Consider the following 288,358-nt stretch of genomic DNA (forward strand, 5'->3'; position numbering starts at 1 on the left):
AAGATTAGGTTCTTTTTCTGCTATCTGACATGTTCGTGGCTTTGCTTGGTTCAGCTAGATCCGTGGTCGGCAACCTTAAACACTCGAAGAGCCACAAGGGTCCTAACAGGAAGCCCCCCATTCAATTCTGGGGATGACCGGTTCCCCCATCATAGAGTCTTCTCCTAGCACGGTTTCCTTTATCCTCTACCTGTCCTCACTGAAAGCCCTTGTGGCTTTCAATTGTGGAGCCGACCAGTGACAGGGAGCTGCAGCAGAGGGATGAAAGAGCCACATGCGGCTCCAGAGCCGCAGGTTGCTGACCCCTGGGCTTGATTTTCCAAAGGCAGTTTGCACTTACAGTACCAGCAGTCTAGTGCATCTGAATAGTAAGGGTCCCCCCCCCCCGATTGCAATTAAGAGGCCATTAATTTGTCATTAAATTCTTCTTTGTTAAGTCCTAAAAGCACACACAGTTGTTATTGTTTCCAAGTTAACATTTCAAACAGAAAATAGTAAATGTGCTACATTCATCTCTGTTAGTAGAGTTCACTCTTTTGTTCTCTTCCCATTACAGAAGCAAACTGCCTGTCCTTGGACATGACTGAGTCTCCCCTTAACCAGATAGCGGTGGTAAGCACCATGAACTTCAGAAGCACGTGGCAAAGGAAATTCACTTTCACACACACTCAAGCTTTGTCCTTTACCAGTCCAGATGGCATCACCTTGAAAGTCCCTACCATGTATCTCAGAGCGGAAGTCAATTATGGTAAGAATAACAGGAATGGGCTTTTTCTATACAGACAAGTTTCCCTCGTGACAGAGAGAAAGATTCTAGAAGAAAAAGAGAAGCAACATAGTATTAAGGACCCAGGAAGAATCAGGTTCAAGTCCACCAGCAGCCAAAGAAGCTCACTGGGTAATTTTGAGACACACTCTCTCTCTCTCAGTCCAACCAACCTCACAGGGTTGTTGTTGCAGGGAATAATGGGAGAGGGAGGATTGTGTTCACTGCCTCAAACTCCTGAAAGAATGCAAGTTATAAATCAAACAAACATAAAGACAAGTAAACAAGAAGCTTCAGAGAATATGCAGTAAAAGAAATCACACCAATGTCTGAATTCTCTGCACTTGTGGAGGGGCGCATAGCAACTATCACGTGTCAAATGCAGCTAGTCAAACAGTCCTAAACTGTTAAAATGTCATGTAAGAAAAAGTGGAGAGTAACACAGTGTTTTCCCTTTTCAGAGAAGTATACAGCCCACAGCCTTCTTGTCATCCCTTTTTTGTGTCGCTTCCAGTTTTCTCTTGCCAGTTGCCATTTAATGTATTTTTAGTTAAAAGCTAAATAATTGCTTCCCACATTCTGCTCATCCAGGCACTCAGGTTGACTAATGACATTTTAAATCACAATGCAAACATACTAAATAAGTGATAAATCCAGTTAACTATTAAAATCTTGGTGAAACAGATATATTTTTACAGATGACCTAAAACCAATGCTTCTCAACTACTACAACGTTTAGATGAGTGGATTTCAGCATGTTGACTGGGGAACTCTGGAAGATGGAAGTCCACACACACAGCTTAAAGTTTCTGAGTTTGAGAAAAACTAATATAAATACTGATACAATGAGCACCCAATATAGTTTCCAAGAGGGTATGTTCCACAGACTTGCAGGAGAACAATGCACGAGAACAAATAGTTTATGGCGGAAATTATAAGTTCGATATATGTTCTGATTTTCATCCTGGCCCTAAACTTTCTGTACTAGTGGAAACATACCCCAAATCCTGCTTAGCTCACACTTGGTTTTGAATGGTGGTCTTACTTAATACATTCATACTATATATGCAACATTTATGACTGGTACTACTTAAACGTAAATTAGTGTAATATAAGAAATTGTGCTGCAAAGTAGAAAGTTGTTGATTCCAGCTTCATTTCTACTATGAATTCAGTTGGCCACCTTTGATACATCCCTCTCTTTCAGTTCAGTTTCCATATTTGCAATAGGGAAATATTTCTACTAAACGTATAGGACTCTAATGGGGATTTTTGCCCATATTTTGCTACATTTCACTGCTAGTATAAAATGTGCCATCTGATTAAATGCAGTTGATGCTTTTTAAGAATATCACCCAGTTCATTTCTGTTTGGCATATGTCCAGATGTACAAAATGTGAAATAATTTTTCAGATTATTTCTAAATACTACCTGTCAGCCCCCAGGCTGCCATTCAGGGGGAACCTGTCCATCACCATGCCCGCTCGGCCATACTTACACGCCACTAACGCTGCCACATTGATGTTGCCTCTCTGATGTTGATTGAGCCTATAGCTGCATGTGGCTCTTCTACTCGGGTGCAACCGCCTATTCTGATGTAACTCTTTTGCTGGGATGCGGCTAACCAGGAAAGATGACACTGAGTGGGGGTGTGGCTGAGGGTGTGGGTCATGGTGATTGGTGACGGTGGGTGGGTGTCATCTGGGTGGAGTTGTGGGTGGAGCTGGGTGGGGTAATGGTATATATATATATATGGTATGGTATATTGCACAAATGCAACACACACACACACACACACACACACACACACACACATATATGTTGCATTTGCGCTGATAAATAAATAAAGGGAGACTAGTATAGATCTATTTCAAGCTATTTAGCTCTCATCAGCTAGCCATACCCTTACTGGGAATCGAACCTGGGCTATATTACATATCAGGCAGTTATATTAGCCACTAAGCCACAGGCTCTCTTCCTTTATCAGCTAGGCCAGGGAAATAGGCATGTATTGTGTCACAACCCCTGGTATGCCCAAATATGGGAGGAAGCATACTGCTTCCTTTCTCTGTCTATCGGCTCATCACAAGAGACCATCACGACAGAAAGCCATTATTTTTACTGCTGCCTTTGTATATATGGGGGGTGGTGTTAACTTGGTTAGAACTGACTTGGATTTGATTACCTTTGTATCATTGTCATTTAGTGCTGGTTATCACGTAGTTTCTTAGATAGAGATAAAAGTTTTTCACCAAACAAACTGAATCTCTGTTTGCATGCAACGTGAATGCCGGAACGTGACACTACCAACATATGAAGCATTATTTTAAAATCCAATAAATATGCAAATAATGGTCTGTGACAAGAAATATTTTTTGGGGGGGAGGCTTTCAGTCTGTTTAGTTACCTTGATGTAATTGTTAATTTAAAAATCTGAATAAAAATGGCTTTTGAGAATGTTCAGAACTAAACTCGTATAGCTCATAAACCCTTGTTGAATAGTGTTCTGCAGCTGAAATATCCCTCCTCAGAAGGACTTTCTGAAATTACTGAAAATCTTGGTACGTTTGTTAATAGTACACCACTGGTTTTTTTTTGACCTGCAGGTGAATTCCTAGTGGGCTCCCTGGATCAGATCAGTGTGGTTGAAATACCTTATCTGGAGGAGAAGGTTAGCATGTTTGTGGTGCTTCCATCCAATAGGAGAACCTCTCTAGCCAGAATTGAGACTTACCTCTCGGCTCAAACCTTCTCTCTGTGGTCCAGCACCTTGAGAAGAACAGCAATGGATATCTTTCTCCCTAGGTAAACAATCAATGCACATCCAGTTGCTTCAACATTTGGATCTCCGCTCGTGTTTGCTGTGTGTATTACAGGCAGGGGTGGGATTGAAAATTTTTAGCAGTTCCCTGCCCGGTTGCTGGGTGAGTGTGGCCATGGGGCGTGGCCTAGTCAGCTTCCTGTACCATAACAACTGGGCGTGGGCTTTTTTACCCTCCATAGGCTGTGGAGGTGTTCCTGGAGCCTCCAGGAGGGTGAAAACGGTCTCCCGCGATCTCCAGAGGTGTTCTGGGGGTCCTCCAGAGGCTGGAAACAGGCCTGTTTTTGGATTTCCAGTAGGGCCATTTTTCGCTCTCCCAGAGCCTCCACGAGTGCCCTGCACTTACCTGGCATGATGAATGGGCCGTATGGAGACTCCTTGGAGGGATGGGGCAGCGTGGGTGTGGTCAACCATTTCTTGTAACTACCAGTTCAGAGAACCAGATTAAAATTAACATCTGGTTTGCCTGAACCGGTCCAAACCGGCTGAACCCCGCCCCTGGTAACAGGCACAAACATGACTTTAGACAAAATGCCATGGCTATGGATATGAAATATGGTTGGAAAGAGGAGAGGACACAGCCATATCATCTGGATCTGTGCTGCCTAAAACCTTAAGTGTAGAAATCCAGGGATAAGAAATGAGTACAAAAGCAAAGGCATGCTTTAAGCCCTAGAAACAGAATGAGAATGCACAACCTGTTCTTGTAAATATGCAAAATTCAGCATGGACCACGTGCTTTTGAAACGTTGCTCCATCGCAATCTCCATCATATCTCATTCTTAGACATGCTAAGTAGATCTAAGTAGGTTTGCTGGAAGGTGATTTTCACTAAGCCCTGGAGAGGCCATATGTCACCTAGTCCATAGAGGAATTGCACTGAAAATGACATAATATATTTATAGTGTTCATCTATCACCTTTCCAGGTTCAAAATTCAAAACCACTTGGATTTAAAGAGGATTTTGCCTACATTAGGAATTACAGACATGTTTGAGCAAACAGAAGCCAATTTTAAGGGTATTTCAGGTAAGCTGGCCTATACAACTTTTTCAGGTCAAATGCCATATGCAACTTTGAAGGCTTAGGAGCCACAGTGTAAAAAATAGGCAGGATCACAATAAAGAAAGGAAAAAGGATATAATTTTAATGAAAGATAAAATAAAATAATACAATAATCTCTTTTACACTTAAAGTTTTCCCTCTTCTGTTGAAAATTACAATTCATTGGAAACTTTTGGAAGATCTTAGGAGTTATATGCACAATGTTAAACTAAGGACTCAAATTATAGATTCTGCTCTGTGGCAATGATTCAGTGGTGGGTTGCAGGCGGTAGACCCCGGTACGGGTGTACTGGAACCTGCCCGGAGCACCGGATACCGTTCCGGTATGGTGCTCCGGAGAGCCCACTCACCCTTCTGAGCGCCTTACTGGTCTTTTAAGTCTTCAGCGCTTCCACGCACAGCACATACAGCGCCTGCGCAATGGTCTGCTGAGCAGCTGGAGTGTTGCTGAGGCTTGTGGAAGTGGTAAGACGCACGCGCACGCTGCGTGCATCCATGTGGACGATGCTCAGCCCGTTCCAACCGTACCGGTTGGAATGGGATCCGGAACCCACCACTGCAATGATTCATCACAAAATATCTTCTAATAGGAGTTTTGGGTCTATAAAACCATTTTTCTAATCATGGGTGGATTGGATTATTTCTGGAGCAAGAATGTACCTTGTACTCTGTCTATTTCACACAATGCTTAATTCGGGACTCTGTCACCTAAAATGTTTTGCCATGAAGTTTACAAATCACTTCATTTATCATGGCTGACTTATTTATTTATTTATTAAATCGATTTATAGGCCGCCCAATCCCGGAGGACTCCTTATCCTAGAAGTGCATTCAAAAGTACATTTTTTGTGTGTCTTTACTTGTATACAACCCTATAATCTGTTTTTATCAGGGTGCAGTTGGGGTGACTGAATGGAATGCATTTACAGGCTGGATGCCCTTCCTGATGCCTACACAGAGTTCACAGCATATACGTTCTCTTTGTGCCCCAATAGAGAAACATTTGTCACTGCCTAGGTTTGAACTCTCAGTCTCCTAAGTGTGAGGCAAGTGTCTTCACCTCTAGGCCACCACGCAGTTCATTCAAAAGCCACAATATTGGTGTAAAAATGAAAAACCTTCCATTGAAAAGCCCTATGTAGATCTTTAATATCAGGAGAAAGAATAAGTAAAATTGATAAAGTTATTTTGGATAAGAATTGGTGTTTTTTTTTTGGTAAGCATAAAGTAAGGGTAAGGATGGTCTTTTTAGTAAGGACAGTTTTATATTGGAGGACTTCTTCAGTCATATTTGATGTTGGAAGAGTTAGGAGTGACTCAGTTCTCCTTGCAATTCATGTATTCATTAATGGATGGGCTCCACTTCACTGAGGATACTTACTAAATTTATAGATGGCATTAACGTTATAATTTCTTTCCAGAAATTAAATTATCCAGAAACACTCTCTTTTCCACAGGCTTTTATTTCATTTTGTCAAACTATCAAACAATACCCACCTGCCTTTGTACATTTTGACTGAGTGCTCTGATAGTTGTCTTCTTTAAAAAAAATTTTTTAATAAATTTTATTTTATTTGTACAAACTTCACATCTTTGCAACGCATTACATTTTTTACCTATTTGTTGTGTCTGTTTTATCTATACCAATAAATCTTTTTTTAACTATGACTTCATATATTTGTGCATTTACATTATTTCATACATTTTTTTCATTCTATATATAATATTCTATATTTTCTATGTATAGCAGTTTTTACTACATTTATGTCATTTTGTAAAGTATATAATGTATTAAATCTTTTTAAACTATGACTTTATATATTTGTGCATTTACATTATTTCCTACATTTTTTTTCATTCTACATGTAATATTCTATATATTCTATGTGTGTGACCCGACAAATGCGTGCCCGACAACAGCACGGTGACAAAACCGCGGCAATAAAACCGCGACATCAACAGCACGCCCACAAAGGCGCGCCGACAAAAGAGCGGTGACAGAAGCGCGATTACGGTTAAGGTAAGGGTTAGGGTAAGGGTTAGGTTCAGGGTTAAGTTTAGGTTTAGGGTTACCTTTAGGGTTACCTTTAGGGTTAGGTTTAGAGCGCGCTTCTGTTGGCGCGCTGTTGTCGGCGCGCTTCTGCGCTCATTCATTGGTGTGATTTTGAACTCGTGGTTTTTTCCTGCGGTTTCGTCGGCGCGCTTTTGTCCAGCGCGCATTTGTTGGTGAACCTTCTATGTGTAACAGTTTTTACTACATTTATGTCATTTTGTGTAATATTTATTTGCTATAGTCTATCTCATATTTCAGTCTTTTAATCCTTTTCTGGTTTTCTCTATTGTTTTGTTGATCTTTCTTTTTTGCTTTCCTGCTTTCCCCCTCCTGATAAGTTGTCTTCTAGTACCTCTGTGACAGAAATCTTTCCTGAGCAGTTTCTTCTTTTAAAAAGTTGTTTTGGCTTTGCGCTGGCAAATAATAACTGATTTTGTTTGTTAGAACAAGGAGGTCTTTATATCTCGGAGGTTGTCCACAAAGCAAAGATTGAAGTGACAGAAGATGGCACAAAAGCCTCGGGCATTACAGGTAAACCAGGGAGAATTACCGTATATACTCGAGTATAGGCCGACCCAAATATAAGCCGAGGCACCTAATTTTACCACAAAAAACTGGAAAAGTTATTGACTCGAGTATAAGCCTAGGGTGGGAAATGCAGCAGCTACCGGTAAATTTCAAAAATAAAAATAGATACCAATAATGTTTTTGAATATTTATTTCAAAGAAAAACAGTAAACTAGCGGTGTATTCAATGAAATACTTCACTCACCTCATGATGCTGATGTCCCGCTGTGATGATGATGTCCCGTGCAGCCGCGGGAGCGATGTCCCACCTCCTATGACACACGGCACAGTGATTCCTATCATTGGATCACTGTACCAGAGGAGGTGGGACATCGCTATGTGGCTGCTTGCCATAACAAGGAGGAGGTGGGACATCGTTGCAGAGCGGCAGGAGGGGGAGGAAGGGGAATCGTAAGACAGCCCTGCATTACATTAGAACGTGAGGAGGGGGGATGGGGTGGTGCGCGCTGCGCGGCAAACTGACACAGAGGGAGGGGAAACTCACAGGGGCACTGGGCCATTCACGAGTGTCACCCAGCGGCATGGCCCCGCCCCTTTTTCTCCTCCATTTCGGGCAAATTTTTCACTGACTCGAGTATAAGCCGAGGCGGCTTTTTTCAGCCCAAAAAGTGGGCTGAAAAACTAGGCTTATACTTGAGTATATACAGTAATGCATGAATCTGGAAAACAAGCAAATGGTTTATTAATGAAACAACACTTGTAATACAAATTATTATTTTATAATCCAACAAATAAAGCTCCTTGGGGGGGGTAATCCATTTGCCCACAGGAAGTTTTAAAACAGCTTAACCCCATGGCATGACAAAACCGCGCTCGACTAAGCCGCGCCCGATTAAACTGCGTCGCTGACGTCATCAACAGGGCGACAACAGCGAGCACGGAGAAAGAAGGGCGCTTTAAATAGCGCTTTGAAAGCAAGCCGATTCAACTTAAGGTAAGGGTTAGCTTTAGGGTTAGCTTTAGGGTTAGCTTTAGGGTTAGGTTAAGGGTTAGGGTTAGGGTTAGGTTTAGGGTTAGGTTAAGGGTTAGGGTTAGGGTTAGGGTTAGGGTTAGGTTAAGGGTTAGGATTAGGTTTAGGGTTAGGTTAAGGGTTAGGGTTAGGGTTAGGGTTAGGTTAAGGGTTAGGGTTAGGGTTAGGGTTAGGGTTAGGTTAAGGGTTAGGATTAGGTTTAGGGTTAGGTTAAGGGTTAGGTTTAGGGTTAGGTTTAGGGTTAGGTTAAGGGTTAGGTTTAGGGTTAGGTTTAGGGGGGTTAGGTTTAGGTATAGGGGTTAATTTTAGGTTTAGCGTTTACAGCGTGCTTCTGTCTCCGCACTGTTGTCGCGCTGTTGATAACGTCAGCTACGCGGTTTCGTCGAGCACGGTTTAGTCGAACGCAGTTTTGTGGTGGAATGTTATTATCAACCATGCACCTGTGACATTGGGAACAGATCTTGTTTTCCATGTCATATCATGACTTGCAATTTGCTGCTTGGCAGCAAAGAGGAAGCAAAATTTCATATCTAGAAAATTCAGCTGTGCTGCATCAAGGTTTATCATTGACAAGTTTGACACCTCTTAAAAAACCATATTTTTCATATTGACTTTCCCTAGATGTTAACATTTCTTCTTTTATCTGCTTAAATTTTATACTGCTGTTTGAATAATTGCTATGATGTACACCTCAGAATTTCTACAGCGAGAAACAATATGCACATAATTGTAACAATCCCAAGAATAACAAGAAAAAAGAATTCCCAGTCAGCAGGGTCAAACTTGCAGATTTCACAAAGTTGTACTCTGGAGGGAGGCGAGAGGGAGAAAACCATGCTAGAGGCGGCACCTAATAATTTCAAGTTGTTCAGAAATGGGCTGCAGTGAATCCCAATCACATAGATTGGCAGTTTACAGTAAGGCTTATTCTGTCCTCATTATATATACTACTAGCTGATAACCCAGCATTGCCCAGGCATTTATTTATAGGGCGGAAATGTCTAGACTCTAGACCAAACGTAATTACCCCATCAGAAGGATTTGGGAAAACAGAGTTTGTGGGAAGACAGATAAGACAAAATCGGTGGTGGTGGTGGAAATCCCTCAAACTAATCCAACAATGATTTAGCATATGCTGTAAGACGTGATGGATGGAATCGGAGACAAGGTGATGTAAGGCTGGCCTGGAAAGACAAAGAAGAATGTCTTGGATTGCAAAATTCTGTTACTGATCCAACTTCTTACTGTCATTAGGACTTAGCTATTCTAATTCCCTAGTACAGGGAGTCCTTGACTTACAATAGTTTAGTGACTGTTCATTGTTACAATGGCACTGAAAAAAGTGACTTATGACTGTTTTTCACACTTACGACTGTTGTAGCATCCCCATGGTCACATGATAAAAATTCAGATGCTTGGCAACTGGTTCATATTTATGATGGTTGCAGTGTCTTGGGATCGGTATTCAGCAGGTTCTGACCAGTTCTGGAGAACCAGTAATGGAAATTTTGAGTAGTTCGGAGAACCAGTAAATCCCACCTCTGACTGGCCCCGTCCCCATCTATTCTCTGTCTCCCCGAGTCCCAGCTGATGGGGAGGGAATGGGGATTTTTCAGTAACCTTCCCCTGGAATGGGGAGGGAGTGTAGATTTTACAGTATCCTTCCCCTGCCACGCCCACCATGCCACGCCCTCCAAGCCACACCCTCACAACCGGTAGTAAAAAAATTTGAATCCCACCACCGATGTGATCATCTTTTGCAACCTTGTGGCAAGAAAGGTCGTAAAATGGAGTAAAACTCACTTAACAAATATCTCACTTAGCAACATAAATTTTGGGCTCAATTGTGGTCGTGAGTTGAGGACTACCTGTATTTAGTTTTACTTTCTGTTGGATATTTGAAATTGAACAAATGTAAATAAATTCAGCGATATTCACCAATTGTTTTATATCGCAGCTATGGTGTTGTTAAAAAGATCCAGAGCGCCTGTCTTCAAAGCTGACAGACCTTTTAATTTCATTCTCAGGCAAGCCAGAACAGGTAAACATGGATTATTTTAGCCCTAAGAAAACATTATTATGATAGCAAAATATTGCTGATTTTTTTATATGTCAGTAGTTTAACATTTCATTAAGCAAAGTTCTCTATTTTTTAAATGTAATTGTTAAATGTATTTGCTCATCTTAAATATTTGGCTCTGGGCAACTAACAATTAAAAACAAAATAAAAACAGTCAGCAAAATTATAAATAAAATAGCAGCTGAGCATCAACACCAAGAGTCACCACCAATCAATACAACCATCAAATGGGTGCACCACAAGGACGTGCAGTCAGGGGAGGCAGGGGAGGCAGGGCCTCACCTCTGTCATCATGAAAAATAAAAACAAATTTAAAAGGAAAAAGGCAGAGGTAGCTGCTGCCAGAGACAGTAGATGACTCTGCTTAGTGCTTAACTGCAGGGGGAGGTGAGAAAACCATGTGCCTCCTTTAGACTATCGTTATGCTCACTTGAGCAGAGTTAAGCAAGGGTTAAAAGGTGAAAAATTCCTTATGCAAAGGAGGCATGTGGTTCTCTCGCCTCCTGTAGAGGGCGGTTTTTAGAGGCTTTTTAGAGGCTCTGGGATCAACTAGCTCAGTCTGACCTCAGAGCTCTTGCCTTTCTCCTTTCACATTTTTTTTCTTTTCTTTCACTGCACCAAAGTGTTGAAAGTACCACTACTAATTTGTTTGACTAAAGCCAAACAAATCAGAGTTTGTCTTTGTTATTATGATATCTGGCTCACTTATACGGCACATATTTTTCGGACATTTCTTCCTTCACATTGCATTTTTTCTCCCCCTCAGGGTATTTTTATGATCTCTTTTTTCTTTTAGTAATTGTGAATTCTGACTGTTCCATTCTAACACTTGTGTTTAAAATACCAGAACTTTCTTTGCAACATGACTCCCATTTACTCCATTGGCCACAAGCAGAGGGAAGCAATCTGCAAGAAAGAAATATACTGTTGATTTATACCACTCTTTGTAACTATGCAGTTGTTAAAACTTTCAACTTTGCACAGCTTAAGACTTACATTTAAGCAGGAATGTGTGGGGCGGAAAGAGATAATTGGCCTCACCCATCCTAGTCAATCCACCATGGGCGTCCCTCCCCTGCCACTCCTCCCCCTCTGTTCCTCCCCTACCACCTCACCCTATGTGATTCGCCATGAGACAAATTGCCATGGCTGATTCACCATGTGGGACAATTGGTTCCACCACAAAATCGCGGAGGACAAAATCGCGCTCGACGAAAGCGCGCATTTGACGTCATCACAGTGCGACGAAAACATCGCGGTGTGATCAAAAAACGTAAAAATAAAGCTAAAACCTTACCCTAACCCCCCCCAAACCTAACCCTAAACCTAACCCTAAACCTAACCCTTAACCTAACCCTAAATCTAACCCTAAACCTAACCGTTAAGGTAACGCTAAACCTAACGCTAACCCTTAACCTAACGCTAAACCTAACGCTAACGCTCTAAACCTAACCCTAACCCTTAACCTAACCCTAACCCTAACCCTAAACCTAACCCTTACCTTTATGTGAATCGGCTTGCTTTAATTTTAATTTTATTTCAATTTTTAATTTTTTTTGTCGCGCTGTGATGACCTCACATGCGCGGTTTCGTTGAGCGCGATTTTGTCCTCCACGCTTTTGACGGGTCACGGGGACAATTAGCCATGCATCCTGGCAGTCAATTCACGTGCGGAGGGTTGGGCCTCTGCCTTCCATGGACCTGGTGGGCAGAAATCGCGCTGTGTGGGGCAGGTAGTGCCGAGAGGGAGGGGATATGGCGGTTGCTGTGCAGGGCAACTGGTGGTCGCTCCTTCTCCCTGGCACTTGGCGCTCGCTCGCTCACTCTCTCTCTCTCTCTCTCTCTCTCTCTCTCCCTACCTACCTACCTACCTACCTCTCTCTCTCTCTCTCTCTCTCACTCTCTCTTTCTTTCTTCTTTCCCACCTGACTCGGTGGTTTCTTTCTATTAGCTATGTTATAAAAAATACTAATAGCATTCTCTTATTAAAGTTGTAAACATCTTATTTTTCAACATCCACTATTACTAACTTCCAACTGTGGTGAATGTGGCTCGCTAATTTCCTGTTTTTCAACCACGGCAACTTTTAAGATGCATGGACTTCAACTCCTGGAATTCTCCAGGCAGTTGCTAAGATTGAGAACCGCTGCCCTAATTGTTTACATAAAATCATTCTGTTTAATCAAAGCGCCTTTCTCAACTTGCTGTCTTCCCCAGATATTGGGGCTATATTACCTAACCAAGTCAGCCAGTTAGCGAAGATTATAAAAGAAAAGAATCCATTGACGTTCTTACTTTGCTATAAGCCAGGGGTCACCCAACCCCCAGTCCACAGCCCAGTACTGGTCTGCGACTCATTGGAAAACAGCAGTGAAGTTCTATTTGCACAAGTGGCGTGCATGTGTGCAAAACCATCTCCTCTCCTCTCCTGCTACCACTGTCGCTGCCAGTCCGCAGAGCCAGAATGGTTGGGGACCATTGCTGTAGGCAATATGTCTAAACTGAGGCTGAACTTAATCTTTTTTTTTTTTGCAGGTTCAATTCTGTTCATAGGAAGACTTACAAATCCTACACTCTAAACTTAAAATTAATCCATCTACTGGTCTACTTTTCCAAAGCCACTGAGGCAATGCTGTACATATCTAAGTAGCATGTTTGATCTTGGATTTTTTCTTTCTTTCAATGAACCTGTAATGCCTTGCATTGGGGTGGAGTCAGGGTGACTGAACAGAGGTCAAGCGTTTCCTGACTGGATGCCCTTCTTGACACCTACATGGAGTTCACAGCAGACAATGACTTGCGCAAACAGAGAGAAATATTTGCCACCACCTAGGATCCAACGCACAGCCTCCTAATTTTGAGGCGACAGCTCCACCTCTAAACAGGGATGGGTTGCTGACGGCATTACTGGCAGTTTGGGGCGCACGCGATTTTACATTACTGGTGGTTCAGTCCAAACTGGTAGGAACTCACCTCTGCCTCTTGGCCACCACGCCAGAGGTGGTATTCAGCAGGTTCTGACCAGTTCTGGAGAACCAGTAGTGGAAATTTTGAGTAGTTTGGAGAACCGGTAAATACTGACTGGCCCTGCCTCCATCTATTCTCTGCCTTCCGAGTCCCAGCTGATCAGGAGGAAATGGAGATTTTGCAGTAACCTTCCCCTGGAGTGGGGAGGGAATGGAGATTTTATAGCAGTGTTTCTCAACCTTGGCAACTTGAAGATGTCTGGACTTCAACTCCCAGAATTCCCCAGCTAGTGAATGCTGGCTTGCCAAGATTGAGAAACACTGTTTTATAGTATCCTTCCCCTTGCCACGCCCACCAAGCCAAGCCACACCCACTAAGCCACGCCCACAGAACCGGTAATAATTTTTTCTGAATTCCACCATTGCACCACAACATTCACATTTCATCTTGGAATATCCAGAGGAAATTATGGGAACAATACATCATAATAGTTTTTTGAGGGGAGGGGGTGGGTAGCTTCAGAAACCACAAAAATGATGTCTCTAAAGTCTGCACCCCCAAAACTTGGATATAGCACACAGAAGTTTTCCAAAGTTTTCAACACATTGTAATTCTAATGTGCTGGTAGGACAAAACATTTGAAGTTAATAGTTGCATCTGATTATTTTTAACTAAATGTGTATATTCAGGACAAATTTGGTTTGGTCTGAATCTACACATTTTCATAGCCAAAAATGAATGCTAAGAATAGAGGAATGAGAGATTTTTCTTAGGAAAACGATGCTGACAGTTTTTCCTTCAGAGTTATTTCTCAGCTCCAGTAAAACAAATGGGAAACTCCCATTGCCAATGAAATGAATCTAGAGATAGGTCAGGCTTAGGTCTAGGTGAATGTGTGGTCAAAAACTAATGCTAGGGATAGATTCTTAGTGGTTTTCTAAGGAAAGTGACATAGATAGCTTTTCCTCCGGACTTCTTTGTGGACCATAATAAAACACATTGGGAAAATCCCATTGCCCATGAAAATGCAAGATAGGACTAGGGATAGGGTTAAGGTTCGGTCTACTTGCAGTCATGATTATAAATATTGGTAGGGATATATTCTTAGCAGTTTACCAACGAAAGAAATGGTGTCAGCTTTTTGTTTGGAGTTATTACTGGACCACAGTAAAACATATAGGAAAAATCCCATTGACAATGAAAATGAATCTAAGATTAGGGTTAGGGTTTGGTCTATTTGGAGTCATGGCTAAAAACTAATGCTAGGGATAGAATTATAGAGGTTTTCTAAAGAAGGCAATCTTGGTAGCTTTTCATATTTCATATGAAAGGGCAATGCTGATGTCTATTTGGAAAAAAAAGTTTCATACTCCTAACTAAAGATTACTCTCCAATCAGGGGTGGGTTCCTGCCAGTTCTAACCTCTTCTATAGAAGAGATTCCACAAATCTACAGTGCCGTTTAGAACCGGTTCCAGCTCCCTCCCCCTGCCCATCCGCACATCATCAAGATGAAGAGCAAGAGCAGGAATTCTGGGAGTTGAAGTCCATAAGTCTTAAAGCTGTCAAGTTTGAACACCTCTGTTTTTTCTAAAGAGTTAGGGGTGCAAGGGTCTTGTAACTTGACAGCTTTAAGACTTGCGTGCTTCAAATGCCAGAGTTTCTGAGCCAACATTTTGGTTGCTAAGCAAGAGCGTTGTTAAGTGAGTTTCATCACATTTTACAAGTTGGCCACGTCCACCCAGTCACATGACTGCCAAGCCACTCCCACCCAGTCACATGGCTGGCGAGCCACTCCCACAAAGCAGGCCACACCTACAGAAGAGGTTCTAAAAAAATTTGAAACCCATCACTGTCTCCAATGTTTATATCATTTGGGTTGTTATTGATGGTGTTTGCAAATTAAAGTCTACTATTTGAACGGATGTTGATGATAGTGCATTATAGACTTATTTTTGAATTACCTTGATTAGCCAATGTGAGTTTGTAATAATTCTGATGCTGTTTATTTTGTTTTTTTTGGGGGGGGGAAATCTGGGTAGATGCGTGACGATACAAATCGAATGAATGTATGGATAAATGAATAAACTTGATCCAAGAAATTTCTTCAGGCTTGTAAGCCATTTTGCATATTCATAAAATCGATCAGGGGCATGTGACCTGCTTAACAAATGTCATGACTTAGCACTGCTTGGAGTCTGGGTCAGTTAGTCATAAACTGAGGACTATCTGTATTATAATGTCAACATAATGCAGAGCATAGCTTTTATAGCCTTATTCCTGTACTTGTTTTCTTGTACAAAACATTTCCTCTCCATACGTTCAGCATGAGGTAAAATACATTTTAAAATAAAACAAATTATTTCATTCTTACTGAAGAAATATATTCAAACAACTATCCCGCTTCCCTGAAAATAAGACCTCCCCAGCTAATAAGCCCTCCCTGAAAATATTGCAACACAGTAGCAGCCATGAGGTGAACACGCTTGTTGCCTCCTACACCTCAAAAATAATAATAAAATAAGAAATAAAAAAAAGAAATAAGGCCAAGTGCTTATTTCGGGGGTCAAAAGAAAACAAGACCTTGTCTTATTTTTGGGGAAGCACAGAATCTTTTGAAAGAGCAGGAAAGATAACCTAATGGTGAATTCACTTTTATTCAGTGCTGCAAAAGAGGCCACTTACAAGCATGAAATGATTTATAGCAACTACTACACAGACTCATGAACCCTACATAAGATGACAAACCTACACCACTTTTATAAAATCTAACAAGCTTGATTTAGTTACATAGCATAGTCTCCCTCCCTCCTTCTCCCTCTCTCTCCCTCCCTCTCTGTAAAACTTCCAGGGTGAATAAACTCAGGATCTAATTTACGACGGATAAGGCTAATAGGTTCATTTATTCTTCACTTTTCTGCCACTGGGAATGCCTGACCTTAACACCAGCTGGTGTTAAGTACTTTCTCTTATGAGGAACAAACCTAAAGCCAGAATACCCAACAAAGAAGCTGTCTCAGGGATTTCAGGGTCAGCCAAAAATACACTGCAATGAGTTAGATTTCTGTTCTGACCCCCCTCGTCCCACACCAAAACACTCCAAGCCAAAGATACTTTACGGAATTTATTCACAGATAGACAGGTCCTTGGCAGCAAACGGGCACAGATAAGCCAGGGCAGCAATCCAGCCTGCCAAGCTCACAATACTGTTCATCAAACATTAGTTAATGCGTTGACTTCTGCAAAAAGGGCGTGTGCACAAGCCGTCCTTTTATAGTCTGGAGAGGAGCCTAATGACCACCAGCTGAGTGCAATTACCTCCTGTAACTGCACAACTGTTCCTGACGCCTATTAGCTCTTCGGTGCCGGGCATCCAGGAACAACTCATTGTTGGCGTCCGGATCACTCTCCCTTGTCTCCTCCCCACTGGTCCAAGGCTCAAGCGCCTCCTGGTGGCCAACCAGCCTCTCTGTGCCCTGCTCGGAGTAGGAACCCTGTCTAGGGTCCTCCACATCCTCCAGAGTCGACTCATAGGGCCCCTCGCTGTTGGAGTCTGGTGGCAGCTCCAATGGCTCCTGCTGGGCCACAACAGATTTCCATATATATTTTTTTTAAAAGGACAATGATGTTTACTGGAACAATTTGTTTCCTCCTCTTGCTGCCTCAACAGAGTGCTCTAGTAACCCTTTTTTAATGTGATTTTTCAAGAAGTTAGAATTTAAGAATTAGATCAAAAACACCAAGGAAGGCAGTTGGCTGCACAGCAATCTCGAAAGGATTCCCGGTCAAGCCTAAGAATTGGACCTTAATTTCAGTATGCCCTTCCAAGGTTTTTGCAAGTCAATCTGATGGAGGAGAAAATCTCTCGGGCTTTCTAGAACCTTTATATCCCAGGGAATATCAATCTGGCTGTCTTTCCATTGGGGAAAATGGAGATGGTTTTGGGAATCCAACAACTATTTTGCATATATTATAAAATCCGAATATGGGCATTATATGTCGCATGCACACGTACACTCTCAACCCCTTCCCCTCCTGACTTTTACACTAGGTCTAGAATGAGCTGGAAAGGACCTTGGAGGTCTTCTAGTCCAGCCCCCTGCTGAAGCAGGAGAACCATCTTCAGATCTTTTTAACCATCTCCTCATGCAGAAGTCCTGGAAACCCGACAATTCTTTTATAAGAAGCTTCCACTTGGCTTAATCATAAATGCCACAACAGATGGTATTTTAATGATGTTTTAATGATGTTTGCTTTGATTTGGGGGAGAGAAGGAGGAGAGGGCATTATGTTTTTAGGCCACTGCATAAAAAAAGAGAGAGCTAGTCATTCTTTAGTTTCCTAAGCTTCACAAAACAGGTTAGATATATAGATGTTGAGACTGGAAAAAGTTCAGAGAAAAGCAACTAAGATGATCAAAGGCCTGGAGACTGTTGGAGGAAATGTCCTTCTGGGTTCAGTTCCAAGTGGGGAAAAAGACACTGGAAACATGAAGGCTGCTTGGAAAGATGGTTTAATGATGGACAGGATCACATGGCTTGAGCTCCTGAACAGAAAAGGTGATCACATGCTTCCAGATGTTGGATAAAGAAGAAAAGAGAGGAAAAAAGGTGCTTGCTGAGAGTTCCTGAGTTTTTTATACTCTGTTCGGCCCCACTTCTCTATTTCCTGTTCTTGTGTAAGAAATGTATTCTGATTGGTTGTCATACTCCCAGGGGCAGGGTGGGTGGGTGTCTTAGCTAGCTTTGTAGGTTGTGTGTCTTTTGAATCCCAAACTTGGTTGAGTTCCCAGATGCCATATGGTGTTTCTGTAGAAGGCTAATCCTACACTTGTTAAGTAGAGTAGACTAGCCCAGGAGCCCCTAATGGCCCATTGACAAAGGTGGGGGCTACTAAGAGTGAGTCTGTTTCCTGCCTAAGAACATGTTTCTCAATTTCTTATCCAGGGAAATATAATCTTCTGCCTTTTCAATATTTCCTAGGATATTTCATTTTTCTAGGAGAGGGGTGGGTTTTAACTTTCTACAAGACTTTCTACTGATGAAAGAAATGTCCTTCTGGGTTCAGCTCCAAGTGGGGGAAAAGACACTGGAGACATGGAGGCTGCTTGGAAAGATGGTTTATTGGTGGACAGGACCACATGGCTTGAGCCCTGAACAGAAAAAGTGATCACATGCTTCAATGTTGGTGGAGAAGAAGAGAAGGGCTGAGGGAGGGGCTTGCTAGGCTTTTTATAACCTGTTCAGTCCCACCTCTCTGTTTCCTGTTCCTGTGTAAGAAATGTATTCTGATTGGTTGTCAGACTCCCATAGGGCCATGCAGGGCAACTCTCTGGGCTGTTTTGAATCCAGGTTTAGTTGAGTTCTCAGATGCCATGTGGTCAGTTGAGTAAAGGACCAATATTATCATGCCTTTACTCCCATCCCCCCTGGGACTGCAGTGGAGAAGTCTTTATTATGTAAAAGGGACTAGCTTGGCTTTCTTAATGGCCCATTAACAGTGGGGATGGGCAGGAAGCTACAGGCAACTATTCTGTCTTTTAAAACATGTTTCTTTCTTTTCACATCCAGAGAAATATTCTGCCTTTTCAATATTTCCTAGGATATTTCATTTTTCTGGGAGAGGGCTGGATGATAACTTCCCACACTACAATACGAAGAACGGCTGCAGGGTTTGGCTTTGGCTAGCTAGCCTAAAGGAAAGAAGAATTGGGAGTGACATGATAGTAATATTCCAGTATTTGAGGGGCTGCCACAAAGAAGAGAGGGTCAAATTATTTTCCAAAGCACCAGAGGGCAGGACAAGAAACAATGGATGGATACTAATCAAGGAGACAAGCAACCTGGAATGAAGGAGAAACTTCCTAACAGTGAGGACAATTAACCAGTGGAACAGCTTTGCCTTCACAACCTGTGGGTGCTTCATCACTGGAGGTTTTGAAGAAGAGATTGGACAGTCACTTGTCTGAAATATTATAGGTTCTCCTGCTTGAGCAGGGGGCTGGACTAGAAGACCTCTAAGGTCCCTTCCAGCTCATTAATTCTGTTATCTATTTTACATCATCTCGGTAAAATCTGTCTCATCCTTGATCTCTCTTCTACCTGTCGAAGACGCGAGAGAAAATCTGCGAGAAGAAAATTCTTTGCACTCGAGATGGAAGGGACAGTGGATATAGCGACGACGACGAATTTCTAATAACCGCCATGAAAGTCAGCTCGTAGCTAAGCTAAACTAAGCGGGCTTTCCTCTCCCGCTTGACTCTTCTTATTATACCCCATTCCACCGCCCCGCTTTCCAATCGGGCGCACAAGATGAGTCAAGAGGCTCCCTTGGAGATCCGGAAGTCGCCCGAGAAAGCCGTTGCGACCGTAGCCCTTTGGTGTTGCCACTCTCCTCCGAGTGCGCAAGCGCGGCCAGAAAGGGTAGGGCGAGCGGGCGAGCTGGGCGTGCGGAGGTTCTGGTCGCGGTGGCGGCCCCGTTCTCGCGCTCTCCATGGCTGCTCAGCCTCCGCCGTCCGTGCCGCTCACTCGGCGGCCCCTGTTGCTCGGCCAAGCGGAGGGCTCGCAAGACGCGGTGACCATGGCGGCCATCGTGCCCAAGGAAGAGGGGCTCATCAGCGTCTCGGAGGACAGGTGAGGAGGGTCGGGCGGACGAGGCTTGCGTGGTCCCGAGCAGTTCAAAGGGAAGGGAAGGCTGAGCCGCTCTCTTGCCCGGCGGTGCCTGCAAGACGTTGCGGCTCCATCAGCTGCTGCAAGGTTGGGGCTTCATGGGGAGAAAAGCAGCCCGCTTCGGCTACCTGGAGCCGCTGGTCTCGGTGCAGAGGAGCGAGTTAGAGCTGGCGCGGCTCCTGGACGAAACAGCGCTCCGCATCCCGGTCAGTGCGGGCGAGGGCTCCGGGGCTCTCCGCGAAAGGACCTCTCGGTGTAGCATCGGGACAGGCGGTCTGTGCCAGCTGCATCGCTGAACAGGCGAAGCCGGGAAGCCAGCCCGTCTGGAGCTTGGCAGCTCCGCTCTTAAAGGAAGGTTGGGAAGGCGGGATTGACTTGGTGGGAATGGAGTGAGCCAGCAGATCGCGGTATCAAGGGGCTGGTGAGATCCCAAACGAGCGGATCCCTTTCTTTTCTAGGTCTTCTGATCCCAAAGCAAAGCGTAGGGGGTTGGAAGTACTATACTAAGATGTAACTGTAAGCCAAGCGGCTGTGTTGTTTTACCCTCCCAGCTACCTTGTTTCTCTATCTGAAATTACCTACCTGCATTACCTGTTTTTCTATCTTATCTGTCTGCTTGCCATCGATCTACCTTATGTCTGTCTACCTACTTACCTTGTCTGCCAGCCACCTACCTATCCTATCTGTTTGTCTACCTTGTCTGTCTGTGTGTCTGTCTGCCACTGATCTACCTTGCCTACCTACCTACCTTGTCTATCTGCCTGTTACCTACCTATCCTGTTTGTCTACCTTGTCTCTCTGTCTGCCACCAATCTACCTTGTCTATCTACCTACCTACCTTATCTGCCTGCCTGCCACCTACCTATCCTATCTGTTTGTCTACCTTATCTCTCTGCCTGTCTGCCACTGATCTACCTTGTTTGTCTACCTACCTACCTGCCTGCTACCCATCTATCTTATCTGTCAACCTTGTCTTTCTGTCTATCTTATTTGCCTGCCTGCCATCGATCTGCCTTATCTATCTGCCTTTTTCTACCTACCTTGTCTGCCTGCCTGCCTGCCAGCCACCTAATCTGTCCGTCTACCTACCAACCTTATCTGTCTACCTACCTTATCTGTGTCTGCCTGCCACCTACCTACCTGCCTTTTCTGCCTTCTTTCTATCACATTTTTGAAGCATCCATCTCCCTCAAAGAGTTGGAGACTTGTTGCCTCCAGTTATACACTTTATAGCCAGTAAATTGCTCTGAGGCTTTCTTGGTTTCACCTGCATTGCCTCTTCAGGATTGCCAGCTAGCAATGCTGCAGTGCATAATTGGCAGGATTCTCCTACAGTATGCGACTCTTTTAGAGAGCAGTGGCAGCAAAGAGTAAGGGAAGCTTGGTGCTGCTACTGGAAAAAGGAAAAAGCAGTTTTGGAGAAAAGGAGGGATTTAAGGGAGAGAACCAGCACGATTTGCTTTTCATTGTTTCACCCCGCTGTTTTCTTCCCATGTGAGGTCAGAATGCATGTAGACAAATTAAGGAGGGGCTTTACCGATGCTGCTGGATTACACTCTTGCCTGCTCTGGTCCATATGGCCAAACATGAGGGTTCTTGGGGCTGTACTAAGTAATAGCAGGAGGTTCACAGGTTTCTCACCCCGATCAGAGAAGGTAGAATGCCAGATTTGAAGGGGACCTATCATAAAGGGCCTGCTGCAGGGGTTGGTTCCGGCAGGCACTACTGCCGGTTCCCTTGTGGGTGTGCTGCACGCGCATGCGCATTACAATTAAATTGTTCTGTGCATGCACAGAATCGAAAAGCACCGCCCAGAGAACCAGTTCAGGGGCGTGGCAGGCATGGCTCGCTGCCGGTTCCAGTGACCCAGGCCGCCAAACCACTACCGGTTTGGCCGAACAAATATATATATATTTGTTTTCGTAGATTTTCACAGGTATAGGTATGCAGGTCTTGGCATATTCGGGTGTAAGATTGACAGTATCTTGGTGATGTTTCGATGAGGTCACACTTGTCATCTTCAGGCTGGTGCCTTTGGCTTTATGCTTGTGCGAGCAAAGCATGATCGGAGCTGCCGTTTTTCTATAAATATATACTGACCAAAAAATAGCCAACATCTTAAGAAACCCCAAAGATAAGATCCAGCTAGAAAACCAAGGAGTCTATGAAATACCATGCAAAATCTGCCCAGCCACATACATTGGACAAACTAATAGGAGAATAAATGCACGCATCGCAGAACACAAGAACTCAGTAAGAAAAAAAGAAAAAAACTTCCTCCCTTTTCCAGCACCTTAAAACAACAGGACATGAAATTGATTTTGAAGGAACCAGGTTAATCTCCAAAACTGAACACTTCAACAAGAGAATAATTATGGAAGCTATCGAAATAGAGAAACACCCCTACAACATGAATAAACGTGATGATACCTCCCGCCTACCAGACATCTGGAAGCCAGCCCTAGTCAATAAACAAGTCCCAGCCACAAAAACCAGCACAGGACCCAGAACAACACAGGACACCATCACCAATCAACCTCACCAAACATCAATTCCATCAACCAATCAGTTTGGTATTTACAGTATATTTTTTAAAAAATATATCTAGTGCTTGACTTACTACCACAATTGAGCCCAAATTTTCTCTTGCTGAGTGAGACAGTTATTAAGTGAATCACTGCAGTTAAGTTAGTAACATAGCTGTTGAGTGAATTTGGCTTCCCTATTGATTTTGTTTCTAAGAAGATCTGAAAACAATTTCACATGACACTGCAATTGTTATAAATTTGAACCAGTTGCCAAGCATCCGAATTTTGATGATGTGACCATGGGGATGCTGTGGTGGTTGTAAGTGTGAAAATGGGCATAAGTCACTTTTCATCGTAACTTCAATGTAAGTCATTGTAACTTCAAATGGTTACTAAACGAATGGTTGCAAATTGAGGACTCTCTATATTCTTTCCTGTTGACTATAGTCAATGCAGGTTTTGTAGTAGGTGAGTTCACTTGTTTATTTAAATAATTTTTATGGCTGTCCTTCTTGCTAGGGTCTTGGGGAAGAAGGGTCAAAACCAGGAAACAACAAAACAACTCATTTAAAAATAAGTTAATCACCACGATCAATGTGATTCCTCTGAGAACTAATTATATTATTTAGGGTTACACATAATACTCGATCACTGCTAGGGCCTGAAAGTATAGTCTTTGAATTGTGATTGTGTAACCAGCTGTGGTGTCTCTTTTTCTTCTTTTTTTTTCTCAAGCTCCATCCTCCTCGTGTGTTCAGCTGTTGCAATAGTTTCCAGGCTTCATTTTACAAGAGAAAATTTGTAGCTCAGGGTTGAACTGTGGAGTCCTTGGTGCTCTCTGAGTGTGATTGCCTTGGGTTTTTTTTAAACAGACGTTTCATTACCAAACTAGGTAACATCATCAATGCACTGATGAAAACATCCGCAGGAAAACAACCAAGCTCAGAAGTCTACAGGCTTCATTTTCTAGCCAGAATTTTTATGGTTGCAGGAAATCCCATCATGGAGAATATGCTGTCTCCTGTCTCTCTTTTGCTACAGCGTTCGTCCAAAGCTTTGTTCTCTGTTGGCTAAGTAACAATGTGGTGCCAACTCCTGAGGTCTCCTCCTCCTATCCTGTCAAAATCAAGTCTGAATTTGCCACTGGGTGTGCCTATCTGTTTAATAACCAAACAGTGGAACATAAGGAACTTTAGCCATCTAAGACTCATGTGATTTTGAAGCATCTTCCTTGGAAAAATATTTCTTGCTCAGCTAAATTAGAGCTTGAAAGACAAATGTATGCAGGATGTAAACGGGAAGTTGCTTTAACCCCATTGCTTGTTCTTAGCTGAGGATTTTGTTTTCTGTTTGACCTGATGTTCCGAACCACTAAGAAAATAATTATGTAGGTCTAAAATATATAAAGGTACATATGAATTTATGCTGGAAGAAAGGACATTTTATCATGTTTGGAGGATGCGCAACAAAGCCAGAAAATTTTGGATGCATACATATGCTATTCAGTATAATTTAAAGACCATTGTACTGTTGAAACCAAAGTGTTTCCTTTTGTGATTAATGGATAGACAGTTGGAAAAAAGCCATGGAGCCTAGGTTTTATACATGACAACTGCAGCAAGATTGTTACAAGCTTAACAGTGGGAGGGTTTGGTCCTGCCCACAATGGATGAATGATAGATGGAATTTGCAGAGAAGGTTAAACTGACTTCTTTGATTGGAGAAAAGACAGCATCTATGTTTATTGCTGACATGAAGTCTCTCATAGATTTTTTTTGGCACAAAACAGAAAAAATGCTTTATTTGGGGTTTTGATAATTAGAAACCATTAAATAATAGAAAAAGTGGGTTTTTTTGTAATTGTACATATTACATATTTTTTAAATATTTGTATTTGCTGCAAAGGAAATCAGAAGCTTCTATTTATATCTTTTCTTTTTGCATTTTTGTCTTTTTTCCCCTCCTGTCTTTATTATGTAATATGTATTAGTTTTAACTTCTTTTTAGAACGTTTAATAAAATTGATCATATAAAAAGCTAATTATGCAGGATGAGCCCTGGGGTGAAGCACTCATACTTTTATTTTCTTTCCTTGCAAAGAATATCTCCTATCATTTTGATTGAGAAATGTACTTAGATTTATTTATTTTTTAAAAAAAATGTTAGGTATAGTTTAGCAAATGTACCTGTGATTGGGCTATTGGGTAAGTGTGTCTCAAATCAACCTGACAGAAAGGAAGCAGTCATTGCAGTGAAATAATGGCACTCATAATTTATTCAATCGAGGATCTCAAAATAACCTGCCCTATTCAGCTGCAAGCACCAGTCTTTCTAGCTCTCCTATTCTTCTCCAGAATGTTCATCTTTCCACTTGGGAGGTGGGTGGATGGGCCTATCACACACGCAGTAGCCAAATCGATCAATGATGTATAAAGGCAAACATCTCTTCAATGGTACTTTTTACACTCTTAATGATGTTAGCAGAGGCTAACAAAAGCCTCTGTTATATTTTAAGTTTCCCTCTTCCCATCCCACTGCCAGTTCTTTTAATTCATTGGTGTTGCCACTTGTAAACCAAGTTTGACAATAGAATATTCTCTGCTTCGTCATAATCTGCTTCTTAATGTTCCTCACTACCTCCTGGAACAATAAAGATCAGACCTATCCCTTAGAGGCTGCTTCTCCCATTCTGAAAATATTTTGAACAGAGAGTGCGTGTGTTGACAATACTGTTATTATGAGTCAAAATAACTGCATAAAATATTTGGTATTTTCAATAAGAGTTGATTGTTCTCACATTTTCTCCAGAGTTACATAGTATGCAATGCTTGATAGTTTTATGCTAGTGAACAACTAAAGGTCAGTTTTGAGTCTAAAATAGAAATTTAAAAAGTATAGGCAATGCAAGGGTTCTTGGTCTTCTGCCTTTGGGAGAGATAATTAAAATTATCTATTGTATTGAGTGTGAAGGTATTGAGTGTGAGCAGGTTTTGGTGACTGGGAGCAGAGTGCAATTAACAGTTACATATTTGATTCAATTTATAGCTCTTCCCAAGTAATTATCTTGAAGTATAATAAAAATAACGTTTATTGCTTATTGAACGAGGCATCGTCCATGATGATAGTTGCTGAATACCTTCATTTCTTTTAATAATGAAAAAAGCAGTCCAATTCTGCCTTGAGCTTAATCTCCAGATATAACATCTTCTGTTAAGATTTTTTTTCTGCCCTCTGGATTCACAGTATAGATGGGTGAGATGGCATGCTTTTTCTTCGCTGCATTATGACTCTCGTTTATTTTGTCCTTCTTGTGACAAATGAATAGGTGTAGGCATGAATCTGAGTGGAATTTAAAAAAGAACGCTCAGTTGCCTGGAGTTTGATGCCGCAGTAAATATTCTTGAGTGCATTTGTACGAATGAGCTACTGCAACTGACAGGTTTTCTCCCGGCCAATTATTCCCCCTTGGACAGGTCTTGGGTCACTCAGAATAGCTACGTTGAAAAAAAATGGGACTTCTGTCCTGAATAATATGTAGAATGAGAAGCACTTTGATTTCAATCACATTATTTCAATAACTTTGGTTTTGTTAATGGTCGTTCTGTCCTACAGCAACCTTCCTTAGATAGGTGCAAGAGAAAGAGAGGGAGAGAGGGAGGGAGAGAGAGAGAGAGACAGAGATAGAGAGACACAGACAGAGAGACACAGAGAGAGATATATGGATGGATGGATTATGGTTATCTTCCCCAGACCACACGTAGTTCTTGACCGATGACCATTCATTCAGGAAACATTTGAAGTTATGAATGATGCTGTTGAACAAATATTGTTTACAACTGTCCTCGGAATTCCAACCATCTCAAGATTCTTTTCGGTGGTGGGATACTACCGGTATGCCCCAGTATGTGCATACCAATCCCAGCTGGGAGCACCAGGTACCATTCCAGTATGGTGCTCCGGAGGACCCTCCCGCCCTCCCTCCTTACCGCTATTTGAGCCCATCGGGGCATTTGCGCATGCGCACAGAGCATATGGCATCTGCGTGATGCTCCACCGAGCAGCTGGAGAGTTGCGGGCAATGGGTATGCATGCGTGCGCTGAGCGCGTGCTGCGCATGTGCTGCACGCATGCATATGGTGGGGACCAGCCCCGTTGCACCGTACCGGTTGCAACGGGATCCGGAACCCACCACTGGTTCTTTTAGTCACACGATTGTGATCTGGGTATATGACAACCCATTTGCATTTATGACTGATTACCAAGCACCGTAATAAGACCACAAGATTGCCGTTTGCAACCTTCTCTGCAGCTTCATTAGAAAGTCAGTGGGGAGGCAGATGGGGAAGGTTGCGAATTGTTCTGGTTAGTCTCCCCTCCCAGTGCACCCTTGCTCAGCCCCTCTTCGTTCTTACTAACCACTCGCACACCACTTTGCAGTCCATGTGGCATTTGTCACACAACCGTTTGTACCCTTACCTTACCTTCCCTGACCTTCATCATGCCTCCGGTGCATTCTCACCCTCTCCCCAAACCACCCTCAGTCATCTTTGACTGAGAGCCGAGGTGGCGCAGTGGTTAGGATGCAGTACTGCAGACTACTTCAGCTGACTGCTAGTTCTGCAGCTCGGCGGTTCAAAGCTCAGGGTTGACTCAGCCTTCCATCCTTCCGAGGTGGGTAAAATGGGGACCCAGATTGTGGGGGCAATATGCCGACTCTGTAAACCGCTTAGAGAGGGCTGAAAGCCCTATGAAGCGGTATATAAGTCTAACTGCTATTGCTATTGCTATCTTTCCCAGCCTGTGTGGCACCTTTGGCAGAACCCTTTGTGTACCTCCCTGACCTCCATGGCCCTTCTTGGTCCATCCCTTGCACCTCCCCAATCTTCCCTCACACCTCCACTCACCTTCTCCCATTTACCTGCCTGCTGGCATGGGACTTACAACTTTCCGAAGGTTACCCGAATTGACTTTGGTCGTGGGGCGTCAGCAACACGTTGTCTCACCTAACAACTGTGGGATTCAGTTAACAACAGCAACCAGGACTTCGTAGATTGCCATCCCTAAACATTACAGTTGTGTTTTTATGATTGCATCACTTAGTAATAAAAATTCCAGCCGCAATTGCTGTTGTAAGGTGAGAACTACCTGTATAGATTAGGGAAGGAACCATTGTTTTGAAATACACCGCAGAACTAAAAATAAATGTTGTAAAAACATTCCTTCAGTTGCTAAAAGTCTCTTTATTGGACTAAGTGAGCAGAAACTGAAAAAAACCACCCCTTTGAGAAGGTTAAATAAAACCGGAGTAATTGAGCTAGACTTTTCCCTTCCTGCTCTTAAATATTTTCTTCTTCGCAGCTCTGGGATGCTTTTTTTAATTTTAATTTTTATCTTGTCCCTGGACATGATTAGGCTCCATTGCTACCCTCAGCGCTTCGATGTGCATCCTGAGTTTAGGCTCCATTTGTTTTATATTTGTTTCAGGTTACACAGGACCCGTTAGACCCGTTAGATCGCACAGGGTCGGCCTCCTCCGGGTTCCGTCTACCAGCCAATGCCATCTGGCTACCACCCGGGGGAGGGCCTTCTCTGTAGCAGCTCCGGCCCTTTGGAATGAACTCCCCGCGGAGATTCGGACCCTCACCTCTCTCCAGGCCTTCCGGAAAGCCGTCAAAACCTGGCTGTGCCGGCAGGCCTGGGGTTGATGAGTTCCCCTCCCCTCTCGACTTGTATGGCTGTATGACTCTTGTGTATTTTAATTACGTGTATTGTGTTTGTATCCCCTTTTCCCCTTTCGAGTTGTTCGCCGCCCTGAGTCCCTCCCGGAGAAGGGCATCATACAAATAAACTAAATCTTAAATCTTAATCTTAAATTTTCTGGAATGACCAGGAACAATTATTTTTGCTAGGAACAGTGTTTGAATTGTATTCTGAACAATTGAGTAGGAACCATAGAATAACAATGTGAGTGTATATTTCTGGGAAAATTAATCTTAGAACTGCACATGAAGTTTTTGTTTTGTCCCTTTTGACCTGGTCATGTTTAAAGTTAGTGAAACCTGTTCCCTCCCCAATCTTGCATCATGCAAAGTGACTAAATTAATCTCTGTCACTGTCTGAAACTCTCTTTTCTTGCTCACCCCGCTCTGATAATTATCCTGATCTACTGAAAGCCTAATGAGAATTTTATTTGACTGGTCTCACATAACAATATATATCAGATAAATAACTGCTGGCAAGGTAATATGTTCAAACTTTTCAGTCATCAAATGAGTTATCTCAAAATGCCAAAATAGGTTACATACCTGTTGTGGCCCAGCAGGAGCCGTTGGAGCTGCCACCAGACTCTGACAGCGAGGGGCCCTATGAGTCAGCTCTGGAGGATGTGGAGAACCCTGGATAGGGTTCCGACTCCAAGCAAGGCGCAGAGAGACTGGTTGGCCACCAGGTGGCGCCTGAGCCTTGGATCAGTGGGGAGGAGACAAGGGAGAGTGATCCAGAAACCAACGTGAGTTGTTCCGGGATGCACACCGTCGAAGAGCTACTCGGTGTCAAAAACAATTATGTAATTACAGGAGGTAATTACGCTCAGCTGATGGTCATTAGGCTCCTCTCCAGACTATAAAAGAGACTGCTTGTGCCACGCCCTTCTTGCAGAAGTCAACGCTTTGACTAAAGAGAAACAAACTTGGCAGGCTGAATTGCTGCCAGAGTTTGTCTGAATTGCTGCCAAGGTTTGTCAGCCTTGCTGCCAAGGTCCTTATCTGTTTGTTTACTTGGCTTTCAGCAACCGAGAGTCTGGTCTTCTTATTAAAGGACATTCTCATTAAGCGTGTCTCGGCTTTCGTTATTGGACAGAGGAGGGGGTCAGAACAATACTGTACCTCAGTTTGTACAAATGTATCTGTTACATCAAGTGTTCAAGTTAGTTTTCTACTTCCATTTTTTCAAGGCTAAAGTAAGTGCTACAGTTTGTTTCTATTACTTGAATCGTTTCTTGGGTTGCGTGTTGAATATTTGATGCACTTCAGAGGCTTATGGGAAGGGTCCTAGGATGACCATTGTTTGCAGAGTATAAAGCTGAGCACCGCAGCAATTCTCACAATTCTTTAACACCAAGCAGAAAGTGCCACTATAGATAGTCCTTACTTTTGACCTAAAGAAGGAGAGTGCAAAAGTTGGCTTGAAACTCAACATTAAGAAAAGCAAGATCATGGCATCTGGCCCTCTCAGTTCCGGGCAAATAGATGGGGAAGAAATGGAGTTAGTGTCAGATTTTATTTTCCTGGGCTCCAAGATCCCCCGCAGATGGGGACTGCAGCCAAGAAATTAAAAGACACTTGCTCCTGGGGAGGAAAGCTATGGCAAATCTAGACACCATACGAAAAAGCAGAGACATCACCCTGCCAGCAAAAGTGCATATAATCAAGGCTATGGTTTTCCCAGTTGCCATGTATGGCTATGGAAGTTGGACCATAAGAAAGGCTGAGCGCCAAAGAATTGAGGCCTTTGAACTATAGTCCTGGAGAAGACTCCTGCGAGTCCTTGCACTACAAGGCGATCAAACCAGTCAGTCCTAGAGGAGATCAACCCTGACTGCTCTTTAGAAGGCCAGATCCTGAAGATGAAACTCAAATACTTTGGCCACCAGTGAGAAGGAAGGACTCATTGGAGAAGAGCCTAATGCTGGGAAAGATTGAGGGCAAAAGAATAAGGGGACGACAGGGAATGAGGTGGCTGGATGGAGTCACTGAAGCAGCCGGCATGAGCTTAAATGGACTCCAGAGGATGGTAGAGGACAGGAAGGCCTGGAGAAACATTGTCCATCGGATCGCGATAGGTCGGAAACGTCTTTGCAACTAACAACAACAAAGGTATGATGGTGCTGAATAATGAGGCTTATGACTTGTCCCAAGAGTTGCACCTATTCCAGCATCCCCACAATCCTGTGATCATGATTCAGACACTTGGCCACAGCCTGCATTTACAATGGTGACAGCTTTCTATAGTCACATGATCACCTTCAATGAACAATGTCAGTGGGGAAACTGGCAGGCAGTCACAAATCCCATGACCTGGCACTTAATGACCTATGGTGATTCACTTAATGACTGCAGCAAATGAATTTGCCGTTGTAAACCAGATGCGGTAAGGTGATTTTTTATTTTACGACTGCATTGTTTAGTGATGGAGTTGCCAGTTCCAATTGTGATTGGCAGGGGGAAGATTATAACTGCAGAAAACCAAATTGCTCTTTTTATAGGAGAAAAGGGGAGGAATCATATTCATTCTGTTAATTTGTTTGAGAAAGAATTGCATTACATTAAATCTGGGAAATAATTAAATTAATTTATATCTAATACTTGAAACAGTTATTCCCACATTTTTATCTTACCGTTTTGAAATCAGGAGCTTGGCATTCTCTCAAAAGCTAAGTGTGATCCTTGATCTAAAAACTGGGGCATATTATTGATGGAAAGCTAATTTTGCCCTCAAAATCTTTTATGAAATTCCACTAAATCCCCCTTTTTTTCATATTCAGTCATTTGGAAACCATTGCTTGATTTAACCTTCTCTGGGCTTATGTTGCTTAGATTTCAGATAGAAGCTTAATGTTGAAATATAAAGCATGCTTGAATGGTAATTTGGATTGTTTAATACTTGGCATTTTGTTCTCTCGCTGAAAAACGCTGAAAATTTTTTTAAAAAGTATACTGTCAGGTTGATTACTAACACTTTCTTTGACTTTCCCAAGTAGTTTAGATAGCAGAAATAAGACATGTCCTTATTTTGCGCCTTCTATGGAAAGGTCTATAAATAAGATCCCTTTGCTAATTCTCTGATTACTAGGAAAAATCTGCATTCTAAGATGAGATAAAGCCATTGGACTCCAGGAGTTTTATGTATGCCCAGTTGTTCCTGATCAAAGATCTGTTTGCTCACTTCCGATCTGTCAATATACCATTCCTCATCATTAGAAAACAGCAACGAAGCCCTAATTTGCTTCCTTTTGAATTTTTGCAGCTGAGCCACATGGAAGATCGCCACATTATGTCATTCATTTCCTGAATACTTAGAATTGCAAATAATAATGATTGTTGTTTCTTTCAGAAGATTAATGGCACCAGCAAGTTTTGCAAGGGTTTTATTGGTCATCTGAGCAAGTAAATTAGATGCTAAAAATGATGTCCATAGAAATCTATAGTATAAAAAAGAAAGAAGTGACATACATTGTAAATCATATTGGAGGCATATGATTGTTTATGTTCACATGCAGAGAGAACTTCAAGGTACTTCTTGAATAGCAATTAACTAATATTTGCGGGAAATGGCAGTGCTGCTGTTTTTTTTAAAGTAGTTTTTAAAATAGTTGTAATATTTGTCTAGCTATGTAGTTTATTCATGTAGTTCAGTGGTTCCCAAACTTGGCAACTTTAAGACTTGTGGACTTCAACTCCCAGAATTCTCCAGCCAGCTGGAGAATTCTGGGAGTTGAAGTCCACAAGTCTTAAAGTTGCCAAGTTTGGGAACCACTGATGTAGTTTATTACCGGTAGTTGCTGTGCAACTGTGAATCCACTGACTCTAACAACATAAATGAAAAGAGGAAAACATTAGCATGTGTAAAAAGACAATGGGAAAACAATATATGCCGACAGTTTGTTCATCTGATTTTGTGCTCAGTGATGGAGAACCATGGGCTCAGTGTGTCAAATATTCAGAAAATACCTAACTTGAGTCTGCTTCTGAGTGTGTGTGTGTGTGTGTGTGTGTGTCTGTCTGTCTCTCTCTCTCTCTTTCTCACTTTCTCACCAGCCGCCCGGAGTCCTCCGGGATTGGGCGGCCTATAAATAAAATTAAACTTCAAACTCACTCACTCACTCATTCACTCACTCTCACTCTCTCACTCTCTCACACACAAACAAAACAGAAACTATTCCTTGTCCCTCCCCACATCCAGACCATCCTGAACTATAGAATTTGGTGGCAGCACTGAGGCTGGGCCTGAAATGGAGTCCCAGGCCTTTATTCCTTGTACCACTGCTGCCACTCAAAAAAGACTGCCCCTCGCCGTTCCCCAAATTGTGTGAGAACAGGTCATGCTTTCAAGAATAGTTGATGTTGGATGTTGGCGACCACAAGTGTGTCACCCAAATCACTGTGGTGGTGTGTCACCTTTGATACGTATGTCAGAGATTTGCCATCCCTGCTTCAAATCATGCCTGATGCCAATATAGTCATTATTAGAACCATGAAGTTGCTGTAACCATGTTCTCCTCCTTAGAATGACAGCATTGTGATCCTATGAAGCATTGTTGTCCAGGTATGCAAAGGCTCATGACTGACCTTGGCCTTTGGGAAGGGTTGGTCTCTTTGCCAAGTTTGGAAATTGCATCCTGTACAAATTCTTGTTACTTCCAATTGTCTGCATGAAGTGAAGCCGATTTTCTCACTCAATGTAAGAGAGAGATTTTTCCTCATTAGTAAGTCAGCAGTTACGGAAGAAGGCTTTTATTATATCCTGGCCAGCGAGAAAGAAATGACAGTCACAGGATTTAATGTTGCTTCTTTGACCTTACAGTTCCACTTTGAAGATTGAAACCTGGCTATATTGGGTAGCTATGCATAAAGTGTAAAGTTGCAGAATCTGCTGATAATGTAAAAAAAAAAAAAACCCAAAGATTGTTTCAAATTGGTCAAATTTGATATCTCCTAACTGCTCCCTTCCTTCCTTCCTCTTTCTGAAATGTTGTGCCTATGGTGCCTACATTTGTGTTTGTGTTTCTTCTAACATTTGCATTTTCTGCCTATGTTTTCTTTTTTCAAATAGAAGGGTTTCTGTATAAAAATATACATTTTTGGACTTTTATTTGCTACCGTGTTTTCCCCAAAGCAAGACAGGGTCTTATTTTCTTTTGACCCCCAAAATAAGTGCTTGGCCTGATTTTTGGGGTGGTCTTATTACTTTTTTTTCGTAAATGTGTTTTTATTTTTTTCCATTTCATTTTCGTACAGTCACATATATACTGTGCATAACCGGGGCCATATAACATTAAACAATAAACACAGCCATTCCTCTTGTCAACAATACCCCCAAAAATAGAAACCCAATGTACCTCTTCGACCCTCCATAGAAGGGTTTCTGTTCATTTCTGTTCAGTTTTCATTAATTACAAAAACTGCCTTGTAAAATTAGAAAAGTACAAATGTTGACTGCATTAGCTTGAGAAATGCTTCTGTCATGGCCAAATTTCCTTTGTTCGCTGAGTGTCAGTTACTTCTCTTACATATTCAGAGGTGGTGTAGCATTCCCCTTTCCCCCACTCAGTGTGGATTATCTGCAACAGAAATATAAAATATGTTTCTTTTATATCAAGAAGTTGCATATTTACAGACCTGCCCAATTTAATACTGGTACTTGGCTTGTATTGAATTCTGGATATGGACAAAAGGTTCAACCCTCTGTTGGAAGATGGCATTGAGCAGCTGTGAAAATCGATTTAGCCCCTTTACATTTCCTTTTTGTAATCAGTCTGCCTAGCCAGGTTGTCAGACTTTTGTTCCCCAGGAAAGAATCGTGTTCGTGAGACCTATTTCAGCTTTCACAGCCTCTTTATTGATCTGATTGAGAGAAGAAGGCCATAAATAAGAGAAAATCCATACCTGCGTTCTCTGTCGGATGAATATTCAAAATATTGTTGTAGAATCCACAATTTAAGGAATGTAATCCCTAAAGCTAATTAGCTGAAGTTTAAATCCAAAGCTGATGCAAAATATTATCAAGGAAATTATTTGGCATGGTTTACCGGTAACTATTATAGGGTTACTTTCTTCGTTGAAGGTAGCAATACGTTTTGCTTCAAAACAGAGATCCAATAATATTTATAGGTAGTCCTCGCTTACCTGTACCTCGCTGATCATTTGTGCAATGATTCTTTGAAGATATGACAGTGCTGAACAAATGGTAATTATGCCGGGTCCTCAAAGTTATAACTACTGCAGTGCCCCCACAGGCACATGATCAAAATTTGGATGCTTAGCAAGCTGCCCATATTTACAGCCATAGCACGAGCTTCAATTCCTGCCACCCATCTGTCCCCCGCCCCCTGTCTCTGCTTTTTTGGCTGCTTTGCACTTTGCCACTGCTGCCTTCAACCTTTCTGCCATCCCCATCTGGCCTTTGCTCTCTTCTTCTTCCTCCTGCTGCTGGCCCAGGATCAGGTGAGGGCATAGCCCACGCGGCAAGGCAATGTAGCCTTTTCTGACAAAGGGAGCTCGCTTAGCCCAGCCAGGGAGGAGACAGTGGGATGCAGTCTGTGTTGGAGGCATGGTAGAGGTGCAGGTGGCATCTCCCTGGATGAAAGTGGTGGCCAGCAGTGCTTAATTATGCTAATTGGGATTAATTTCCATCCCTAAGCAAAGTAGTCATTAGTCAAGGACCACATGATTCCCCTACCCCAGTGATGACTAACCTTTAAGTTGCTGTGGGCCGAAAGCACACAGAACCATAATGCAATGCATGTGCAACACCACCACCCCATGCCCCCCACCCCCATGTGCGTGCGGGCCCCCTGTGCGCGCCTCGGCCTTGTGCATGTGTGTGTGAGACCCCCTTCGCTCTCCCACCACGTACGCATGTGTGCCCAACCTGCACATGCACCCGGCAGCTGCACATGTGACCCCCTGCCCCGTGCCTGCGCATGTGTGGCCTGTATGCGCCTCACCCACCATGCATGTGGGGCACAGACCCAATAACCAGCTGGCTGGTGGGAGCTGCACGCACATGCGTGGTGGAGCTGAGCTAGGGCGACGGCTCACATGCCCGCAGAGGGGGTTCTATGTGCCACCTGTGGCACACGTGCCATAGGTTGGGCATCACGGCCCTACCCTATATGAACTGCTGGCACCATCCTGCTCTCTTCTTCTCAGCTGAGCCCAACAACCATGAGCCTTGCCATGCTCACCTCGCATATCCCAGGGCTACCCCTTTGCCCATGCCTGGATTCCTGGCCAGCAGTGGTAGAAGAAAATGGCAAAGGTCAGTTGGGGGCAGCAAGGGCTGCATGTTGGAGGCGAAGGGCAGGGTGGCCAAAAGGCCGGAGATGGTGTGGAAAAGGGTGGGTTGAATTGAAGGCAAGACAGCAGAGCAGCCTTGTCTGTAGAAGGAAGCTTGCTGGGCCCAACCAAGGTAGAGGAGCAGAGCAGGAGAAACATGAGGACCCACCTAAAGATGGCACAGGTATCTCAACCAGGTATCCCAAAACTGTGTTACTAAGGGGGTGGTCACCTAATGCTTTTCTAAACAGCTGCTTTGCTTAGCAACAGAAATTGTATTACTAGTTAGGATCATTAAGTGAGGACTACTATACAGCCATAAAAATAGGCCCTCTCCTTTTCTCAAGGGCTTCTTCAGGCATGATCTATTGGAGACCTACTGATGGGTAAAGATGAAGTAAGCAGGATAGATGTTTAGGGCCACAAGGTGATGGGATGGCCTCCATTTCTCTTCTGCACTGCTTCCCACTCTCAACTAGCAGGGAAGGGACAGATACCTTTCGTGGCAAAATGAATTGTATTCTTTTTTTAAAAAAAAAATATTGGTTTTCTATTAAATACATTTCTTAGTGTGTTGTCTGGGTAATTATTGCTTAACATTATAAATTTACACTTAATCCCCATCTCTTTTTTCCAGCCTCTGGTAAAATAGATTCCATGTTTGATCATAATCTGCATCTTCTTTCTGTTTGATTTTTCAATATCAATCTGTCAATTTCTGCACAATCTAATATCTTCTTGACTATCTCTTCATCTCACAGTGTATCTTCATTTTCCCATTATTGTGTGAATATAATCCTCGCTGCTGTTAACATGTAATATTAAATACATATTTTCTTATCAATTTTTTCTGATGTTATACCTAATAAAAACAGTTCAGGTTTAAAATCTACATTTTTCCCTATCATCTTTTCTAGCCACGTATGTATCTTTGCCCACATTTCTTTTTTTGCTTTATCACAAGTCCACCACATATGATAGAATGTGTCTGTCTTTTGGTTACATTTCCAACATTTGCTAGACATATTTTTAAATATTTTAGCTAACCCAGCAGGTGGTAAATGCCATCTATCAAACATTTTATATAAGTTTTCTTTATAAGACGTTGCCGTTGGTAATTTATAGTTCCTTTCCCATCAGTTTTGTCATTTCTCTACTTCAAACGAATTGTATTCTTGTAGGGAACGTTTGAAAAAAAAAAACTACAGGCTGCATGTTAATTGGCACCTTGTCTTGTTCTTAGCTTGCTAAATTTGAATGTGTTTCTATGCTATCACCTGTCCTTTGTTTATATCTCTCATTGTTCATTCTTTCCTTGTCTGGATTTATGCAAGTTTGGGCTTGCTAAGTCCCCGCTGCTGCTTGGATACTCATTATAAAATAGCCAAAGACGGAGGTTCTAAATGGCATGGTTGAAATGCTGCCTATTGTAAATAAAGTAAAAATAAACCGCTTGATTTGTGTTTCTCAGGGATCCATTAGGCCTGCTCTTACAGAAAATAATTTGCTTCTGCAGCTATTCTGGATTGGGCTGCAGTAAAGTAAAATATACTGTATTGATCTCTTTGATTTCTTCTACTGCTTTGTTAGGTGGAGTAGTTTTAATTGAGAAGTTTGTGGATTCTGGTAGAGGGAAGGTTAAGTGGTTCATGATTCTATGAAAGGTCTACTTAAAATGTTTTTTTTTTTTAAAGAAGAGAAGTATTATAGTCCATCCTCATGGAAACTTACTGTATCAACCACTTTCTCAGTCTAACATATTTCGCAGTGTTGCTGGGTGATAAAAATAGGAGGAGGAAGCACTATGCAGTTTACCTTGAGCTCCTTGACAGAATCACGGAATATAAATCTAAGAAAACAATAAATTCATACGTTCTGGATTAAAAAGAAAAAAAATATTCGCTGTTGCCTAGGAGCTCCCCAACTTTTCTTGGGATTTTCTAATGATTTCATCCTATGAAATCTAAGACCAGGAAATTCCTCTCAAATTCTCTAATACCCAGATTTGATAGACCAGGGATGGCTAACCCTTTTTATTGTCACATGCCTAAAGCGTGTACGTGTGGACCCATAATCTGTGTGCATGTGACCCCCCCGCACCTCCGTGCATGTGTGCACAACCCCCTTGTGTGCGTCCCGTGTGTGCGTGTGTGACTCCTGTGCCCCCCCACCCTCCTGGGCATGCACACGCATCTCCTGCAGGCATTCCCGCCCTCTGCATGCGTGGCAGAGATCTGAAAACCAGCAGGCTGGCGGGATGTGCACACACACGCACGGTGGAACTGAGCTGGGGTGACGGCTCATGTGCCTGCAGTGAGGGCTCTCTGTTCCATTTGTGGCACGTGTGCCATAGGTTCACAGACCCTCTTGATTTTAAGCACTGTCAATACATCAGAGATTTTTCATCCATATGTTCATCTTTCAGACCTCCCTAGAAGTCGCCAATTCTTTTATATCGTATAGTTCTTGGGGAAATACGTAAAGGGCAATAGTCTAATGACCTGATCTCTACGGAGCATTACCACCTACTTTCAGTCTTCCCATTCTTTTCGGTCTACTGGTTCTGGGAATCAGGCCATGGGAGTGTCAGAGAAAGAATGTTGTATTGTGCCCTGTGTGAGCTTCATTGTGACTGCTTCATTACAGAATGGGTGTTCTGCCTTTCTTGTGTTTCTCTGAACAGTTATTATATAGATTTGGAAACTTTAGGGAAATCAGTGTGAAGTGATCTACCAACTTAGACTTTAAAAAGTAGTACTGCTTCGTCTTTATCATTTGAGATGCCTTTAGTCGAAGCAAATGTAGAAAAGGAAAGAAAAACGTGTCTTTTCAAAACATACAAGAATAATAACCAAAGCCTTTTCTGACAATGGTGACATATTTCCATTGAAAAAAGGGGCATTTGTCAGGCAATTAGATTTTGTATACAATACTTGCTTTCTCTGTGACAGTTCCTTGCTTCCTTTCAGGAAGGGGCAATGCTCAGTTCCTGTTTTTTCCAGCTTGTCAGGATTCATGTACTCTTTCCATCCTACACTTGAGCAGAGATGTGAAAAGGGAAGGGCCCCATCCACAATTGCTTACTTGTAGAAGAGGGCATGTGTCGACCGACATAGCTCTAGGCAAATAAATAAATATACAGAGCAATAAAATATAAAACATTTAAGAAATAATTTTGTAGAACAGTAATTGTTGCTAGTAAAAAAAAATCCCACAATAGCTTGTGGGATTTTTTAACGATCTCACAATTAACAAGCTGGCCATTCTTTTTAGGTGAAAAATCCCAGAAAGTTTTTTTCCCACTATCCTTCTTTACTTACATTGTTGCTTGAAAGTGTTGATACGGTTTTGCAGTTATTAGTTTTCCAATTTTTTTGGTGTTTGCACTATGGCTTATATTGTGGGCCACGAACTTAACAAAAGTGAATTGTTAATTTGTTGCTTGTTTAAATAAAGTACTAATGACAGATTTTTAAGTTTTTATTTTATTACAGTGCTTTCAACATAGTTTTTGAAAAAAATGCAAAAATCATGGGGTTGAAAAGACATACCAGTCCAGTAGACTAAGCAACAACTGTGTATTTTCAAGAGGAAATGCAAACATGAGATCAAAAGATCAGATAGAAGACAAATTTACCATTTTCCTGAAGTGAAGGCTTAATCTGATAGTGAAAAGTTGTAGCATGTACTGGAATAGGAAAACTGGGCCATGAGAGTGGAAAAGAAAAGATGTGCCAACTTGAAAAGGAGAGAACTAATATCAAATATCCTATATTTGTTGTACTCAGTTACATTTAGTTAAGTCACATCTGAGGGATGATGCTACAAAGGTTATTTCTTAAATTTATTAAATTTCTGCTTTATAATTTCAGCTGGGGTGTTATTATGTATCTATAAGTAATTGCCTCTTTACTTAATATAAATTATAAGGCCTTCTCCAAACAGATTTCTCTGTTATTTATTGTTCCTAGAATTCCTAGTGAAGTTGGCTAAGAATTCTGGGTTTTGTGGTCCCCAGATATAGTATCTGAAAGGTATATAAGGCTAACATAATCTACAATCTTAGACTATCTTTTGTTCCATATATCTACTGGTTTTCCGATCTGAAGGATTCCAGAAGTTTTTTAAAAAAATACTATTTATTGAAATAATATTGATGATATTGCTTAACAGATATGTAGCACTGAAAGTAATATATAAATAAGTGTAATAAGTAGGTAAGTAAAATTAACAGACTCTGGCGTATCATGATAATGCAAGGAGCAATCTATTGCAGGGCTCCCCAACCCCTGGGCCAAGGCCCATTCCCACGCCGTGGCCTATTTGGAATTGGGCCATGAACACAGCTCAACTCATACACCAGCTTGTCACTCATGCGGCCCGGTTCCCTCTTCACCTCACCCAACCAGGCCGCCAAGCCGCAAAGGTTGGGGGCAGCTGACCTATTGCTTTCAGCAGGCTGGGAATCTGGGAGTTACTTTCCCACACATCTACGGGACACCAATTTGGAGAAAACTGCAATAAACCTAAATGTCAACTGTCCAGTTGCCGAATCTACAAAATTCTTGGTGTATTATTTTACCAGAAGTATAAATAAACGACATTGGCACAGAAGAATAAACCACATTGGCACAGAAGAAGCAAAAGCAGCTCTGGGCTTCCCGTGTAAAAGCACGCATAGTTCATTCTCCCTTACCAGATGGGGCCACCCACAGTCCATTACGTTCACCAATCTCTTCTGTTCATTTTGTTATGGGAACCAGCTGACCATGCTGTGACATCTGCTTGGGGTGTCCTTGAAGAGGGAGCAATGTCTCACGGGAACCAATGATGCTTAGATGCCATTCCCTTGCATTCCATTCCATCCCTCTCCCTTTTCTTTGTCAAGCTGCGAGCGAAGCAGAATATAGGTGAAAGTGCGAGTCAGTCTTGACATCAACAAATGAAAGATGGCAATTATTGCAAAATATGCTGATTAACATTCAACAGTCAGTATGTAAGTGAGAAATATATACAGGATGTTTTCTTTCTGCATCATTTTTTTATTCTAGCTCGTTCCTTCAGAACAATTTTACAGGGACGTGTTTTTGGAGATGTGTGTATTTAGGCATTAAGTAAAGTTTCTCCCTGAGCATAATATCCATTCCCCCCAAACTGGTTTTTCTGGTTTGTAATCCCCTATTTTGTTTTTCTCCCCCTGAAGCCAGTAGCTGCTTGTTTGTTTTATTCAACCGTAGGCAAAGAAGCTAATGTTGAATACTGAATATAATTCTTAGGATCTATCTTTTCCCAATGGCTTGTGACTGGTAGATATGCAAAAGAAAAAAAAGGTAAAGAAGCAGGAAAACAAAGGAAGATAAGAATAGAGAAGGCCTGCAAAGAAAGATCTTGGAAAGTGGTAGACAAACAAGAGTTTATCACCATTCTTTCTTCTTCTTTTTTTTAATGTTGCATCTCTTCCCTCAATCTATCAAATTTATATGGCTGCCCGTGTCACTGGAAATGACTCTGTGGCTACGAATACTGACTATTCTAGAGATGACCTGATATGTGTAGCATCCTTCATGTAAATGGATTTGGAAGCATTTTGTTAGACATTAAAGGTTCTTTATTATTAGTGTTTGTTAAATTTTAATGAAATAGAATTAGAATATTATCTTTGCCCCTGTCCTTTTGTTAAGCAAATTGGTTTAATAATTATGCCAAGAACTATTGCAAATATTCACATAATATTGTAGATTGCTAGGATCCAAAATTTAATAACACTTCTTCCTGTAATGGTTTGTTTAGGCCATTTCAGTGGTTTATTGTGCCTTCATTGCAACATACAACCATCTCTGAAGTGCCTGTCCTCATAATTACTTTTGCGTGGCCCTGAAAGATGCCACAAGTCACTAGTGGGAAAATATAATCATGAATGCTGCAGGGATGAACATTACAATGATAATACAATTAGTTATGCCAAGGCAAAGCCAAGTAAGCCATGTCTGCTTTCTGAAATCTAGTCATTTGGATCGGCAAAACATTGTTTATGAGTTTTTGTGATGGAAGAGTCAGGTCTGTATGTATATGTGAGATGGGCAAATGAAACCTTTATAAGTTATAGTACATCATTCTGAAGCATTGACAATGCACAAGCTTTAGTTTGAAAGAACATAATATTGACACAGCGCCTTTGATCAGAATGGTCAGCAGTTTGGCGGTTCGAATCCCTAGCAATAGCAGTAGACTTATATACCGCTTCATAGGGCTTTCAGCCCTCTCTAAGCGGTTTACAGAGAGTCAGCATATTGCCCCCAACAATCTGGGTCCTCATTTTACCCACCTCGGAAGGATGGAAGGCTGAGTCAACCCTGAGCCGGTGAGATTTGAACCGCTGAACTGCTGATCTAGCAGTAGCCTGCAGTGCTGCATTTAACCACTGCGCCACCTTGGCTCTGCGCCACGTAATGGAATGAGCTCCTGTTACCTGTCCCAGCTTCTGCCAACCTAGTAGTTCGAAAGCATGTAAAAATGCAAGTAGAAAAATAGGAACCACCTTTGGTGGGAAGGTAACAGTGTTCTGTGCACCTTTGGCATTTAGTCATGCCGGCCACATGACCACAGAGATGTTTTTGGACAGCGCTGGCTCTTCGGTTTTGAAACAGAGATGAGCACCGCCCCCTAGAGTTGGGAACGACTAGCACATATGTGCGAGGGGAACCTTTACTTTCATATTGACACAAACAGCATATCAGTAGTATTAAGGGCAGAAGTATTCCCTGTGCTTGCCAAGGGACTTTTCTTAATGATTCCTCTGTTCTTCGTGTTCTAATAAAATATTTTCTTTCCACTCTTATCTCTTCTAGAGATTTAAAAAAAAGCCTTCCATATTTATGCAACATTAAAATTAGGGTATGTTTGTTTTTATTGGCTGACTGAAAGTAACTGAATGTATGACAACAATAATCTGGAAAAACGTCATTAGTTCAAAAAATAAAATGAGGAAAAAAATGCAGGATCAATATGATGCTTCAACTGAGTGCTAGATGAGTTTCTGCTTTAATACAGGTAGTCCTTGATTTACAAACAGTTGGCTTAGTGTCCGTTTGAAGTTACAACTGCATCGAAAAAAGTGACTTACTATTTTTTACACTTATGACCGTTGCAGCATTTCCATGGTCATGTGATTTATATTTGAATGCTTGGCACCTGATTCACATTTATGATGGTTGCTGTGTCCTGAGGTCATTTGATCACTTTTTAACAACCTTTTGACAAGCAAAGTCAATGGGGAAGCTAGGTTCACTTAACATCCATGTTATTAATTTAATAACTCCAGTGGTTCACTTAACAAATGTGGCAAGGAAAGTTGTAAAATGGGGCAAAACTAAGGTGACCAGATTTTCAGATTGGTAAAGAGGGACACCTTTGACGGGGGGGGGGGGGGAGGGCTTGATTAAAAATTTTATACGGAGCAACAAAAATTTTCATACAACGCAAAAATAGTATTGTAATATTTTTTTATTTCAACATAACTAAAATTTACAAATATAAATTGTAACTATTGGCAAACATCAAAATTTTGATCACGTGACCATGAGAATGCTGCAACGGTTGCTAAGTGTGAAAATGGTCGCTAAGTGTGAAAAATGGTCATCAGTCACTTTTTTCAATGCCATTGTAACTTTGGTCACTAAGCCCATTATACCACCTTTCTTGCCACAGTTCTTAAGTGAATAACTGCAGCTGATAAGTTAGTAACATAAGTGAATCTGGTTTCCCCATTTGACTTTGTCAAAAGGTCACAAAAAGCAAATACATGACCCCAGGACACTGAAATCATCATAAATACGAATCTGTTGCCAAACATCAAAATTTTGATCGCGTGACCATGAGGATGCTGCAACAGTCGCTAAGTGTGAAAATGGTTGCTAAGTGTGAAAAATGGTCATCAGTCACTTTTTTCAATGCCATTGTAACTTTGCTCACTAACCAGCCATGTTCCTGACTTAACAACCACCATGATTCACTTAACGTGGCAATAAAAGGTCGCAAAATGAGGCAAAAATCATTTAACAAACGTCTCCCTTAGCAACAGAAATTGGGGGATCAATCCTGGTCGTAAGTCGAGGATTACCGGTAGCTAATTGCAAAAGGCAACTTTACTTGGAACAGGTGAGATTGTGCCCGGATCCCTTTCATGCCAACATCCCATCCTGTCCATGGGGAGAACTCCACAGGCGGACAAAAGCCCCCAATCCCCTCTCAACCTCCAGCTGACTCTGCCATCTGCCATAACCACACATGCCCCTCAAAGGCAAAACTCAGGGGGCTGAATTCTACAGGGGGAGGAGTAAGGGGGGGATTTGAGGGGCAGCCCAAAGCACCATCTGTCTAAATTTGCATCAGGCAGGCAGTAACATTTTCATAGACCATGATCAGAGGAGCAGCTGATCCTATGGAGAGACTCCTCCTGCATTCAGTCCCAGGCCTACAAGTGGAAGTACCCCTTCCTTCCTTCCTTCCTCCTTTCACCTTCCTTCCTTCCTTCCTTCCTTCCCTCCCTCCCTCCCTCCCTCCCTCTTTCTTCCTTCTAGCCTTCCTTTCCATTCTTTCTCCTTCCTTCCTTCCTCTTGCCTATCTGCCTTCTGTCTTTCTGCTCTTTAGATCTCTCTTCCTCCTTCCTTCCTCTTTCCATCCTTTCACCAAAAATCAGGATGTTTTATTAGCATCAGCATCATTCTGCTGAAAATGCCAAATTCTGTGGTACTTCTGGATGAGATTTAGAAAATTACAGAGACATGAGGAACCATTATATAATTTCACTTGGCAAAACTCTGATTAAAATAATAGCAACAAAATGTAAGGTTTTTTAATTTTAAAACTCTAGCAAAACATAGATTTATTTCCAGTTTAGTTAATTAATGTCATTATAAAAAGGAATGCAATTGATTAAATAAAAATGACTTTTTCTTTTATTAAGAATACTTATTCTACATTAAACTAGAAAATATTTCATAGGCCCTTCAACAAGTTTGTTACAAATTTTCAGGAATGCATGCATTCTTGAAACTGATACTATGTAATGTTAAAAAGCAGATGGCTAACTAAGTACACTAAAAACCATGTTTAATTATTTGCTACTTGAGCAAGGGGACCAATTCTCATTTCATTTCTTCAGAAGCCTTGATAATTAACTTCTTGTAGTTAGAACTTTTCCATTTTCTTTCTGAGATGCTTTCCATTATTACCTGAAAATATCCTATTCTGTTCCTTTGTAGATCCGTTCGGGTTTGGATGAAGAGAGATAATGGTCAATTTTGGCCAAGCATCTACCATACAATGCCATGTAAGTATTTTGTGATATATTATTTTCCCCTTTGTTTTTTCTCTCTGCCTTGTTTTGCATTTAAATGTTAGGAATTTACAGTTAAACGTTGCTTAACATTTGGATTTTCAGTAACACAGATTTTCAGTTTGCTCCTTTCTGATATTTTAAAAACATTGAAGTAAAATATTAATAGGAGAATAAATTAATAAGTGGTGGGTTCTGTTAAATTGAATGGCAGACTTGCTAGCCCTAACTGTACCTCAAAAACGTGAAACGTATCTCTCAAACATAATGGTACAGATGCAGATGCTAACAGGCTTCGGCAAAAGATGAAACCAGTTTAAATTTGTAACAAAAAGAAGCATTTCTTATCAGAGCTTTCTGAAAAAGGAGCATGGTTGATTTTATAGGTAGGTAATGCAGAAGCCAAGAGACTGAATGAAAATAGTTTGTAAATTCAGTCATGTGGCTTTCTAGGCAATATTGATTTAGATAAATGAGGAATATAGTCTTTGGGAAAGGTTGCATAAATAGATCTGACTATATTTAGATTTTGCTGAAAATGTGATTGCTGGTTTTTTTTCAGCCTAAATAGAATCCGATACCTTGAAAATATTAGAAATCCAAAAAGTTATAACAAAGATGGAATATTTCTGATCTGGAGATGGCTATCGGTTTAATTAATCTGACATGGAAATAATCAGGGCATAGCTAACAATTATGTCAAAGTGTATATGTATTGCTTGATATATTTGATCGTTTGGGGGGGGGGTTTCAAAAGTTTTATTTTCTTTTAAAGCAAACATTTCATCATTCCTCAATCAGTAAGACATTGGAGTACAATTTTTTTGTGTGTCAAAATAGTTCTAGTTTACCACCAAATTCTTGTCTAGCCTAATGCATACCCCTCCCTCCCTCCACCCTCCCCCCCAACCCCCCTCCTCCTTTCCCCCCAATTATCTTTGATAATTTTAATTGCTTTTTTAAAAAAATTATTATTTTTTATTTTCAAAACAAACACAACAACACATAAAATCTTCCTTCTTTACATACTGTAGAAAGTGTATCAGTTGGTTAGAAAGTGTATCAGTTGTAACCAACTGATACACTTTCTACAGTATGTAAAGAAGGAAGATTTTATGTGTTGTGTTTGTTTTGAAAATAAAAACATAAAAAATAAATTAAGAAAAAGATAATTTTAATTTCTGATGATAAAAAACCCCCAAAAATTGATCTAAATTCTAAAACATCTATAGCTGTGACTTTTAGCTATGAAATTACCCTAGAGCAGTGTTTCTCAATCTTGACAACTTGAAGATGTCCGGACTTCAACTCCCAGAATTCCCCAGCCAGCGAATGCTGGCTGGGGAATTCTAGGAGTTGAAGTCTGGACATCTTCAAGTTGCCAAGGTTGAGAAACACTGCCCTAGAGTGTTTTTATATGTTCGTTGGATTTCTGCCTTGCCTACATTCAGTTCTGAGTTTGTATTGTATCTCAGCAGCTGTCGAAAAAAAGGATGCAAAGCAATAGAACAGATTGTGAGAATTCCTGGCCTTAGAAACCTTTGTTACAATTCACGTGTTGGCAGACTCGAGCATATTCACTTGCTTGACTCGGGCCTAATCTTTCATTATGAAACGATAACTGTGCCACCTTGAGGTAATCCTATCATAGAGCCCAGTAGTCACAAATAACTCTAGGAACCATTTCAAGCTCTGAGTTTGGTGGCCTGGTTTTTTTGGACACTGTCTTTCCTTTCCTGGCTTGATGTGGTTTGTTCTGTGGCTCTTGTTCCTCTGTTATGCTTTGAGGTTTAGCATAGGTCTGTTTTGTTTCCCTCGGGCTGTTTCGATTTGGATTGAAGCATCGGAAAAGGTTTGTTTTCTGTTGCACTTATGGTTGGCAACTTTCAGCCCTAAGAGTTAAAGTACACCAGCTTCACAATTGGTCCCTTCGTGTTCTTGTGGTTATGAGCAGATGGTGCTTGGAAGCCACAACATTCCTTCCCCTCTTACTCTTAATATCCTTTTTGTCCAGCTAAAGGTAGTCTGTGTATTTCGTTCCACATCTCTGCAATTTTCTTGGCAAGGTTTTTCAGAAGTGGATTGCCAATAGCCTTCTTCCTAGGGCTGAGTAAAAGGGACTAGCCCAATCTCACCGAGCTGACTTTGTTCCTAAGAGCTCATAGGTCTTCCAGTTTCTAGCTTGGTGCTTTAATCATTACATTAAACTGTTTCATTGTGGGTTACTACTTAGCATATAAATTCTTTTTGGGTAAGGAGGGGAGGAGTCTGGAGGAGTCATTCCAATACAAATCTGACAGGATTTGTAACAAGATCAAGTGAGTACCATCCTGCGTAAAGCATAAGATCAGTGGTGCAATTCAGCCGGTTGCATCCAATTTGAGCGAACTGGTAGCGGGGGCGGTGGGAGACTCCACCCACCCACCCATCCGGATGTCATCACGTCCTGTTTTTGATGCTCAGCGCATGCGCTAAAGGTCTGCGTGCGCTCACATTTGCGAACCGGTAGTGAAGTAAGCTTATTTCACCGCTGCGTAAGATGTTTTTGACACTGCTGAAAATATAGTTGTAAGGTGGCCTAAATTGTGTGTGTTTCCTTTTAAATCTATTAACAATAATAAAACATACACGGTATAACCCTCAAGTCTGCTTCGTGCAGACATAGTTTCTACCTAAGACTACAGCTGATGGAGAGTTATAGATTTAATTCTGAAAAGCTGACAGCATGGCAATATCACATGACCTTGTACAATCTAATCTTTGTTCTCTATATCTGCATCCCTCACTTTCTCACACTGTTGTGCTAGGAACCTCTGGAGAATCTGACATTAAGGCCTCACTGTGTGTATTTATTTTCTGAAGCTGCCCATTATATGTCTTTGACATTTAAACCACCCACCTGCTTATCCAGCAAAATATTTCCCAACTATTGTCGCTGACATTTGTTTTTGTTGGAAGAAATGTGGGTTTTCCTTGAAACATTGTCACAAAAAGAATAGGCATATCAGACTCAAGGTGGGGGGGGGGGAGAGAAGTCAACATTCATAAAGGCAAGGTCTTTATTAGATTAATGGCAAATTTCCAAAATATTGCAAGGCCTTGAGTTTCAAGAACACATCATCAGGCAGGCAAAAGTAAAAGGCATGGGTTCAGACGTCTTTCCAGCCTCTTCATCAGGTGGAGCTCAAGGGGGCATGGGAATTGTCTTCTGCAGGTGTGTGCTTCAACTCTCCTCTTAGATTGCATTGTTTGTTTTTATGTGCCTTGGGAAGCATAGGGCAGGCTGCATATCCTGTGTTCTGGGTCATGCAACCAGGAAGAGAGCACAGCATGGAGCATCCTTTTGGACGCTGACACATATGGGGAGGATTGTTTTCTGGAAATTTTTCTCTGCAGCTCTCAAGCAGATCTGGTCCATTTTCAAGCTTCACTTTTCTTTTGCCAGCTCCTCCTCCTCCCACAGCAAATTTGGTCCCATGCTGTTTGGTTTCTGGAAAGTTATTTTGCTGACATACAGGCAGTCAGATTCCTGGCCCACTTTACATAATTTCTTTCCAAACTTTCCTTATGTTGGAAGGAATAAAACAGAAGGAGAGAGAAATAAAAAATGTGGCTGATCTCTGAACTCCGCCCTTCCCAAATTGCACTGCTAGATAGAATAGTAGAGAGCTTGAAAACATAGGATCTTGTCATAGTCAGTACCTAAGCAGGGTTAGATTATACTAGTTTTTTCCATGTTTAACATAGGTAGTCTTCAACATAGCCACAATTGAGCCCAAAATTTCCATTGTTAAGGCAGACACTAGTGGGAAAATATAATCATAAATGCTTTTTAACTGAATTTTGTCCCATTTTACCATCTTTCTTGCCACATTTGTTAAGTGAATCACTGCAGTTATTAAATTAGGGACATGGTTGTTAAGTGAATCTGTCTTCCCCATTGACTTTGATTGTCAGAAGGTCACAAAAAGTGATCATATAACCCCCACCCCTCCCCAGGGCACTGCAACCGTTATAAATATGAATCACTTGCCAAGCATCCAAATTTTGATCACATGACCCTTTAGGGTGCTAGATTGGTCTTAAGTGTGAAAAACAGTCATAAGTCACTTTTTTCAATACCATTGTAACTTTGAATAGTAACTAAATGAATTGTTGTAAGTTGAGGACTACCTGTACTTGGTTTGGATGAACAAAGGGAAAAAATGTTGTAAATTCCCCCTTTAAAAAAAATGCGAATTCCAGTTTTTAATTAAAAAAGAGACATGGCTCTTTTCCACATAAAGTTGCTAATGTGAAGACTGCTGATTAAATTTCATTTTTTTTGTTTGTTTTCCACTAACTTCACTATTTGTTTATTTTGTCTACTTACATATAACATATTCATACCGGTAGTTCATGGTAACTTATTTACAATTGAAATTTAATCAGCAGTCTTCACATTAGCAACGTTATGTGGAAAAGAGCCATTTCTCTTTTCCACACCAAACCAAATCTGTTTTCTCCTATTGGATGAAAACGTTTTTAATTTAAAAACTGGCATTTTTTAAAAAGGGGGAATTCACAACTTTTTTTTCCCTTTGTTCATCGAAACAAGTACAGGTAGTCCTCCAATTACAACAATTCATTTAGTTACTGTTCAAAGTTACAAAGTTTTTATGGCTCCAAAAATTGTGACAGAAATATAGCCTGATCAACTAAAATATTGCCCATTTCTCTACCCTTGTCAGCTATTGTGAGCAACTCAGGTTGCATAAAAAACATTTTGATGCTGCTAAGCTAACATGGGGTAAACAATTTCCATGAATGCTAAGCTGGCAGCAAAGTAATAAGTTAGTCAAAAGTGGTGTTTAGACAATATGGAATTTCTAACTCTTTTATGAACCATCACATCTGTTTTGTTGGCTCTTCATCCAGACTGAATGAAGGGTTTCATTACTTAAGTCCCAGAGTGGACAACTGTTTGGTAACTAAGCGTCACTAGACATTTTTCAAGGTGCAGAGGGCTACATCACCCCTGTGGATGGGGCTGAATTTTGAGGCAATCTTTGTTTCTAAATTAGGTTTCTTTTAGAACTTAAACTAAGCTGCCTTCTGTTTCTCAGCACAGCTTAGTAGTGATGTTAATTATAAGCAGTGGTTAAGAAGGAAATCTCTGCTGTAATGTCACTTTAAAGATTAAATGGACTGGCATTTGCAATGAGGATTTTCAGGTTTTTGAAGGCTTTTTCCAAAATGCATGACACCACTGGTGCATTCTGATTGGCTAGTCAAGGTTGTAGAGAGCCAGACATATTTATTTGTCAATCAGCAAATGTAATTGGGTCAGCTTGGGTTATGATGATCCTTCAGAATGAGCATTCCTTGCTCATCTTTTCAGCCCACGTGTTCAGACTTGGTTTGTTTGCTTTGCAGTTTTATATGGAGATAATCCTTTCCCTGCCAGAAATGAAGGGATAGTACTCACATGGTCTACAACTCCATCTGCAAATAATAGAAACAGTTAGCCCTCGACCTATGATGATTCATTCATCAACTGTTCCAAGTTATGATGGCATTGAACAAATCATGGTTTCAACTGGTCCTTGGAGTTCTGGCCATCCCAGACCCCTGCAGTCACACAGTCGAGATCTAATAAACCTTAAACCTTAAACCTTAAACTTGGCAGCTGGTTCACACTTACAATCAGTTGCAGTGCCCCGTGATCACGTGATGTGCTGTTTGCAACCTACGCCAGTTTTCCCAGGAAGTCAATGGGGAAGCTGGCAGACAAACTTGCAAGTTGCTGGGGAAAGTGTTTTCTACCCATCCACCTTCTTCAGTTCTTCCACAGTCATGCTAGGCACTTGAGTACTCTTGCACACTTTCCCCAACCCACGTTCCACTCCCAGACACTTTTCTGACCCTTATTGAAACCATTTTTTTTCTTCCTAGTGTTTCCCACAAGTGCAGGGTCTACTTTTTTGGGATGTTAATCCATTGGTTGAAACATAAATTATCCTACTGGCTCATTACCCATTTGATATTTTGCCTAATTTCTGACCATATTTTACAACAATTATACACCGTAATGTAGGAAAATGGATTCTCAAGAAAGAGGTTCATTTAACTAGAACAACAAAAAACAGTTCCAGCTCACATACTCTATAAAGATAAATTAACTTTGAATATAACATAATGTGCTGTAGATTTCCTGCATTCATCCCCACAGGGGGTGAACTCAGTGGTGGGACTCAAATAATTTAACAACTGGTTCTCTGCCCTAATGACCATTTTCAGAAAATTAAACCGTGTGGCAGCGAAAATCAAGGAGCAGGCGGGAAAAAAAAACATTTTTTTAGATGCCAGATCAGCGTGCATTCATGTCCCCCCCCCCCAACCCCCTTGTTTGCTACAAAGCCAGATTTCAGCCAAAAAAGATTTGGAGGCACAGGAACGCAATGCTAGTCTGACCATTTTGGAGCTGGTTCACCAAACTCAAGAAAAAATTAGGTATCAGTTCTACCAAACTGTTGCGAACCGGCTGAATCCCATCACTGGGTGAACTGCCAAGTCATGCAATGTGTGGGTGATTTTTTTTCTTGGATGTTGACACAAGACAGCTGTCTTCCATTTCTAAACAATTTTCTGTCTTTAAATTGTGTAGGAGCATTAAGATAAATCTGGATATGGTGGATTGGCATTGCTCAGTTTAGACATTTTCAAGAATTAAGAACAGAGTTTTAGTTCTGTAAGAATCATAGGGAGAAAATTGTGTATTTTTTCCCATTGCTTAGAGGTTCTTAATTTTTCATATGGTGGTTTATATTTTACAAACTTTCCCAACACAAAAAATGAAATAATATGGCATTTTCTGTACCAGATTATTTTTTATGAGATTTGTCATACAACACAACTCCTTTGACAGCACAGTACTGAGTCTTGCTAGTTAAGCTGATAGGTACTTGAATTTATAGGGTTTATTTTACTGGTACAACAATACAAATGTGAAATGGAGATTTCCTGATTTCCAGTGAGTTTGTGTGGCATGAAGTATATAGCAATAGCAGTTAGACTTATATACCGCTTCATAGGGCTTTCAGCCCTCTCTAAGCGGTTTACAGAGTCAGCATATCGCCCCCACAGTCTGAGTCCTCATTTTACCCACCTCGGAAGGATGGAAGGCTGAGTCAACCTTGAGCCGGTGAGATTTGAACCGCCGAACTGCTGCTAACAGTCAGCTGAAGTGGCTGCAGTACTGCACTCTAACCACTGCGCCACCTCAGCTCTTCTAAGCATTAGTATGGAATTAGTATATCTATTAGTATATTAGTATATCTAATAGTATATCTAAGTTAGTTAGTATATCTAAATATTATCTAAGTATTAGGTAACTAGTATATTAGTATAATATACATTAGTATATCTAAGCATTAGTATGGAAAGTTCATCCTACCCATTCAAATAGTCTTTATTTAACGATTGTCTGTTTATTGACCATCTGAAATTACAATGGTGCTAAAAATAACTTTATCCCTGGTTGTTGCACTTGTGATCAAGTAATTGAAATTCAAGCAGTTCACAATTGGCGGGTATTTAGAATTGTGAAAATGTGCTGCAGTCACGAGATTAGCATTTGTGTGTGCTTTACTGCCACCTTCTAACAATCAGTCAGTGGAGAAGCTGGCAGTAAAATTGTGAATTGTGATCACATAAAGTGACCTCAATATCACTTTACATACACGTTACGCTGTCACATAATGTTTTGCTTAATGACTGAATTGCTTAGCATCAGAGTGGCTGCTCCATTTGTGGTTGCTAAGTGAGGACTCCCTCTACATCCTATCTCAGAGTGAGTATGTATGGTGGGGGAATTTGAAAAGGTTGTGTTTTCTTTTGGGAAGAAAACAAGTAGCCTAAACCTGGCATATGAAGCCCATTTTATCCTTTTAAGCTCTGAATCCTCTCCCAAAATATTCCCTGGCGTACCTATGTTTGATCTGGGCTCAGCATATTCTGCAAAGCATTGATTGCCTCGCTCCCTTTAGGGCCTTTTTTGTGTATGATAAAATGTCAACATTTAATTATAATTTAAAACATTTTAAAGTCTCCTTTGAGTCAAACTTGGCTTCTGGAGACTACATGGAAAGTTGTCCTAGCAACAGCACTAAAAGGGCTAGCCAATCATCATTACATTTTATGTTTTATTGATTGCATTGCATTTTCTTTTACTGTTGTGAGCTGCCTAGGCTCTTTGAGAGTCAGGTGGCTTACAACTTTAATAAATCGTTAGGGTTGCTCACACAGTCAGCCAGATTTTAAACTTGGCATTTTGTCCACCTATCGAGTCCTTCAGGAATCATATAATGGGCAAGTAATTAGATGAATGTATTTTATGAGCAAAGCACTCCTCCTAGCCGGTCCACAAAATCCAAATATTGCAAATCTCACACAGCATATTTCTGTGCCAGATGTTTAGTTCTTTGGTACGGATCTCAGGAGATGGAATAAAAACCCTGCATATAAAATCTTGGTGGGTGAATGTTTTAAATCTACTGAAAAGCAACAGGTAATGAATACTAATACGCTTGCCCTGCTTCCTCCCTCCCACCAGTGGTGGGATTCAGCCAGTTTGCACCACTTTGGGAGAACCGGTTGTTAAGTTTCTGAGCAGCTTGATGAACTGGTTGTTGGAAGAAATCATTAGGGCAGAGAACCGGTTGTTAAATTATTTGAATCCCACCACTGCCTCCCACCCATTTTGAACTGGAATAAAATGGGCAAGAGGAACCTTATCTGTTCATAAGTAATGAAATAAGGGAGTTCAGTGTCACAATATTGATTTTATTTTCCAGCTCCATGTTCCTGCATGTGTGTTAACCCCGAAACAAGAAGATTATCTGTTGGTCTTGACAATGGTACAGTCTCAGTAAGTACTTATAATTAAGACTACTGGTTAAGATTTGAATTCTTGGAGTTGCAAAACTTAATTGAAATATAGTCTTGGGTAGGGATTATAGCCCCACACTGGACCACATGGGTTGTGTGCAAAGGTTTCTGTTTTCCCCTTTTGTTATACACAAATAAGCTTGCAAAAGGCATTCAGGTTTTGAGAATGGCTGGATTTCAATTCCCAGCTGCCCTAGCCAGGTAATGGTAAGGGATACTGGGAATTGTAGTGCATCTAGAAGGCCGCAGATTCCCATCTCTTAAATGTAGGTAGTACTGAGCTGAGGTAGACATGTGTTGTATATATGTAGATTATTACCTGAATTCATTTCTCTTGAGATAAGATAAGCAAGGGTGCTTGGATTTCACCCTACTGTATAATCTGCATCTTTGGCAATTAAGATCAGGTTCTCAAACTCTGGTATATTACTGCATACTTGTGTAATGCTATATTGGTGATTTAAAGGTAAGGTCTTGGTGAGATATATCTGTCATTGTGGAAGGAATGCAGCCATTAGCGAAATTATTAATAGGGTTTCTGCTTCTCCTTTTCATACACAGAAACTTTAGAGCAATCAGACAGAACCACGCATAATTAAAAATGTATGGGTTATATGGCTGTTAACAGGGCCATTAAATAGGGAGCAAAATGGCTGCAAAATGTAAAAGCAGCTTCTTGTAAAAACAGTTTAAAAATAATACAAAAGATTAACTTTCATACGTTACACTTGGTTGGAAGCCAACATATCTGTGCTTGATCATTTCTGAAACATTCGTCTCTCAACTAATGGAAAACTACTAGTAAAATTGTATTAAAGGTGCAATACTATGTATGTCAGAAGTAAACCTGTTTACATCCAATTAGATTTACACAATTATGTGAAGAATTTCAGGCTGATTGCTATGTTGCAAATATGTTCTTTTAAAAGAAAATTTATCAGGTTACAGAACACAGGACTGAGGGCGAGGGGAAAAAAACAAGCAAAATCAACCATCAGATTATTATCTTTTCTTAAAGTTACAAGTTCTTATGCTTTTTTTGTTACAGTATAAATAGTATAAGAAAAAACAAGTCCAAAAGTCAACTGTGGTTCTTCAGCTGAGCTGGAGCAATTCCATGTTCTCACTTCATGCTTTCTTCCTTTCTCGGAGTGGATTTCTGGCTAGTGAATAAGGTTAGGGAAACTAGATCCCAAGTATAACTCCTCAGATCCTTCACTTTGGCCATGCTTTTTGGGAGTTGCAGTTGAGTCAGCTGCTTTGAGGCTTTTATGTACAACTTGGACAGAAAACAATGAAGTGCCAGAAAGCTAGAGAATGGCTGAGGTTTTAGGAAAATGACTAAAGAGCCAGGCATTTAGAATCACCAAGTGTTGCACAATTGATAACTAAGCAATTGCAATATAAACAAAGTTATTATTAACACCAAAGCCAAAATGCCATTCTTCTTCTTCTTGTGCCGTATCCATCATTGGACGTTGGCGATCATGTTGATGATCCTATTTTTATCAACAGCCGTACTAAAAAGTGCTGCTGAGTTTTGTCCAAACCAGTTCCTTAGATTTGGACAAAATGGCATATGAAGAGAATATAGATAAGCTTCAATTTGCAACCACAATTGGGGGTCAGAATTTCCATTGCTAATCAAGGTGGTTGTTAAGTGAATCACACCCAATTTTACCGCCTTTCTTTGCCATGCTTGTTAAGATGTCAATGCAGTCGTTAATGAATCGTGTAGCTGTGACGTAAATCTGGATTCCCCCCATTGACTTTGCTTGTTAGAAGCTGCCTGGGAAAGTCACACATGGTGATCCCATGACCAGTGCAAATAAAGTCATTTTTTTTGAGTGCCATTGTAAGTTAGAGCGGTTGCGAAACAAATGGTTGTAAGTTGAGGACTACCTATAACAATATTTCTCAACCTTGGCAACTTGAAGATGTCCGGACTTCAACTCCCAGAATTCTCCAGCCAGCATTTGCTGGCTGGGGAATTCTGGGAGTTGAAGTCCGGACATCTTCAAGTTGCTAAGGTTGAGAAACACTGACCTATAAACCATGCTTCAGTGACCAAATATTTTGGGTAAAGTAATTGGCAAATTGAATCAGAAGGAAACAATATTACAAGATGTCAATACAACAATTCAAAACAGAAAAAGTTAAATAATAATTAGAAGAAAGGATTCTAAAATAACCACTTTCCTTTTAAAGTATAACAGTACAAGATTAAAGAAGCTAGGAGAAAAAGAGGTAGTTCTATTTTTAAGGTGGTCTTGATGACAAAACTTTTATGTGTGTGTGAGTGAGTGAGTGAGTGAGTGAGTGAGTGAGTGAGTGAGTATGTATGTATGTATGTATGTATGTATGTATGTATGTATGTGGTAATTTCTCCAAAACAGAAAGAAGATCAAATGGGCAGGACATTAGTAGTTTATTTGCACATGTGAAGAAATGACAGCACATAAGACTACAAATGGAAAGTTGACTGGATCCTTGGGCAACAGCTGAGTTTATTTCATGCCCGTGCTGTTTTTTTTTTCCAGGCTCTTATGTAAACTTAAATTCTGTGACAGGAACATTGTGCAATTTTCGTTCCCTATTCTCCATTTTATTAAGCAAATCTGTAGAAGGCCAGGGCCTGCTTTCCACTTGCAAATGTGCTGCGAGAGTTTCTTTTCTGTTTCCTGTCCCCTCAGGAGAGGCGACTCAAACATGCTAATATTTTTAGAAGGTTTGGCAGTATGGGAAGCAACAGAGACATTTTTACAGTCCCCTTTTTCTCCTCTCTGAGCTTGCTCCAACTTATTTTTCAGGGAACCTTTTATACATCCGCAGAACTTTTTAAAACAGTTGGATTCCTGTATCATATTTGTCAGTTTGTCCTAGCAGATGCTTGTACCAGCATTTCTTAAAAGAGTAAAATAAATTTGTCATCTTAAGGTTCAATCTGGCTGCTTTGTAACAGGCATTTCTGTGTAAAGCTTTGAACTCTGGACAATCCTGATCATTTTGTCTCTTCCCCTGTCCTTTAAAGCAAGAGACTTGTCTGCTAGATTAATTTTTTTTCCTTGAAGAGGGGTACCAGATATGTAAACATTTATAAACAATTTTTTCTTATTAAATACAGGTAGACCTTGATTTACACCAGTTAATTTAGTGACTGTTTGAAGTTACAATGGCACTGAAAGAAGTGACTTATGATCATTTTTCACATTTATGACCATTGCAGCATGGTCATGAAAACAAAGTTCAGATGCTTGGCAACTGTCATATTTATGACAGTTGCAGTGTCCCGAGGTCATATGATCATCCCTTGTAACCTTCTGACAAGCAAAGTCAATCGGAAAACCAGTTTTTCTTAAGAACCAAGTTACCAACTTAGCAACTGCAGTGATTCACTTAACTAGTGTGGCAAAAAGGGTCATAAAATGGGGCAATAGCAATAGCTGTTAGACTTATATACCGCTTCATAGGGCTTTCAGCCCTCTCTAAGCGGTTTACAGAGTCAGCATATTGCCCCCAACAATCCGGGTCCTCATTTTACCCACCGCGGAAGGATGGAAGGCTGAGTCAACCTTGAGCCGGTGAGATTAGAACCGCTGAACTGCAGATAACAGTCAGCTGTAGTAGCCTTCAGTACTGCACCCTAACCACTGCGCCACCTCGGCAAAACTCACTTAACAAATGACTCGTTTAGCAACAGAAATTTGGGCTCAACTGTGGTTGTAACTTGAGGACTACCTGTATTCTACTTCTCCAAGCCAGAACAACTGCACTTATTCCCCAAAATGCACATTAGAATTGGCATGTTGGAAGTCTAGCAGTAGAGAATGAAAGCAGAGCATAGAGTGCATTTCTGTTGTAAGAAGCGGTGGACACTGATTGTTGCTAATTGTGGCATTGTCATACAAGCAGAAGAGACTTGGATTATTTTTTATTAATGGGAATCATGCGTGTGTGTGTGTGTGTATATATACACACACACAAACACACACACATATATATATAACACCTCTTGAAGAAGCTTCATTGCTATATGCTTATATGTAGCAGAATAATGTGTATCTAAGACTCTCTTGTAAGTTAGACTGAGTTTCAAAAAGCAATAGAAAAAATAAACATTTTCCCTATCAGTCGTGTTCAACACCATTTCTTGGCCGAGGAAGCCAGCATTGTCCGAAGACATTTTCTGTGGTCATGTGGCAAGCATGGCTATGTGCCAAAGGCACACGGAATGCTGTTACTTTCCCACTAAATTGCTACCTATTTTATCTACTCAGATTTGCATGCTTTTGAACTACTAGGTGGGCAGGAATACACCTGCATACATACAATCCATATATACAATAAATGCAATCAAACTACATGAAGAATATATGAAATAAAAAGCAATGCACAAGCTAATAATGGTATCCAAATATCAAAAATGGCCATCTGTGCCCTTGACTTGAATTTTTCTCCACTCCAGTAAAGCGGTTTTGATGATGCTGGAGTTCATTAGCACAGCCAAAATGCAGTAATAGTAATTGTCCTAACAGAAGAGTATATTTGTAGCTTACAGTTGAACTGTGGGGGTCCTTAGAGCTGTCTGAGCGTGGCATGATATTGCCTCATTAACATCCTTTTAAGTAAAAGTCACTGGCTTTTAATTTTGCTAAATTTCTTCTATTGCTCCATGCTATCTTCCTTTATATTTGACTTCTTTTTTGTCACCCTGTGATGATGAATAAACTACATAACTGTAAACCTCACTCCTCTCTCTGTATATAGTGGTACCTCGGTACTTGACATTAACTGGTCCAGGAGGCATGATAGGTACTAAAAACTACAAGTGCAAAACAAATGACATTACCCTTTGTTTTGGCTGGGAAAAACTCTCTGTCTGCCTTTTTTCCTATATCAGTGATCTTCCCAGCAGGGCCGTCTTCCTGTCGCTCTCTGGAGCCATCCCACTCTTCCTTTTGCAGCTGCCAAAGATCAAAGAAACTACAAGTAATGGACAACATTTTTGCATCAAAATGCATCGAGTATCTAATTCGACAAGTTTTAAAGCAGTCAAATACCAAGGTGCCACTATACTTGTAAAAAATTGGAAGGATTTCTAGCAATGGTAGCAGCTTAATCACTAGATTTTTAGATTTAGATTTTAGATTTTAACTTTATTTGTATGCCGCCCTTTTCCCTGGGGGGACTCAGGGCGGCTCACAATTCAGGGCTCACTATCCTATCATTGCCTTCTAGCTCTTGTTTTTATTTTCTCTACGTTTTATCTTGACTAGTTTCAACTTTTCATCGTACAACTTTCCATCTGCTTTTTAAAGCAAGAGTCCTATAATTAATGCAACTGATTTAAATGAATCATTATCAATTGTGCCTGTGAAATGCTTTTCTCAGTATGTCACAGGAAAGCCTTCTCCAGTCTGAGTGGATAAGATAGTAGATTAGCAACCGCTGATTATCCACTACTGGTAGAGATAATTGGGTATCGCTACCATCTGCCAGTACTCTTGTGTAAGCATACACTAGGCAGAAAGAACTGCATAATTTCCTTGAAGTTGCAGCAAGCTTCAGGTTTTTTTAATCATAGCTTATCAAATATATCACAAGCTGGTAGGTTTCCATAACATACTAAGGCAAAACTAGCAAATCACACTTCACCTTAATGCGAATTTGGTCTAGTGCTTAAAACTAGGCAACAGAAGACTGTGCGCCAAAATTGGGGCTCAGTATTAAAGGTGGGATATAAATAAATAAATGTGAAGCCCCTCTCCGATTGTCATCCCCAATCTGGCGCTCTCTGGGGATATTAGAAATCCTAGCATTTGCTATTAGCGTTTTGGGAATCGTAGTTCCAACACATTTCGAGAATCCTAGGCCGAATCTTACGTCTGCAACACACACCTTTAAAATATCTCTAGATTTTGTTTGTTTTCTGAGAAGAAGAACTTTGCTATGTAGATGTTATGCAGGAAAACCGGGATTTCCAAGCCGTGTTTTCATTTTTCACAGATACTTGGTTTTGTGGGGTGGGGAGGTTATGGTTGAAAAGGTCATATTTCTCTCATTCTGACCTGAGATGCCTTCAGAATTTTCAGACAAGCCAATGAATCAGAAGTGAGGAAGATGTCTCTTTCACTGGAATTTAAAGGGAATAAGATCCAAAACGATTGGCACAAAATGATAAATTCTTGGATTTTAACAAGAAATGTTACATTGCAAACTAGATATTTACTACATTCTAAAGTGGCTACTCTGTTATTTTCCAGGAATTTATTTTATCAGAAGATTACAACAAGATGACAGCAGTTAAAAGTTACCAGGGTAAGAGATGCAGTTGGTATTTTAAGAGGAAAAAAAACCCCTCCAGATTTATTTGTCCTTATTTCACAGCCTCCAAAAGCAATCAATTATTGTAGACTGGCTTTTTAAATAGTTCTGGTTTTTTTCCTGCATAATGCATATTTAGGGTGATTTTTAATTTTTTAATTAAAGTTGCTACCTGCAAACATAATAGCATTCTGTTCATCTTCATTATTAAGTTCCAAGGCTATGAATTATAACATACTTTTGCTACTATTGTGAGAAAAGTTTGAAACAATATCACTTTTCCAAATTATTTTTTTTCAATAAGCTATGTTAAATTCATCACAGCACTACCAGATTTTCAACTTCTTGCATTTGTTTAGAATGGCAAGCAAAACCTCTTTATGACTTTAAAACAATTTGTGGTCAAATGCAGGTGTCTACATTTTTTCTTCTTTGCAGCTCAACAGCTTTGGATGATTGGGTGTTTTTTCACATCTCATATACATTTCAGCCTTTAGTCTCAGTCAATAACATGAATACATTGTTATTAGAAGAAACAAATTTAATGTACAGTGCTTGGTTCTAAGTGATGTCATTTATATTACTTACACTGATTCCAGAATACAACACCTTCTATGTTTCGTGGTCTAAAGCTGTTTTTTAAGTCTTTGTGTCTGAAAATAATGGAACAAAGAAAAAGTGAGAGTGCAGAGATATGCTGAGAAGTTTATCAATGCGAAGAAAATGTGTCGTTTAAGAAGTCAAAGAGTGGATAATTAGAAAAGTAGTTTGCTAAATCTGTAAGCGGTGATTATTTAACAATGATCAGATTTTGGTCTGGGTCTTCAAAAGCATTCATTTTAAATGTCATATGAAAAGAAAGCAAGGGATTTTGTGCACCCCTCTGGATATTTGGACTTCAACTCCTTTGTTTTATTAGGATTTGATTGCTCAAATCCAATAAAGGCAGTTCACCATGAAGACTTCTGCTGGAACAAATACTGCAGTCTGATCGAATAGCTGTCAGTAATACTATATAAAAGTAGAACCTGTTGAAAGTAATTTTTCTGTCAAAAATACCTACTTGTACAGGATGATAATTCTCCCTTTTTAAAATAGCTTTCCTTGGTTTTCTGATAGAACAGATTTCTTCAGTCTGGTGGTGCTGTTCTATTGTATTGGACTACAGATCCCATAATCTTCAGTCGGGTTGAATTGTGCCTGACTGATGATAGGAAGTGTAATCCATACATAGGAAGCATCCAGTTGGGAAGATTGAAGCTGGACCCTGGTCTGTTCTGTAAATTCTATTTATCTTGTAGTGATTTCATCACTTAAATTAGACATGAGATTAGAAAATGCAAATAGTTGGCCTTTTTACATGGAACAATTCATATAAAACCCAACATTTGCTTGTTATGCTGAGGGGGGTGAGACACAAAGATAATTCATGTTTGGATTCATTAATTGGATGCCATTTGTAATGATCAGATAACAAAATGAAAACTGGCCAGAGTTACCTTGAGGTAAGATGGGTGGCCGATACATTTTATAAAGCAAACAAACAAATAAATAACTTTAAATTAAAACTGTAGATTTGCTTCTTGGTTTGGAAAGTGTAAATTAAAATTTACCTCTGTCTGATTGAGCCTGAATAAAACGACACACTTCCACATTGAAAGTTACTTATTTTTATCTACCTATCTATCAAATGTATTTACCACCCATCTTGCGTTTCAGGTGGCTGAATACTTACATCAAGAAACTGATATAATTTAGGGTTCTTTATTAAGGACATGAGAACCAATTTATTGTGGTGATTAAGGCATCAGGCTCGAAACTGGGAGAGGGTGAATTCTAATCCCACCTTAGGCACAAAGCCCGCTGTGTGACCTTTAAGCTAGTCAGTTTCTCTCAGTTCTAGGAAGGAGACAATGGCAAACCACTTTAGAAAAACTTTGCCAAGAAAACTCCAGGAACTTGTTCAGACAGTCCCCGAGCATTAGACATGATTGAACAGAAGAAAAAAAAACATAGATGACAGCAGATGCATGTGTTCTATCATTAGTGTAGATCAGTGTTTACCAACTGCGTTATGTGTTTAAAATTCCCAGAATTTTAGGTTACTCTTTTTGCTAGGCTGCTAAGGAATTTGGAAGTTACATCTCAATACATTTTGAAGAAAGCTAATACACAGAATGATAGTTACACTATTAATATTGATATCTGAGAGCAAGATTAACTCCCATTGTCCCTCACTGCTCTTTAAATTAAAACTGAGTTTGCTGTTATCAAGGCAGCTGCATTTAGCGGTGGCTAGTTTTCAGGGCCCCTCAAGTTGCTTTTCGACCCCATTCCTTCGTTCACGCCACTTTTTTCCTGTTGTTCTAGGCATATAACACAACTTGATGCTGCATCTCCATAATATTTGCATTCCTTTGAGGTCATTTGGGCAATTTGAAGGAATCCACAACAATAGTAGAAATGGAAGAAGGCTACTTCAGGATAACAAAAAAACTTGAAAACAAATATGATTTGGAAGTAATATATTTCTTGAATAGCAAAGCTCTCGTGTATGATATTAACCAATTATTCTTTCTCTTCCAGCTCACCAGAGCAGAGTGATGATGGTCCTTTTTGTTTTGGAAATGGAGTGGCTCCTGAGCATTGGGCAGGATAAATACTTTACTTGGCACTGCTCTGAAAGTGGCCAAAGGCTTGGCAATTACCGGATTAGTGCAGGCGCTTGTGGATTACAGTATCCTTTCCAGGAATAACGGCATTATGTACGATTTTAAGGAGTTTCCAGCCTGCCATTTCATAACAAAACAAGCATTGGAATGTGTAAATATTCTTTTATGCATTGAAATTATAAACTGATGTTATCCTTCTGACACACCGTGGTTGCTTATTTATGCTGACTTAACAGCCCATATCTTGCATTGGTTCCTCTGCAGCATTTTGAAATACTGGATATTTTAGGAACTAGAAATGCAGCAGTTGCTGATTGGAAATGTGTCATCTGTTTGCAGAACAGACAAGGGTGGGTTTCAATAAATGAAACGATACCTAAATATTTCCGAGCTTGATGTACTAGTGTATTTGGGTCATGCCTTGGAAGGTGTGGTTGGATTTTATCTATACACCAGTCCATATGAAATCAAGGTGGCTTTTCCCATTATTCAACCGGAATGAGAGGAAAGTAAGAACAACGGGAGAATAACTCCCGTGTCTATAGCAGATGAGTTCTACCCAACTGACACCTGCAGAAGGAGCACCATCCATGTCAAAGAACTGTTTGCTGAGGAGAGTGAGATGAACCATTGTTGCTCTTGGATTTCACAAGGAAATGGTTTTGAATCTGATTTGCTTAACAAAACCTGGGTGAATGAAAGTACAGGTAGTCTTCAACGTACAATCTCAATTGAGGCCAAAATTTCCATTGCTAAATAGGACAGTAGTTAAGTGGGTTTTGCCTCATTTTACTACCTTTTTTTTTCTTGTAAATGTGTTTTTATTTTCCATTTTCATTTTCGTACAGTCACATATATACTGTGCACAACCGGGGCCATATAACATTAAACAATAAACACAGCCATTCCTTTTGTCAATAATACCCCCAAAAATAGAAACCCAATGTACCTCTTCGGCCCTCCATACACCCTTTCTTTCTCCCCCCTCCAACTTTCCATCTTCCCTCCATCATTCCCTTCTACCCTACTTCTCCTCCCCCTCTACCACTCCTCTCTCCCGATACACTCCCTCCCTTCCTTCACCCCCTCCCTCCAATCCTCTCTCCCACCCCCTCTACCCCTCTTTCTTCTATCCCTCTACTCCTCCCTTCGGTGTATTTCTACTATCTATTAATATATTCAGCTTATTTTTACACTGGAATTAAAGAGCAACAGTATACAGGTGCAATCACGTTACTTTGAAACTACCTTTCTTGTCACAGTTGTTAAGTGAATCACTGCAGCTGTTAAGTTAGTAACACGTTTGTTAAGTGAAGAGGTGGCGCAGTGGGTAGAGTGCAGTACTGCAGGCCACTTCAGCTGACTGCTAGATCAGCAGTTCAGCGGTTCAAATCTCACCGGCTCAGGGTTGACTCAGCCTTCCATCCTTCTGAGGTGGGTAAAATGAGGACCCGGATTGTTGTTGTGGGCAATATGCTGACTCTGTAAACCGCTTAGAGTGGGCTGAAAGCCCTATGAAGCGGTATATAAAAATCTGCTATTGCTATTGCTATTGAAACTGGCTCCCCCATCAACTTTGCTTGTCAGAAGGTTGCAAAAGGTGATCGCATGACCCTGAGGCACTGTGGCCGTCATAAATATGAGCCAGTTGTCCAATGTCCCAATTTTGACCATAATGATGCTGCAGCGGTTATAAATGTGAAAAAGGGACTTAAGTCATTTTTTTCAATTCCATGTGTAAGAATCTGTTTGTTCCACAGAACATGAATATAGGAAAAAATGTAAATCCAGAGCACAGTTCTCCTTCTCTGGGCTGAGAGATCTTCGATGGTCCCCTTGAGCAGGCAGTTCTTAGCTCGTAGAGATACAGGACAAAACATTTAGTTTCAATGATAAAAACAACATTTTTGTGTTGTTATCGTCTACTATATTGAGAGGGGAGATATTAAATGTTTTCCAGTTGAGGTGCTGCCTCTTGCTAGCAGCCCTGAGAGTAAATGGTAGTTTGTTTGGGGATGGCTGTGGGGAGAAAAGGTTCGGTCCATGCAAGCATTGAAAAGTGGGGAGAGACTCCTACGGCATTGCCAGTTTCCTGAACCCCTCTGTTCCAGATTTGATGTGGAGACACGGAATGTTTTTATTGGCGATCATTCTGGGCAAGTGACCATCCTTAAACTAGAACAAGAAAATAGCAGTCTCATAACAACTTTCAGAGGACATACAGGTATGATGTTAAATCACTCTGACTTTTCTGTGGTCAGCATAAACACAGATGAAATACTCTACAAGGAAGAGTTACTCTGAGAGTGACATGGCAGTACCTGGATGGATTAATAGGTGGGTGGGTGGTAGAGGTGGGTTTCTGCCAGTTCTAACCTCTTCTATAGAAGAGGTTCCACAAATCTACAGTGCCGTTTAGAACCGGTTCCAGCTCCCTCCCCTCGCCCATCCGCACATCATCAAGATGAAGGGCGAGAGGAGGAATTCTGGGAGTTGAAGTCCATAAGTCTTAAAGCTGTCAAGTTTCAACACCCCTGGGTTTTTTTTCTAAAGGGTTAGGGGTGCAAGGGTCTTGTAACTTGACAGCTTTAAGACTTGCACACTTCAATGCCAGAGTTCCTGAGCCAACATGACTGGAGGAGGAATTCTGGGAGTTGAAGTCCACAAGTCTTAAAGCTGTCAAGTTTGAACACCTCTGGGGTTTTTTTCCTAAAGGGTTAGGGGTGCAAGGGTCTTTAAGACTTGCGTGCTTCAAATGCCAGAGTTTCTGAGCCAACATATTGGTTGCTAAGCAGGAGTGTTGTTAAGTGAGTGTGACCACATATTACAAGTTGGACACCAGTCACATGGCTGGCAAGCCACTCCCACTCAGTCACATGGCTGGCAAGCCACTCCCACCTGGTCACATGGCTGGCAAGCCACTCCCACAAAGCAGGCCACACCTACAGAAGAGGTTCTAAAAATTTTTGAAACCCACCACTGGTGGGTGGGTATAATCCTGAGCTTCAAAGTTCTATGGAAATTAATTTTAATTTGAGTTGTCTACATGTTAATGGCTACTTAAAATATCTTGTCACTTTCAGCCCCAGAAGTATTTTTTGTTGTTGTTGCATTACTTGAGATGGTTTTTCTCATACTGCTGGAGTTTTTCTACAGACTTTGCCTCACAACCAGATATTTTGGATAGGAAACAAATTTTGGGAAGGTTAGGGGAAGCTGAGTGCTTGTAGGTATCAGTTGTGGGAGAGAAGGAGCAGTGGCTAGGAAAGACAATGGCTGAGAATTAATGTAGAAGGAGTTAAGCTGCAGCCATAGGGCCAAATTTCCAATGATCTCTAGAATTGATTGAACCAGACTTTTAAAAGCCATCTGTTTCTCCAGTAGTCTTGCAATGCAATAGCAGAGTTGGAAGGGCCCTTGGAGGTCTTCTAGTCCAACCCCCTGCCTAGGCAGGAAATCCTATACCGTTTCAGACAAATGGCTATCCAACATCTTCTTAAAGACTTCCAGTATTGGGGCATTCACAACTTCTGGAGGCAATGTGTTCCACTGATTAATTGTTCTAACTGTCAGGAAATTTCTCCTCAGTCCTCTTCTTCTTTTTATGGGACAGAAATAGAGTAGCAAAGGAAAAAAGGACAGCAAACAACATCACCTACTATCCCAGAAGTATCCATTACAGAAAAGGCTCATTTCTGGGGGAGGGGGCCTAGCCAATGAGATCTCCTAGCATAACCTCTATGTTAGCTATTAGATGAACAGATGCTACCTGCAGCGCGTGGTCTCAGGTAGCTACTCAGAGGGAAATCTCTGTCTTTCACTCCTCTCTTGTGGAGAGGTGAAATTTTAGGAAGAAGCATTGGAATGTAGCAGTAGCTGGGCCCTTCTGTTTGACCGAACAAAATCCTTTTCTTCAGGTATTCCCTAGCAGGCTAGGGAATGGCAGATATCAACATCCAGAATATTTTTCCTCATGCTTATGGTAGCTGCCCAGAAGGTAGAGTGAAACCAGTGGTGGGTTTCAAAAATTGTTCGAACCTACTCTGTGGGTGTGGCCTTCTTTGTGGGAGTGGCTTGCCGCCCATGTGACCAGATGGGAGTGGCTTGCAGCCCATGTGACCGGATATGAAGATGCCGACGACACTTGTCAGAACCACCTTAAATTACCTCACACACAGCACTGGCATGCATAAGAATATGATGTAAACTTGTTTTTTAAAAGGCATCTTTGGTTTGCGTTAAAACAACTTCAACACACGCAATGTTCTGATTGCACCACAAACGCAGTAGTCATCCTTACCTTTCACAGAGGCACTGAGTTTTATAAATAGGAGCATGATAGTGTAGAATAATCATATCCAAGGACCAGTGGTGGGTTTCAAAATTTTTTGGAACTACTTCTGTAGGTGTGGCCTGCTTTCCGGGTCCACTGGTGGAACCTCTTCTAACCGGTTCGGTAGATTTGACAAACCGGTTCTACCGAATAGGTGCGAACTGGTAGGAACCCACCTCTGAGTGAAACCCACTCCATTCGTTGACAATCAATTAATGGGACTAACTTTCAACAGCAACCCTGTGAGATAGGTTGAGCCAGGAGGAGTAACCATCTCAAGTCACTGAGTCAGCTTCTGTGGTCTTTTTATGCCTTAGTCCAACTAGTGAGGTTGTCTATATCAGTGTTTCTCAACCTTGGCAACTTGAAGATGTCCGGACTTCAACTCCCAGAATTCCCCAGCCAGTGAATGCTGGCTGGGGAATTCTGGGAGTTGAAGTCCGGACATCTTCAAGTTGCCAAGGTTGAGAAACACTGGTCTATATTGTCTTCCCGGGTTCTAATGCCTTATAGAAAATAGCAGATTTTTAGTTACTCAATAATAGTGTTATTGTATGTAACTAATACAAATCTTCTTGATTCTTTTCTTTTTTCCCCCCCAACCTCATCTTTTCAGGTGGAATCAGTGCCCTGTGTTGGGACCCTGTGCAGCGTGTCTTATTTTCAGGCAGTTCTGATCATTCCATCATCATGTGGGACATTGGAGGAAGAAAAGGAACAGCCATCGAGCTCCAAGGACACAGGTACAAAATGAATACTATAGCCTTGCTCTTTTTATCCCAGTCCCAAAAGGTGCTTTTGGTCGCATACACTTAAGGCGAAGTATCTCGTTCAGAACTGCAGTTAAAAAACTGAAATTTTTCAGGATGAATGAGATTCAAGAATACCCCTTGAAACAGCATGCCCCGATATGTTTCTAGCAAGTGAAAATGAAATAATCTTGTTTCATATTAACACAAATCAGCCAAAATAAACCGAAGGCCACTTGGGCTTGTTTCAAACTCTGAACCACTATAGTGCCTGGATGCCGCAAAGTATCAGCTTTCTGTGAGAGATTTCATGACATTTTGGACATTTAAATATTGTTGACATTCAAAAACATTGAATGAAGTCTCTCAATAGGAGGGCTTGTTACCTGGAAAAAGTTATTAATCATGAAAATACAATAATATCTTCAGGGGTTCGTAGGAAAGCTGTTTTGCAGATATGACACATACATTTATTTTTGAAAGTTAAGCCAGGCTGAAATAATTCCATTATCTTTTATTGGTGAAATAGAATTTAGAGGCAGACACCACTTGAGGTCATACTATCTTCAGATTATGGCTAATTTTAAAAATTGATGCATAACAGTTTATTAGTTCAGTTATATAAGATTATTAAAGTATAATAATAAGTATTAATTGAAGTATAGCGGGATCTACATACAGATATCTGGAATGGAGCAGTTCCTTATTGTTTGACCAGTTTAATTTTTAAAGTCTAAATTTCACAATTGGAATCTATCAAATGGTGACTTTGCACCTGGTTTTAATTGGTGAATCCCGGGATTCTATTATACCACAAAAAGATCCTGACCGTCTTTCTTGTCTCAAAGGAACATAGAGATCATTATTTGTTAGACTAATGATCAGATTATGTAGCAGTATGCTGAAATTATAACACTCTCCCCAATAAATGCCACAGCATGAAATTTCTCTTTATTTTGCTGTGTATAAAGGCAGGACGTGGAGGGAGATTTCAGATTTTGTATGTGTGACAGACAAGAGAAGAAAGTTGGCATGTTCCATTTACTCATCCTATTCATAAATGATTCCTAATATTCTTTTTTTATTTTACTCTCTGTACCCTGTAGTGATAAAGTTCAATCCCTCTCTTATTCCCATCACACTCGGCAACTCATCTCTTGTGGGGCAGATGGCAGGATCGTTGTCTGGAATATGGATGTTGAGAGGCAAGAGGTATCCAGTCAGTTCTTCCTCTTTCTCTGATCAGGGAAGTTATAATCTTCAAAAGATGTATCAAAAAGCCATTTAAGCCAAAGGTTTAAGCCTGAAAACTCAATATAATAACATTGTGTTTTCCTGTTGGGGGCTGCTTCACTACTGCCCCCTCAGCCTGGTGTCCTTCAGATGCCTTGGACTAGATCAGGGGCTTAATTTGGAAAGTCAAACTAAAAATGCTGCCGGAAGACATCTGCTTCCATTCCTGTTTGGAAAACTTTATTAAATGGCACCAAATTTTGGGGGGCTGTTTTGCAAGGCTAGGGAGTTTAAGGGTAATAATAGAAAAGATTTCCAGTCTTAATTTGAGAGAAAGGAGAATATCTCCTGTATTGAGCAGTTCTACCAGCAAATGTTGGAGGTACAATCTCAGATTTGTGAGGGTTACAGGTGGAATGCTTGGGAGCCCATGTATCAGAGCCACAGTGGCGCAGTGGTTAGAATGCAGTACTGCAGGCTACTTCTGCCGGCTGCCTGCAATTTGGCAGTTCAGATCTCACCAGGTTAAGGTTGACTCAGCCTTCCATCCTTCCAAGGTGGGTAAAATGAGGACCCACATTGTTGGAGGCAATATCCTGACTGCTTAGGGAGGGCTGTTAAAGCATTGTGAAGCGATATACAAGTCTAAATGCTATTGCTATCTGATAAATGAAGGATTGTCCATCCCAGCCTTTGGTGCTTTATAGGGCCATTGCTGTTAGGAGTGACATACTGTATATCCGGTGCATTCTCTCACACACATAAGTACACATATCATTGGAACTACCTCTCTACATATATTGAATAAAATTCAATATGGTGCTGGATACGCATATTTGTTTCTCTTAGAAGCTGGTCTAAAGTTTTTAATGCAGGCAGCCAGCTCTTTAGTTTGGTATTTGAGAATATCTATACAGTAAAACCTTAATTTAACAAGCCTCATTTCCCAAACTTCAAATGCAATGGACAAAATTCATGTTTGTGTATCCTCTCAAAATAATGATATACTAATTCCACTATACTCAAAGTCATCTAGATAATTCATTTAATTTGGTATTTTTGTGTATTTACCTCAATTGCATACATTTGTTAGTAAACAAACAATGCTGTTTACAAAGTTAGGCATATTTTCATGATTATATGCTAATATAAATGCTGTAAATTGACATGAATGATATCTATATACATTTAACAGATATTCAAGAGTAGCAGTCTCCTAAAAGAGAGATTTTGCTGTATTCCTACAGAGGAAATTGCTGCAATTTATATTCAAGATTATATTAAGGAAGAATAAAATTGACTCACGGAACATATTCATATGCAACAAAGGAAGATATTTTAGATTTTTACAGTCAACTTCCTGAAGAGAAAATAGTAGGCCATTCTCCAGTGTGTCAACTGGCATTATCATTCTAATATTAAAACCTCAAAAAACAAATATTGAGACAAGACAAACCATATATATAATAGAAAACAGTTTAAGGGAAACCTTAGAGATTGGATTGAATCCATTGTTTGAAACTCATGGCTGTCAACTTTACAGTATATCTAAAGTTCACAATATAAGCAAATATATACAGAAATTGTTGATTTATAATAAGGTAGAATTTCAAAATAATTCACTATGCCAGTCCCAGTGAAGAGAGGAGCAGCATATTTCCTTAAGTGTACAAACTTGGTATCTATTTATGGCCGGTGCACAATTTAGTTTAAGGATTCTCTCCTCCCTTCTTCTTTTCTTAGACACCAGAATGGTTGGATAGTGACTCTTGCCAGAAATGTGACCAGCCGTTCTTCTGGAACTTCAAACAGATGTGGGATAGCAAGAAAATAGGCCTTAGACAGGTATGTGTCATGCTGCTTTTTGAGTGATTGAAGATTGTCTCCTGTTCTCTTTGATACAAACAGTATCAACAGTTTACTGTGCCAACAGTAAACATTTCAGGAAGATGGGTGTTTGTGGAACCAAAACTATACTACTGGTCCAAAAGAAGGAGCTTGTTAATTTGGAAAAATCCTGTGTTCTAGAAGTCAACAAAACATTTGAATTTGACATGTTTCAAGTATTCAGATTTTATTGGAAGCATTATTCTGATGTTTCACCTTGCTGAAATGTAGTTCAAAAATATTTTATACAGTTACATATTCAAAGATAATACATTTTATGCCTTAGTAACCATAAATATTGGGTGTCTTAGAGGAAAAAAATAATAACAGGAAACAGTCGGTGGTTAAACGGAAGAGTTTATGTGAGTTGAAGGCTACAGCTGAGAAACTGACCGGTTCAACATATTTAGTGAGTAGGGAAAAATAAAATGAGATTTTCCCAAGTAATCCATGCTATATTTTATTGCAGGTCCTTGTTAACCTTGATTCTCACTTATGAAACTCATTTATATCTTTTTGTTTATATAATTTGCTAAAATTCCAAAAGTTAATGGGCATCAAAGGAAACTAATTTGTGTGACTCAGCAAGAAATTATTGAAGATTCACCGCAACTTTTCAGGGAAACAATGGAATATTTTAAAAAATCATTTCACATTAATGTGATTTCCATTATATTATGATTGCGATTATTATTGTTGTTGTTGTTGTTATTATTTACTAATATAGTTTCTAATTTTTTTAATGTGGTGTAGCAGAGCTTTGCAGACAGAGAGAAATTGATGGGATCCACCTTGATATGCTTTGATGGGATAGTTCTTTAAGTTCAGTTCTTTCATGGTGAATCTTATGTGCTTTTTAAATTTCAGCATCATTGCCGAAAGTGTGGAAAAGCAGTGTGTGGTAAATGCAGTTCGAAGCGCTCTTCCATACCTCTGATGGGATTTGAATTTGAAGTGAGAATCTGTGATACTTGTTATGAATCAATAACAGATGAGGAGTAAGTAACTTGCCCCTTTCCAGTTGCTGGGGCAATTTATGCCAGTTTCTGGAGAGAAATGAAATGTCAGTTTTGAAGCTTTTTCTAGATCTAAGTCAGAGATGAGAAATTTATATGTTGCTGAATGATAGTTCCCCAAATAATTCATCATGATTATGATGGCTAGTACTGTGAGAAATCCTAGTTTAGCGACTGCTGAAGGCCACAGGGTCTGAATTAAGATTTAATTAACTTATTTTTAGTATCTAGAGATGATATTGCGATCTTTCAATTCCTGTATTTTCACTTTGTCCTGTTATGTGCTTCCTTTAGACGTGCTCCTACAGCCACCTTCCATGACAGCAAACACAACGTTACCCATGTACACTTTGATGCAACACGGGGTTGGTTGTTGACATCTGGAACAGATAAAGTTATGAAGGTGAGAGTGCAATTTTCCCCAACTGAATCTACAGTGATTCTGGATGGTTTTAACAACCTTATTCTTTTTTCTCCCTTTGAACAGTTGTGGGATATGACACCAGTAGTATCTTGATGCGGTGCTGAAATGGGAGCAATACAGTATTAATGAAGAAGAGATTCTTAATTCTGTTAACAGAAAATGAAGCAAGTTATGTACTGACTGATAAACGAGAGAACTAATATTGCTGGATGCATTTTTTCAAGTAACCTACCAAATTCAGGGTGAGGATTTTGCACCAAATGATCTACTTCACAAAATGCAGATTTTTTAAAACAACAACAACAACAACAACCCTTAAAAGACTTCTCTTGTCTGGCTTCATTGAGCCATTTGGAACTCATCTGGAAGTTTCTGTATGTAACATTATTTGTGTTTTGTGTGGATATGCTGCTGAGGTGGTGGATCTTTGCAAATGTGAGCAGTTGCCTGCAATATTATATTGGTAAGATTGTTCTTAAAGAGACAAAAAGGGAAAAACCAAGCATTTCTGTTTTTTTGTTTCATTTTCACTTTCATTATGAAATACAAAAGGTCAACCAGCTCTTTTGCATTTATGTTCTAGAAAATGGTACTATGAATTTGAGAGTGGGCATGGAGAGAAAACAGACCAAGTCCAGTTTTTCTTCTTCCAAAACCAACTGGAATGTTTAGTTTATTGCATCATCAAAATAGCCAACCAAAGCTTTGTAGTCCTGAGCATAGCCAGTAAGTACACAATCCAGTTTTGACTAACAAAACACACAACTTCAAATGGTTTTATAGTTGGCAGTAATTAAAAGGGCCCTCCCTGTGAGTTGGATCACTTCTGAAATTTCCTCTGGGGAGTCTGCTGAAATTGTGCTTTACTAAGTATGGTTTGAAACGAATTGTCCCATTCTTGTCACTTCTCTGGAAGGATGTATATTTTTAAAAAATGCTGATAATTGTAATTTTTAATTTTCAGTGTAACTCTCAAATTAATATAGTGAAACTTCACATTTTGCATTCTTGGGCAAATTTTTCAAAAAAATAAAAAAAAACATGAATTAAAAACCTTTACTTTTTACTATGCTTTCAATCTCTCTCAACTAAGCTAATAGAGAATCCTACATTCAGCTAATGTAAAGACTGATGCCTCACATTCGTTGCTTTTACTTTGCTAAAGAATACGGACCTTTCTATTTTCATGCAGGCGCTACACTTGCAAATATTAAGCAGATGTCCTCTCATACATCAGAGACCATGCTCTTTTTCATTCACTTTTCAGCACCTATGGTGCTTAGCTGTTGCCCACAATTTGGGTCTGAGACTCGTGCCAAGGCTGATGAAGAATACCAGATAAGAGATGCGGGGTTTTTTTCCTTTTATTGAAGCGCTCCAAGAAAAGAGGTCATGGCCAAAATGCTAAGGGACCTTGAACAATAGAATTAAGAAAGCTTTATACATTTTCACTAAAGCAGAAGGCAGGATAAGATGGGATATATAAGAAATATCATCTAATAAACATTTTAGTAATGCTCTAATAATTATTCTATTGGTCTCTAGCCGTCCCTATTCCTAAATTTTGCCTAATAAATGCTTCAGGAGTTATACACATTCTTTTTGCTCCAGGCTATCTGTATTCCTAAATTCTAGCTGAGGTTTGCAAGATATTTAACTTTTTATTACTTTTATCAGCTTTCTAACCCCCCCCCCCCCCAATTGTTACGAGTTTTACACGTGCTCATTACACTTGAATAAGCATTCTTTGTTATTGCCAGACGGACTTCACAATTGCTGGCTTCCTGGTTTTCCTTCAAGTGTATGCCAGAGCCGAGGTGGCGCAGTGGTTAGGGTGCAGTACTGCAGGCCACTTCAGCTGACTGTTATCTGCAGTTCAGCGGTTCTAATCTCACCGGCTCAAAGGTTGACTCAGCCTTCCATCCTTCCGAGGTGGGTGAAATGAGGACCCAGACTGTGGGGGCGATATGTTGACTCTGTAAACCGCTTAGAGAGGGCTGAAAGCCCTATGAAGCGGTATATAAGTCTAACTGCTATTGCTATTGCTATTTTCTTTTGACCCCTGAAATAAGCGCTTGGCCTTATTTTCGAGGAGGTCTTATTATTTTTCAGGTGCAGGAGGCTGCGAGTGTGGCCACTTCATGGCTGCTGCTGTGTTGCAATATTATCCGGGGAGGTCTTGTTTTCAGGGAAACAGGGTAGTGCAAACAAGAAAAATAACAAAAATAATTGCTGGGTTAGTTAATTGCTAAAGCCTTATTCAAATATATCTCAGGATTGTAACATGTCTTCAAACCAGTGCAAATAGATGCTTTTAGAAGAAGTTTGCTTTCCCCTGCTGGTTTTTTTCTTTCTTTCAATATGTCATAATTTAATGTTGGCTGGGACTCAGTGGTGGGATTCAGCCAGTTGGCACCACTCCAGGAGAACCGGTTGTTATCTTTCTGAGAAGTTTGGTGAACTGGTTTTTGGAAGGAACCATTAGGGCAGAGAACCGGTTGTTAAATTATTTGACTCCCACCACTGCTGGGACTTGTTTACTGGAGACAAGGATAACATCGGTTTCTGTATTCAACAAGAAGTATAACTTGGAAGCAGGCCAGTGGTGGGTTTCAAAAATTGTTCGAACCTACTCTGTGGGTGTGGCTTCTTTCGTGGGAGTGGCTTGCCACCCATGTGACCAGATGGGAGTGGCTTGTCGCCCATGTGACCGGATATGAAGGTGCCGACGACACTTGTTAAATCCATCTTAAATTACACACAGCACTGGCATGCATATGAATATGATGTATACTTGTTTTTTAAAAGGCATCTTTGGTTTGCATTAAAACAACTTCAACACACGCAATGTTCTGATTGCACCACAAACGCAGTAGTCATCCTTACCTTTCACAGAGGCACTGAGTTTTAGAAATATGAGCATGATAGTGTAGAATAATCATATCCAAGGACCAGTGGTGGGTTTCAAAAAATTTTGGAAGCTCTTCTGTAGGTGTGGCCTGCTTTCCGTGTCCACTGGTGGAACCTCTTCTAACCAGTTCGGTAGATTTGATGAACCGGTTCTACTGAATAGGTGCGAACTGGTAGGAACCCACCTCTGAAGCAGGCAAACTGCAGCTTTCCAGATATTGTCTATTAACACTCTCTGTCGTATAGCTCAGAGTCTGGGAGGCAGGAAGTGAAGTTCTCTATGATGGGGCAACTGCTAAAGACTTTGTGGACATTACCCTTTGCAGCATTACAATCTCCTGGTATGAGTAGCTTTGTGTGACTACTTCCCTAAAACTTCTACAACAAAAAAGTACTCCAGGACAATAAGTATTCCACAAGAACTGAGACACATCAGTAAAAACATTATAAGAGCATAACTTTTTTTTTTTTAAACAGATTTTTGTCTGCCACTGGGCCTCACGAGGCCTTCTCCACCCTACTCCTTGGCGGTCCCTCCCCCACTTAGCCACAAAAGAGAACTAAAGCCAGGCACCACATGCTACCAGCATGTGTAAGGCTATGAGAACTTATAGGCTGTCTCCTTCACGTCCAGTCACCTGTAGGACTCCACCTGCTCCTCAGTCAGCTCCAGGGCCCAGCAACACCCAACTGATGGGTTGTTACTTTTTTTGCAGAAATGTGCCAGCTGTTTTGATGAACTGTGGGGGAAGGCTCAGCTTTCCTAAAGAGGCTGCCTCATGGCAAATTTATATTATTCTGCAAGGAAGCACTATTATTGCAAACCTGTTCGGTGTATTTTTTTTTTTTAAAGGAGGCTGGATGGAAAGACAGTCTTGTAGCAGAAAATGAGACAAGACCAGCTCTTTGTCAGAGGGAGAGGTTTATTTGCGCAAAGCTTCAGTAGCAATTGGTCAAGCAAAATCTGAACCCCGAAGGGCAGTTGTTTACAGTCTTTTATACTTTTAGCCAACATATCGATCATCCCAAAGTACCTGGTTTTCCTGTCATGTAGACCCCCTTCCTGTATCATGTAAACCTCGTACACCATCTCCCAAAACAGAGACATGACATTCATTACTCATTTACCTCCCCACGGGGGGGTATTGGTACCAATATCCTGTTTCATTTGTTTTAGTTAGGTGAAGCAAACAGGACAACTAATCTTAAGGGTAATTATTCCTTTTTCCCGTTCCACATGGTAAAGAAACTTTAATACTCAAATAATCTGTCTAGTTATCAAATTCTTTTATTCTCAGACTACAAAATATATCCCCCCCCTCCTACAAAATATACTAGCTTTACTAGACAACAACCTATTTGTTCCTAAAGTCCACTTTTTGGAAAGAGTAGTAGATTCTTGAAATGTAGATATATGATTATTTGTGATCTAGCATGCTACTCCTATATTTAGATTAATTAGATCATAGCCACGCATGTAAACCTTGGCCAAAAGGTGCAGAAGCTACTAACAGAAATGTGTTATGAAGCAGCCAATACTTTCACGAACTCCTTTTATCTGCACTTTAGTTAATTTTTTTTCTTCTGTATTGCTTCTTCCTTGGTTTTTAAAAAAATTAAACTATAGGCAGCTCGTATGCTTTTGGATTCCATTAGTATAAGGCAATCATTTTCCAGATCACCCATGCCTGAGGATGACAATAACAGTGACTTACATCCAGGCATTTTGACACCTCTTGACACTTGCCAAAATTCCATTAAAAATCAAGAGTTTTTAAAAAGTACGTTGAGATTTTTAAACAGGCACTGCCTGGCCATCTGTCAGGGATGTGCTTAGCAGATTCTTGAACTGGACAATAGGTTGGACTAGATGATCTTCACAGTCTGTTCCTGCCCTCACATCCTAGTATTATAGTCCATCTCTTGAACTATGCACTTTAGAAGCAGAAGGCAAAGCAGTGCAATATAAATTATTCAGACTTCCGAGTGGAACAATACCCTGCCTGAGTGGAACAATATCATTTTCCTGCCCCTCTACATCAGAGGCTTCAGTGTCTTGGTTTCAGTTCCACCAATGTGAGTCAGCCACTTACATTGGCATACTCATATTCGGTTTCGTATTCAGAGTGCAGTCTCAGAATACAGAAGTCATACATGGACACTCTCCGTTGGAAATACATATGGCTTACAATGTAAAGCAGCAGTCCCCAATTTTTCCAGCTTGGCAGATGGGAGGGGAGAGGAGATGGTTCTGTGTGAGCAGCAGGCATGCACGTGAGTGAGTGCAGCTTCATTTGCACTTGCCACTCACATAAATGAATCTTTGTATGTATTCTGAATGGGTTGTGACCTGGTAGTGGGCCGTGGCCTAGGGAGTTGGGGACCGCTGATGTAAAACGAATACTATCTTATTAAGCAGAAGCACTGGGACTCCCAAATCCTCTCCCGATCCGGCTTCCCATAGTTATTATTTATATCTGACAATATGATCTATGCTTGATAGGCTGTCTGCTAAAAGAAAGCAAGGTTATAGCAATAGCAATAACAGTTAGACTTATATACCGCTTCATAGGGCTTTCAGCCCTCTCTAAGCGGTTTACAGAGTCAGCATATCGCCCCCACAGTCTGGGTCCTCATTTCACCCACCTCGGAAGGATGGAAGGCTGAGTCAACCTTGAGCCGGTGAGATTAGAACCGCTGAACTGCAGACCCTGTCTTCTTTATGGGAAAACACGATAGGAAAAGTTACATCAGATACTTCTCAAGAGTCTTCCTTTTTATTCAGTTTTCAAAGCTAGAGAAACGTCTTAGGGAAGATGCAAAGTGTAAGACATTTCTTTCACCTGCAGATTGTCCAGGCCGTATTCACAGGGGGCTGAGAATGATCTCGTGATTAACTATATCTTCATGGACAATGAATTTGAGCTGCCCACAAGTGCAGGATTGCTGCTACAAGTAGCTATGTCTGGAGTAGCCATTCCCAAACAAAGTTTGAGAATTTCACAGAGCAATGCAAATGTTATTTACAGGCTAATTTTGAAGTTTCTTCAGTAAACTACAACGCAATAGATGGAAGTGAAGCAACTGGTGAACTACAGTAGTGGAAAAAAAGAGCTGCAATTTCAGGGAACCCTCATATTTTTTTGCAATGTTCCCCTTATGCTGCTGGGAGAGAATCATCCATGGAAACATCTATTATTTGTTTATGGATATTTCTTGATGGAATCACTGGAATTAAATATTCCATTTCAGGAATATGAAATTCCACAATTCACCATTGCCGAATCTTACACACTGGACAACTTTGTTTGGCAATTTTGAGATAAATTCCAACTGATTAAATACAGCACAGGCTTTCATAGTGAAGCAATGATTTTAACTGCTTGCCCCTTTCCACGTTCCAAGTTTCTACATTCCCAGCATTTGCTATTGTACAAAAGCTTTCATGATTTTTTTTTGATGCATCTTGACTGAGTGCCAGGTTCATTACACATATTTATTATCCCTTCCCTCTCTGACTTCTGATGGTAATTTGAATTGTGTGTAGATTTCATAAATAAATGGAAAGTGTGGATTTATTTTTTAAGGTACTATGCTGCAGTTATACATCCACAATAACTACACTGCATTAAGTGCAATAAATAATTGGATGAAATTATAAAAGAAATTAGAAATTGTAAATAATTATTTTCAAATGATGTTTATAAAGATTTTTTTTTTAATTTCACATAAGAAAAAGAATGGATTTATTTACTGCAATTTGCTTCATTATGATTTTTTTTAAAAAAACAACAACTTCCAAGTCTATTTTTCAATATTTGAGGCACTGCTCTAATTCCAGTATTAAAAAAGATAAATACAAATTATTATAATGTTTAGGGAACTACCACGTAGGGGTGGGCTGCTGGGGGTTTGCAGGGGTTCAGGAGAAACTCTAAGATTCTGTGCAGTTTGGAGAACCCCCAAATCCCACTCCTGGCTGGCCCCACCCACCCCTCCCCTCCCAGAAGTCTCCATGCAGCCCATTTTGGATGCAAGGGCGCTGATGGAGACTCAGGAGGGCAAAAAACAGGCCTACTGGAAGTTCAGGAAGGCCTCCAGAACCTGGGGAGGCTTTCCCAGAGGCTCAAGGAAAGCCTCCTGAGCCCAGTGAGGGCAAGAAGCTCCCCCTGCTGTGGTGCAGGAGGCCGACTAGGCCACACCACCATGGCCACACCCACCCAGCAACCAGGCAGAGAACCCCTTGCTAAAATTTTTGAAGCCCACCACTGCCACTATGCCTAACAATACTCTACTTTTGTTGCCTTCTGTAATTTAAGAAACATTTGCCTTTTTATGGAACTTGGGATTCAGCATCATTAAAAGGAAACAAAATATATAGAACAGCTTTCTATATGCTGCTTGATCCAATATTATAAAATGCACATGATATGAATAATCTTGAAGGTTTCTCCTTTACTTTGCCTTCTTTAAGACTGCAAAAAATGAAAATACAGCATACCCCTAAAAAGTATGCTTACTTCTCCTCCATGCCCCACCCTGAAGTACAACCAGCCTGATCGTTCATTTCAACAATCTTATTCTGACCTTTAAGAGAATATGTTTTTTCTGATATTACTTTAGAGGTGTCAAACTCAAATTTCATTGATGGCTGCATCAGGGTTGTGTTTGACTTTGGGGTGGCGGGGGTGGGGGTGGCCAGTTGGACGTCACTCGTGTGGGGGGCGCCTATGGTGGCCCAAATGCTTTGCCAGTGAAAATGGAGCTTGGCCTTCCCAAGCTCCGTTTTCACTGGCAGAGGGTTGCAGGAGGCTGTCACAGCTGAAAACAGAGCCCGGCTGGCAGAAGCACCATGGGCCGGTCCTTCGCTGTTTCCACAGCGGCCCCGCGGGCCAGATCTAAGCACCACACAGGCCAGATCCCCTGTATTACTTGACCCCCCTGTATTACTTGATGTAAATATGGCAGCATTTGGTAGTGAAATGCAAACACTGTTCCGTTCCTTGATACACATATTATAATTAGCCCATATCCTAATCCAGGAGCCATCCAGGATCAAATGAAGGTACACTCCTCCATTCAGATGAGAACAGGAACCACAGTGCACCGCAAATACACTTCTCTCTAGATGCTCCATAAACAGAACCGTAAGCCTCTCTTAGTCCCATCCTTTGAAGCTGCTGCTCGGTATCAGATTAGATCCTTCAAATATATTGGTCTTCATCCTGATTGTTGGTGAGTAGTGACCATTTGTCTGCTCCATCTTCCAAGGCTCCTCGCGCTACGTCTGAAGTCAGGGAACAAAGGGACACTTGACTGATACTGTCCCAGGTAGCTAATTTGGGAGGTTTCCGTCTCCAATCATCCATCCCAATATGGACGCTAACTTGAGAAGGAGTCAGTGGCTTCATACAGCCTTGAGCCTCAGCTTCATATTTTTCCAGGACTGTTTTCTTGTAACTATGGAAATAGAACAAGTAAAAAACAAAGAGATATCCAATAGAAGCACAGAGTCGGATATGAGAGTAGTCCAGCAAATATTAGTACAGGATGTCTTCGACTTACAGCTCATTTAATGACAATGCAAAGTTACAACAGCACTGAAAAAAGTGACTTAGAGCTGTTTTCACACTCAACAACTGTTGCAGCATTCCCATGATCACGTGGTCAAAATTTAGATGCTTGGAAACTGATTCATGTTTATGACCATTGCTGTATCCCAAGGTCACGTGATCACCTTTTGTGACTTTCTGACCAGCAAGGCCAATAGGGAAGTCAGATTCACTTAACAACCAGGTTACTAATTTATCAACTGCAGTGATTCACTTAACAATTGTGGCAAGAAAGATGTAAAACACGGCAAAATTCACTTAACAAATGTCTCACTGAAAACAGAAATTTTGGACTCAATTATGGTCAAAAGTTGAAGACTACCTGTATTTATGGTTCCACCACAAAACCGCGGTAGACTAAAGCGCGCTCGACGAAAGCGCGTACCTGACGTCATCACAGTGCGACGAAAACATCACGCTGTGAGCGGTAAAGTTAAAATTAACGTGAAAACCTTACCCTAACCCCCCCAAACCTAACCCTAAACCTAACCCTTAATCTAACCCTAAACCTAACCCTAAACCTAACCCTTAACCTAACGCTAAACCTAACGCTAACCCTTAACCTAACCCTAAACCTAACCCTAACGTTTAACGTAACCCTAAACCTAACCCTAACCCTTACCTTTTCGTGAATCGGCTTGCTTTAAAAGCGCTTTTTAAAGCGCCCTTTTTTCTCCGCGGTCGTATTTGTCGTGCTGCTGATGACGTCAGGTACGCGCTTTAATCGGGCGCGCTTTAGTGGACCGCGGTTTTGTCGTGCCACGGTATTTATAACAGTTAGAGTGTCCTGGGGTCACGTGATTAGGCAGATGAACTTAACAACCATGTTACTAACTTAACAACTGCAGTGATTCACTTAACAACTGTGGCAAGATAGGTCGTAGAATGGGCCAAAACTCACCTAATAAAGATCTCACTTAACAACATAAATGTTGGGGTCAATTGTAGTTGTAGGTCAAGGACTTCCTGTAACCTGTGAATCATGAATCTATTAAGAAATGGGACTGTTGAATTGAAGAAAATGTAAGGATTAGGTTTGTCTAGCCAGAAGAGCTCTTGATGTGTTAATTAATCCATGTTTTGATTTTGGACATTTATTTTCACTTGGTTTGTGAAAGAACATGAAGTAAAGTGGATGCAGTAGCCGCCACCTGCATTGTCACCAATATCATCCTGTCTTGCAAAAACATGTCGAGTGGTAAAATTAATTCTCAACTTATGACCAGTCGTTTAATGAGCATTTGGCGTTAAGGTGGCCTTGAAATGGTGCATTACAGTTCACAAAGCACTTCTTTATAGTAAAATGTTGCCCCTCCACCCTCACCCCATGGTCACATAAGCACATTCCAGGCACTTGGCAACCGGCTCAAATTTAAAACTGCTTGCAATCCATGTCCCGCAATCATGTGTGATTGCAAGGGTTTTTTAAATCAGTTTCTGGGATTTCATTGCCAGTGTGTGGTCAAAAGTGCCCGTTCCAGAGACTGAATTTAGACGTACGACTGCATGATTCACTTAACAACTGCATTAAAAAAACAGTTGCAAAATGTAGCCTGGTCAAATGGATGCCTTGACTTTCAGCCACCATGACATGATTGAAATTCCGGTTCCAATTGTAGTTATAAGTTGAAAACTACCTGTAGTTGAAGGCATTTTTCTTCTTAGAACCAGATGAGCTGCTGTAGCTATGGCCAATGTTTAGAAGTTTCCAGTCCTCTTCAAGCAAACTTATTTAGAAAGTTCCAGCATGGTGCCGGGCAGAGGTAGAAGAAAGGCATCAGCTGCCTTGATTACTACTAATGACTTAGATTTAAAGTTTTAGGAAAATGATACTCCCATTAACATACAGAACATGTTAATTCGGGACTGGGAGCTGACCTACCATTTTAGCTGCAGCGAAGAGAGCAATACGGATATCGAAGATGCAGCCATTGCAGCTGACCCCATCCATGGATGTAACACAAGTCCTAAAGGCATAAATACCCCTGACACAAAAAAAAAAAAATAGACAAGATTTAGAATATTGACTAAATACAGGTAGCCCTCGCCTTACAACAGTTCATTTAATGACCGTTCAAAGTTTCAATGGCACTGAAAAAGGTGACTTATGACTGTTTATCCACACTTACAAACTTTGTAGCATCCCCATGATCATGTGATCAAAATTCAATGCTTGCCAACTGATTCATACTTATGATCGTTGCAGCATCCCGGGGTCATGTGATCACCTTTGGTGACCTTCTGATAAGCAAAGCCAATGGGGGAGTCAGATTCACTTAACAACCATGTTTCCAACTTATCCACTGCAGTGATTCACTTAACAACTGTGGCAAGGAAGGTCTTAAAATGGGGAAAAATTCATTTAAGAAATGTCTCCCTTAACAACAGAAACCTTGGGCTCAATTGTGGACGTAAGTTGAGAACTACCTTGTAAAGTTATATGCAAGCAACTCTTAAAGAATGCAGAATTTAGTCTTAAATCATTTTCTTATCACCTGCTTGCTCAAAGCTGAGGAGTTTACTACAAAACCAAATTACTTTTGGTATTCATGTATTTCTTCTCCCACAAGTTTATTGTTGGCTTTCTATTTTTCATGCTCAGAATAACGTTAGTTCAGTACAACTGGAGCTCACAACTGGCATTCCATTATTAGAGGGACTTCACATCAGCGAATTTGTTGTCTTCCTGAGGCATTGGACCTCCATTTTCACAAAGTCCTAATCATCATCATCAAACAGGATCAGCAAAAGCTACGTGAATTATAATATGTTTGACCTTAAGTTCCAACTGCTTAGGCAGCACCACAGTGAGGCTGCTGAAAGGTTTATTATTAATTAAGCCAAAAGCTTTTCCAACGCAGTGCATTTTCCTTTTTAAGCACTCTGCAAAATCAAAAGTCTCTTGTGCCGCGGGCTTCCCTCCCTTACATTTTTCTGTCTCCTTCCTCTGCTTTCAAATAATTGATTATAAACATAATGTTACAAGGCATCTCTTAAAAGAACAGGAAAAACAATCCCATTGTGAAGTTTTTAAACAAATAAGACATCGCTTACTAAGGGTACCTTCCACCAACCCATTGAGAATCATAGTATGAATAATTTACCTGCTGCTATAGGTATGCCAATGAGATTGTATATTAAGGCCAGGAATAGATTTACTCGGATTCTCTTCATTGTCTTCCTGGATAGTTGGATACTTGCAACTACATCGAGCAAATTACTCTGCACCAAAAAAAAGGGGGGGAGGGGTTTATTTTTTGTTCTAACTTTCGAAAAGTCCTAGGAATCTCTCCCCCCCCCCAATCATCACTTTACATTTTGGAAGCTCACATGAATCAGCACAACATCTGCTGCTTCAATGGCAACATCTGTGCCCGTTCCAATGGCAATGCCGACATCAGCCTGGGCCAGCGCTGGTGAGTCATTAACCCCATCTCCGACCATGGCAACTTTTCTTCCAGAGGTTTGGAGCTCCTGGACTTTGGCTACTTTGTGAGATGGAAGAACCTCGGCAAATACTTTTCTGATCCCAACCTAGATACAGAAAAACACTTCTTCTTTGAATCAACATGACTACTTCCAAATAGAACAGAACGGAACAGAACAACAGAACAGAATAGAATAACAGAGTTGGAAGGAACCCTATAGGTCTTCTAGTCCTCCAAGTATTCAAATATTCAACCTTCCTTCCTTCCTTCCTTCCTTCCTTCCTTCCTTCCTTCCTTCCTTCCATCTTTCTTTCCTTCCTTCTTTCTTTATTGCCTGCCTACCTTTCTTCCTTCCTTCTTTTTCTTTCTTTCTTTCTTTCTTTCTTTCTTTCTTTCTTTCTTTCTATGGTTCCTTCCTTCCTTCCTTCTTTCTTTATTGCCTGCCTACCTTTCTTCCTTCCTTCTTTTTCTTTCTTTCTTTCTTTCTTTCTTTCTATGGTTCCTTCCTTCCTTCCTTCTTTCTTTATTGCCTGCCTTCCTTCCTTTTTCAGAAATGGGAAATACATTAATATTGGTTTCCCAAAGGCTCTGGGAGGATGAAGAAAGGCAGAAATAAAATACTATAAAATATATAAATCTGTAAGAGGCAATTTTTACACTTTGCTATAAAAATATTATCACATGCACAGAAAGTTCCACAAAGTACCATAACACATCTTAAAACAAGGATGCGAAGGACAATTCAGTACTCAGATTTAGATACTGTACAGTACTGGATTGTTGTGTTCTTTTTAGAAATATAGTAACTTTAGGTATGAAGGAAATGCCCTATTCCAGAGCTGCCCTTTACACAAAGAGTTCATACTTAGCTTCTAGGTTTCTCTGCCTGGTTGCTTGGAAGATTACTGATAGAACCTTTTATCTGGACTAGGAATGATCAATCTGGACCCTCCAGTGATGGGAAGCAAAGCAAACTCTAAAACATCTTGAGAATACCCCGGGTTGCATGTCCTTAGCTTAGACTGATAGGCTAGAATAAGGATAGTTGGATTTAAATTCTCATGAAATAACAAATAACCTTAATGAGTCAGTTTCTACAATATCTCGTGGACCCTTTTGGCAAAGGGAACATGTGTTATATTCCTGATTTATCTTGAGGAACAGTCGGATAAAGAATTATTGCGGTTTTTTTAATGATGGCATTGTATGTCCTCTCAATTTTATTGAACTCAAACCGGTATTACTTGTTTCTTTTCAATGAACTATTCAGCCTTTTAATGGTGGCATCCATTTTTGTTGTCATGCTCTATCAATTTTGTAGAATGTAAATCAGTTTTGTATGTTGTAAGAACCTCCAAGAAATATGAAAGGAATGGTTACCTTCCAATTCGGCACCCATTCAATGAGCCCAACAAAGATGAATAATTCTCTTGCATACCTTTTCCACAAGGAACCATACCTGAGTTGCAATTGCTTTGGCTGTTTTCCTATTGTCTCCTGTGATAAGCACCACATCCACTCCCATATTCTGCAATATGTGCATTGCTAAGGCTGCCTCTGGCTTGACTGTGTCTGCTATTGCCATCATGCCACAAAGTGCACCTACAAGAAACCCATATCTTTACTTACATTTATGAGATCTCTGTGTCATGGCTTCTCTGGGAAGCTATAAATAGCCCTTGATCACCTTCGAGCCTGGAATTTTGGTTGTAAGTTTTTATGATTATTAAGCAAAGTGCCCACATGATGGCCTTGTTCAACAACTGCAATCTAAGCTCTCTCTGTTGCTAAATGAGATACCCTGTGTAATTAAGCAACTACACAGGGGTATCTCAGAATGGGGAGGCCCAGGAAGGCCCAATACCCATTGGTATATGGAAACCTGCCATGGCTGGGCAGTGTCAGCTGGCTAGGTCCACCAATGCAGGGACCTTCTTCTGCCGCACTACAGCAGGGTCTAGTTATGTTTCTGTTGCCGTGCTCCATCCTGCAGATGGGCCCCATTCTCACAATGGTTTGGAAGACTCCTCCAAATTGTGCAAAGCTGCCAGAAGACAAGAACAGTTAAGACAAAAGGAGCGATTCAGGAGTAAGGCTTGGAGATGATTGGCCCCTCCCATAAGACATGAACCACAGTGAGAACAATGTCAATTGTTAGCATGTTCTCCTTTGGAAAGGAAGATCCTAGCAAAGCTGGTATTCTGAAAGACTCCGACCCTCAGACCTCCATAACACTGAGGCTCAGAGTCTGTAGTGTTTTCTCCTCTGGAGAGGAGAAGGATGCTAATGGAAGAGGAGGATTCTGGAGGAGAAAACTCTAAAGACTCTCAGAATCGATGTTTCCAGGTAGTCCTTTCATTCTGTGCATGAAAGAAAACTATTTTTGCGGGCCAGTTGAACAGGGCTTGGAAAGATCCAAGAGAAGGAGTCATCCAAAGGTGTTTTTTTTTTTTCCAAAATGCAACTGGACTGGACGGAAGAAGCTTCTTAAATGATAAGCAAAACGTCTTCAAAGGAAAAAAGAAACAAGTCAGTCCAATTGCCTTTTGAAAAAAATTATCTTTGGGACCTGGAAGATTGAGAATCTCCATAGACAGGGAAGGAGTTCTGTTCCATACAGAGACTGAAACAGCTGCCTGTCAAAATAAGACAGGCAGCTCTTTCACTGTGTGAAGGAAATTCTTTCCCCGGGTAGATTGAATGGGGCTTGGATGTCAGCGTTCCAAGTAATAGGTCCATCGCAAGCAAAAACTCCAAGGCAGGTGGACTACTCAAAGAATAGCTTTATTGGAAATATCATATTGGTGTTGTGGCCTGCCAAATTTGGACAGTGAGGAGGTTGGGGAGGAACATAAGCCTGTCCTGGAGTCTGGGAAAGGCTCTGATGAGGGCTCTGTGTCGGAGGCAGAGAGGGGGCCAGAGACGTATGCTAGCTATCAGCTGCCTTCAGAGTCAGACATCAGTGAGGCAGGCGAACAGCTGGAGCCTGTTCCCAGTGTGCAGAGTGGCCAGACGAAGGGAACAGCTAAAGAACAGGGGTTGACTTGGGAGTAAGACCACAGGTGGGCGATGAATGGCCCCTCCCAGAGGAAATAAAAGAGGAGCGAAAGGGGAGTGGAGTTTGCAGGAGACAATCAGTTTGCTTAATTGGTTTGTGACTCTCTGAGACTCCTTGCCAAGTTTTGCAGATATTGCCCTTGCAGCTCTCCAAGCCAGATAAAGTCTGTGACTGTAAATCCTCCCTTGAAAGACTTTGTTGGATGTGAATGAGAAGAATTCACAGTAAATTAATAAAAGGGTTTTTTGTTGAGTTTGCTTTGTGATTTTGGAAAGCCTAGGTCAGAACAATTGGCACGTATCTGGTGAAAACCAAGTCTGGGGGTCATGTTGGTTTTCACCTAATTAAAAGTAAAAGTTTTCCCCTCAACTCCAATCAATCAGTCACATAGCCCAATCAAAGCATCATCTGCTGGTCTGGTGACATCACTCCTCCTTCCTCCGGCCCGATGTGAGAATGTCCTTGGTTCCCAAGAGAAAGTATTGTGTTTTGACTGCACAACCCCAGCTGTCTCTAATTCCTTGTATCGCTTGCTCTAGTGTGGCAGCACTGAAGGCCCAAGATGGCTCTGGCCAGAGCTTCAGGGTTGACATTGGGTCTTTGGGATCAAGGCTTGGTTTAGCTGGCCCAGTACAGGTGTTTTTCCCATTCTGTGAGCAGAATGATTCTTCAGCCAGCCTGAGAGCGAAAGAGTTGCCTGACAGATTGATTCGGCCCCATGCAAGGCAGAGTCCCTTTGTTAAGCAGATCTTTCACTCTTAAAAAGACTAGCTGAAAAAGGTCTTCAAGGCAGACCTTTTTCAACCATTCCCCAGGAACCAGCCAGGCCACAGCACCTTGTGACCTTCCCTTGCCAGCTTCCCCAGTTGACTTTCTGGGGAAGCTGGCATGGAAGATTGCAAATGACAATGATTGTGGGGCGCTTGACAATCAATCACAAGTATGAAGTGCATAGATTGCAATCACGTTATCATGGGGGTGTTGCAATAGCCGTAACTTTGAGCACAGGTCCTAAGTCCCTTTGTTCAGTGCTGTTATAATTTCAAATCATCACTGAACGAATGGTCATTTAGTGAGGATTGCGGTACTCCATACTGTAACCTTCCCTACCCTAGTGTCAGTAGTGTAATCCTATGAAGTCTGCTACCAGTTCGGTGAGTCTGTTACCAAGCACGTGCATGCATGCCGGGGGCGCACACACACAGAGCGCTAAAAAGGAACATTTTGAAACCTTCCGAGTTTGCAAAGGTAAGTAGAACAGCAAGGGGGGAGAATCTACTGTGCTACGTGATTTAGATTAGCTAGAAAGCAACTATTCTAGCTAATATAAATTGCGTGTCACAGCTGACCATCACCCAGCTGATCATCGGTATCATACCGGTAATGACCGGTATCATTTTTTACTACCGGTTCAGGTGAACTGGTCTGAACCCGTAGCATTTCACCCCTGCTTAGTGTCCTCCAGAGATGCTGGTTTTTATTTCCTGTAATTCTCCATCCAGCATACCCAGTGGTGATGTTAGCAGAAGGAATTAGGGAAGCTAATATTCCATGCATCTGGAGGACACCAGCACAGGGAACGGTGTTAAAATACAATGGCTTCCTAATTTGAATTTTTAGCTACAGAATAGAGCAACATCAGAGTAGCATGGCTTTGCACATTTTTCAGAAGTTAAACTTCCTCTAATCCTGACTGGTTAGCATTACCATTTATGGCCACCAGAATTGCTGTCTGTCCTTTCATTTCATGGTCTCTCATGGCCTCATGAACATCACTGGGGATATGCAGGCCATTCCGTCTCATCCATTCCCGATTCCCAATCAACACTGAATAAGTATGAGAAACTGCCGTATCTGTCAGATATAAAAATGCAGAACTGTGAGAATTTAAAGAAAGACTTTTTATAAGCTACAGGGAATATTAAAAACTCACCAGTATATTCCAACCTGTTTCCTTAATAGGCATTAATCTATATAACTTGATAAGTATGGTAAAATACATCAATTTACTTCTTGGTAAGCCAATTCAGAATATTCTTCAAAACTTTCAAGATGTTATGGGAAGTACAATGTTCTGGAACTAGATTTGTATATGATCCTTTTACTGCTTGGCAATGATTAAAATTAGATAGGAAAGAGCACAGAAAGCAAATATCTTTTTATGAGGCACTATGAAGAACCAAGAAAAACTGAATTCCAGAGGGAAGAAAGGACTTTTGACTGCAAGTGATGCAGAATGGAGTACATATAATCAGACAATTCAGACCAGGCTAAGGCAAACGTCTTTCACTTTGAACATTACAGATTCACTGGCATTAAGATAATCGTTGTACAGTCCTGGGGGTCTACCTTGCCTAACAAACAAATGGGCGATTTGATGGAGTTTTGCTTTCTTCATACTGGACAGTTTGATGTTTTTTCTATACTGGAGCAAAAACATGAAATTGCACCCACTCTTCAGACTTGGTTGTATTGCCCAGGTTGCTCAGCATCTCAATTTGCAGAAGCTGGAGATACTTCATTTAGGAATGTTCATCCATTTATTTCTCCTTCTATCTTATGGGTAGTTCAAATTACTCCAACCTCTTTGAAAAAAAAACCTGTTTCCTATTTAGACCTTAGAAAGGGTTAGGATGAATATAATGAACCCTAAGAATTTTTTAGAAAAACTTTTCTAAACTCAATCTATTATCAATTAGGTGATTTACTAAATCTAGTGTTCCTTTTGGTCTTCTTTTGGCCAGTGGTCTGTTGCTTGCTAAATTTGAAGCTCCTAAACTGATCAGAAACAGGGACGTGGTGGTTCAGTGGCTAAGATGCTGAGCTTGTCAATCAGAAAGATCGGCAGTTCAGCGGTTTGAATCCCTAGTGCCGCGTGACGGAGCGAGCTCTCATTACTTTTCCCAGCTTCTGCTAACCTAGCAGTATGAAAGGACGTAAAAATGCAAGTAGAAGACTAGGAACCACCACTGGTGGGAAGGTAACAGCGCTCTGGGCGCCTTCGGCGTTTAGTCATGCCGGCCACATGACCACGGAGACATCTTCGGACTGTGCTGGCTCTTTGGCTTTGAAACGGAGATGTGCACCGCCCCCTAGCGTCGGGAGCGACTAGCACATATGTGTGAGGGGAATCTTTTACCTTTAAACTGATCAGAACACTCTAGTGTCCAAGCTTAAAAAGGCTTTTATGAGGTTATCTTCATTTTAAAAAACCCTAAGAAACAATATCTAATCTTGACCTGTTTTCTCACCGCTTCCATATTTCTCCTTACCAAAAAGTGAATCGGGAAGGAAAGATGGCACAGTTTTACAATACCATTTGACTGGCAGATCATTTAAAAGTTTTTTTTTAACATCTTCAACTAGGAACATAGCCAACATCAGCTGGTTGGACCTACTATAACTTGGGCAATTCCTTAAGCAAACCTTCTCCATTTATAAATAGCACGTTGCTTACCTCTTGCTTTGGGGAGTGGAGTTTGATCTTTAACACCTTTATCAAAGCCATCAATATGAGGGCTGAGACTGGTCATATACTGCTCAATCTGATCACCCAATAAGGTTTCAGGGCTGCTAACATTACAGCTTATTCCACATCCAGGAACTGTCTGAAAATCTTTACAGCATCCAAGGATTTCTGTGCCAAGTTCCTGCAAAAATGTGCACTTTAAACATCACTTTGAAGAAGCAAAATGCTTCATTTTCATGCATAAATGGAAATACTTAAAACTATAAGCAGTTTTCAAAAGCTTTTCTGAAATTGTGACGATGTGCATGTAAAAAGTGCCAGAAGTTAATATGATATGTACCTATTTTCTGGAATAATAGCTTCCCCAAATTTAAACTTGAAAAACATGAAGTGTACTTCAAATTCAAATTGTGTATCTCGCTATACTATACTCAATTTTAAATCAAATCAGTACTATTCACTGGTTTGAAGGATATTTTACAATTCAAAACAAAGAGTTTCTCATAGGTATTCCAAACTTGGTTTAAATGTCATAATTCCCTCAAAGCAAAGTAGTCCTTCTCTCTTTTTTTTAAAAAAAGAAATGTTGCTCTAGCTTTGGAGGATATTTAACTTGCTTAGGTCTATTTGACGGTACTAGGAAATTATGGCCCTTATGAGGTCACTGAATTGCAACACTTGGTAATCCAGCCAGGATAGCTAATAGCGAAGGATACTGGGAACTCTGGTTCTGTTTTTTTTTAGAGAGCTTTCAACTCTTCAGTTTAGATCAAATTTGGCAGCTTGGTCCCTTCAAATACTGAAGCCCCTCTTGTTTCAGGCTGCTATCCTGAGCCAACCAAACAGGAATTGGGTGGGAATTCATATCCAAGGAGTTTCCTGTGCAGAACATATTCCTGGTCCCACTCAGCTCAGGAGCGATGCTTAAAAACAAATCTGAAAAAGGTGGAGGCCCAAAATGATTTGGCAATAAGAAGGGCGCTTCCTCAAGTAGTGGTACTGACTCTGAAGAAACCGATCCTAGGGAAAACAACTGTCATTTTTCCAAAAGAGCTGGGGAGAACCATCTCACTTCCTAACTCTTTATTCTTTAAATAGAGGGGGTTCGATTTTCTGATATTAATTATCACTATAAGACCTCAGTGTGGTTTCTTTTACCACACTGAAGACATTTCAGGCTACTTACTATATGATGTTTTATATAAGACTAGCTGATAACCCAGCGTATTTATTTATAGGGGGAAAATGTCTGGATCAAATGTAATTTCTAATGTTGGATTTTCCCCCTTGACAGAGGGAGCCCCCTTGTGGAGTACTGTGAAGCCGTTACCATCGGAACTCTACTGCATTGTACAGTAGAAGCCATTTTATGGTAGTACAGTAGAAGCCATTTTAAGGCACAACAGGCTGTATCTTAACAGAACACACACCCCGAGGGGGTGTTAGGGAATTAAACCATTTTAGAGCCTATTCTATGCCAAGACAGAACTTTCTACCCAAAGCAGGATTGAATGTCAGTGAAAAGAACACACCTCTTTGCAATATCGAGTGACAGCCATTCCTAAAGGATGCTCACTGCTGGCTTCGGCAGTACCAACAAGAGCAAGGAACTTTTTCAGAGGCAGGGTAGCTTCTGTGACTCCCAGCAAGAGAACGCGCGTGACTCTGGGAACACCGTAAGTCAAGGTTCCGGTTTTATCAAACATCACTGTCTTCACCTGGAAGAAATCATACTGACAAGTGATGGCTTTGCTAATTTGAAACATCCAGAATATAGTTCCTTTGTAACAGAGAGGGTAGGTTTGCTCATAGGATAGGGCATATTATGAGAAAAGTAGTCCTGGGCTTTAGCAGAATAGTGCCCTCTTTCTCTCTTGGGAAAGGGGCCTCTTTTTATGAATGGCAAACGTGCTATCTTAATTAATAATTAATTAATTAATCTAATTTCTTGACACACACGAATCGACCTATTTCCAAAATCTTAAGTTACTGTCCCTCCTTTAACGTTGAGCAATTTATTAAGTAAATTCTCAGTTTTTCATGTTTTGTTAGGTTAAAGTCTCTTTCAAGTCAAACTTGACTCGTGGACATATTTATGAGGTTTTCTCGGCCACATACAGAAACAGTTTGTCCCAACTTTCCTCGAAGAAGCATTCAACTTTGTTAGGGCCATTAGTAATATTATCTTACAGATCTGCTAATGTCATAAACGCAAGTCTGACAAAATTTCACATTTTGATCCTTGAGTGCTAAACCAAAGGTCGAGAACAGGAGCAGAATAACTACTTCTCTCTCTGAAGATCAAAAACTGGAGCTATTCCCTATGTAAAACTTGAATTCTGGACATTTCAATTAAGCTGCATATTAAGACAGCAGAATGAAACCATTTTAGTGACTAATCAGTAGTTATACAACGGAACACACAGTAAGCCTGGTTTATTTTAAAATAAATTGATTATAATAAATTGCTTGCAGTTTAGGACTAATAGTCATAAGTTAGTGTTGTGGCCCGGCAGGAGCTGTTGGAGCTGCCACCAGACTCTGACAGCAAGGGGCCCTATGAGTCGGCCCTGGAGGATGTGGAGGACCCTGGACAGGGTTCTGACTCCGAGCAGGGCGCAGAGAGACTGGTTGGCCACCAGGTGGCGCCTGAGCCTTGGATCAGTGGAGAGGAGACAAGAGAGAGCGATCCAGAAACCAACAGTGAGTTGTTCCCGGACGCACGCCATCGAAGGGCTACTTGGCGTCAAGAACAACTATGTAATTACAGGAGGTAATTACGCTCAGCTGATGGTCATTAAGCTCCTCTGCAGACTATAAAAGAGACTGCTTGTGCCACGCCTTTCTTGCAGAAGTCAGCACTTGGACTAAAGAGAAACGAACTTGGCAGGCTGGATTGCTGCCAGAGTTTGTCTGAAGTGCTGCCAAGGTTTGTTGGCCTTGCTGCCAAGGTCCTTATCTGTTTGTTTATTTGGCTTTCAGCCACCGAGATTCTGGTCTTGTTATTAAAGGACATTCCATTTTACGCTTGTCTCGGCTTTCGTTACTGGATGGAGGAGGGGGTCAGAACAAGTTAGCAATGATAATATTAACCTTGTGTGCCATTTCCAGCGGTTTCCCTCCTTTGATTAGAATACCATTCTGAGCAGCAACTCCAGTGCCCACCATCACAGCAGTTGGAGTAGCCAGGCCCAAAGAACAAGGACATGCAATGCACAGTACTGTGATGGAGGTCTGGAAGGCAAACCGTAGGATAATTTCAGCTTGTGAGTTCTGTTTGCTGTGATGCTAGAAAGCAAGCAAGAAATATTTATTTGCAAGAGATATATTGGCAATCTTTTATAATAGCATCATTATGCACAAATATGCTCTCACACATCTTTGCCCTCTATTTTTGGAGAGAAATCACTATATGCGAAAATTTAGTCCTGCTACCATTTTACGTTGAAGCTGCTTTCAAAGTACTCTTCCATATAAAAGTATTCTATCAATTGTATTTAATTACCTAGTCAGAATGCATTTTCTTCTCCAGCAATCAAATATGATCATTTTCACTTTGCTCCAGTCTTTAATTATCCTGCTTAGCAGTTGTTCTTTTAAGCAACATTTCGAGTATTTGAAGATTACAAATTAAAAACTTAAAACACTGTAAGATGACAACACTCCAAAGATTTCCACATCCTGCTTAATGTCATGACTGCTGTTCTCTTTGGCAATCCAAACTAAACAAGGCTCTGTAACTGTATAAAGTAACAGTAGAATAAAAACCAGCTTTTGCCCAAATGATATTTGTCTATTGAGCAGATTAATTCACATAGTAATATTTGCTCTTTATATTAATGTGTGAGAAAAAGAACAAATGCATGTCCTGACACGGAGATGCTACGACAAATGGGTAGAAGTTTAAAAAAAATGTTCAAGTGAATTGTTCTGCATTTCATTCTCAAATGAGATAGCTAAGATCTTGAGAAACCCATTTGCCTTTCTCCTCTTTTTGATTCATTGAGACCTAAAGAAACTGCATTGAAAACCAGTATAAGAAAATAAAAAAAAATTCATAGATAAATATGACAAATGTTGGGGTCCTGGATTTCAAACTGAATCTGGAATCACTGAATTGGGTTTCGTGGGATCTTAAATGTATATGCCCAAGTGTACAAAATTATTTTTGAATAATTGCAAAAGAAATTCACAGGTACATACACATATACAAACACATGTACAAACTCTGAGTGGTTCCTTGCTACCTAATTCTTCTTGGGTATTCTCAACATATTTATATCTTTTATAGTCTCCTATCATAGGAGGTATTAGGGACACAGTGGCTCAGTGGCTAAGATGCTAAACCTGTAGATCAGAAAGGTCAGCAGTTTGGTGGTTCGAATCCCTAGCGCCGTGTAACAGAATGAGCTCCCGTTACTTGTCCCAGCTTCTGCCAACCTAGCTGTTGGAAAGCATGTAAAAATGCAAGTAGAAAAATAGAGTCCACCTTTGGTGGGAAGGTAATAGCTTTCTGTGCGCCTTCAGCATTTAGTCATGCCAGCCACATGACCACAGAAACATGGACAGCACTGGTTTTTCGGCTTTGAAATGGAAATGAGGACCGCCCCCTAGAATCGGGAGCAACTAGTACATATGTGCGAGGAGAACCTTTATCTTTTTACCATAGGAGGAGACTATAGATCACCCTATAGAGCCCTATAGGGCGTCTCCCTGAAAGGTTATGAGTTTCAATTGTTCACTTGCAATTCTTATTAATGCATGTTGAACTCACTTTAAAAGCTGTCTGGAATAGCAGGATATAAGTAATTACAATAATTAAGTAAACAGTACTTACAGGAAAATATTTTAGTACAACATCAAACTGTATAAATCCAATTATGATCCATGTTATCAGGGTTGCTGTTGAAATTATTATGATAAATGGAACAAAATAACCACTAAATCTGTCAGCTAGTTGCTGGATGGGTGCCTACAAATCAGAAAAAATTAGGTCCTTATGAGCGCACAATATTTCTTACAAATACGTTAACTTATCAAATTAAGTATTTTACAAATACATCTGGTTGAGAGAAATACAGATCCCCCCCCCATATCCCTCACCTGTGATTAAAATGCCATTGGTGAATTAACTGAAATGTGTCTCTTGAAAGAAATGCTTTTAGCTTGCTATTGAAACAAGGGGATTTACATCTAACGAAGCATGTTTATAGAACAGGGGTCTTCAACCTTTGCTTTGCTGGCTGGGGAATTGTGGGAGTTGAAGTCCCCCAGGCTTAAAGTTGCCAAGGTCAGAGACCCCTGATACAGACGATGTTTCAACCAATAGTTCTGTGATGACAAGATCCCTGGCCCAGCAGCTGCAACTGCACATGATCTTTCTGCAGTAATAGCAATAGCACTTAGACTTATATACCTCTTCACAGTGCTTTACAGCCCTCTCTAAGCGCTTTACAGAGTCAGCCTATTGCCCCCAATAACCTGAATGCTCATTTTACTGATCTCGGAAGGATGGAAAGCTGAGTCAACCTTGAGCCAGTCAAGATCGGACCGCCAAACTGCTGGCAGCCAGCAATCAGCAGAAATAACCTGCAGTACTGCATTCTAACCACTGCATCACTATGGTTCATAAAGGCCTTCTGCGATTTCCCATCTCTTGGCCCATGATAACAGATGTTTTCCTTACTGGTTCCCTGACACAGCAGGACCAACTAATCCATAGAATCAGGTTGGAGAAAACCATACAAGCCGCCATCTAATCTAATACAATTTAACATAGTTAGTTTAAAGGATGCATTGTGAAACTGAGCACAGAAAATAAATCAATTAGGCCAACTCAGTGAGTTCGATTTACAACTGTCTTCCTGAATCAGGTGACCTCCAAAGGCTGGCAGAAGCTGGGATTCAGAAGACCTCAGATGTGGAAAGATACGGAAAGAACTTTGAGAAAGTTAGGAGAGTGGGTTTTAGTTTTATATACTACGGTTCTGGAGCATTTCCAGTGATTTGGACACCCAGGTCAGCATATGAATTCCAACATCCCCTCCCCCCAACCCAACACTTTGTTTTACCTTTGACATCTGAGCTTCCTCAACTAGTTTCACAATCTGTGCCAGGGTGGTATCAGAGCCAACGTGAGTTGCGTTTACAAGCACAGAGCCATGTGCATTGAGAGAACCCGCAATAACCACGCTGCCAGGTTTTTTAGTGACTGGCATGGCTTCTCCTATAAACATAATAAGTTAATCCACCACTAGGTTTTAATAGCATTTCACATACATACTGGCAGTTACCAAAAAAAAATAATAATAGAGGTGCATTAAGACATACCCTCAATTTTGAAGAAAGCCAGACCTCAGTGGAAAGTAACAAGATCAAGGGGCAGATGAACTGTGATTGCTCTTTGGTGAAACTGAATCCTAGCCAGCCAACAATAACCCTTTGTTCTCTTTCTGCACTATTTTCTTCCCCATGGCACCCTTGCATCTCGTTCTCAAAAATTAAGCCAGTCAAGTAGCAAAACCCTTTATTCAGAAAATGATGAGTTCTTGTTCTCTTTCCAAAATCATTTTATTAAATTGTTTCTGCAAACAGGAGAAAAAATTTGAATTCCCAGGAATGCCTTCAAATATATCTTGTCCTTAGTGAAAAAGACTGGACCAGAGGGTGTAGGTGCAGAGCAGCGGAGGACAGAAAAATGTTTGCTAATGGAGATCGCTTTGTGATTTCGCTCAATTATTAATAAGATCCAAAATTATCTATCTGGAGCTTAAGGGATCACCTCCCTTATTTTGATTCTCTTCAGGCACCAAAACTATTGGGATTCTTTCAGTGGTGCGTTCTGGATCCCGTTGCAACCATTACGGTGCAACGGGGCCAGGCGCCCACATGAACGTGTGCAGCGCATGCGCATACATGTGTAGAGCATGCATGCGTACTTACCACCCACAATGCTCCGCAATGCCTCTGCGATGCTCCAGCTGCTCGGTGGAGCGTCAAGCAGGTGCTATGCGCTCCGTGCACCTGCATGGAAGCCCCCAAAACTTCAAATACTGGTAAGAAGCGAAGGCAGGCGGGCGGGCCCTTTGGAGCACCGGAACGGTACCTGGTGCTCCCGGCAGGCACCGGTACAGCCGTGCTGGGCCGTACCAGTCATAACCCACCTCTGGATTCTTTCCAAATAAGATTTGGGCCATCATATATGGCTGTGGCAACACCGCTAGAAGTCCAAGTTGAGGTGCAGAGTTTAAACTGCCTTCAAACTGTGGTAAATCCTTTAGCACATCCATATAGGGCATCCCCCCCCCCCCCCCCGATTGGAATAGAACAGAAGTGGTTCACCTTTCTGTCTTCTGAGATCTTTTTTTATTTCCGACTCTATCTTAAACCTTCGACTTCCAACATGATTTCCCCATTCTAGTACTAACTATACAATACAATACAATAGCAGAGTTGGAAGGGACCTTGGAGGTCTTCTAGTCCAACCCCCTGCCTAGGCAGGAAACCGTATACTGTTTCAGACAAATGGCTATCCAACATCTTCTTAAAGACTTCCAGTGTTGGGGCATTCACAACTTCTGGAGGCAAGCTGTTCCACCAATTAATTGTTCTGTCAGGAAATTTCTCCTCAGTTCTAAGTTGCTTCTCTCCTTGATTAGTTTCCACCCATTGCTTCTTGTTCTGCCCTCAGGTGCCTTGGAGAATAGTTTGACTCCCTCTTCTTTGTGGCAACTTCTTTGTATTAACTAAACTGAGCTTATCCAGTTTAGCCTTCTAATCAATCAAAGTCACCTAGATGCTACCTTTTTAGATGCTACCTAGTCTGGATATATTTAATCTCTGCCCCCCCCCCCCGGCCCCATTCTTCTTGTATAACAGCAGCTCTTTGGAAACGTAAGTTATTTATTTTTTTAAAGTAAGGAATTACGTACCTGTTATAAGAGACTCATCGGCCATAGAACTGCCTTCAATCACTTTTCCATCAACTGGAAATTTCCCACCAGGGACCACCTTTACAATATCTCCTCGCTGAACTAATTCTACAGGAATTTGCTCTTCTCTGTAAGATAAAAGTCACGGTTAAAATTCAATACAACTTCCCCTCCCTGCCCCAGATCTTGCTTTTTTCAGACAGAAGAAATTATGCTACCTTAATAAAGTTAAATATACAAAGATAAATATAAAAACGCTACGTAAGTTGTTTTAATATTCTAAAACTATTTTTATGTATATGACTGCATATGCCATAAGATTGTAGTATTGAACTAAAACCAGGGATATCAGCTTCATCTCCACTTTCAATTTCAGAAACTCACTGGGTGACTTTGGGCTAGTCACTCTTTCAGCCCAACCCACCTCATTGAGCTATTGGAGGGAAACCTAGAGAAGAAATGCTATATATTCACTTGAGCTCTTGGAGGGAAGCTAGCTAATCTAATAAATCAAAAGATTTCAGTATTCTGGGAAATCTGAACTCTTTCTGACCGTGTACTTCATTTATTATCCCAAGATATTTTATCTACATCTTATTCAAGTAATGTGTGGCATTGCAAAGCAGGTATTTACTTATCTCTGGTCAACTGACTTTTCAAGACAGAACAAAACTAAATACAATCATTTATTTAAATTTTATTTATAATAACTACAGTTACATTCCACTTCCATCAAAATTAACTCTCAGCAATGAGTTAGAACAAATATAAAAGAAAAAACAAGCATAATACTACACATTTCCTTTTAAAAATTCAGTCATTCATATGTGTGTGTGTATACACACACACACACACACACACACACACACATACACTTCAAAAATGTAAGGTAAAATGATTAAAATTGAATTTTAGAAAATAAAAGGATTAATATTTGGCCCATTAAATAAGAATTTTTACCCCAAGTCAGATTTTGCTGCTTGTCAAAATCCAGTCATTGTTGTTTTCAAGTTGCAGAGTTTTTTCAAACTTAGCAGTTTTAAGATGTGTAGAGTTCAACTTCCAGAATTCTCCAGCCAGTATTCCCCAGGTCAGGCATCTTAAAGATGTCAGCTTTGAAAAAGACTGCCTTACTGTACAAGCAGTTTTTGATTTATGACTGTTTGGTTCAGTGATCATTCAAAAATATTATGGTGCTGGAGAAAGGGATGTATGATCCTCTCCCAAAGTTCTAACTTTGGGGAGGGGAGGGGATGGAATCAATGCAGCACACAAAAATTCAGGCTCTTCACAGCGTGCCATTAAGCCAGGAAGCCTCAACTGGCTAGGATCTACTGGCATGTAGAACCCACTTTGGGCAAGAAGTCACGGCCAGCTAGGCCCACTCTCTCAAAAGGCTCAGGCCTTCTCACTACTCAACTGCACAAGTCTGTTTACCTTCCCTTTCATGCAATTACATGGCATCGGACCTGAGTACCTGAGAGACCGCCTCCTGCCGATTACCTCCCATAGACTGATCAGATCTCACAGGCTAGGTCTTCTCCGGATTCCATCTGCCAGCCAATGTCGGCTGGCGACTCCCCGGGGGAGAGCCTTCTCTGTTGCAGCTCCAGCCCTTTGGAACGACCTCCCAGTGGAGATCCGGACCCTCACTACCCTCCCGGCCTTCCGCAAAGCCACTAAGTCCTGGCTGCTCCAGCAGGCCGGGGGGCTGTTGAAATACCCAGCCCCACGGTAACTATGAATGTTGTGTATTTTAAAGTGTTGTTTTGTCTATTTATCCTCTTCCCTTGTTTATTGTAAGTCGCCCGGAGTCCTTCGGGAGTGGGCGGCATACAAGACCAATAAACTACAACAACTACTACTACAATTGCTGGCATGTCAGCCGATGCAAGGTTTCAGCTATTGTAGAAAGCTAGCTAATGTTTCCAAAGGTTAGAAAGAGCCTCAAAAGCATCACAAGACCAGCCTTCAGCTGGAACAAGCCTTCCAGGAGTGGTGGGAAGAGTTGAAGGGCCACATACCAGTGGGTGCTTAATGACGGCAATAACTCACAACCCAAATTGTGGGCTCAGTTGTGATAGTAACTTGAGGACTACTTGTTTCCATGCTAATTGTAGTAGTTAGGGAGAGAATCCCAAAGGAGGAAAAAATTGCTTAAGACGTGTTCTTGTTATTGGATGGTGAAGAAATCATTAATTTCAAAGGAGAGTTTTACAGGCACAATTCCACTTAGCTATTTAATCTATATACAGCAGTTCATAACAGGTGACTCAGAAGAACTATGTTTCAGTGTACCCTAAAAATCAATTACATCCACTACAGTGCATTTACAGCCATCCCTTCCATATTACTTTTCAAAGTTATTAAAAGAACTGAAAATATTGCTGCATAAAAAAGTGAAACATTTCTACCAATGACGTACTTGATTATGCAATTGTCAGGTCCAAGTGTCACGACCACAGCTTCTGTAGCTTGAAGAGAAATTAATTTAGCAAGTGCTTCTGATGTTTTACTCTGAAATAGAGACAGAATGTGTGTAGTTAGCCTTCACAATGTACTTGTGCTGCTTCCAGTTTAATTTTACATGATGCATTCTAAATATTGATATACACTCCACTCTTACTATTTGAAGAGCAGAGTAATGATGTATTCTAAATATTGATATACACTCCATTGTTACTAATGCAAGAGCAGAATGGAATGATCGCTATTAAAGGAGCCGAGGTGGCGCAGTGGTTAAATGCAGCACTGCAGGCTACTTCTGCAGTTCTGCAGTTCTGCTGTTCAAATCTTACCGGCTCAGGGTTGACACAGTTTTCCATCCTTCTGAGGTGGGTAAAATGAGGACCCGGATTGTTGGGGGCAATATGCTGACTCTGTAAACCACTTAGAGAGGGCTGAAAGCCCTATGAAGCGGTATATAAGTCTAACTGCTATTGCTATCCTAAAGATGCTATCTTTTAGCCTAGATGCTAAAAGAATTCCATTCTGCTAGTTATGCACTGTGCAGAAGCATTGATATTTTAGAGAATGCAAGTCAAAAGACCATTGTGTTTTGAAATGCACAAACAAATCAGCATCTCTGGGAAACTCCTTTTTCTGGCAAACCCTTCATTGCTATTTCTTGGCTACATGCCTATATTAGAATGTAATTTGTTTACTCTCCTCCCCTCCCTTTCTCGCATATGGTAACTGCTCATCTCTCACACCCTTTATAACCACTGCTGCTTTTCTTCCATAGTATAATGGAGCACATTTATTTCTACGTAGTCCCAAAGCACATTACATCACTTCACCAAGCTTCCATGTTTGTATACAATCAAAATATGCCTTGGGAAAAAAAATTAAAAAAGAGAATAATTGAATCTTTTCACCATACTATACTAATGCATTTGATAAATACACTGAAACAACTATATTGTTTTTTTTTACTATTATTCCAGAGACCTTCATATATAATTCACATATTATATCATCACATCCTTGAATCCTGAAAGGTAGCTTGAACTGAAATGGTCCAGCCAATCAAGAAAATAAGTGAACTTCATGGTCAGTGGAAGATTAAATCCAATTCTGTTGCTCAACATGCAGGCACAGATCAATATTACTCTGAGTAACTGAAAGATTGGGCATATAAAATCCGATGGTTGGAATGCCACTTTCTTTTCAAAACTAAGATGCAGCAGAAGGCTATTAAGGCAAGGGACTTCTTGCTAGTGGAGGTTGCTGGTAGAAAGTTTATCCTAAAGAAGCTCACTTGTCATATATATTAAATTATATAATTTGAATAAACTGCAAAAAGTGATCTATCTCAGTGGTTCTCAGGCCGGGGATCCGCGGAAAACTGGAAGGCTGCGATGTCATCACAGGGGATCCGCAAAGACTTGAAAAAAAATTTATGATTTAAATCTTGAGTTAAATCTTCGGGGTCCCTGGCCATGATATGTAGCCACAAAAGGTATTCAAAGGAGATCTGTGGTGAAGACTGAGCTAAGCTGAATATTTTAAGGACATGGTGCAAGCTTCCAAGAACCTATATAAAGTGGTGGGCACCCACTTCTGTCTGAGATTTACAGGGGAAGTTGCGGGGGATTTGCTGATGGCAGAAATGGATGGGGTCCAGTTTTATTCATTTATTTCATTTGTTGCAGTCAAAAGCCCAGCATTGAGAAGCCTATCCACATTCAATCGTTAAAGAATAAAATGAAAAGAAGAAATTAAAAGAATTGAAGTTAAGGCATTAATAAGTCAGGGGCCATAGAAATTGTGACACCTTTGCAACCTTATAAATAGGGTGTTCCTTATCTACCAGCAGATATGTCTCTTATCTTATGAGCCGAGGTGGCGCAGTGGTTAAATGCAGCACTGCAGGCTACTGCTAGATCAGCTCAGCGGTTCAAATCTCACCGGCTCAGGGTTGACTCAGCCTTCCATCCTTCCGAGGTGGGTAAAATGAGGACCCGGATTGTTGGGGGCAATATGCTGACTCTCTGTAAACCGCTTAGAGAGGGCTGAAAGCCCTATGAAGCGGTATATAAGTCTACTGCTATTGCTATTGCTATCTAAAGATATCTCAATGTGGTCATTTAGCAAGTCATCACATGACCAGACCTGATTTGACCACCACTTTTACCAATGTCGTTAAGCTGATCACTGCTGTCATTCAGAAAATCATGTGGTTGCTAAGTAAATCTGGCCTTTAGCCCTCAAGAAATACCAACCTTTGCTATGTGTTCCAGCCATCTCCCAAGGGCTATGAATACAAACAGCATCGGCGGGGTGTCAAAAAATGTGATGGGACTCTGTTCGGCCTTTTCAGTAATTGCAACTATCAAAATGATGCATGAATAGGCGTAAGCAGTTGATGTGGCCAATACTATCAGGACATCCATATTGGCCATTTTATGCTTTAATGATTTGTAGGCCTGGACATAGAAGTACCATCCACCCAGGAACTGGAAGGAAGTGAGTGAGAGAGAGAGGAGCAATTAGCTTTCCATCATGTCCTGTTTACGTGTCTCAATAAAACTTTTTAAAGATTTATAGATAACTATATAAGGGGAGATGTTAAAAACAGAGTATTTAAAGAACCTCCATACCTGAACCAAAGTACAAAGTACAAAGAAGAGAAGGTTTAGAATAGACAGTCCAGGAATCAGGTTTTGCTCCAACACCATTGATCCATGTTGGTTATCAATGGGTAATAACATATAAACCATTAAGACCAAAACCGGAATACCAAACACCAGGCTGCATAAGAATGACTTCCTCCATCTGCAATGGCAGAGAATCCACATGGTTAGAAGGTGAAGCTTCCCTCACAACTTGATGGACAAAAGCAAATTATACCACGTTTACTCCTACAGGTATCATTGTCATCAGATTTAATACAAATCAGCCCTGAACATACATTTGTGTGCTGCTGTATTTTATTGTGGCACCTATCTGTGCAGAGCTACAATATTTGGCTTGCAGCAATCTGAATTACCATTAGCAAAAGTCACCTGGGATTTTTGCCACTCAACTATGATAGCACATACATGCATAGAAGTGTGGAACATAGAAAATGAGGACTCTATAGAAAAAGGCATAGTGTGTAGTTGGCCAATCAGATCAGAAACAATTGTAGTTTAGAAGTTATTCGTGAAAAATGAGAAATGTCCTCATTTCTCCTCCCCTAGGCAATGAAGAATTCCCCAATCTGTAACATTTCAATAACTGCAAGGAGAAGAAAAGCTGTTTTTTCAATGGGGTGGACATTTAATTGGAGAGGAATATCCCTGGAACATTTGTTTATGAAATATTCTTTGGTTGACAGATATACTCACTGTTGGATTTCCTCTTTATAATCCAAGTTATGATCTTTTGGATCTTTTTTAGCCAAAGATGCTTGAAAACCAATTCCCTTTATAACAAAAAGCAAAGAAATGTCATTACAAAAATAAATGCAGGCAGTTATTAGATGATTATGTTACACTAATAAATGGTACTTTATTAATTACCAGAACTGCTTTTATAACAAGAGGTTTAATAAAACCCTGGTAAGCCTGAATTTTTACTCATGGTGAATACCACTCAATGTCCAAATACTGCAGGTTTGCTGATTAGGAATTTGGAAACTGTAATCCAATAAGGTAGTCCTCCATTTATGATCACAATTGAGCCCTGAATTTAGGCCGTAAGTCAATGAGATGCCCATGTGACTGCCTCGTTCAATGACCACAATCCTGGCTCTCTCTGTTGCATCGTTAAACGACCATGCAGGTTGTTAAACAGACAAAAGGGCCAGGCAGTTCCCCCCTCCATTAGCAGAAGGGAACTGCAGCACTGGGCACTTTTGCTCTCAAAGAGACCGGAAGTCTGTTTGTGAAGGAACTTTTTCACCGAGCCTCCCTGAGAGGAAAAATACTGCTGGCCAAAGAAACTCCACGCGCTCTATATGGGGTAGCCCTTGAAGAGCATTCGGAGACTTCAACTTGTCCAGAATGCAGCCGCGTGAGCGATTGTGGGTGTACCTCGATACACCCACGTTACACCTATCCTCCGCGAGCTGCACTGGCTTCCAATCAGTCTCCGGATACGCTTCAAGGTGCTAGTTATTACTTATAAAGCCCTTTATGGTATTGGACCTGGGTACTTGAGAGACCGCCTACTGCCAATTACCTCCCAAAGACCCATTAGATCGCACAGGGTCGGCCTCCTCCGGGTTCCGTCTACCAGCCAATGCCATCTGGCTACGACCCGGGGGAGGGCCTTCTCTGTTGCAGCTCCGGCCCTTTGGAACGAACTCCCCGCAGAGATTCGGACCCTCACCTCTCTCCAGGCCTTCCGAAAAGCCGTTAAAACCTGGCTGTGTCGGCAGGCCTGGGGTTGATGAGCTCCCTTCCCCTCTTGACAGGTGTGGTTGTTGGCTATCTTAAATGCTTGTCTTGTATTTGTGTGTTCCCTTTCCCGCTTGAGTTGTTCGCCGCCCTGAGTCCCTGTAGGGAATAGGGCGGCATATAAATAAAACAAATCTCAATCTCAATCTCAGTCTCACCCTTCTCAGACAAAATCAATCCATCAGACAGTGGGGGTTTTTTTTTGCTCTCAAAGAAGATGGGTGAAGCAGTCCCTCCAATGTTGACTATCTGGAAAAGCCGGCAGGGCAGGGAAGATTCCACATGGTGTTCACACGATTGTGGGAAGTCTGGCAACTTGCTGTAAGTGCAAATGGGTGGCCAAGTGCCCAGATCACAATCATCTGGGGGCCCTGCAACAGCTGTAAGTTTAGGCTGCAGGTTGTAAGTCTTTCATTCAGTATGTAAGTCTTTCATTCATTTCATAATATTGAACAGTTGCTAATGAGTGGCTGTTAGGTAATGACTACCTGTGTATCTGGAAGATGCTGGGTTAGGGAAGACTATCTTATTGATTTGCAACTTATTAAAAAGTGCAAAACAGCACAAAAGTTTCCAGTGGTCTTCTAATATCAATCATTTATCCAGGTCAGGGGTGTCAAACTCAAGGCCTAGGGGCTGGATGCGGCCCGCGGGGTGCTTAGATCTGGCCCGGGGACTGCCCTGGAAACAGCAAAGGACCAGCCCATGGTGCCTCTGCCAGGAAAAACGGAGCTCGGGAGGGCCACACGTGGCCCTGCCAAGCTCCATTTTTGCTGGCAGAAGGTTGCAGGAGGCTGTCACAGCCAGAAACGGAGCTTGGGAGCCCATTTTCGCTGGCAGAGTGCTCAGACCACCACAGGTGCCCCCAACATGAGTGACATCGAGTTGGCCATGCCCACTCTGGCCTGCCCATTCTGATCCCCACAAGGTCAAACAGCACCTTGATGTGGCGCTCGAGTTTTACCCTGTTGATATAGGCAATCTAGTTGAGATTTATCACCTCTTCCCAGGCCTGGGAACTGCATAGCTATTGCAGCAGTCTCCCATAATTATTCCAGAAGTGTGGACTTCAACTCCCTGAATTCTCGTTGCTATAGAAATGGTTAGTTTATATCATTATGGAAAAGTAAAATGTTGAGTTTCAATGTTAATGCTTTATTTTACTGCAACAGAGGGAGTCAGAAGTCAATGCTATTTTTTTCTATTCTCCCCCCCCCGGCCTCACTTTTATTTCCCCTTCTCCTCCCCACTGTGTCCTCCTATTTGCTTTTGTATTTTTGTATTTTATTCTATAATCTAATAAAATGTTTAAAGACTGCCACTTCCAGAATTCTCAACAATGGCTACACTGGATTGGGTACATAAACATTTGGAATGTGTCTGGACTGGGGAAGATTAAATATAACGTAATTAATTGATTACTAGCATGGCTCTTAGAAATGTTTGCTTTAACAGCTTACCTCAACAATTTTTATCATGTCTCGAGGACCAATCACCTCTGGGTCATAACGTACACGGGCTTTTGAAGTGGCTAGGACTACAGATGCATCGAGAATGCCAGGTGTTTCAGTAAGCTTGATTTCAATGCTATGAACACATGAACTACAAGTCATCCCTAGAATCTAAGCAAACGTTCAGTTAGTTGTCGGCACAAGAATCTGCTTTGGGCTGACAGATGGACCATTGCTCCATCTATATCTCCCATATTAAACAAAAATATACACTTTCATCTGTGTGGTATTTTACACAACCTCCTGAACTTCCAGATCAAGAGGGCATCTATAGAAGACAGAAAATGAATGGAAAATACAGCCAATGAGAATCCCAAGGACAAACCAGTTTTCCTAATCTAGTGTTTTCCAGATATGCTAAACCTCATCATATGCTAGCTGGGAGATATGCCGGCAATATATCGGGGATTCTCAACTGTTATATTTGCCTTTTATAAGTAACTTTGCAATAATTCTTATATTACAAAGTAAGTATGTTCCCTTGGTCGATCTTTTTTCTTGGGAACATCTCAGATGCTGACATTTATCAGACATAGCTGAAATAAATGTAGAATTGTATGTATGAATGCAAATATATCCAATTAGCATTATGTTTTAGAACTTCAGGTTGAAACAAAATTAAAAGTACAAAAACACAGATGAACAGAAAATTATGGTTGTATTAAAATATGACTTTAATCACAAAGCTAATTGTGTGACCTGCGTTTAAAATTTGCTGCTGGGATCTAAAATTCAATGTTTCAAAAGTCATATGCATGAACCTAAAAGTAAGACAATCTATTCCTTGTTGAATATTCATATTTGCATTTTTTTGTTTAGGATCAATATGAGGCTTCTAAGACTTTGTGTCATTTTGCTCACCTTAAGATCTACATTGCCATCTGTTCCAGCATAATCTTCTAAGACTGAGGCTTTAAAACCCAATTTCTCAATCAACTGGATTATTTCAAGAGGCTGAATTTTATCTGGTTTATATATTACCTCCACTTTCCCTGCCATCAAGGCAACAAGCACAGAGACTATTCCTGTAGAAACAAAGCTGCATCAGACAAATACATTCTTTCCCATGTCATACCCAACAGCCTGAACACAATGGTAGCGCTCAGTCCAGCCTTCAAATGTAATCTTTATTACTTAATCCAGTTACCATTTTAGGTAGCCTGATGAGAAAGTAAATCTTTCTCAAATCTATTGTCTTCCCTTCTAAGCAGATATATTTACAGGGCATGTCTAACATCAAATCAAATTGTATTCATATCATTAAGTACTTAACCCTTGAGGCTAGGTTCCTTCCAATTCACATAACAGTAAAATGCTAAGATGGCCCCTATAGTTATTTAGCAAGCTAAATAATCAGCAATGGCTGAAAGCCATTGTTTCAAAGGAGAAGCCAAATAACATAAAGAAAAATGTGCCATGCTATTTTACCATCTTCTTTTTGTAAATTCTTCTCAATGCTTGAAACACATGATGCACAAGTCATGCCTGTTACAAGCAGGAAACATTTTTGAGTGTCTCTTTTGCTGGACAATTCTGGAACGTTAGTGCACAACTTCATTTTTGGCAAAAATACATCTTCAGATGACAGTTCTGGGACTTTGTTTTTAAAGGAAACAGAGGTCATCTCACTCGGCTCTATAACTCCGTCAGTAGGTTTTCCAATTACTGTATCTAAAATAAAATAAATATTGCATGAATACGTGGAGCAGAAGAAACATTAGTTAATCATTATCCCAAAAGTATTTTAGGTTGCTTTTGGAAGCATTGCCTTCCTTCCTAGAAGTGCTATATTTCTGAAGTTAAGTGAAGGATTTTAAACAAATATGTGTTGGAATGCCAATCCCAGATGGATTTTTATTTCCAAAAGATGAAAGATATGGGTCTGAGAGATTAAAACTATTTAAAACATGGACCGGCATTCTTTTTGTCTTGAAGACCACATTCTGTCAATGATAATAATCGATTGGGGGCTTTAGGGTGGACAGAGCAAACCAGCTGAGGAGAAGAACATCCATTGTCTCTGACACCCTCCTTTTTCCTTTTCTTTGAAAGCTTCTTCCTTCCTTTTCCAAAACAAAAGATTCTTATGAGACCTGTGATCTATGGCAAAACAAACTGTGAAATGTTTATGCCAGTCAGGCCTATTTAGTATTTTGATGGAAGACTACCTGAGAATATTAGGATTGTAGGATAAACTGGAAAATCGATTCTTAAGAACAGAATGGCAAACTGATGCTAAGTAAAAGGAAAAGTCAGGTTTAGAGTTAGAGTCCATGAAATCACCAGGTCTGATCTAAATATTTTTATTCAAACGTTTTGTTGTGTTAAAAGACAACAAGTTACCATGATCTTATCCTGCACATGATGGATATTTCATCAGCAGCCCAGAATATTAATAATGAGATTATGGATATGACAAAGAAAGACTGTGCTGGGTATAGTTTTTGCCTTCTTGCATAGAACATGTCTTTCTACAAAGTCTGGTGGGTTTAAAAACAGTAACATGAAAATTAGCTTCTAACTATTTCTGAAGAAACTGAGAATTAGTTTCTATTTATTTACAGATTATTCAAGCATCCTTTTTATCTTTCAAGTACAGCTCTAACCCTGCAACTAAAAGAGAGAGAAATTTAATTCATTGTCTTCATGGACGGAACTCATGTCTTCCATATTACTGGAAAGCTATAGCCACAGTTTCTAAATTAAATATATGGCGTTCAAGACACCTGGCATACTTATTTAATTTTAAGTACTAAAACTCTGTATTTTACTAGTGTATAGAATGTACCCAATTCTAAAGCCATGTACACATTTAGGACCTAACAGACTCTAACCCTAGGCTGGGGCTTATAAATTTGTGTTCTAAATTTTAACCCAATCAGAAGCATGTTTAGGTATTTAAAATTCATCAGACTTTTCATGCATCTTGATTCAATAGCAGAAAAGGCTGTTTTATACAATACCTGTTAGGACAAAAGCATCAAATCCCATGTCTTCTATAGCAGCTCGTATCTCTTCAGAGTTGGTCATAACGGAATTGTAAGACACAACTGCAGTACCTTCAGTTAAAGATACAGAGATGTGCATTATCCCTTTCTTTTGGGATATGGAGCCTTTAATAGAATTTACACAAGAATTGCAGGTCATTCCATCAATTCTAAGGAGAGCTGTACTGCATCCATTTGCCCCCTGTACTTGGGAGAGGTGACTTAAGGAAGGTACGGAAGAGGCAATATTTGAGATCATTAGTCCATTTTGGCCTTCCTTTCCACGAGAAAAAACTAGGTTAAAGTTACCAGGGGTAATGGCTTGGATGGCTTGCTGCAATGAAGGTGGAGTGATAAGCTTTTGGTCGAACCACACAATAATCTTTTTTTCTTCCAGGGATACCCTAGTATCCTGTACTCCAGTCATCTCTGAAATCAACCCCTCCATATCGTTGACACAAGATCTGTCATGCATTCCTTCGATTTCTAGTACTGCAATGCACGTACTGGATCCAGTGTTGTCCCCAGTATTTCCATCACCATTATGTTCACTGGACATTTTTACATTTATCTGCTGTAAGCGTTCAACATCAATGAAACCTAGTTCCAATGGGGCTTGCTTATGTTTTATGGAGCATTCATATCCCATGCCGTCTATGCTATTCTTTAGTTCTTCGGGCTTAATAATAAGGGGATGGTAAACAACGATGGCTTCTTGGTTGTTGAGGGACACTTTGATCTTCTTCACCCCGTGTAATTTCCCAATATTTTCTTCAATAGTATGGGCACAAGACTGGCAGGTCATGCCTTCTATTTTCATCTTAATAACAGCTTCACTGGACCACTGGCCTAAAGTCTGGGTTGCCTCTACAACATTGGCGTCGAATCCCAGTTTTTTAATTTCCTGGCAAATTTGCTGAAAGCTTATTTCCAGGCCCAAATATTTTATGGTTACTTGGCTTTGTTCAAGAGATCCCTTGACATTCACAATTCCTGATAACTTGGAAATGTTGTCCTCTATGGATTGGATGCATTCTTGGCACGTGATACCCGAAAGATCAATGGTAGTTGTGTTTATTTGAGAATGAAGAGAAGGTGAATGCCTCGAATCTCCCTCAAAGCTGAGGTTGGTGAAAGCAAGCTTCTGTTTCATTGCCAAGGCTGATATGTGGCCAGGTGAAAGGTGCTGAGGCACAGCCTGAAATGGGGAAAAAATTAAATCAAACATTAATTCTGCTGTTTTAATATATGGGATGAGGTAATAACAATCTTTTTTTGTGTAAGCTTGCTACTTATTTGTTAGGAATACTATCTTTAGACATTTCTAAAGCGAACAGTTGTGAATATGCTATTCGTAATGTAGAAAGTTAGCACCCACCCCTCCTAGAAGAATGAAGTATTTTGAGAAATATTTTAAAAAGGCAGAATATTATATTTTTTCTAAAGGAGAAACATGTTTCTAAAGACAGAAACTCAGAACCTCAGCTCTCTGCCCTAAGTAGAAACTAAGGGGCCAACTTTTGGAAATGCAGATTTGCTAATCCATTCAAGACAGGATATTCTGAACAAAGGTAGGATTAGCTCTCAGCCACAATAGGAATTGCCCAACAAGCCCCTTCATTGCATCAGCACACTTCAACCAAACTTGACTTCAAGACAAACATGACCCCGCATGGCCCCATGGGAGTCTACAGCAGCCAATAGAATACACGCTCTTGCCACGGGAACAGGAAGCTCAAGTTCAAAGCCCAGAGAAGGTATAAATAACCCCCACTCTCCACTCCATGTGGCCAGCTACCTAGAATCACACATGCTTTCTGGTTCTGCTTCATCAATAAATGGACCCTCTTTCCAATCAGCCTCCAGCCTCCATTTTGTTTCCAGTGTCTTTCTGCCCGCTTGGAACTGAACCAGATGGATATTTCTTCAGAAATATCTACTATTAGAAAGACTATTTTTAAAGTAGTCTTTAAAAACAATATATTTCTGTGTGCTCACAAATAATTATTTAATTGAGAGATTACATATTTTCTTCCAAAAGTCAAGCAAGAGGAGTGTCCACATTTATGATTTATATCTTAAATGCATGTCTTTAGTGAAGTATTTCAGTGTTAAGGCTGCAGTCCAAACATGGTACCGGATTCATGTCTTGCACTGAGCTACAGTTTTGTTTCTTACCTAAGCCTCAGTTGTCTGGTATACAAATTGTGCTAAAGCATAAACCATGATTAATAAAGCATACATTTGCCAAACATGCTAAAATATGCTAAACTAAGGTGACCAGACGAATGTTTGCAAAGTTTATTTGAAAAATATTTCCCTGACTAATTTCACCATTTTAATTTGCTCAGTTCTTTGTATTAACATCTACATCATTCTGTATTGACTTGGAGTTCCTGCCTGCTGGTAAGTGAGCTGGGTTTTTTCTTTTATTTTTTAATGTATTTTAAAATAATATTTTATTTATTGTGCATAGGATTTTTTAAAATAGTTTTATTCTGTGTGGATTCTTTTTTTAAATTGTCTTAGACTATTTAAAAAAAGATTCTATCCAAAATAAATTGAAATAAACCATTTTAAAAATTCTATGCACAATACTTTGAAATATATTGTGCATAGAATTTTTAAAAATAGTTTTACTTCAATTTATTCTGTGTGGAATAGTTTGAAATGTTTTACTTCAATTTATTCTGTGTGGATTCTTTTTTTAAATTGTCTTAGACTATTTAAAAAAAGATTCTATCCAAAATACAAAATACCAGCTGCAGTTATTCACTTAAGAACTGTGGCAAAAATGGGCTTAGTGACCAAAGTTACAATGGCATTGAAAAAAGTGACTGATGACCATTTTTCACACTTAGTGACCATTTTCACACTCAGCGACCGTTGCAGCATCCTCATGGTCACACGATCAAAATTTTGATGTTTGGCAACAGATTCGTATTTATGATGGTTTCAGTGTCCTGGGGTCACTTTAATTGCCTTTTGTGAATTTTGACAAAGTCAAATGGGGAAACCAGATTCACTTATGTTACTAACTTATCAGCTGCAGTTATTCACTTAAGAACTGTGGCAAGAAAGGTGGTATAGTGACCAAAGTTACAATGTCATTGAAAAAAGTGACTGATGACCATTTTCACACTTAGCGACCGTTCAGCAGCCTCATGGTCACGTGATTAAAATTTTGATGTTTGGCAACAGTTACAATTTATATTTGTAAATTGTAGTTATGTTGAAAAAAAAATATTACAATACTATTTTTGCGTTGTATGAAAATTTTTGTTGCTCCGTATAAAATTTTTAATCAAGCCCCTCCTCCCCCCCCGGTCAAAGGTGTCCCTCTTTACCAATCTGAAAAACTGGTCACCTTACACTAAACCCTTCAATGGCTGAACTTTTATAAAATCGGAGTGCCACATTAAATGAGAGAGGCACCATAGTTCAAAGTATGTTCTGTACTTCTAAACTAAACAGTACAAAATCCTGAGCTTCTACTGATTGAAAAACTGATACTCAAAATCTTTAGTCTTCAGCAGAGTTTCGTTGTGTTAGGCTTACCCATATTTTCCTGTTTAGTGAGCCAGCGATTTCAGCAGAAAACTCAAACTTAACAATTTTTTAAAAAGCCATATTGACTCAGGATACTGTGAGAAAAATGGGGTGAAGTGGGGAGATCCAATAAGTACAGGTAGTCCTCGATTTACAGCAGTTCATCTAACTTCATCTGAAGTTACAATGCCACATGAACGTTTTTCACTCTTACGACCATTACGGTATCTCCATGATCACGTGAGCAAAATTGAGAAGCTTGGCAACTGACTCGTATTTGTGACGGTTGCAAGGGTCATGTGATCCCCTTTTGCGACCTTCTTACAAGCAAAGTCAATGGGGAAGCCAGATTCACTTAACAACCATATTACTAATTTAACCACTGCAGAGTTTCACTTAACAACTATGACAGGAAAAGTCATAAAATGGGGCAAAACTCACAACAAATGCCTCACTTAGCAATGGTCATAAGTGAAGGACTACTTGTATTCTACCTGAGATCTCTTGAAATCTGTCACAAACAAAAAAGTTTTCTAACAAGACCAACAAGCAAAACACCAATTTATTTTGTCAACTGATTTTTTTTTTATTATCAGGATGTTTCAAATTTGTTTGTTTAAAACAAGTGACAGGAAAGAACTAAACCTAAGTGTAAAGTGATAAAACTAAGTGGAGTTGATTATTATCTATGATCCAAGGCTTTTAAGGAAACTCTAACATTAACCTACATATTTACAGCTGCTTACACTGCTGCACTTTAATGAACTGAAATTATTGCTAGTGTCAATTTCCAATAATGAGCTTATATGTAATTACAGTTTGTCTCTCTTTCCAAGCAATTACTATTATGAAAACCTTACATGCAGCCTAAGATTTGATACCCTGTAATAACCCAACCACTGGCTGATGAGCTGCGGAAATGTTTTCTCCACCAATAAAAAAGGAAAATTTATTTTTTTTATTCTGGAGCGAAAAAGGGATGCCACTGGCACCGATTATAATGTTACATAATCATAAGATTACAGAAACTGCTGCTAAACTGAATGTTGGAAGGGGAGCCACTGCATTCTCTCTGTATGAACATATCTTACATCAGTGGTGGGATTAAAATAATTTAACAACCGGTTCTCTGCCCTAATGACTATCTGGGTAGGTGGGGCTCGGTGGTCATGTGACTGGGTGGGCTTAGCCAACTCAAGGGCACTCAGGTCGATGGGCACTTCGCCTTAGCTGTTACAATGTAATAAGGGTTAACCGGAGAGGCAGTTTCTGTAAGCAGGGCAATAGGGATTAGGCTAGAAACAACACTAGAATGTTTCCTTCCTGCCTTCTTTACAGGATTAGCCCTGTAAAGTGGAAAAAAACAAAAGATTTCTTCCAACAATCGGTTCTCTGAACTACTTAGAAAGTTACCAACCGGTTCTCCCGAATAGGTGCGAACCGGATGAATCCCACCACTGGCTTACATTCATACCACAACTCGTAACTCCACTGAGCTCCATGAGGCTCCCTTCAAGGGCACCAACATTGTACTCCAGCCTGAATTTCTCACAAAAAAAAACACCCACTCCAAACACAGAGCTCAAACCCCAGCTAAGGTCCAGGTAGGTTAATCTGAATCCCTCCAGCCCCTTGTACACTGACCTGTCCATCACTGCTGTCCAGTGTTCCTGGCAAGTCCCTGGAGGAAGCGTATTTCTCTTTTGGAAACGTACCATTAGTTCTCACAAAACCTCCTTGCCTGCAACGTTCCTTGCTTTGCAACCTACACATGCTTTTAGAAGACTGCCTGTTACCGAAATTAACCAGATTAATGTTTTTGTGGTTCAGAGTTGCCACTGAGGACTGGCTTGTTCTCAGAGACATTCTTCTTTTTTTCCTTTGCTTTTCTACCTCCTCGTGGTACTGACCGCCAAATGGAAAAGTGCTGGTTGCTTCATTTAGTATTGCAAGAATTCTTCCTCCCCTGCCCTCCCTACTCTCTGGACGCTCAGATCAGTTAAATCACTGCGTGAACCTTTAGCCTTCTCCCATATCCATAGATTATGTCTCCACTGCGCATGGTTGCAAATAGGGTTTAATTTTTCCCACCCATTGTCTGCCTCACACTCATTGAAAAATGGCATTTAATACGATTAATCTTTGTACACAGCTCTCCAGTGTCCTCAGCCAAGGCTGCCTTTCACAAGCTTGTCAAATATGGCCTGGGTGAGGCAATCCCATGTATAATTAACTCTTCCAGCCGAACTTTCTTTCATCTTCAGTCAAAAGCATGTTCAAAATACTGGGAACCCAGATTTAAAGAGATCAACATGAAAAGGGCACAATGTTTATTGAAGTTTTTCTGTGTGACAGACAGAAAATGTGAGCTGTGTGATGAAAAATGATCAGTCCTACTAACAAACGCAGAAGGAATGAAAATATCAAGCAAAGGTACTTTATGAATTATGTTTACCTAATAAAAAGGGCCTCAATAAATGTTACCCTAACTTTTCTTTCTTGCTGCAAGTTACTCCTATCTCACTTGACATGACTTCTGAAGTCTGCAAGTCTCAGATCATGAATCGGTGGCAGTTTATTTTCCATACAGAATTTCATTTCTCATTGTGGTTACTAAATGAATCTAATCAAGTTTGCTATTATTTCAAAAATCAGTTGATGTTTGCAAATCTCAGAACATGAATCTGTGGCAGTTTATTCTCTATATAGAATTCCATTTTGCACTGTTTACGAAATGAATCAAATCAAGCTTGATATTATTTCAAAATTCAATTGATGTTTGCTTTCAACAAATTCTTATGAATTTGCATGTGTTTTGCATATACTAAAATACTACTGCCAGACATCAAGCTCCCTAAAATTTTATCAAAACAAGCTTCCTGGGTCCATGCCACAACTTCGGCAAGGTTTCATTATACTTTCATAGGAAAGCCACGAGATAACTTTTCAAGAGATTATTAACTAATTTCAAACACATTATTAAAGTATTGCTCCTAATTCTCCAATCAGTAAGCAGCTCCCTGGAGCAGCTTTGATTTCTTTTGAAACAAAACTAGGGCAGATTTTTTGGCATGTTGTACTGTAATGTTTGCAGTTATTTGCATATTCATAATTCATATCAATGCAGGAACACAAAGTAGAAGCAGAGAACCTGTGGACCTACTGATGTCACTGCACTACATTTCCCAGCATGCTTTCTCATTTGCCCTACTGGTTGAGGATGCTGAACTCCTATTTCATTAAACATCAAGAAGACTCACCTCGAATGCTGCATAACTCAATCCAAATTTCTCAAATATCTCTGTCCTCTTCCCCAGCATACTTATCTAAGTTTTGCAATAATATCCTTCCCTAGTCCCAAAGGTGCTTTTTCAAGAGGCAACTGGACTTTCTGGTTTTCTTTGAAGATGTTTCGCTTCTCACCCAGGAAGCTTCTTCAGCTCATCCTTCCCTAGTGTTTCTGAATCTGTAGTTTCTTCTCAGAAAAGGACTTGCATTAGCGCATCCTCAGGTAGAATTAAAAGGTTTTGATGTCTCCCCTCTGATTCATATCTCAGTTGAAAGGAAGGGTTTTTCCACATACAATCACAGAAAATGCCCTTACAAATTGTAGCATGAAAACAGCTAGCCTGACCTTGGAGGAGCAAATACGCCCCCTTTTTCATAATCTTTTGGATCCTCTCACAACAAAAGCTTCTTAAAAGCCACTAAACAAAAGGAATGTAATTTGAACTTCAGACTCTAAAATAAAACCGAAGAAAGGGAAAAGATGTTTAATAAGAGAATACAGTAGATCAGATGTGTTTATGCATTAAAGCAGCTTATTCTCTAAAAACAGGATGACTCTTCTATATTTATTAAGGTGAGACATCCATTTAGGCAGTATAATTCTAGCTCTGTCATTAGGCTTATCATATTCTAGGCAGCAGAAATCCCCCTTATATTTTTTCCAAATAATTCAACAATATGCCTAACACACTTTCTTCCTCTTATTTTCCCTATGAGTGAAATGGGTTGGGCTGAGAGAGAGTGATTGGCCCAAGTCAACCATGCCTAAGGTTACGTAGGACTAGGAGAACGCATGGTCTCTTGATTTCTAGCCTAGTGCCTTAGATCAAACTGGCTGCTAATCTTATTTCAATAGGAGAAGGAATCATCTTATTTTAGATTAAAGTATTACTTGTTTGTTTATTTAGACTAGAGAAATGATGGTTCCTATTGCCTAAGTGGTAAGAAAATAATTTCAACAGATGCATCCCTTGGAGTTGTCCATTCTTCTGGAAAGAACCACAGTGCTTGTTAGAACACAGTAACCTGTGTTTACATGTCACATTAAGCTACGTTTCCTACCATAATGCACAAATCATGCACCTCCGTTTTAAGACAAGATTGTGAAATATGTAACCCTTCATATTTTGTGCCTTGTACTCATAATTCCCAGCTGGTAAAAGCATTGAGAATGAAGACTGTAATCCAAAACACTTAGAAGACCTGGTTTCTTACCACTGTTTGGACTTGATAATGTTGGATTACAACCTCTATCAGTCCCCATCATACGATCAAAAACCAAAAAGAAAAATTACAGAGAACACATGCCTTTAGACCCCCATAATGCATATCATTGTATACTATTTTACAAACTGTATTTCTAGCCCAGATACATATTCAAAAGTTTACTGTCATATTCTAACTTGTCCAGGAAAAAAACTAAAATATTACATAATTGTCTGGCGAATGACAAAAGCAATTGGCAAGAATTAAAATCATATAAATCTAAGATTATTATGTCTAAAAATGTAGGACAACGCATATCAAAGAGTGCTGAATCCAGCAGGACTACATAAAGGATTTATATAAGCCTAAGGAGGAATGAAACATTCTACAGTACCTACACATGAATCCAAATGGATACTTGATGGCTATCACAAAACATTGCTGTTCCTGTGATTTTAAAATAAGGAGCCCGCTGGAGCTTAAAATTGAGAAAACATTTTGAAAACATTGAAGAGCAATATTAGGTTCATATTTTATATTAATTACCAATATAGATATTTCTGCCTTAGTAGTTTTTGAGGGACATATCTATTTTGATTGTAAATCATAGTACATGGATTAATGTGATATTTTATTAAGCAACAGTACTTTATTAATTAATCATTATTACACCACTGTTAACTTTCCCTTATATATTCTTTTATTCTAATCTTCTAGAGCAGGGGTCTCCAATCTTGGGAACTTTAAGACTTGTGGACTTCAACTCCCAGAACTCTGGGGGTTGAAGTCCAAAAGTCTTAAAGTTCCCAAGGTTGGAGACCCCTGTTGTAGAGGATAGGGCCACTGTTCAAAAACTTTTCTTCACTCCTATTTTTTTTCCAGAATTACAATGAACCATGGCTATTAAAACAAAAAAAGTCACTTCCTTTCTGTTTTTTTAAAGGAAATAGTGCAATGCACTTATAAAATATAAATAGAAATTACTAAAATTATAAAATATCAATTTCTGTAGCTTCATATTAATCTTCCTTTAGAAGTACAACAAGAGCAGATTTAATCTTCAAATGATTTTCTACTTTGCAACTCTCCTGCAATGTCCCTATTTTTTTTTTTTAACCAAGTATTGCGATTCGATCCTGAACATGTTTATTCTGGCTAAACTCAATGATATGTATTGCCAAAAACCTATACAGAATTACAGCATCAACCAATTATAGATGACACAGCTTATTCACAGTGAAACACAGACATTCAATGTGTGGCATACAAGAAATCTGACTATCAATATTGCTACTTACTGTGTATGTCTCTAATTTAAAATATCTTCTGTTCAAAATATTTGAATGCATTCTGGAAGCTAAGCATTCCACAGTTGTCAGTACTGCTACAATGCATACCATGAGAAAAGCAAAAGCAGTCAGGAATTAAAAGCCACATGCTGATCATATGAAGGGACTTGGGCTTTATTAATCTAATTGGAATTTAACAAGATTATGGCAAGAAATTGCTTGCATATGTTTTATCCAGTGACCATGTAAATATTTAAATATTAGTGGTTGCATTTCTTCTATTTGTGTTCAATTCGGTTCACCCACAAATGCGCGCCCGACAAATGCGCGCTGCCAAAACCGCCGCGACAAAACAGCGCCGCCAAAATGGCGCCCACTAAAGCGCACCGAAAAATGTGCACCGACAAAAGCGCGCCATCGAAAACAATGCGAAAACAATGGTAACAACATTAACAACCCTAACCCTAACCCTAACCCAAAAACCCTAATCGCGTTTTTGTGGGCACGGTTTTGTCGGCGCCGTTTTGTCGCGGCGGTTTTGTCGGCACGCATTTGTCGGGTCACAGTTCAATTCATGGAGACTGCCCAGACAAATCACTGCAGGTGTTTTGGCAATTTTTTTTTTAGAAATGGTTTGCCCTTGCCTCCTTTTTAGGGCTGAGAAAGAATGACTGGCTGAAGGTCATCCAGCTGACTCTGTGTCTAAGGTAGACTAGAGCTCACCATTTCCCAGCATCTAGCCTGATTATTTAACCACTATACCAAACTGGTCCTCGAAATCTTAATACCAAATGCTAATGTTTTAATACTAATATTAAATAAAGAAATTGTTTCAAAATATCTGAAAGTTAAAAAAAGAAATTTATTATTACTATTTCAAGATGTCCCTTTTCCTGAAAATTTGAACAAACTTTATTTTTCACACTTCTTAACTGCCCATATCCCTCAAGTCATAATTATTTCTTTTTAAATTATAACATAAAACAATTTAGCTAAAAAATAAACTACACAATGTTTCATAAAATACTACATCAAGAAATAAACCGATGAAGAAATTGCTTGCCACAAATACAAACAACCCTTCAGTTTTCAGAAGTCCAGGAAAATAATAACAATAAACCGAAACTAATAGTGATCCTATTCAGGTTCAGAAAATTTAAAAAAGTAAACATTATAGGTGTCAAAACACGAATTCTGAGCCTCAGTCTATGACGGCTGTGTTACTCTGTGATGGCTAAAATTAGGATACTAGTAGCATCTTTTCCAAGTAACAAAAGGAAAGGCAGGTTGGTTACACAGATGCAGACTACAGGTAGTCCTTGACTTACAACAGTTCATTTAGTGACTGTTCAAGGTTACAATAGCACTGGAAAAAAGTGACTTATGGCCATTTCTCACACTTATGACCGCTGCAGCATCCCTATGGTCAAGTGATCAAAATTCAGATGCTTGGCAACTGGCTCATATTTATGATGGTTGCAGTGTCCCAGGATCAAGCAATCCCTTTGTGTGAACTACTGACAAATCAATGGGGAAGCCAGATTCACTTAACCACTGTGTTATTAACTTAACTGCAGTGATTCACTTAACAACTGTGGCAAGAAAGGCCATAAAATGGGGCATTCGCTTAACCATCTCAATTAGTAACAGAAATTTTGGGCTTAATTGTGGTTGTAAGTCAAGGGCTACCTGTGCTTGTAATTACAGATTAAAAGTAATTACTAATTACCAATTGCATTTTTTAAAAAAACCCATTGTGTTTGATGAGGCTATCTGGGATGTCCTCAAATTCTTTAATTTACTTTGTACAGGATTTCTCATCCAACAGTGCTGTTGAAGTCTCACTTTTCCAAACATTTGATCTTGAGGTCTGTTATGCCGTAATCAGAGAAACGGAAACATTCTGATGTTATTTTGTCTTTTGTGTTTTGATTTGTTCATTAATTATTTTGCACAAAGATTGACCTATTTGTCCTATATAGAGTCCAGAGGAGCAATGCTGGCTGATGATGGCGTGTATCACCATAGAGAAAGGGGGGGGGGGGAGAGACCTCTTTGAACTTTTACACCTGTTTGTGCTAGCTTTTGGTTTCATAAGTTGTCCTTTGTCTATGGCCCTTTCTTTTTTGTTAAACCAAAGATTTCTTGTGCAGAGAGGCAGCCACATGTTGTACATTTAAAGCAGCAAAATTTCCCCAAATTTAAACGTGAGATTGATCATTTTCCTTGGGCCTACAATTCATTCAAAGCAAAAATATAATGAATTATGATTTATTGAATTCTGAAATAATTACTACTGCTACTAAGAGCTCGGGAAGTAGCCAAGAATCAGCATGAACATATACTGTATACGAATAAACAGGGAAGATTTTCATGTTAAAGTCAAGTTTTTATGCCTTCAGATGGAAATCAAAGAAATGACTGAAAGTGTAACAAATCATAATGAATTCACTTTACATGAATTCACAATTGCAACTTTAAAAGCTTGCCTTTCTTATATCGAGAAGAGCTCTATATGTAAATGGAATGATAATGTTTCTCTATTTTGAACATCACTAGTCTATTCCCTAATTGCTTAGGTGCTCCCAATTACAAAAACTGCCTAACAAAGCAAAAATTATTTGTTTAGTTAAGTCACTCAAATAAGAGGATGTTGACTTGTTCCTTCTCTTATCAGCCAAGTAATAAAACCAAAATTACTTCTTGGTTACCCTAGTTAGCTTATAACAGACGCAATAAACCAAAACTGCTTGTTTGGATTGATTTATCCATCTATTCACTATATTACACTATAAAAATGTACTTAGCATATATAGCGGAGAACATATTTGAGAGGAGGTGCAAATCTGAAGCAAACAGACTACAGTAGTTTATCCTTCTGTGCTCCACTCAGTAATGCCCTTTAATGCTAGGCAAATGAGAGAAACTCTTGACATGAAACCTATTAAATAAAACCTCATTAAAAATTGATCCTACCTTAGGGTGTATAAGACTGAAATTCATCTGATGGCTCTATGAAGGAAACTTTTAAGAAAGAGCACAAGTGACCTTATCTTTGACGTGTCCTCTTTAGCAACTTTTTCTTTTCAATTACATTGCAGCAACTGCTTTGTGAAGTTCTGCTCCATTACAATGTCACTAGCTGATGTCTGGTTTGCCCTGTAGCATTATAATTTATAACATGGTTTGATCAGTTTTGTCTGAGTAGTCTGTAAAATTCAACTGTGGTTTCTAAACTTCATCCATATCTTAGCACCGTGATGGCGAACCTATGGCACATGTGCCACAGGTGGCACGGAGAGCCATTTGTTAGGGCATGTGAGGCGTTGTCCTGTCAGCTCCAGCGGGCATGCATGCGCTGGCCAGCTGACTTTGGCCTTCTTTTGAGGCCATTTTTCGCCCTCCGGAGACTTCCTTGAATTCAGGAACAAACTTCCGGTTTGGCCGTTTTTTGCCCTCTGGAGGCTTCAGGGAAGCCTCCTGAAGGCTCCGGAGGATGAAAAACAGCCCTACGGCCAAACCGGAAATCCATTCCCAAACTTCCAGTTTGGCCATAGGGCCGTTTTCACCTTCCATAGGCTTCAGGGGAGCTCCTGAAGCTTCCAGAGGGCCTTAGGGAGGAGGCTGTTTTTGCCCTCCCCAGGCTCCTAGAATGCCTCTAGAGGCTGGGGAGGGCAAAAAAAACGCACCAAAAGTGGGGGGGGGGGTTTACACTGGTCGTGCACACATGCGCACGCGGGGGGGGGTGTCACACACATAGCATTATACATGTGGCATGCCTACACACGAACCCCCGCTTTTGGCGTGCGATCTAAAACAGGTTCGCCATCACTGTCTTAGCATCACTTATGGACCTAACCACAGTGACCTTTTGAACACTATGAATAGAGCAAATCATGGATGTGTGAAGCTAGTCATTTAATCTTTCTATGAAATGTCAGGTGTCATTTCTCACAGCCTCTCAGAATTTTATATTTGCCCTATTACTGTGAAACCGAATATGGCAGAGTTTGACTATTATCTGTTAGTGTTTGTAAAATTTAGCAAGGCTGATAACATGTACAGTGAACACATGAGACCTTTGTGATCAATGACCGACTGCTTGCAAAAGTAAAGCGTTTAAGTGCATTAAAATCAATTTAAGGGAGTGGAGAGAAGCTGACATAGAAAAATATATACTAAAAAAACCACTAGTGACCTCTGTGAAAAATTAAACCATTGTTCTGTAAATAAGGATAGTTTTCTAGGCCTCTGGATGGACACAATTTATGTCCATATTATTTGCTCACAGTGTTTGTTATAAGATTTAACTCTTTACAACAAACTAGTCCTTTGAGCAAAAGAGATATATGTTTCTCTCTTCCTGGAGAAACGTTAATAAGAAAAATAACCTTCAGTATAAGAACTCTGTCGTGATTATTTTGAAGTAGTGGCAACAACAATTCACCCTCCATTTATTTACCCTGCAATAAAATTTTAAAAATGCCACTTTTGCCCAATTGAACTCATTTTCACCAGAGCCTGTACTGAAAAGTCTGCAGTAATAACATATACAGCCTGAATGACTTAGGGCCCTTCGATGGAAGGAACGGTCTCTTCCTTTTATGAACTTAGACAACCGATCTTAGATTTGCATGTAAAAATGTTGCTCTCAAAAGCAAGCAAGGAAAGCCTTCTGACCTGCTGCCAAGCTATGGGACACAATCTCTCAAATTCTGCATTACTGCATTACTGGTGGGTCTTGTTGTGACCCACCAGCTGCCAGTGGAGTTGGCGGCAGACTTGGACGATGAGGAGGTTGGGGAAGAACATGGGCCAGTTCTTGGGCCTGGAGAAGGCACTGATGGATGCTCGGCGTTGGATACAGAGATAGAGCCAGGGCCATCCAACATTTTTAGCCACCAGAGAGGCATCTGTCTTTGGAGGCTGCTATGAGTGAGGAGGAAGAACAGCTGGGGCTTGTTCCAGATGCACATATGTGCAGAGCTGTTAGGAGAGGTGAACAACGGAGAACAAGGAGTCAACTCGGGAAGCAAGGCACATATGGATGTTGAATGGCCCCTCCTTGGCTAGGGAATGAATAGAAGGAAAGGGGAATGGTTGTTGTAGGAGACAACAGTTCATATTTCTCATCATGTTTTGTGCCACAGAGACTGCTTGCCAGAACTTGCAACCTTGCAACCAGAATTTGCAACCTTTCAGCTGGAAGGTCAGCCTGGCAATTATTGCAAGGAACTGATAAGGTGTATTACTGCAGTTAACTCTTTGAAGGCTTATTGCCTGGACTTTTTGGTGTGTGAATGCCATTAATTCACAGGAGATAAATAAAGAGGGGTTTTTTTGTGACACTGAGTTTGTTTCTTGTTTCTGGTAAGGCTGGTCAGAACAGGTCTCTTTCCAGGCTCTTAATTATTAACTGGCTTTAATATTAGTTGTATTTAAACATCCATATTACTTTCAGTAATTCTGAATGCTCACTGATCAGAAAGGTAAGCATAAATTACTACATATCTTAAAGCAAAGAAATCTTTAATTTTGCTACAAGTATAATCTAACTGCTCTATCTGGAAAATCCATCCTGACTCTAGAAGAAATAAATTACAAATGCTGTCATCTTTACTGCCCATTTTGAAAATCTAGTATTACTTTGAAGCTAATCTGTAAGTATTTAGTCCTACTTTTTTCTAGGAGGAAGAACAAATTGCAAAGAAATGCCTTATATTGTATTCTAAATCATTCAACAAATTGAAGCTAAAATCACTATAGTTGGAAAAAAAGTATCCTAATAAATGGAAGCATCTCTTTTTCACAATGATTTTTTAAAAATGTTCATGCATTGAAAAATAATTGGAAGTCCTTTGTTTTATATAAAATATAAAATGAAAGACAAGTAGAGGTTAAAATTCTAGCCGAGAAAATAATTAAAATTAGGAATTGTTGCACTGGGCTTTTTCTCTTAGGAAAAAAAAAACAGTTTATCCTTACCCCCTAAGTTTTCATGAGTATATGAAGTCATGAAAATTGTTGGTCAAGTACCTCTGCTGAGTCTAACTGATTCTAGGACTATTCTCTGATGTTTCCCCATTTTTCCTGAGTAGATAAGCTACTCTCTCTTTTTTCTTCTTCTCTTTGGATAATTTGTTCTGCTCAACAGAGAAATCAGATTGGTTCCTTTCTTAGATTCAAATGCACACATTGCAATCTGCAATTTAAAAAAGTAGGTACATTTCAGAGGATCAGAAGCTAGAAAGAATCTGTATAAACAAGTCCTTCAAAACTTTGCATAACCTTCATTTCCCTAGTCTCTTCCCCAACTGCTGAAAAATCCCTAGAAATTGTATATAAGCTAAAATACATGCAATAAAAATAGTTACAAATTCTTCCTTTGTTGTTTGTCTTTTCTTCCATTCCCAGAAAGTCTTTGTATTTGTTAAATCCTGCTGTCCAGTTTGAGATTTCATAGTTATACATGGCAGAAATAATAATCATATTGAGAATTATGGTATACTTTTCATATCAATTTTTCCATAGTCTGCCTAGATTTTGAAGAAAAAGAAAATAAAATTTCCTTTTAAACAATTTTTAAAAATATAATTATTTCAAATTACCCCCTTTTGTGTAGACTTAAATAAAAGAAATTTGATCCGGAATAATGTCAGGTTTCCAAGTGATGGAACCTATTCAAAAGAAATATGCAAACTCCATCTTTCAAAACAAATTTCTTTTATTTAGGTAGACATCAAATTGGCGAAGTCTGTTGTAATTCCAAATCTGACACAAACCGGAATTACAATCCTCCAGGATTGGGCGGCCTATAAATTGATTTAATAATAAATAAATAAATAAATACACCACATAATATTGAAAATTAAAAAGTCACATTCTCCAATAAAAGCAAAAATCATCATTGCCCCGTTGTCTTCAACTTCACCTCCAGCTCTCAGCAAGGACAGCCTCTGTTCCCACAGGAAAGAAGATCACCTAGCCAAAGCAATCCTCACTATCTATTCGTTCCCCGCAACCTTAAGAATGTGGCGAGCCCCCCCAAAAAACCCTTACATAGTAAAGAGAAAGAAAAGAAATGAACGAGTATAATAAAGAGCTAAATAAAATGGCTACACATGTCAATTTCGGGTTCGACAATCAGCCTGCAGAAACTTTAGACAAAATTAGTGAGATTCTTCTCTGTAATTATGAAATACTCTTTAGCAATTTAAAATAGTACCACAAATTATATTTTCACCATATCCTCATTCTAAGGTCACGTCAAATTCCATAGTATGTGAAAAAAGAAAAATAAACTGACATAATTACGAACTATAAGCACAAATAATTAAAATAATTTTAAAAACTAAAAATAACATTACAGAAAACTCACCAATGCAGGTTTTCTGCATTGCAAGTTTTAAGAGAGCTTTAGAAAAGTATCAAAGAGCAACACCTTGTGGACTTCAATAGATGTGAATTCATTTTGTAGCTCCAATAAATCTATATAAAACCAATGGGGTGCTTTTAAAACAATGTTCCAGTTTTAACTCTATTTAGCTATATAATCATAATCGATCAATAACAAACTGTATTTGTTAATGATATTTTAAGAAAACTATCTGCAAGTGGAAATTTGAATTGATTCGTATTAGACAGGTTTCATTTTAAATTGTTAGAGGTCCCCCTTACAGCCCCCGAAGCGGCTGTAAGAACGTTTTACAGATTAATATGTGCATTTTATTTACCCAGCCAATAGCTGCTCTTTTTCATGCCTCACTGCAAATTTCTTTACGAGCCACTTCCCACCTTCAAGCAATGCAAGAAAAGCACTTCAAATTTTTGCGCGGTTCATGTCTGTCTACTTATTGGCTGCTTTTGCAGGCTCTCATATGGTATTTTGTAGGAAGAGAGAGAGACGTGGCACTTTACGGTAGTCAAAATTTAGGCGTCTGGTAGCAGTTTTCCCGACTAACCCGTTTTGTTAAAAGACTTTGTGGGCTGCACTTCGCATTATCAGCTGCGTTAAAGTGGGTGTTTTGACAACCGATGGCAACCTCCACAGACGGCAATCTTTCTTGTCATAGAAACGGCGACAGACTTTTGGTTATTAGGAAAGGATCGTAGGTCTTTGAACAAGGAAGAGGCAGACATTGTAAATCGGGAGCCGTTATGGGAAACAGGTACGGCTACATGTTTTCCTCCCTCTGCATGCAACGCTGTCAACGATCAGAAGCATTCATTGACAGTCACGGGACGGCGAAACTATGGCCCTTTTATGACTCGTGGACTTCAACTCCCAGAATTCCTGAGCCATCATGGCTGGCTCAGGAATTCTGGGAGTTGCAGTCCACGAGTCATAAAGGGGCCATAGTTTCCCCCGCCTCTGATTTACGCCTACGCCCACAATTCGTTTGGGAAGGGAATAGTCGTTTCAGGGCTAGAGCGTCGGGGCGGACCAACGACTTCCGGGCCTGGATGGGGTACGTTCGCCCCTAAAATGGGGACCTTCAAACAGCTTTTCAGGTGAGAGTTGGCCTTGTGATATTTTAAAAGAGTAAGAGATGTATCACGATATAAATTTCCTAGATTCCTTTCCGATCATCAAGGGCAAGGACTATCAACCTGAAGAGGAATAGGTAGCGTCTTCATTGTAAAGCGGTAACTACAGGAAAATCTCTCACCGTCTACTTATTTTTTCAGCCATAAATGTCTGGGTATAATAAATGTTCGTTTTGCATTCTTCTTCTAAAAGCTAAAAATTAGAGCGAATGAGACCTAAGCCAAAACGTGTATGTACTGCTCAAAAAAAAAAGGGCAAAATGCCACTCCAATACAGTAACTTATGGTCACGATTGAGCCCAAAATTTCTATTGTTAAATAAGACATTTGTTAAGTGAGTTTTGTCCCATTTTACGACTTTTTGTGCCTCTGTTGTTAAGTGAATCACTGCAGTTGATGAGTTAGTAACTCAGTAACACTGCAGTGGTTAAATTAGTAATATGGTTTTCATGTGAATCTGGCTTCCCCATTTAATTTGCTGGTCAGAAGGTTGCAAAAGGTGGTGACACGACCCCGGGGACGCTGAAATGGTCATAAGTATGAACCAGTTGCCAAGCATTTAAATTTTGCTCGCATAATCATGGGGATGCTGCAAAGTTCGTAAGTATGAAAAACGGTCATAAGTCAATTTTTTCAGTGCTGTTGTAACTTCAAACGGTCACTAAATGAACTGTTGTAAATTGTATGCTCCATCTTCCTTTTTAATTCTTCACCTGTATGAATTTGTCAGATCAGCCTTTTTGCCCCTTTTTCATTCAAATGCTTAGGATTTTACCAGGATGTTCCCACCATTAAGAATGGATTATCTTGATTCAAGAATCAGTAGCAGTCTTGGTGATAGATCTGCATTATTCGTCTCTGTCTTGTATAGACCACTTGTGATTGGAAGAGTTGCTGCAGCTCAGATACCCTTATTGGAGAATGCCTTGAAATTGAATACTTTCCTATTGTTAACCCAAATGGGCAAATCAATTATTTATTTTGGTGTTGTAGTGAAGGTGCTGGGCCAGAAAACCAAGAGGCTAGGATTTCTAGACCTCCGTTAGGATGAAAGCCAGCTGGGTAACCCTGGGTCAATCACTGTCTGACAGCCCAGCCGGGCCCACTTTACAGAATATTGTGGGGAAAATAGGAACTGGGAGTATTAGGTATGTTCATTGCCTTGAGATAACAATCCATCTGGGTTGATGCTATTTAAAAATATACACACATGTAAAGCCCCTTCTCTGTTACAGAGCTACATTGCTAAGCACATATAAAAGCTGTAGACCAACCCCACAGGGAAGCATTTACATAGATAGTACAGTAGATGCTTTCTTGGTAAAAATATATTATGCAGTATGGCTGAACCTACAAAATCTATGGATATGTACTGGTTTTGAAATCTGGTTAAAGATGACTTGCCACTGATTTTATTCTCTCATCCGTGTAGGAGAATACCCCTTTATGATTACTGGCAAGAGAACAAACACATTCCTTAATAGGGGGTCAAATAAATTGACTTTTCGTTTCTAGCTTTTTGTAAAATTTAAGTTCTGCTCTGTGGATGGTGATCTTGCATTTTGTCTCTCATAGCTAATTTACTTAAACAAATGACATGCATTAATGAATGTTATTATTAGGAACACAAATATTTCAAGCATTATCTTTTCTAAGTTTTTGAATAGTTTCCAGAGTTCATTATGATGTCTTAAAGCTATATTTCAACTTCGCATTTTCTTCCACCCTCACAGATTACTCTATTCATTGATTATACCTGCCTTCATATTAGCTGGAGGTTTATTTCTCTGTCTGTTGCTTCTACTCTATTGTTTACGATTCTGGCTTCAACGACGGAGAAATCTACTAACGCCTCCAGGGGATGATGGGGAAAAGCCACTCGTAGTTGCATTTTTCCATCCATATTGTAATGCTGGTGGTGGTGGAGAGAGAGTGCTATGGTGTGCTTTGAGAGCTTTACAGAAAAAGTAAGTAAAGACATGTTCATGCTTAAATATATGTATTTCTGTATCTTCTGTATCTTGAGCCTATCTTCTGGAGTATTGGCTATTCCTGCCAGCTTGATGCAATCTGCAAATTTAATGAGTTCCCCTTCTAACCCCTCGCCTAACTCATTGATGAAGATATTGAAGAGTAGGTCAGTTTTGAGCCAAATGTATATAATTAACTAGAAAACATACCCTCCCCGTTGGGTCATTATTTCAAGCATATTTCCTTACCTAAATAGAGTGCAGTGAGTGTAGAAGTGACTTCTGACTTCCCATTGAATTTCTGGTGGGAATCTGGCAGGGAGCATTGGAAACCCCCTCCTCTCCAGGTAGCTAAGTGGCTGCTGGTGGATGGGAGAGGGAGCGAGGGATTGTGATCTGGTTGGGAAACTGTCACAGAACATTGAAAATGATCACGTGATTGCAAGTGCAGTAGCAGCACTTGAAGCAGCCCCCAAATTCCCCAAATTTCATTCCCTTGGGAGTCATGGGTCCAAGATTTGGGGCACAATCTGTAAATTAGCCCATTTGAGGTACCTTGGTTCAAAAATAGTTGCCCTATTGCTGTCCCAGCCCAACACTAGGTTCATTGCCTCATGTGCCCTGGCCCAAAACTGAATACACTGAGGTAGAGATTGGAAACAAAAGTTTATTTTTAGTGACAATAGAAATTCTCCCTCAAAGCTGTTATACCCCACTGATCTCTCATGGTGGTTTTTATACAGCAATTTCCACTATTTCACCCAGTTAAAAGTTCATGACAATGAGTGTTTTAGTAATATATGAATTCTTGTGTGGGACCATTCTTAGATAATAGTGAATACATCTAAGGAAAAAACCCTCAGTAAACCATGCTTGCGTTTACATTGTCACAAAGCTAATTTAGAATTGATTTAAACATATATGATTGGAATTTAATTTAGAACACACAAACATGTCTGTCTATCTGATCTATCATCTGTCTGTCTGTCTATTTGTCTATCTATTTTTGTGAGGTGGGCCTTGTAAAAACTTCTGTGATGCTCTAAATGGATTGGGGCTGATATAGCATATAACTTCTTCTTAAGAAACCAACTATAGAACTCTGCTATGGGCATAGCGTGACAGAATAATTAATCATCTTTCCTCATTTAAAACATTTTTTTTTGAGTTTCTGCAAAGCCTCATAGCAAAAGCTTTGGGAGTAATTTTTAAATATCCAGGTATTATATAGCATTAAGCCATGGATTTAAAATTAGCTGAAAAGAGAACAAAATGTTGTCTGCATCTGAAATATTTTAATAGGAAAACATTTTATTTCCAGGTACAAGAATGCCTCCTATATTGTCTACACAGGTGATACTGATGCTAGAGCTGAGCATATTCTACAAGGTGCATACAGGCGATTCAACATCAGACTGAAACACCCTGTGAAGTTTGTGTTCTTGAATAAGCGCTACTTAGTAGAAGCCTCCCGTTATCCGTATTTCACTCTGTTAGGTCAGAGCTTAGGATCTGTGTTTCTTGGCTGGGAAGCTCTTACGAAGTGTATCCCTGATATTTATATTGACTCCATGGGTTATGCATTCACGCTTCCTCTCTTTAAATATCTGGGAGGTTGCCGAATAGGATGTTATGTTCACTATCCTACAATCAGTACTGATATGCTTTCTGTGGTCAGGAATCAGCATGCACGATTTAATAATGCAGCCATTATCACAAAAAATCCCCTCTTAAGTAAAATGAAACTTGTATATTATTACTTTTTTGCTTCCATATATGGGCTAGTTGGTTCTTGCAGTGACACTGTCATGGTTAATTCTACATGGACTCTCAATCACATCCTTTCCCTCTGGAGGTGTAACGACCGCACAAGCATTGTGTATCCACCTTGTGACGTACAGACTTTCCTGGATATTCCACTACAAGAAGAAAATGGGATTATAAAACCAACAGTTGTTTCTATAAGCCAGTTCAGGCCGGAGAAGGACCACTCCCTGCAGATTAGAGCTTTTGCTAAATTTTTGGCTAAAACTGAAGGACAGCCACTCTTGCCAAAGCTTATTTTGATTGGGGGCTGTCGTAACCTAGATGATGACCAGCGTGTAAATGAACTTAAGAAGCTCTGTCAAGAGTTAGGCATTGAAAAAAAGGTGGAATTCAAAGTTAATATTCCATTTGAAGAACTAAAGAGGCATCTGGCTGATGCAACTATTGGACTTCACACCATGTGGAACGAACATTTTGGAATTGGTAGGTATTTTTGTGTATGTTCTATAAACTGCTGCTTAGAAAATTTGGGTCAGTAAAATAGATTGTGTAACTAAGGTTTAATTTGCATTTTCAGATCAAAAAATGACATTCTGTCCTCAATACTACATCAAATTCGCATGGCGATTTACTATAGTGGCCTGACCTAAAATGGTATATAAACTGCCATGAATACTTACTATTAATAACCAGATATTATATTCTCATCAAGATTTTACATGATTATCTCAGGTTTTCTCTGTTCACTCATAGTCCTAAAAAGTAGCAAATGCTACTTATTATGATTCGCATGTCATAAACATTATACATTTTTAACTTTAATTTGTTTAATATTTTTGACATTCATGGCCAAATTGTGAACTCTATTAAATACTGAAACCGAATACTTAGGAATTTTAAATAAAGATCAACAAGTAAGAGGCAATCTCCCCAGAAACCCATAATAGTGAAATGTTTGATGGGAGATACACTAGTTTGCTCCAATACATTAAACATTTCTCTGAAATTTATTGATTTCATAGTATCTATAGCCTGCCCCAATGGTGCAGACTGGGCGGTAACCAACATTAAATAAATCCAATATTAACACAAATGTCATATAAGGGTACATCCAGTACATTTGAACTCAGAAGCTTATTAGCAGCCAATGATATGGCCTCAAAATCAGTGTTATTCTGCTCTATCAAGCTCTTCTACTCAATCCAGACACTACATTCTGTATCTCCTGTAGCTTCTGTGTTGTCTTCGAAGGTAGATAGTTCTTCAGATAGGGCTGAAAATTTGCACCAGCCAAAGCTGGTTAAAGCTTGACTCCCCTTACTGTTGAAGCTAGAGCTGCCAGTCAAAGAGACCATGTCTTTAAATTTCCTGTGAGTAATTTACTTGGATTTTATGACTGCAGGATCAGGACTGGAATCTTAGGATAAACATATATTTTGATGACTACTTTTTGGAGAGTATTTTTTACCAAGTTGTTTCAAATTTTCATTGGTGCACGTGCTACTTTAAAATCAGAAAACAAGAGTTGTGCCTTTTCTTTTGTATGCAAAGTTGTAATAGGAAATGGCATTCTTGGTTGAGAAAGAATGAAAGAACCACAGTATTACAGCAATCTGTTCTATGTCTTCTACAGGAATTGTTGAATGTATGGCAGCTGGCACAATTATTCTTGCTCACAATTCTGGAGGCCCCAAATTAGATATTGTGGTACCATATGAAAGAAATATAACTGGATTTCTAGCAGAAGATGAAGATGGCTATGCAGACTCTATGGCTCACATCTTTTCATTATCTCCTGAAAAAAAGCTGCAGATCAGACAAAGCGCTCGTGAATCTGTGAAGAGGTTTGCTGATCAAGAATTTGAGGAAACATTCTTATTATCTGTAGAACGGCTATTTAAATAAAATATTTTGCTTATAAATATATGACATACTTGAGTTATTATGGAACTACAAATACATGTTCTACGTTTCTATTCATAGTGCAACAAAGATTTTACTCTTTAAATATTAAAGATATCTTGATAGAGCATATTTGACAGATTTTTAATGTCAAATAGTATTTAAGGCCCTACTTCCCAAAATTATCACAAAATTATCCAGCATTCAATAATGATTATCTAATTTTTGTCATAATAGCACTAAGCATATATTTTAATGATTTAATTGTATTAGGGCTTAAATCTATTCCATTATTTTAATTCTTTCCATAATCTATTCTTTAATTAACTAAAAGCTATAGAATCTATCCAAGTTTGAATGCCTAGAACTTTACATTACAGACCAATAGTCAAAATGTTTACTGAAAAATGTCTATCATCTGTTTTCATCCAAAAACTGAAACGTGATGAGTAGTGAAGCTCTATATTTATTGTGGTTATAAATTTGATTTGAAGTGCATCTGTGAAAGTATCACTACATTAACTGTTTTTAATGGCAAAGGTATATGAAATCCAAGGGAGAGAAGAATTCCAGCAGATTTTTACTTTGCTATACTAGACAACTGTAAAATTTACAACGAAAAGATGAAGCACCCACTTTCCAAACTCAGGTCTTAACATTCATACAATTTATTATTAATTCTTAAGTATTTATTACCGAAGAATGTGTTAACTGATTGCACTTTGTTTTTCTCCAGTCAAGTAATTATTATCTTCCAAGCTGTCATTAGATTTGCTAAGTTTGCTATTGGCTATAGATTGTTTTTGTTGTTCTGTGTTTGCTGATTCAACTGGATTTTTTGAAATCTCCTCCTCTAGAGATGTTACCACATTTTTCAAAGATTCCACTAGCTCATCTCTTAGTTCATCTTCAGATTCTTCAAAGTTTCTGTACAAGAACAAAAAATGGTGTTATGTTTTTACTAAATTACCAAAATGCTATGTTTACAAATAAGGTAACACTTCTGAGCACTAGATGGTAGCAGTGTGGTATGTACCATATTTTTAGGAGTATAAGATGCACCAGAGTATAAGACGCACCAAGATTTTGAAGAGGCAAATTAAAAAAAGGTTTTTGCACTCTGCAGACCTCCCAAAAATGGCCAGTTTTTTGTCCAAAAAAAGGGCATGCATAGCCTTTAGGAGGCTTATAGAGTGCTCCTGGGGGCTGGGGGGGGGAAACGGCCTGTTTTTTGCTCATTTCTATCCTCCCCAGCCCCCAGGAGCACTCTGGAAGCCTCCTAAAGGCTCTGCACAGCCATTTTTGCAAAGTGGGCAGGGTTTCAGAAGGCCAAAATTCAGTGTATAAGACGCACCAAGATTTTCACCCTCTTTTGAGAGAAAATGATGCATCATACTCCAAAAAATATGGTACATAACATCTATATAATAGGCTTGGTTGAATGCAGAATCTGAATCGGGATTATGATTTGGGCAGAACTGTCAAAATGATATTTATAGAAAGACATGCTCTTATAGATCCATTAAATAAACAATATTACCTCTCTAGCAATCTCCATACTATTGGTGTAGTACAGTGTTCCCCAAACTTGGCAACTTTAAGACTTGTGGACTTCAACTCCCAGAGTTCTCCAGCCAGAAGAGCTAGCTGGAGAATTCTGGGAGTTGAAGTCCACAAGTCTTAAAGTTGCCAAGTTTGGGAACCACTGGTGGTGTATATATTTGAATCCATTATAAATAGAAAACTAGAGTGATACAGTGTCATCATGAGGGCTTTTGGTTACACAAATTCACAGCTCCACATAATTCCAGCCAGCTAAAAAATTCAACAAGGAACATGTAAGCTCCTTGTTATCTCAGTGGATTTTATTATATAGATGAATTATCTATGTGCAGTGTAATGTTTTATAAGCACATTCATACAATTAACTTTGAATGCTGCAATTGGGAATTGATCAGATTAACTGCAAAATTTAACTCATCACAACAATTTTGCTCATCTTTTAATGACTCATATTCAATCCATTTAAACAATTTATATGTCATCAGTTAAACTTACGTTAGAACATGAGCAGTTGTGTGTGGTCTGATGGACCTTCCCATTACTTTTGAGACATGCAGAGCAAAATGGTTTCTGATTGGCAGTATTTATTGTTTTGTTGCAATGCATGTATTTGATGTGGTTGTCATTCTCAGCTTTGCATACTTATACATATATTAAAATCTGGACTATTATAAATTTAAAAAGTGAGCTGAAGAAAGTTTGTATGAACCAGTTTTTCAAAGGGCCAAGTTACACATCCAGCAGTTGTAATGACTTACGTATCATCATCATCAGATCTTGGATCAAGTTTACTTTCATCTGGGTTAGCAGCTAAATTAATTTCTGGAGCATCTTTAATAGATTCTGGAATCTGGTGATTTATTGTTTCTTCTGAAAGAATAGAGTTTTCATTTCATGGTGATTTCATATACCAAGTTTCATGTACCATTTCATGAAATGTACTAAGATAGCTTGAAGTAATACCAACAATATATTGTATTACAAATAAAAGTTCTATAGATGGAGGATGAAGGACTTCTTTCATATTCACAACAGGTCTATACGAATTTTACATAAATGTATTCCTTACTTGATCTGATTTTGTATTGCACGAAAATATGTGCTTAAATCTGATTTGTTGAATATCTCACAACCGACTAAACAATAAATTGTGGCTTATATGATTTACAAGTTACAGTGGCAGGGATCACACTAGACTTAAGTCAAAGCCAAACATTATGGCTTAAGTTGACAAGTGAATTCAATGTGTAAGTTTATGTATAAGTTGGGGTTTTTATCTTTAATGTTGAATGTAATATTTTCATTGCTGACATTTCAGTCAGCTCAATCTTAATTAAAACTTGTTTTTTTCTAAGCAAAAGATCTTAGTTTTTAACTTTTGGGAAAATATTTGATATATAGACTCAAAATATTCATATCTGAGTTAATGTTTCATCATCTCTCCAAGTTGTATTTAGTAAGCTATTAGAATTGTTTGTCAAAATATTATACACATTAGGTTCTGTTTTATGTCATTTGGTATTGCCCAAAAATTGTGAAAGTGATTGTGTTGCTCATTAGTTACGTAAGAATCTGAAAATCCTAACCAGTTTTAATTATTCATCCATTTATTCCTAATATGACTATCTATTTACTTAGAAACTAGCATCAGTAGCTTCCATGGAACTTAACTCCAGAAAAAGTGAGATGAAAAATTAAAAGGATGTTATGAATAAAATATCTTTTCTCTAAAAAGTGACTGTTTTAAATAAATTAATTATATGGCCTAATGATTAGAGGATCACTCTCTTGCATATATAAAAAAATTCCCATTATGAAGAATTGATCATTCTAATAGAACTGCAAAAATATATTTAAGATATCAGGCTGCCTCATGTAAAAACCCAAGTAAATATTGCTGCTTTAAAGTTACATCATCTTTGTAATTAATATAATTGTACATATATGTATGAAGTGTGTGGGGGTATGTTATTGTGAAACATGGCAAAATTATCATTTGTTGCTTGCAAGCAAGCAAATGATTTTGATTTCATTTTTCTTAAGGTGGCTTTTATATTCTTTCCATCCACATGACATTCAGAAATTACATTTACAAAATTTGGATACCTTCCTGTCATATTTTTAATTAATTTAATTTTTCAGATTTATTCCTCTTATCCTGGTAGAATAACCTCTCTTAGGATGAGGGTTAAGCACACTTACTTCCTTGTGCACAATTCTCCCCTTTCCTTCATGGAGCATTCAAAATATATTCTACCCCAGGGGTATCAAACACAAAGTCAACCACAGACTTGATGTCGCCCTCAGTGAAATTGAATTTGACATCCCTGTTCTACACAATCGCCTACCCTAGGACACTGCAGCAGAAATTGGGTGAGTGAGGAAATGATGGAATAGCAATAGCAATAGCAGTTAGACTTATATACCGCTTCATAGAGCTTTCAGCCATCTCTAAGCGGTTTACAGAGTCAGCATATTGCCCCCACAGTCTGGGTCCTCATTTCACCCACCTCGGAAGGATGGAAGGCTGAGTCAACCTTGAGCCGGTGAGATTTGAACCGCTGAACTGCAGCTAGCAGTCAGCTAAAGTGGCCTGCAGTACTGCACTCTAACCACTGCGCCATCTATTCCACTCTTTGCCTGTACACGGACACCAGTGGATACAAATCTTAGATGCTATTCTAGTTCTACTCAAGCTCAACCTGTTATGCAGAGATATCCTTAACTTCAAATAATAAAAAATGCAAAGGAACAACTTACTAGGTTCTTCAGTTTGGCATAATGTGTCACTGGTGCATTCTGCTTCTGCTAACATATTCATTAGAGTACTTGGTAATTTGGGGCTCCATTTTTTCCTGGCATCAGGTAACTCGGAATGTATTTCATTTATCTGGCCAGCTGAGGAAAAAAATGTTTCATTCTTTATACAGGTAGTCCTTGACAGGTAAACCATTTGTTTAGTGACCGTTCAAAGTTACGACACTTAAATAAGGTTACTTATGACTGTTTTCACACGTACAATCATTATAACATCTCTGGTACCGTAATAAAAATTCAGACGCTTAGCAATTGGCATATATTTATGATGGTTGCAGTGTTCCTGTGTCATGTGAGCACAAGCAAAGTCAATGGGATAGCCAGGTTCACTTTACAAACATGTTATTAACTTAACTGCAGTGATTTATTTAACAACTGTGAGAAGTAGGGTCATATCATGGGGCAGAATTCACTTAACAACTGTTTTGCCTAGCAGTGGAAATTTTGGGCTTAGTTGTCATAGGCCAAGGACTACCTGTATTTTGAAAATAATAATAATAATAATAATATAGATTTGATCCTCTTTGTGATACATTTCCATTTTTCTTCATCCCTCCTTTTTCTTTTGCTCCTGGAAATTACTGAATTATCCTCCAACCAAGATTATATGTCCCAGATTAATGACTGATCATTTAGTTCTGTTATGGCAGATTCAAACTTACATATGATCCATCCTTGAAGTTATAACTGTCATAATCCTCCCTTATGGCCACATGATTGCATTTTGGATGCTTGGCAACCAGCTTGTATTTGTATGACTGGTGGCAGTGCCCCACAGACATCTGCAATATTTTGCTGGATTTGCTTAACAACCAAGTGGTTCACTTCACCATTTGATTCACTTAAAGGCCACAGTGGTTTGCTTTATGACCATTGTAAAAACAGGCAAGAGTCCGGTGACATGACGACCTGCTTAATGACCACAATGACATACAACCAAAATTGTGGATTCAATTGCGGTCATTAAGTGATAATTACTTGTAGCGAACATTAATTTGTTGTTGAGCAAAATCAATTATCTAGGCTATGGAGAACCACAGTGATAGTTCATGAGATACCTCAAGAAGCCATGTGTAGAATAATGTATGACAACATGGGAGACAGAAGTACTCCTGAAGTCATCATTTCATGTTATGCAGAATTGTTGGGCCCTGGATCAGATTCAGTGTCTCCTTGCACCAGGAGGAAGACTCTCAATCATAGAAATGTTCTGCCTAGTAGAACAATTTGTAATAACTTCCTCTCATTGGAATTCCTAGTCATCCTTCCCATACTGTTCTACAGAATTCCACAAATCTTTGCAACAGATTTTTGGGAGAGCAAAAGTGCCCATGGGAAAACAGGAGGTAGATAAATTGTTTTATTTCTCCTCTTTTGCAAGTGAGAAAAGGATACTTTTATCACTGAGTGACAAATTTCATACTTCTACCCCTCTTCTCCTTGGTACTCTACCACAAATGTTATCAAACTATTTTTCCTAAATTAGTATGTATCGTTATTAGACTGTATTAACTCGTTTTGTGCTTCAGTCTGAGGTAAAGTGGACAGAATATGATGTAATAAAATATTGTTTTATACTTCTTTGGATAGTATTTTTGAAGCAAAAGAATTGAAAACTTCATAGCAAAAGCACTTAAGACTTCACAGTGCTTTATTCTCTAAGAAGTTTACAGAGTCAGTCTATTGCCCCCAACAATCTGGGTTCTTATTTTACCAACCTCAGAAGGCTGGAAGGCTGAATCAACCTTTAGCTGGTCAGAATCAAACTGCTGGCAGTCGGCAGAATTAGCCTGCAATGCTGCATTCTAACCACTGCACCACTATGGCTCTTATATCTTGAAAACTACTGAAATAATAGTTCAGGTTTAAAACAAAGTAAAATATTTCAGAAAGGTCACCTTCATCCATAGTATTCCATACAGATGTGATATCTGCATTTTCTAAGAGATTCAGTAGTGTCTGTGGAGTTGAGATTTGCCAATGTTTTCTTTCGTTTGTCACATCTTCATTGTCAACTTCTAAGGAGAAAAATCTTTATTATTTTTTTTCTGAAAGGAAACAATATTGATGCTAACTATAGCTTATTCATGCCATTATCTACATGTAATCCTTAACTTACAACAGCTCATTTAGTATCCATTCAAAGTTGCAATGGCACTAAAAGTGACATAACTTTTTCACATTTATTACTGCTGCAGCATCCCCGTGGTAACATGATCAAAATTCAGACTGTTAGCAACTGATTCATATTTTATAATGGTCATGTGATCATCTTTTGCAACCTTTTGACAACCAAAGCAGAGGTGGTATTCAGCCAATTCTAACCAGTTCTACCAAACTGGTAGCAGAAAATTTGAGTAGTTCGGAGAACCAGCAAATACCACTTCTGACTAGCCCCACACCCAATCTATTCGCTGCCTCCCGAGTCCTAGCTGATCGTCTGGGTCTTCTTTTGTTGCCCTGCATAGGAGAACGAAGCTGGAAAGCAGGTTAGTGGGGTGGAGAGGGAATGGGGATTTTGCCGTATCCTTCCCCTGCCATACCCACCATGGCACGCCCACCAAGCCACGCCCAGAGAACTGGTAGTAAAAAAAATTGAATCCCACCACTGCAGCAAAGTCCATGGCGAGGTCACTGTCAGCTTCTGCTTTGCTGTCGCTTCAGCTGCCATGAAACAGGGAGGGAGGGCATGGTATTTGGGAGGGGTTACTCATTGTGCTGGAGGAAGGTTCTGGAGTTCACCGACTGATCAGACTACGCATGCGTGGGTGTTTCCCGCCAGGACTAACGGCACCGACATTCCTTCTTCGTGATGCCGTTTGAAGTTATCTCACACCTGACACTTGAAAGAATTATGATTGGACTGGGACTATGATGCCAAGGGGTGGGGAATGGGCTATTCTATATATCAATCGCTTTCGCGCCTAATAATCAGACTTCGCTACGCTTTGCCTTTAACCATTCTTAATTAGTAAAAGTACACTTGATTTCTACACATGGAGTCTCGTGGTCTTTCTTTCCTAATTAATTAATGGAGAGGAGCTGACAGTCACATTCATTTAACAATTGCATTACTAATTTAACAACTGCAGTGATTCTCAGCAACTATGGCAAAAAGGTCATAAAATGAAGCAAAACTCAATTAACAAATGTCTCACTTAGCATACATACATACATACATACATACATACATACATACGCAAACCAAGCCCAAATAATCAAAAAAGACTGGGCCACAGTCATCTACTGAAAATCAACATAGTTGGAATCTAACTGCGAGTAGATCCCAGTGATTTTATGTGACCGATAACAATGTTAATAATTTCAAGAAGCATACCCATCCTCCAATGCCATAATTCCTCCTCCAGTTTTTTCTTAAGGTTTTCCCCATGTTCAAAAGTCAGTGTTTCATTAAGTTCATCATGCTGCTGAAATCAAACATACACAAAAATCTGTTTTGAAAAAATTAACTTACATTCTTGGGTTGTTTTTTTTTAAGCAAAAGCACTGAAATAATATCAGAACCAGACAAATCAAGTCACCAAATAAAGGTAAGTGTAAAGGTTCCCCTTGCATATGCATGCTAGTCGTTCCTGAGTCTAGGTCTAGGGGGTGGTGCTCATCTCCGATTCAAAGCTAAAGAGCCAGTGCTGTCCGAAGGCGTCTCCGTGGTTGTGTGGCCGGCATGACTAAATGCTGAAGGCACATGGAACGCTGTTACCTTTCCACCAAAGGTGGTTCCTAATTTTTTATTGGCATTTTTACATGCTTTCGAACTGCTAGGTTGGCAGAAGTTGGAACAAGTAACGGGAGCTCATTCCATTACGCAGCCCTAGGGATTCGAACTGCCGATATGTCTGATCAACAAGCTCCACATCTTAGCCACTGAGCCACCTTGTCATGTATTATATATCAATTAAATTATATCATCTATTATATGCTTTTCACTGAGACATTCACTGAAATAGTACATAATCTCTCTTCAAATTTTTATGAGAAGAAAGAAATTTCATAGAATGTCATATTTTCTGTCAATCATTTTGAGAATCTCTTTTTGATAGAAATCATAACGACCCAAATGTTTATATGTACCAATCTGCACATTTTCTGCACAGAAATCATCATGGAAATATATGGCGTAACTAAAAAAGTCTATGTAGTAAAACTTTTTATTTTATTATATTTTTGTGGAGCTTTTTAATATTCGGTGAGTGTCCTCCAGGGGGTTATAAAGCAACCAATTGGGTTGTGCATCAATCTAGACTCCAAAAGGAAAATGTGATTCATAATGAAAGATGACTAGATGGCTATAGATGGACTAATAGATCCCCCATCACAACCTGTGCAACTTGCTTCCTTCCCATCCCATTTTTAATTATAATTATGTATACTTTCAATTATAAAGTTGTATTCTTATTGTTATGGTTTTATGGCTTTTAATGTTGTAAGCTGCCCAGGACTGATAGTTGGAGAAAGAAAGAAAGAAAGAAAGAAAGAAGGAAGGAAGGAAGGAAGGAAGGAAGGAAGAGGGAGGGAGGGAGGAAAATTTCCCTCCTTAAATCATACACAATGTTTCCTCTAGTGAGAGCAGAGCAAAGGTGGGTTTCAATTTATTTTACTACCTGTTCACTCGTGCGCACTCGCATGACGCTTCTGCGCATGCAGAGCCTCCTGCCACCACCATTACCGGTTCGCCCGATCCAGGGTAAACTGGCAGAAACCCCGCCCCTAGAGCAGAGCCCTAATAACTCCATAGGGGTTTTTTTACATTTTGTATTGAAATATAAATCGGTTATGCTTGCTTTACCTAAAATTGCTATGGCAGAGATGTTTCAAATGAAAATTAAATACCAGGAGTTCAGTTCTGTCGGCAATTTTGCACACGCGTGAGCGAAGCAAGCATGTGTGCTGTCACTCACGTGTGCGCATTTGCACTTAAATAGGTCTGTGCCTGCACAAAATGCTAAAAAATGAAAATAAATTAAATGTATGCAATGAAAATTGTTCTGCACATGCGCAGAAGTGAAAATCAAGATGGCATCATCGTAGGAGAACCGGTTCAGCGGCGTGGCAGGCCATCAAACCACTACCGGTTTGGCAGAACCAATCCGAACTGGTAGGAACCCACCATTGGCCATGATGAAAGGTTATACAAAGCTATACTTAAAGAGCAGAACAGGGAGTCAAGCATAAGTCAGGCCAGAGGGAAATTTCAATCATTAGCTCTTGAAATATATCTTTCCTAAAAGTCAGATGCAACAATAAGAGATTGTAGCAGAGGAATATTGATGGTAATATCTTCTCCTATTGGAATATAAAAATTGGTAGGAAGATTGGAAGATCTGGATCAAGAGAAAAAAATACTGAGAGGCATGATGGGCTGATCCTTTGTTATTTTCAGGCCAGCCCCACGGGCCAAATTTAAGCACCCCATGGGCCAGATCTGGCCCACGGGCCTTGAGTTTGACACCCCTGCTGTATAACCTCAATTTTTAAAAAAAGAGAATACTGTGGAACATTCACCTTGTTGTAACACATAATCTTTACATAGGCAGGAAATCTTCATGCACAGATTGATGGTCATTAACAATCTTATCATTACATGCAAATACAGGTAAGCCTTGACTTACAACAGTTCATTTAGTAACCATTGAAAGTTATAACAGCGCTGAAAAATGAGAGTTATGACTGTTTTTCACGGTTACAACCTTTGCATCATCTCCATGATCATGTGTGATCAAAATGCAGATGCTAGACAACTGGTTCATACTTATGACCGTTGCCGTGTCCCAAAGTCATGAGATGGTTTTGCAACCTTCTGACAAAGTCAATGGAAAATCCAGATTCACTTAACAACTGGGTTACAAACTTATCAACTATAGTGATTCACTTAACAATTGTGGCAGGAAAGGTTGTAAAATGAGGCAAAGCTCACTTAAATGTCTCATTTAACTACAAATGTTAAGTGAACTTTAGGCTTAATTGTGGTCGTACATTGAGGACTACCTGTATAATTATAGATAATTATAATTATACCTCATTTTCTTCCTGGATGTTTTTCTCATCTGCTGCATCATCTGTTAAATTAACCTGAAACTTTACACCTCCCTGAAAAATAAAATGCAGAAACATATAACTGAGAGAAATGATCATTCCTCTTATGCTATTGAGCATAGCAACATAAAAAAATGTTGTCATTTTTCCCTCTGGGTAGACGGAAGAAGAAAATTAAGTAAAAAGGACAACAAACAAGGGATTCCTTTACTTTGCTGAGATGTCCATGATAGCAAAATGAAAGAAAAAGATCCCTTGTTCTTCATTCTTTTATGTTTAAAGATTCCGATACTAATATTCCAGTTGAAATGATATCATACGAAGGTGGCATTATTATTATATACAGATGTGCAGAGGTGGTATTCAGCAGGTTCTGACCAGTTCTGGAGAACTGGTAGAGGAAATTTTGAGTAGTTCGGAGAACTGGTAAATGCCACCTCTGACTGGCCCCGCCCCCACCTACTCTCTGCCTCCCAAGTCCCAGCTGATCGGGAGGAAATGGGGATTTTGCAGTAACCTTCCCCTGGAGTGGGGAGGGAATCGAGATTTTACAGTATTCTTCCCCTGGAGTGGGGTGGGAATGAAGATTTTACAGTACACTTCCCCTGCCACGCCCACCAAGCCACCCCACGCCGACAGAACTGATAGTAAAAATGGTTGAATCCCACCACTGTAGATATGTATAAATTGAACCTTTGCTTTCTGTTGTACTTCTGGGTTGTTCTTCACCTGCCATCTCTGCAATCCAATTTGTTTCAAGTTTTGTTCCATGTCCTGGGGTGAAAAGAGGAGAAAAAAGCAAATTGTACATGGCTATTTTCACTAAAAAGATACGTTAAAAGACAACCAAAAACAATAACAAGACTAATAGATGGGCAGAAGGGATCTTTTCTAATGCTAAACTGTTCTACAGAATCATTTAATAATACTTTAGTACAGGGTGACAGAGCATAAATCAGGATTTATTATTACAAGAATGGGCAGTGTGATAGATGTGATGACCTAATATTACATGCTTGGCATCAGAAGCCTCCCAAACTCAAGAGTCAATATTTTTGACTTGTTTCAGGTGATCAGATGTTTAAGGGATAAAATATGTGCTTTTCCATTGCTTAATCAACCCACAGCAATCCTAAAAACCTGAACTCTTCTCCCCAATTTTGAAAGGTTTAAACAAACAGAATGGATCTTTTTACAAGGAGTATGAGATTAATTTTTAACCTCCAAATCTGAAAGTAGGAAAAAAGAATCCAAGATTCTTAGTCTGCCCAGTCTTGTGGCATCATGTCATCTGGCCATGTGCCCAAAGTCCTAACCAGGAGCCAAGGTCACCCCTCTATCAGAAAGACACAATTCTATCCTAGTAGATTTCTGATTATTTGCTGTAGATGGAAGGGGTTTGTTTTCAACCACCAGTTTTTTAACAATTATTTCCGAATCTGTTAGCAGTCTTAATCTGTGTTAATTTTGATGTAAACTTGTATTTTCAAGTTATCCCAGTATATGACACATGCAATATTTTTATAATAGCTTGGATGGGTGGACAGACAGAAAGACAAAAAGGTACAAGAACTTAAATGTACACTTTTCTATTAAAAAAAATTAAACGTATATGTATATCTGGTGGAAATTACAATTACTTATTTGTACTTTTTATTTTATTCAAACAAAAATAGCGCTTGTCCCGTTAATGAAGACACTACAATAAACTGGGGAAAAAAGGTTGTACCAAAACCAAAAGTGCTGATACCTGGCCTGGTTCATTTCTTTCTTCATAATTAGTATTAGGAACAGACTGGTCCTCACTCTTTCCCTGTTTCACAATATAGGTTTTTTCCCTTAGGTTTTTATTTTCCTTTAAGACAACAGTCATAAACATAACATGTTTTAGGTTCCACAGATGGATCTTAAGTATAATCATTAAAACTTTCTTCTACATGAAAATACTGCCAATAAAGTATTACTGTGTCATAACAAAAAAATGATTACAGAAAACAGCATTAAAATATGGATTTCCACCCAAATAATATTCAAATATATTTCTAAACTTGTGGAGTATTTGCATTAAAGCAATCTACATTTAGGACTATGTAAAGTAACTTTAACTCTGGAACTTCTAAGGAAGAAATGGTAAACAGAAGATGGTTCCGCTGAGGGCAGAAAGGACTACCACAGTGGATGAAAAACCAGTGAATGAACTGACTTTTCACAATTTCTTTCTGGAGAAGGAGTGGATTTGGGTCACCCATAAGTGCTCCAGACACTTGCTTCTCATGAGGAGACCACAAAACAGTGGTCTCCAGTGGGTTTAAAGCTCTGGGAGATGAGGTAATACCATCATAGCTCAAGCCATGGTTTGGCACCTACAAAAGGAGACAAGATTTGTATATTTCCTTTCTTAATCACTTTTGGAAATTGGTTGTTTAACTGCTTTTAAGATATTAGGAATTTTAAAAAGGAGGTTTTGTGTGTGTGTGGGGGGGGTAATGAAAAAGAGAATTCTTAGAAGCTGGATAAGTTTACCCATGCAACCCAGAAACAAAGCTTCCATAAATATGATACTGTAAAAAAAGTTGAGATCCCTCCCTCAATATGAATGTAAGGTGAAAATTTATTTTGTGTTTTCTTCCCAAGAATCTTTCAGTCTTTTTCAACTTAAGAAGACAACTTTTTAATTTATTACATTAAAAATTCTTATGATTACAGAAAAACAAGTATAACAACCGTATTCCAGTAGCACCTGTTACTAACCATAATGACACCCGAATCACATAAACACAATGATAAAGCATATAGATGCAATAATATCCAAATATCCTGGCACAAGCAATTAAGTTACAGCATTTATATGAATGACATCATATACATATTTTGTCATCTAATACGCTTGACCCTTCCTCAGCCATCCATGAGGTACACATTAGCCCTACATTTGAAAGAAGTGTTTCAAATTATATTTTAGTCTGAATAAATCATCTTTGGAGCTTTAAAATAGCCACATCTTTTGCAAGGCTTGAACAGTTGCTCTAAGAACTGTTCCTGGCTATCTCAAGGGTATGCATGCACAGCGACTCTGTTTTGTACAGTCTTATCACAGTTGTTGTTGTCTATGCATGCACAGCCATATTCAAAACAGCAGGAACAGCTTTTGAAACATCTATGCTAGTCTTGCAACTTTTGTTAATGCTTTGAAGAAAAATCTGCTGTTTGGGCTAATATGCTTTGAAAATCATCGGATTCCAATGCTTTCCACAGCCCATCAGGCAACCATTTTGTGCAAAGAATTTTACAGTACCTTAACTGCTTTAACACGAATTTCATTTACTTCACTCCGGTACTGTTGGCGAATTTCATGCAGCTGCTTCAGATACTCTTGCATAAAGTTATTGGACTTGAACAAAATGTATCTTTAGAAACAATTCTTAATATAAGATAAAATATGCATTAAAAAGGCTATCTTATACAAGTTAATTCAAAACTAATCCCACAAAGAATTAGCTTCCCAGAAGTGTAAGTATTGAACTTTATGGAGACACGTAGGAAATGAATATCGGTATTATGGAGGCATACTTGCTTTTTACATTTTCTACTGTGAGCACACTATAATCTGGTTTGTACCATTTTTAAAATCCCTGTAACATTTCAAATTATAAATAGCTGTATAGTTTCTGTACATTTTTTCTCATTTAAAATGGAACTGTATTTTGTTATGGATTAAGATAAATTGAATATAAATGATATTTTAATGTTTTAAAAATGAGGGAACCATTTTTAATTGATTACAGGAGTTGTACAATTGCCCATCTCATAAAATATCAGCTAGCTCACAACAATCCATATAAACAAAGTTAAAAATAAAAATAACCTCTTTCCCTAAGAACCAAACCAAACAGGTTGTTTCTTTATTCCAATAGCCCTTCTAAAGATATTTTTGGATCTAATTTGAGATGTACCTTTGTAATGCATGTTTAGTCTAATTCAACCTTCTAAGACTGTAAAAAATACGGACACTTTATGGGTATAAAATACTGTTACCCTCTTGCCTGTGGGCTAGATCTTGAGAATTTAAAAGCCTATATGCTGTTTTGTTGCCTAACAAAAAAATTGCTTTACTATGGATTATATAATTTTTCTTATGGCAAACGTAACTGCACATTAAAATGTACAAAGTTATCATGATCTCCTCTTGTGACTTCCCCAAACAGCTCTGCAGAGAGTGCTCTTTGAAACAGCAAAACTTCTTATGTTCTTGTGGAATCCCTCCAAATAAGTGCTAAAAGCCAGTTTGAAGAGAACTCACTTTATTAAGGGTAAATGTAAAAATCTTATAAGGGAAAACATGCAATACCCTCTGGAACGGACATCAGGTGCATTTGCAATGTTTTGCCATGGCATGTCTATGAATGAGGGGAGGTTTGCAAAAGTTTCTATAATTAGCACATTAATCACAGATGCAAAACAAGATGTCAATTAGAAACATGAGAAACTTATCAGTCTGCGAAATGTGCTCCCTGTAAATTTCCCATCTCTGCATCTGGGCCACATATATTCCCAGGCCATGCTATACATCTACTATTTTTATATTAAAACCCCATGCATTAGTTAAACACAGCATTAGCTTGATACATACCGCTTCTCCCTGAGTTCTAAGGCTGTGGCATGCTACTTAGACAAAGAAGGGATTTTCAAAAGCGTCTTATATTGAAAGTTTACAAATAGCTGCCAATCAAGACAAAATAATTTGTCCTGGTCATTGTCAAATTGAAAAATAGCAAAATAAATGTATTATAGCCCCCATTGAAGGAGATATTTGTACCATTTGGTTGGTTAAAACTAAATAATATAAAAATAATTTCGAATACTCCATCCTTAAAAAGACACATTGAAAGAAAAAATAGGAATAGATAGTAGAATCATAGAATTAAAATTACCATAGAGGTACTTTACTCTAATCTCTAGCTTATGTAGTATTCGCTACAGCATCTATGACAGATGACCACATAGCTTCTATTCTCTTCATAAAATGCAGGTAGTCTTCATCTTACAACAGTTACACAGCACTGAAAAAGATGAGTTATGACCATTTTTCACATTTACATCTGTTGCAGCACACACACACACAAACGGTCACGAGATCAAAATTCAGACACTTGGCAATTGACTAATATTTATGACAGTTGCGGTGCCCCAGGGTCATATGATCCCCTCTTGCAATCTTCTGACAAGCAAAGTCAATGAGGATGCCAGATTCATTTAACAACCATGTTGTTAACTTAACAACTACAGAAATTCACTTAACAACTGTGGCAACAAAGGGCAAATTTCACTTAACAAATGTCTCACTTAACAGACATTTTGGGCTCAGTTGTGGTCGTAAGATAAGGACTACCTGTAAAGACAATATGTATATTCTTTACAACCCAGTAATAAAAAAGTAGAAAGGTCTATTATTCCAATTATAGATTCTTCAGCCCATATCCAAATGCTCTGGCCAGGCTCTCCTACCTGTTCTTTCATTTCATTGTTTTGAGGAAGAGCATTATTACAGACTTTGAGCTGTTCTTCCTTCATTTCTTGATTCTGCGGCTGACAAAACTCAGCAGATGATGGCCGTAGCCCCTATTGAAATGCAAAATAATTTACTATTGTTAAGAGCAGTGTCTAGAAAAAGCTCTTATTTCATTTTTATGAGTTCCTTACATTGAACAGAAAAATCAAAATGCAGATATTAGTTAAACTAGCATTTCATGTTAGTACCAGTAAATAAGAATAGGACTTCCAAAGTTCATTTCCTCCCATCTGTTTTTCTTTGATTATAGAAATTGCTCACCAGTTGCTTCTCTACTTTTAACTTGTTTTGCCGAGCATTAAATCGTCTCTGAAGATACTCGGAAGGTCTGAAAAACATAACAGTCATGGAAAACTCTAAACAGAAAAGAAAAGGGGCATGTCAAAAATCAATAGATGTTTCTATATACAAGGGGAAAAATACAACCCATGAGGTGGAGGAAGAGGTGGTTCTTGTCCTTTCTGCTTATAATATTGTTCCATTCTCTGGCCAATACAGGGATCATCATCTTGGACCAAAGCTCTCTTCTGCAAGTTTGCCAGTTTTACGTAATAATGGTCATAATGTCCACACATTCTAATGACGTCTGGCTTCTCACATATTTTAAACGCAGGACCCAAGGGCTGAAAATATTAAATGTTTAAATATTAAATTAAATTAAATTAAAATTCAAAATATTGAATATTGATTAAAGCTGAACTGCTTTCATTTTATGAAAACAGGTTCATTCTGAGCCCAGTGAACGGAAATCAATTTTACATAAAATAGTGTGGCCTGACTATTGTTCTGATAAAAAGAAACTGAGCTCATCAATAAAAATGCTGTTTCCTGCTCAGCAAAAGCAGAATGTAACAACAAAACAAGCAAATTGTTTTTAGGTCTCCTCCTTTGCTAAGATTTAAGCATTAATCCTTCAGCTAAATATTTAAGCACTGATCCTTTATAATGATTGCAGCTATTTGGCCAGGACCATACCATCCTTAGGTGAGGCCCTCATACTTCCCCTATTTTGCTGCATTAATCCCCACTTCAATCTCCCACCCACCCACCCATCTCTGTCATTTTGGCTACTCTGCACCCCACCCCACCTGTTGTCCACTGCTGCCCCAGCTGATTTTTGCCATCTTCTTTCTCCTGCTGCTTGATGAGGTATGCCAAGCCTCGTCCTTCACAGGAGCAGTGGGAGAAAAAATACAGTGAAGTTTACTTGGGCACAGCAGGGAGCACTTGGGGACAGCAGAGCAGTGTTGGGCAGCAGAGAAATAAACCCCTTTTATGAGGAAGTTGGGGAGAAGGTTCACTCCAGCTAAAAGTCAACTTTGGGACTCCAGGGCACTAGAATGATAAGCCAAACTAATATGAATTTATAAGGTCCATTCTATTAAGACCACCTAACCTGGCCAGCCACTGGTGGGTTTACCTGTGCAACCCCTGCTGCATCAGTGGGAAGAAAGAAAGGTGGAAGGAGTTGAAGCACACCCTGCAGCCATAAATGTGGACAGGCTGCCAGGCATCTGAATTGTGATTATGTGAGCACAGGAGCATAGCAGTGCCTGTAATTTTGAGGACCAATCAAATACAATTCATTCAATGCTGATGTAATTTTAAACCATCACTGACTGAATAGAACTTGAATAGAATACTTTATTGACCAAGTGTGATTATACCAGGGATGGGTTCCGGCTGCTGCTACTGCAGGTTCGCTCAGGGATGCGTCCATGCGCAGTACTAAAAAAAGCTTCTGTGCATGTGCAGAAGTCAAAAACAAGATGGCAGTGCCTACGGCACCACTAAGAGAGCCAGTTCGGGGGCATGGCAGGTCTGGGTTGCTGCCAGTTCCAGGGCGCAGGCCACCAAGTTACTACCTATTCGGGCGAACCAGTCCAAACCGGTAAGAACCCACCTCTGGATTAGACACACAAGGAATTTCTAAGCTCTCAGTTTACATGCAAAGCAACTAAGTAATAATCATCATCATAATGATACCAATAAGAGAAAGTAGTGGAACAGAAGGATAAAAGTAATATAGCCATACTATATGGCTAAATACATTTAGACATGACAGTATTGTGGGAATTAGGTATTCAGCAGAATGATGTCACGAGGAAAAACAGTCTTTGTGTCTAGTTGTTTTTGCATGCAACGCCCTGTAAAGCTGTCCCAAGGGGAGGAGTTGAAACAGTTATGTCCAGAATAGTCATTAAGAAATGACTACCAGTAAAAGATTAGCAATATATAATTCTTACCTTAACAAAAGGTAACTTTTACCTTAATAATTGGATCCTGAATCCTTGAAGGAGAATAGCATTCATTTTTATGCAATAATTTTCTAGGGAGCATTTCCATCTTGATTTTTGGAGAGCGATAATCATGGAGTCTTCGTTTGTGACCTTTAGGAATTTAGGTAACAATAAGCTAAATAATGATTGGCTAATTAATTCTACATTTAATAAATATTAAGAAAGGGATGGATAGACTTGTAGGTTATCTTTCCGCTTTGCAATTGAAAAAAAGCATCGTTCCCTTGAAAATCAGCAGCATATACTGTGTTGAGAATCACTTGGTTAACACAATATATCAGGTCTCTTCTAAACAATTTTTCCCCATAATGTATGAAGTTAGGAAGTTAATATATAGCTATTCTATTCTATTCTATTCTATTCACCAATTTATCAAATTCCAGTTATGTTCAATGGCTCAGTTTAAACTTATAAGGAAATCTTTAGTTATGCATCAGCACAATATTTATCTGAGCCAAATTCATCTTTAGGCCAAACTTCTACAACAACAAGGGATTTGACTATATATAAGATGGAAAGTTCCAGGCTACCAACATCCAACATAAAAGTTGGTTCAACTGGTTTTCTTCCTGCCATCCCAACTTTGTAGAGCCATTATCATCAACTGCTTTCTGGGAAGGATCCCTGAACAGAAACAAAAGGGACACAACCATCACAACAGATACTGTTGGATACACCACCCCAACATTAAAATCAACTTATCTATAGAATGAAAAGAAAAAAAACCTGCTCAGTGGGATTTTTTCCCTTCTTTCTCTCCAACCTCACTATTATAATCAACTTATTGCAGTAACAACTGCAGATTGGTACTTGCTTGTTTTTAAATAATATTTATTTACTAAGCATAGACCTGGATTTATTTTAATAAAATTTTCTTGAAGAAAGAGTCATCCCTGACTAAAGCAATCCCAAGTTTCTTCAGTGTCCCTCATCTCTCCTATAAATCAGAAGAACCTATTAATTTTACCTTGCACAATGGAACATATCTGGAAAATACAACTTTGAAGTTATAATCCATATTTGCTCAATTTCTGCTGCCATATTTTCCTCAATGAAAAGAGGCATGCTGTGGTGGCGCAGTGGTTAGAATGCAGTATTGCAGGTTAACACTACCCACTGCTAGGAGTTTGATCCTGACTGGCTCAAGGTTGTCTCAGCTTTCCATCCTTTTGAGGTTGGTGAAATTAGAACCCAGATTGTTAGGGGCAATAGACTGATTCTGTAAATTGCTCAGAGAGAACTGTAAAGCATTATGGAGCAGTATATAAGTACTAATGCTATTGCTATTTTTATTTTACAACTTCTTTGTTTCTTGAAAGTGGCCATCTTAGAATCAATCTCAGTGTAAAACAAATTTCATACATATGGTCAAATATAATGTTCTTATTTTTAATATAAACAATCACTTGCCTGATGATGAAGGTGATGATTTTTTCCTGTGAATAACAGTATGACTAAATTCTGCCTCAATGATCTAGAAAAGAATATAACAGAATGCAATTATTTATTTCTATGCTACCTCAAGTGTGTTTCAAGTAAATGTACCAAAAGTTAATTTATTCTAACTCAATGAAGTGAGAAGCAGACATATTTCCTTGCCATTTTTGTCCTGGGGAAACCTAGCAATACCAACTATTTTTATTTTGTAACTGAATATAAGTGAAATTTATCTATGTATTTGGGGGAATTATAATGCCAACCATCTTGCATATATAACCCTGGTCAGCTGGCAATCAACAAAAAGAGTTATATAGAAAATAAACCTATAATTGTAAAATATAAAACGAAGTTAAAATAACCAGCCAACAATAACCAAGATTCCATAACAGATTCACATCAAAATTACGTCTATTTTGGGCTCAACTAACATCCTGGCCTAGTGCTTGGAGCAAATATTACTCTTCACATCTTCTGGAAAGCCAGTATGCTTGTAGCCCTCCAAATATCAGGAGGAAGCCTGTTTTATAATGAAAAGGGGAAAAAACCAACCCTTCTTCCACAGAAGAATAGATAAAGAACAACACCAACTAACAGATAAAGGGGTTTTGAGTGGACTAAGCAATTTTGTTTTTCTAAGCCACAAAGAGATACTCACCTCAGGTGGCAAATAATTCTTTATCTGCTTCTCCAAAAAGGCTTTTTTTAAAATAGAGTTAATAGAAGGGCGATCTCTTGGAGATGTTCTAAGCAACTGGGATAGTAACAATCTCAGATCAGAAGAATACTTCACAGACACAGGAATGAAATGGCCTCTGCAGATCTTCAATATAAGTTGGGGCAAATTGTTGCCTTCAAACTATCACATGAAAATAAAGACAATATATTAAATCGAAACTTGATTTAAACAGAAATACACAAAAGTACTTACATTAAAAAAATGATGGCAGAATAATCTTTTTTGTAATAGCACTGTCCAATTTATCGGATCATTTCAGATCTACTATTTCTCACTTATGATACTTTCTGTTTCACTTATTTATGAACTACCATCCTGCTTATCAAAAAGAACTATTGTAACAGCAGTCAAAGTATGTTCTTCTCTACTTTATACCCAAAAGGTCCACTATTAAAAACACATCTAAAATATTGAGCCCAGGTGATTATTTCACAAATGGTCACTGAAAAGGATTTACCCATTCCTATTTATTTAACATGTCATATCATATGGACGAGCAATACATTTAGATTAGTAAAACACAATAAAATATAAATGTTAAAATGATCTATGTTCAAATGTCAATGTCCAGGCCCTCTACCATTGAAGTGCAGCATCATTTATAAAAAAAAAAAATCAGATACTGGACCGGTATATGCTCTCAGCATACAGTCAGTCACGATGTGATCACAGTCACAATAAGCGGGGGAGGATACTATGCCCCATTTATACAGGGATTTCCAGCAGTCTCCATGTGAGGTGTGAATCCTATGAACCATGAACAATGCTGAAATTTATGGTGTACTTTTCATTTTACCAATGAAATCATTATACAAGCCATTCTTGATCAGTCCAAATCCCATCTACCGTATTTTCACCCATATAACCCGCCCACGTGAATAACCCGCAGGTTTCCAAGATCGTGTAAAATATTTTCCGCATACCCCGCCCACTTATATACCCTGCGGGGGGGGGGGGCGTGCTGTGTATGTAAAACCGCATATAACTCGCGGGTTATATGGGTGAAAATACGGCAATTCCACTATTTTATTCCTACGGAGCTAACAAAGTGCTAAAAGAAACTCAGAGCAAGATAAAAATATCACAGCACAGTTCTGTTCTTAACATTTTATGTCAAGACGCATATTCTTTCAATAAAACATATGTAGTCAGTATGTCTAATAGAAACTATTGGCCCTATCATTTGTGAATTTGTCTATTTCTCTTCTGAAATTTAGACATTTAAAGAAACTTTTTTGATGGAGTATTCCTTTCCATCTGAAAAGGAAAACTCAAGTCTGTCTTAGTACTACAAAACTGATATTTTTCTACACTGTTCAAAATGTTAAAGGCTGTATTTAAGTTATGGTTCTAATAGCTGTCACTAAATGATCTTGATAAATATTTGGTTATGACACTATAACCATTTACTTACAGGATGCTTTAAAGTACACAACTCATATAACACACAGCCAAGAGACCATATATCTCTATAAAAGAAAGTAAGATAATTAGAGGAATTGAAATAATATTTAGTAATCTAGCAAAAAAAATCTATAACCAACTATATGGTTATGCAAAAAGTTAATTCTTAGTATTCTCTTTAGTATTGCTTATAATATACTATTTATTATTTTTAACACATTATTATAGATCATCCTTGCTTAACAAACAGTTGCTCTGATTTTGAAGTTCTGACAATTGCATCCTCTCCATGATCATGTTGCATTTTGGGTACTTATCAATTGGCTTGGATTTATGGCCTTTTGCAGCATGCCACAGTCACTGGACCACAATTTTCAGCAGTTTTTGTTAGTATCCAGTACTTACTTCCAATTTCTGACCCACTAAGTATAATGATTTCATTTAATAACTGCCACAGAAAAGATAGTGAAATAGGGTTCAGACAGGTGATGACCTGCTTAATAACCACCATGACTTACAACCAAAATTTTGGGTTCAAAAATGGATATAAGTCAAAGACTACCTGCTTTTGGTTATGAAAGACTACCTGCTTTCGGTAACTTCTTCTAAGGTTATAATTAAGCCAGTTATGGCTGCAAAGACAATATTATTAAAGCAGCTATTAGGGCCAATAAATAGGGCATTTTAGAACTGCAAAAAATTAATGTGTGCTTCAGAAGAAAGATGACCTTTTACGGGTAGATTCTATAGAGAATTGTTCAAAAGTCTGAAGGCAAAGACAGCTTGCAATACTATTGCTTATATTTATTGCTATTTTTCATTTCAAGAAGACCTTCAAGAATTACAAGTCAATTGCCACTTGGAAAACAGTATAATGAATTATCTATCAAAAATGATCCTTGGCTTGTGAGGAGTTATACAGTGAACTGCATGCTCCAAATTAAGGCTTATTAAATAAAGTTGGAAGAAACAAATAATTGCATAAAAACAGGATTATTTATTAAATGTAGAAGATTTTTAACAATTTCTGAAACCAGAGTCATTATGAAATTTGCACATTTTTTAAAACTCATTTTTCCAATTCTACCATCCCTCTCTGTCTCTCTCCACAAAGATAGAGGTATATTCTGAAACTTACGTTTTATTGTTATATGGTTTATTTTCACAGATTTCAGGTGATAGGTAATATGGTGTTCCTACATAGGTATTAGCAAATTCCATCGTGCTAAAGAAAATAGCAAACAAAAAAGGATTTTTTTTCTTTGAAAATAATTTGATTACTGAAGCTATCTAGAGAAATTACAAAAAATTCTTAACTCAGTCCATTATTTAGAATGCCCTATATGTGAATTCATTCAAGGGTTGGTTGAGATAGCAAGACCTAAATAATTTACAAGTATCAATTTTGTTTTAAAAAAAATCAGATTCAAACCATGATTTCAATTTCTGGTTTAGAGCATATTAAAGAGTTTCCTGATTTCAAATACACAAGAATGGGAAAATTACTGTTTGAAAATGCACTGTTTCTACTTCCTTTTCTCATGTACAAAGGGAGCAGAAGGAACTCACAGATGAAATCCCAAGTTTTACTGCACTTCTTTTCAATAAGGCTAAGACATTTTGCAAAGTTAAGATCTGACCAATTCTATGCCCTTTTCACTGGAATTTTAAAGCATCTGCAGAATAAACTTATCCATTTTTGACCTAATACTAAGGGAATAACATTGTCCATAAAAATATGCTTACTTGTTCAACACCCTTGCAATTCCAAAATCTCCCAGTTTTGCTGTTATTCCATTACTGCTAAGAAAAATGTTCTGTAAACAAAACACACCATAATTAAAACTGGATGCGTGTTTTATGTCTCAGTGATGAGACTAAAATTATCTCCCAAACTTACCTGTGTTTTTATGTCTCTGTGCAGAATCTTTCTGTCATGGATATGCTTCAGGCCTAAGGCAATTTGCACGAACCAACCCAAGATCTAAAGATAAAGATAAAATATCAGTATTTCACACAACACATTAAAATTTCTTCAATACAGTCTTGGGGATAAAAAAACTGTTTATTATTTTAAACACCGTAGATACATACAGAAGTATGACAAAATAGGTCACAGAGTTGTTCAGATCTCAAGGTTAGAACATATTCTCTCTGGGTGTATGTGTATGTAGAGAAAGAGAGAGAATTTTTATTGCTGAGAGTTTTTGAGATTGCTAAACTTGAATACATCAAAAGATTTTAAGCAAGCTCAGTGGTACTGTTTTGTTTTTCCAAGCTAGCCATTTGAAGTTTGTCCCTAGAGACTAAAATGCTGCTATATTAGTTTGTCCTGGCTTTGAGTCTTGCCTTAAATCCATTAATTCTTTTGCACAAAACATGATATTATAAATCACATTAGAGGAAGCACATGTAAAGATACTTCCAGTCTTGATACCTCCACATGCTCTTCCTATAATGCGATATTGGCTAACCAGAATTGGTTTCAGGTGGAGCTGATAATCCCACTGGAGAGCATCTGGTTGGGCAAGACTGCCTTAACCCTTTCATCAGCATTATTTTATTAAAAATGAAACACATGTTGAAAGTATGCAATCTTGGGAGCTGACTAGGTTAGAATTACCCACCATTGCCCAAGATTTTATCTACTGTATTTGTATCATTTTCTTCTATTGATTGTGAATCTAAATTTTGGCTTATCTAAATATATTATGCCAAATTCTAACTTATTAAAACATAATTACATGGTAACAATAAATAAATAAAACACAATATAAGCCAGGATCTCCATTTTGAATGCTTTGCTGCGATGAACAATGAAGGGAATATAAGTAAAGTGAAAACATTCCTAAAATTACAGACTTACCTTATCCTCATCAAACAGCACTCCATATTGCATATTTATTCTCTTCATCAGGTCCCCTCCATCGCAATATTCCATCATAATATACAAGTTATTTTTCTCTAAAAACATAATAACAGGTTTTGAGTCACTTAAAAAAAGAATACAACATAAAACAAAGGGAGAATCCTGTTGTATTAGATCAAAAGTCCATCTTGTGTCCCATCCTGGCTGATGATGCAACTGAAAAGCTCACAGGGAGGATATGAAGGCAAAGCCTGCTGCTAACACTAACAGCATATTTTGCATTTGAGGCATGCAACTTTGATTTCGCAATATACATGCTCACATGCATAATTTTCAGAGCCATAACTATTTAGTATTTCCCCAAGATTTCAAATATATTGATCTAAAAGAAACTCATATCCTAAGGCTAACCACCATCAAGTGAGAGATCCAGAGAGGTCTTTGGAATGTTACTTAGTCAATAGAACTGCCCTGTGATCTCTAAAGTTCTTCTTGAACGTCTTGACCTCAGCGCATCCCTGAGTGAACAGGCAGTAGTGGCAGCCGGAACCCATCCCTGATACATACATACATACATACATACATACATACATACATACATACATACATGAAACATAAAGTAAGATGGTATTAGAGATCAAAGAAACAATCTCCAAAATCTGTTTTTTTACCCGTATATACTCGAGTATAGGCCGACCCGAATATAAACCGAGGCACATAATTTTACCACAAAAAACTGGAAAAGTTATTGACTCGAGTATAAGCCTAGGGTGGGAAATGCAGCAGCTACCGGTAAATTTCAAAAATAAAAATAGATACCAATAATGTTTTTGAATATTTATTTCAAATGAAATACTTCACTCACCTCATGATGCTGATGTCCCGCTGTGATGATGATGTCCCATGCAGCCGCGGGAGCGATGTCCCACCTCCTATGACACACGGCACAGTGATTCCTATCATTGGATCACTGTACCAGAGGAGGTGGGACATCGCTATGTGGCTGCTTGCCATAACAAGGAGGAGGTGGGACATCGTTGCAGAGCGGCAGGAGGGGGAGGAAGGGGAATCGTAAGACAGCCCTGCATTACATTAGAACGTGAGGAGGGGGGATGGTGCGGTGCATGCTGCGCGGCAAACTGACACAGAGGGAGGGGAAACTCACAGGGGCGCCGGGCCATTCACGAGCGTCACCCAGCGGCATGGCCCCGCCCCTTTTTCTCCTCCATTTCAGGCAAATTTTTCACTGACTCGAGTATAAGCCGAGGCGGCTTTTTTCAGCCCAAAAAGTGGGCTGAAAAACTCGGCTTATACTCGAGTATATACGGTAAGTTTTTGGCAGAAAGTACTTGTGTGCCTTTCAAAAGAGGAAATTTTAGAAGGAGGTTCTTATTGTTCTATTTTAAGAGTTAGCCAAAGTACAGGTAGTCCTTGACTTATGGCTACAATTGAGCCCAAAATTTATGTTGCTAAGTGAGACATTTGTTAGGTGAATTTTGCCCCATTTTACAACCTTTTTTGTCACATTTGTAGCAGTTGTTAAGTTAGGAACGTGGTTGTTAAATGAATCTGGCTTCCTCAATGACTTTGCTTGTCAGAAGGTCACAAAAGATGACCCATCATAAATTGCAACTGTCATAAATATGAGAGTTGCTAAGAGTTTGAATTTTGATCACATGATCATGGGGAAACGGTCATAAGACATTTTTAATGCCCTTGTAACTTAGAATGGTGACTAAATGAACTATTGTAAGTAGAGGACTACCTATAACTATAGATCAAAATAATACCTTGAAGGGAAGCATAGAAAGCTACAATATTGGGATGCTTCATCTTGGCTAGAAGAGTTGCTTCTTTTTGAGATGATTCTTTTTCCTTCCTTGGCATCTTTATTTAAAAAGAATGCAACACAAGTTGTTATTATTTATGTGACTTTATAGGAATACCACAAAGATAGTTAAAGGATTCTGAACCCTGCTTAGTGCAATTTCCCCTAAATTGATGACCTCTGAACAAATCTTACATTTCCAATAAAAGTTCTTGTTGCTTGGGAATTAATGTGAACTGATTTTTTTTTTGTTATATTAACATTGTTTCACAATTAAAAATTGCTAAAAGTTACTTTAACACATTTCATCACTTTCTTTCAACATCCTTTACGAAACAGACTACTTCCTTAAAGGGCTACATATAATATTTTTAGAACTTTAAATTGTCATGGAACCTTTAAAAACAGCAATAGCATTTGGACTAAATAACAAACTGAATTCATCATCACAAACACTCACAAAAAGTCCCGCATACATTAAAAATGCTTCTTCAGAACTTAACTTTAATCTATGTCAAATATTTAAACAAATTTTAAGCTGTGTAAAATATTGCTAATGGTACTGTTGCTGCCATTACCTTAGTTAAATTGATCTCCTTGATAACACATTGTTGATTATCCTCTTTTTTTCTGGCTAAGAATATTTTGCCAAATGCTCCTTCTCCAATCATTTTAATTATTACATAATTATCCATGATTCTGAGTTTTCGAGAAACATCAAAAATAAAAAGAATATAGAACTTAATATTTAAACACCAAACTTTACTTCAAATTGTAACCTTTAATTTTCGATTGTAGATTTTTTCTTTAAAAAATTTTAATTTTAATTTTTCTTGGTCAGATACTCACAACTGAAAGAGCAGTATCCCTATCCTTTTAAGTGAAGCAGTCTCAAAACAAGGGCAATTATAATCATTTCAGATGAATGATTATGAAATGTGCATGCATGAAATAACAGAATTCTTGGACTTAAGAGGATGAAAGTGTGTTATACGTGAAAATCATCCTGTTTGTAGCCTATGGCTTTATTCTAAGTCAGCTTTCCCAATCTTGTATCCTAGAGATGTTCTTACATCATCTTCTCTTCTGGGGAAATGGAAACTACATTCTAATTAATCTGACAGCACCAGATTAGAAAAGGCAGCTATCTGGCCTACTTAACAGATCCCTGGTTAGTGGCTGGATCCAAATGGAAGACAGTTTAGGATCTGCACGCAAGTCCCATGACAGAAGAAAAGCTACAGGTGGCAAACATATTGTATAACAGATCATAACAAGACCTTTGACTGGTTATTTAAATTGTTCCTGATTCCTTCCCAAGCAGACTCAGAATATCTCTAGAAAGTGGATCTATTTTCCCTCGAAGTGAGGATCTATTTTCCCTCGAAGTGAGGATCCAATCCGCCCATTCATGCAGAACTGCAGATATGAATTCGAGATGAGTGGCAGTTCTAGCAAACTGATAAATACTAAGCAATTCTCTTACTCTGAAGCGCCTTAAAAATTGATGCAGGCTCCACAACTTTCCACACACTTTACTCAGGAGCAAGCCCCAGTTATCGAGTGAGGCTGACTTCTGAGCAAAACCTATGTCAGTTTGAATAGACAACCTCATTAAGAGCGAAGCTCATTTTCCTCTGCGGGGAGGCGGGGAATTTCCCCGCCTTTCTCAGCACTTCTGCTTCTCGGTTGCCAAGGAAACAGAACCGACGCGCGCGCAGATTCTCTGCCTGCTTGGCGCTCCGCAGCGCTCTTTTCTCCGTTATTCACCCACCTGCGCCCTTGAGAAATGGGAAAACGGCACAATTTCCCAGAACCGAAAATATCACTTATTCCGCCTAGACTACCTTAAGTTCGACAGACGGTGGAAGCAGCAGCAGCAGCAGCTTCTTCAGCGCCCGCGGAGGCGTGTTTTGTTTACACCCCGCCCTATTGTCCGGGTCATGAATCGGTTTCCATAGCCTTCGCAATCTGACGCCTTTCAGCGTGTTAAAAGTACAGCTCCCATCATCCCTCTAAAATAGTTATAGTAATCGAAAAGAACTACTAGTATCAGGCTGAAGGACACGTTTGTAGAAAATAGTATCTCTAGGTCGCACATCAGACTATTACTACACATTACTGTCTACTGTCGATCTCACACCATAAGAGAAGGGGCGTGCATAAGCGCACCAACGTGCCTACCGTCCCTGTCCTAATGTTCCTTTTTATTCGTATCCATTTCATGTATTCAAAATCATATTTATGCTTATGTTATCCAATACATGCTTGCTGAAACAAATAAAATAAAAAGAGCCGAGGTGGCGCAGTGGTTAAATGCAGCACTGCAGGCTACTTCAGCTGACTGCAGTTCTGCAGTTTGGCTGTTCAAATCTCACCGGCTCAGGGTTGACTCAGCCTTCCATCCTTCCGAGGTGGGTAAAATGAGGACCCGGATTGTTGTTGGGGGCAATATACTGACTCTGTAAACCGCTTAGAGGGGGCTGAAAGCCCTATGAAGCGGTATATAAGTCTAATTGCTACTGCTATTGCTAAAATCACCTCCTTGATTCCTCCCCCCCTTTCCAATTACTTCATAATTTCATACAAGATATTTTAAAATGCACAGGGCAGAATGTTGCTTTAGCCAAGCTACACTGTGAATATCTATTAAAAGTTTGATTGGTTTTAATGTGAATGTATTCCCAGATAATTGAAGGTCTTATTTCAAACTATGTGCGAACTTCCGCTGACAGAATTCTAATCAATGCTCTGCTTGCCAAGCACCTTCATGTCTGGAAGTCACCAAAGCTAGGGAGACACTTTAAAAATTTCATCAGAATATATTTCTTTTAACATCTCAGTAGGGATCCTGGGGGCGGGAGCAGTGGTGGGTTCCTAACCGGTTTATTACCCGTTCGCTCGTGCTCATGTGCACGTGCAATGCTTCTGCGCATGCGCAGAAGTGTCCAGGTGGGTGGGTGGAGCCTCCCACCACCGCCACTCCCAGTTTGGCCGAACCGGAAACAATCCACCTCTGGGTGGGAGCCTCTTGCAGCAAAACATTTTTCAAAAGCTGTAACATTTATTGGAGTACTTTTTACTAGTTCAGCCTCTTCAATTAATATAAAATGAATATAATTCCTAAAGTATAGTATTCTGTATGAAAAATTATGTTTGTTAAATAATTTGATACATGAAAGCACCCCTACCCCCAGGGGTGGGTTTCTCGCCCCGTTCCAACCGGTTTGGTTGGAACGGGGCCGGCGGCGTCCTCGTGCAGGCGCGCAGTGCACGTATGTGTACTAGCGTCTGTGCGATGCTCCAGCTGCTCCTGGAGGATCGCGCAGGCGCTGTATGCGTCCTACGCATGCGTGGAAGCGCAGAACTCGTCAAAACCGGGTAAGAAACGTGGGCGGGCGGGTGGACTCTTCGGCGTTCCCGGAAGTTACTTACTTCCGGGTTCGCCGACCAACCGGTTCGCGGGGACCGCCGCGAACCGCCTGAAACCCATCCCTGCCTCCCCCCCCAAAAAAAGATTTTTAGCTTTGTGTCCTTTTCTATTGACATCTTTTTAGCAGATAACAGCCAGTACACTTCAGTCGAAAATCTCAATAAACATATGAACTTTCATAGGCAAGATAACGGAGATTCAGATTTTGGGATCACCTGTAAAATAATTTATACTGAATCTTTTATGTGTCGCATGCTTGAGCCTCTCAGAGATTTTTATCAATCAGGTAGCATTTTAACAAAAACAATCCCTCTCCATAACCATCACTAAAATATAAGTTAAAACACAAAGTAGTTTACCAATTGTGTAAAGTAATGATTTGAAAGTATTGTTATAACATTTTCAGACTTACTCCACAAGTTTTTATACTAAGGGACAATGTCTAAGCATGAGCATCTTTGGGAGGGGACAAATGATAACATATGTACAATTACATGAGTCTACTTTTTATGTACATTAAACAAATGTAGTCACATTCTATTTACTAACAGACATATGTAATTTTGATATTATGGCTTATAGATGGTTTCTAAAGTTAACATTATCTATTCCAATTCTCTTTCATAATTTATACCCAGCATGGTCAACTAGGCTGCCTAAGATGGAAAGAAATTTAACACATCTACTGAGATCCTGCTCAGGGAAACTGTATTGAGAGTCTGAAAGAGTATGATTTTTACTAGATTAAATTTAACACATACATTTGACAATCAGCACCAATTGTGGATATTTTAAGATAACTATATATAGTAAATTAAATAATGTATTATTAAATATATGTAAAACTACATGCTAATTATAGTAAAATTACATACTCATTTTATTATATACTTAATAATTATTTATTTAACAACCGTAAGCTGCTCAGAATTTACTACAAGATGGGAAGCTATGTAAATGTTTGAAATAAACAAAGAAGCAGGCTGTGGAGGGATAACTAGATTCCTTGGCAAAAATCCTGATAGGACACCAGTGTAGTGGCAGGGTCATTTGTTTGGTGATTATGCTGCCAATATCTATCCTGCTGAGGACCAATTGTTCAAGTCCTTGGGTTTCCTTTTTAGGATAAATAGGGCTCTCCAAGCACCAGCTCCCTAACTGCATTCAATGAATTAAGTTTATATAACTGAAGAATAAGAAGCAGAAATAGATGAAATACTTGGCTCCTGAAATCATAGTAATAAAAGACAAGTTTCCAGAAGATATCATTTTGGAAATGAGGAAGAATTGAAATGAGTAGGTTTATTAACAATTCCAAAACACACAATCAAATAAAAAATGAGATATAATGGTAATATTGATCTAGATTCTGAAATCCAGACTCAATCTTCCCTGAAGCCTAGCCACCTTAAATCCAGCATTCCCAAAGGCCTAGGAATATGAAATGACAGAGAGGGACAACATGAAATATTCTGCTATCTATATCTCAGATTGTGCTAATTCTAGTCCTCTAATATAGTACACTTCTGATTTTGATATATTTCCAATTTTGACAGAATATTTCTATACTTAGTAAAGAATTCTGTTTTAAACATGCTTATTTTAGTATCTTTAAGAGGAATGTAATTGCTATACCTTTTTTACATCAAAAATCACTCAAATTAAATTTGCTTTCTCAAAGAAATATATCTGAAACCATTATGTGTCAATTAGTTTGTTACTGCTAGTTTCTGAAATGGTTCAGAAATATTTTTGCACTGATACTGGATTATCTAATGGTACTTCTTTCTTCAGTTCCATTGGTTTGATTATCTTTTGCAATTCAGAAATCCAGTCTGGATCATCATCTGCTTCAAAATCCCTATGAAAATATAAAGAACAATTAAGAAAGGAAAGGGAGATTATCATTTAAAGAAATCCATAACTACTAAATACATATATTTTCTGATTAGAAACCCTCAGGACTCCTAGGAGGTATTTTTACCATTAAAATTATTCTATAAATTCTTTTGTACAATCTATTCTGTTGTCTATTACAGTCAAAATGCATATATAATATGTGCTTGAAAGCAATTATTTTTCTCTGAGGAAAGTTTTGAATGTCTAAAGCAAATATTTATATATTTATGTTCTCTTTTTGCCTATCTGCTTTTTTGAGAACTTTCATTGGTCATACATCAGCTTTAGGATTCTGTTCTTAATAATCTTCAATATTTCTTTTGTACACAAAGACTACAAGGTATAAATCAAATACTTCTCTGTGCTAGTGGGCTCCTTAAAAATATAGAATAATAAATTTGTAACAACCACTATGGTCTTACATAAAAGGCAGATTGAATTCAAATGTCATGTTCTGGTGATAGCATAATAGATGGTATGACAGATCACTCATGAAGACTTCCAATTTTTCATGTTTTAAGAGAGACTATAATTCCATGGGATTATAATAAAATTCATGTATCATAAAATTTATGATTCAAAATTTGTTCCACATATTACTTGTTATAGTATACCTGCTCCTAAATCAAATTAGGAATTTATCACATTGAGGGACAAGACTTCTGCAGATCGAAACAGAATTTGGGGGCACAGGGGGAAGAGGCAGAGCTGGGGGGATCTGAACTAAAAATAGATAAATACAACCCACAGTTGAAAAATGGCATGAAGCTACAATTGGATTTTTTATGAGACATGTTTACATTGAAGAAGAATAGAAAAGAATCCCAACAATCAGTTTTTCAAACTGCATTTCAACATACGTATCCTCTTCATCTGATCTAGGTTCAAGTCTCTCTGCATCCTCCATAAAAGTTTCACCATCTGGTTCATCAGATGTGTTGTTCTCTCCTGTGAGTGGTCCTCTCAGTAGGTCATCTGAGGCTTTGATATTTAAAAATCAGTGCAAATATTCATGGTTATTCTATTCCGGTATTTTAAAAATCAGTAAGAAAACCAATAAAACTGTGTCTTGTTCCTTATTTTTTTACATAGCACTTAAGCACAATTCCCACTGTCTCCTCATCCACCATCGATTTGATTCTCTATTCTCATCAGGAGAAATCAATGACCTCATGAAAAGAAACAACCAAACAAGTACTCTATAGCTAAGATAACCCCCCCCACACCCGCTCTTTACGTCTTCCATCCAGAGCATCTATGATCCCCATTGCCTGCAAACCATACTAAAAACACCAGCTAACTCTAGCTCCCACTGAGACTCAGCACCAAGGTTTGATCACATCTTATCTTAAAAACCTCAGAAGGTAGTGAGAGAAAGTAGACCAGCTCATTCTGGAACAGCAGGCAAAAGATTGATCATCATTGCTTCAACCAAGAGAGTGGTCTTCTGTAGCTCTGCTATAATTGACACACTACCTAACAACAAATCTCTGGGCATTCAGCAATAGCTGATATGTGGCTGTCCTGCTGCTCCACGGTGGGCACGTTCACTATTTCCATCACTTTCGCTGCCACCACTATAACCTCTATTTGCCATTTTGGAGAATAGCATCCACTGCAGTTATAAGCCCACCACTAGTTCAGCTGAAATGTCAAAAGATGGTTCCACCTTCCCACTGAAAGTGCCACCCAGAGAATTCAAAGCTGGAATTCTTACTATGATGAGAAAAAAAAAAGATTTACCTGCTTTGTAGATAGTGTATGTCTTAAAAGCTAAGTTAACATCGGCGTTGTGAAGAATATTCATCAAAGTCTGTGAAGGTTCCTTATCCCACTGTTTACGTTTGACATTTTCATCATATTTTCTCACAGAGCCACCTAATTAAAAGAACAGAAATATAGTATTACTGGAGAAATTATCCTTTTTCCTATCTCAAACTATAGAACTTAAAATAAACAAACTATTGCTAAAAACCTTCCAAAAAGAATGTTATAACATTGTAACACTACATACCATAAATAAGGCCACAAAAAATGAAACTTGTATTTAAACCAGTAATTCCCATTTTGGTGGTGGACAAGCAGAAATATATTCAATTTATTTAGTTATTATATGTTTAATGAACCCATAGCTTGGCTACAGCTTTGTAGCATGCTTATCTTTTGAAAGAAAGTACAGTGAAGCCAACCCATTATGGGTACAATTAATTCACTATCCTAAATTCATTGTTCTAAATCATATGCTTTAGCATCTTTAAAATTAAGTACACATCAGTATATCTTAAATAAAGATTTTGAGCAGAGAAAATCTGAGAACTGTATGTGCCATTCCAATCTGATCCCCCCCGCAAAACCCCCAAATGAAATAACATATGATGCAGCTCTATGGCAGAGATGTTGAAACTGCAGTTATAAATGTACAATTACTGTATGTAACAATGCTTTTTCTTACTATTTGCTTTCAATCACAAATGTTTGAAAAGCGTTAATGGGCTCTTGGATAATGTGCATTATTCAAGCAGACTCACCTTTTAATGGTTAGTGATGACCCACCAAGAGACTACTTGTGGCCTGTGGTGAGATAGTCAATCTAAATAATCATTAAGGTCTTGTTTGTAACACATCTCTCAGTGAAGCCCAGTTCAAGATTTTTACACACAGAGAATGACCTGTGTCTGCCCTATCTACTATCCACAGTATAGATCGCCAAAAAAGGTAACAACCATCAACCTTAGTTTAGAATGAACCCAATCTTTCTGAACTCTTTGAGAATTACCATCTCTACCCTACTCTTGGTTTCTGCCCTCCCCAAAAGATGCCAAAAGTAGCAGAGAAGTTGGAAACAAATGACACAAAAGCAGGCAAATCATAAACCCACCTAGATTTGAGAAGACAGCATTAATTTAAAACTGACATTGTTTTCTGGAGTCAATATCTAGTACCAGTCCCACCACTCGGATGCCTGGCATCATTCTCCCAGATCAGGGCAAAAACTGTTACCAGATAAATTAGTAAAACATTATGGATAACCTAAATGCAGAATTATTTAATTAATCAAACAGAACTTTTTTCTCCCTCTGGTTTCCCCTCACGCCCTTAAAATAGCATCCTTTTGTCCCAGCTTTTTTAATAGTTTGTAGATTTAACAGGTTTGCGGAACCTATTTCTCTTTCCACGTGCTGTGCACTGACATAAAAAATATGCAAGCCAAAAATGGTAATTCCAGTAGCGCTTGGCTGAAGATGTCTGCAATTTTACCTATGGGGGAAATTCACCCACTGTTTCATCTGTATTCTCACTCTGTGCTGAAAATGTAGTCCTGAAAATTTCTCATTCAACATCCGACTGGTTCTTCTTACACCTCATTGTCTCTTACACAAACTGAGATTATTGGGGCAGGCGTGGGACAGAATGCCATCTTTACAAGTGTCTCTAATGGCAAATAATGTAAAATATGCAAATAAATATGCACATTATCTTACCTGTGTCCTCCTTGGTTGCAATACTGGAAGAAAGTAAGGGTGCATTTTCTAAAATTTTGATCACTGTACTGCATCTTCCTTTTTCCCATTTTTGTCTATGATGTTCTGGAAAAAAACAATACAGTCTTTAGAAAAAATCTTTTAAAGAAATGCTTTAGGAAAATGTGATAGAATCCTCAAATATTCACTAACAGTATAGTATTTTGTATGGCTGAAATGTGGTTAAGCCCTTGAAAAAGAATAATTTTGTACAAACAACAGTGATCTTTTTTTCATATTAATCCTTATTTCCTACCAATCTGCTTCTAAGGCGAGGTACCTCCAGCATCCTATTTGTGGACCCCCAGGATCCAGTATCTTGCCATTGACTGGAAACACAATGACCAAATTTCGTGGTGTAATTTTAGGCATAATGATAATGATAGCACTGTCTCCCTCTCCTATTTCTGCCTTTAAAATCTAAAACACAAAAAGGAGCCAAAAAATCAGCTTGACAATTTGTGATGGCATCCAGGACATCCCTAACCCAACCCTAATATTGTAGAAGTTGTTCTTTAAATGTTTCAGACTTTCAAGAATATATTGGAAACACACAAATATCTTCAGGAAGTAGAGAAGAAATCCCTGTTGAATAATCTTTGGTTCACACAATTCAGATTTTAGCTTCTATAACCCTGCCCCATAATTTAAAAAAAGTTTTAAGCATTAAAATATAAGAAAGTAAAGCCTATTGTAGGATCCAATCAGTGGGACCAGAGTTTTAGTCTTCCGAGCTTTCGGATTATAGCAATAGCAGTTAGACTTATATACCGCTTCATAGGGCTTTCAGCTGTCTCTAAGCGGTTTACAGAGTCAGCATATTGCCCCCAACAATCCGGGTCCTCATTTTACCCACCTCGGAAGGATGGAAGGCTGAGTCAACCTTGAGCCGGTGAGATTTGAATAGCCGAACTGCAGAACTGCAGTCAGCTGAAGCCTGCAGTGCTGCATTTAACCACTGTGCCACCTCGGCTTAGTGCTCGAGCCTATCCTCAGGGAACTTCTCTCTAGCAGAAGCTGAAGAGTCTGGATCTGATCCCAATGACTGACCCAAACTGGATTCTGTAACATCATCCTGGGACACATATATTTGTCTTCATTCACAAACAAAGACTATATTTGGAACCTTAAGGAAAAGGTGTTTGAAAAAATCTCCACTATGATATACCTACCAATCTTCTTTATTATTTGAAAGTGCAATCCTACTCAGAAACAAGTCTCACTGAATTGTCAGAAAAGCTTTAATCATCTACAGTGGTGGCGTAGGCCACACACTCTTATGAAAGCTAATCTCAGACCATGGCCTCCAAACAGATCATTTCTGAATTCAACATATACGGTACCTTTTTGATCCACACTTGTTTTCTTCAATTCCATTTCACTGAAGTTCTTGGAGATGACTTCTGTCTCTGAATTCTTGCTTCCTGCATACGTACCATCCTCCTTCTTAAGATTAAGATATCATTATTAATTGAACAACCTAAATAAAGTTGAGAGTCATACTATACTCAATATTATATGAGTAAGCATCCATTAACATAAAAGGACTTTCCTGTGCTCTTATGCTCACTTCACATATAGTCACTATATTTGCTCAGACTGATCCTTAAAACTCTTGAGCAGATGTAAAAACTGCATATGAGTAAGATGGTTCACCGACAAAAAGGCGACTGACAAAAGCACGCCCGATGAAACCGCGGTGACAAAACCGCAAGTTCTAAACTGCGCTGACAAATGAGCGCTGGAGCGCGCGGACAACAGCATGCCGACAGAAGCGCGATCTAAACCTAACCCTAACCCCTAACCCTTACCTTAACTTAAATCGCGCTTCTGTCGGCGCGATGTTGTCGGTGCACTGTTGTCGGGCGCGCATTTGGGACAAGGGGGGGGAGTATCTACTCTCAGGAAAATCAGGAAAGAAAAATACGTTCTGTGGGAAAAGTCATTTAAATACATCCCTTTTTATCAGGGGAAAAATTAAACACATTCCTGAATACCAACTATTTAGTAATTAAACGGTATGCTGTCAAACACAAAAAAGAATCTTGATCTCAAATGCCAAGTGACATTCACTGTAAAAAAGAATGATTTGGTTTTAGGAAGTGAAGTGCCAGAATAGATTCCTGACATACTGTTTGAGAAAGACAAAGTCTGATTGAACATAAAAGTCCATGTTCAGGATTATGCTATGATGATTAGAATGGTAAATCCATTTAAGATTCTATGGTCTTGCTGGAGAGGGATGGGTTACAGAAATATCGGCAGGGACATTGTAAGAATGCTCCAATTATCAAGTCTGCTCGGAGCTGAAGTCTGAATGGGCTAGTCCATTTGAAGTGCCTGGGTCACGGTCTTGTGAAATTATCTAGGATGAAATAGTGTGTGACTCTGATGTCATACACTATTTGACATCAAATAGTGATGTGGCACGATCCTCTAAGCAACGAGGACTGCTACCTGCTTGATAGACCTAGGCCCCTCCTGCACTACTAAAGCTATTTGGGAGGTAACCTATTGCCAAGTTCACACAGTTGTGCAAGCTTCTTTCAGAGAAAAGTGTTTCTTTCAATCTTGTAAAAGCTGGTAGTGTACCCCTTCCTCAAAAAGCCATTGTTCGCCTTGGTGATTTGGGATAATTATCAATCCTTTTAAGGAAGTTTTTGAGAAGTGGTTAGAAGGGAGCCAATTATCTGGGTCTATTTCACCCTAGTTTTAGGGTGGATTCAGTATGGAGATGGCATTAGTCACATAGCTGATGGCATCTGATGACGCCAGAATGGTGGTATGTCCATCCTTGTGATTTCTCAGTGGCTTTCAATATTCTCAATCACAGTATCCTGCATCAGCTGCATGGTTTAGGAATTATGGGCAGCACATTATAATGGTTTTCTTTGTTGGTGGTCAATTCCAGTCAGTGTAAGCAAGAGGGAGAAGTCTCATAATGAGCCCCTCATCTGTGGGATGCCTCAAAGCTTGATGCACTCTCGCCTCCTATTAACTTCTACAGGAAAACCCTCAATCTTGCAAAAACAAAATGGCTGTGGATGTTTGTCCTCCTCCTCCCAAATCTGGAAATGGAGACTTTTCATTTTTAGATTGGGATTGAGTTGCACTTCCCCATTTAAAACTGCTGCCCAATCTGGAGTTATCTCACCGTTCCTGCTCAAAGATCAGGTGGTAGCTGTGGCCAATAGGGCCTCAGCCCAACTACAACCAGTGCATCACATGTGCTTGTTTCTAGATTGGGAGACTTTTCAAATAGAAACCTGTTCTGACCCCCTCCTCCATCCAGTAACGAAAGCTGAGACAAGCTTAACTGGAATGTACTTTAATAGCAAGAAACCAAAACCTCGGTGGCTGAAAGCCAAGCATAACAAACAGATAAGGACCTTGGCAGCAACTCAGACAAACCTTGGCAGCAATCCAGCCTGCCAAGTTAGTTACAAAAGTTCTCTTTAGTCAATGCGTTGACTTCTGCAAGAGGGACGTGTGCACAAGCAGTCTTTTTATAGTCTGGAGAGGAGCCTAATGACCACCAGCTGAGTGCAATTACCTCCTGTACTTGCGTAACTGTTCCTGATGCCTATTAGCTCTTCGATTCCGGGCATCCAGGAACAACTCACTGCTGGCTTCTGGATCACTCTCTCTTGTCTCCTCCCCACTGGTCCAAGGCTTAGGTGCCACCTGGTGGCCAACCAGTCTCTCTGCGCCCTGCTCGGAGTCAGAACCCGGTCCAGGGTCCTCCACATCCTCCAGAGCCGACTCATAGGGCCCCTCGCTGTCGGAGTCTGGTGGCAGCTCCAACGGCTCCTGCTGGGCCACAACAGTAACCCATACACTAGTCATCTCACAGTTAGACCAATGTAATGCATTCCATGTGGGACTGTCCCTGGAGACTTCATGGAAACTACAGCTGGTCCAGTTTGCAATGGAATGGGTAATTTGTGCATGCTTTGATATGCTGATATGGTACCTTTGGAGAAGAAACTTGGAGAGAGGAACTCATACAAAGACAGCATTTCCCTAACTCACATTTTTGTGAATGACTGTGGCAACTGTTTCTGCCAAGGAAAAGTTGTAGCTTTCTAAAGAGCTGTCACTAGGTACAGCAAGTGTGCCCACATGGGGCATGAAGCACCGTTCCTGCTTCTGACCCAAATACAATATTCATTTACATGCTATTACCTCTGGTAATGACGATTGTCCAATACATTTTGCCAGGCACTTTCTTGCAAGAATTGTACTAGCTGATGGGCGGTACTTGGGATTCATCTTGAACATCTGCTTTATCAAATAGTGAAGTTCATAGCTATAGTGTGATGGAAGTGGATTGTAGTATCCTTTACATGTCTTAAGTATAAGATGTTTCCAACTCTTAGCCTGAAACTAAATTTAACAAATACAGGAAAAACATACAGCTTAGTAGTACTAACATTTTTAGTTTATTAAAAACTCTACAAAAAAAATATTCATATCATTTTTGCACAATTCTAACAGTGCATGATACATTGGAAATAAGAATTATATTGTCAGGAATAAAGGCAGTGCGACAGAAACCAGTGATTCCTAAGCTTGGGCAAACTTGGCAGATATTTTGGCAGATGTTTTCTGTTATCTGATTTCATTCTTCTCGAAAATAAAAAATAATCTAGGTGGTTTCAGATCAATGAGATTTCTGCTCAGAAACATTCTGAATGTGGGATTTTGCCTCTGGGGAGTTAAGATTTGTTTTCGTCTCTGATATGAAACCTGACACTTAAGATATGATGTATTTTTTGCTTTTCAATCTAATTTATTTCTTTACATATAAATGTTTACTGTGTGGCCCACAGGTCTAATTATTAGTGTCATTAGATCACGCTACATTATGTTGTTCTATACACATTCCAGTATGTATATGTTACAAAATTAAGTGTTGCTTACTGTGGGGAAAACACATAGAAACTGCATTTTTTCCTGGAAATAAAACATAAAAAAGAATACTCACTGGATGTTTTAAGGTACACAGCTCATATAAAACACAGCCCAGAGACCAAATATCACTAGAAAAGCAAGATTTAAATATGTTAGCTTGAGATCACAATTAGCATGAATAAAAATTCTGCTAAAAGTTTGCTAAATTTTTATTTTATATATTTATTTTGCTAAAAATAAGTTAGGAGAAAACTAAGCTTTTTCTTTCTAAAGTGCTGCATGAGGAATTAAAAATAGCTATGTCAGATGGAATGTTGGGTACTGCAAAAACATGTATTGTAATGTGAAGCAGTTCTTCCCAATTGTTGTAATCACAACAAGAGTTTAATATAACAAAATAAAGAATTGTAGAAAACAGGGGTTGCTGAACTTTCCCCCCTCTAAACACCAATGAGGAGAAACTGGAAGAGAGAAGCAATAAAGCATTGAAGCAGAAAACAGAACGAAATCTTAAATAGGCTCCTGAACCCTACCAAAATGTTATGTCCGTTTTTAAATCAACGTTAGATGTTGAAATTAAAATGCAACTAGACACGATGACAAATGAGCTCAATTCTGATCCTGCCAATAGAACAAGATTGGTGTAATTTAAAGGACAGCATGGAGAAGGTGAAGAGAAAATCTTCTCTTACGTACTCAGTTTCTTACTAGAACATGTTTCCTTACTATTAATGCTACTATTTTCAATATCAATTCAATTCTTCCTGAATGAGACTGAGTTTATTTTTTTCAGAAGCAGCATATTCCTACTAAGTTTATTTTTTTGGGGGGGGGGGGAACGAGTAAGTATAATTTTAATATCTTCCTGCCAACATTTGAGGTAGTAACTTTTGTTATTATAGTCACCGATTACAAAATTATACAGTAACATGTGGGAATGTTTGTCTTTCTCAATGGCTGGCAAACCATGTTGGGAATGCAAATATCAACACAATAATCCTTCCTTAATTAGTGTGAGCCTGAGGAATTTAACTCAGCACAATTATCATTAACCTGATCCTTCCTTAACAAAGATGAGACAACATCTGGCACATTCCATCGCTCGCAACAATATCTGGTTGTCTATTCACTTACTCAAACATAGCTTGGATTTTTGTCTAGCTAATCCAATCAGCATAAGTGAACTTTGATCAATTAGCTTCTGTCTGTAAAAACGGAAACTGTTTTTATGACAAGAAAAGGAGAGCTCTCTCAAGCTGTTGAGAGAGTGCCTTCATAACCTTCTTCCTGCCTGCGTGTCTTTTCTTCATCACCACATCAGTAACGTAACAAAAGTTAATAGATGGAGAGAAAAACTCAAAATAGTAAATGGTTTCTTCAAAGAGGAGTTCCTATTTATGGGCTGTAAACATGCACTTAGTAATTTAAACAACATATTAAAAAATCAGTCCAATAGGATCTGTTTGCTCCACCCAAGAATGTTTTCTTGAGCAGTCAGGCTCCACCTCACATAAGCAAGATACTTATATAATTGTTTCAAATTTTGGGGGGGGACATTAACTCTAGTATGCTATAAGGATCCCCCCAGATTTGAAGTTATTAAAACTTCCTTATGTAGTTATCTTTTGTACTCAATACATTCCCCTCTACTTACATTATTTAAAAATATTTTAAAGAAAAATAATTTTTTAAGTTCTATCTGTTATTTCTTGCCACGTGCATAAAAATATTTAGTTTTAAATTATGTTTGTAAATTGAGTAATATTCTCAAATTGTGAGCACTCTATACAATTTTTCCATTAGTTCTCCAATATTAGAGAGTTTTAAAATCAAGATTCTTATAGATTTTGATTAATGCTTACCTTTTATTGTTGTATGGCAAATTCTCCCAAATTTCTGGAGGCACATAATAAGGGGTCCCTACATATGAACAAGCATATGCCATGGGGCTAGTCCAAAAACAAATATAAATGTTAGTGATGAACTGATGAATATTGCAACAGCAACCAGCTGTTAGATTTTTTTTTAAAGTCAAAATAAATTTCTAAGCCCAATTTAACATATACTTGCCTTTTAAGAAGAACTGCAGATCCAAAGTCTCCCAGTTTTATTTTTCCATTTTGTGTGAGAAAAACATTCTATATTATGAAACAAAAATAAGATGGATTTCATTCTCTGTACAGTGTATTACCATTTGTATTTATAGCATCAACCCTATTTAATGACCCTATTAATAGTACGGTACATACAATGTTCAACTCCATGTTCTAGATTAAGGTTCATTAATAAATATAATTAATGCTTTTCATTATTATGGTTCATCACACATAATGAATCAATCAGATATTTAGCCTGGATCCGACATTTTTATCCACCCATTGAGTCCTTTCCAAGGCCCTTGGGTAGGCAGTTGATTTTGTTTGATGGTGTTAAAGATATTGTTGCAGAATGGAAGCTGTTCCAAGTGAAATTGTCTTTTGCAATTGACTGACTCATTTTGTCAATGCCAATGGCTCCAGATGTTTTGGGATTGAAGCTGAACCCAAGATGCCCTTGCTTTCTTCTTCCTCTTACTACTATTATTTCCAAATATTAATCACGATGTCCCAACTCAGCCTAAATGGAAAACTCCCTTAGTAAATCACATTAAAAAGAATCAACTTATTTCAGATGATGAATCTCACACAAATAGACTTCAAATAATCTCTATACTTATCTCATTGGCTAAAGCACATACCTCCATTTGACTGTGACCTTGGACTCAAACAAGAGAGACAGGCCATTCTGGAGGCAGGGGATACATTTGGAATTTTGAGACCATGTTCAGGGAGCACGCTCAATGAATAGTTCCCTATTTTAGAATATCTGTCAGAGTGTATTATACCAGTAATAACTCATTCATTTATCAGAAAGTAACCAGCTCTCTGCATTACAATACCAATTAGAAATTTATGGAGCATGGATCACCCTGATATTAAAGGCTTGTGCCTTGATATGCAGTATGAAAACTATTGATTTATTTCAATTAACAAAATACTTAAGTTAAGTCAATAAGGAATCCAGTGAGCATGAACAGAGATGACTTGGAAAATACCGGTACCCTTTGTTATTGGTATGTGTGTGGTTTGATAAAAAAGGGAATACATATAAATATTTGTACATAATTAAAGCAATAATAAACTGACATTTGTAGTAGAGATAGTTTTATAGTTTTCAACTTTCTAAACAGGAAATGCCTGGTAGTAATTTTATAGTAAAACCTACTGAGGAAATTCAAATTACCTTTGATTTGATGTCTCTGTGCAATATATGTTTCTCATGAATATAATTTACACCCAAACATATTTGTGCAAACCATTTAAGTATCTGTGAGAGAGACAAAATACAGCAAATGAAAATGAACTGAACTATAAAAGCAAGTACTCTACAATGATATTGGTCAGTAGCCATACAATTTGATACAATAGGTGAAATCAAGCAACTATTTCAAAATATTCTACTGCTAATCTGCATTAGTACTGTGGATACTACTAATTCAGTATTTAGTTTATATATGAACCTGGTTAATCTCCAAGAAGTTTTAAATTGGATTCTATGGTGGAACATTGAAACATGTTCCACCATAGAAATGATACTTTACTGCATCTAAAAATGTTTAATTAAATCCTTATTCAAACCTGAAATCAAAAGAAGTGAATATGGATACCATCTACAGTAGGGTCCCCACCCCCAGTCTGTGGACCGGTACCAGGCCACGGTGTGCCAGAAACCAGTCTGCGCAACAAGCGAACCTCCATCCATGGGATACAGGCAGCACATGAAACCATGCCCCTTCCGGTCTATGGAAAAACCTCTCTCCATGGGACTGGTCCCTGGTGCCCAAAAGGTTGAGGGCCACTGATCTACATGATGTAAAGTACATTTCCAGATTCTAAAGGATGAAAACAGTCCTTTATCTTTTACAAATACATCCATGCAAAATATGTACAAAAAACAAAATATAATTTTGAAGTGATTTATTCTTTAAAATATTTACTTTTCAAAATGAAGTTATAAATTCTGCCTGATCTGCCATGCTGATACAAAAGATTGTGTAATATTGTATAAAGAAACTCTATATTAGTGTCCCTGTAGAAAGAGAACTGTATTTATCTGCAGAAGCTAAAATGCAGGAGTTTGAAGCATCTTTCCAGACTAACACATTTTACCTGATTAAGGGACCTGTGGCTCTCAAAAATGGATGCCATTTAATAACACTAGTTAATAGGAAAAGCTGATACCAATTTCCTGGTTTTGGTCTATAAGTGGCATAATCATGATAAGATTATCCCTTTTGCTTGGTACTTTATATTCTTTGTATTTAGTTCTACCTTAAAAACATTTTTGGTCTACTGCTATGATTACAACAATAAATCAAGGGGTATTAATAAAGGAGAGACTATTTCTCTACAGCCTATGAACACCTACCCCAACATTCATCAAAGTCTCCTATTTCAATTATTTAAAAATTTAAATATATTTGGATTCTTACCGTATCTTCAGGAAACAATTTCCCCTTCTGAAATTTAATCTTTTGTAGGAGATCTCCGCCCTCACAATATTCCATCACTATATGCAAATGTCCATCAGCTAATTTTTAAATAATTTTAAAATTCATTAGTATTACATCAAGTGAAATGTAACAAAGAGTAAACATCAGTAAGATAAAAAGACATTTGCAATTCAGAAAATTGAATAATGCAATTGTAACATGTAATATTAATTATTAAAATGCACATATTTACCTTCAAAAGAGTCTGCATACATTACAATATTTGGATGATTCATTTTAGCCAATATTATAGATTCATTCCAGGACCTTTCTATATGGAAGACAGACTAAAAATATATTACTTGTAAGTAAAAAAAAAACATTGTTTTATACTTTCCTTATTGTATTTTTTGCTTTTGCTCATCAAAGTGGCTTAATATTTATGAATATAGTAACATAATATTTTGAACAAATTTAAAAGCATCCTTCAAAAGAAATTTACAGCAGCGAGAAAAAAAATCACAAAGAACCAACCATTTAGCAAAGGGAATCAGTATATAAAATTAAGCAAAAATTTGATAAAAAGCAAATGAAAACGTTATTTAACAAGACATTGCCACCAGAACAAAGAAAGAGAGCAGAGCAATTTCTTGAGGTAACAAGGTCATCGTTCAGGGCACCAGTAATGCAAAAGTTGTCTTATTATTTATCATCAATCAAATATCTGAAGGCAATGGTAGTTGTTAAATGGGGATCAGCTATGGGAATTATAAATGTTTCATCTCAGATGAAATTGAGAACAAAAATTGGGACAAAAATTATAACCATAATTTCTAGGTATCCTGGGCTTGATTTGGGCACAATCTTATACCAGAAATTATTAAACTAGCTTGCTTCCAAGATCCTTGAAGGTAGCATTCTTTAAGCAAAGGTACCTGGATGGAAATTATTCTTGTTGGACAAGCAATATACTATTAGTTATAGGTACAGATATCTTGATCTTGAACCATAAAGAGTTTTAAGGGTAACAATGAACACTTTGAATTGTACATGAAAGCCAATTGACAAGTATTGCAATGCTCTAACTAGTAGGATTATATGGATAAAAGAGAAGAATTAAGGGAAGGAAGTAGTTACCTTGGGAAGTCTTATCTCTTTCATTGCATACTTCTGTCTTGTGCTTTTATGCTGGACCAAGAGGACTCTACCAAATGATCCTTCCCCAAGTTCCATTAGTACATTGTAATTCTCCATGATAATCAAACTGCTTCAGTTTTTGTCTTCAGAAAGCTTAGCAGGTTCAATGTTTCCTTTCACCAAAATTTCCTAGTAACAAGTATCAAAATAATAAAAGACATGATTGATTATCAATTCATCTTTATGCTATACTCCATTTCTCTCTCTCCAACTTCAAAACTAAAAGCTTTGCAAATTATTAAAGTATTTATATACCGTATTTTTCAGAGTATAAGATGCATCTTTTTTCCTCAAAAAAGAGGCTGAAAATCTGGGTGCATCTTATACATTGAATACAGCATTTTTTGCCTCCTGAAGCTCCACCCCCTTCACAAAAATCGCCATGCATACCCTTATGGAGGCTTTCAGAGAGCTCCTGGGGGTTGGGGAGGGCAGAAATGAGCAAAAAATGGGGGTTTGCCCCCTCAGCCCCCAGCAGCACTCTATAAGTCTTCATAAGGCTATGCATGCAATTTTTTTGACAAAAAACAGACCAGTTTTTGCAAAAAACAGGCCATTTTTTGCTCATTTTTGCCCCCCAGGAGAATTCTGCAAGCCCCCCCCCAAGGCTATTCATGCCTTTTATTTGAAAAAAAAAAGGGCCCATTTTTGCGAAAAACGTGCCGTTTTTGGGAGGTTTGCAGAGTGCAAAAACTACTTTTTCATAAAGCTCTTTAGTTAGAGTGATTGATGAGAATTACATTGATTAAGTGCTGTGCCAGCAGAAACAAAGTCTTAGGTGCTGCAGGTTGTCAGCGATTTCCTTCTCCAACACATGGATAAATATACCTGGAAACATCTACCTACCTACCTACCTACCTACCTACCTACCTACCTACTTACCTACTCTCTCTCCCTTCCTACCTACTGTATTTCTCTCTCTCTTTCTCTCTCTCTCTCTCTCTCCCTCTGTCTACCTACCTACCTACTCTTTCTCTCCCTACCTACCTACTGTATTTCTCTCTCTCTCTCTCTCTCTCTCTCTCTCCTTCTACCTACCTACCTACTCTCTCTCTACCTAGTATATTTCTCTCTCTCTATCCCTCTATCTACCTACCTACCTACCTACCGTATTTCTCTCTCTCTCCCTCTCTCTCCATCTACCTACCTACTTTTTTTCTTAATTTGCCTCTTCAAAACCTTGGTGCGTCTTATACTCTGAAAAATATGGTACTTATGTGTATAACCAGTAATTATCCAATTTAGCTCTTTATTTAACCCTACACTCTTTGGTTTCCCTTGAATTAGAAACCAGTGGCAGCTCATAATTGGTAGTGATTTTTCCAAAAATATATAAATGAAATATAATAGGAAATAACTCCTATACCACCAAGCAGAATAATCTCAAGACATCAGATTTCCAAGAGATGCATAGACAGCTATTACAAACTACAGTGACATCAAAATCATGAGATTATTATGTAAAAATACATTATTTTTAACAATCATGTCCCAATATGTGGTGCAAATACCTGGTGACATCACATCCCCATTTTCCTGCTTTATACTCTCATCTATGTAAAGAAATTTAAATATTAGTCAACTTCAATGAGTGAACCCAATTAATCCCTTTCTTGGGCAACATTCAATCTACTTCTAAGTATGTATCTGTTTCTTCATCCAACTCTGATAGATCAAGGACATAATTTGGGGGCATTATGCTTGTGTTCAGCCATAATCATTAAACTGTGAAACCTATATCAATCATGTCTATAGGTAGTCCTTGACTTATGACCACAACTGGAACTAGCAAGATGGTTGTTAAGTGAGTTGTGCCCAATTTTACCACTTTTTGCCATGGTTAAGCGAATCACATGGTCATTAAGTGAACCCAATTCCCCGAATTGACTATGTTGTCAAAAGCTGGCTGGAAAGCTCCTAAATGATGATCCCATGACAATACAACTGGACAATGTGACTGTTATAAATACATGCTTGGTGGCCAAGGACCCAAGTTGTGATCAACCCCAAAGGCAGCAGTTACAGTACATCAAGAAAACGAAGTGTTGATCAATATAGGGCATTTTTTCAGCGCCGCACGCGCACACACACAAATACACACACACAAAAACACACACAGGATTTCGGAAGAGGGTGGAATACAAACCCGAGGTGCAGTAGGCTTTTTTATTTCCTTCGTTTTAGCTCTACAAGAGCAAGGAATGTAGAGAACTATCATTAATAGCGTTTTTCACTCTCAGTAAGAGTACTAAGAGACCTACCGGCTCTGAATGCCGTCGCTGGCCTGGGAGGCAAAGGACACGAATTATTCCAACCCCTCCTTTTCAGGGATGGGAGGGCGGAGGCTGAACGTCGTGAAGAAACCTCAAACTCATCCCTGCATCCAGCTAGTAATTCTCACCCTCCATTCCAGTTCGGGGAAGCCAGTTCCGCTGAGAGGAGAAAAGGGAGCTTTTTTAGCTCTTTTGACTGAGGCAGCCGTAAAGTAGGGGTCCTCTTCTTACTAGGATACTTTAGATGCACGCAACGTGCTCGCAATGGCCCTCTCCCTTAGGACGCCCGCCCGCTCCCCGGTGGCGTACCGAGACGCTGCAAATTCGGATCGAGCGATTCTTTGCACCTCTCGGCCCAGCGAGGTCAGCGGCGGAGACAAAGTACAGAGGGTGGAGGCAATGGTCCCGAAGGGCGTGGTTTCGATGGAAAGCACAAAGCTTTGTTTTGCAAGGGGAGTAGAAGATCGCCGATAGAAGCTAGGTTTCCTCCGAGTAGATTTTCTCCCAGGGATCCCTTTAGAAGTGATTTTGATCATGGACTTCTCGGTAAGCCCATGAACTACTAGACTGCTGCTGCCCACGAGGTTGTGTTACTGGAGCCCGTTTCAATCATAGGGAGGTCAAATGCTGGGAATAAAAGGGGTTCTGTGTTTGAACTGCTCTTCCCCCCGATACACACATCCAAATCCTGCTATGCTGCTTCACCAGGCTGGTGGTGGGAGTTTCCTGAGTCTATGCGAAGACAGTATATGTCCCATGAAGTCACCCAAGGGATGAAGCTCATCTCCAGCTGCCCACTTGCATCGGGCAGTCGTATGAGAAGGAGCTGGAGGCAGAAGGTTACAATGGCAAAATCTCACACTTTGCAGACGCAGTGAGTTCTACCCAAAACTAATATGGACAATATGAAGTGACTGAAGAAGAGCTGAAGAACTTTTGGAGCATTGTGATAATGAGGTTAATGGCATGAAGAGATTAAAACCCTGAGGATGTCTGCTTGTTGATGTTGCCACACATTAAAAGACCATCAAAGCTGTAAAGGCAAAATTACAATGAGAACATGGGAAAGCTCAACAGAGTGAATAAAATGAATTGATTACACATTGAATCTTAAGCATCAATAAATTGAAATGGTCTGGAATCAAGTAGTTTCAATTAAGAGGATAGTTTTACTATTCAGGACATGAAAAACAAAGGAATGTCATTGCTTTCATAGTCAAGGCAGTTAATGGCCAAATAATACTAATTAACCTTTAATATGAAGGTTATCCTAGTTTATGATGGAAAGGAATGTAATGAATTTTGCGAGTTCAGATGTACTGCTTGTGGATAGAAGCTAGTATGCCAAGATTGAAAATATTGAGGAAAATATCTGGTCTAAGAAACAAATGATACAGGAAAATTTACCAATTTACGTCAATCTAATTATTTCAGTGTTAATACAATCTTCAAAAAACCAGACACCTATACAAAAGGAATGCCACCAGATAGAGGATACAGAAATCAAATTGACTGCTGATACACTCATCCACTTTGACATCAATAGTGGCAAGAGCTACTGGTACCCATCCTTCTGAAGTTATTGGGCAGTTTGGCAAAGGCAAATTGGCAGTGGTTGGAAATCTTTTCTACTTCCAGATGATCTTCCAGGAAGTGCAATTATTGACATCCAATTGTTTTGCAAATATTTAAAATTCATTCTCAGCTTCATTTGCATATATAACCTCTCTGAAAGCCTGTTTTGAGTTGGCATGGTTGGAAACCTCACTTCAACAGCAAAGAGCAAATAAAACTAAATGGAAATGGACTAGAAATGTAGAGAGGGTGTGTTATATGTTCCCTTTATAAATATTGTTGATATAAAGAGCAAATATTTGCTGAAATATATTTAAAGTAAAACACTGTACCTACTTTTTTACATAAGCATGTTTTGTTAAATGCCTGGACTTGTTTCATTTTGATAAATCTCAAATAATTGTCAATGTGTAAACTGTTTGGGGCCATAAACATCTGTTCATTTTAAAGTACTCTTGAACCAAACTTCCAAACTATATTGTAGTTGAATAGTATGAAAGAAGATTGTCATTGCCACCTCCATGGATTTCAGCTGACAAATTGTTATTCCTAATATCCTTAACAGGCACTCAAATGTTTAGATAAAATTATTAGCATGCCACTCCCAGCCACTGATCAAATCTTTCAGAACAGCATTTATAAAACAGGCAATTTTATTTCCCCAAATTTCTCAAGAATTGTTAGTTTTATTTCAATCTCTTTGTCTACCCAAACATGTAATAAACATACATATATACACCAACATACATATAATACATATGTATATTATATAATATACACATATATACACACCAAGAGAATGTGACATTCAGACAAGTTTTGAAAAAAGGTAAATTTAAAAAGTTTACATCAGCAGTAAAAGTGAATTAACATTCAACACACATTGAAAATTATCAAAAAGGTTAGTGAGTATTGCCAATATTTTTAAAGGTTATCTTCAGATCTATAAATTAGACACAATGTTCTTATATTCCTTACCCACAAAGTTCAACTTCATTAAACACTATCATCTCATCATACAATTACCGTATAAGAGTATAAGATGCAGCAAAATTTTAAAGAGGCAAATTTTAAAAAAAAAGGTAGGTAGGTAGAGGGCTAGAGAGATACAAAGAGATAGAGAAAAAATGCTGTATTCAGTGTAGAATAGGCACCTAGATTTTGAGCCTTTTTGAGAAAAAAAGGTGCATCTTATACTTTGAAAAGTACGGTAGTTTAGTGTCATTAATGGTAAGACTGTTATAAATTTATCTCTTTTACATGTTAAAGCATAGCAATCCTTCCCATATTAGATGTTTTGTTTATTTAGTACAGTAAAGCTAAATAAAAAGTTAGCTAAACCATGGGTATTTAACACCTGCACTGAGTTAACCAGCTTAAATGAAAAACATATGCTTTCATTCTCTGTTTTGCTCCTGTTGACTGATAGTTGCAGTGTTAACAGTTTGCAGTGCATTGTTTGGTCTGTAGATGAAACCTGTGCCTTCATCTCCCAATTCTCCAAGCTGTTCAAGCGAAGACACACAAGGACTATGTTCTTTCAGCATACTTGGTAATCTATTTCCTTTTTCCTGAATGCGACAGGACCGTCTCACAGGTGTTAGGAATTTCAGATTTTTAATTGTAGAATCACCACACTGCAGCCTTTTTTTTGTGCTTGGAGTCAAAAAGAGAAACAATTTATGTATTTACAGGATTAAAATGCAATAATTCAATGTGGTTTGGCAACAGAACAACTGTAGTAAGTGAATAACAGTAATTCAAATATTAATTTGGTTTTGAATAGTATTAAAAATATATCGCTCCTCTATGGATAATGCATATACTTCTTATTTTGCCATGTATGATTTATGAAGATAAAACCATGCCAGTTTAAAAGACTGATAATTTTGACTGCCAAAGCTGTTTAGAGAATATTTCAGGAGCTGGTTTTTGGGCCAAAGTTGCAAGTCTTAGTCACTATTGCGATATACCTTTTTGAAATTCTAAATATGCTATATCAGTACTAAATACAATACTACCACTGTTACTATTTAAAATATTTATACATGGCTTCTAGACATCTGGTAGCAAAAGAGATTATTTTTCCCGACAATGTACTCTATTGTCCAGCAAGCCTAAAGGGAAGAAATTGAGACACTGGTAGAAATCTTTTTAAAAAGTATATCATGTTAAAATCAAATAAATTATTCCCCAGGAAATATGTACAATTGTCTTTTTTCCAAGCTCTCCAGATGAATTAGACCCAGTGGCTTTCCTGGCTAAAATTGGTTGTCCTATTGATCTTAAAAGAATTTAAGGAGTCCCAGGTAGAGTTTATAGGGTGCCATAGAAGTGGGGGGAGAGCCATGAACAAGTTAGGTAAGGGATTGCTGCAGTGTGATGCAAACTCAGGAAGGCCAGGGAAAGATGTGTGGTTTGTGAGCAAAGGGGAGGAGGAAGGCAGGCTGTGTGAAAGCAAAACTATAGCTGGAGATGAAGGAGATTTGCCTGAATGACTTGCAACCCTCCTTGCTGGCTTTCCCATTGGCTTTGCTTGTGGGAAATCAACTGGGATGGTTAAAAATGGTAATCATATGACTGTAGAACATGAAGCTAATGATAAGTGAACCAGTTGCCATGTGCTTGGAATTTGATAAATTTGTGCTTGAAATTTGCTTGGAATTTGTACACATGAATGCTTGTTCAGCACCATGGTAAATTCAATCAGTTGAACAAATACTTGTAACCGTAGTGGGTTGCTAACCGGTTTACTACCGGTTTGCTTGTGCGCGCATGCACAGAAGCGTCTGGGCGGAGCCTCCCACTGCTGCCACTACCGGTTCGGTTGAACCGGGTCAAACTGGCTGCAGTCCACTTCTGCTTGTAACTCAAGGACTACATACAGTGGTATTTTAGTTTAAAACACTGTACTTCTTTTGAAGATAGGCTATAATTGAGAGCCTGATTCCAATAGGTAAATCTCAACAAGGGATTTTACCTGCCAATTTTCACTAATCAGCAATATAATGCAAGGGATCCCCATCCCTCTGGCCACGGACTGGTACTGATCAATAGCCTATTAGGAACTGGGCTGCACAGGCAAGCAAAGCTTCATCTGCGCATGAGCAGGATCTAGGTAGTGCACAAAACAATCCTCCTTCCCCAAGTCCATGGAAAAACTGTTTTCCCTGAAATCAATCCCTGGTACAAAAAAGGTTGGGAACCACCTCTAGAATGGTTTCCAGCTATTCACTTCCTTCTCAATCATAACCTTGAAACTGGAGGTTTCCCCCACCAAACAAACTCAAATTGGTCAGGTTCACTTTTCCTACCCAAATTGAGCATGATACCATCCTTTTAAGATTAAGGACAGCAACTCCACATCCTCAGACCCCCACATAGACAAAATCATATTAAGACTCACCTTTCTAAGTGGGAAGTTGTTGACAAATTATATTTTATTAAATATGAGCTTTTTTCATTTTCAGGAGTCTTAATCTCTAGGATTCTATCATTCTCAGCATTGGTAGCAGTTTCTTCATTTTTTAAGTCTTTCTGCATTTGTTCTTTACTTTTGTTCTTTTTTTCCTTACAACATTCTTCTTTGATTTTTGAGCAAATTTCTGTTGATTCTTGAAAAGCTTCATTACTATGCTCTACCTCGTTATTCAAACCGACTTCCTTGAAAGCCTCTTCAATCTCTCTTTCAGCTGGTCCCACAGGATTTACTGTGTTTTCTTCCTTCACACATTCTGAAAAAATATATTCTGTCATGGTATAAGGCAACTCAATATTTAAAACTCTTAAAAAGAAATTCAAAGGGTACTAAAAATGGAGGCAAATAAAAATATCTATGTTGATTATAACAAGTAAAATGCAGAGTGAAGCATCACTCTGCATCATATAGGGTCATGTTTACCAAAACAAAATTGAAGATTTGAGAAACTAGTCAATAATATTAAATCTTACCATCAGTTTTTGGCAGATCTAGTCTAGCCTTTATAACGTCCGCAAATGTATGACGCAGCTCATCCTTAGGCTGAAAAACCAATTATTAACTTCCAGTTAGCTTAGCTAATTGTTTTGGAAAATTTATTACTGCCCAGCTCAGTAACTGTGACTTACAAAAGTAAAACCCTAAATACAAAGCCCAATACCCCTTACCCCACACCAGGGATCTGCAACCTTAAACATTCAAAGAGTCATTTGGACCTGTTTCCCACAGAAAATACCAGGAGCCACAAAACCTGGTGGGCATGGCCAACTTGAAACTGACTCCCACCCAGTCATATGACCCCTTAGCCACAGCGACTCAGCTGGTCATTAGGACAGAGAACCTATACCGGGAACCATCAAACCCTTTTGACATCAGCCCCAGCCGCTTCTCCATCCCCCGCCGTCGCCCTTACTTCTCAGGCCAGGCAAGCAGTGACTGAGAGGGGAGGGCGAGAACAGCCAGTGGTGGCATTACGCAACAGAGAGCCACAGCAGAGGACCCAAGAGCCGAATGCAGTTCCGGAGCTGCGGGTTGCTGAAACCTGCCCCACACACATATGACAACAAACAAACCACTTGCTCTTTATCACTCTAAGGTCCTCAGGCTGCTGGCAAAACCATGCTTTGTAATTACTCACAATGTTATGAAAGATCAAATAAAACTGGAGATCCAGGTTCAAATTTCCTCAGATATTTATTTTATTAATCAGATTTATATGGCAGCCCACCACACAGAGGGTGACACTGGACACTGTAAAATAATACACTTAGTGTAATCTTAGACTGGTCACTCCCACATAAAATTGTTGTAACAGAAGAGAATTGGACAACTCACTGTACCAGTGATGGCTAACCTTTTTGCCATCACGTGCCAAAAGTGGGGGGAAGGACAGGGGAGATTGTGCACGGGCATGCCCACCCATAATTCTATGCGCATGACTCCCCCGTGCATGCATGCACAACACCCCCTGCACATGCGTGTGTGACCCCCCGCCCTCACCCCTGCTTTTGGCATGGGATGGCACAGTGGACCCATTTTTCACCCTCCCCAGGCTCCAGAGGCTTTCTAGGAGCCGGGGGAGGCAAAAATAGCCTCCCTGCCCCCCCCCCCCCCCCCCCCCCCAGCCATACGGGCAAACTGGAAGTTCAGGAACGGACTTCTGGTTTGCACAATGGGCTGCTTTTCGCCCTCTGGAGGATGAAAAATGGCCGAAAATGAAGTCGCACTGGAGCTGACAAGGCAATGCCTCGGGTGCCCTAACAAATGGCTACGCATTCCACCTGTGGTTTGCCATCACAGAACTATACCAACCTGATCTCTTTAAATAAATGGTAGAACGTTTTTAACATTTTAAAAATTGTAACTTAAAAAACTTTTTTAACTAAATAGTTAAACTATTAGAAAATGTATAAATATATACATCTCTCATTGGCCAAGCAACTGAAAACAAAATTAAATTTAGTGAAACTTTTAAGGGTGTTTACCTGCGCTCCTGCAAGAATTGCGTTTTCATAAATAGTTATTACTTTTTCTGTGGAGCGAAACTGTTCAAGACGCATCTGACACACCCAATACTTCGCAAACTTTTTTGCTTCTGGTATTTTCACTATCAGGTTTTCCAAAATGGAATATACTGTTTCACCTACAAAGCCCTGAAGAGAAATAGCAAGGAGAAAAGTATACCAAATGTCTTTAAACTGTATGAATTCTAGAGAAATGTTACATTAATATGTTGCATAAGCACAGATTGCAGTTGACTAACAACCAATTTGAAAAAAAGTGATGACCTATTCTCCAAGTTAGGCCATCTCATCATCCCCACTCATGTGATAGCAATTCAGTTGCTTAGTAACAGGTGTGCATTTGTCTGCAGTATCTTGCGGTCATATGATCCCAATTTGTTATTTTTCCAGGCTATCTCTGACAAAGTCGATTGGGAAATTACTTGGTCACTTAATGACCAAGTGATTCACTTAACTGTGTGGTTCGCATGACTGCTATAAAAATTATCATAAAATTGGCCCTGGTCATATAACTCACTTTACAAGTGCACCATCATATATCAGAAATGCTAGTCTCAATTGTGGTTTTAAGCCAAGGACTACCTATAATGCATAAACTTCTGTGAATTAGTTTATATTTTATAATCCGGAGAAGAATGACTAACCTTTCATTTAACACAAAACTTCACAAAGAATCTTTTGTATTGTAGTAATAAACATCTCTGTTATTCCATATTGGGAAGGAACAGCTTAAAAATGAAAGCGAGACAGAATCATAAGGCTTTCATTTTTTATTTCTAACAAATGGTTGCCAACGGGGCAGCTAACAGTGCCTGTTCAGCTGACAGCAACAGCTGACGCTGTCTGACAGCTCCTTTTATACTCAGCTGTCAGACAGGTGGCCAGCCCTTTAGGAAGCGGACCAGAGAGGAGACTTCGAACACAGCATTCTTTTTTCCCTATTCAGGACAGATCCGATTGTTAGTTACAATAGAAAATGACATATAAGATTTTGTCATGATGTAGCCTACCAACTCTCTTCACATCAATCCATTATAAGACCAGTTGTTTTGAAAGTCCAGTATGCCTAGTACCTTCAGAATTTATAGTACTGAATAAAGTACAAAAATGTTATAAAAATTAATTCAGCACTATGGTAGTTTATTTGAACATACCTTTTCAATGAGATTCAAACATTCTGCAAGTGTCTTGTTGATCTTATCACTAAGCAGATTTTGTTCATCTTCTTCAGCGAGGCTAGCCCAAAAGCATTCAGCTGGTTCTTTTATAGTTTGCTGACTTGTTGTTTTAGGCTGGCTTTTTGCAGGTATGGTGTTATGTGCCTTCTTTATCCCTTTTGAAGCCTGCCATTCAGCTAGCTGAACTCTAAAAGATAAACATTTGAGTTGATTAGTACAGCATTTTGCTTTTTAGCTAGAAATAGTCATGTAACAGCTACCCAGTTATCTAGCCACAGTTGAATGAGAATGTCCGTTAATTCACAGATCCTCATATCTCTCTCAAAGAACATTTACATTACAATAGATAAAAATCAACTATTAAGCAGTCAATATTCAAAATTGCAATTACAAGTCATGATTGTCAGAAAAATAAGGCAAAGATGGTTGCTGTTTTGCAGCTATCAGAGCTAAACTGAAAAACTCACAGCTGCCTGTATTTTTGTGCCATCCAGCTGTCAACTGGCAATTGCAATTCAGATCCGATGGCCTATCAAAACAAAACACTACTTCCAGTGAAAGCACAGAAATAAGCCTGTAAACCTAAATGGCATCTAAGATTTCGCATGTATAATTATGTTTGATCACAATTATCAGGTATATACACTTGAGCATAAGTATAATTTATCAGAGTGGAGGAAGCACACAATTAAGCATTTATCTTCTGTAATAAGATGTGAAAGCATCCTATTTTCAAAACTCAGTATGTGGAATTGCTTTAAACTGTTGACTATTCAAGGCCAATTTAAGACAAAGTGAATAAAACATTCGAGTCATAAATATGAATATGTGATGGTGAGACTACAAAGGTTTATTTTCCCTTGTACAATCTGCGTTTTCATAATACGTTTAGACTTAAAGCAGTTTGCTCAATTTTGGTGTACCATGTTGATCAAACCCAGCTAAATGAGATTTATTCCATAAAAAACTAGCAAGCAAGATATAGCTTGATATATTATATAGTCTGAAAAATTCCAACTTTTTTTTGATGTTGTATTGTCCCAACACATTTTGATATTAAAAATGTAGGCATTTACATTACCTTCTCATATCTAGAGATGACTGAGCTTTTGATTTTGAAGCTGACATAGCTTCGGGAAGTGGCACTTTTAGGCTTCCACTAACAGTTTTAGATGAAGCAAATTTCTTTGTCCTCGGGACAGGATCATTAGCATTGATTGGAACAGTCTTTAATAGTGATTTCCGATTGCTGAAACAGTTCTTTTGGGTTGTCCCAGTATTCTCTGGGCCACCACTAATAGATTGTTTCTCTTGATTCAGAATAGTTTTGGGATGATAAACAGAAACTCTCACAGTACTCGTCTGAAAAGGGGTGGAATTTAGGACCTTAGGAGCACAAGCGTTGCCAGTGACTTTAGCATCCCTTATGGTTGTATTATTTGTGGCTGATTTTACACTTGATTTAGGCAGAGCAGGAAAATTTCTAGGCTCATTTGCTGGAACTTTTCTGAAGGAATTTACCTTAGAAGAAACTATTTTGCCACGATATGAGCCAAGTATACGTTTATCTGAGATGCATGGAACAGAATCGGAGACATCTGCTTTTATCTGTTTCTTTCCATTTGCTTTCTGTAGAAAGGTCTGAGTAAATGACACAACCTTGGATTTTACTGCTACAGATTCAGTATCTGCTAGTGTTGTCTTGTTTGGAGAATTACTATTTGTATCTGTTTTAATTTGTTTCAATACATGGGAATCTAAGTTTTTAGGGGAAACAAAAGTGTTTTCAAGTATACTGTCTCCTTCGTTCCATATCCTGGGAGATATGCTGGCATTTTCTTTGTCTTCCTGAAAAAAAAATAACATAGCATCAACTAAACACAAACATTTTGTTCTAAAATACTCTTTAGAGTGGTGTGAGGTACATGGCATCTTGACATACATATACTTCTTGTAGTATTTTTCACTTTTCATCAATTATAACATATTAGAAAGCTATCACATCAGGAAAAGCTAGTCACAATAGTAATTTCATATTTTTTTTTGCTTATCTTTTAAAAGTAGTGCTTGACTTATTATCACAATTGGCCCAAAATTTATGTTGTTAAGTGAAACATTCAAGTGAATTAACAACCTTTCTTGCCACAGTTGTTAAGTGAATCACCGCAGTTGTTAATACTAAATGAATCTGGCTTCCCCCATTGTTTTTGCTTGTCAGAAGGTTGCAAAAGGTGGTCCAGTGACCCCAGAACATTACAATAGTCGCCAACTGTGAAAAACGGTCATGAGTCGCTTTTTTCAATGCCATTGAACTTCAAACGGTCACTAAAGGAACTGTTATAAGTCAAAGACTAGGTGTATATACATTGCATATCCAGAGTTTTAAAAACTTTAATGTACAAGAACCCTGCCTGGCTTATACAAAATCCTTCCTTACATTTCATATATATATTTTGGTATAGCAGTTTTTTTTAAAGCAGACATTTCCATATCCCATCTCCTCATTATAATATGTTATATGTTATATATATGTTATATTTGTGCTGATAAATAAAATAAAGGGAGACTAGTATAGATCTATTTCAAGCTATTTAGCTCTCATCAGCTAGCCATACCCTTGCTGGGAATCGAACTTTTGGGCATACGATTTGGGCATACCAGGGGTTGTGACTATATATATATATATATATATATATATATATATATATATATATATATATATATATATATATATATATATATATATATATATATATATGTTTTTTTTAAAGGCAGACATTTCCATATCCCATCTCCTCATTATAATATAAATCTGACTTCAGCTCCAGTCTAAAATATCAATGAATATCTTTTATGACTTACCATTTTTGTTGTTGACAAGAATTCAGTTTTTGAACTTTCCTGGATTTTCTAAAAAGAAAAAACAAAACCATTTGCAACTTTTAATATAAAGCCTCACTTACAGAATAAAAAAAGCTTTTAAACATAGCAATTCTATACATATTGTTTTCTGGGTTTTTTTCTGAAAAGGCTGCAAAATATGCAAGAAACGGTTCAACCAGAATAAACGCACTCAAGTTGCACTACCCGATGTCACATGCTGTTTTGTACTTGAATGAAAGACTGATGCCTGTCTTCAGAAAACTTAAATCATAACCAACCAAGCCCCAAACACTGCCACCCCCCCCCCCAAAGAAAGAGCTCCTTTTCCCGGCTTTACTTGTTCAGTTAGAATCGAGGACTATTCCATCCAACAAAGTAGAAAACTTATCCTTCCACTAAGTCCAAATTAAACTTGCTTTTACTCAGGTTTTCTTAACAGCTGCACCCCCATCCTACCCCACCTTACGGCGCTTACCCAATCCGCTTGCCTTTGCAAAGGAAAGATTCACCCGCAGAAGCGACACAACCGACTCACAAATGTCCCACCCGGCCGTTTGAATTTAATCTCGCGCCTGGCCTTCACGTGGGCAACACGGCCCCTGCCGATTGGTGCAGACGGGGGCTTGAAATTAGCCAACCGGGGAACAAGATGTCATTCGGCTCACTCCAGCGCTCAGCAGCCTGTGTGGTTCTTTTGAAAAATGCATGCCGGCTTGTTACCATTCACACCTCCACCCCCAACCGTCCACATTGGTTTTGCGTTTGCCTAGACCTAGTCCTACCTCTCCTTTTTTCTTCTGTAATTTGTGAGTTCCTTTTTTGGAACGAATGCATGCTGTAACTCGGTGCAATTCGTTTTTCGTCTTTTCATTTTGGGAGAAAGGAAGGAAAATTGGAGTGTTTGGAAAAAATTGGGGGGGTGGGGGTGGAATTGTTTCACCAGCTTGGAAGGAATTGCTTCCTTTATATGTACAGATTTACAATCCCATTAAAACTTCGTGGCTTTTACTTTTAAACGTGTGTAGGAAGTTATCACCCAGCCCTCTCCCAGAAAAATGAAATATCCTAGGAAATATTGAAAAGGCAGAGTATTTCTCTGGATGTGAAAAGTAGAAACATGTAGAACACCCAGGACCCCACAATTATCTTCATCTTCATCATCTTCATCCTCCGCCTCCTCCACCCTGCAAACCCCTCACTCTTCTAGCACTGATGACGTTCCCTAGTTGGGTCATGAAACGCCTGCAAGAAAACCACCAAGCTCGGAGAGACCTTATTTCTTGACCTACAAACAGTCCCTATTGTTGTTGTTTTTTTTAAAGAAACTGCCAGCCAGGAAGACTCTCATTGTCACAAAGCCTTTTACAAAACTCGGTTTGTGGAGCCCAACATCTGATTCAGAGCGACCCCCGTCTTACAAAGACCCCCCTCAACAGCTTTGCACAAAGCTTTGCTTTTCTTCCTTAGGTCCCCAAATGTTTTGGATGAGCAAATCTGGGTGTCCCGCCTGCAAGCCATTTTTTACTTTTGGGATTTCAGGCCTGCCACGCTTTCTACTGTGGGAAACCACCCGGAGGAGGGAGGGCCTTCTCTGTGGCTGCTCCGGCCCTCTGGAACGATCTCCCCGTGGAGATTCGGACCCTCGCCACCCTTCGGGCCTTCCGTATAGCCGTTAAGACCTGGTTGTCCCAGCAGGCCTGGGGTTGTTGAGTTCCACCCCTACTCGAATTGGTTGTGCCTGTTGTGTTTTTTAAATTGGTTGTATTTGTCTTACTTTTTTGTATTTGTTCCCCCCTCCTTGGCTTTTGTTCAGCCGCCCTGAGTCCCTTTGGGAATAGGGCGGCATACAAGTCGAATAAATCCAAATCCAAAATGGGAGGGGGGATTATACAGAGTTGGGTGATGTGTAGCCATAACAACATTCTTTCTCAGAAAGCCAAGGTCATCTTTGTCTCTGCACCTGGCCAGATGTGGAGGGGCAAGATCTTGGACTTTCAACTGGGAGGGGGAAACCTGGAAGCTTTCAGACTTGGCTTTTCCCAGAGGGGCCAACATGGCATCTCTAATAAAGTGGGACTTTGAGGAAACTCCGCCTCAAGAGTTTTATTTTGTTGGGGGTGTTTCTTGGAGCCCTGACACGGGTCCCAAACCTCAGAAGGTCTCTCGATGCCAGCAGAGGGCCTGGCCTTTGTAGCCCAAAACTGCTGGCTTCCTGAACAAGCTAAGTTGAATCAGGATTCATCCCGGTTAAAGTTTGAACACAGCCAGCCTCCTTGACCCGGAAGACAGCTTTATTTAAGCTTAGCCAAGGGCTTGCTCAAAACTTACGTTTGTTCCTTGCAAATAGCTGCAACACAGGCCACACACACACAAACACACACTTCCTTTCTTTAATTACATTTTATTAACTTTCTATTAATTACATTTCTTTCTGCTTAATAAACATCGTGTTGTCCGTTCCTTTCAAACTGTTCCTGGAGTTTGGAGCTGAAAGATCAAACGTGAAAAAGGAGGGAGTGCGGCTGCTTCACCTTAAATTATTCCTCTCCAAATTCCCCTTTTTGGCAGAAATGAGCCATCAGCCTGTGGGGAACAAGGAGGAAAGAATCCCTTGAAAAAGAACCATCGATTATGTGACAAATTGCCCTGCCTCAAAATCTTTAAAAGACGTCCCGGCGCTGACAGTTTAGAAGAGAGTTTGGATTAAGACTTGGATTAATGCAAAGGAGGGTTTGATTCGGGGGGGGGGGGGGGGGCTCCACCACTGGTGAGTATTCCTGGGGGGGGGTGTACGCTTATTCAGAAGCTTTACTCCCAGGTAAAAGTGCTCAGGATCCTGCCTCTGAACCAAAGAAACTGCCAAGTCCAGGTAGTCCTTGCTTTACAACAGTCCATTTAGTGGCCATTTGAAGTTAGAACCACCCTAAAAAATGACTTATGGCTATTTTTCACCCTATTTTATGACCATTTATGATCGGATAAATGGTGCAGGGTCTCCTGCTTGGGGAGGGGGGGTTGGACTAGATGACCTACAAGGTCCCTTCCAACTATTAATCTAATTCCCTGCAGCATCCCTATTCAATTAAAATTTGGGTGCTTGGCAGCTGACTCATATTTATGATGGTCTCAGTGTCCCGGGATCCCCTTTTGCGACCTTCTGACAAGCAAAGTCAGTGGGGAATCCAGATTCACTCGACAACCAGGTTACTAACCACTTCAGTGATTCACTTAACAACTGTGGCAAGGAAGGTTGTAGAATGGGGCCCAACTCACTTAAGAACCGTCTTACTTAGCAGTGGGGATCTTGGGTTCAACTGTGTTTGTAACTTGAGGAGGAGAACCTATGAACGCCCAGAGGGTAGACTGGGATTCAATGCCGTGTAACCAAAGGGCTCTTGACTGGCATAGAAAACCCATTTGGGGTTCATCATAGCAACAGCAATAGCAGTTAGACTTATATACCGCTTCATAGGGCTTTCAGCCCTCTCTAAGCGGTTTACAGAGTCAGCATATCGCCCCCAACAACAATCCGGGTCCTCACTTCACCCACCTCAGAAGGATGGAAGGCTGAGTCAACCCTGAGCCGGTGAGATTTGAACAGCCGAACTGCAGAACTGCAGTCAGCTGAAGTAGCCTGCAGTGCTGCATTTAACCACTGCGCCACCTTGGCTCATGGTGGGAAACCGGATGGCTTCAGCCTGTTCCATTCTGAGCTTGTTTAGGACCTGCTTGAGGGCTTGGTTCACACAACATGCTAAGTCAACGATATTAACAGAATAACTGCTGGAAGGGACCTTGGAGGTCTTCTAGTTCAACCCCCTGCTCAAGCAGGAGACCCTGGACCTGTGATGGCAAACCTATGCCACGTGTGCCACAGGTGCCACTCACAGCCCTCTCTGCAGGCGCCCCAGCCCAGCTCCACCGTGCGTTGCATGCCCGCCTCCCGCTGCCCAGCTGGCCTTTGGGTCTGTGCCACGGATGCACAGGGGGAAGGGCTTCCTCGATCTCTGCAGTTCCCCCCCCTGGTGCACCCCTCCTGCACCTCTGCCTTTCCCGAGCTCCGCAGGTTCCCCCCTCCGCAGGTGCCCCTCTGGGGCAGAAACGGAGGAGAAAAGTAGGGCGTGCTGGGAGGGGAGAAACTGCAGGGGGGGACACCCCCCCATATCGGGCCTGGAAAGCCTCCTGCACCAACCTGGAAGCCAAAACAGGGGCTGGGGGGGGGGAAACTCTCTCTCTTTCTTTCTTGTGTTTTGGAGAATAGTCTGACCCCCTTCCTCCTCTCTGGGGCAGCCCCTCAAATATTGGAAGAGGCTCTCCTGTCTCCCCTGGTCCTTCTCTTCCCTAGATTGGCCATATCCATTTTCCCCATGCCACCCCGAGTCCTTTATTCTATGCGAGAGGCATTTAATTCCTGCAGCTGCCCTTTCTTATGTTTTAGCTTCCAACCCCCAAACCCCTTTGCTGCTCTTCCCGGCCCTCTTCCTAGAGTCCCCCCTAAGCTTTAGCAACCCCTCCCTCGAATAATCCCCTCCCCACTGTCAAACCTTTCCCTGAGGCTGCGTTATGTTTACTATTAGTCTCCTCCTCATCGTTCCTATCCCCCACCTCCTCCCACTTAGGACTGCAGGACTGAAATTTTGTTGCTTCCGTCCTTCCGATTTCTCTTGATATTGTTTCCCGGTTGCTTATTCGTATCCTCTGACTGTCATTAAGTGTTGCACCTTAGGATTCCTCATGGACGTATCTTGTCTTTCTATATCCACTGAGAGCATCTGCACCAAAGGCAACTTCCTTCTGTCTCCAATCCCTCTTGGCCAATGAAGAATTCAACTCTCCTCTCCTCTGAGTCCAGTTCTAAGCATTTGATGGAAACCGCCAAGCCCTTTCCTCCTCCTCCTCCTCCTCCTCCTCCGCCCCTCTCCTCCTCCTCCCCCATCCCCTCCTCCTCCTCCTCCTCCTCCCCCCCTCCTCCTCCTCCTCCTCGCCCACTCGAACTCTGTGCTTTAACTCGACATTGCTACGTCATGAATGAATGCTGACAGTTTCCGTCAATGGAGAAGAAGCCAGCTGGCATCTCCAGGGATCCCCAAAGGATCTCAGGGCGAAGCAGGGCAGACCAAGAACGCAAGGAGTTTGCACGGGCAGAGCGAGGAGGGGAGCTAGCGAGGAAGAGGAGGCTGGAACTTGCAGAAGAGGAACACGCATGCGCGCACCACCCCCCCCCGCCCTTTCTGGGAGGCCGTTCCCAATTGCCAGCTGTTGGCGTCTGCAGGAAGGGTTGGGCTGCGGGCGGGGTAAGGAGCCTCTGGGTGGGATTGGCTGAAAGGCAGATGGGCGGGGCAGAGGAGGGCGGGGTTAGGTTTGAAATAGCCGGCAAAGGGAGCTTCTCTTGCATTGCTTGGAGGGAGAGCGATGGGGACGGAGGCTGGGGGGGGGGGGGAAGCCTTGTGACTTGCTCGGTGCAGGCAGGAGGGAAAGCCTAAACGACTTAGGAAGATTTTCTTTCAATTACTGACATTTTTTTTTATCAAAGTTTGAAATACAAGGGAGAATGGGAAAGTCAGAGAGGAAAAAGGGCAGGATGAAAGGGAAAAGAAGAAAAAAAGCTTTGAACTTCAGCCTTTTTAGTGCAGCAGAATTAAGGAACTAACATTCAGCCTCAGCTTTTTGCCCTTGCAAAACTAATTCCATTCTGACTTTTGCAGCTGAGATAGTTTTGTTGATGAAGTAGCTAGTATATTTTGCAAAAGTAAAGTAGTACCTTGCTGGGAGCTCTTGTTTTCAAGATATTCTTCAACTAGTGAGGTGGCCACCTCTCCTGTAAATTTCAAACCTCAAAATTAGGCTGGCTTTGTGTTTCAGCAGAAGACTTTCTGTTTAGACTTTCAAAATAGTTCTATTGGATTTTTTTATCCCAGCTTTATTACTTTATAAGTAACCCAAGGCAGTGAACATACATAATTGATGGGAAAATACAAGGAAGGAGTATTAACAGCAACAAACCCAGTTACCCAGTGGCTTATTTTAGTCAAGGCAGGTATTGAAAGAAGAAAAATGTAGGAAAGGAGGACAAAAGAGTTAAACTTGGAGTGCCTCTTAGTAAACCCAGCATTTACACAAGAGTAGGCACAGGGCTGCTGAATGCAGGCAGCCACATGATGCTGCTTCCTGGTCTAAACATGCAATTCCATAAATACTCCCATTCACCTCAAAATACTGGCAGTTTCTTGACAAAAGTTAGTTGGAATAATGTGTAATTCTTCAGTAATGTTTCTGCTGTTTTTCAGCTAAAGCTTTTTTGGTTAAAAAAAATCAATAGAAGCCAAATAACCTTGGTTTGTTGCTTTTGTCAGTTTGAAAACTCTGCAAGTAGGAACCAATGGCTAAGAATTTAAGTCAGCTGAAGGTGGTTAAGTCTTTTTTCAGCCCGGCCTTTTAAGAAGGCTGTTTCCTGCAACCTCTGTAATCCTAGCCAGATTTGCCTTCTGGCCACAGCATGGCCTCCAAATGGCAGTTGCCTCTCTTTAAAATCTTTGTGCCAAAAAGGTTTTAATTTCTACAGCTGCCCATCTCAACCCAAGTGACCCTGGCCCCAGAACCACTCTAAAACAATGAAAAACTCTGCAAAAATGCACACAACAGCAGAGAACAGTTTATGAGTAAGTTGCAAAACCTTGCTTTACCCTGAAGGCTCAGGGAGTTTAGGGTTCTTTAACCCCCACCCTAGGATTTTTAATTGCTCAAAATGTACTTAGTTTTTCCCCAGCAAGAAAACCCCCCTCCTCTCCTCCACTGGGAGTTTGTTTCCTTTTCCATCTTATTTCTCCTGTGATGCAGCCAATTTCCCTGCCTGGATTCTAAAGCTGCTTGTTCAGTTTTCGCTCTTAGTGGTTAATCCATTCTTGACAGTCATGCAAAATGGGTTGTTCTCCGTTAGTTGATGGAAGAGCCTCCTGACTCTTCCCCACCGGGAAATGCCTTAACCCAGAAGAAGGTTGTAATTCTGACACGCATTATGTATACCTCTAATACTTTTTTTTTTGAACCAATTTCTCTTCCCTTGAAGTAAAATGTGGAAGCGGCTAATTTTCTGCAGGGTGAAATAGGGGGCCAGTGGGGAAGGGAGGTTTACCCCTTAAGTTGGAAGTTTTTGTTTCTCAGCCTTGTAAGAGAAATAGTTGCTTGCAGGAGTAATAAAAGATCAGCTGAAGACTTAATGGGGATTCTTTTTTCCTCTGTAAAGATTTTGCTTTTCTCTTAAGATATGTCCTTTTAACAGCTCACTCTTGGCTCTAGAGCAGCTATTTATTTTTACCATATTAGCTTGACTTCAAGCTTTGGAAGAGTTTAGGGAGGAGTGAAAAGAAGAAAAATGTGGTTTACACGCAGTAGTGTCTCCTTCCTAGTAGGGATCTGTCTTTGTTGTGGGAACTAAGCTGTCTCCTTAACACCAGAACAGAGTTTAATTTCTTGGGCCACAGCATGTTTTTTCCCAATGCGGGAATTGTAGCTTAGTTAGATGGTGTCCCTCCCCAAGGGACACATATTAACAGATGGTCCTGTGCTGGGACTTGGCAACTAAAACAATGGAGGTGTGATTGATTGCATGTGCTCCAGCTAAAGGTCCTGTGGGATGAATGAACTATTTTGGGAAATAAAGAAAGTAGATTATATTTCCTTAAAGGAGAAAAGTTTTTAGGGGCAAAAAGCAGACCCCAGTCTCATTAAGTGCTGGCATCTGCTGAGAGCTATTAAGGACTGAGATAAAGAGCTTATTGAAAGTGGGAAGCCAACTATCTAGATGGCTCTGTTCATAAGCCAAGCAAATACGGCCTTCAGAAGCCCATTCAAGGCAGGGTATTTCGAAACTGCTTGCAGCTGAGTTTGACAGCTAACCAAAGCAGAAGGGCAGGATGAGAACAAGCAGCCCCTCACCCAAGACCCAGCACAGAACGAAAGCCATTAGCCACAATAGGAAATCCCCGCTTTCAGAACATGTCCCTTCGTTGCACCACCCCCCCCAAACCGGCATTCCAGGACCTGTATAAAAATCCTGGCACTCACCCAGCTATAATCGGTTAGTGGATTCAGAATCCCAGGTGGTTGGTGGTTCTGCTTCAAGGATAAAGGGAATTTTTTCCAATCTACCTCCAGCCTCCATTTAATTTCCAATGCGTTTCTCCTGGCTTGGACCTGGGGTTTTATTCCAACAGTATATACTTCTCCTGAACATTGAGGCTCTAGGCCAGCCCCCCCCCCCCATTCATTTCCTTCTCCTGTCTGCTGTGTTGCTGCACTGAATCTCTTACCCCTCTGGGTTAGAAACCAAGGAAGGGGGGTTCTCTTCCCCTCTAATCCTGCTTCCCACAAGGTTTGGATTTCCTTAGAGAAGATAATAAGAGACTAGAAGGAATTTATTTTATTTTATTTATTTATTATTTTTATTTTATTATCACAATTTATATGCCGCCCAATCCCGAAGGACTCCGGGTGGCTTACAAGAAAAAGAAGAAGAAGAAAAAGAGAGAGAAAAAGACAGTTTAAAATCACAAAACCACATGCATTCATTCTAATCGGGGCTGGACCTCAACAATGAGGTCAACAGCCCCACGCCTGCCTGAACAGCCAGGTTTTTACAGCTTTCCTGAAGGCCATGAGAGTGGGAATTGCCAGTTAACAAGCCAGGACTGGTGACACATATTTCTGGGTGAATTCTTGATGGGAAAGCAACATGGTTTAGTTGAAGAGAGCGGAATCCTGGGAAGTTCTTGGGGGGTGGACTAGAAGTCCTCCAGGACTCCCCCAACCCTATCTTTTAAATGTTCCTTTGGCTAATACTCTTAAGGAAAGGCAGAGCAGGGCTGTAGCCATGAAGCTGAATTGGTGGCTTTGTCTGCCTTATCCATACACAGGTAGTTCTTGACAGTCAACTTAGTAACCAGTTTGCTAAAGTAAATCCAGCTTTTTCTCCTTTGACTTTGCTTGTCAGAAGGTCGCAAAAATCCCACGTGACCCCCCAGGACCCTTGTAAATATGAATCAAGTGCCTGAATTTGGATCCGGTGACCACAGGGATGCTGGAATTGGGTGCTAAGTGAAACTCATTTTTTTAGTGGGTTGTAACTTCAACTGCCCCTAAACTGTTGAAGGTCAACGACTATTGGAAAGTGGGTTTTTTATTAACTTCTGATATGCTCCCTTAACTTTCTTGAAGTAAACAGCTGTGCAGTATTGATAAGATGGCCCGTTTAATCAAACCTTGATGCAGAAAGGGGAAACTACAAAAAGTTTGTAGGGTTAGAATTATAAAAAGGATAGGTAGTAAAAAATGCTTTCCTTGCAATTTTATTTTCCGTGTGTGTTAAGTCCACAAGAAACCTGAGAAAACTCAGGATGAAGGGAAAATTTCCACGAGATGGGAAATAATCTGCAATTAGCCTATTTTCCATCAACTAGAGTGGGAATAGAGAAGAGGACGTGGAAAGATCTGAGATCCAATGATTAATAATTGTGTATTCCTTAAAGGGACACACACTGTAAGCTATATAAAAGGAATTGCTTTGAAATGGGCGCCCTGCTTAATTTGGAATCTATTCTGGGGCATCAACTACTCTCTACCGAATAAAGCTTTGCAAAGGTCTCTAGATCTGGTGCAAATCAGTTGGTGTGTGTGTGTGTGTGTGTGCACACCAGATTCAAAAATTGTCACAGGAATGTTCTGAATCTTTTAAAGCTAAGATGAAAGCAATGCTGTTTCCTCCTTCACTCTAATTTTAGAGAACTCAATTTTTTTGTTCCAGTTTAGTACCATAAGGCTTACTTTATTACTTCCTTACCTATATTTCCTTAACTCCTTTATTAAATAGCTTCCTGCTTATAGAGATGCCCGAGGCAGGTTGTCATTCCTTCTATTTTAATGATGATCTATACAACTGACAGCAGTTAGAATCCATGAATAGTTACAGGAGTGCGACTGTCAGCATCCCTCCATTATATAATTAGGAAAGAAAGACCAAGAGATTCCATGTATTGGAAATCAAAAGTACTTTTACTAATTACAAATGGTTAGCGAGCAGTTGCGAAGCGAAGTCTGTTTAATTAGGCGCAAAAGCAATTGATATATAGAATAGTCCATTCCCCACCCCTTGGGATCATAGCCTCAGGCCAATCATAAGTCCTTCAAGTGTCAGGTGTGAGATAACTTCAAAAGACATCACAAAGATGGAATGTCGAGGCCGTTGGTCCAGGCGGGAAGCACTCACGCATGCGTAATCCAACCATCTGGTAAATACTAGAACATTCCTCCAGCACATCGAATAACCCCTCCCAAATACCAACCCTCCCTCCCCGTTTCATGACAGCTGAAGCAACAGCAAGGCAGAAGCTGACAGCGACAGACATGGTTCTTGCTGTCTTCCTAAACGAATTGGATAAATAGCGGCCATTGTGGGGGGAAGAAAGTTTGGGGACCACATTGGAGAAGACCACCTCTGTATCTGGGGGCGGAGTTTCTAACAGTAGAAAGACCCCTTCCAAAAGGAGCTTTGTTAAACTTACAGGATATAGATGTACTTTATTGTCATTGTACTGTATACACAGTATACGCATACAACGAAATTCACATAATACCCAGAGACCAGGCCCAACACACATGACAATCTCCAAACACACCCCCTACCCGCCAAAAAAATTCCCCGCCCCCAAACCACCCCAAACATCCACACAACAGACCAAGTAATGCGGTCCAACAGCTCATTGATGGTGGCCCTTGAGTTCATTGTGGAGTGCAATTACAGCTCTGGGATAAAAGCTACTCAGGAGACGTGTGGTCCGAGTTTTAATTGTATCTTCTGCCAGAAGGCCACAGTCCAAAAAGATTGTAAGCAGGATGGGAAGAGTCTCTTGCGAATGTTGTGCAACTTCCTCAAACGGTGAGATGTGAAGGTGTTTCTGTTATGACAATTTTTATAAACCAATTTCAAAAGCATGGTTTAAAAAAAAAACCTCTCTTGGATATGTTCACTGCCTCAAGTTATTTGTATCCTGCTTTTATTATTTTTACAAATAAGTAAATAAATGTCAGCGTACTTCAGGGAGAAAGATCTTTTTTGGGGTGGGGGGGAACCTCAGATCTTTTGAGTTGTATGAAGGACAGCATTGCTGGGGCTGGACAGACTTTGGATAAAGCTGTCCTGGGTGGAAGATGGGCCTCTGAGAAGACTCATTTTGACAATCCTAGATGATGCTAGTTTATCAACAAGACTAGGAATGAATGAAAACCAGTCACGGGTTATATTGGATGGGTAGAAACTGTGGAGAAAAAGATGGTCAGATCTATTGGCACTTAAAACTTTGATATATATATATATTTTTGGACGAATGCACTTCACCCCTTTGTAAGTTCCCAGAAGCTTCCCTGAGCCACTGAGATGCCAACGAGTGAAACGCTACACAAAGCTTTCACAAATAACAGCTTTTTATTCTTTGGCCAAAGCAAAAGAACTGGGTGATACAGGCATTTTGTCTGTTTGGAAATAGTAAGGACTAGCCACACTCGCCTTTTCCCTTGAGCAAGTTGTTTATTTTGCAGAACGCTGTCAGAATTCAGAATTTGTGAGGTGGGAAAACTCCCTACTCTGGTTCCTTCATCTATGGGGCCAGATATTCTGGGGTAACAGTTTCTTCTATATTTTCAAGGAACTAGCTTTTGAAGCCAAGAACAGAAGCGAGACAAAAAGCAAGATAACAAACTTTGCAGTAATGCCAACTAGTATCAAGGCTACAATAAGCTAGAATTAGTTCCTTACAACCAATTTCTGGCAGTATACAATAATGTAAGCCGAAGCCAATAACAAAGCTTAATTCCTAACAAATGATTTCTAGCAGTATATCTTATCAGAAGCAAACAGCAAATATTTGTTTGATCACTATGCTCCTCCTTCACCTTATTTCAAATATTTCTTAAGGGAATTCTTTTTTTAAAAAAATCAGCATATTTTTTTTTAACTGTAAGAAAGCCTTTATTGCAAATAAACATAGCTCAGAAAATAATAGACATAATTATTATTATTATTATAATATATCTGGAATAGGGCCTACGGGCCCCGTCTGGATTCATGGGGCATGAAGTGTGTCTTTCGGAGGCTGTTCGCGGAAGGGGATGCAAGCACGGGGGGCTGGGGAGGGATGGGGTAGAGAGTCTCCTGGCTTGGGGTTTAAGGTTGCAGGGGGGGGGAGTCTCTCTTCTGTCCATTTGACGTCTCCTTTCATCAGCAGCTCGACCTCCGTTTCGCAGGGACCCCAGATCCGCTTGGTGGGGGGGGGGGAAAGTCAGTTGCAGGAGGAAGAGGATGGGGTGGGTAGGGAAGGAAGGGCCCCTCCCCAATTCTTGCACCGGATCCTGAGTGCGGAGCCATCTCGAAAATCAGCATATTTCTTATATGCTTCTCTGGCTTCATCTAACACAAACCACTGGCCATGCATTTTGCAATGGTTTGACTTGTTCTGTGGGCGGCTAGTTCTATTTAAGGTTATTGGATAAGTCAACATCACAGGTGAAGAAAATGGCGCTTGCAACAGGGGGAGAAATAGGTTGTTTGGAAGTAAACTCTGTGGTGATAACTTCCCAAGGCCATAAATCACAAATTATAAAGATTTGATTTTATCCTTTGCATTTTATCCTTTTCTCTACCTGTTCAGACACCATTCCTCTATGCTATAAGCATAGGACGGGGGGGGGGGGGATGATAAATGGGGCAATTTGTGAGCCCTACTGCCAAAGAATTACTTCTGCCTATTTGGGTCTCAGCTGCCCCCAGTAGTTTTATTTCCACAAAGTTCACCCCCCTTCCCCCTCATTCCCAAAATGACCCCCCCCCAACATCTACCCCACTGGGCTGCTCTTCTGCTTGGCTGTGAGGGCTACTCATAGCCAGGCTGAGTCGGAGAAGCCCCAAGGGATAGCAAGGCCCCATTGCCACCAGCGACTCAGGGGTCTTTAAGGGGCATGCATAAGCGCTCCAGCGTGGCTACCCTCCCTGTCCTAATGTTCCCTTGTAACTCTGAGCAGGGCACAACGATGGATGAAACGCAGCACATAAAACCAGGAGATGTGAATATCATCATAAGAACCAAAGATGCCAGTTGTAGGTGGAGGGAGAATTAAAAATGGTCCAATCAACCCTGGAGCTTTTCTAGGCACATTCCCGCAATGGCACAGCTGTAATTCCGAGTGTAGAGTCCCGTTTCCTGACGGTGTTCAGAGTTGATAAACTGTGTGTATCTACGGGCATCCGTTTGATGCCAAATATTTAGAAAATGTGAAAGCTTCTAATTCCAACTTCAGCTTTTAGAAAGTATGTTGTCAAGGCAGAGTGGAACACAGTAAAAACTATATAACACAAAAAGTTCCAGGTAAATGCAGAACATAGCCGATCTGATTCCCACGTTGGCTCTTTGAGATGAGAATTATTTCCCAAATGGTACTCAGCAGCTGGGAAACTGAAGTCTCCCGGCTTCATATGAAATGACCCCCATGAAGTCTTTTTTGCAACGCCAAAATGGAAAAGAAAAAGAAACTTCCCATATGTTATAATTGGTGTCCCCCCTCCCCCCCCCGTGCTAATCTATATTTGTAAAATGTCTGATTTTCCCAATGTTTAAAACTCCAGAATTAAAATTGCTTCTCTGAGTAAAATGAAGCAATGGATAACAATGGGAGTTGTATACAGAAATGGCAATATTTGCTAAATGAAGCCCCCAGGAAACGAATTATTTCGGAGGCTGATAAAATTAAAGCTAGCAAGAGGAAGAAAAAATTGCTCTCCCATGATTTGTGTTTAGTAAGGTTATATCAAATGCTTCTATGCTTCTTCATGTAGTTTTTTTTTTTGTTTTTTTTCTTTATTGTCATTTATAGGCCGCCCTTTTCCCCGAAGGGACTCAGGGCGGCTTACAATTCGTGGGAAAGGAGTGCAAGACAAAACATGAAATAATATGTGAATAAAATAAAACAAAACAATAAAACACAACATTCATTCAACATTCGGGTGGGGCGGATGAAAATCTTATCCCCAGGCCTGACGGGATAGCCAGATCTTAAGGGCTGCGCAGAAGGTCTGGACGGTGGTGAGGGTGCGAATCTCTACGGGGAGATCATTCCAAAGGGTCGGAGCTGCTACTGAGAAGGCTCTCCTCCGCGTAGTCGCCAGTCGGCACTGACTGGCGGATGGAACTCGGAGGAGGCCCAATCTGTGCGATCTGATGGGTCGAAGGGAGGTAATCGGCAGAAGGCGGTCTCTCAAGTACTCAGACCCACTACCATGGAGGGCTTTATGGATGGTGAGTAGCACCTTGAAGCACACCCGGAGATCAACAGGTAGCCAGCGCAGCTCGCGGAGGATAGGTGTTATGTGGGCGAACCGAGGTGCGCCCACTATCACTCGCGCGGCCACATTCTGGACTAGCTGAAGTCGCCGGATGCTCTTCAAGGGCAGCCCCATGTAGAGCACATTGCAGTATTCCAGCCTAGAGATCACAAGGGCTCAAGTGACTGTTGTGAGGGCCTCCCAATTCAGGTAGGGTCGCAACTGGCGCACCAGGCGAACCTGGGCAAATGCCCCCCTGGTCACAGCCGACAGATGATGGTCAAAAGTCAGCTGTGGGTCCAGGAGGACTCCCAAGTTGCGAACCCTATCTGAGGGGTATAAAATTTGACCCCCCAGCCTGAGCGGTGGAACACTGGCCAAATTATTGGGAGGGAAACACAACAGTCACTCGGTCTTGTCCGGGTTGAGTACCAGTTTGTTAGCTCTCATCCAGTTCTTAACAGCCTCAAGACCCTGGCTCATCACGTCCACCGCTTCATTGAGTTGGCACGGGGCGGACAGATACAACTGCGTGTCGTCCGCGTATTGATGGTTTTTTATCCCGTGCCTCCGAAGGGCAGTTGGTCTCAAAGCGCTGAATATTTGAGCAGTCTTGCAGGTATTAGCTGGGCCCAGTGGCATTTGTAGAATTTCAACTAGAAATTGCCAATATTGCATGATGCGGGCAATTTAAACCTCCAAAGATAAAAGGGGGGAAAGGACCATAATGTTAACCGTAATTCTGCGATCCTGTTGACAAAATTCTACAATTAAGGCTAAGTGTTTAGCTTAGCATGACTAGACCACTGCAAAATGCACTGAATTACTTTGTAGTATAGTAAGAATTTTGATCTATCGTTTACTGTTTATGAATATTAAAAAAAAAAGAAAGGAAAATAATGAGGACTTGAACTTCTGGTAATTTTCTTTCTTTACATCCCTCATTCTTAAGATGAGATTTTATCCTTTGGACAATTTGTAAGTACATCAACCATGGTACATTCTGGTCTTTGCTAAATAATTCTGGCTGTTTAATCTGTTCTTTGGGTCTAAGTGAACCGTATCTGCAGATGTAATTACATTTCATTTCTTCTTATGCCTTCCAAACAATTATTTGAAGGAGAGCCTAACAGAGAAATTGTTGATGTTATTATTTCTCGTTATCAAACTTTGAGATAATACATCCCGTTTAGAGTGTGGTTCTCTTTTTGTATCTCTGTACTATAAATACCAAGAGCTTGTTGGCTTAGGCCAGCTCCTTACTTACGTAAGTAACCTGTTATTTGAGCATTTCCATCTTTTGATGGCGCAACTCTAGGTGGCTCACAATCCATAAAAGCAACATGGAGCACGAGCGAAGGCTCTTGGCAATTCTATGGGCCAGCTGGGCTCTTCCCATCTTCGATTGCTTCTTTCATTTGTTCATCTTCCAGCTGGTGATGCCAGCTTTGATGGTGCCCAGCCACCATGTTCTTCTTGCTTTCCTCCTTTTACCAATGACTCTTCCCAAAGAACATGCTTTCTCCGTCAAATTCCCTGGCATGACATGGCCAAAACAAATGACACTCTTCTTTGTGGTTCTGTTTGCCATCCAGTGACAATACTTGTTCGTGTCGCTCTTCTCTGCCCTCTTTCCAGAACTTTGGCATCTATTTGCTCCCGATCAGTTTTCTTTTTTCAAGCTTTTTTATTTAGTTATAAAGTATTATAAAATGCAAAATGCAAAGTAAATAGAAAAGCGGGGGGAGGGGAGAAGTGAGGAAAGATAAGAAAAAGAAGCATTGGCTTCCGACTCTGTTACAGTAAAATAAGGCATTAGCACCAAATCACAACTTTTTGCTTTTTTAAAAAAAAAATAGTATTAAATTTTCTAACATTTAAACACAAAATGCAAATTCACACTTATAACAGCTTTTTCATATCGTTATTCATATCTTTCGTAACCATCTTATTTACAAAATATTCTATCTCTATATCATTATCTTAAGTTATGTCCTTATTTAAATATACTCCATATATTATACTTTTACCCTTTGTACCTTAAGTTTTACATTTAATCTCGAGCCAGGAATACCATCTATTCCAAATTTGGTTGTACTCTGTCCATGGAAATGAAGGAGAGGGAAGAAACAGTCTCTCCATTTCTGCTTTTTGCTCTTTCATAATTATATGAAGAAGCCATTTCTATTGTTTCAGTTGGTAAAACCCATCTAGATTTTCCATTCTTTTCCACATCGAGCACAAAGTTCAGAAGCTTTGTCTCCCTGTAGAAACCAAAGATGTTCTTTTCTTTAATCAAAGTGGTCAATTTTTGCCATTTCAGCCAACTCCCATCCATGTCTGCAACCATTTCTCCACAGCAGGAATCAGAGGTTCCTTCCTTTTTGGGGCATGTGGTCAACATATATAATAACAAAGTTCCAAATTCAGTTTTCTGAAGTTACGCATAAAACATAATTTCCAGTATCTGTCCTCCTCCCTGTTGTTCCATTGTGGCTAAAAAAAGAGGAAAAAAGCAGCTTTTGCTTGCAGTTTTAAGATTTTGAAGGTACTTTCTTCAATCCCTTGGTGCCGTAATGAAAACCGGAGCCTTTGGGGAGGCAGCAAAAGCAGCGTGTTAACACCCATTTGGGCAAAATCTCTATTGGTTCTTTGAACATAACTCTGAAGAGTTTAATAGTTTAGTTTAATAAAATTTGTATGCCGCCCACTCCCTTTGGGACTCTGGGCGGCTTCCAGGCAAGGTAAAGAGAAACATTTAAAAGTTAAAGATAAGATACAAATTAATATTCCACACCATCCATCCCATCTAAGCGGGGCTGGATACTAATCAACAGCCCCAGGCCTGCCGGAACAGCCAGGTCTTGGTGGCTTTACAGAAGGCCGGGAGAGTGGTGAGGGTCCGGATCTCTAGGGGTAGATCATTCCACAGGGCCAGCGCAGCTACAGAGAAGGCCCTCCCCAGGGGAGTCGCCAGCCGGCATTGTCCGGTCAACGGCACCGGAGGAGGCCCAACCTGTGCGATCTTGTTGGTCGTTGGGAGGTATGTGGCAGGAGGCGGTCTCTCAGGCAGCCAGGTCCTAAACCATGTAGGGCTTTAAAAGTAACGACTAGCACCTTGAAGCGCTTTCGGAGACCAATGGGGAGCCAGTGCAGCTCGTGGAGGATGGGTGCAACATGGGTGTATCTAGATACACCCCATATCGCTCGCACGGCTGCAGTCTTCGAACACTCTTCAGGGGCAGCCCCATGTAGAGCGTGATACAGTAATCCAGTCTTGAGGTGACGAGGGCATGAGTGACCATTTGAAGGGCCTCCCTGTCCAGATAGGGTCGCAACTGGAAACCCGACTGAAAGGAATCCAGATAGGTGGTTGTGAAGGAACCTGAAGGGCAGCTTCCTTTCCAAAGCTCATTTGCTTCACCCTTCCCTGCATGTTCTCACCATTGCTCCACTTCCGGAGTCTTCTGTAGAACGTTGTAGGTCACCACCACAAAGCCCATCGATCAATGGCTGACAGTCTCTCTCTGGGGTCCCTCCAACCTTCTGTCTTCTGTCACCCAGATATATCGCCCTTCTTCGACACGGCAGCAGCAGCTGCGCTTCTTTCTTCAGTGGTGCAGCTTCCCTGACACACATTGCCATGCTCCACCACGCTGCACCACCAGAGTTTAAAAAGTTGTACCTTCTTGAGAAGGAGAGGTTGGCTCCCAACTTGGAGTAAAGCCGAGTAATTTGTTTGTTTGTTTATTAGTATTTATAGGCCGCCCTTTTCCCTGAGGGGACTCAGGGCGGCTTACATAAAATAAGGAAGGGAGGGTACAGACAATAGACACAAACAATACATAGAAGTAAAATAGTAAGCAACATTCATTCATCATTCGGGTGGGGACAAATTATCCCCAGGCCTGACGGGCTAGCCAGGTCTTAAGGGCTGTGCGGAAGGTCTGGACGGTGGTGAGGGTACGAATCTCCATGGGGAAATCGTTCCAAAGGGTCGGAGCTACTACTGAAAAGGCTCTCCTCCGTGTAGTTGCCAGTCGGCACTGACTGGCAGATGGAACTCGGAGGAGGCCTAATCTATGCGATCTAATTGGTCGCAGGGAGGTAATTGGCAGGAGGCGGTCTCTCAAGTACGCAGATCCACTACCATGGAGGGCTTTATGAGTGACAAGTAGCACCTTGAAGCGCACCCGGAGATCAACAGGTAGCCAGCGCAGCTCGCGGAGGATAGGTGTTATGTGGGCGAACTGAGGTGCACCCACAGTGACTCACGCGGCCACGTTCTGGACTAGCTGAAGTCGCCGGATGCTCTTCAAGGGCAGCCCCATGTAGAGCACATTCCAGTATTCCAGCCTAGAGGTCACAAGGGCCCGAGTGACTGTTGTGAGGGCCTCCCGGTTCAGGTAGGGTCGCAACTGGCGCACCAGGCGAACCTGGGCAAATGCCCCCCTGGTCACAGCCGACAGATGATGGTCAAAAGTCAGCTGTGGGTCCAGGAGGACTCCCAAGTTGCGAACCCTCTCTGAGGGGTATAAAATTTGACCCCCCAGCCTGAGCGATGGAACACTGATCGAATTATTGGGAGGAAAACACAATAGCCACTCGGTCTTCTCCGGGTTGAGTACAAGCTTGTTAGCCCTCATCCAGTCCATAACGGCCTCAAGACCCCGGTTCATCACGTCCACCGCTTCATTGAGTTGGCACGGGGCGGACAGATACAACTGCGTGTCGTCCGCGTATTGATGGTATCTTATCCCGTGCCTCCGAATGATCTCACCCAGTGGTTTCATGTAGATGTTAAATAGTAGGGGGGATAAAACCGAACCCTGTGGCACCCCATATGTTAGGGGCCTAGGGATCGATCTCTGCCCCCCCACTAACACCGACTGCGACCTGTCCGAGAGGTAGGAGGAGAACCACTGTAAAACAGTGCCTCCCACCCCCACCTCCCGCAGTCGTCGCAGAAGGATACCATGGTCGATGGTATCGAAAGCCGCCGAGAGGTTGAGGAGAACCAGGATGGAGGCATGGCCTCCGTCTCTGGCTCTCCAGAGATCATCGGTCAATGTGACTAAAGCGGTTCCTGTGCTGTAGCCGGGTCTGAAGCCCGACTGGAAGGGGTCGAGATAACTTGCTTCCTCCAAGGACCGTTGAAGCTGGAAGGCCACCACCTTCTCGGCAACCTTCCCAACAAAAGGGAGGTTGGAGACTGGACGGTAGTTGTTAAGGGCAGCTGGATCCAAAGATGGCTTCTTCAGGAGGGGTCTCACCACCGCCGCTTTAAGTGCGGCGGGGAAGTGCCCCTCCCGAAGAGAGGTGGTAACAACCGCCTGGATCCATCCTCGTGTCACCTCACTGCTGTTGGCAACCAGCCATGAGGGACACGGGTCCAGTACACAGGTGGAGGCACTCACAGCTCTCATGGCTCTGTCCACATCCCCAGGGGCAACATCCTGAAACTCAACCCAGAGGTGGTCTACCAATTCATCCTCTTGTGCCTTGGCTGGAACTGCAGGGATGGAGTCCAAATCCGACCGAAACCGAGCAATTTTGTCCGCTAAGAATTGGGCATAATCCTGAGCTCTACCCTGCAAGGGTTCCCCCGTATCCCTCCTATTTAGGAGGGAGCGGGTTATCCTAAACAGGGCGGCTGGGCGGGACTCAGCGGACGCAACCAAGGTGGCAATATGAGATCTTTTTGCTGCCCTAAGTGCCCTGATGTACTCCTTGGTGCTAGTTGTTAGGGTTGCTCGGTTCGATTCGGATTTATCGGACCTCCATAGGTGCTCTAGGCGTCTCCTCCGGCGCTTCATCTCCCGGAGCTCCTCGGTGAACCAAGGAGGCCTCCGGGATCCGCCGCCTCGGAGGGGCCGTAGTGGCGCAACCCGGTCAAGGGTCTCCGATGCTGCCGAGTGCCAGGCAGCAACCAGAGTCTCCACCGGACTGTGGGCGAGAGTATCAGGAATAACCCCAAGCTCCGTCTGGAACCTCAGAGGCTCCATAAGTCGCCTGGGGCGGAACCATTTGGTCGGTTCCTCCTCCCTACAGTGGGGGTTTGGTCTCCAAAAGTCAAGCCTCAGTAGGCAGTGGTCTGACCACGACAGGGGTATGATCTCATTACCCCTCAGACCAAGATCACAAGTCCACTGCTCCGAGAGAAATACGAGGTCGAGCATGTGACCCGCTGAGTGGGTTGGGCCCCGGATTACCTGGGTCAAGCCCATGGCCGTCATGGAAGCCATGAACTCCTGCTCCCCATCAGAGTGTTCACCGAGCGAAGGCAAATTGAAGTCCCCCAAGACCATAAGTCTAGGGAACTCAATTGCTAGCTCGGCTACCGACTCGAGGAGCGAGGGGAGGGCTGCTGCAACGCTGTTGGGAGGCAGGTACGTTAACAGCAAACCCACTTGACCCTTGAGGTCCAACTTTACCAGCAGAGACTCACACCCGACAAGCTCCGGAGCAGGGATCCTATGAGGTGCTAACGACTCCCGGATAACGATAGCCACACCGCCACCCCTTCCCTGGGCTCTCGGCTGGTGCAGCACCTGAAATCCTTCTGGGCACATCTCTACGAGGGGGACTCCTCCCTCCGGGCCCAGCCAGGTTTCAGTAATACATGCCAGGTCTGCCCTCTCATCTAAAATTAAGTCCCGGACGAGGGGAGCCTTGTGAACCACAGACCTGGCATTTAGCAACAGCAGCCTGAGACCAGGGTCCTGATTACTCGCGCCATCTGGCCTCGGAGTGGGACTCATAGGGCCGGAAGGAGGGATCTCTGTAACATAGCGAACCCTCCTTCCCCGGTAATGGCCAGCCCTAAAGTCCCCGCCATATCTGCCCCTCCCTGTTACGACCGTAATGCTCCGGCCCTCTCCCGTGTCTCTGGTCCCCCCAACCACCCCAGTGCCCCCCGCATTCCTCGGCAGGTCCTCCGAATCATACATACTCATTCACTCACCCAGGCAATCCCCACGTAGTAATTAAAAACACAAAAAATACAACAATAATAGGTAATAAAAAGTGGGAACATTCACTCAATCCCATGCATATCCCATACAAAAGAAAGAAGAAAAAGGAGGAAGAAAAAGAGAAGAAAAGATAGATTGCGCAGTTGTTAAAGGTGCAAGTTCAGGTAACGTAACTGGCTCTCAGCGTTCGGGGTGGTTAAAATAACGAGTCCAGCTGTAGTCCGAACAAGGTGTATAGGGGAGTATCTCGTATCCCCTATGATGGAACAAAATGAGAAGGGGGGAGGGGAGAGGTACTCCGCTCCTCTCCCTTCCTGTGGCAGTTAGTTGATAAATAGTTAATAAAATATTTAAGAGCCCAGCTCCAATCCATTGAGGGTATACAGGGGGGGGGGAGGGTGGCGTTTCCGCCCCTCTGGTAAGGTCGAAAAGTCCCAAAAGTCCAGATGGTTAAAAGGACCGCCAAAGATGTTGGATCCGGGTAGCCAAATGTGTAGCAGGGCGTAGGGTCTGGATGGCCGGAGTGATGTCTCTAGGGCAGCAAGAGGTAATGCTGGTTCAGCCGGTATGGTTTGCTCGTGGATGTTAAACTCTGAAAGCTGCAAGTGTAGGCTGGGTGGATAAGTGCCAATTAAGAAGATGGTAGAAATGACACAGCAACGACAAAGAAGTAAGAAAGGCACCAGCAGTGGCCACTGGGGGGAGTCCAAGCTCCAAATACGCTGCCTCTCCGGAGTAATGGTGACTGATGTAAAGTGACTCAGTAAAAGACAATAATACTGGTCAGCACAACACTCCTGGGGCAATGGTAACAATTGATGGTATTGGTTGCCACAGAGGGCCTGTCGTTGAGATTCTAAAGTTCCAGTCCCAGTCCCAGCAGGTAAATAGTCCGGCAATGTGAAGCCCCGCAGGAATAGCGGTGAGGTGGAGGAAAAACGCCGCACCAGGATGCAGGGGGGGGGAGTCATCGAAGCTGCAGTGGGGACAGGAAACTAGTTCCTCTGACTCCCAGTCCAGTCTAGGCATCTCTCCTGGGCTCCCCACCCCCTCTTCGGGGTGCAAACCAACCCCTCGATGCTGTCCAATCCACAAAAGAGTTCGGCGTCTCTCAAAGCAGCGGGGCCGAAGCCACCGCCTCTCACACAGAGCTGCCGCCGCCGCTCCCCAGCTGTTCCAAAGGGCCGGCGTGGGAAACCGCGTCGGAGGAGTTAACGCCGTCTTGGGGCCGCTCAGAGGCAGCCCCCTCCTCAAACAGCCACCCCCCTGGGCAGCCCGAACGTTGGCGCCCCACAGGAACCCCTCAATTACCATTTCAGGGGTCCTGGTTGCCAAAACCGGTCTTTTTCTTTCTTATAACGATCGGAGCAACGAGGCTCGGCAGCCATTCCCGTTCTCACGCATGCACAATCCATTGTCATAAATTTCCAATTTATCCACAAAAAACCTGGCCAGATGGTTGCAACACGCGTTCCTCTGTCTTCTGTCCCTCTGCCTGATGTTCTCCAGATAGGAGTGGAGAAGTAGCCTCACTTCACTGTCCTTGTCATGGGGAGAACTTGAGTTTACACCCATTTGTGATTGCACACAAATTATCTTTTTTCCACCACAATTGCTCTAGGTATTTCTTTTTTTTTTTTTAGGTTCAAAAGTTTTATTTCTTTTAAAACAAACATTTCATCATTCCTCAATCAGTAAGACATCGAAGTACAATTTTTTGTGTGTCAAAATAATTCTAGTTTACCACCAAATTCTTCTCTAGCCTAATGCATACCCCCCCAAATCCCCCTCCTGCCCACCGCCCAATCCCCCTCCTGCCCACCGCCCAATCCCCCTCCTGCCCACCGCCCAATCCCCCTCCTGCCCACCGACTTCCCAGAACCCGTACACGGTATGGATTTTTAACAAACACAGTCTAAAATCTATTGAAAAAAAAAGAAATAAAGAAATTAATGACATTCTACATTGACCTTAGCTTCTTCTTGCTGAACTAACTTTAAACAATTTAAATCATTTCTGATCTTAAGCATAGGCTAACTGGAATTTCTTGGTCCCGTATTTATTTTGTATATAGTCAATCCATTTTTTCCAGTCTCGTTTATATCTCTCATTTGAGTGATCTTTAAGATATGCTGATATTTTAGCCATCTCAGCTAAGTTTGTGACTTTCAATGTCCACTCTTGGATTGTAGGCAAGTCTTCCTTCTTCCAGTATTGCGCCACCAACAGTCTTGCTGCCGTTATTAAGTGCTCCAGGTATTTCTTAAATTGGGTTTGTCTTTGGTGGCCCTCAGAAAACGAAAGGTTCGTTCATTTGTTTGTTTGTTCATTCATTCATTCATTCATTCACCACCCATCTCATTTCCAACAACTGGCCGTTGAGCAATGAGAGGCCACTTGGAGCAATCCGTTGTCTTTGGCCATCTTTGTATTCCAGAGGTTGACCTCTGGATGATGAGATGCGGTTGAAGCTCGTTGGCATCCTCAGCCAGTGCTGCAATTTGTGTTGAATTTATTTTATTAAATTTATATGCTGCCCAAATCCCCAATAAGGCGACTCTGGGCAGCACTTAAGTGTTCACTTGAGAGTATTTTGACCCTTTTTGTTGTCATTTGTTTCTTCTGAAAGTAGAAGAATCTTGCAAGTTGATTCTCTCTCAGCCTTAATTCTCTCTCCCACACACCCATAACAACACGACCACCCATACCCAGCTGTCTGTCAACAGAGTTTTTCTAGCCAGCATCGTGGGTCTGTCTGGGGAGGGGGCTTCAAGGGATAGGATGACAACAGCACAGACGGTGGGCATTTTGGGGGCAGCCTCCTGTTTCCCTCCATCTCACCACCCAGAGCAATTCTGGGTGGGCTTACAATGCAAATGAAGAAAAGTGTATAAAATGCGCTTACAAATATGACAACGAAGAAGGTTGGACCACTGGACACGACACAATGAGCAATCAATCTTGTGCTGCTACTTCTTTGGTTATAAGGATGGGAAAAGTTAAATTTTCAGGACTTGAATAGAGCAAGAGAATAAAAAACCCCTAAGGTTCATCCCGAATAGCGTGGTGCCTTCTCTGTCAGTCCACCAACCACTTCCAGGCTTTGAGGGTCTCTTTGGGGGGGACCCTTCCCCATGCTAATGGGCAGAGCCAGGTCTTGAAGCTCTTTTGAAAGGATGGGAGTGGGCTTCACCTTCAGCTGCAGGAGGGGGCTGGGGGCCATGGTGAAAATGGCTCTTCTTCTAGACCCCACCAGCCAGAATTCCTTGACCAACGTGAACTTTTCCGTAATGGAAACCTCCCCCCCCCGATGTTGTTGTTACTCATTTGACCTGTCCAGGCTGGGCTAAGATGCCGCACACAAACAAGTAGTATTACTCACTACTCACCTCTATTCCACTCTTCTCCATTACTACGGCTTCTATTCCTAGTCCTGCTACTCCAAGTACTACTCCTTGTGAGTATCGCTTCTCCTTCTTGTGCCATATCAGTCATCGGATGTTGGCGATCATATTGGCAATCCCATTTTTATCAACAGCGGCACGAAAAAGGGCTGTTGAGTTTTGTCCAAACTGGTCCCTTAGATTTTGAAGCCACGATGTTCTTCTTCCACTTGGACCTCATTTGCCTTCAATCTCTCCCTGGAGGATTAAGTGAAGGGTGCCGTATTTTTCCGGGTGTCGCATCCCATGTCCGAAATATTCTAACATTTGCTTTTTTATGGTTTTGATGGTTTTCCTTGGCTTTATATGCTGCTTATTACCTCCCCATTTCCGATTTTGTCAACCCAGCTTATATATAACAGCCGCCTGTAAATCCCCACAACCTCCAGGCACCCCAAAGAATGTCCACCACATCGCCTGGCTTCACCCGGGTCAGAGGTAGATTGTTACTTAAGTTATTTTAAGTTAATAAAATATCTCATTTATATATCTTAATTCTCAGTCTTTCTTATCAAACCATTTGTATAATTTCTCCCAGACTTTGTAGAAGTCTGTGTCTTCTTTTTCGTTAATCAGCATTGTCAATCTATTCATTTCCGGTATTTCTAAAATTTTATTCATAACCATTGTACTAGTGGGGGCATTTTCTTTCTTCCAGCACTGTGCATATGCGATTCTTGCCGCCGTCAAGATATGGACGAGTAAATATTGATTAGTTTTAATTATTTTTGGATCTATTATCCCTAATAGAAACATTTCCGGATTGAGGTTTAATTTAGTTGACATAATTTCATTTAGCCACCTTAGTATTCGCTTCCAATATGTCTTAGCCACCGGACACGTCCACCACATGTGGTAGTAAGTGCCCAGTGTTATTTTGCATTTCCAGCATTTGGCCGATGATTTTGTGGAAATTTTTGCCAGTCTTGTCGGAGAAAGATGCCAGCGGTAAAACATTTTATATACATTTTCTTTGTAGGCCGTCGACATCGTTAATTTCAGGCTCCACTCCCATACCCTTTCCCAATCATCTAACTTAATTGTGTGGCCAATATTCTGGGCCCAGGTTACCATAACTTCTTTCACTCTTTCTGTTTCCATTTTTCGAATTAGCAAACAGTTATATATTTTTGAGATTAATTTCTCGTCTGGTCCTATTAAAATTTTATCCAATTCCTGGTCCCTGTCCTGAAAGCCAAGTTGTGCTAGATCTGATTTATACTTATTTTGTATTTGAAAGTATGGCCACCAATCAATATTTATTCCCATTTCAGCCAAGTTTTCCCTGGAGTTTAATCTATTTTGGTTGTCTAACAATTGTTTATAAATAATATTTTTGTCGAAGTTTATCAGATTTGGGTATATCAGGACTTCCGTCGGGGATATCCATTTGGGTAGCTGGATATAGAATTTCCTTCTAATTTCAAGCCAATCATTTATCAGTACCCCTCTTAGATGATGTCTTTTAAAGTAGTTGTGTCATTTCTATTATTAGGATCTTTTCAGGGTTTAACATTTCTCGCCGCATTCTGTAGCTTAAGGAATATCTCACGTAGTTTCGTTGCTCTTTAATTGTTATTGACATAATTTAATTTAATTAACCACATTTATATGCCGCCCAATCCCGAAGGACTCCGGGCGGCTTACAAAAATAAAGAGGAAAGACTTCCTGTGGGCGTGGCCTGTTGCCGAGGAGGGCTCCACCGAGCTCCTCAGAGATCTGGTCTGTATATCTAAATAAGATCATAGATAGCACCCCTTTTTGGCTAAGAAAGGGGCAGGGAGGGTAGCTCCGTAGGTTAGGGTCTATTCGTAAGCCACAGCCTTTTTTTTTTTGGCTGTGGAAGAGATTAGATCCAGCCGAAGCGGAGCCTTTATCTCCGGCCAGTTCTTTCTCAGCTGCCTTTTTTTTTTTGGCAGCCCCAGACAGGCTAGCCCCCCCCAGGACAAAACAAAGTTTTTTTCAAGCTAGAGTTGATACGGGAGGGTACCACCCCTGTGAGATTTATGCTTTTATTACTATCTTAAATACCAGCACCATTTGCCTTAAAGACTTCTTTGTTTAAATAGACTTTAAAATGGCGATTTCTCTCCGTGGATGATTACTGGATGTACTTAGCCGGGCTTATCTTCCTGCAGACCGCTCCTTAACAAAATAAACTCTTTTTCTTTGGAAATAGAGGGGAGCGAAGCACTGCTTACTTGTTTATCTATTATGGCACCCAGATCAAAGAAACGTCTTGCTACAAATGTGTCTAAAGAATTTAAACAATCTTTTTTGGAAACACAGCCTTTGTCTCCTACGCCCTCTACTGGAGAAGTTTTAACACAGGAATATCTCTTTAAAATATTTAATGCCCTTAAGCAAGAACTTAAGGAATTTGTATTGCAACTTTATGAGGATCTAAAATCTAAAGTTAATCAAATGAAGGCGAATACGTTTGCAGCCGTGTCTGCCCTGTCAGATTACTCTGCTGAAATAGAGAACAGATTGGAAAGTCTGGAGAAGGCTAATTTTGATTTGACTACCAATATTCAAATTTTACAAGAAAAAATTAGAAATAACGAAGAACAGCTTATGACGCTAAATTTTGATAGGAAGGTATTTTCAATAAGAGTCAGAGGATTCCGTGAAAAGGAGCAAGAGAATTTGAAACAGACATTTGCTGAAGCCTTCAGCCATGCGCTGGGAAGCCCGGGACTTAACCTTGATTGGCAGATTCGGAAAATCTATCGCCAGAACTCATTGATAGCGGAACAGCGACAGCTCCCGAGGGACATAATTATACATTTCTTTACAAAAGAATCTAGAAACGCGATTGTGCAAAAGTTTCATAATAACAGTCTCCGAGTTGATGACCAGGACGTGATTGTCTTCAAAGATATACCTTTCCAAATGTTGAGAGCAAGAAGGGATTACGCCTTTTTAACTAAAGAGCTTAGGAGTCAACAGATTCGATACAGATGGGAGGCCCCTGCCGGCATCACGGTTACATTTGAGAATCAAAGATTTCGTCTTAACTCTGTTTCGGAGGCTCAAGATTTCTATTGTAGGATTCTGAAGGCGGGACTTCCTGACGCGCTTGGAAGAGAGGAGAGACAAGCGGAAGGAGAAAGCAAACGGCTGGCCATGCGGCTGCAAGATGGAGGGGGTAGCCCCTCCTCCCTCGGAGAAGCAGAAGAACGCAGATTGAGAATTTAGATACTTCAAAAGACTTCCTAAAGTTGAGGACTGAATGGGGGTTTGAGACCTCTCTCCGGTAGAAAAAGTGGACTAATTTTTATCAGAAGGGAAAGCTGGGTGAAACTACTTTGAGCTAGATTCTAAAGTAACGTTAGCATAAATCTGATAGTGGTTAAAAGAATGCGGAATGATTTATGTTGTTTAAACTTTGTTAGATGGGACTATTTTAAAATAGAAGGTTAACTGACTCTTGCTGAAAGCATTATTTGAATATGATCCATGCTATTTAACTTTTATTTGAAGGGAAAGTTGGTTGTAATAGTTCTGAGTTATTTTTCAAATAAACGCTAGTATAAATTTGATAGTGGTAAATATTAGACAAGCAAGAGATGAGGGTAAAATGCATGTGGAATGAACTACGTTATTTGTGGTAAATATCAGACAAGCAAGGGATGAGGGCAAAATTTACGTTGTTTAAAGCTTATTAGAACAGGAAGCCGCTTGGGATTATCTTAAGATAACTGTAAAAAGAATGTGGAATGATTTATGTTGTTTAAACTTTGTTAGAAGCGACTACCTTAAAATAGAAGGTTAACTGAATCTTGCTGAAAGTATTATTGGAATATGTGGAATGATTCATGCTACAAATCGCTCTGAGTTATATTTTAAACAAATGGTAGTACTACGTTATTTGTGATAAATATTAGACAAGCAAGGGATGAGGGCAAAATTTACGTTGTTTAAAGCTTATTAGAACAGGAAGCCGCTTGGGATTATCTTAAGATAACTGTAAAAAGAATGTGGAATGATTTATGTTGTTTAAATTTTGTTAGAAGCGACTACCTTAAAATAGAAGGTTAACTGAATTTTGCTGAAAGTATTATTGGAATATGTGGAAGGATTCATGCTACAAATCGCTCTGAGTTATATTTTAAACAAATGGTAGTATAAATTTGATAGTGGTAAATATCAGACAAGTGGGGGATGAGGGTAAAATACATGTGGAATGAACTAAGTTATTTAAATTCTATTAGAAGGGGAAGTCGGTTGGAATTACAGAAATTGATTCCTGTGTAAAGTAATATCTGATCTACGCTGCTTAACTTTACTAAGAAGGGGAAATCGGGTTAGATTATTTTGAATTACTGTTTGAAAAAGGGGTAAAGAAAGATCATTTACGTTGTTTAAATTTTACTAGATGGGAAAGTTTGATTACTTGTCTGTAAAGTTATATTTGAATATATGGCATAAACTACGCTGCTTAAATCTTACTGGAAGGGATCATGAGGTTTAGGAAGGGAACGGGAGAGTCTACAGAAGGTTGGGGTAAATAGCAAAGAAGTAAGAGATGAGAATAAAATATAGATAGAATGATTTATACTATTTAAGTATAGATAAAGATGGGGGGCTGAGATCAACACAAAGAGTGGTTTCTTTTTTTCCTTTTTTTTTCTTTCTCTGCTTTTCTTTTTTTTTTTTTTTTTTTTTGATATATTACTTTTATTTTTTAATCCATATGTATACAAGATATCTTAGATAGAAGGTAGTGCCAGGTGTGGACCCTGGGAAGTCGGGAGGATTAGGGATGGGGATTGTGGGGGGTGGGGTGGGGGGTGTTAATATAGTTTTAATAAGAACAAGAATGTATTTATATACGGTGGTTCTTTTTTTTTTCTTATTATTATTATTATTATTATTTTCCTTGGTTTACTTTACTTTTATTAGATCAAACAACACTCGAATAAAGGCATACACCAAGGAGGGAGGTAGAGGGAAGGAAGAGGGAGGAGTAAGGAAGGAGTAAGGGGAATGTAAGGAGTAAGGGGAATGTAAGGAGGGTGTCTGGGGAGTAAGGGGAGAAGGAAGGCTTGAGGGGAAAGGGAAGTAGGAGGGGAGTGTTAGAGGGAGAAAGGAAAGTTGGAGGGGGTAGATGGGGTGTATGGAGGACGCAAGGGTTAGGTGGGGTTGTGAATGATGAGTTGTGTTTCTTTTTTACTTGTTCGTTTTATTCCCTTTTTCTTTTTTTTTTTTTTCTTTTCTTATAGTAAATACCCTGTATATAAATGATTGCAAATGGAATGTGAAAATTGAATAAAATATATTTCCCAAAAAAATAAAGAGGAAAAAAAAAGAAACATAACGAACACATAACAAAAGAAAATGGTTTAAAAATAGCAACACCTCATACATTCATTCTAATCGGGGCTGGACCTCAACAATGAGGTCAACAGCCAGGTTTTTACAGCTTTCCTGAAGGCCACGAGAGTGGGTATGGTCTGGATCTCTGCTTTATTCTTTAGTTTGGGGACTAGATGTTATTATTTTTTCAAGAAAAAAAAGTTTCTTAACACGGATCATCTGAAAGTAAAAAAAGAAAAAAAAACTCACCAGATGGAAAGCTTTCGCTTCGTCTCTTCCTTCCGACTATGCCAGCCTCAGTTTGTCCTCAGTTGTGGAAGGCGCAACTCTTGAGTCAAACAGGGACTTTGTGATGTCCCTGTGACCAGCAACGCTTTGGCTTCCCTGTCACCGTCTCTTCGGGATGTGTCGTCGCGATGCTGGCTGCTCCTCATTGGCACTAATATCTGATAGTAGCCGACCCACCAGCAGAGTGTCAAGCTCTGAGTCTCTCCACATTCACACAGTGTGGGGTTAGTCACTAAGAGACTCACATGAGGATACTGGTTTTACATTTAAGCACTCCGACCCACGCCCAATTCAGGGTCCTTCAAGGAGTATAAGGGGGGGGGAGGAGTTTGGATCCTTAATCCCTCCCTAAATTGGTCCAGAAACATACTACGGACAATGGCATTGAATGCCACCAAGAGGTCAAGGAGAGTATGGGTGGATGTTCTACTGAATCCCACTCGGGTTGTTTAATTGTGCTCCCATGCCTCCTTTAGTTGCAAATTTGGGGTGTGAAAAGGGCCGTGTGGCATCAAAGAAGACCATGGTTTCATCTTCCTTTATTCTGTGGTCTTTGATTCTTTGGAGGCACCGTAGTGGGGAGTTGATGGAGTATTTATTTTATTTATTTATTTAAAGCTTTTATATGCCGTCCAATCCCAAAGGACTCTGGGCGGCTTACAAAAGAATATTAAAAAACATAACAATACAATTTCAAACAGACAGTCATCCCTCATAAAATTCATTCTAGTCGTGGCCGGACCTCAACAGTGAGGTCAACAGCCACAGGCCTGCTGGAACAGCCAGGTTTTTACGGCTTTCCTGAAGGCCACCAGAGGGGGTATGGTCCGTATTTGCTTCCTCTCTCAGATGACCATCCTCTCTTATCGGTTCTTTTGAAATTTCCTAGGTTGGGGCCCCTGCTAATGATACCATCTGAGGCTGGCATTATGGCGACAGTCGCAACTCTTCTCGTGAGCCCGACTTCAGGAAAGACTTCAGCTTGAGTCCCATCCATCTATCCAAGAAGATATTGGCTTGGCCTTCTGATGAGAAGACGGCCATGGCTGGCTTGTTCTTTGGAGTTTTCAGAGATGTTCCATCTCCTTCATTCTTCTGGTCTCTGGTGCAATGGGTTGGTGGGGAGGGCTTTGCCATAGACACGTGTTTCTACTTTGCCATCACTGCCTCTGTTGACATATCCAGGAAGGCCTAGAGTGCCTTTCTTCATCTCTGGTGAATTTTATTGCTTTGGAGGTTGGCATTGTTGATGAGAGCTCCGTGTTCCTCTTTAATTGGCCCCTTTTTAATATGACAAAAGTGCCACCTATGTCCTGGATCCACAGGCTGGGTTGCATGCGTGGGGGTGCTATAGGTTCCAGGAACCACATTGCAGTCCCAGCTATGAGTCCTGGAAGCCAGGATCCCATGGGGCTTTCTCTGATTTATTTATTTTTTTGTAAAAGTTTTATTTTTATTTTTAGACAAAGACAAAACATAAAACATAAAAGGTTCATCAGTTACATATAGCGTGTCATTTGGTTACAGGCTTTTGTGCATCCTTTCCAAAATCACCACTTTCAATTGTATATAAAATCACAAGTTATCCATCAGATAAATGTATCTCTGCATTATACATTATTATCATTGTACATCATTTGTTCAGCTACAATTGTTATTCCTTCATTTTGAACAAAATATTCTAGGTATTGGGCTCGTATATATACCAACACTCCATTGCATCATTCTTAGTCTATTTAATAATAATATGCTTTTATAATACCACCTATATAATTCTATTATTCTTGCAGTATGAACAATTCTCCAACGTTTTTCACTTCCGTGTTTTTTTATCTAACCACTGATAGAACAGATCCCATACCTTATAAAATTGTTCATCTTCTTGTTCTCTAATTTCAAATGTCAATTTACTCATTTCAGCACTGTTCTGCCCCCCCCCCCCCCCGCCGCCTGTGAATAATCCAGAACACAGGCTTGGCTGTTTGCCACTATTTAATTACTAAGATAACGAATCCTTTGGCTGAGGGCCCAGACAACTCACATTCAATAGAATAGCTTGGCAGCAACCCAGATAGTTCAAATGAAGCAACGCAGATAATCCAAACAAACAGACACGGCTAGAATACAGATGGATTTTCTTCCCTACTAATTTGAACGGTTGTTTCCTGCAAATGTCCCCTCCCAGCGCCTCCCTTATAAACTCTCTTGGGATGGGCCAATCCACAACCACCTGTGCTTAATTATCTTCTATGAGACTGCCTACGGTTCTTCCGTTCTTTTTTCTGATGTTTCTGCTGCTTCCGTTTCTCAGCCCTTCTCAATCTGGCATCAGGGACAAACTGCCTTTGATCTTCTCCACCGTTTCATGCCTCAGGTGTCTCCTGGTGGCCAACCAGCCTCTCTGGTCCCTGCTCTGAGTCTGAACCCTGCCCAGGGTCCTCCACATCTTCCATGGCAGACTCATAGGGTTCCTCGCTATCCGAGTCCATCAGCAGCTCATCCGGATCCTGCTGGACCACAACACACCACATTCCATTATTTTTTGAATAACTTCCTCCTACGCTGGTATTTTCTCATTTATCCAATTTTTTGCAAATACAGTTCTAGCTGCCGTTAAGACACTTATAATCAAATATTTCAGATCTCTATTGTATATTTCCGGTAAAATTCCCAATAAAAAAAAAATCTCTGGTTTAAAGTGTTTTTGTATCATTTTCATCAATCTTGTGTGGATTGCAGTCCAATATTTTTTGGCTTCTATGCATGTCCACCACATATGGGAATATGAGCCCGGTGTCTGATGACATTTCCAACACTTTTCCGATTTGTTCTTGAACATTCTTGCTATTCTCGTCGGGGGGTAAATGTCACCTGTAAAACATCTTATACAAATTTTCTTTATATGCAGTTGACATTGTCATTTTATAATTTTGAGACCACAATTTCTGCCACTTCTCTAATTCAATCCCATGTCCAAAATTTTCCCCCCAAGCTATCATAGGTTCCTTAACTTGTTCTTCCTCTAGCTTAACCTCTAGTAAGTGTTCATGTAATTTTTTGATTACTTTTTCATCAGTACCTGTCAGAATTCTATCTAGCTCAGTCATTTTGTCATAGAAACCTTCTGTTTTACGATCTTTTGTCATATCTAGATTGTATTTGCACATATGAAAACCATCCTTATTCCTTCCTGTTCCAACTCTTGCATAGATTTAAGTTCACCCTCTGCATTCAGTATTTCACCGTATCTGTTTGTTCCTTTTTGTATATTATTGGATATGAAAAAGCTTCAGTTGATAGCCAGACTGGAATTTTTAAATAATGTTGCCTTTTAATCTTCTCCCAGTTTAATAGCAAAGCCTCCCGTAAATAGTGTCCCTGCCTTTTAGTTCCCGTGTTCCATGAAAAAGCATGCCATCCCAAAAATAAATTATGTCGTTCTACAGTCAGTAATCTGGAATTCCTTAATGTTATCCACTCCTTAACCCACATCAAACTTGTTGTCTGATAATATAACTCTCAGTTAGGCAGGCCCAATCCTCCTCTTATTCTAGCATCTTGTAACAAATTTAACTTTATTCTTGCTTTTTTCCCCCTGCCCAATGTATGTCAGCACTATTTTATTTAAATCGTCAAAGTAATCTTTCCCTAATCTAATTGGAATTGTCTGAAACAAATATAAAATTCTGGGTAAGATGTTCATTTTGATTGTAGATATATTGTCAGCTGCGACTTCATTTAATAACCAGGAAAGAAGCCACTCAACTCCGTTTGAAATCAAGTGTACTTTAACTAATTATAAATGAACAGTAGCAAAGCTAAGCTGAATCTGGTTAATTAGGCGAAAAGCGAATAATATCATGTATAATTCAATCCCCTCCCCTTGGCACCCCCGTTCATAGTCCAATTATAATGCACCCAACCGTCAGGTGGGAGATAACTTCAAAAGACATCACCAGGATGGAATGCCGGACAGTTAACCTTGGCTGGAAACTCCCTTCCTCCACATGTGCAGTAAGATGGTCAGGTCAGCATCTAGAATCTTCCTCCAGCACATCATGATTCCCCTCTCAAATACCATGCCCCTCCCTCCCCGTTTCAATGGCAGCCGAAGTAGCAGCAAAGCAGAGGCTGACATATTCTCCCTATCTTTGATAGTTGTAGATTTTCCCATTTCGTCAGATCCATCGCAATCTGCTGTTTAAGTTTATGGCAGTTGTTCTCTTTTGAGTGCACTGCATTTTGCGGTTAAATATATCCCCAAATATTTAACCTTATTCGTGACTTGAATCTCCAAGGCTTCTGCCAATTCTTGCTTTTGTCTTGATATATTCTTTGTCAAAATCTTCATTTTATCTTTATTTATTCTCAAGCCTGCTACTTTTCCATATTTCTCTATTTTTTCTTATCAATTTAGATGCAGTTTCTAATGGATACTCTAAGATGAAAACCAGATCATCTGCAAATGCTTTTCATTCCTTTTATTTCTTTTTCTTCTCTGATGTTTCAATTTAAAACTTCTAATGTTAAAACAAAAAGTAGACGGGATAATAGGCAGCCTTGTCTCATCCCTTTCTTTATTTCAATAGAATCTGTCAGTTTTCCATTTCTCATCATCTTTGCTGTTTGTGATATATAGTTTGAGTAAATTTCTTATCAAAACCCATCTGTTCCAGTTCTATCAACATAAATCACCAATTTACATTATCAAATGCTTTCTGTGCATCTAAGAACATCAAAGCCGTTTGTTTTTCAGAATGCGCCTCATAATACTCCAAAGTGTCCAGAATTATTCTCATATTATCTTTAATTTGTCTCTGGTAAAAACCCATTTTGATCAGAGTGAATGAAACTATTTCAATATTCTTGAGTCGTTCTGCCAATATTGAAGCAAACAGCTTATAACCTGAATTTAACAGAGACAGGTCTGTAATTCTTAATTTGTAATAGATCAGCTTCTTCTTTTGGCAGAAGTGCGATATATGCTTCTGACCATGATTTGGGTATCCTCTTCTCTGACATCACCTCATTCATAACTTCTAGTAATGGGAGAGACAACAATTCCTGCAGGCTCTTATAAAATTCCACTGGCAGACCGTCTGGGCCTGGAGTCTTTCTGTTCCTATGATTTATTGATATATTTGTCCCACACAATGGAAGAAGGCCGTGAACTCAAGGTTGATGAGGTCCATGATTCTTTGGAGGCACCCTAGTGGGGAGTTGATGGAGTATTTGCTTCCCTCTCTCAGATGACCATCCTCTTTTTATCAGTTCTTTTGCAATATCATAGGTTGGGGGCCCTGCTAATGATACCATCCAGGACTGGCATTATGGCAACAGTCCCAACTGTCCTTGTCAGCCTGACTTCAGGAAAAGGGCGGATCCCCTTCTGGCTCCACCGGTCATTGCCCCTTCCCCCTGTTGCAGAAGTTGCAAAATGCAGAATACAGAACGAGTTGGAAGAGTCAGTGATGATGTCAGCCTCTCTTTTGCTGCTTGCTTTTCGGCTGCCATTGAAACGGGGAGGGGGGCATGGCAAATGGGTGAGGGAAGTATTCTGTGCAGGAGAGACTAATAAGGGAGTTGTTCTCACGCGCTTTTGCCTCAAACCTTGCTTTGCCTAGCTACTATCGACTCATGACCAGTAAGAGTACTCTTAATTCTGCAAACTGGAGTTGAGAGGTTTCTTTCTTGGTTACTGAGCGAAGCAGCCCTGACAGATGACAACAATGCTTCTTCATTCTCTGGGGTCTGTGGATGGCTTTACAATAGACATGTGTTCCTATTTTGCCTTCACCGCCCCTCTTGATGTATCCAGGACGGCTTAGAGTGTCTGTCTTCATCTCTGGTGAATTTTATTCCTTTGAAGGAGCAGTTGGCATTGTTGACCATATTCCATGTTCTTCTTTAATTGGTTGCTTTTTAATATAACAAAGGAGTCGCCCATCTACTGGATCCACATGTTGGGTTGTACGCGTAGGAGTGCTTATAGGTTCCAGGCATTGCATTAAGGTCCCAGCTATGAGTCCTGGAAGCCATGATCCCACGGGGGTTCCTCTGATTGATAGATGGATTGATTGATGGATTGATTGATGGATTGACTTGTCCCTCACACTGGAAGAAGGTTGTGAGCTGCGGGATTCATTCTGGGACAGTCGCTGGGATTTAATCTTCTGGAAGTTTAGTCTTCTGACCTTTTGGATTCGGACCTTCTCCCTAGCAGAGCATGTGCTGTTCTGTGGGTGGCATTTGCAGCGTCTCCTGCATGTGGCTTTTTGGAGGTTTCTTGAGGTGTGTCAAAGGCTGCCTTTTAAGTCATTTGCCTTGTCTTGCCCAGCCCTCGACCTTCTAAGTACTGGTGGACAATCAGCACTCCTGTTGACTGACAACGGAGTCCCTTTCCCAGCTTCAATCACTTCCCTGGTTGCTTTCATCCAGCATTCTGAGTAGTTGTAAGCCAATCAGTCACATCTTCGATCTTTGCTCTTGGGAGACTGCAAACCGTCTTTAGACTGGTTCACAAATTCATGGTTCACTGGCGAGTCTCCTATCATCAACACATGCTATTTTTTTCTCTTTTTCCAAAAAGCCTGGTCTACCCTTTTTGTATAATTGGTACACTTGGTGATGGGCCTTCTCGAGTCGTCGGCTCACTTTCCTCCAACGGAAAGTCATGAGATGGGCTGCTAAACTCCAACAATCTGGAGCTGGACTAGATTGACTTCAATCATTCCCTGGTTGCCTTCATCCAGCAATCTGAGTAGCTGCGAAATGGACTGTGTGTCCTCCTTCATTGCTGGGGCTGCAATTGTTCGGGTCCCTCCTTTGATCGCTCACTTTTGTTCTTGCAATCTGGTGGTAGGTTTCCTCGCTGTCTGTCCTACGTGGCCACTGGGGCCACCCATGCAGGGGGTATCCGTAGATTGCACTGGAAGTGTTTGTCTCCTCAATGCTTCCTGCAAAACCTGCAAATTTGCTTCTTGCACATATACGTGGCTGTGAATCCCTTTCATTCACAGTCAGCAAGGCTTTAGCAAACAGTCTTTCAGAGGAATATTTATCGACATGTACCTTATCTTGTTTAGAGCGCTACCAGATAACTAGTTTCCGAATGCAGGGCAAGGCAAAACTTGGCACAGAGTCTCTTATAGTCACAACTTTCTGGACTGAAAGAAAGAATTGTTTCCTGCAAAAGCCCACTCCCTGTTCATTCCTCTTTTGTTTCCTATTGGAAGGGCCAGCCACCTCCAAGGTGTGGTTTTACTCTTAAGTCGACCCTGTTTTCTTCATTGTCTTCTGGAAGCTCTGCGCATTTACACTGGGGACTGAGATTTCCTCTGCCCTCGGGACTGGCCAATGTTCCTCCCCAACGACCACACTGTCCCACTCTGCAGCCAACTCTGCTGGCCACCAGCAGGCCACAACAGCCTTTTTGTTTGAGTTGGCTGGATGTGATACTGTTGGGTTGGATGCGTGGGAGTGCTATAGATTCCAGGCATCACATTGCGGTTTCAGCTACGAGTCCTGGAAGCCAGGATCCCATGGGGGTTCCTCTGATGTATTAATGTATTTGGAAGAAGGCCGTGAACTCAAGGATGACGAGGTCCATGATTCTGGGTATCTCAACTGTAGTGTATTTGGTTAAGCCAACCGTAATTGTAATTATGCTGCCATGGATTCTTTTGCCAATCCTGGATGTGAAAGGGGCCACGTGACATGAAATCAGATGGCGGTTTCATTTTCTTTTATTCCGTGGTCTTTGATTGTTTTGGAGGCACCGTAGTGGGGAGTTGATGGAGTATTTGCTTCCCTCTCTCAGATGACCATCCTCTTTTTATCAGTTCTTTTGCAATATCATAGGTTGGGGGTCCTGTTAATGATACCATCCGAGGGTGGCATTATGACAACAGTTGCAACTCCTGTTGGTGAAACCCAGGGCTTCATGGTGACGTGGAAGTGTGTATTTGGTTCTTTCTGTCTGAGATGTCCAAGATACTTTTTTAAATTGGTTGCTTTGCGATGTCACATGTTGTGTTCCCTACTAACAATGTCCTTTGAGGGCTTCTGCTTTGAGTTGGTTTTGGTTCTAGTTCTATCTTCTGTGACTTTCCTTTCCTTGCGTTTTCGTGACTCTCCCCATCACCTCCTGTGGTTTTTAAAAGCTGCTTCTTTTTTTTTTTTATTTGTCATTTATAGGCCGCCCTTTTCCCTGAGGGGACTCAGGGCGGCTTACAATTCGTGTGAAGGAGTGCAAGACAAAACATAAAATATGTGAATAAAATAAAATAAAACAGTAAAACACAACATTCATTCAGCATTCGGGTGGGGCGGATTAGGATCTTATCCCCAGGCCTGATGGGATAGCCAGATCTTAAGGGCTGTGCGGAAGGTCTGGACGGTGGTGAGGGTACGAATCTCCACGGGGAGATCGTTCCAAAGGGTCGGAGCTGCTACAGAGAAGGCTCTCCTCCGCGTAGTCGCCAGTCGGCACTGACTGGCAGATGGAATTCGGAGGAGGCCCAATCTGTGCGATCTGATGGGACGGAGGGAGGTAATCGGCAGAAGGCGGTCTCTCAAGTACTCAGATCCACTACCATGAAGGGCTTTATGGGTGGTAAGTAGCACCTTGAAGCGCACCCGGAGATCAACAGGTAGCCAGCGCAGCTCGCGGAGGATAGGTGTTATGTGGGCGAACCGCGGTGCGCCCACAATCACTCACGCGGCCGCATTCTGGACTAGCTGAAGTCGCCGGATGCTCTTCAAGGGCAGCCCCATGTAGAGCACATTCCAGCCTAGAGATCACAAGGGCTCGAGTGACTGTTGTGAGGGCCTCCCGATTCAGGTAGGGCCGCAACTGGTGCACCAGGCGAACCTGGGCAAATGCCCCCCTGGTCACAGCTGACAAATGATGGTCGAAAGTCAGCTGTGGGTCCAGGAGGACTCCCAAGTTGCGAACCCTGTCTGAGGGGTGTAAAATTTGACCCCCCCAGCCTGAGTGATGGAACATTAGCCAAATTATTGGGAGGGAAACACAACAGCCACTCGGTCTTGTCTGGGTTGAGTACCAGTTTGTTAGCTCTCATCCAGTTCTTAACGGCCTCAAGGCCCCGGTTCATCACGTCCACCGCTTCATTGAGTTGGCACGGGGCGGACAGATACAACTGTGTGTCGTCCGCGTATTGATGGTATTTTATCCCGTGCCTCCGAATGATCTCGCCCAGCGGTTTCATGTATATGTTAAATAGTAGGGGGGATAAGACCGAGCCCTGTGGCACCCCATAAGTTAGGGGCCTCGGGGACGATCTCTGCCTCCCAACCATTTCATTTCATTTTTTTCATTTTATTAAGCATTTATAGGCCGCCCTTTTCCCTGAGGGGACTCAGGGCGGCTTACAATAATAGTGGGGGGAGTGCAGGACAAAACACAAAAAGAAAATTTGAGTAAAAATAATTAGCAGTAAAAACCCAACATTCATTCAACATTCGGGAGGGGCGAGAGTAAAGTCTTATCCCCAGGCCTGACGGGATAGCCAGATCTTGAGGGCTGTGCGGAAGGCCTGGACGGTGGTGAGGGTGCGGATCTCCACAGGGAGATTGTTCCATAGCGTCGGAGCTGCAACTGAGAAGGCTCTCCTCCGCGTAGTCGCCAGTCGGCACTGACTGGCGGATGGAATTCGGAGGAGGCCTACTCTATGCGATCTGATGGGATGGAGGGAGGTAATCGGCAGAAGGAGGTCTCTCAAATAGCCAGATCCACTACCATGGAGCGCTTTATGAATGGTAAGTAGGACCTTGAAGCGCACCCGGAGATCAACAGGTAGCCAGCGCAGCTCACGGAGGATCGGTGTTATGTGGGCGAACCGTGGTGCGCCCACAATCACTTGCGCGGCTGCATTTTGGACTAGCTGAAGTCGCCAGATGCTCTTCAAGGGCAGCCCCATGTAGAGCACATTGCAGTATTCCAGCCTAGAGATCACAAGGGCTCGAGTGACTGTTGTGAGGGCCTCCCGGTTCAGGTAGGGCCGCAACTGGCGCACCAGGCGAACCTGGGCAAATGCCCCCCTGGTCACAGCTGATAAGTGATGGTCGAAACTCAGCTGTGGGTCCAGAAGGATTCCCAAGTTGCGGACCCTGTCTGAGGGGTATAAATTTTGACCCCCCAGCCTGAGTGATGGAACGTCGGCCAAATTGTTGGGAGGAAAACACAACAGCCACTCGGTCTTGTCCGGGTTGAGTACCAGTTTGTTAGCTCTCATCCAGTCTTTAACAGCCTCAAGACCCCGGTTCATCACGTCCACCGCTTCATTGACTTGGCACGGGGTGGACAGATACAACTGTGTATCGTCCGCGTATTGATGGTATTTTATCCCGTGCCTCCGAATGATCTCGCCCAGCGGTTTCATGTATATGTTAAACAGCAGGGGGGATAAGACTGAACCCTGCAGCACCCCATAAGTTAGGGGCCTCGGGGACGATCTCTGCCCCCCCACCGACACTGACTGCGACCTGTCCGAGAGGTAGGAGGAGAACCACTGCAGAACAGTGCCGCCTACCCCCACCTCCCGCAGTCGTCGCAGAAGGATACCATGGTCGATGGTATCGAAAGCCGCTGAGAGGTCAAGGAGAACCAGGATGGACGCGTGGCCTCCATCTCTGGCTCTCCAGAGATTATCGTTCAATGCGACCAAAGCGGTTTCTGTGCTGTAACCGGGCCTGAAGCCGGACTGGAAGGGGTCAAGATAGTTAGCTTCCTCCAAGGTACACTGAAGCTGGAAGGCCACCACCTTCTCAACAACCTTCCCCACGAAGGGGAGGTTGGAGACTGGACGGTAGTTATTAAGAGCGGCTGGATCCAAGGACGGTTTCTTCAGGAGGGGTCTCACCACCGCCGCCTTGAGCGCGGTGGGGAAGTGCCCCTCCCGAAGAGAGGCGGTAACAACCACCTGGATCCAGCCTCGTGTCACCTCACTGCTGTTGGCAACCAGCCAGGAGGGACACTGGTCCAGTATACAGGTGGAGGCACTCACAGCTCACATAGCCTTGTCCACATCCCCGGAGGCAACATCCTGAAACTCAACCCAGAGATGGTCTGCCAAGTCATTCCCTTGTGTCTCGGCTGGATCTGCGGGAGTGGAGTCCAGGTCCGACCGAAACCGAGCAACTTTGTCCGCCAAGAACTGAACATACTCCTCAGTCCTACCCTGTAAGGGGTCCCCCGTCTCCCTCCTATTTAGGAGGGAGCGGGTTATCCTAAACATGGCGGCTGGGCGGGACTCAGCGGATGCAACCAAGGTGGCAATATATGTTCTTTTAGCTGTCCTCAATGCCCTGATGTATTCCTTGGTGCATGTTGTCAGAAGTGCTCGGTTCGATTCGGACTTATCGGACCTCCACAAGTGCTCTAGGCGTCTCCTCCGGCACTTCTTCTCCCGGAGCTCCTCGGTGAACCAAGGAGGCCTCCGGGATCCGCCGACTCGGAGGGGCCGTAGTGGCGCAATCCGGTCAAGGGACTCTGATGCCGCCAAGTGCCAGGCAGCAGCCAGAGTCTCCGCCGAACTGTGGGCGAGAGTATCAGGAATAACCCCAAGCTCCGTCTGGAACCTCAAAGGATCCATAAGTCGCCTGGGGCGGAACCACCTGGTCGGTTCCTCCTCCCTACGGTGGGGGTTTGGCCTCCGGAAATCAAGCCTCAGTAGGCAGTGGTCTTCTAAGTCACAAAGAATTTTTAACCGGTTAGCCTCACCTGTGTGTTGTGGTCGGGGTCTTCCCTGGGGAGGGAAGAACCTCTATCCTGCATGAGCCAAAGAGAGGGCTGTGAAAATATCTACAGATCCCTTATATCCTGGACAGTATCAACTCCTACCCTCAAAATGACTCTATAGTGCAAGGACAGTTTTTTCCAGAAACCCATCACTCTGCTTAACAATTAATTCCCACACCACTGTCAAATAATTTACTAAGACTGCATTAATATTATTCTTCTCATCCTTTCTGGTATCTATTTCTTCCCACCTATGACCATAATCATCCTAGTTGTATCTTTCAATTTATATTGTTTTATTTGTTTTATACCAGAATTCCCCTTCTTTCCTGCCACTCCATTGATTGTCCTGAGATTAATGCTTGGAATAAACTCCTAAAAGTTTGTCTCCCTCCTTCCCTCTAATGGTCTATCTTAAAACCCTTCTGATAAGGTGAGCCAGTTGGTTTCCAAAGACATGCCTCCTGCTTATCTAGCCGGAAGCCCCTCATGTAGGTACTGTAGATTGTGGTCCAAGAATCAAAGGTCTTTGGATGGTAACCATCTCCTAAGTCAGCGGTTTACTTCAAAGGTTCCGTGTTCCCTCATTGGGTGCTTACATAGGTTGGGGGCCCTGCTAACCTATGGTATTGCATCAGTTAGGTAGACCAATCCTCTTGTTCTAGCGGCTGGGTGAGACTCGGCGGACGCTACCAAGGTGGCAATGTGTGTTCTCTTAGCTGTTCTTAATGCCCGGATGTATTCCTTGGTGCATGCTGTCAAAAGTGCTCGGTTCGGTTCGGACCTATCGGATCTCCACTGGTGCTCTAGGCGTCTCCTCCGGCGCTTTATCTCCCGGAGCTCCTCCGTGAACCAAGGAGGCCTCCGGGAGCCGCTGACCCAGAGGGGCCATAGTGGTGCAATCCGGTCCAGAGACTCTGACGCTGCCGAGTGCCAGGCAGCAGCAAGAGTCTCCGCCGAACTGTGGGCGGGAGTATCAGGAATAACCCCAAGCTCCGTCTGGAACCTTACAGGGTCCATAAGTCCCCTGGGGCGGAACCACCTGGTTTGGCCTCCGGAAGTCTAGCCACAGTAGGCAGTGGTCTGACCACAACAGGGGTATGATCTCATTACCCCTCAGACCAAGATCATAACTCCACTGCTCCGAGAGGAATACGAGGTCGAGCATGTGACCCGCTGAGTGAGTTGGGCCTCGAATTACCTGGGTCAAGCCCATGGCTGTCATGGAAGCCATGAACTCCTGCGCTCCATCAGAGCGTTCACCGAGCGAAGGCAAATTGAAATCCCCCAGAACCATAAGCCTAGAGAACTCAACTGCCAGCTCGGCTACTGACTCGAGGAGCGAGGGGAGGGCTGCTGCAACGCAGTTGGGAGGCAGGTACGTTAGCAGCAGACCCACTTGACCCTTGAGGTCCAGCTTCACCAGTAGGGTCTCACACCCGACAAGCTCCGGAGCAGGGATCCTACGAGGTGCTAAAGACTCCCGGACTACAATAGCCACACCGCCACCCCTTCCCTGGGCCCTCGACTGATGAAGCACCTGAAAGCCCTCTGGGCACATCTCTACGAGGGGGACTCCTCCCTCCGTGCCCAGCCATGTCTCAGTAATACATGCCAGGTCTGCCCCCTCGTCTAAAATTAAGTCCCAGACGAGGGGAGCCTTATGAACAACAGACCTGGCATTTAGCGACACCAGCCTGAGACCAGGGTCCTGATTACTCGCGCCATCTGACCTTGGAGTGGGACTCCTAGGGCCGGAAGGAGGGATCTCTGTGATATAGCGAGCCCTCCTTCCCCGGTAATGGCCTGCCCTAAAGTCCCCGCCGTATCTGCCTCTCCCTGTTATGACCACAATGCCCCGACCCTCTCCCGTGGATGTAGTTCCCCCAACCACCCCGGTGACCCCCGCATACCCCGCCAGGTCCTCCGAATCAGTCATACTCAAACTCTCACACAGACAGTCCTCACTAAAAAGTTAAAACACAAATACAGCAATATTAATAGTAAAAAGTGAGTTCATTCATACCATCCCATACAATCCCATGCACTCAACATACCTATTTAAAAATAAAATTAGAAAAATTGCGCAGGTTCACAAAGTCCGTACTAAATGTATAATAGTCCAAAGGTGCTTTCCCCCCTCTCCTGAGGGGGGGCCACACCTTGAGGGGGGCTCCTCTAAAGAGTTCAATATAGTCCAAGGAGGGGGAGGGCTGGGAGGCAGGGTGAGTTCGGGTAGCAGCTGCAGTAGTGTAAACCAGGAGGTTAACCATGGTGGGAAAAGTTTGGTGGCTAAGTTCATTCCAACCATCCCCCCTAGTAACATTTCCAGATCAAAGAGTCATAGGGGGAGGAAGAATGCTTGTCTCTGGTGGAAGGGGAGGGGGGGACGTTCTATTCAGCGATAGGGCTCGATGTTCTTAAGGCCCCAAGACGTCAGAAATAGAATCCAGGATAGAATCCAAGATGGTCAATGGCAATATCCACGAATGTTAGCGTCCCTTCGAGGCTGGCAGCTCGGAGAGTGAAATTTTACCGGTCCGCTGCCAGCACTAATCCCAGGGCGTCTGTATCACTCCCCCACTCCCTCGACTCAGTCCCAGGGGCCAGTTTCCTCTCTCACCAGTTCTCTTCTTTTTTGTTTTGTTTTATCAGCTTGTAGACTCCACAGGTTTTGTTTATCAGTCTTACAGCCTTGCAGTCTCCACAGGTTCTCTTTTTTGGTTGAAGCCGCGGTGTTCGTCGGCGTTAGGCGGCCTCCGTCACCAGCAATGTCGGAGGCCGGCAGCAAGCCAGCAGCAGCAGCGGTAAACCGTATTCCGGTGCTTGCGTCGCCTCCCAAATTCTCCCTCTCACCAGCTCTCTTTGTTCAAATCGATCCTTGCCGTCCTCACAGTTCTTGCATTCGAGCCGCGATGTTAGGCGGCGTTCGGCGTTCGGCGGCACCCGCAGCCAGCAATATCAGCGGTGACTATATCCCTCAGCGCTTCCCGGAGCTCAGCGTCTTTCAGAGCTCGGCGTCTTCTCGAGCTGGCAGCTCGGAGCGATCGAATTCTCCGTTGCCACTGCCAGTCCCAGGGTCGCTGGATGTTCAGGCGACCTCACCTCCTTTGGGTCAGCTCCCGAGTGCCAGAATCCAACTTTTACAGATATTAACTATAGTACAGAAGCCGAGCGGCAGACCCGGCAGCCATCTTCCTCGCCCATGCGCATCTTCCAACACTGACTGCGACCTGTCGCAGAGGTAGGAGGAGAACCACTGTAAAACAGTGCCTCCCACTCCCACCTCCCGCAGTCGTTGCAGAAGGATACCATGGTCGATGGTATCGAAAGCCGCTGAGAGGTCAAGGAGAACTAGGATGGATGCATGGCCTCCATCCCTGGCTCTCCAGAGATCATCGGTCAATGCGACCAAAGCGGTTTCTGTGCTGTAACCAGGTCTGAAGCTGGACTGGAAGGGGTCAAGGTAACTAGCTTCCTCCAAGGACCGTTGAAGCTGGAAGGCCACCACCTTTTCAACAACCTTCCCAACAAAGGGGAGGTTGGAGACTGGACGGTAGTTGTTAAGAACGGCTGGATTCAAGGATGGTTTCTTCAGGAGGGGTCTCACCACCGCCGCTTTAAGTGCGGCGGGGAAGTGCCCCTCCCGAAGGGAGGCAGTAACGACCGCCTGGATCCAGCCTCGTGTCACCTCACTGCTGTTGGCAACCAGCCAGGAGGGACACGGGTCCAGTATGCAGGTGGAGGCACTCACAGCTCGTATGGCCTTGTCCACATCCCCTGAGGCAACATCCTGAAACTCAACCCAGAGATGGTCTGCCAAGTTATCCCCCTGTGTCTCGGCTGGATCTGCAGAGGTGGAGTCCAAGTCCGACCGAAACCGAGCAACCTTGTCCGCTAAGAACTGGACATACTCCTCAGCCTTACCCTGTAGGGGGTCCCCCGCATCCCTCCTATTTAGGAGGGAGCGGGTTATTCTAAACAGCGCGGCTGGGCGGGACTCAGCGGATGCAACCAAGGTGGCAATATATGTTCTTTTAGCTGTCCTCAATGCCCTGATGTATTCCTTGGTGCATGTTGTCAGAAGTGCTCGGTTCGATTCGGACTTATCGGACCTCCACAAGTGCTCTAGGCGTCTCCTCCGGCACTTCTTCTCCCGGAGCTCCTCGGTGAACCAAGGAGGCCTCCGGGATCCGCCGACTCGGAGGGGCCGTAGTGGCGCAATCCGGTCAAGGGACTCTGATGCCGCCAAGTGCCAGGCAGCAGCCAGAGTCTCCGCCGAACTGTGGGCGAGAGTATCAGGAATAACCCCAAGCTCCGTCTGGAACCTCAAAGGATCCATAAGTCGCCTGGGGCGGAACCACCTGGTCGGTTCCTCCTCCCTACGGTGGGGGTTTGGCCTCCGGAAATCAAGCCTCAGTAGGCAGTGGTCTTCTAAGTCACAAAGAATTTTAACCGGTTAGCCTCACCTGTGTGTTGTGGTCGGGGTCTTCCCTGGGGAGGGAAGAACCTCTATCCTGCATGAGCCAAAGAGAGGGCTGTGAAAATATCTACAGATCCCTTATATCCTGGACAGTATCAACTCCTACCCTCAAAATGACTCTATAGTGCAAGGACAGTTTTTTCCAGAAACCCATCACTCTGCTTAACAATTAATTCCCACACCACTGTCAAATAATTTACTAAGACTGCATTAATATTATTCTTCTCATCCTTTCTGGTATCTATTTCTTCCCACCTATGACCATAATCATCCTAGTTGTATCTTTCAATTTATATTGTTTTATTTGTTTTATACCAGAATTCCCCTTCTTTCCTGCCACTCCATTGATTGTCCTGAGATTAATGCTTGGAATAAACTCCTAAAAGTTTGTCTCCCTCCTTCCCTCTAATGGTCTATCTTAAAACCCTTCTGATAAGGTGAGCCAGTTGGTTTCCAAAGACATGCCTCCTGCTTATCTAGCCGGAAGCCCCTCATGTAGGTACTGTAGATTGTGGTCCAAGAATCAAAGGTCTTTGGATGGTAACCATCTCCTAAGTCAGCGGTTTACTTCAAAGGTTCCGTGTTCCCTCATTGGGTGCTTACATAGGTTGGGGGCCCTGCTAACCTATGGTATTGCATCAGTTAGGTAGACCAATCCTCCTCTTGTTCTAGCATCTTGTAACAATTTTAATTTTATTCTCGCTGTCTTTCCCTGCCAAATCTACTTCAACATTATTTTGGTTAAATTGCCAAAGTAATCTTTCCCTAATTTAATTGGAATTCTCTGGAACAAATATAAAATCCTGAGTAGTATATTCATCTTGATTGTTGATATTCTCCCTATTAGTGATTATTGATTCTGGATCTATGGATGTGAAAAGTGTTGTGACATCAAGGTGGAGAGCATTTACATAGCTCTTGTATGTGAAATTTTTGCAACAGGAAAGACAATCTTTCAAAGTCAGAATCTCAGTGGGAGTTATGTAGCCTGTTGTTTCTTCATTCTTCTTTAGTTGGCCCCTTTTTAATATGACAAAGTTGTCATCTATGTACTGGATCCTGTCAGAGTTTTGGCAACGTGGCTATTATTATGAAATAAACCCAGGAGCAAAACAGAGAACACAGCACACAAAGCCTTTAGACAATTAATAGTGGTTTATATATGCATCTATACCGACATACTCTTGGTAGATAAATCCCTTACCACTCAGCTATAGGCACAAGGAGAGAAATGAGATACGTGATGAGAGAAACACCCTCTAATGATCACCTATATATAGACATTTCTCCCATCACTGCTTCTGTTGATGTATCCAGGACGGCTTAGAGTGTCTGTCTTCATCTCTGGTGAATTTTATTCCTTTGAAGGAGCAGTTGGCATTGTTGACGAGAGCTCCATGTTCTTCTTTAATTGGTTGCTTTTTAATATGACAAAGGTGTCATCCATCTACTGGATCCACATGTTGGGTTGTACGTGTAGGAGTGCTATAGGTTCCAGGCATTTCATTAAGGTCCCAGCCATGAGTCCTGGAAGCCATGATCCCACGGGGGTTCCTCTGATTGATGGATTGATTGATTGACCTGTCCCTCACACTGGAAGAAGGTTTTGAGCTGCAGGATTCATTCTGGGACAGTTGCTGGGATTTAATCTTCTGGAAGTTTAATCTTCTGAACTTTCGGATTTGGACCTTCTCCCTAGCAGAGCGTGTGCTGTTCTGTGGGTGGCATTTGCAGTGTCTCCTGCATGTGGCTTTTTGGAGGTTTCTTGGGGTGTGTCAAAGGCTGCCTTTTAAGTCATTAGCCTTGGCTGCCTTGTCTTGCCCAGCCCTCGCCTTCTAAATACTGGTGGAAAATCAGCACTCCTGTTGACTGACAACGGAGTCCCTTTCCCAGCTTCAATCTCTTCCCTGGTTTCTTTCATCCAGCATTCTGAGTAGCTGCGAAATTGTGTCCTCCTTCATTGCTGTGGTTGCTATTGTTCGTGTTTCCTCCTCTGACCGCTCGCTTTTGTTCTTGCGATCTAGTGGTAGGTTTCCTCCCTGTCTGTCCCAAGTGGCCACAGGGACCACCCATGCAGGGGGCATTCGTAGATTACACTGGAAGTGTTTGACACCTGCAAGTGATTTTTACGATGCCTTTTTGGTTGAGTTGGCCAAGATCAACATTCAGTTGGGCGACCATTGTTCTCCTCCGGAGAGTAAATATTTGACGCCATGGAGAAAAGGCTGTTCTTTGGTTCTCCTGGACGATCCTTGCCAGAAAATCCATTTAAATGGTTTAGAGAATTCACAGCAGAATCCAACCTCTTGAAGTGAGAGTGACAAAGGTTGGCTTCTACATAGACAGTGATCTTGAAGAAGCTCATGGTCACAGCACAAGTATTCCCAGGAAACAGATTCCAAGTCATTAGATAAATTCTCAGTCAGAGAAACAACTTTATTCTGCAAAGCAATGCAATCCAGAAAAAAAGTTGGTTGATGGACTATTTGCTTCCCTCTCTCAGATGACCATCCTCTTTTTATCAGTTCTTTTGCAATATCATAGGTTGGGGGCCCTGCTAATGATACCATCCGAGGCTGGCATTATGGCAACAGTCGCAACTCTTATTGGTGAAACCCAAGTCTTCATGGCGTCATGGAAGTGTGTATTTGGTTCCTTTTGTCTGAGATGTCCAAGATACTTTTTTGAATTGGTTGCTTTGCGATATCACATGTTGTGTTCCCTGTTAACGATGTCCTTTGAGGGCTTCTGCTTTAATTTAATTTTAATTTAATTAACCACATTTATATGCTGCCCAATCCCGAAGGATTCCGGGCGGCTTACAAAAATAAAGAGGAAAAAAAAAGACACATAACGAACACATAACAAAAGAAAACGGTTTAAAATCGCAACACCTCATACATTCATTCTAATTGGGGCTGGACCTCAACAGTGAGGTCAACAGCCCCAGGCCTGCCGGAACAGCCAGGTTTTTACAGCTTTCCTGAAGGCCATGAGATTGGGTACGGTCCGGATCTCTGGGGGTAGCTGATTCCAAAGAGTCGGAGCAGCCACAGAGAAGGCTCTCCTCCAGGGGCCCGCCAGCCGGCACTGTCTGGCTGACGGCATCTGAAGGAGGCCCAATCTGTGGGATCTTAACTGGCCGCTGGGAGGTATGTGGCAGTAGGCGGTCTCGAAGCTTTGAGTTGGTTTTGGTTCTAGTTCTATCTTCTGTGACTTCCCTTTCCTTGCGTTTTCGTGACTCTCCCCATCACCTCCTGTGGTTCTTAAAAGCTGCTTCTAAGTCGCAAAGAATTTTTTAACCGGTTAGCCTCACGTGTGTGTTGTGGCCAGGGCCTTCCCTGGGGAGGGGATTGTGGTTCCACAACTGGGCGTGTTGACAAACCCATCCTCCTACTGATACAGCATGGGTTGCACAGGTAAACCCACCAGTGGCTGGCCAGGTTAGGTGGTCTTAATAGAATGGACCTTATAGATTCATTTTAGTTTGGCTTTTACTCCAGTGCCCTGGAGTCCCAAAGTTGACTTTTAACTTCCTCATATTACAAATAGGGCTGACAGTGTGGCAAGACTCTGTAAAGGAGGGGCACAGGAAGCCAGACGTGGGGTAGAGATAGAACAGAGAAGTTGCAGAAAACTGTTGGTATGAATATCTGCTTTTGTATTTTTCCAAGATGTACTTCCCTGTTCTGAACAGGGGTTTTTACGTTTTGTATGAATACGCCTCTTTAAACGCCCTCTGATTGACGAAGTTTGATTAAAGGTATAAAATCACTGCCCTGGGCGTAGCCAGGAGAGTTCAGATTTTGGTGTGTGAACACACTGAACTCGATGCATCCAATAAACCTGTTTCTCTCACCTTCGTGGTATCAAGTCCTGGTCTTTCGTAAGTAGATTACAAACCTCAATCTGCTGCAACACTACCTCCTTGTTTGAGGTTTGAGGTTTGAGGTTTATTAACATTTATAGGCCGCCCTTTTCCCTGAGGGGACTCAGGGCGGCTTACATAGGATCAGGGGAGGGAAATACAAACAGTGACGTAGACAAACATAGAGTAAAATAATGAGCAACATTCATTCATCATTCGGGAGGGGCGATTATCTTTGTCCCCAGGCCTGACGGGCTAGCCAGGTCTTAAGGGCTATGCGGAAGGCCTGGACGGTGGTGAGGGTACGAATCTCCACGGGGAGCTCGTTCCAAAGGGTCGGAGCTACTACCGAAAAGGCTCTCCTCCTTGTAGTTGCCAGCCGGCACTGGCTGGCAGATGGAATTCGGAGGAGGCCCAATCTATGAGATCTAATTGGTCGCAGGGAGGTAATTGGCAGAAGGCGGTCTCTCTTGTTCCTGGGGATCAGCTTGAGCCGCCTGGTTTGCGGTTTTTGCCTTCCTTATTTCAGCTTGTCTGCAAGATGTAACCTTGATGGTCAGCATTTTTGTGTGTTGTGGGTCATGCTGTGTTTCCAGTTGCTCTTTGAGGGGGGGATCTCTGGTATTCTGGCCTTTGTTTAGTCTGAGTTGAGCATCAGGATAATTAGCAGCGTTGTTTGTGTGGCTCCCTTGAATTATAGCCCATCCAGCTGTGTGAGGTTTATTGATGCTCACGGTTGGCTTGGCGGCTTCTCGGTCTGGGCGGAAGGAGAAAGGAAAGGTGCTTTGTTAGCTGCTGACTGTCTGCAGCCTCTCAGCATGGGCTTTGGAGTGATGACACTGCTGGGCTCGGCTTCAGTTTATCTGCAGCTTTTCCCAAATCCAAGCCTCCCCCTCCCATCCCCCTCCGTTGCTTCTTGAGCTCATGGCTGTCCCCTTCCCTGGCTGCAAATATTTCCTGATGACTCCACCCCCAATTGCAAAACATATGCATGAATGTTTGAAAGGAAAGAGAAGGAGAATAAAGCCACCGGTCTTTCAGCCAACTCCCAACAAAAGGTTTTGAAAAACGTACAAAATCATCTGAAACACTATGAAATGCAGCCCGTTAAAACATAACATGTTGAAGAGCACAAAAAACTTCAGCCGAGCCAAACTTCTAACGTACAGTTATCCCATTTTACTCCATTCCCTTCCAGCCCCGATGGTTTCACCAACTTTGGCCAATAAAATGTCGGCAGCCAAACAGCCAAACTCAGAAAGCACTTAAAGGACCCCACAATCCTCCTCTCCACACACCCTCTTCCCTCCTGGCAATGATGAGGTTACTTAGTTTGGTAAAGAAAGGTCAGCGAGAAAACAAGCAGAGCCCCCTGGACCCCCCCACTGTCCAACGTTACCCTCATGCTGGAGGGTCTTCAAAACTTTATGGAGATTTTTTTAAAAGGGGAGACCTGCTTAACTTCAGTCATCTTTGGTGTCTCATTTCTATATCAAAAGCCTCAAATTTCTTGCTTAAAAAAAATCAGTCCAACATCCCTTTCTAGAAAAAAAATAAATAATTTCTGCTCCGGCAAAGATGCAGCAGCCCCAATTTCATTTAAGCGTGTTCCTCTCCCTCTGTTTTAGAAGGTGAAGTTTTAATTAATATTATTAAATTTCTAGCCATCCATTTCATCCCCAAGTGACTCTGGGCTGTAGTTTTCCATATTGGGGCGTGAAACAGAATAAGTCCCTGGACCCATTGAAAAACTGACCTCATCAAGATAAAGTCCCTATTTTCACTAGAGAAGATGACATTAGAAAATGGCCTTGGAGACCATCAAACTGTCACTTCCCACTTTTGTTTTAAGGAACAATTGTTGCATTTGTGATGACAATGGTTGGATTTCTTACTGCACACGTGTCCTATGTAGCTGGTGGATGTTAAGCTGCTCGGATTGTGGGTAGTTGTGGCTTGTGGCTGAATATCATGCAGGTGTTCATTGAAAGCGGAGAGTGCGGGTTATTGCTGAGTGAACGCTGGTCTTGGGAAAGAGACCTTTTATTTTGTTAACCCTGGTTGGTGGCTGTTAGTAGACTGCGTCCTCTGAGGTCCATGGCCTGGCATTGGCCAGGGGCTGCTTGAGGGACAGACTGGAAAGTTGTTGTTGGCCCAAAGGCCAAGAGTTTAGTGGCAGAATCTCCACAGCATGGAACTTGGAAGTTGGGCTTCCCTTGTTGACTGTGTGTTTCAACTGCTGAGCAGACCAATCAGTCCCAGGTCTCTGGATAGCCAGGGTCAAATATCTGCAGGTTCTGTCAAAAGAAGCCGGGGGGGAGGCCTACCCCCTTCTGCGACCTGGGTTTGTCCAGTTGTCCCAAGTGTTCATTGAAAGCGGAGAGCGGGGGGCTATTGCTGAATGAAAACTGGTCTTGGGGAAGAGACCGTTTTATTCTGTTAACCCTGGTTGATGGCTGTTAGTAGACTGCGTCCTCTGAGGTCCATGGCCTGGCTTTGCCCAGGTGCTGAATAGTATCTCTGGCAGTTTTGGAAGCTTAGCTCTTTCCAGATATTAACTGGATTGCCAAGAGCAACAATCTGGGGCATCTTGGCAGTCTTGGCTCTTGTGATATGAACACAAGGAGAGTCTTTAAACTCCTCCTTTTCGAATTGCCAAGGCAGTGCTCCTTCAGACAACCAATGCAGGAATTCCTTGGTCAGGCAGCACATGTCAAATGTAGCTCACACCCTGAACGTGTCTTTTCAGTAGAACAGAGGGGTCGCCACTGGCTATTCTCAAAGCCTGATTGGTCCAAAGATGGAGGGAATCTTCTTTTAATGCACCCCACCATTCCCTCTGGTTCCCAGTTCCCTCGAGGTCAACTGATGAACACTGGGTGCTGGGCGGAGGAAATTCGCTCTGCTTGCTGGCTGACCGGCCAGCCGGCTGTGGGGTGAGAAGGGGCAGTTCGGCCAGCGGGGCTCATGGCGGCATTGGCGCTCAGTCTGTGGCTCTCCTGGCACCGCTGTTCTACTCTAGGCTTAGCGAGGGGAGGGAAAGGGGGGGAGAGAAATTGCAGGGCTTTCCAAAAATAGCCGCCTCGGCGCCTGGCGGGGAAGCTAGCACATCATCTGCACCTTGGGCTCCCAGCCCTTCGTTTCCCCGGAGCAGCGGCTGGACGCTAGCGGCTGAGGCTTTCGCTTCAAGCTTGATTTTTTTTAATCAACTACCTTAATGTTCTTTTTTTTTTGAAAGATCAAACTTGAATTTATTTAGCAGCTGTTCCACGTGGAGCACAAAATACCTGCTGTAGAAAAATACCAATGTATTATTGTTGTTATGAGATAATCTACACAGATTGCAAATATCTGCAAATAAGCAACTACAAGTCCCCCAGGGAAAAAGGAAGCCGCTGTTGCTCTTTGACCACCACCAACCCATGGCTCTATTCTCATTCCTTTTGGATCCTTCTAGAAGGACGTGTTGTTTTTGTAAGTTCAATTGTAAGCTGTTGTTTTCCCCCACTAAGATCAAAGAACTGGGCTCAGATTCTGGTTTTTCTTTGGGGGGGGGCAAGTCAAGGGGAGGCATTATGTGATCATTGGCTGCTGCTTTCTTAGATCACCCAATCATTAGGAGTTTTCCACAGGTCCCACTCCCCATCCTTTGTTTGAAAGTAAGGTGACCAGATTTTCAGATTGGAAAAGAGGGACGCCCTTGACCGGAGGGGGGGGGGGGGGCTTGATTAAAAAAAAAATTTTTTTGTCAAAAGGTCACCCCCAGGACACTGAAACCAGCATAAATACGAATCTGTTGCCAAACAAAATTTTGATCACGTGACCATGAGGATGCTGCAACGGTCGCTAAGTGTGAAAAATGGTTGCAACGGTCGCTAAGTGTGAAAAATGGTCATCAGTCACTTTTTTCAATGCCATTGTAACTTTGGTCACTAAATGTTTTCCCCCTCCTCGAGACTCCTCACTTCTTCCTTCATTCCTCTTGCTTATCTACCTTCACCTTATCTGTCTTCTGCTCTTTCCCTCTCTTCCTTCCTTTCTCCTTCCATCCTCTCTTCTTTCCTCACTCACTCCCTTCCTCCTTTTTTCTCTTCCTTCCTCCTTCCATTCTTTCATCTTCATGAGAGAGGCGGCTGCCGGCCATTTCACCTCGCGCAGAGAACTTCCACTCGGTCCCGGGGCTTCTGCCGGGTGGGGGGGCTTGATTAAAAATTTTATACGGAGCAACAAAAATTTTCATACATCACAAAAATAGTATTGTAATATTTTTTTTATTTCAACATAACTACAATTTACAAATATAATACGTTTATTTACATTTATATTTATTAAATATATTGACAAAAATTATGTACAGTACAAATATAATACGTTTATTTACATTTATATTTATTAAATATATTGACAAAAATTATGTACAGAATAATTTTACTCTTTGGCATATTTCTCACTTGAGTGAATTTTTTTTTTTAAAATATAATTTTTATTAAACATTATTACCTTTAAAAAACAGAAAAAACAATATAGCGACATAAATACAACGACATAAGCAAGACAAATCATACATAACAATATAAAGTAAAACATACAGATACAAATGCCGTTTTAGACATACAACCCCCCTCCCCCCCCTACGGTGACAGTCATTCACAGCCCAGTTTTTCTTTCTTTCCTCATTGTTAGGTCTCTAAGCCACATCTTCTCATTGCAAGATTCAGGGATCTATTACGGTACCTATGTTAACTTTCCCCATTTTAAGTCCCTGCTGTTCTCCTAGTCGCCCACATATACCATAGGTTCCAGCTAAGATAATGTTCTGTTTCTCCTTTGTCCCTCAGCCAACCCGTCATTCTGTCCATTTCTGCACATTCATAGATCTTTTTAATTAAAGCATCTTCCGGCGGTATAGTGGTGGATTTCCAAAATTGTGCATAGGTTATTCTTGCGGCCACAATTATATGCAGGCTCAAGTGCCATATTGAACTGCTTATGTTATCTGGTTTGATGCTTAGTAACAGGTTCTCAGGTCTCCATTCAATGTTTGCCCCGGTAACCTCTTTTAACCATTTTTTAATCCTTTTCCAATATTTCGTGGCCTCAGTACAGGACCACCAAGTATGGTAGAATGTGCCATCCTTTCTTCCACATTTCCAACACAATGGAGATAACCCAGGAAACATCTTAGCTAACCTCGTTGGGGGGAAGTGCCACCTATAAACCATCTTGTATATGTTTTCTTTGAATGCAGTAGATGTTGTAAGTTTAATGGTCTTAGGTGAATTTTTTTTAGTAGATTGCTGTCATTGTTTAAAAGGTCATGAAATTTTTCACACGAATTCGTTAAATTATATTTGACACATAAAATGGCTTTCAAAGTCTCAACACTTAATTGTGATTTTTCTGATGTCCACACTTGATTTACCGTAGAAAAAACACGTTCAGTCGCAGCATTAGTTCCTGGTAAGGACAGCGCGTATTCCACAATTTTTAATACATTATTGTATGAAATATGGTTTCTTTGAAAATGATTAAATATTTCTAGCCATTCTCTATTGTCATTTTTGCTGATGCCCAAGATTCAACCTTTTCCTTATTCATATATAGTTTTAAATGTGATACCTCAGTAAAAAGATTAGTTTCAGAAATATCACTATTTGGGAAATTTTGATTAATATGCTCGAATGATTTTTGCACATCATGCCAATCAAGTTCTTTTTTTAATTCAACCCAATTAAAATGTTCAATATTGTTAAAATGTACCGTCCACTCTTCTAAATAATCTACGCAGTTACTATAGAAGTTTTTAAAATGATTCATGGTATCTGCACGATTTATTGCACCTTCTTCTTCTAGCTGCCTTATAATATTACGGATAGTTATGGGAATAAAAATTGTATCTAACCGCTGTTGACACTGAAATTTTAAATTGTTAAGTTCATTTGCTACTTCGATTGCCGAAATTTTGTCACCTTCAATAAGTTTTATACTATTTTGAAAAAGCTGCTTGATTGTGTACAAACTCTAGCCAAATTTTTGAAGATTCTTTTTCAAAAAGCTCTTTTAAAATTCTAGGACATTTATCCTGTGATAGAAAGTAGGACTTCAAAGGATCGTATAGTTTCAAAATTCTTTCGACAGCTGGCAAAAGAGCTAACCAGCGCGTTTTACTATATCCAAGCATTTTGCGATATTCGACTTCCGCATCTTCACAAAATTCTTTAAGACTTTCAACGCGCACAGTGTATATATGAAAATAACAATATATTTTAACAATAATATTTTCCACATCTATGGGCAACAAGTCAGCAGCTGTTTGAATGGCATTATGTATTATGTGCGCTGCACAACCAACACCAATAATGTTTTGATTAAGGTTTTGGTTTAATTTATAAAAAATATTATTTGTACCCCTTCTCGCTTTTCCTCCAAAATTTGCATTCGTATTGTCTCCACAATATGCAATTATTTTGTGTTTTAAATTGTTTTGTTCCAAAATATTAACAATGGAACTGAAAATTATTTCCGAAGTTTCGCCAGGCAAAGAAACAAAATCTAACATTCTAATTTTTATTCCAGTTTCCGAATCAAAAAATCTAATAAGGGTTGGAAATAATTTGATATCCTTATGATTAGATGCATCAGAGTATATGGATACAAAATTAATTTTCTCTAGATTTTTGCTTAATTCTGTAAATGCATATGGGGAAAGCACATTACGCACAATTGCCTCGGATTTAGTTCTAGCACAGGTAAATTTTTTGTTGAATAACTTTTTGACCACTTGTGATGTACAGTCCATAGATCGGAAGGAATGATTGTGATTAATAGTATGAAAAGACATAAGTCCTTCTGCCAATGCTAATTTCTTGTCTTCGTCTGCATATGTTGGTTTATGAAAATAGTCCTGCATTCTGGAGGAAGATGCAACAGCATCTACATATCTCTTATGTTTCTGCGTCTCCAAGTGCTTTGTAATATCATGCCTCCCACCGTGCGCAATAGAAAATTCACCGTTACATTTCTCACATCTTACTATGTGATCGCTTTTTGTTTTTTTAAGAAAAGGAAATTCACTTCTTAGATCATCGTTGAATTTGCATCCTCTTTTCTTACTCAATATGTTAATAATCTAAAAAAAATTAAAATTATATGATTTTATACGATATAAAATTCAATGAGGGTGAAACACACCAAATCTGGCAAAGCTGCCTTGCACCAACCTGGCCTGCCCATAGAATAGCAGCCACTTTGAGACACATAAACCTGGTCTGAACATATTGCATCACAAAGATTTGCAAAGATCACATTTGCAAAAAGGAACATTTCTTGTAGTAAATACATTTTATAAACAATTTAAAAATAAAAATCCCCCCAAAATAATAAAAAAGTATTCTATAAATAAAAGAAATCCTTAAAAACCATTGTTAAGTATTACACCAGCAATAATTTATACTGTCACCATTTCAAACTATTCCACACAGAATAAATTGAAGTAAAATCATTTTAAACCATGAGGATGCCACAACGGTCGCTAAGTGTGAAAATGGTCGCTAAGTGTGAAAAATGGTCATCAGTCACTTTTTTCAATGCCATTGTATCTTCCTGATTATTAAAAGTGCAAATTCACTCAGTGTCAATCATGACTCCTGAGTCCATTTCAAAGTATTGTGCATAGAAATTTTAAAAATGGCTTGTTTCAATTTATTTTGGATATAATCTTTTTTAAAATAGTCTAAGACAATTTAAAAAAAGAATCAACACAGAATACCACTATTTTAAAAAATCATATGCACAATAAATAAAATATTATTTTAAAATACATTAAAAAAATAAAAGAAAAAACCCGGCTCACTTACCAGCAGGCAGGCAGAGTCAGCAGATCTTCGTAGCGATGGATGGAAGCACACAGGGAGCCTATATACGCAACTGCAGTAACAATGACAATGATGAAGGATTGGATTGAGTTAAAGAATAAAAGAATTCTGATCTTAGAAGGCCATGACCTGCAGGCAGGCTGGCATAATTTCTTATGGAATGACAAACATAAAACGCACAAATACTTTCAAAATCATTTAATTGGAACTTTAGTGCAACAATGGCTCAAAATAAAAAAAAAACACTATGTGAAAACCCCAAATTGGCTATCACCAACAGAAAGAACGACACACCCAAATTTTACAGATTGGAACAAAATTCTAAGATACAGAGATCTAATTGACAGACAGGGAAATTTAAAAACAATTGAAGAATTGGCAGATCAGAATATGAAAGGTGATTGGCTAACCTACCTCCAAATTAAAACTAAATACAATAAAGACACTAAAATATATGGTATTGAAACAGAACCACACAAATTGGATAAAATTATTCAAAGTCTGGACAGAAAGATGATAGGGAAAATATACAAATTTGTCTTGAAGTATCAAATGGAAGAGGAAATTGTAAAAGAACCAATGATAAAATGGGCACAGAACTTTGGCTATAACATTGAACTAGACAAATGGGAAAAATTTTGGGGAATAAATTTAAGAATGACACTATCAATCCCATACAAGGAAAACCAGTACAAAATGCTTTATTATAGATGGCATCTGGCACCATCAAGGTTGGCCAAAATTTCAACAAATACCTCGCTAAATTTCTGGAAATGTGATTCAATACATCATGGCACATATTATCATTTATGGTGGACTTGTGAAGAGGCAAAAAAATTCTGGAAAAGGATCAAAAATTGGTTGGAAGAAATAACAAAGATTAAGTTAGATTGGAAACCTGAACTCTTTCTATTAGGAATTATACCGATGAAATACAAAAAAGAAATACAATATCTAATATTACGCATACTTACAGCAGCAAGGATAGCTTTCGCCCAGAAGTGGAAAAATAAACTAAACCTAAATGAAGAAGAAATAATAAGAAAAATTATGGACTGTGCCGAAATGGATATATTAACAAAAGAAATACAGGGAAAAGAAGAATCAGAATTTTATTGGATATGGGATAATTGGTATATAGTTGGATGGAACAAAGGAATCACAGACAGTAGTCACATTGGTTTTGCCCCATTTTATGACCTTCCTTGCTATAGTTGTTAAGTGAATCACTGCTGTAAAGTGAATTTGGCTTCCCTATTGAATTTGTATGTTAGAAGGTTGCAAAAGGTGAGCATATGACCCTGGGACATTGCAACCATCATAAATATGAGCCAGTTGCCAAGTGTCCAAAGGCTGCCCCCTCCCTCTCCTGCCGCGGCGATCCCAATTCACTCAGCCGGGGCGGGCAATTTCTGCACGAACAGACTCCTCGCGGCCGCAGGAGGAGAGGGAGGAGGAGGGGGCAGCCGCCCGCAGAGAACTTCCACGCGGTTCAGGCAGGGCTTCTGCTGGGCGGCGGGAGCCCCTGAACTGCGTGGAAGTTGTCTGCGGGCGGCTGCCCCCTCCTCCTCCCTCTCCTGCCGCAGTGATCCCAAATTAATTCACTCTGATTAGATTAGATTACTCACCAGTGAGTAAACGCAGCTGCAACCCCAAAAGACGAAAGGAAATGGAGACTCGCGCAGGTGTGCTCAGCTAAGGCTAAGCGGAGTCCAGCCCATCCAATCAGTGAGCGGCAGGCTGGGCTGGCTTAAATTTGTAGGTAGGATAGAGAACAGAATGATGAGCCAGCCCAGCAAGCTAGCAGCTGATGGGCGGGAGCTGCGAGCGCCAAAAAAAGCGTGCTTTTTAAAAAAGTGTGCAGGACACGGGAAAATGCATTAAAAAGCGGGGGTGTCCCGCCAAAAGCGGGACGTCTGGTCACCTTATTTGAAAGGGAAGGGAAGTCAGTCGGAGGGCTGGAATAATGCCTTGCAGAGAGCACATGATTTTTTTTTTTTGAAAAGGAAGAAAATCAGCAGCAACTATCATGTTTGTGATGGACATGGTCTTTCAGATGCCAAAGCACCATTTGCAAAATAAAATAAAAATATATGAAATAAAAAGAAATTAATTTAGATTAAACTTCTTCGACTTGGCAACTTCATAAAAGGCAAGCACCCGGAAGCTTCCCTCCCTGAATATAGTTGTGCCTGTCAAGTTTCTCACTCGGAGGACGGGCTCTGGTCAATCGCAGGCCCAATAGGAAGCGGCGTCTGCTTCTTCCCTGCTGCTTCTTGAAAGGCCGGTGTGCCAGGGATGCTCCCTCCTCCTGGCTCCACACCAAAGACAGCTTCCGTGGCTCTTTTGCCAACTATACGTAGAGTGGGGATGATTGGAATCTGACACCCAAGGCCCAGTTTTACACTGAATTCGTTGTGGCTCTGCAACTCAGCAAACTGAGCTTGGGATAAGCAACCTTCATCCTGCTTAGTCTCAACTTCAGGACACAACTGCCTGTCATTCGTCAGATTGAAAATTTGGCAATCATGTTTCACGGTATCAACAGTTTTACAGATCCCAAGAAGTCCCTCCGATGCCGCGAAGGGATAAGGATGGGTGCCTCCATCTGTGCCTCCAAATCATTTCCTTTGTGTCATGGTGCAGTTTTCCAACGTCTTTTGCGTATTGATTGATTGAATTTTCTTACCTTCAAAAGACAAATTTACACCTACAACAGCTTTTCCATATCGGTATCAATATCTTTCGTAACAATCCTATTTACAAAAATTCTATCTCCATTTCACTATCCTAAGTTACATCCTTATTTAAATTACAAGAACATCAAATCAATATTTTATATTTCTTATACCTTTTACATTCTGTATATTATACTTTAACATTTTATACTTTAGGTTTTATGTTTACTCTCAAGTCAGGAATATCATCTATTCCAGATTTGATAGTACTCGGTTTCTTCCCTCTCCTTCACGAAATTAAAATTCTTAGATACGGTGCAGCCCCACCTCTTCTGTTGCTTTTAAATCCTCCCCACCCCAGCTGTAGGTTTCATCCGTGGCTTTTATCTCACCAAATTTCCATAAAGGCAACAATATCATATCTGCTTTCCTTTATTTGAATTTCTAGTTCACCCTGTTTCTTTCTCATACTTTATGCATTGATGTACAGACACTGGGATAAAGTAGGACGTAAAGTGAGATTTGGACATTAAGTGTGAAACCTACTGGGTCAGGCTGGACAGCCTCTCAGAGCCCCTTTTACTTCTATATTAAAAGCCACATAGGCAGAGTTGCAGCTTGCAAAAGAACAGGAAGCCAGGGCCTAACCACAGGATGCTCTGAGCCGATGTCCCTATGTCAAAATCTATGTCAAAAGTCCAAGGTTCAATTAAAGTTCGTTAATGACACGTACTCCATAAACAAAAGGAGAAGTAAGAACTTCATCTCCTTATAAGGCTTCTCTCCTCAAGGTAACCACTAAGAAATGAGTTAAGTGTTTCCGTGTTGCAAGGCTTTTGAGAATGTATAAGAACGCCTGCTTCAATTTTTAGATTTTAGATTTTATTTATTATTTATAGGCCGCCCTTTTCCCTGAGGGGACTCAGGGCGGCTTACAATTCATGGGAGGGGGTGTGCAAGACAAAACATAAGACAGTACGTGAATAAAAAAATAAACAATAAAACACAACTTTCATTCAACATTCGGGTGGGGCGGATTAAAATCTTTATCCCCAGGCCTGACGGGATAGCCAGATCTTAAGGGCTGTGCAGAAGGTCTGGACGGTGGTGAGGGTGCGAATCTCCACGGGGAGATCGTTCCAAAGGGTCGGAGCTACCACTGAAAAGGCTCTCCTCCGCGTAGTCACCAGTCGGCACTGACTGGCGGATGGAACTCGGAGGAGGCGTAATCTGTGCAATCTAATAGGTCAAAGGGAGGTAATTGGCAGGAGGCGGTCTCTCAAGTACTCAGATCCACTACCATGGAGGGCTTTATGGATGGTAAGTAGCACCTTGAAGCGCACCCGGAGATCAACAGGTAGCCAGCGCAGCTCGCGGAGGATAGGTGTTATGTGGGCGAACCGCGGTGCACCCACGATCACTCGCACGGCCGCATTCTGGACTAGCTGAAGTCGCCGGATGCTCTTCAAGGGCAGCCCCATGTAGAGCACATTGCAGTATTCCAGCCTAGAGGTCACAAAGGCTCGAGTGACTGTTGTGAGGGCCTCCCGATTCAGGTAGGGTCGCAACTGGCGCACCAGGCGAACCTGGGCAAATGCCCCCCTGGTCACAGCCGACAGATAATGGTCAAAGGTCAGCTGTGGGTCCAGGAGGACTCCCAAGTTGCGAACCCTATCTGAGGGGTATAAAATTTGACCCCTCAGCCTGAGCGATGGAACACTGGCCAAATTATTGGGAGGGAAACACAACAGCCACTCGGTCTTGTCCGGGTTGAGTACCAGTTTGTTAGCTCTCATCCAGTTCTTAACGGCCTCAAGACCCCGGTTCATCACGTCCACCGCTTCATTGAGTTGGCACGGGGCGGACAGATACAACTGAGTGTCGTCCGCGTATTGGTGGTATTTTATCCCGTGCCTCCGAATGATCTCGCCCAGCGGTTTCATGTAGATGTTAAATAGTAGGGGGGATAAGACCGAACCCTGCGGCACCCCATATGTTAGGGGCCTAGGGGACGATCTCTGCCCCCCAACCAACACCGACTGCGACCTGTCCGAGAGGTAGGAGGAGAACCACTGCAAAACAGTGCCTCCCACCCCCACCTCCCACAGTTGTCGCAGAAGGATACCATGGTCGATGGTATCGAAAGCCGCCGAGAGGTCAAGGAGAACCAGGATGGACGCATGGCCTCCATCCCTGGCTCTCCAGAGATCATCGGTGAATGCGACCAAAGCGGTTTCTGTGCTGTAACCGGGTCTGAAGCCGGACTGGAAGGGGTCAAGGTAACTAGCTTCCTCCAAGGACCGTTGGAGCTGGAAGGCCACCACCTTCTCAACAACCTTCCCGACGAAGGGGAGGTTGGAGACTGGACGGTAATTGTTGAGAACGGCTGGATCCAAGGATGGTTTCTTCAGGAGGGGTCTCACCACCGCCGCTTTAAGTGCGGCGGGGAAGTGCTCCTCCCGAAGGGAGGCGGTAACGACCGCCTGGATCCAGCCTCGTGTCACCTCACCGCTGTTGGCAACCAGCCAGGAGGGACACGGGTCCAGTACACAGGTGGAGGCACTCACAGCTCGTATGGCCTTGTCCACATCCCCAGGGGCAACATCCTGAAACTCAACCCAGAGATGGTCTGTCAAGTTATCTCCCTGTGCCTCGGCTGGATCTGCAAAGGTGGAGTCCAAGTCCGACCGAAACCGAGCAACTTTGTCCGCTAAGAACTGGACATAATCCTCAGCCCTACCCTGCAGGGGGTCCCCCGTATCCCTCCTATTTAGGAGGGAGCGGGTTATCCTAAACAGGGCGGCTGGGCGGGACTCAGCGGACGCAACCAAGGTGGCAATATACGTTCTTTTTGCTGTCCTCAATGCCCTGATATATTCCTTGGTGCAAGTTGTTAAAAGTGCTCGATTCGATTCGCACTTATCGGACCTCCACAGGTGCTCTAGGCGTCTCCTCCGGCGCTTCTTCTCCCGGAGCTCCTCGGTGAACCAAGGAGGCCTCCAGGATCCGCCGATTCGGAGGGGCCGTAGTGGCGCAATCCGGTCAAGGGACTCCGATGCTGCCGAGTGCCAGGCAGCAACCAGAGTCTCCGCCGAACTGTGGGCGAGAGTATCAGGAATAACCCCAAGCTCCGTCTGGAACCTCAGGGGGTCCATAAGTCGCCTGGGGCGGAACCACCTGGTCGGTTCCTCCTCCCTACAGTGGGGGTTTGGCCTCCGGAAGTCAGCCTCAGTAGGCAGTGGTCTGACCACGACAGGGGTATGATCTCATTACCCCTCAGACCAAGATCACAAGTCCACTGCTCCGAGAGGAATACGAGGTCGAGCATGTGACCCGCTGCGTGGGTTGGGCCCCGAATTACCTGGGTCAAGCCCATGGCTGTCATGGAAGCCATGAACTCCTGCGCTCTGTCAGAGTGTTCACCGAGCGAAGGCAAATTGAAGTCCCCCAGGACCATAAGCCTGGGGAACTCAATTGCTAGCTCGGCTACTGACTCGAGGAGCGAGGGGAGGGCTGCTGCAATGCTGTTGGGAGGCAGGTACGTTAGCAGAAGACCCACTTGACCCTTGAGGTCCAACTTCACCAGCAGGGACTCACACCTGACAAACTCCAGAGCAGGGATCCTACGAGGTGCTAAAGACTCCCGGATAACGATAGCCACACCGCCACCCCTTCCCTGGGCTCTCGGCTGATGAAGCACCTGAAATCCGTCTGGGCACATCTCTACGAGGGGGACTCCTCCCTCCGTGCCCAGCCAGGTTTCAGTAATACATGCCAGATCTGCCCTCTCGTCTAAAATTAAGTCCCGGACGAGGGGAGCCTTGTGAACAACAGACTTGGCATTTAGCGACAACAGCCTGAGACCAGGGTCCTGATTACTCGCGCCATCTGGCCTCGGAGTGGGACTCATAGGGCCGGAAGGAGGGATCTCTGTGATGTAGCGAGCCCTCCTTCCCCGGTAATGGCCAGCCCTAAAGTCCTCGCCATATCTGCCCCTCCCTGTTACGACCGCAATGCTACGACCCACTCCCGTGGCCGTGATCCCCCCAACCACCCCGGCGACCCCCGCATTCCCCGGCAGGTCCTCCGAATCAAACATACTCAAGCGCTCACACAGACAGTCCCCACATAATAATTAAAACACAAAAATACAACGGTAATAACAATAAAAGTGGGATCATTCACACGATCACATACAATCCCATACACTCAACATACCAAATTAAAAATTGCGTAGGCACACGAAGTCCGTACTAGGCTTATGCTTCTGCCGAGACCGGTAGAGAGTCCGATATAACACAAGATGGAAAATATAAGTCCAAAGAGGCGTCCCGCCCTCTCCTCTTTTTAGTAGTAGAGCAGGAGAGAACAAGTCTTTGCGCCCAGGAGCTCCTCTTCCGCTGGATCAAATAGAAGGGACAAAGTTCTACAATGTAGAGTAGGTGTGGGATTAATCCCGGTCGCAAGGGGAGAGAGCAATTCCCTACCCACGTCCTCTTTGTCCTCCACTTTTCTTTTCTGCAGGAGTTGTAGGTAGAGGATGGTATGCACAGCTCTTGGCGAAGACGGAGATCAAAAAGCTCCATGGCCGAGCAGCAACAGCCAGAATGGCAGGGGGGCATTTGTGATGGAACAGTTCAGGGAGGCAGCGTTGTCTGGGAAGGCAAGCCGGGAACAGTCACAGATGGTAGCAGTAATAGTAGTGGCCACAGGGATCACAAGCTAAGATTGTAGAGGCCGGTCTGAGGTAGCAATAGTAAGGTGGTAATTAAAGTCAGATGGTAATTAAAATTACAGATGGTTGCAGTAGCAGTTGTGGCCACAGGGGTCCCAAGTCAGGATTGCAAAAAAGATTGTAAGATTGTAAAAGCCGGTCTGAGGCGGACTGAGGTGGCAATAGTGAGATGGTAATTAAAGTCAGATGGTAATTAAAGTCAGAAGCCGTGATGGAGGTCTGAGGTAGCAGTGATGAGATGGTAATTAAAGTCAGATGGCAGTTAAAGCCAGACTTCTTTGCTGCCTATCTTGTCACGAAGGAGACTTGGTGCAGCCTTACAACATCCTGTTTAAGGCTAACCCACCCATCTTGTCTCTCCGACCCCTGCCTTGATTTTGAGAATGGCCTTCATCATAACAACACCTTGGATTTAAAATATCACATTAGCTTCTAATTTTGGCGTTTTAGAAGTTGGTGGCGGTGGTTTCTTCTCCGAGCTGGCTTTTTAGCTTCCGCACATTTCATCGCCAGGCAAGGTGACCTCATCAGCCGGACTTCGGTTGAAGGATCTTGTTTCAGTTTTTCTTCTGCTTTTACCAATCTTGTGTGGTGACGGAATCGGTCGGTCCCAGGACTGACTGGTCACATCATGTGAAGGTCACCTACTGAGGAGATGGTCAGCAGCATTGTTGGTAGTCGTAGCAATACTACTTTAGCACTTTAGCAGTAGCCCCATCAGGCCTTTACGTTGTGACCCAGGCATCCCCAGCAGCACGAAGCGGAGTCCTCATCCTGATAAACCGCTTTTATTTAATTTACAATGAACTCCTCCCTAGCAACAGCTTTCCTCCACCACAGTCTTTCAAGGTAGTTCACATTTACCAACCTTTTATCAGGCTTGGAGACTGGCCAGGCCGATATCTTTCAGACGCCGCAATACTCGGTAAGAATGCAGGGATGAACCAATTGTCTCCTGCAAACTCCCCTCTCCTGTCGCTCCTCTTTTATTCCTTAGGGGAGGTGCCATTCACAGTCCACCTGTGGCTTTACTCCCAAGTTGACCCATGTCGCTTAGTTCTTCCCTTTGTCCGGCAACTCTGCGCATGTGCACACTGGGATCAGGCTCCAGCTGTTCTTCTGCCTCACTGATGTCTGACCCTGAAGGCAGCTTTTAACCGTCAGATCGTGGCCATCGCTGTCAGATTCCACCAACAGCTCAGCCGGCCGCTGTTGGGCCACAACACGGACCTTGTCCAGAAATTATCAACATTCATTTCATTCTCCTTTTTAATTTAAATTTATTGTTTTATCATAGAGAATAAAACACAGAACAGTATAACGAACAAAATGAAACAAAACAAGAACATATCATCAACGCTAACGAAAAAACAAAAACAGTGTACAAAAGAAGAGAAAGTTGAATTTACGATGTAACGTGTAGGATCCACTCTGGCTAAGAAAAACGTGGGGTCCTTGGTGCTCTCTGAGTTTGGTTCTTTTATTGCAGGCATTTCATGATCCAACTAGGGAACATCCTCAGTGCTGGAAGGGAGGAGGAGGAGAAAGGAGGAGGAGGAGGAGGAGGAGGAGGAGGAGGAGGAGGAGGAGGAGGAGGAGGAGGAGGAGGAGAGGACTGCAGGGTCCTTGGTGCTCTCTGAGTTTGGTTCTTTTATTGCAGGCATTTCATGAGCCAACTAGGGAACATCCTCAGTGCTAGTTAGGAATGATATTTGCTGTCCATTTATATTCCTGTGTCCTGCCCTGTCAGTTTTGGTGGAGGTGGTTGTGGAGATTCTTCGGGGGGCCTGTTTGCTGTTGGTTTCTTGGCCAGTTTCCTGGTTGGAGTGTTGCTTCCTTGATTGTTGCTCTGATGTTCGCCTTGGGGTTGCTCTATACTGACCAATGGCGGGTGTCTCTTTGTTCCCCTTTTCATCTGGGCAATGGTCCCTTTTGCATCTCCAGATGTTAATGCCTCTGTATCTATTGATGGCTGATCTGTCTGAGTGCCAGGGTTCTGGAAAAGACCAAGATGCAAAACTGAAAACAGAAACCTAGAGATGCCAGGGCTTTCTTATCGCAATCACTTGCCTTTAATTTGCCCATCTCGTTATTATTTTACCCTGCATGCTATTTTCTGATAATGGAAACAATTCCTGGAATAGCTTCCAGGATTGTGGGTGCTACATCACTGGAGGTTTTCAAAACTAGACTGGACCAACCATTTGACCCAGGCAGGGGGTTGGACTAGAAGACCTCGGAGGTCCCATCCAGCCTTAGGATTCTGTGATACTAGCAGCCATCTGGTAATCTTTCCTCTTGTGCTTCTGCAACTGAGACTTTTAAAGCTTTCCAGTGTGTTTTATGATGCCGGTCAAGAAGACTTCCAGGATTAACCTGGATTACTGGTGTTTGTTTTTCCCAATCCCACTTTCTTGTTTTTAAGTCTAAACCTTTTTCTTGGGAAAATTCAGAAGGAGACTCTGGCGGGTGGTCCTTTTGGACATTATTTCATTTAAAGTTGCCTCTCGCTTGATTTCATTCATGGGGGGCCTCATCTGGGGAAGGAACCATGTAATGTTGGGGGAATGGGAGGCCGCACCCCAGATAAGGCAACAAGGCAAGCGGGTCAAGGCTGCCCCCCAAAAAAATTATTATCAGAGGTTGTCAGAAGACAAGAGAGTGGAAATGAAGGAACGTTCTGGATTTATGATTCCTACTCGCTTTCCTTGACTCCATCATTGGGGTCCCCTTCACTGAGAGAAGATGGTCTCCAGGGACGTCCTGCTCAGCCCTTCCTCCATTAATCTCCCTGCTAATTGTCTTGGGGAGAAGCTGTCACTCTTTGGGGCCTTCCCTTCCTTCCTCCATACCCTGGTAGTGACAACTGTTCCACTCAACATTATTCTGCCCTTTGTCCCCTCCAGTCATGACATTTGTCCTCTCCTCTCTTCTCCTCCTTGGCCACCAATTTTGGGCCAGGTCCCTATGTTCCTGAGGAGATGGGTGTCCCCCTATTCCCCATATGTGGGGGTCTCCTCCCAGAACATACCAAGCGATGGTTTCTCCATAACTGGAAACCATCTACAGTCCAATCCAATACCGTCACTTGACAATTGGTGCAACAAATGCATCCGAAGAGCGAAGGTATCATCATCCGATGTGGGTATAAGTTTCAGAGAGAAGTTGCTGCTTCCAGTGCTGTCTGGGCACTGGAAGGCTGCTGTGGCACATGGTTTTTAGTGGCCTGCTATAGTTGTGCAGTTGTGACTCAACAGAAACTCAAGAGTTCAGCGCCCATTTTTGGTTCTGGAACATGTTGCAAAGTCCAATAAGGTGGATCTCCATAAAGTTGGAGGGTCAGGAACAGGATCATGGTTAGGAACTGATGGTGCTGGAGATAATGGGTGTGGATGGAGGACAAAGGTGGTGGAGAAAGAGGATCCAACAGCAACTGCTCCTCTCGTGTCTACTCCAGAGATCGTAATGTGGTGGCACCCTGGCCATATGACTTGAGCCCCTTAAGAGAGTCATAGTTACTCCCGCCTAGAGCTTAACTCCGCTTGGGGTGAGGGATGGGGTGGCATCCTCCCGAGGCAGGGGTCTGCTCTTCAAGCTTGCCTTTTAGTTCCAGGATGTTTCGTTACCAAACTAGGTAACATCTTCAGTGGGATATTGGGGTGAATTACCTTGTTCATTCGTACAGGGTTTTTTTTTAGTATTTTTTTAGTATTTTATTAGGATTTATAGGCCGCCCTTTTCCCTGAGGGGACTCAGGGCGGCTTACAATCATTAGGGAGGGGGTGCAATTCAAAATAAACAATATGTGAGCAAAATAAAGTAATAAAAACACAACTTGCATTCAACATTCAACACTCGGGTGGGGCAAATTAGAGGCTTATCCCCAGGCCTGTTGGGATAGCCAGGTCTTGAGGGCTGCGCGGAAGGCCTGGACAGTGGTGAGGGTGCGTATCTCGACGGGGAGATCATTCCACAGGGTTGGAGCTGCAACAGAAAAGGCTCTCCTCTGTGTAGTCGCCAGTCGGCATTGACTGGCGGATGGAATTCGGAGGAGGCCCAGTCTGTGCGATCTTATCGGTCAGAGGGAGGTAATCGGCAGAAGGCGGTCTCTCAAGTACTCAGATCCACTACCATGAAGGGCTTTAAAGATGGTCAACAGCACCCTGAAGCGCACCCGGAGATCAACAGGTAGCCAGTGCAGCTCGCGGAGGATGGGTGTTATGTGGGCGAACCGCGGTGCGCCCACTATCACTCGCGCGGCTGCATTCTGAACTAACTGCAGTCGACGGATGCACTTCAGGGGCAGCCCCATGTAGAGCACATTGCAGTATTCCAGCCTAGAGATCACAAGGGCTCGAGTGACTGTTGTGAGAGCCTCCCAATTCAGGTAGGGTCGTAACTGGCGGACCAGGCGAACCTGGGCAAATGCCCCCCTGGTCACAGCTGACAGATGATGGTTGAGAGTCAGCTGTGGATCCAGGAGGACTCCTAAGTTACGAACCCTATCTGGGGGGTATAAAATTTGACCCCCCAGCCTGATAGATGGAACATTAGCCAAATTGTTGGGAGGGAAACACAACAGCCACTTGGTCTTGTCCGGGTTGAGTACCAGTTTGTTAGCGCTCATCCAGTTCTTAACGGCCTCAAGACCCTGGTTCATCACGTCCACCGCTTCATTGAGTTGGCACGGGGCGGACAGATACAATTGCGTATCGTCCGCATATTGATGGTATTTTATCCCGTGCCTCCGAATGATCTCGCCCAGCGGTTTCATGTATATGTTAAATAGTAGGGGGGATAAGACCGAACCCTGCGGTACCCCATATTTTAGGGGCCTCAGGGACAATCTCTGCCCCCCGACCAACACCGACTGCGACCTGTCCGAGAGGTAGGAGGAGAACCACTGCAAAACAGTGCCTCCCACCCCCACCTCCCGCAGTCATCGCAGAAGGATACCATGGTCGATGGTATCGAAAGCCGCCGAGAAGTCAAGGAGAACCAGGATGGACGCATGGCCTCCATCTCTGGCCCTCCAGAGATCATCGGTCAATGCGACCAAAGCGGTTTCTGTGCTGTAACCGGGTCTGAAGCCGGACTGGAATGGGTCAAGGTAGCTAGCTTCCTCCAAGGCCCGTTGAAGCTGGAAGGCCACCACCTTCTCAACAACCTTCCCAACAAAGGGAAGGTTGGAGACAGGACGGTAGTTATTTAAAATGGCTGGATCCAAGGATGGTTTCTTCAGGAGGGGTCTCACCACCGCCGTTTTAAGTGTGGCGGGGAAGTGCCCCTCCCGAAGGGAGGCGGTTACGACCGCCTGGATCCAGCCACATGTCACCTCACTGCTGTTGGCAACCAGCCAGGAGGGACACGGGTCCAGAATACAGGTGGAGGCACTCACAGCTCGAATGGCCTTGTCCACATCCCCAGAGGCAACATCCTGAAACTCAACCCAGAGATGGTTTGCCAAGTGATCCTCTTGTGTCCCGGCTGGATCTGCAGCGGTGGAGTCCAAGTCCGACCAAAACCGAGCAACTTTGTCCGCTAAGAATTGGGCATAATCCTCAGCTCTACCCTGCAAGGGTTCCCCCGTATCCCTCCTATTTAGGAGGGAACGGGTTATCCTAAACAGGGCGGCTGGGCGGGACTCAGCGGACGCAACCAAGGTGGCAATATGAGATCTTTTTGCTGCCCTAAGTGCCCTGATGTACTCCTTGGTGCAAGTTGTTAGGAGTGCTCGGTTCGACTCGGACTTATCGGACCTCCACAAGTGCTCTAGGCGTCTCCTCCGGCGCTTCTTCTCCCGGAGCTCCTCGGTGAACCAAGGAGGTCTCCGGGATCCGCTGACCCGGAGGAGCCGTAGTGGCGCAATCCGGTCAAGAGACTCCGATGCCGCTGAGTACCAGGCAGCAGCCAGAGTCTCCGCCGAACTGTGGGCGAGGGTATCAGGAATAACCCCAAGCTCCGTCTGGAACCTCAAAGGGTCCATCAGTCGCCTGGGGCGGAACCACCTGGTCGGTTCCTCCTCCCTACGGTGGGGGTTTGGCCTCCGGAAGTCAAGCCTCAGTAGGCAGTGGTCTGACCACGACAGGGGTATGGTCTCATTACCCCTCAGACCAAGATCACACATCCACTGCTCCGAGAGAAATACGAGGTCGAGCATGTGACCCGCTGAGTGGGTTGGGCCCCGAATTACCTGGGTCAAGCCCATGGCTGTCATGGAAGCCATGAACTCCTGCGCCCCATCAGAGTGTTCACCGAGCGATGGCAAATTGAAGTCCCCCAGAACCATAAGCCTGGGGAACTCAATTGCCAGCTCGGCTACTGACTCGAGGAGCGAGGGGAGGGCTGCTGCAACGCAGTTGGGAGGCAGGTACGTTAGCAGCAGACCCACTTGACCCTTGAGGTCCAACTTCACCAGCAGAGTCTCACACCCGACAAGCTCTGGAGCAGGGACCCTACGAGGTACTAGAGACTCCCGGATAACAATAGCCACACCGCCACCCCTTCCCTGGGCTCTCGGCTGATGAAGCACCTGAAATCCTTCTGGGCACATCTCTACAAGGGGGACTCCTCCTTCTGTGCCCAGCCAGGTTTCAGTAATACATGCCAGGTCTGCCCTCTCGTCAGAAATTAAGTCCCGGACGGGGGGAGCCTTGTGAACAACAGACCTGGCATTTAGCAACAGCAGCCTGAGACCAGGGTCCTGATTACTCACGCCATCTGGCCTTGGAGTGGGACTCATAGGGCCGGAAGGAGGGATCTCTGTAATATAGCGAACCCTCCTTCCCCGGTAATGGCCAGCCCTAAAGTCCCCGCCGTATCTGCCTCTCCCTGTAGTGACCATAATGCTCCGACCTACTCCCGTAGCAGTAATCCCCCCAACCACCTCAGTGGCCCCCGCATTCCCCAGCAGGCCCTCCGAGTCATACATATTCATTCACTCACCCAAACAATCCCCACGTAATAGTTAAAAACAAAACAAAAATACAGCAATAATTACAATAAAAGTGGGAACATTCACTCAAACAGGCATAACACAAACATATCCCATACTAAGACAGAAAGAAGAAGAGAGAAGAAAAAAGGAAGAATTTGTTAAAAGAATAAAAAATAATGCGCAGCTCTTAAATTAGGATTGGATTGCGAGTTCAAAGAGTTCAAGGGGGGCCAAATGGCCTTCATCAGGTGGTTCTGCAGCTAACAATGATGACGCAGGGACAAAGCCTGAGTCACGAGGGAGCAGGCGTCCACGAGAGTTATAATAGTAGTGGTCACAGTCCCAGTCCCAGTTCCAATTAGTCTCATAGGATGGCCAGTCCCTACTGACTTCCCAATCACATCCTCTCGAATAATCCTGGTTTGCTAGGGAAACCAGGAGTTCATCAGGCCGGGCGATGTTAGTTAGAAAGTTTAACGGGAGTTCAGTAAGAACGTACAGTGCCATCATCTGTCTGCCCGCAACACAGTCCCAGAATCTTCTTTCGGGGAGTAAAGCCCCCCCAGGGAGTTCCCAGAGGCTTCCCACTAAAAATAAGTAGGGTGGCAAGATGAAACCGATGTTAAAGTTGTCAAAGGGGGCTACCTTCGCAAAATAGGACTTACTTCCTCAGCGTCAAATGGCTGAGATAACACGCGAGCCACTGGAGCCACCAAAGCCAATGGGGTCATCAAGATCTGCACAGTCCAAGAATAGTCCCTCTGGTTCTTCGTCCCTGCTACGAGCAAACAAAGCAGGGGGGTGGAGCGGGCGATGGAGCCGCCGGGAAACGCCGTCGCCGCCACCAAGCTGAGGCCCCTCTCCTCGCCGCCAAACAGCTGAGGCAGTCGGAGCAGTCCGGAGGCCGCCGGAACCACCAGAATCCGCGTGGTCTGCAGTTGCACGGTCTGTACGGTCTGGGGGTGGTCCCGGGAATGGTCCCGCGGTCGCAGGATGCTCTTGCTGTAATCCGGCAGAATGGGGAGGCAAAATAGGCAGTGAAGCGGCCGGCAAGCGCCGTCATTGATGTTAGGTGGAGACTCCTCTCCTTGCTGCCGGGTAGTCAAACCAGCATAGGCGCTGCTGAAGTCGCTAAGATCTTTGCGGTTCGGGGTTGCCCCCAGAGTGGCAATCCCTGCCGCTGGCTGGTCTTTTCGGGGGCCCTGGGTCTTAAGCCTCCCGGGCTGGCTTACCATATTATTTTTAGCGTCGCTGCTCAAGGTTTTTTCCGGCATTTTTTCGTCAGATGGCTCAGGACGAAAGGAGCCTCGCAGCCATCTTGAACTCGCACATAGTTTGCTCCAGGTTCTGGTTGATCTGGACACCGGTTGAATCACAAATCTGATTGAGTCACGAGGCTGATTGAATCAAAGACTGCTTGAATGACGAGATGGATTCTGGTCTTGTGACTTGGTGACTTCTGGCTGGTTGCTGTGAGGTGTGGAATTCAACTGATGAGGGTCAGCGGTCAGTTCTGTCATCGGTTGGTGATTCAGATGGTCCTTTCCATATTGTCCATACGCTGGTTCTTGATCAATGAGTTTGTTGAAGGACCTGTTGGTAGAAGGCCAGCTACAATAAACTCTCCTGCCTGATGGGTTTTGGGGTGATTTCATTCCAGTCAAACCAGCATTGTTTCTTGTTGGCGTGACTGTGACTGGGGACTTTGGCTCATGCTGTTTGACAGCCAGCTGGTGTTCATGGATTCTGGTTTTTAACGGTCATCCTGTCTGCCCAACGTAGAACTGGTTACCGGGAATAACCAGGGTTTTATTGGGAATAAACTCTTTCAAACAGCTTGTTAGCTGTGAAAGAAGGTTTCCAAAAGGAATTTCCTGACAGTGAGAACATTTAGATAGTGGAACAGCTTTCCTCCTGGAATTCTGGGTGCTCCATCACTGGAGGCTTTCAAAAATAGACTGGAGAACCATTTGACCCGGATGATATCATGCCTCAAGCAGGGGGTTGGACTGGGAGACCTCCAAAGTCCCATCCAGCCTTAGGATTCTATGATTCTAAGGCCCATCTAGTAATCTTTGCTCTTGCGCTTCTGCAGCTGAGACTTTTAAGTTTTCCAGCATGTTTTATGATGCAGGCCAGGAACTGCTCCAAGATTAATATGGAGAATTTTCTGGATTTTTCCCCTCCCACTTTCTTGTTTTTAAGTCTAAATTAAGCTTCCTTTTTCACGGCAAAATTCAGGAGGATTCTTGCAGCCTCTTTGGAAATGATTTTAGACAGACCTCCTGTTCATGTAGTTATGGAGATTCTCCAAAAACCAAGAAAGTCCATTTGCATTTTGAGAAGCACTTTTGGGTCCCGTTCATGTGATTATTTTGAGGTGACCTTCTATGTCCAGATATGAATGGGGGTTCTGTGATCAGCTGAGAAGGGGGAGTTTTGCCCCTTGGGATATGAAACCGAATGGCTCCCAGGACCCCTGGGAAAAGTGACCTCATCAAGACAAAGCCTCCACTCGCACTTGGGAAGATGACATTAGTCATGGTCCTGGAGACCATCAAACTGTCGCTTCCCGTTTAATGGATAATGGTTGTGTTTGTGAAGATAATAGAGATGGCTTGATTTGTTGCTACTTTGGCAATTGCTGCATCTGTTGCTGAATCAACTGGGGGTTGTTAACCTGTTGGGATTGTGGGGTAGTTGTGGCTTGTAGATGAAGACCATGTAAGCATTCCTTGAAAGCAGAGTGGATTGCTCTTGTGGGATGCAATTTGTCTTGAAGTTGCCTCTTGACAACTCTGGTTGGTGGCTGTTGGAAAACTGCGTCATGTGACGTTCGTGATGTTGATTTGGCCAGGTGCTGCTTGAGGATGATCATTCCATCACCTCTCCTGTAGACTTCCTCTGTGGAATGACGTAGCTGTTTAAGTTTAGCTGTGAACCAAGGTTTATTGTTACTGTATGTTTGCAAGTTCCTGGTTGGTACTCGTAGGTCTTCACAGGGTTCAAGGTTCAAGGTTCATTTTATTTATATTTATATGCCGCCCTATTCCTGGCGGGACTCAGGGCGGCGCACAAACCCAAAGGAGGGGAAGGGAAACACAAAAAACTACAACAAAAAAATACAAGGGAATTTAAAACAACCAACAGCTGTCGTTGTCTGCCACACCTATTCATCTCCACTCCCTGGTTTTTATCCCCAGAGCTAAAGTGGGGCTTCACTAGCAGCGGTGGCTCCTCCTTCCCAAGGACCGGCCCATTCATTTCCACTGCTCTCCTCTCCTGTGCCCTCTGTGAATTTGCACGTCAGGCAATGGGCCCAGCTGTTTCTCCTCTTGCTCATCAGCCACCTCCAGACCTGGGACCTGGAGGCCCAGGCTCCTCCTCCTCTTCCTCCTCGTCTTCTTCGTCTCTGTCTCCGTCTCCCCCCCTCTCTCTCTCCCTGACTCCCACACCACCTCCTCATCTGATTCGGCTGCCAGAGGGACTGGGACTGACAGGCCACAACACAAGCATAAGGTAACAGCTGACAACAGTCTTGTTTTGAGACGGAACTGAGTGGCTTGCTCCAGTTGACTGGGTCATCTGTGGCGGGCGTCCACCACTTCCATTTCAATTAGCATCAAAGTCATCGTGGTCCAATGGAGGGGCCCCTGAGGAAACCTGGACGAGCTTTGTTCCATGGTTGCATTAAGGCCAGAGATTAGATTTTGTCAGAGTCTCTTTTTGTGACTATATTTTTATTTCCATTTTCATTTTCATAACACACATTCACATGTATACTATACATAGCCCATATCAAAAGTTTACTTATTCCATACATTTATTCCCCAAAGTCAAATTATTCCTCTGCTCTGCCTGGAGTTGCGGGATTTGAATAGCTACAGTAAACAGAAGGAGTAGACAACTTGTAGGACGGTTCCATTTATGCAAATGTTGCTTCAGTGGGATGAGAGTATCAAAGTAATACTTCTTCCTCGTGGGAATGCCGTCCACGTGTCCAGTCCGGTAGGTCTCCTTCCTCCTTTGCGTTGTCTTCAGTTTTGTTTTGAGACGGAACTTGCTCCAGTTCCCTGTGGGGGGATCCACCACTTGCCTTGCAATTAACACCAGAGTCATCGTGGTCCAAGGGAGGGGTCCCTGGGGAAACCTGGACGTGTTCGCGGTTGGTGATGGATGGGCAAAGCTTTGAATGGGTTCTTTAGGTTTGCTGTGTCTGTTAAACGAAGTGTTTGTCTCTTCCATGGGCTGCTGGTGAAGGTGTGAAAACTTTTAAATATCCTTTCTAGGAATGGCAAGAATCGTCTTTCTCTGGCTGGACTTGGTAAACTTTTGCTAAATTCTTTGTTTTTGCTACCTACTTTTCAGACTGTCTAAAAGCCATGTTAACCTTTGCAGAAACCTGTGCACTAGGACAGAATTGCCTTTGCCATAATTATATACATTTCTCTATAATATGATCTGAAATCTGTGAGTGCAGATGTGCTTGCAGGATGGACATCAGAACCCCAACATCTGGAGTCCCTTTCAACAGCCGCATGGAGGCTGAGAGCTTTGTTCCATGGTTGCATTAAGGCCAAAGATTAGATTTTGTCAGAGTCTCTTATTCCATACATTTATTCCCCAAAGTCAAATTATTCCTCTGCTCTGCCTGGAGTTGCGGGCTTTGAATAGCTACAGTAAACAGAAGGAGTGGACAAATTGTAGGCCGGCTCCTTTTACGCAAATGTTGTTTCAGTAGGAAGAATGACAGAATATTTTTTTAACATTATCCAATGATGATTCTCCCATTGGCATCCCAACTTCATAACTTATAAAAATTAGGATATATTCGTGTGAAAATGAAGTCTGTTTTCCATTCGTCCAGTCCATGCTTGACATGACATTGTTCAAAAATGTTGTTATATGTTATTTATTTTCACGTATTTTGCTGTCTTTGAAAAAGGGAAGAAAGTGCCAGTTCGTCCTGTGATAGCCCTCTGCCCTCTGCCTAGCCAGCCTGCCCTCATCCCCTTTGTGTAATTGGGGAAGGGTCTCCTGTAGATAAGCTGAAAGAGCGCTCTCTTACTATCACGGTTCGGAGTTCCGAGCTAGGGAAGTAGGACGCCTCACAGCAGCTGAGTTCCAACGCCTTTATTCCAGCACAGAATCTCTGCACGGAGGGAGTCTAAGGCAGTGCTACGACCTTCCGGGTCTCCAGCTGATTATGAAGGGCCGGAGCTCCCCACCACTCTCCAGCTGCTCCGAATGCTGGCAATCACCCTGTGCATTTCTGGTGCTGCCACCATTGCTCCACCATTCTGTGCCAAACTCTGCTTCTTTTGCTCCACCACACACCTTCCTACCATGAGCTCCACTATCATCCCCTTTGTGACGAGCCCTCCCAAGCGACAGCGCATACCCCCATCAGGGTCCCCCCCCAATGTAGCAACCTCAAGATGGCACACAGGACCTCTTGGCCGTCACCATTTTGGGGAGTTGACAATGGGTTTGTCACTTAGAACAGGCTCCCCCTGTTCCTCTGCCCCTCTGAGGTCAGACTCCGGAGGCTCCAGAGGTAGCACATAACTCCCAGATGGCCCACGGCCCCCTCTCTGCCTCTGACACAGAGCTCTCGTGTGAGCCTCACACAGACTCGGGACTGGCCCGTGTTCCTCCCCAACCTCCTTGCTGTCCAACTCTGCTGCCAGCTCCACACGACACCGGCAGGCCACAACACCCAGTAGTATACTCCAGTGGGTGGTGAGAATCAAAATATAAATATTGATTTGTCTTTGTGGATTTTCTGTAAACGCCAGTGTTGACGTCTGCCTTCCTTAGTGTGCACTGCACAATCCAGGAAGGTCAGACTATATTCTTAATGCTGTCTTATAGCAGTTGTTTCTTCACCGCCAGGAGATGTTGTTGGAATGCCAGGGAGTTCATTCTCACATCATAAGAAACCATCGTCTCATTCGGATTCAGTTTTAGTTTCCAAACCTTGCTGACAAAATCCTGGGGATTGTTGACGTGATGGCTGGGGTTGCCGACCAGAGTTGCTAATAAGGTGGTTAGATGTTTTGCCATGCTTTGAGTGAATGGAGTTCAGGCTGCTGACATTAGCCTGAGCGGAGTTCCCTCTTTGTGGTTTCTGGAGAGTAGATACATGTGTGGAGTGTCTTCCCCAGGGTAAAGGGGGAAATATCAAGGCTCCTCAATGGGATTGTCATTCAGTAGTTGTTGCTGGAAGTCAAAGGACCTTTTTTATGACTGGTGGTGGTATCTCACTGGAGATAGCGGATGCTCTCCATGGACTCTGGACTTTTGACTTGGCTTTCCAATCTGACTCTAAAGCAGGATGTCCAGGAGGGAATTTTCAGGAGAAGAAACATTACAGGAGTTGGCTGGCTTCTCATTAGGTCACTGCCAACTCCATGGCTATTGGCTCCCATGGCTGGACTGGAGAGGCTACAGAATGCAGGAGGCCAGTAGATTCTACAGGGAATCTTTTCATGGTGGTACACATTGCACATCTATGCACATACACCTCTATATTCTTTTTAATGAGCAGCCACCAGAATTGGCGATTCACTAAATGCCGGGTTTTTAAAACTCCCAAATGGCTGGCTGGCTGACCATTGTAGCACCGACGTAGTACTTCCAACTGGAAGGTCCTAGGCACGTACAACTTGGATACCTTCTGAGCAAATCCATCCTTCTGAGTCAGCCATGATTGGTTCTTTTGAACCACTCATCTGTTGGAAGGGCCTTTTGAATAGCCCGGGGTATGTCATTATCCGGGGTATGCAGCGGTGATGTCACCGAGGTTTGCTGAGCTGATTTCATGGGTATCATCACCTGTACTATTTCTTCTCGGCTGCTTTCGTACTGCGTCTTCCTAGGTAAAGCACCTGCCAAACGGTTCCCCCCCACCCCGGGATGTACTTCAACCGGAAGTTAAGCCTGCAAAAATACAATGCCCACCGGACCTGATCGGGGACAGCCGATACAGGCTCTGAAGGGCCTCCAAGTTTTTGTGGTCCGTCCAGACCTCAAATGGTTAAAAAAAAGCCCTTCGTGTAAATGTCGCCACATCAGCAACATCCATCTAACTCCAAACGCTTCCTTCTTCCAGATGGGCCAGTTGTGCTCGATGAAATTTAATTTTCGTGAGAAATAGGCACACGGTTGGAGAGATCCTTGCTCGTTACCTTGTACAAAGACCGTGCCTATTGCTACTTTACTGGCATCCGCCTGTACCAAAAATGGTTCTGATGGATCTTGGTGTTTAAGTACTGGCTCTCTTGCAAACAAAGCATTTAACTGTTCAAATGCCCGCTGACATTCCACTGTCCATGCTCCCAAAGCCCCTAGGCATGGCTTGCCGGCTATATGTTTTGTTTTTTACAGGTTGGTGGGTTGGAGTGCCACTTGGGCAAAGGACAGGATGAACTGGCGGTAGAAGTTAGGCAATCCCAAAAATCTTTGTAACTGTTTTTGCATTTTGGGTGCCTGCCAGTCCAACACTGCCTAGCAGGATCCATTTCCACCCCCCTTGGTGATATGTGAAACCCCAGATAATCCAATGAGGTTTTATGAAACACACTTGTACAGTTTGATATACAAGTGTGTGTTCAACAGTTTTTGGAGCACCTGTTGCACCAGCCTCACGTGTTCCTCCATCGTCCTGGTATATATGAGGATTTCCTCCAAAGAAACAAGTACCCCCTTACACAGGTGTTCATGCAGGACCTCATTGATGAACTGCATGAACATGGCTGGTGCACCCAACAGTCCAATGGGCATGACCCGGTATTGAAAGATTCCCAGGGGGCAATTGAAGGCTGTCTTCCACTCATCTCTGACTTTAATCCATATTCTATAATAAGCCTCTCTGAGATCTAGTTTGGTGAAGATGTGCCCTTCCCCGAGCCGAGCCATCATATCTTTCAGTAAAGGGAGGGGGTACAGATGTTCTACAAATACTTCATTAATCCCTCTCAAATCAACACATAAGCGTAGTCCACCGTCTTTCCCCCCTAAATAGGACAGGTGCCACCACTCGAGATGTAGCCAGCTGTATGAACCCTCTCTTTAAATGTTTCTCTATGTAGGCCCTCATCTCAGCTAGTTCCTGTGGAGTCATTGAATATATCTTGGGTTTTGGCAATGTGGCCCCAGGGAGGATTACTATACCACAATTGGTGGAATGGTGGGGAGGCAAAACGTCATACCCCCTTTCACTAGTTAACTCCTGTAAGTCTGTGTATTCCCTAGAGAGAGCTGGCTTGCTTGTAGCATTACTCTGTCTGGGAGTTCCTACCATAGCCCTAGTCAGTTCTGGACCCTGGAAAAGCTCCTCGAGAGGTGGTGGATTAGGGCCCAAGCCTATACATACATGTCGAGAACCCGCACCATATTGTTGGGCCCCATTTGTCTAGCCAGGCTAGCCCAAGGATGATCTCCTCAATTTCTTCGGGACCACCACAAACCGAATCATCTCCTGGTGTTGTCCGTTCCAAAGCCACCTTTTCTGTAACATGTGTTCCTTGTTGGTCCCCCCAACAATGACCCATCCATCTACTCAAAGCAGATTGACCGACCTTGCTTCTGGAGTCCTACCCCAAAGCTCTCAGTGACACTCTCACTCCTGAGGCAGCATGTGCATCCTGAATCTGTTAAGGGCTACTTGCCCATGCTCCCCACCACTTTTTAAATGTTTTTCACCACCCCACCCACTCACGTGCGCAACTCCACCCCATGTAACCCAGATGTACTGCCGCTTCTTCATAGCATGCAGACAGTTTCCCCTTAGCGTGCCATCCCCCACAGTCCTGACACGCAGACATACTCAGTGGCTGCAGATGAGTCCCATGGTCTCCTCTCGGCTGGGCCAGTAGCTCCAATGTTCTAGCAGCCGTCTGAGCAAGACTTCTGCTTCTCCAATGCTGCCGCTACTCCGCAGTGGCTCCCAATGATATCATGCTCGTGCGACTGACTCTCGGCGGTTTGTTAGCCAAGGGTGCTCCCAGAGGTTTCTGAGCCTGGAAAACACTGCCACTTCCTCGTCAGGCTGGGAGGTGACTTCTGGCTCTGCAGGAAGGCCTCAAATCACCTCTGCCGAGTGCCTGGCCGAATGACAGCTCTGGACCTGTTGGCACACCGGAGCTGACATCTGCACCATCTTTGTGTAACATAGAAACTCTTGAAAAATCTGGAAAGGATTTTCTCTCTCTGCTGTTATTTGCACAAGTTGATTAATTTAGCCTGATGATTAATTGTCGATAGAGGCAGAAGTTTAGCAATCTTTCCAACAACGTAATGACTTTTCATGCAAGATAGTTTTCTAGTTCTGGTTATTTGCAGGTCATGTTATTTTGATTGAAAGGAGGATCAGAGGAAGTAGCAATAAATAAGTGTAGCAATAAATCTAATCTGAATCACAATTCTTTCCACAATTATTAAAATAGAAACCTTTGCCATAATTATACATATCTCCCTATAACCTTTTGGCCTTTAGAGTGTGATCTGAAGTCCGTGAGTGCAGATGTGCTTGCAAGATGTACCTCAGAACCCCAACATCTGGAGTCCCTTTCAACAGCCGCATGGAGGCTGAGAGCTTTGTTCCATGGTTGCATTAAGGCCAAAGATTAGATTTTCTCAGAGTCTCTTATTCCATACATTTATTCCCCAAAGTCAAATTATTCCTCTGCTCTGCCTGGAGTTGTGGGATTTGAATAGCTACAGTAAACAAATGTGGTCTGGGCTGAGGTTGGTTCTGGCACTTCATGTGGTGTCTTATAGCAGTTGTTTCTTCACCGCCATGAGATGTTGTTGGAATGCCGGGGAAGTTCATTCTGACATCGTAGCAAATCATCATCAGATTCATATTCATTTTAGTTTCCAAACCTTGCTGACAAAATCCTGGGGATTGTTGACATGATGGCTGGGGTTGCCGACCAGAGTTGCTAATAAGGTGGTTAGATGTTTTGCCATGCTTTGGGTGAATGGAGTTCCTGCTGTTGGTTTAGCTTTGATTTGGTTTATTAGATTTATATGCCCACCTTCTCCCAAGGACTCAGGGTGGCGTACAACATTAAAAAAAACATATTACATAAGTTAAAAAGAATTAAATAGAATATTCCAAACCCAATTAAAATTGACTGGCATTTTTTTTAAAAAAAATCAAATTAAAATTAACAGTGATCAATAATTTATTTTGTTTTGTTCAGGCCAGGCTGGCTTGTTGGGAAAGCCAACTTTTTAGGGTGCGTCGGAAGGACCGGAGGTCGGGGATGATATGAAGCGCCAGGGGGCAGCTCGTTCCAGAGGGAAAGCGCTCCCACAGAGAAGGCTCTCCCCCTGGGGGTCGCTAGCCGACACTGTCTGGCCAATGGCACCCTGTGGGATCGCACTGGACGGTGGGAGGCTACCGGTGGCAGTAGCCTGAGTGGAGTTCCCTCTCTGTGGTTTTGGGGAGTAGATACATGCGTGGAGTATCTTCCCCAGGGTAAAGGGGGAAATATCGAGGCTCCTCAATGGGATTGTCATTCAGTAGTTGTTGCTGGAAGTCAAAGGACCTTTTTTATGACTGGTGGTGGTATCTCACTGGGGATAGCGGATGCTCTCCAAGGACTCTGGACTTTTGACTTGGCTTTCCAATCTGACTCTAAAGCAGGATGTCCAGGAGGGAATTTTCATGAGAAGAAACATTACAGGAGTTGGCTGGCTTCTCATTAGGTCGCTGCCAACTTTCAGGTGTTTGTGAGTTTGTAGTCTGGATTAAAAGTGTGATGATAAAAGTGACTCCTTGGGAGGAGGACCTCACGTAGATGTTGCCTCTCTGCCATCCTGTCTTCACCCTCTTTATCCACACATTTTCCCTTTGATCGGTTGGTGTGTTATACTGATTTGGGGGGGCAGTGGGTGGCTTACCCTCCCCCTTTTAACTAGTTCGTCTTCTGTTTCCAATTTTAACAAAAGTGCATGAACTTTAGAAGTCAGTGTTCATCATTGCGCACACGTTGGACAGAAGCTGCCGAAGAATCTATCTGGTTGGTCTGACACCAAGTCGCGAAGGCAGTCCACGTCGCATCGTAAATGCGGGTGGTGGATTTCCTCCTAGAAGCCTCAATGGTGTTGATGACTCTAAGGGATATCTGGGCCTCCTTCAATTGCTTCCCCTCAAGCGCCAAGCGGTCAGATTGAGCCACTCTGGGTCTGGGTGGATCAGATTCCCCTGGCGCAGCTTCACCTCCCCTGTGGGATTCTCCAAGGAGGTCGAATCGATAATTCCACCAGATCCGCAAACCAGGGCCGCCATGGCCAGTGAGGGGCTACCAGGATGATCTCTGCCCTCTCTACCACTAGCTTCTTCATGACCCCAGGGACGTGTGGAAGGGGAGGGAAGGCTCAACAGCTGCATGTGGAGGCTGAGAGCTTTGTTCCATGGTTGCATTAAGGCCAGAGATTAGATTTTGTCAGAGTCTCTTATTCCATACATTTATTCCCCAAAGTCAAATTATTCCTCTGCTCTGCCTGGAGTTGCGGGCTTTGAATAACTACAGTAAACAGAAGGAGTGGACAAATTGTAGGCTGGTTCCATTTACCCAAATGTTGTTTCAGTGGGATCAGAGTATCAAAGTAATACTTCTTCCTCGTGGAAATGCTGTCCACATGTCCAGTCCAGTAGTTGCCCTTTCTCTTTGGCTTGCAGGGGGTCCTTCAGAATCATCCTGAAGTACTTGTTTGCTCACAGGCTGTGCCTGATGGGTCTTTCATGGTTGGTCGCTCTCTTTGAAGAAAGGGAAGAAAGTTCTAATCTGTCCAGTGATGGGGCTCTCTGTGAAGAAAGAGTCACATTATTGCTCTGGTCTGCCTGGAGTTACGAGCTTTGAATAGCTACAGTAAACAGAAGGAGTAGACAAATTGTAGGCTGGTTCCATTTACGCAAATGTTCTTTCAGTAGTGAAAAATGAAGTGGGTTTTCCATTCATTATGTTGATAATTAAAAAAAATTAAGTGGGATGAGAGTATCAAACTAATACTTCTTCCTCGTGGGAATGCTGTCCACGGGTCCAGTCCAGTAGTTGCCCTTTCTCTTTGGCTTACAGGGGTCCTTCAGAATCATCCTGAAGTTTGAAGTTTATTGGTATTTGCATGCCGCCCAGTCCCAGGGGACTCTGGGCGGCTTACAGAAAACAAGGGAATTAAAAATTAAAAATAGAAACATAATCATTTTAAAATTACACAACATACATACACTTAAAATGGGGCTGGGTGCTGATCAACAGCCCCAGGCCTGCCGGAACAGCCAGTGGCTTTACGGAAGGCCGGAAGAATAGTGAGGGTCCAGATCTCTACGGGGAGATCATTCCATAGGGCCGGGGCAGCAACAGAGAAGGCCCTTCCCCGGGGGGGTCTTTTGTGGATTGGAGGCGGACGGAAGACACAAGAGCCAGGATTCAAACAGACAAGAGGTTTATTGTAGGAACAGAATAGATGACAGCGATTCAAACGCACAGGAACCGCGCCAAGGTATTTATATGGAATTTGTAACTGTTAGAGCCAATCAGGAGCCGAGTACTGTCCAGCAACTGCTGACGCAGTACCTCGGCCAATCAGGGAGCGTTAGCTGGCTAGCAACAGGCTATGCTGCGTCCCAGCCAATCCGGGCGCAGCATAGGCTGTTGCTGGCCCTTTAGAATATTTTAGAATATTCTACACCCCTTCCCCCCAGTTCTGCACATGTCCCCAGGTGGAGCATGCGTAGTCGTCCAAATAGGCGGGGTGGCGTCGGACCCGCCCAGATCTCCTTAGTTCGCCTTCAGTCGTCGGAGGGGTAGGACCTGCTCATGGAAGCTCCTCCCCAAAGGGAGTGGAGCTCCGAGCGACGCCATCTTTGGACTGCCCAGAAGGCGGGCTCATCGAACCAGGTAGGCCGGGCCGAGGGGGCGCGGCCGTTGCAGGATTATTAAGTAACCGGGGGGTGTAAACAATGGGAGTGTTTGTCGAATTACTGACCAGAAATCCAGAGACGAGTTTCGGGGTGAAAGAATAAAGCTTCTTTTATTTCAAATACAAGTTCTATAAAAATAGGAAAACGTTTTGCAAAGCGTGGTGGGTCTCACCCTGACTTCGCCAAGTCACAAAGGAGAGCCACACCCACTATAGGAGCGAAACAGCAGTTATAGCCTCCCTAACTCCTCCTACCCCTACGTCAGCTAGTCTGACTGGGGCGGTTACAGACCAATCAGAGACAATGATTACCCTAGCTATTACCTTATTTGGGATCACAATTTAACCAATCAGCTTCTGGTATTATCCCTGACCAATCAGACAACTATACATTTCTCCCGCTCAATTTTTATCCATTCATCTTACAGTTCTTTGTTCTCTTATCCAATTAAGTATTTACACATTTCTTCTCCCCGCCATTATCTAAAGGCACATATATGGTATAGCTCCCCCTAGGGGATTATTTCAGTAAAATATAAACACTTCTATTGTTTTGTTACTTCAATTCCCCCATTTCTTATTTGATAATTTGTTTAATATTTTCTTTTATTTCCTTCAATTTCTCCTTTTCAATTTTAGTATTTCTCATGGGGTGCAAGACTTCCATACTTTCTAATAATTGAATCTGATCCCCAATTTCTTTTAATACCATCATTGTCTTTTCCTGTTGTTGAGCTTGTATTATACTATTTACAGTGGTGGTTACAAGATTCCTTATTACAGGAATCAAACATGGTAACATCATTAATCCAATAAAGATTAGACCAATCATAAATAAGGCTTGTTTCCAGTTTCTGAAAATGCCCCCTAGGAACCCTCCTTCATCTAACAGGCCGGTCCAGGTCTGCACAGGAACATGAGCTGTCTGTATCATTTTATGGGTGATTTTCTCTATTACTATTCCAGAATCATCAATTTGTATACAACAATTGCTAAGATTAAACTTTCTGCAAACCCCTCCTTCTGCAGCGAGCAAATAGTCTAAGGCTAAGCGATTCTGCATAATATATGTTCTTGATAATACACTTTCTTTTGCAAGTTTTGCTAACGCCTTTGCAGTTTCATTTGTAATTATTTCTAATACAGCTTGTAACCTAATAATTCTGTTAATCATATATATTGGCGTTCTATATCCCCACGACCCATCTTGTGCCCACGTTGCAGGGTCATAATATGCAATAATTCTCTCAGGGGGCCACTCATCATCCCTCCAGTTACCTATTTTTATCCCTTTAGAGAGATCCACTGAACGTCTACGTCGTGCGAGAACATCATATACAGGGATTCCCAATCTTTGTCTCTTTTCAATAGGAATTAGGAAAAATGAAGGTTGAATGGCCCCCAGAACACATGACCCATACCAACCTGCAGGTAACATATTATATGCAAAGTTACCGCATATCCAATACAATCCATCAGGTGAATTCCATACAACAGTACCATTTTCTGGATCCTAGATTCCTTGTAATTGGGTTACATTCAGTAACGAGTTCTCAGGTTTACTCATAATAGTTTGTGAACTCCAAGTATTATTCTCCCATTCATTAGTACATTTCAAAAAGCCCATAGGTTTATTCCGATTAGTTTGGTTATTCTTATTTCTAGTATAATATATATGACCTATTATATGGGATGTAACCTGCCAGGTTTCATTGAAATTATTTTTAAAAGTGAAGTTTCTTTGGTATAGTGCTATTTCAGTATAATTTGCCTCTTGCACATGCCATGGCCACCTATCCCCCATTGTAGTCCCTCCACACACAAAGCAATTCTTTAGCATAAGTTCTTTAGCTACTTCCTGAGCCAAATTTACAAACATGTTCTTTGCCCTCGGAGGCGTGGGTAGGTCGTTAAGTTTTCCAATCTCTTCTTCATAACTCCAGAAGAACTTTACAGGCTGATTTGTTAGCTTAGTCAACTCGGTTTTTATGACAATCCAACCATAAGGGTCTTTTCCTGTTCCATCCACCCCGAGTCCCAACGTGAAATATCTAATGGTAGGATGTTTATCATCTTTAGTATAATAGTGATTGACTTCTGTTAAATTAAGTCGAAGACACAGAGGTGTACAAGAACCTGACAAACAGTCTGTAGTTACCGAGGGTTGAAATAAGGTTATACCAGGGGGTCCCTTAGCAGTTTGATGATTTATAGGGGCATACCAATAGGTAGTTCCACCGTAACCACCATATGTGGATCCTGAAGATGACTCCTGCCACAGGTACCTGCGATTGACAATATATTGTTGTTCCCAAGAATGCGACCCACAAGTAACCCCTCCCCAGGACTTCTGCCCTTGTCCTTTCTCAATAGCCGCACAAACATCAAAGCAAATATCAATTGTGGTTCCTTTAGTGGTATTGGATCCCACCAGGGAATTTTCTCCCTTTTTGTACTGTGCTACCTTATCTGCAGATCCACCTCCCTTATATCCTACAATAGTAACAGTACTCTTGATAGGTCCTACAGCTTTTGGCTCATAGCACTGTATTCCATTTGGAGTGTGGCACTGGTTGTATTGAGTATTATTATATACACATGTTGGTAATATGGTCTCATTACATTCTGGCTTCATAGTATAATATATTAAGGTCATAGAAAACTTTGTACCTTGTTTAGTCTTTTGTAGACAGGCCCTACAGGTGTCATCCTTCAATTCTCTTCTTGTCCTAACTAATCTTAATGCTCTTTTCTCGAGATGGCTAAAACTGTCACTTGTTTAATGTTTAATGTTTATTAACATTTGTAGGCCGCCCTTTTCCCTGAGGGGACTCAGGGCGGCTCACATAAAATCAGGGAGGGGAAATACAAACAATGACATAGACACATATAATAAAAGTAATAAGCAACATACATTCATCATTTGGGAGGGGCAACTATCCTTGTCCCCAGGCCTGACGGACTAGCCAGTTCTTAAGGGCTGTGCGGAAGGCCTGGACGGTGGTGAGGGTACGAATCTCCATGGGGAGTTCGTTCCAAAGGGTCGGGGCTACTACTGAGAAGGCCCTCCTCCTTGTAGTTGCCAGCCGGCACTGGCTGGCCGATGGAATACGGAGGAGGCCCAATCTGTGAGATCTAATTGGTCGCAGGGAGGTAATTGGCAGGAGGCGGTCTCTCAAGTATCCAGATCCACTACCATGCAGGGCTTCATGGGTGACTAATAGCACCTTGAAGCGCATCCGGAGATCGACAGGTAGCCAGCGCAGCTCGCGGAGGATAGGTGTTATGTGGGTGAACCGAGGTGCACCCACAATCACTCGCGCGGCCGCATTCTGTACTAGCTGAAGTCGCCGGATGCTCTTCAAGGGCAGCCCCATGTAGAGCACATTGCAGTATTCCAGCCTAGAGGTCACAAGGGCCCGAGTGACTGTTGTGAGTGCCTCCCGATTCAGGTAGGGTCGCAACTGGCGCACCAGGCGAACCTGGGCGAATGCCCCCCTAGTCACAGCCGTCAGGTGGTGGTCAAACGATAGCTGTGGATCCAGGAGGACTCCCAAGTTGCGAACCCTCTCTGAGGGGTATAAAATTTGACCCCCCAGCCTGAGTGATGGAATATTGGTTGAATCTTTGGGAGGGAAACACAACAGCCACTCGGTCTTTTCTGGGTTGAGCACAAGCTTGTTAACCCTCATCCAGTCCATAATGGCCTCAAGGCCTCGGTTCATCACGTCTGCCGCTTCATTGAGTTGGCACGGGGCGGACAGATACAACTGGGTATCGTCCGCATATTGATGGTATCTGATCCCGTGCCTACGGATGATATCTCCCAGCGGTTTCATGTAGATGTTGAATAGTAGGGGGGATAAGACCGAGCCCTGAGGCACCCCATATGTTAGGGGCCTAGGGGACGATCTCTGCCCCCCCACTAACACCGACTGCGACCTGTCCGAGAGGTAGGAGGAGAACCACCGCAACACGGTGCCTCCCACTCCCACCTCCCACAGTCGTCGCAGAAGGATACCATGGTCGATGGTATCGAAAGCCGCTGAGAGGTCAAGGAGGACCAGGATGGAGGAGTATCCTCCATCTCTGGCTCTCCAGAGATCATCGGTCAATGCGACCAAAGCGGTTTCTGTCCTGTAACCGGGTCTGAAGCCTGACTGGAAGGGGTCGAGATAGTTTGCTTCCTCCAAGGACCGTTGGAGCTGAAAGGCCACCACCTTCTCAACAACCTTCCCAAGGAAGGGAAGGTTGGAGACTGGGCGATAGTTATTAAGAACAGCTGGATCCAAAGATGGCTTCTTTAGGAGGGGACTCACCACCGCCGCTTTCAGTGCGGCGGGGAAGTTCCCCTCCCGAAGAGAGGCGGTCACAACCGCCTGGATCCAGCCTCGTGTCACCTCACTGCTGTTAGTAACCAGCCATGAGGGACACGGGTCCAGTACGCAGGTGGAGGCACTTACAGCCCTCATGGCCTTGTCCACATCCCCGGGGGTAACATCCTGAAACTCAACCCAGAGATGTTCTACCTGATCCTCTTGTGCCTCGGCTGGAACTGCGGGGATGGAGTCCAAGTCCGACTGAAACCAAGCAATTTTGTCCGCTAAGAATTGGGCATAATCCTCAGCTCTGCCCTGCAAGGGTTCCCCCGCTTCCCTTTTATTTAATAGGGAGCGGGTTATCTTAAACAGGGCGGCTGGGCGGGACTCAGCGGACGCAACCAAGGTGGCTATGTGAGATCTTTTCGCTGCCCTAAGTGCCCTGGTGTATTCCTTGGTGCAGGTGGTTACCATTGCTCGGTTCGATTCGGACTTATCGGACCTCCATCGGTGCTCTAGGCATCTCCTCCGGCGCTTCATCTCCCGGAGTTCCTCGGTGAACCAAGGGGGTCTCCGGGATCCGCCGCCTCGGAGGGGCCGTAGTGGCGCAATCCGGTCGAGGGCCTCCGATGCTGCCGAGTGCCAAGCAGCAACCAGAGTCTCTACCGGACTGTGGGCGAAAGTATCAGGAATGACCCCAAGTTCCGTCTGGAACCTTAACGGTTCCATAAGTCGCCTGGGGCGGAACCACCTGGTCGGTTCCTCCTCCCTACAGTGGGGGTTTGGTCTCCGGAAGTCGAGCCTCAGTAGGCAGTGGTCTGACCACAACAGGGGTATGATGTCGTTACCCCTCAGACCAAGGTCACAAATCCACTGCTCCGAGAGGAATATGAGGTCGAGCATGTGACCCGCCGAATGGGCTGGGCCCCGAATTACTTGGGTCAAGTCCATGGCTGTCATGGAAGCCATGAACTCCTGCGCCCCATCAGAGTTTTCACCGAGCGAAGGCAAATTAAAGTCCCCCAGGACCATCAACCTAAGGAACTCAATTGCCAGCTCGGCTACCGACTCGAGGAGCGAGGGGAGGGCTGCTGCAACGCTGTTGGGAGGCAGGTACGTTAACAGCAGACCCACTTGACCCTTGAGGTCCAACTTTATCAGCAGAGACTCACACCCGACAAGCTCCGGAGCAGGGACCCTACGAGGAACTAACGACTCCCGGATAACAACGGCCACACCCCCACCCCTTCCCTGGGCTCTCGGCTGGTGCAGCACCTGAAATCCTTCTGGGCACAGTTCTACAAGGGGGACTCCTCCCTCTGGGCCCAGCCAGGTTTCAGTAATACATGCCAGGTCTGCCCTCTCGTCTAAAATTAAGTCCCGGACGAGAGGAGCTTTATGTACCACAGACCTGGCATTTAGCGACAGCAGCCTGAGTCCAGGGTCCTGATTACTTGCGCCATCTGGTCTCGGAGTGGGACTCATAGGGCCGGAAGGAGGGATCTCTGTGATGTAGCGAACCCTCCTTCCCCGGTAATGGCCTGCCCTAAAGTCCCCGCCGTATCTGCCCCTCCCTGTTACGACCGTAATACCCCGACCCTCTCCCATGTCTCTAGTCCCCTCAACCACCCCCATGGCCCCCGCTTCTCCCGGCAGGTCCTCCGAATCAGACATACTCATTCACTCACCCAAGCAGTCCCCACAAAAAAGTTAAAACATATAAAATACAATGATAATAAAATGGTAAAAGTGGGATCATTCACTCAACCACATACAATCCCATGCACTCATCATACCAGATAAAAATTGCACGGTTGTGCGAATTGGTGAAGGCAGGATCTTAGAAGTTTGGCCTTCTCGTTAACAAAGTCTAATGGGAGTCCAATAGAAAACTGTATATGGTCCAGAGAAGTATATGGCCAGAAAGAAGTACCAATAATGGCCACTGGAGGGAGTCCAAGTTCTCGACACACTGCCTCTCTGGTGTAATAGTGCTTGATGATAATAAAGGTATTTGATGGTCCAGAAAAATACCAGTAATGGCCACTAGAGGGAGTCCAAATTCCCAGCCAACACAGCACTCCTGAGGCAGTGATGATTGCAATGGTAGCAGCTGATGATAATGGCTGCCACAGGGAGCCCGTAATTGAGTTCTTGCAGCTTTACTTCTAAGCCAAGCAGGCAGATGGTCAAGCCGTTTAAAGTCCTGCAGAAACAGCGGCGAGATCGAAGTAAAATGCCGCTTCAAAATACAGGGAGGGATATCAGCAAAGCTATAGCGGAGACAGGAAACCAGTTCCTCTGCCTCCCGGTCCCAGTCCCAGTCCAGTCCAAACATCTCTCCTGGACCTCCCACCCCCTCTTCGGGGCATAAACCAGCCCCACGATGTTGTCCAGTCAGTGAGGGGGTTCGGCACCCCTCCAAACAGCGGGGCCAAAGCCTCCGCCTCTCGCACAAAGCCATCGCCGCCGCTTCCCAGCTGTTTAAAAAGGCCGATGCAGAAAACCACGCCAGGGGGGATATCGTCGTTCCGGAGCTGTTCCTGGAGCCGCTCAGAGGCGGCCCCCTCCCCAAACAACCACCTCCCTGGGAGGGCTGAAGGCTGGCGCCCAAAAGGAACCCCTCCGTTACCATGTTAGGGGTCCTGGGCGCCGCGGTTAGTGTCTTCTTATCCTCAGGCATTCGGAGCGGCGGAATTCGGCAGCCATTCTATTCTCACGCATGCGCAAATGTGCACTTCCCCACTCTTGCTGTTGTTCCAAAAAGGACAGGAACCATTCACTAAGAGGAGGATATCCTATACTCGCTCTGGAGGTTACTTCTGCCATTATAAATTTTTCAGTCCTTTCTGATTGATACTGGGTGCACTGATACCATCCTATCGTTTGTTCAGTCACCTTGATGGTTATTCGTGGCCGACACCTATTCTTTCCAGAATATGACATACCTCTCACATACCGGGGAGCTTTCTTATTCGCAGGCCAGACTTTCCACGTCGTGAAACATGGTGCCTCTGTATCCTGTAACCAACATGTCAAAGTTATCCAAGTACTAGCTTTCCCATGTATATGGTGAGGGTAAATACATATTCCTTCGGGATTGCACCTTGGTCCATCAGAATATGGAACAATTGATCTTTTTGAGCGATTGTGCGGGAAAGGGATTCCATAGACTTCCTCTACTATCCCTTTCCTGCCTCTATTTTCATGCGTACATATCCCCCATACGATTAAAAGTAAAATTCCCATTACTATTATCATCCCTATAAAATGCCATAGAAAATATTTGAAAGACATAGGTGGAACCCAATAATCCCAGAACCCTTCTTCTTGTCCCGGTAATGATCCTCTGATGAAAGGGCATCGTGGTTGCTTTACCCTTTGAACGTAAGGGCGGCCAATAACTTGCGCAGGTCGGATCTTCATTTCCTAACAAGCGTGATAGTTATCAGAGAAGGGATTACTCAGTGCCTCTTGTACCGTTGGAGTAATTGACCCAAGTATTGTTCAATTAGTATGATGTCGCACAGCACAAGGACAGGAACAAAACCAGCGCATTGGTCACAAATCAGGAATCCACGGATAACCTTTCTTTCAGGAAAGTTGTTGCCTTTTCAACACCAACTTCAATGGCTCCTTTTGAAACGCCCTCCAGGTTCCTGGCTCTTCCAAATTGGCTCTCTTCACTCTGGTGTAGTGGGTCCAGCCCTTTTCTTGCGTCCGGATGGCAGTGTCTGTGGTCAGCAACACCAGGAATGGTCCATCCCACTTTGGCTTTAGGGAATCGTCCTTCCAAGTTTTTATCCACACTTGGTCTCCCACTTCAATGGAATGTACTTTGAAGCTCAATGGAGGAATCTGTATTAAATAGCCCGCTTTTCTGAAAGAATCAAAAGTCTGGGACAGTATTTGCAAGTATTGTATCAACCCCTTGTCTTTGCTAGGTAAATTCCCCATTCGTATCCCAGCATTCCTTAGTGGCATCCCAAATAACATTTCATAAGGTGAAATTCCCACATCCCTCCTGGGTTGTGTTCTTATTCTAAATAAAGCTATTGGCAAAGCTTTTGTCCAATTCATTCCGGTCTCCAAATATAGTTTCGTCAGCATTGTTTTAATCTTTCCATTCATATTTTCCACCTTCCCACTAGATGGTGGATGCCATGGGCTATGTAGGTCCCATTTTATTCCCAACACATTAGCCATCCCTTGAGTAATTCTTCCCGTGAAATGTCTCCCTTGGTCACTATCAATTCTCTGAACAATCCCGTATCTTGGTATAATATGTTCTAATAATAATCTAACAACAGTCCTAGCAGTTTCATCAAAACATGGGTAGGCTTCCACCCATCCTGTCAAATGATCTATCATAACCAACAAATATTTATATCTTCCAACCTGTGGCATCTCAGTAAAGTCTATTTGTATATTTTGAAAAGGATAAAGCGCTAAAGGCCTCCCTCCCCTTTGTTTTTCCCTTAATTGGTTTCGGTTTACTGTTTGACAAATTATACATTTTTGAGTTACTTGTTGTGCTGCAGTATAAACTTTTATTCCTGCATATTTCTTTAGTACTTCATCAATCAAAGCCTGAGTTCCCCAATGGCTCCCCTCATGTAACCTTTCAAAAATTTGTCTCATGAGGGGGTAATTGAGAATTTGTCTCCCATCTGGTAACCACCATTTTCCATCTTCATCTTTTATTCCCCCTATCTGTTTAATTTTGTTTTCCTCTCTCTCATTAAAAATTGGTATCTCCTTTATTTCAAATACATGGGGAATCATAATTTTGATTTGTTCAACGACTTCACTCATACCAGCTTCTTTAGCTTCCTGGTCTGCCAACCTGTTTCCCTTCTTCTCAACCTCATCTCCCTTTTGGTGTGCTCTCAAATGTACTACAGCAATTCTATGGGGCAGGGCAAGGGCTGATAACACCTCCTCGATTAGTTGCTGATGGATCAGGTCCTTTCCCTGGCTGGTCACATATCCTCTCTCCTTCCAAATCTTTCCAAAGGTTTGCACCACTCCAAACGCATATTTAGAGTCGGTGTAAATCGTTAAATTTGATTTTTCCCCCAATATGAGAGCTCTTTTCAAGGCATACAATTCGGCTGC

General features: G+C 41.6%; 7 protein-coding genes and 1 pseudogene across 14 annotated transcripts in view; 3 read left to right on the top strand and 5 right to left on the bottom strand.

The window, feature by feature from the left end:
- The window catches only part of SERPINE3 (serpin family E member 3), a 16,689-nt gene extending 3,768 nt beyond the window's left edge, over window positions 1–12,921 (top strand). Inside the window, exons 3-8 of the mRNA XM_032212998.1 lie at window positions 557–748; window positions 3,373–3,571; window positions 4,515–4,615; window positions 7,149–7,235; window positions 10,220–10,303; window positions 12,878–12,921. Of these exons, the coding sequence (XP_032068889.1) occupies window positions 557–748; window positions 3,373–3,571; window positions 4,515–4,615; window positions 7,149–7,235; window positions 10,220–10,303; window positions 12,878–12,921 (707 nt within the window). The remainder of the gene's footprint in view (window positions 1–556; window positions 749–3,372; window positions 3,572–4,514; window positions 4,616–7,148; window positions 7,236–10,219; window positions 10,304–12,877) is intronic.
- Window positions 12,922–19,718: 6,797 nt separating this feature from the next.
- On the top strand, window positions 19,719–73,528 carry WDFY2 (WD repeat and FYVE domain containing 2). Of its 2 annotated transcripts, XM_032213761.1 has the most exons (12): window positions 19,719–19,940; window positions 44,823–44,890; window positions 53,731–53,804; window positions 60,088–60,142; window positions 62,735–62,885; window positions 64,932–65,044; window positions 67,770–67,896; window positions 69,009–69,114; window positions 70,879–70,980; window positions 71,890–72,020; window positions 72,333–72,441; window positions 72,526–73,528. In XM_032213761.1, exons 1-12 carry the CDS (start codon window positions 19,801–19,803, stop codon window positions 72,553–72,555), a joined length of 1,206 nt encoding a protein of 401 aa, XP_032069652.1. In that variant the 5' UTR covers window positions 19,719–19,800; the 3' UTR covers window positions 72,556–73,528. The 2 variants fall into 2 exon arrangements, with proteins under 2 accessions (XP_032069652.1, XP_032069654.1); XM_032213763.1 differs by lacking the exon at window positions 72,526–73,528 and having other exon boundaries at window positions 71,890–71,976.
- A 6,843-nt stretch (window positions 73,529–80,371) lies between these two features.
- ATP7B (ATPase copper transporting beta) lies at window positions 80,372–115,948 on the bottom strand. 2 transcript variants are annotated; one of them, XM_032213319.1, is made up of 21 exons: window positions 115,446–115,948; window positions 110,229–111,450; window positions 108,694–108,936; window positions 108,127–108,290; window positions 107,215–107,376; window positions 104,702–104,778; window positions 103,973–104,147; window positions 103,595–103,828; window positions 101,296–101,387; window positions 98,871–98,998; window positions 97,011–97,165; window positions 95,777–95,911; window positions 94,033–94,227; window positions 92,472–92,657; window positions 90,928–91,120; window positions 89,178–89,324; window positions 85,872–86,014; window positions 84,300–84,518; window positions 84,089–84,206; window positions 82,867–82,969; window positions 80,372–80,832 (listed from the first exon to the last, which is right to left on the bottom strand). In XM_032213319.1, the coding sequence occupies exons 1-21, from the start codon at window positions 115,665–115,667 to the stop codon at window positions 80,577–80,579; spliced, it is 4,569 nt and encodes a 1,522-aa protein (XP_032069210.1). In that variant the 5' UTR covers window positions 115,668–115,948; the 3' UTR covers window positions 80,372–80,576. The 2 variants fall into 2 exon arrangements, with proteins under 2 accessions (XP_032069210.1, XP_032069211.1); XM_032213320.1 differs by having other exon boundaries at window positions 84,315–84,518; window positions 115,446–115,946.
- Window positions 115,949–116,048: 100 nt separating this feature from the next.
- On the top strand, window positions 116,049–133,870 carry ALG11 (ALG11 alpha-1,2-mannosyltransferase). Of its 4 annotated transcripts, none has more exons than XM_032213324.1 (5): window positions 116,049–116,234; window positions 127,657–127,752; window positions 129,865–130,098; window positions 131,423–132,351; window positions 133,502–133,870. In XM_032213324.1, exons 2-5 carry the CDS (start codon window positions 127,742–127,744, stop codon window positions 133,771–133,773), a joined length of 1,446 nt encoding a protein of 481 aa, XP_032069215.1. In that variant the 5' UTR covers window positions 116,049–116,234; window positions 127,657–127,741; the 3' UTR covers window positions 133,774–133,870. The 4 variants fall into 4 exon arrangements, with proteins under 4 accessions (XP_032069215.1, XP_032069212.1, XP_032069216.1 ...); XM_032213325.1 differs by lacking the exon at window positions 116,049–116,234 and adding an exon at window positions 117,157–117,312; XM_032213321.1 differs by lacking the exon at window positions 127,657–127,752.
- Window positions 133,871–134,143: 273 nt separating this feature from the next.
- NEK5 (NIMA related kinase 5) lies at window positions 134,144–162,070 on the bottom strand. Its single transcript, XM_032213326.1, has 23 exons — window positions 160,929–162,070; window positions 160,313–160,409; window positions 158,520–158,617; window positions 157,554–157,637; window positions 157,400–157,470; window positions 156,792–156,878; window positions 155,664–155,718; window positions 154,169–154,369; window positions 153,484–153,547; window positions 152,042–152,163; window positions 150,200–150,396; window positions 150,035–150,101; window positions 149,710–149,823; window position 148,553; window positions 147,500–147,576; window positions 145,955–146,059; window positions 144,898–144,978; window positions 144,187–144,258; window positions 141,488–141,578; window positions 140,049–140,168; window positions 138,094–138,231; window positions 136,092–136,203; window positions 134,144–134,697 (listed from the first exon to the last, which is right to left on the bottom strand). The coding sequence occupies exons 1-23, from the start codon at window positions 161,043–161,045 to the stop codon at window positions 134,478–134,480; spliced, it is 2,391 nt and encodes a 796-aa protein (XP_032069217.1). The 5' UTR covers window positions 161,046–162,070; the 3' UTR covers window positions 134,144–134,477.
- Window positions 162,071–165,065: 2,995 nt separating this feature from the next.
- Window positions 165,066–182,519, bottom strand: NEK3 (NIMA related kinase 3). 3 transcript variants are annotated; one of them, XM_032213522.1, is made up of 15 exons: window positions 182,428–182,519; window positions 182,107–182,277; window positions 179,786–179,974; window positions 178,902–178,995; window positions 178,649–178,746; window positions 177,400–177,483; window positions 176,188–176,255; window positions 175,980–176,066; window positions 174,191–174,245; window positions 173,389–173,589; window positions 170,547–170,649; window positions 169,165–169,269; window positions 167,426–167,560; window positions 166,543–166,663; window positions 165,066–165,644 (listed from the first exon to the last, which is right to left on the bottom strand). In XM_032213522.1, exons 3-15 carry the CDS (start codon window positions 179,900–179,902, stop codon window positions 165,524–165,526), a joined length of 1,389 nt encoding a protein of 462 aa, XP_032069413.1. In that variant the 5' UTR covers window positions 179,903–179,974; window positions 182,107–182,277; window positions 182,428–182,519; the 3' UTR covers window positions 165,066–165,523. The 3 variants fall into 3 exon arrangements, with proteins under 3 accessions (XP_032069413.1, XP_032069414.1, XP_032069415.1); XM_032213523.1 differs by lacking the exons at window positions 182,107–182,277; window positions 182,428–182,519 and adding an exon at window positions 181,357–181,386; XM_032213524.1 differs by lacking the exons at window positions 182,107–182,277; window positions 182,428–182,519 and having other exon boundaries at window positions 178,902–178,979; window positions 179,786–179,874.
- A 1,852-nt stretch (window positions 182,520–184,371) lies between these two features.
- On the bottom strand, window positions 184,372–193,989 carry CKAP2 (cytoskeleton associated protein 2). Its single transcript, XM_032212697.1, has 8 exons — window positions 193,732–193,989; window positions 193,236–193,283; window positions 191,455–192,221; window positions 190,350–190,560; window positions 189,157–189,324; window positions 187,645–187,714; window positions 187,100–187,427; window positions 184,372–185,349 (listed from the first exon to the last, which is right to left on the bottom strand). The coding sequence occupies exons 2-8, from the start codon at window positions 193,236–193,238 to the stop codon at window positions 185,091–185,093; spliced, it is 1,806 nt and encodes a 601-aa protein (XP_032068588.1). The 5' UTR covers window positions 193,239–193,283; window positions 193,732–193,989; the 3' UTR covers window positions 184,372–185,090.
- A 59,789-nt stretch (window positions 193,990–253,778) lies between these two features.
- On the bottom strand, window positions 253,779–260,096 carry LOC116505651 (annotated as a pseudogene).
- Between the last annotated feature and the right edge of the window lie 28,262 nt (window positions 260,097–288,358).

This window comes from Thamnophis elegans, chromosome 3, assembly GCF_009769535.1.
Source record: "Thamnophis elegans isolate rThaEle1 chromosome 3, rThaEle1.pri, whole genome shotgun sequence".
Classification (NCBI taxonomy): domain Eukaryota; kingdom Metazoa; phylum Chordata; class Lepidosauria; order Squamata; family Colubridae; genus Thamnophis; species Thamnophis elegans.

Bases quoted from the DNA above. Each gene is read 5' to 3' on its own strand.
- NEK3 (XM_032213522.1), bottom strand. From the start codon at position 179,902: ATGGAGAATTACAATGTACTAATGGAACTTGGGGAAGGATCATTTGGT. The intron at 166,664-167,425 runs GTAAATCTTTTT...TAAATATCAAAG, and splicing joins ATACACTATCTACAAAGCAG to CCTCAGATGACCTACTGAGA. The intron at 165,645-166,542 runs GTATGTTGAAAT...ATATTTTCATAG, and splicing joins AGATCAGATGAAGAGGATAC to GGATTTTGAAGCAGATGATG.
- ATP7B (XM_032213319.1), bottom strand. From the start codon at position 115,667: ATGTCTCTGAGAACAAGCCAGTCCTCAGTGGCAACTCTGAACCACAAA. The intron at 108,291-108,693 runs GTAAAATAGCAT...TTGTTTCTACAG, and splicing joins GAATTTACAAAAAGAAGATG to GAATAGTCTCTGTGCTTGTT. The intron at 104,148-104,701 runs GTGAGTATATCT...CTGCCATTGCAG, and splicing joins TATAAAGAGGAAATCCAACA to ATGGAGGAAGTCATTCTTAT.
- NEK5 (XM_032213326.1), bottom strand. From the start codon at position 161,045: ATGGATAATTATGTAATAATTAAAATGATTGGAGAAGGAGCATTTGGC. The intron at 160,410-160,928 runs GTAATGGCAGCA...TTTTAAATAAAG, and splicing joins AGGAGATCAATTTAACTAAG to ATGCCAAGGAAGGAAAAAGA. The intron at 157,471-157,553 runs GTAAGTTTGGGA...TTTTGTTTACAG, and splicing joins ACAGAGACATAAAAACACAG to AACATTTTTCTTAGCAGTAA.
- CKAP2 (XM_032212697.1), bottom strand. The intron at 189,325-190,349 runs GTATGTTCAAAT...ATTTCTCTTCAG, and splicing joins GTTTGAATCTCATTGAAAAG to GGCTTTGTAGGTGAAACAGT. The intron at 187,715-189,156 runs GTAAACACCCTT...TTGGTTTTTCAG, and splicing joins CAATTCTTGCAGGAGCGCAG to CCTAAGGATGAGCTGCGTCA.
- WDFY2 (XM_032213761.1), top strand. From the start codon at position 19,801: ATGGCTGCTCAGCCTCCGCCGTCCGTGCCGCTCACTCGGCGGCCCCTG. The intron at 62,886-64,931 runs GTATCCTTTCCA...CCTCTGTTCCAG, and splicing joins GCAGGCGCTTGTGGATTACA to ATTTGATGTGGAGACACGGA. The intron at 65,045-67,769 runs GTATGATGTTAA...TCATCTTTTCAG, and splicing joins AACTTTCAGAGGACATACAG to GTGGAATCAGTGCCCTGTGT.
- ALG11 (XM_032213321.1), top strand. From the start codon at position 116,185: ATGATCAGTCCTACTAACAAACGCAGAAGGAATGAAAATATCAAGCAA. The intron at 116,235-129,864 runs GTACTTTATGAA...CCACCCTCACAG, and splicing joins AATGAAAATATCAAGCAAAG to ATTACTCTATTCATTGATTA. The intron at 130,099-131,422 runs GTAAGTAAAGAC...TTTTATTTCCAG, and splicing joins TTGAGAGCTTTACAGAAAAA to GTACAAGAATGCCTCCTATA.